Raw genomic sequence first — 288,358 nt, 5'->3', positions numbered from 1 at the left:
TGCAATATAGTTAATTCTAGAGCTATTCATGGTGGCTTAAAGGACATTTATTATATCAGTACTTTTATCATATATCTCAGTACTTCAGAGTCTTGGCTTTCGAATGAGCCTATATTCAATACACAAAGAATAATAGAACTATGAAAAACATGGTGTTAAAAATATGTCCTGCAATAAAAAAACACTTGGTTGTGGTTCCCACAATGTGATGTCATAATTATCATTTAGCCATCGTCGATCCCTTTCGCTGCCATTGAGGCTACGCTTTTCTGTGACAATCGGTGCGCTTAAACCCAAAGAGCGCTAATAATAAACTAGGATTCTAGATAATCAACAATGTCCGGGGATCGTGCTAACGCCCGACCAATACAAACACATATTCTGGGTGATTGTAGAAGTAGTTGCTGTTGTAGTAGTATTATTATCTGAAGAATTCGTATCGCTTTCCATGTTGCTTTCTAAATATGATTATGCTTCAATAAATATACTGTAGTTGATAAAGGTAATGAAACCACATCGATTAAGTTGTGACCTGCTGTGGCACGGCCCTAGGACTATATGTAAATTGCACTCTCGTGAGATCACGCAATGCTTCTAATTGATTAGCCTCAGTCATGCTCCTCAACATCGCAATAAAAAGAGAGGGCAAGTGCATAATATCATTGGGAAAACATAGTATGGTGCTTGGAATTTGAGCTATTTATCGTAGAAATAATCTGTACATGGAGAGCTAATGATACGGATTCCTTTGTCATCTTCATCGGTTCTTTGGAGTTGTCCTACCTTCGCCTGCCATTAGCGTCATTATTATAGTTAATAAATAAGCGGTAAGAGCACACAACACCGAATATGAAAATTGTGATGTCATAATTTGCGAGTCAATACCATTGAACATTTCTGTGGTAGAGCTCTGAGTAAATTCTATAAACACCAACCAATGTCGGTCTCACCATGTCAAACAATGGCTCGTTGAAAGCCAAGATATTGAAGAACCTGAATGAGCTAAAACAGTACTGATATAATTGATGTTCTTTAAAATCATGACAACAATCGCTACATGTATTTATAAACTGACTAGTGACTAGATGAATGCCCGGCGTTGCACAGGTAATAAAAAAGGTTTATACTCAAAAAATCAACATTTATTTACCATCTAACTTTTAAATGAAGGGGCTTGTTTATTTTTGTGTGTACTCCAAGTTTAACTAAGTTTATGCTAGATATACATATATTTATAGCATTTTGAGGAAGTCTGGGCACGTTATTTGCTTCTAGTAAAATTGCCCTTTCAATAAACTAGTTAAAGCATGAAGTTTAGGTATTTTAACCAATCAGCATTAAAGATTGGTAAGCGCATAACAAAGCGTACAATTATTCACCAGCAATGCTAGTTGACCGTAGTCTAATGGATAGCATGCCTGTCTGTAAAATTGGAGGTCTAGAGTTGGAATCCAATGTAAATCAAAGTTTTTGTTTTTAAAACTTTAATCGCCTTAACAACGATAAACATATATGATTATCTTTTGATTGAATACAATTACAGGATACGATTTTGATCCGTTCCAAGGTTGGCATCTTATGGTGGAAAAATCGTATCCTATCGTATCGGAAAATCATATGTAGGGGTATAGAAACCATAGTAATTATATAATGCAAACATCCCTTGGTAAAAAATGTCAAAATTTTATATAAGCGCTAAACATATTAAAAATTAGTAATAAAATAGTATGGTAACATTAGTAACTATAGTTACCCTCAGTAACTTTATTGTATTTAGTGGTTTGATCTGTGATAAAATGTAACATTATAATGTGCTATGCGCAGTACGTACCTAGGAAGTTCTTACCTTCAAGACAGACGTATGTATCACATCAACTTTGAATTCACCTAAAATAAGTTTAGCTTACTAAACGCACACACTTGAAGCTAAATTTCAGTATGTATTTTTAACTATTTTACTGAATTTACACTTTCTATCATTAGTATTTTATTACTTATTAGTTTCTATTTTCGCTTTTACTATAACTTTTAACGGACCTGTTAAAAACCTTAAATTTAAATTGACAAGAAAGCTCAAACGATGCTGTTTTCGTAATGAAGTGGAATTTTGTGAGCAGATTAAGGGAAATTGTCTGACCGTTTGAAGAGATCTTCCGTGAGAAAAAATCTTCTGTTTGAAGAGATTGCAACTACAATTTTACTGCTAGTTTTAAAGAGAAAATATTACTGTTTCACACAAGAAAATCGCTGAACTGAGAGACATAGGTCATGTCTCTTTCAGACGTTGTGAAAATATTTTTGGTGAACAGCATTTCGGCGTCTTTGTTATTTTGACGTACGTAATAAGCACACCGACTGCCAAATTTGAACTCGGCCAAAAATTTTGTTGAATGCCTATGGTGAAATAAGTTTCGTATAGTGAGGTAAAAATCATCATGTTCCACTTCGTGATTCGAAAAAACCGTATATAGGAGTAATCTTATCTTGAGGGGGCACTGTATAACTCAAATGACAAATATTCGTGTCTATGTATACATCAAGGCTTGTAATTTTCGTCTTGAAAAAAGTACAGTACAGTGCTACAACCCAATATTATTTCAAGGTCAAGCAGAGGCTGACTATAATTTTAAGGTCAAACAAAGACTGAAATGGAAAGCTTAATATTATTAAGATTATCTGCTTAATATGGTGTCAGACAACTCTAAAGTAATATCGTCTCAAGGTTTGTAGCTGTCGCAATTAACGTGTCAACAGAAATTATCCGTCTGCATTAACAATTTTAAAGAACACAGTATATACGATCAATCATCCTACTTTAAGCCTGTATTATATTTTAATAAATATAGAGGTTGTAAGACTAGCAATTATAAATTTGGACATTCATATTGGTTCAGACACACAAGTTCTTGTGTACATTCTAGCTCTAGTGTAGAAAGTGACCTTGTTACTACTCTCCGTTGAAAAGCTTACCAGTTCCGAATCAGACTTTCCTATTATTAACAAAAGGCACGCAGGAGCTCATGTGAGGCTGCAAACCATTGCAATTTCATTTACTTCTATTTCAATACTCTTATGTCCACATGAGCTGAAGATTTGTGAAGATTCATTTACCCTGCTGCAAGATCGCCTCGTACCAATGCCCATATTACTTTATCTGGACTGCTGCTCAGCCTTCGTTGTGGACACTGACAATAGTGCTTTCGGACTGAGACCAGTTTTATTACAACAAAAAACAAGCAAATCATGAAGAAGGGATTCGAAATCACTAATCGACAACTGCTACTACCAAAGAGCGCAATGATGGTGCTATTTGCTATCATCCATGTCTTGGTGCATTTTAAGCATCAACTGTATAGACAACTATTCCCTGTAAGAAATATTTAAGCTTTCTATGAACACTAGCAAAGAATAATTGACATTGTCTGGCGGTACTTTCTTTAGTCAACATTCAAGTGAAACACAACAGTTTTAAGTGGGCTCGGTTGCAAAGAACGTAAGGAAACCTGGTAGTGTAAATGTTTTAAAAGCAAAATGGGACGGTGGTAGAAGAACCAATGGACATATTGAACAGCAGTCTCAATGCGGACATAATGTTCCAACATGCGCATCCTAAGCAATCTAGCTTACAAAACAACTGTAATGAGTGAAGACATGAGCAAGTTCTGAACCAATACCCGTATCTCCACAAAGTCAAAGCAACCCCTGGAGTATGGCAGCATATCTTAGCGAAAAAGTGAGTGATACCACAGATGTTGAGGCTAAATTTGAGTATGGTGAAAGAAAGCCATAGCTCCATCAGGATGTCAGGACCATATACATGTAGGTATATTATATCAAGTGGTTGGTACAAGTGTTATACAAACCTCAATCTGATAATGGGGAATGTTTGTGGACCAGCAAGGGAGCAGGTCACAAATCTATGAAAAGGTATGTAGATGGCACAGCTTGGTCAGAGGAGAATGGCATTGGATACTCAGCCAAAAGTTCCCCTGGATGTCAACAAGCTCACTAGAATACCAAGAATGTGTTGCTGGCCAGAGATGACCAGTCAGATTAGGTGATTAAATTCAAAAAGGTAGGGCTTGTCAACCAATCAAAGGAATATAACCTGAAGGCAGTAACAAACATTCATCTGTGCGCTAAGTGGTATTAAAAGATGATTACTATTGACCTGTGTGCCCAGCTATTTTTGACTGAGCAGGAAATCAGCATCATTTTGGTCTTTACAGATCGCTTCATGAGATAGAGTAAACCAAGTACACTTTCTGGCTACATATCAGCAGCAACCTTCACCAATACATTGAAAGACTGAATATTTGTCTACTTTAGAATTCTTGATGTCATACGATTGAGCTAGGAAGCTTAGCTTTAATCAGAGCTTCGTATGACCTGCAGTGGACTTGGATATGTGCCGAAACCCAAACATCTCGACACTAACGTTGAAAGAATTCAATAGTGATTTGCCTGAATATAGCAGTAGATAACTTCTTGTGAAATCCCCTAGTGAGACAAGAATTCTAAAAGTAAGACTGTTTCATGCTACACATGCTGTGAACTATCTGAGACACATCACACTACAGAAGAGACAGTTGGCTATCTGATGTGTTAAATGGCATCCTCCATCAAGTGGAACAGTCAGATTGAACTATTTGACCTCAGTATACATATGTGATTATGTTGCTGGAAGCATTACAGAAGGTTGAAGAGCTACTGCAGCAGCCAAAGAAAGTGCAGCTTAAAGCTGCAATTGGTGTGGAGCCACTATCTAAGTTAGTAGATTACCCGTGGCTTATATCTTTAAAAAAAGAAGAGGCAGGACACTAAAGCTCAAATACATAGCCTGTAAAGCCGGTTTTACCCTACTAGATATACGAAGTGACATAGAATGACCAGAAATTGATATGGGACAAATAATTGGTAAAGTTGATAGTGGAAGAAAAGAAGATAGCCCTTACCAAAGATCGAATCAGTCGTGTTTTACATCAGGCAACTCGCTTGACAAATAAAAGGAACAAGAAGTCGAGATTTTTGAGGTTCTAAAGAAAAGTAAAAACCTGCCAATCGGGTTCAAACTCGTTCTTACACAAGTAACTGAGGCAGTAGATCTACAAGCTGCTGAGGAGCCCATCCTGTTGCCATTGGGTAGACTCTGGCAGCCATCGGGACATATTAGACTCAATGTTGCACATTCTATGTCATACCACAAACAGCTCAAAAGAAGAAGATAGAATTTGTTAGGGGATGGTGGAGTGGACTAGAACACAATTGCTGAAGGGGTTCAAATTGGCCATTGCCTAATCATCATTAATTACTGTAATAATCCAAGTATATTGCTTCCTTTCTTGTACCAAATTTTAACATCAAATTGGGGAAACATTATACTTGAGCATGTGAAAAATTCTGGTTTGTAAATTTGGCTTGCCTGCGAGAGGAAATCAAATTACATCATGAATTTTATTAGCATGTTTGTGGTATTTTATCAATCAGTATAATACAGGGAGTAAAGTTGCAAGAGCCAAAAAGTCTGCTTACACACTGTATTTTCTGGGCTTTAAGATGTGTCTGATTATAAGGCACAGTATCAATGTGCATTAATACGCCATTTTCTGTCATTGATTGACAGAAATGGATTGACAATAACTCTCAATCATGTACACTTGTAGGCTAACAAAAGAATACAAAACTGTTGTTTAGTAGGAACACTAAAATACGACATAGTGTAGGCTGCATTCACTTTTTCAGCAATGTGCCCATATCCTTTTTTTACACGAAAATACAAAACTGTGGTGCAGTTGTAACACAGACAACCTAAAAAAACCGTGAAGTCATTTTTATTATAGTGAATTCTTCATCCACATATCCTTCAAACTTCATCTTTAGTGTCGCTCTTGTCATTATCAGAGTCAGTCTCGCCGCTATGATCGGGGTGTTTAGTATAAAAGCGTGAATGACACTATAGATACTGATACCTTAGCCCAGGCATCCATGATCCATTGGCAGATAGCAGCATAACTTACTCAGCGTACCACATAAAGTCTAAAAATTTATGGGAGTGTTATACTTGGGTTTGTCAACAAGACTAATTTTTTGATTTGAAAAAGAGAATATGAACACTATTATGCTTGAGTACTGATTATATATATGTATATATATATATATATATATATATATATATATATATATATATATATATATATGCTTGATTATACTGTAGGTCAATTGAGCTGTCTTTGCCTTAGTGTATCAGCCAAAAGATTGTGGCAGCAAGTGGGTCAGAGCAACGCAAAACTCAGATTTATCTGATCATGAATTTGTGATTTTACTCTATATTTGCTGTAATTTTTCATTCATATGGTTTATTACATATACCGTAGCTGCTATTAAATAATATGCTACAAATCTGCGTAGTCATGTTATACAATAATAATCTATCAAATGATACACATATATATGCATGAACAAATGACATAATCGAATCATACTTATATTACATGCAGTAACAAAAATTAACGTTTCTAAGGCAAAAATATTTCCATCAGTTGCTCGAATAACTGTGTTCTGATTGTTGCTTTCGATGGAACGAACATCTTCTGGTTGTCCAATACCTTCCACAATGTCTTCTGGCCTCAACTCTTCTGCTGCACTGCTGAACTAGTTGATATTAGCGTCCAAACAATTTTTTGGCAGAGCAAAACTTTCATGCACTGCATTTAGCACTAATGCAACGCATAAAAATATGCTTGGTAAACGTAACCTTTGGTCCAAAACTTGTGAACCGGTTTTTATATGCATGTCCTTCGAAGTATTACGACCATGTTAAACAAGGAACTATACTATTAGCCTGAGACAGTTAATAGTTGTTTCTATGGCGTTGCTTTCAAAGTTCATCTACCATCGTAAATTAAAACCATTTTTTATATATGTACATGTACTTCGAAGTATCAGGATCGCATTAAGTGAGGAACCACTATTAGCCTGAGACAGTAATTATTTCTACATCATTGTTTTGAAAGTTTATCCACCATCATAAATTTAAGCCTTTTTTATTTTATTTATGTTGGATACTTAGAAGTAGAAAAACAGCGTCAAACAGAGAACTACTACCTGCCTGAGACTGGTATTGCTTTTTGCTATGGTGTCGCTTTCCAAGTTTTATCTTAAAATGTAAAGTTTTGGAATTGGACAACGAGAAAATTAATTGTTATTGATATAAACGATTCATTAATAATACGATTTTGTGGACATTTTTTTCCTGATCAGTTGATATTATGAGCTCGTAAAGATCAAATGATGTCAAAGTGGCGGTCAAATGGAGGTGGCATTCAATTAGAGGTTTTACGGCAGCTCTCTATGTTATTCTTTGTTGTGATAAATATGTTTATTAACCAATACAGTCATACTTCGACTTACGAGCTTAATGCGTTCCGAGACTGAGCTCGTATGTTAATTTGCTCGCATGTTGGTGCAATTTATTTATATATAGAACAATTAAATATATATTGATTGGTTTCCATACTCTAAAAAATGCAAATAAAACACTCAAAACAAAATATTGTAACAGAAAGAACAGTTGGTTATTGTCCTAACTTACCACATGCTTTCAAAAAGCAACAAATAAAAAATCATGCAAGGAAATGTGATTAATTAAAATGTAAAATTAAATACATACAATAGCAGCTAACGCTAGCATTTGCCAGGGAGAGAGATATACATGTAAGTTATCCTTCATTACGACAGTTGACTTTGATAAATCTGGATTTTATCAATGTCTTAAAAGACAAACTTGGAAGCAAACCTAAAAGCAAACTTTCATTTTCGACTTAATGTAATTAAAATTTCTTCGGCGTTCATAGTTTGAAGTTTCTCGCTGGTTAGCTAATTTTTTCTTTGTTTCGCTTTCACGACCAGCCGGCCGTTTTTAGATAAACCTATCTAAGGACGTTTGCCTTTGTCACCCTTTCAACATGCTGCAATTAGGACGAACACAGGTGTCGTCACCAAGGGTTAATGCACGACCACTAGCCAACTTGTCCGAATGTCTATTTTTATAGTTTTGATGGATAGCACCGCGGCCTTTTCACATAGCATCGTTGCAGTACGCTGTCACCGGCCAATTGTTTATCTTTTATCCAATGCCTGAGCAGTCTCTCCATCAGCGATCGTGAAGATCGCTATGCCGTTTATAAACTATGGTTAGTCCTTTTGCGAACTAAATGCCCTGAATATAATCCTTCTGTTTGATAATTATGGATGTATTTTTGTCAAATTGCTGAGCTAGCTCAATCACGCATACACATTCGCATATTTTTCAATAATTTTTCATTTAATATCAACTGCTATCCTTCGCTTTTTCTTTGCATTATCTTTCATTTTACTGGCAAACTTTCGGTCAACGCACAGTACTTTTAATTCACATAATTCTGCACTGAAAATCGCGTACGAAAGTACAGTACACAGTATTTTTGTACCGTACAAAAACACGGTACAAAAGTATAACCTGAGCAGTTGAAAAATACAGAGTGATGCTGTTCTCATAAAACACCTCCGGCATACTTGGCAACTGACTCACTTTCTCGTATCTCAAACATGGCTCGTATGTTAGTGCTAACACTTGCTTAAAAGCTGGCTCGTATCTCAAGTTTCTCGTACGTTGGAGCACTCGTAAGTTGAAGTACTACTGTACTACTTTCTGTGTTAGTCTCAATTGCTGCATAAATCATACAAGTCAGTAAATTGCAAGTAAAAAAGATGTGACAGCCTATCTCATCAGTGTTACAAACCAATTATATCAGAGTTGTGTCTTATAACTATAATGAAAGGATTATTTTAGCCTCTCTAATCTTTATTTTATAACATATTTTTTTACTGCCTCAACTCTAAATGGTTTTACTAGTCGTGTCAGATCTACAAATACTTCGGTTTATTGTCGCTGTTTGCAACATAAATATTTTGGAGTCTAAAATAATCAGTTTTTGGTGAAAAGTGGCTTTCTGAAGTGAACACTGAAATGTTCATTTAACCTAACTAAAAATATATATGCAAGGAATGTATGTTCATAATTCTAGAGCTATTCATGGTAGCTTCAAATCATGGCAACAATTGCTATTTATAACCTGATACAAACAAACAAAAACGCAATTGAAAATGAGATGCTAAACTCAAAGGTTTTTGAAAAATAAAAAATTAAAGTGGAAAATTAAATTTAATTAGATGTATTTATATGCAGGTGACAAGCTGAAGGAGATTACTAATGATGAGCTGCCAAAACTTCCTGGACAAATGAGTATCAGAGGTAGAGAAGAACTGGTAGTTCCGACAGTGAATGAGAAATCAGCTATTGTATTCAAGATTGATCACTGATTACCAGCTAACTATATTTGTTGATGACATGTTGGAGTTATACCGGGGAGACAAGTGTTTCGGTTATAAACATGCATTTACCAACCTATTCTTATGATATCTCTACTCTTGTCATTCTAGTTGTTGTTAGATGGCTGCTTTGTAATAAAGTCGCATTAAATCTTTTGGAAGATTCTGTGAAAAGCCACCTCATATTGCGCTTAGCGCAATATGAGATGGCTTTTCGCAAGAAAAGACTCTTAGTGCAAGCATAGACCTATTAACTATACTTAATATAGTTAATAGGTCTATGGCGCAACGTGACCAATCAGTATCATTTAATATGATTCTGTTCAATTGTAAGCTTGTACGACTTGCATACGCATTTGTGTGAAATTAATTTACATGCATTTATTAATTACAATTTTAGATGGTAGTCAACTCGAGTGTGCTGCTTTAATAAGCTATTTTGTTGCTGCGAAATTCCCTTATTCCCTTTATGCATACCACTGTGTGTGGTGGTGTGTGTGGTTGGTTTTTGGCGTGTTCATGAATGACATTTTTGTGTGCATAATATAAATAATAAGCATATTTAGTGCACACTGTTTGATGTGCATGTAAACATGTTGTGCCAGACACCGTTTTAGGTAGCATTTACACATACTGATGTTACATGACATATATTTTTCAACTTTCAGGTAGTGTTATATTAATTTCATTAACAATTTCTACCAATGCTGCCCTCATTTTTGTCTATTACTAGCTGGATGCCTGTGTTGCACAGGTAATAAAAAAAGCTTTTGAACAGAAAATTTCCTTTTAATCAACATAAACAATTTCCATTCTACTTTTAAATAAAGGTGTTTGTTAATTTTTGTGTGCTGTGTCATTTATGTTTACTGTGTTTACTTCTGTGTAATTCATATCGTACCGGCTGCAGTGCATACTACAGATCTATACTGATTGCAATAGTCTTGTTGGCTATATGAGTTTAAGCATTTTCTTCACTTCTAAGCATGCAGTTTTCTTCGGATAAGATTTCACAGATTTTTCTTTTGGTATGACTTTTCACATAAAGCTAACTGTAGTGTTTAACATGAAGCCATGAAAGATTGGCATGTATTCCAAATATGTGCCAAATTTATTCCATGGTATAGCAAGTTGGACATTGTAGTGTATTGGATAAATAGATGTCCGCAGAACTAAAAGTTGTGAGTTCAACTATAAATTACAAGTTTCAAAATATAGCTGAATGGACGGATGGACAAACATTGAGATTTATATATATTGACTAGCGGAATGCCCGGCGTTGCATAAGTATTAAAAATCAGCTTACAAGCAATGAGAAGTAATTTAGTTGCTTGCCATTAGCTTGGCACATTGCCAATGGCTGATTTGAGTAAGCTTACTAGTAAGAGATAACTACTCGCTCTCACTGTTGAGCTCGCACAAAATTATGCTACCGCTCTCCGTGATGTTGCGCCGTTATAGAGAGTGGTGAAGAGAGTGGCAGAAGAGATAGTCCGAGATCTACTCTTCTACAGTACGGATTCTTCATTCCAATGTTATAATAGCTATAGCCGAACATACAAAAAGACAGACAAACTTTGAGATTTATATACATAGACCATACATGTATATGTCAGAGTGGTGCAAAACCTTGTTTAAACTGAACACAGAAAATGTTTGAAAAAGCAATAATTTTTTTAGGGAATGTTTTGTAAAACTAAACCTTGAGGCTCGCAAGTCTCGCAAATACTTCGACAATGATGCGCATGTACCATGTATAAAAACCAAAATTTTTCATATAATCAAGGAAAGCTCATAAAGCAATGTTCAGTTTTTGACAGAATATAGATTTGCTATTATTCTTGCATAATACAGTGGACCCCCGCCATACGGCATTAATTCATTTTGATATTGGAATCGTAAGGCCAAAATGCCATATGGAGGGGCATAAGAACCTATAGTAATTATATAATGTAAATCCTCCCCCGACAAAAACATCGAAATTTTATATACACACTTTACATATTAAAAACTGGTAACAAAATATTGCCGTAACCTATAGTAACTTTAGTAATTATAGTTACCTACATGTATTTAGTTGTTATGATCTGCAATAAAATACAACACTACTATGTGCAGTACCACATGGAGTTATTACCGTTGAGACAAATGTAGCTGCTAATGATTGCGTTAGAGAGACTTGCACGGCAACATGTTCGGAGCACTAAACTCTTGTGACGCTACGTAACATAACATTAACTTTGAACTTACCTCTTTCTGTTTTTTTATCGTTAAAACTTTAAAAGCAACACCATAGAAATAGTCAATAACGGTCTGAGGCTGATAATCGTTTCTTCTGTGTGTGTGTGTGTGTGTGTGTGTGTGTGTGTGCGTGTGTGTGTGTGCATGCATGCGCATGTGACTGTACATACATATAAAATAGTCAACAATAAAGAAATAAAGCATCTACAAGTCTATGAATTTGACTGTCAGCTAACAATATTTACTGAGTTTACTTCAACAATCAGAATCATTACGCCATGAACGCTGATTCAAATAATTTGTTCTACCTTAATGTGTCAGCTGCATTTCCTTTATTCTCTGTACAACTAATTCCACTAGGAACTACACCTGGATGTTATGCTCACTATTGCTGTCTTTCACATCTGTATGATAGGCAAGGGTGACCGTGAGTGGGTGGAAGAAGCTACCCAATGCTACTCTATGGTAAGTAGAATGTTACGTATCTCATTAAGTCAATGATATCTAGTGAATGCAGAGTTTACCCTTGAAAGCATTTCAAGTACCTGGTCTTATGTGAGGATGTTTGAGGTGCATATCTTATGGGAGAACAGAGTTTTGACTATTTTAACACTTTAAAGCCTGGGTCTGAAATAATTCAAGGAAATGTTTTGGCACCTGATCCTACACCTGAATTTTCTGTTCTTCCAGTTTATGTAGGATTACAAGGTTTTCATCGCTTTGTCGGGTATATGTTTTCGGTACAATTCAGAAGTTGCGAGGTGATTGAACTATCATTTCTAATAGTGAGACTGGTAGTGAGACTGACAGTGAGACTGGTAGCAAGACTGATAACGAAACTGACAGCGAGACTAATAGCGAGACTGTCATCAAGGCTGCCAGCGAGACTGATAGCGAGACTGACACCGAAACTGATAGCGAGACTGACAGTAAGACTAATAGCGAGACTAATAGTGACACTGACAGTGAAACTGACAGCGAAACTAATAGCGAGACTGATAGCAAGACTGACAGTAAGACTAATAGCAATACTAATAGCGAGACTGAAAGAGAGACTAATAGCGGGGCTGACAGCAAGACTAATAGTGAGACTGACAGCGAGACTGATAGCGAGACTGATAGCAAGACTGACAATAAGACTAATAGCAATACTAATAGCGAGACTGAAAGCGAGACTATTAGCGAGGCTGACAGCAAGACTGACAGCGAAACAGACAGCGAAACTAACAGTGAGACTGATAGCAAGAATTACAATGAGACTGACAGGGAGACTGTAATTGTCGCTGTTCTTATGTTAAATTTTGACAAGCTGGGCACAATTATACATGTAGGAGCTGGGCTCACTGTTCAGTCTTGAAATATACAGCAAAAGTTACAGAGCTCTTTTTTATCAAATTCACTATTGAGAGAGCAAGCAGTATGTATATAGGACCACATTGCCAATGGGCTGGTAGAATTCTTTGCGAAAACAACTTTGGTAGATTAGATAGTTTGGCCTTAGTGGTCAAGCAATCCTGAAGCAGGTAGTTTGGTCATAACATCTATAGCTACTTGCCCTAAAAAAAGGCCAAATAGGCTCCTGACAATCTAGCAATCATGAGGTGAATAGTCCGGCCATAGTATTTGGTTGCTATCTAGTTAGTAATTTAAAAAACCCAGATTCTCACTCTCTCACTTTCTGTCTATTTCTCTCACTCTTTCTCACTTTCACTCACTTTTACTCACTTTCACTCACTTTCACTCACTTTTACTCACTTTTACTGACTTTTGCTCACTTTTACTCACTTTTACTGTTACTCACTTTTACTCATTTTTACTCACTTTTACTCACTTTTACTCACTTTTACTCACTTTACTCACTTTAGTCACTTTACTCACTTTTACTCACTTTACTCACTTTAGTCACTTTCACTCACTTTCACTCACTTTTACTCATTTTCACTTTCACTCTCACTTACTCACTCTTTTGCTCTTTCTCTCACTCTCTTTCTCTCTCTCTTTCTTGCTCTCTCACTCTCTTTCTCTCTCGCTCTCTCTCTTTTGCTCTCTCGCTCTTTCTCTCTTTTGCTCTCTCGCTCTCTTTCTCGCGCTCTCTCGCGCTGTCGCTCTCTCGCGCTGTTGCTCTATCGCCCTGTCGCTCTATTGCCCTGTCGCTCTATTGCCCTGTCACTCTCCTACTCTTTCTCTCGCTCTCTCTCGCTCTTTCTTTCTCGCTCTCTCTCGCTCTTTTTCTTGCTCTCTCTTTCTCGCGCTCTTTCTCTCTCGCTCTCCCTCTCTCTCTCTCCCTCTCTTTCTTGCTCTCTCTCTCTCTCGCTCTCTTTTTCTCTCTTTCTTTCTCTCGCTCTCTTTCTCTCTCGCTCTCTTTCTCTCTCACTCTTGCTCTCTCTCTCGCTCTCTTTCTCTCTCTCTTTTTCTCTCTCTTTCTCTCTCTCGCATGAGTTACAAAGATGATCACAACTTTTAGTTTGTATTGCTAATGTACAAACTTGCACTGGTTGTAGCATAGTTCCTCCTACATTTTAGTACTTGCGTTATGTATCTCATTGTCATGATAGTAATACTTGGTTGACAGCTATGTTGTTATCATTATCTGACAGTCAATGCTTTGTCAGAGAATAGAAACTAAAGCATGTTGAGAAAGTGATAGTTTGCCTATAGCTGTCATTCCCTGCATCTCTATGTTTCGAATGGGTTCGAAGTTGCTTCCACTCTGAATCATAGAAACAGTAAAATCCAAATGCATTTGAAACCATTTCACTTAATTAAATTTGAGAGCCTATGTTAACAAGTTTTGTTTTGAGAGATAAGTTACGGATTTTGGAAAGATTTAAGCACAGTGCAACTCTGGATCATTGAAACGGTAGGGTGTGAATTCGCCGATAGCAGGCAACTCCAAAGTCATTCGAAGCATGAAACACAATGTTTAATAACTTTGGCGAATAACAAGGAACAGGACCTTAACTTAAGTATTGAATTTCCATATTGATTTTTGAGTAACTCAGCAACAAGCACTTTTATGTATGCTCAACAAGCTGCACCTTTGTTAGGTTGGAATAACAGGGAATTTCCCTTCACAAAAGACCCAACTTTTCAACTGCTGGGCGAGTCGCTTGCAGCCATTGACATAAGACGTGTCGATGCCAGCTGATCACCTCTCTTATTCTACTTAATATCAGTGGTAAAGTATAGGAACAGTCAATATAGCCTGTGATCACAAGATGTTTGCTGACGTAGATGGATATGTGGGTCCAGACAGACCTGTGGTAAGTTCTCTCCTTCTCTCATTCAGTTTAGTTTGCTTCTGAATGTAGATCATGTATCAAATTTAGACTACTGCAAAACTAGAAATGTGTTGCAGCTATAAAACTTTAAGGACTCAATAAAACAGAAGATAGCATAAAAACTCACAATTAATTTATCCATATATATATAGTCTCAGTGTTTGTCTGTCTGTCATTCGTTTGTTCGGTTATGGCGATAAATGTCACCTTTTTGGATTTGAACTCATGACAATCAAATCACAAGTCTATTAACAAGCACGTGTAACCACAAGGCTAAGCGGTTCTTATCACACCAGTCACTCTTACCTTATACTGTATAACCTTTTTGAGATTGCACAAGCTAAATTATCAATTAATACTGTACGCCCTCAGGTTACGAATCCCTGCCATACAATTTTTTGCCTTATGATGTAGAACACAATGTTTTTCAACTTTTGTTCACTATATGATATCAACAAAGATTTATCTTGAAATTAAAGTTTAGCAGTCGATGTGCTGATTATTTCAGATTAATGTCGGATTAACAAAGATACCAAATGCTATATGCCGAAATCCCTCACACAATGCTTAAAAGAATGAATGAATGAACAATGAAACCGAAAACAGTGATAAAGTGTTAGTCTATGACGAAGCTGAAATTTAGTGTAGTAAGACACAACTAAAACTTAGCTTCAAGTATGTGTCTAGTAAACTAAATTCATTTAAGATAAATTCAATGTTTATGTTATATGTCTGTCTCGAAGATAAGAATTCTCTACGGTATGTACTGCACATAGTAAATTGTAATGTTATATTTTATTGCAGATTATAACCACTCAATACACTAAAGTTACTGTATAGCAACTTTTTAATACACACACATACTTCTATGCACTAATTGTTAATACTAATACAACAAAATCATAATTTTTATTTTGTTTTTTTAGTTTGTACTAACTTTATCATTACCAAATCATTTTTATTGTAAACGTAGCAAAACCGACTTTATTTAGCTATTACTGGCTAATTATTTCCCATTTACACTTAAACACCTTTACAGTTGTTTTATTTTTTCCCTTAATTTATTCAACCTGCACAAAACACTTTTCTCATGATATGAAGCTTAATTTGTTTGAACTGCACAAAACACTTTTTCCATGATATGAAGTTCGAAAGTTGGAACGGTAACTGTTGTCATATGTTAAATAAACATAAATTTTTTGTCCAAAGACTTTATTATTACTCAGCAAAGGCAGGCATTCATCTAGTATAAATATATAAATTAATTGTTAATTCTAATAAAGCAATAAAATGTTGCGAACAACCATATGCAGATAGAGTACCGCATTTACGTCAGTTCAACTAAATGTAAATATTCTGCATATTTTTTAACGTAAATTTTTGCTAACCATTTGTAAACTTGTTTAACAATTGCTAACAAATACATTTTTAGAATGCTGATTTATATAATGAATAGTCTCTATAAAGCTAAACAAAAGACAATCAACCCTCCTTTGTTCGGCAAACACAGACGATGTCCCGGCAATGAAAATTGAGCACAGTAAAGTAATATATACATTATTAAACATCCTGTATTGTCTCAAACACATACTACTAGGCAGCAATATGGTACAACATGCATATACAGTATACAGTAGCATAGGGTACAGCATTATATTAATAGCAGTAGTAATAATCAACGGAAATTACAGTACAACACTCACTCAGGTGCCTGTGTTGCTAGCATTGTCTGTTGAGAGAGCCACCTACCGGTCAAAGTTGTCAGTCTTTGTACAGACGCGGCTGCATCCGATAATCATCTAGACTGCAGATGTTGTCCGTACAGCTGTAAGTTAAGGAAAGTGAGGTTCAAAGAAGCAGTGGTCAACTGTATAGATAGGCCTGTAGTTTAGGTTATTTTAGGACTTCAGTTACCAGTAGTCTGTTAAATAGTTGAGAAGTATGTATTCCCTTATGGAGAGGACCATGTTTGATGTGCAACAAATTTAAGAATTGGACTGCACGAAGCTACCTTAGCAAGGTGCAGAAACTTCTGCAAACTCTTTGAGTGACTTCTGTGTGATATTCAACCAGTTTATTTATTTGAAAAAGAATTCCGTGAAGGCAATAATTTTACCTTTGACCTAAAGTGGTGTTTCTTTGACAGGAGTGTCTCCATCCATCAAACACATATGAGAATGTCCAAACTAATACGGTGGGCAATGTCAGACTTGACAGGTGAGTTGAAGGTGTCATCCGTTGCATTTATCATTAAATCTACCAAATGTTTAGGATGGTGGCTTGAAGTATATAGGACAGGAATCGAAATAACTTATGGAATCAGCTGACAAGAATCAAAAGTGGCTTAAGAAGCAAAAGAGAATAGCATATAGAGCCGCAGTAACATCCATTGCAATGAGCTAATGGCTCACTAGCGATTATTATGAACGATTAAGTTATCTTCAGACTAGCCTGGGCTCTCTTGGAAGACGGGGAGGAGAGATTCATAAATAAGACCGTCACATGATACTCCTTCGGAAATGACGATTGTTATATAGCATATGCAAAAGTCGACTTTTAGAGTTGTCTTCCCCGGGTGTTGCTATGTGTCCCAGGCTCTCTCACTCCCCAACTCCCCTAGAGAGCCATGCCCAGGTTATTTTCAGACAATAAGTCTTTCTAGAATTAACAATACAAATAACGGAGTAGTGACTGAAATATAAGTTTTGTTTTAAAAACAATATGAATGAATGAATGAGATGGCTGCACAGCAATAATAGCTGATACTGGAAATATTTAATCTCCTCTTGCGCTTGTTCCAACTACCTTGATGAATAATAATAGATTTCCTGTAGTCGTTACAGGCTGAGTTGGTGCAAAAACCTCTCTGTGGTACATGAATTTAATTTTAAATTTCAAAACTATACATAAAGTTGCCTTCGGCTAAGTTTATATATTATTAAAAGAATATTGTAGCAGCGCGATAAAAAAGTGGGCAAGTGAAGATAACTTCTTTTTTGTTGCTAACTGATCGTTTAGCTAATTGCTTGAAGTTTATCAAAATATGGTTAAAACTTTTAAATTATCTGCTATATACAATTTTCTTTTCTCAAAGCTTCTAGTAATCAAAATATTGAATCAGCTAGAATTTTTGTTGACTAAATAGGAAAGATTAAGCGATTTTAATGATCAAAGCATTATTAGGGAGAAAATGCAAGTCATCTGGCAATGACAGAATCAGTTGAATTAGTCTGCCAAGAATAAGTAAGTACATGGTTTTTAGTTTGCGCTGCTATTAGCTTGAATAGTGCTGTATGTAACGCAGATGTATGTCAGCAAAGCTCTTAGATGGCGTGGAATAATTGTAACCTTTGGCTTAGTTGAGCGATTGCTACATTATGGGAAGGTTTGTTGCTGCATTCTGAAAGGTTTGGTGTTCTAATATGGGAAGGTTTGGAGGAAATAGTGTTACCCTAGACTTTCAAAGTAGAATACTATAGGCCCAAAAGATGCCGAATGCTTTTTTTAAATGACGACTGTTTGTTTTTATATACACAACTCTTCAAGTCTCTCAATGTCATACATTAGCAAGTTACTCTCATAGCCAGAGTTTCAAGTAATAAACGGGTAAATAACAACTAGCAAAAGAATACTTCGCGGTACATCTATGTTCTTATTTGTTGTCTATAATATAGGTTTGTCAGAAATTTGTTGTCATCTATAATGGAGTGACAATCTTTTGAAAAAGATTGTTTCATTTTGCTTTGAAATGTCATACTGTACTTCAATTATAACTATACATAAAGCTAATTCACTTCATTTTCTCTTTTTTTATATGTCTCTCATATTTCCTTCTTCCCTGTCCCCTTCTCTTAACCATGGGCCTTACTCCACTTTCCACTCATCAACCTCTGTTTCCTTTTCCACTCTTTACATTCTTCATTGCTTTATTCTATTGACTTCTCTCTAAAAAGCTCAAATAAAGCTTGTCACATGCGCACAGACTGAGGACTATTGTGTAGAGGCAAACAAACAATAAAGGAGCTGTGTTCCCTTTTTAAATATAGTCAATTCAAGAGATATTATGAATAGGTTTTGTATTTCGCTAGATCAATTCACACCAAAAAAGCATGACTCATGCTGGTGCACATGCAATAGCAATAGGAGATATATTCAGTTGACAGTGCCTGACAGGTATGAATGTGAGTCATGGTCCAAATAAGGCTAATAGGAAAATTAGAACACGAACTCGACTCAATGTAGCATTTAATACCTGAATTGAGATTAGATCAATCTCTTAGTTTGACTTAAACTTTGTGTCGCATCTTTACAAAGCTATAAAAATTCTGCAGTACCATAAAAGATGGATGATATTTGTTTAAGCATAATTATGCATTTGATGTGTTAAATTAAATGAGAAATACTAATAATAAAATTGATGACCCTGCAAAGATCTGTTAGAGAAATACAGGATAAATTGGAGAGGTTCATCAATGAGATGTTCACTTTTGAGATTGAAGTGATATTGGTCAAGTTTCCTGAGCACCGATAAAATTAATTTTGGTCAGGAATATGTATAAGAATGGGCTTTTGTAGGTTCAAATGTTTCAAGTCACATTTCAGACTATAGCAAAATTTTTCAAAACATTGCCTTTATTTTTCCAAAACATTTCATAACCTTAGTTATCGCCTCTATGCAAACCCATAGAGGCAATAACTTTGAGCACAAAAAGGTGGCATCTGCATGTTGGCTTTATGGTGTTTTGTATATGTAATATATAGATAGCCAGGTTAGTTTTAGTTGTTGACATATATATATATCAACAAATAAAATAACATGGTTTACTACATAATTATATAAGATATCATAAAGCCAACATGCAGTTTTAGAAAGCCTTTTTAAAACTATACCCTAATGAGAGTAGACCAATGTCTGCTCTAAACAGATCTGTCGAGATTAACCAACAGCTAAGTACTCTCCATATTATACATTATACTACAATTCACTCTGCACATCCTGTATTGAGTGCTTTTTCTTTATTATTTTTTATGAAACTAGCATTTCTAGCAACAATAAATATAAAATAGAAATATTATAATAAATAAATATAAATATATAAATATATATATATTATATATTTATAAATATATAAATATTTATATATTTATAATATATATTATATATATAATATATATTATATATGTAATATACATATTATATATATATAATATATTGTGTGCGTGTGTGTATGTGTGCATGTGTATGTGCGTGTGTTTGTGCGTGCGTGTGTGGGTGCGTGCGTGTGTACTAACGAGTAAAAAATAATTTTCTTCTATCCGATTAACCCAAGTAGGTGGTAGTGTCTACTCAAGTTTTGGTCTCCTACCTTAGACCTGGGAGGCTGAGCATTATTCTCAAGATTTTAACATTTCTGTGGCAGGCTTTTCTGCAACTCACTTGTGTGGATTGTTGCCAAATTTTGGGCAACAATGTACCCAATGCACCCAATGTTCAATGGCTATCAGAATATATGTTGTTCTTATATTTATAGACCAATGCTTTTCAATCTCCTCTCCTGGTGGAATATATTTCTCCACTTTTTCCTTCTCTTTTCTGGCTATATTGTAATCTGTAGGTACTTCTATTTTTATTACTGTAGCCCTGATGTTCTCCTTGTCCACCACTGCTATATCCGGCTGGCTTGCTAAGACATCATTGCCAGTCAAGATATAGAAGTTCCAGAGGAGCTTAGCACTGTCTTTTCATTGACTTTCTCTGGAGCTTTCAACCAGTGTTGCACTTTTTTGAGGCCATACTCATTGCAGAGACTTCTGTCCACACACCTGCGACATGATTATGCCACTCATGTATTTCTTGCTAGTTGCTAGCATACACTGATGATGAGTTGGATGGTCTCTGGGGTACCCTTGCAAAGTTTGCATCTAGGATCATTTCTAGTGTGATAGATCTTTGTTTGGAGTTCTCTTGTTGAAAGCAATTGCTCCTGCGCTAGGTAAGGTCACCTTTGTTGAGTCACATATATGTCTAGTGGAGGTTACCAACTTCAGATACCGGTGGTAGGCACCATGGAGAGGTTTGGTGTGCCAGTCAGGCTTCTCATCATCATCATTTAGGAAAGCTAATGAGGAGCGCTTAATACCAAATATGGAGCTAAATCTGTGATTGCTTTGAGGAATAATGGGTACTTACTAAGTACCCAGGACCCAAGTAACCTACTACTTAGGTCTCAGCTGCTGTCAGTTTTGAGTATGCAGCCTTTCTTCTCATCAAGCTGGACCCTAAAAAAATACGGCCAGATACCAACGCAATTGTAGACCCAATTGTTTTACGAGTACAGACGCAATTGTATACTTAATTGTTATAATAGTACAAAGTTAATTGTATACTCAACTGTTATACTAGCACAGACACAATTGTATACTCAATTGTTATACTAGTACAGACTCAATTGTTATACTAGTACAGACTTAATTGTAGGTTGCAGCAAAATCAAGCTATAGATGTAGAAGCATTACCAGAGTGCACTGAAACAGAAGTCCATCAGCAGGTGCAGACAAAACTGTATTATTTACCTATTTGTATTCCTTTAAAAGCTTAAATTTTGAAGTTATCATTGCAGATAATGAAGCTTAAAACACCATGATTCACTCATAGTCCAATTAACTTGCTCTTGACCCAATTAACTTACCATGACTTAATTTACACGGTGAGTTGTCTGTAAGATTGTTTCCTGTTGACATATTTTATCTGCTGGTACTTATTAGAGAACACAAAAGAACTAAAATAGATTTTTTATTAAATAGTGAAACTAACTCATACACTTTAGTGTCAGATCACATACGGAGCATGAATTTAATAGCAGGAAGTCATTCTTCCTCTCCAATTGAGCACATTCAGCAAAGGGAAAGTAACATAAAAACATGGTGATTCCACAGTGGTGATCCCACAGTGGTGATTCCGCAGTGGTGATCCCACAGTGGTTCTTCCACGGTGGTGATTGTTTTTGTAAGACCAACTAGTAACTTTTTGTACTTAGTAGTTTATATAGCATAAAACTCACCTTCTTTATTATATCAGACTTTGCATACTATTCATATTTGAGAAATTTGTTTTGTTGACAATCCGTCCGCCACATAAAGTATTCTAGAGAAATATTTAATAGGTACTTATTTTATCCTATACTGTGATTGACAATAACAGCTGGCCAAATACATATTAGTACCCTACTAACACTCCAAAGGCCATCAATGTACTTTTATATAGTTACATGTAGTTACATTTTTATGTAGTGTATATGTACAGTATATGTATATGTACAGTATATGTATATGTACAGTATATGTACAGTATATGTATATGTACAGTATATGTATATGTACAGTATATGTACAGTATATGTATATGTACAGTATATGTATATGTACAATATATGTATATGTACAGTATATGTATATGTACAGTATATGTATATGTAAAGTATATGTATATGTACAGTATATGTATGTGTACATTACATGTATATGTACAGTATATGTATATGTACAGTATATGTATGTGTACAGTATATGTATATGTACAGTATATGTATGTGTACAGTATATGTATGTGTACAGTATATGTATGTGTATATGTACATGTACATTTTATGTATATGTACATTACATGTATATGTATGCCAAAAAGTCATGCTTAACTTTGGCAATTTTGTCAATGAAGATAAACATAATTTTAATTGGATTTTAGTGTGCAGATACTGCAGTGCTACACTAAAAACAGGCTAAAAGACAAATTCCAGATAAGCCTAATGATGTTCATAGATAGAAAATTGTGAGCTTTTCTTTTATATAAATACTTAACAAACTATTAATTAATAATAAGTAACATGTTTATTTTAAGTGGTCTCATTACTGCATTCACCACATTCATGTACTATGCCTGCTGTAGTCATAATAATTATACTACAACAGTATATTCTAATGTATTAACGTATTATCTGTTATTCTATTGTACTTACGTATATAAATATACAATTACCAATTGGTATAAAAATGTTACGAGAGGTAAAAGCTAAATCTGATTGACACAGTCATAGATAGAACAAAGCATGTTTGTAATTGTTTACGTTATAAAATTCTCTAATGATGTAATGATGTAATAATTCTAGCAACACTTGCCAGAACAGAACGGCGTAATGTGCAGGAGCAACGATGGATATGAAAGAGCTGGCAGACCAAAAAGCACGCATTCTTATGAGGTTATATTTGATGTGAGGCATATCTGGAACACCCAAAGCAGGAGCAACACATATGAAGATGTGGTGATACCTCAATGGTTTCGACATCGTAAGTCTTACTATCAGCATTGCAATTGGAGGGCAAAGATATTTGTTAGCATTACCAGTGGTGGCAGTAAAATAAATTTTATTAGATGTTTACCTGCAGGGTGTTGATTTCCTTTTTAGATTGCAGCTCAATTAAATTCATTTGATTTAGTTTCACAATTTAAATTTTGTAATATTCACCTGCTTATATATATACATGTAGCGTATCTTACGGAAGGTATTAACTATATACAGATTACTGAAGGTAATAGCTATATACAGGTTACTGAAGGTATTAGCTATATACAGATTACTGAAGGTATTAGCTAGATACATATTACTGAAGCTATTAGCTATATACAAATTACTGAAGGTATTAGCTATATACAGATTACTAAAAATATTAGCTATATACAGCTTACTGAAGGTATTAGCTATATGCATATTACTGAAGATATTAGCTATATACAGCTTACTGAATGTGTTAGCTATAATTATACAGATTACTGAAGGTGTTAGCTATAATATATACATATTACTGAAGGTATTAGCTATATACATATTACTGAAGCTATTAGCTATATACAGATTACTGAAGGTATTAGCTATATACAGATTACTGAAGGTATTAGCTATATATACAGACTAATGAAGGCATTATTAGATGCACACATATTACTAAAGGCACCTCTCTGAAAGCATTGCACATTGGAATCTACTACCCTAGCAATTTACTGTTGCCGTAAAACCTCTATTTGAATGCCACCTCTATTTGAATGCCACCTCCGATAGGCCACCACCCTGCGAAAAGGGCTGAAACCGCTTCAATTAGAGTGCCACTCTCTAATTGAACGCCACCTTCATTTGACCGCCACTTTGATTTGGCCTTTAAAATGTTCATAATATCAATTGATCAGTAGAAAAGTGTCCACAAAACCATATTAATGAACCGTTTATATCAATAACAATTAATTCTCTTGTTGTCCAATTCTAAAGCTTTTAGTTTTTTTTTATTAAAACTTTGAAAGCAACACCATAGAAATAGTTAATAACTGCCTAAATGTAATAGTATTTCCTTATTTAACGCTGTCTTGATACTCTGATGTACATGTACGTGTATAATTATAAAAGATGGTTTACATTTAGGGTGGTAAACGAACGACTAGTTTTGGGCCAAAGGTTACATTTAGAGAGCAAAACTTTTACGCGTTGCATTTGTGCCAAATGTCACCCGTAAAAGTGTTGCTCTGTTAAAAAATTGTTTGGATGCTAATATCGACTACCCTAGGACACTTATATTTCGCTAGTATTTAGTTTCGTGAGTAGCACACAGAGTAAAATTTCGCTGCAACTTAATTTCGCGGATCTGATGACTGCGAAAATATAGTGATGTGAAAATAAATGCAATAGAAAAACATAATTGGATTTCTCAGGTCCAGTTCACTAGTAAAAGTTTTTTTCAATTTTGGACTAGTTTGTATTTGTGAACCGTGAGTAGAAATGTGTGGGCGAGCTCGACAATGCAACTTGATCGCTTGCTGCTATTTGTTTTTTGGACTATCAATGACGTCTATGCTCTTGCCCTTGCCACCGTGACTGATGTGGCATCAATATTATATCTCAAGTATTTATAGCATGCGGTGGCCATGGCTCAAGGTTGTTATTGTTTTTGGTTGGTAATAAAATTCATTGCTACAATAATTATTATTCAATTTTATGACTTTCCCTACCAGATATTCATCCTCATCAGTTACAAATTCAGTGACTAAACTAATATCATCATCTTCCTCGTTTGTCTTGGCTTTTCCACAGGCCAGTATTCCCTGGGGCGGCTGGCCGGCTGAGCCGCCCCAATTTTTTTAAGGGACTTTTGGCGGCTAAATACCTATAGTCAAACTCAGAGAACTCGCCCTCGGATTAAATGTAAAATTTTATCACGAACACTTGGTTAACTTGAACGGATTTGTTTGGTCCGTTCCCACGTAATGATAAACTGCTTTAGATAACTCGACTTCAACATCACTAACTCGAACAGTTATTTGCCCAACGGCTACGGGAACAATTTTTATCGCTGTAGAATATCACTTTATTCCAAGCCATAGAGATAAACGTTAACTTTTAATAGTTCTTGGGCATCATTATTATCATGATTGGCAAAATATTGTTGTTAATGATTTTTATAAAGGTTTGCAAAAGGTCAAGTTTTACCAAACATCCATTTGCCAATAGCCCAACGAAAGCGTAAAATCCTTCAGATGAACTAAAAATAAAATCGGCAAAATTGATCTTTGTTGAAACGCTCGAAAGAAAAAGCATGTCTTTTTTTCCGAGCGTTTCAACTGCGATCAAGTTTAGCCTATTTTAATCTGAAAATGTCCTAGCAGTCACATCACCTAAAACAAACAAATATCAAATAATAGAAAAAATGTTTATACTTTTCAATAAAATCTTTTAAAACTTTACGTGAGATGCTCGGTTGAGGCCCTACATAAAAGAAACCTGTTGAGGTGGCTGATACCGCCCCTCCAAACTCCTAGATGCTCATAACTAGTCGCCTAACATTAGCTGCCCCAATTTGCAACCAGGGAATACAGGCCTGCTTTTCCAAAAGAACTTGTTATCTCAGTTTGCTTTGTCACGTTGCTCAGTCGGCATATTAGCTATAATGAGTTTAGCAGAAATTGCCCAATGAGCCCAACCACACACAAAGGTTACCTGCATTTCTAATATGACGGTTTTATTGTGGATATAATTGAACAAAGCTATTTAAGTTCGCGTTTTCGCTCGTTCGTTATGATAGTTTAGTTGCGCTCATGAAATTTTCGCGAGATGAATGACTCCGCGAAAATGCGAAAGTTAGATGACGCGAATACATAAGTGTCCTAGGGTAGTTTAGCAGTGCAAAAGAAGAGTTGGGGTCAGAAGAAATTGTGGAAGGTATTTGACAACCAGAAGAAGTTTGTTCCATCGAAAGCAACAATCAGAATGCAGCTATCCGGGCAAACGATGCAAATAATTTTGTTTTAAAAATGTTAATTTTTGTTTCTGCATGTATTATAAGTATGATTCGTTTATGTCACTTGTTCATGAATATATATTTGTATCATTTGATAGATTATCATTTTATAACTTATAAATTTGCAGATTTATAGCATATTATATCATAACATTATTTTGGCTATCTTAACACTGCTTACAATGCTTACACTCTTCTTCTATTGCTCATAAAAAGCTAGTTTTGGCTGCAAACTGTAGCAAACATATCATGAGTGCAAGGAGCTTTTATTTAACGCTGTTAAATATCAATATAAAATAGAAATATGCTTTCAGATTTTGAATGAATTAAAAAAATTGAAAGCTCTAACAAATTGCAAAACAAGGCACAGGCTATAATATCATTGCAGATTAATTGCAAGCAATAAATAACAGCTGGTCGAGATATTTTTCGGCTCCCCAATGCATATTTTACTTCGATATCTTTGACAAGTTAGAGATAAGCTAGCAGATTTATTGCATCCAAAAGGTTTAATATTGTCCACCAGAAAGTGAGGGCAAAATATAGGCGACATTCGCTTCGCCAAAGTTCTGACGAGTCACTTTAAAAATACAACGCCATGCAGCCTCTATTTGAATGCCACCTCCAGTTGACTGCCACTACAGAAAAAGGGTTGAAAAATAGAGCGCTACGGCGTTCAATTAGAGGTTTTACAGTAATTTGTGTGTGTTTTTAATTCATCTAAAGCATTCACAAAAATATAATTTTACATCGCTGTTGTTTGATCTATTACTTGATGTAATTTTACAAACAATAGTAGATATATCTCATACATTACACACACGAAAGGGCTGAAAATGAACAATTATTAAAAAATTCACTTTACCGCAATAAGTGACATGTTGTTGTTACTTCAGACAATTTTTGCTGAATGATTGAATAAAAACATCCGACATACATTTTGTGGAGTCGTTGTCTTATCGAATATTTCTCTAACCTCTGAGCTACTTTTTTGCTCTAAAACATTTCCAAAAAGTATGCTATGAATCCGTTTTCTAAAACCAAACTAATTGCATTGACTGGCCTCCAAATAGCAATTTTAATAGTAACTTTCCACTTAGGAGTACATTGCTACCAATATTCGAATTCTTCATTATTTTACTGTAATGAAGACAGAGGGTGAGCAATTGCTCTAAGAGATATGATGTAATGCTTAGCTTACTACGAGCAGAGGTCGTGTAACCTTTTTAAAACATTATTCACAAACAATGTCTATGTGATCTTGGCTGGACATGTCTGAGTCCAGTGGCATAGGAACCACGACGACTGGAGACATGCCCAATTGCTAACAGCAAATTAATGTTGGATGTTACTCCTGTCACCAACAGTGGCCACTGCCTGCTCTGAAGAGCAGCTCCTAGTGAATGAGGAGTCGATAAGATATACGGCCAAGCTGCAGTACTGCCTCGCTATCAGTATTACTAGACAGATAATCTATCATATCTCATTCCTGTCTATGTTGCTAACTTCTTTGCAGATGGCGCGAGTCACAGAGGAAGGAAATATATTCTTGGAGTGACTGTGTTTAGCCTCCTCTTGGTGACTGCACTTTCTATCAGCTACCTGATGGGAATCAGATGTGAGTGACAGAAATCATGGACAAAGTTTCATGTTCTCTGAACAATGAGAGATTGTTGATGCTTTAGGAGCCGTTTAGTTGAGAGTTATTTAGTTTTAGGTTTTAAATTAAATTTAATGTTTGCTCCATTAATTACAAAAATTTTTAAAATGCAAGTAGTCCTGTTGTTGATCAACTAAAATGAACATGAAGTGACTCATTGCTTAGACAGTTCATAGCCTTGGCAAACTTAGGTGTGGAAATGCAAGACCTGTTTTTTAACCTTGTTTGGTATCAATATCATATCCAGAAAGAAAAGCTTCTCGAATAACTGTGCTCTTAAAAACAATTTAAAGAAAAGAAATGTGGCAAATGTGTCCAAATGTGTTTAAAGAAATGTGTCCCTTTAGAAAATGGATTTTCTGAATGACTCTGATGTATTTTAGCGGAGAGTTTAATATAGTGGTAATGGTATTACCAAGTCTGTCAGTAGTGGGAGAAAGTAAGTAGTTGTCTCTCCTTGGACAATGATGTTGGTTTAACAAACAGAGCATACTTGTGTAAATACACTAGAGAATAGACGTATAGAGGATGGCATGAGTAGTACATGTTAGGTATGAGGGCATAATGAGCGACAACTCTCAAATCATATGTTTGACTTGAAAGGTGTTCAAGGTAACAGAAAGCTTTAAGCTTTTAAAATGCCTAACCAAGTTGCACCTGCTTGAGGCCTTCTGCATGTGTACGGGTATCTCATGTCACACCATAATTGCTATAATTAGTTTCTCTTATGCATCCAGATGGCAGAAGTGAAGACACTCAACTCTCACTCAGTGGTACCACAGGATACAGACTGATAAACAGCTCTAAAGAAGCCAGTGCGTTGCCGAATGTGACTGGCTTCACCACATCAACAAGTATGTAGATATATTTACACTTTTACTGCCTTTTTGCAGAATTTCTGTCCGCTTTTAAATAAAAAATATGGTTCCTTTATGAATAAGCAATCGACTTTAGATTATTACCAATATTTAGCACAAAAAAAACAACCGATGCTGAGATTTATTGAAACTCGAACCCGAGTAGTAGAGATAGTTGGTGTGCTAAACCACAGGGAACAACTATATTCAAAATAATTCTCAAACAGTGAAGGCGAATGGCTAGCCTGGTAGTTATTGTCTCATTCTAACAAGCGGATGGTTGCTGGTTCGAATCCCTTATCATGTGATCCTTTTTCAACATCCAACCATGTCTTCAGATATGAATGATTCTTACTATAGTAGAGATTTAACTCCGACGAAGTTACATTTTCCTTTAGACTTTTAGTGTAAATAAAAGGTCATTCACCATAATTGCTGTCACACCAGTGAGGCTTTAAGCAGTCCCGATACTAGCATTTTAAGCTTTCTACTTTGAGCTTAAGAATTTTACATTTCCTTGCTTAACCCTACCTGTAGTATCTATATCTCTCTAAGAAGTTACTTGGGAATCACTAGTCTTATAGAAAAGTTATCTAATTGCTAGTCTTTGTGAACAGATCTCAACAGGTAAGCTAGAGACAATAATATGTTAGTGTTGACCTTTGACTCAGCCACACCAACTGTTGCAACACTCAGAATAATAACAAGCAGTCGTCATCATATCGATCTAATTATAATCAGTAGCACATGTGTTTACAATGAATACATGCAATCTTGAATTCTTTTTGTCTTGACCCTTTCCCCTGAGCAACAGAACAGCAAATCTTATATAAGAGGCATAGGTAGGTAAGCGATAAGTTCATCTATTATATCAGGTCATAAGGTTGGAAGGTTATAGTCCTGCTCGGCCAACTAGGCTATGACTGGCTCCTGGTCCAGTTTCCTTCTGTTACAGTATTGTTTATCAGTAAAGACATATATTTTTTACTTTAAGAAGAAGGCAGTTTACTGATGAATCAACTCAACTCAACAGAATCATCTCTAATCTCAACAACTGCATCTTTACAAACATCTCCAAATCTCTCGCCAATACACAATTGCTTCATTGCCAGAAACCTGACAGAACTGTGGCGAACTGATCATAATGGAAGTGATTTGAGACCTGGTGAATACCGTTCTACTTACAGAGGATACGCTTGTGACCTCCATGAAGAATTCAGCTGGTTTCGGATTCACAGGTTTAGCAGGTAGTATGTCACATGATGTGTTCCTCTAGTTTATTTAAGCAATAATTATTATCAAAAAATATAGAAAAATAAATATCGATTAGCTGTTTAATATTATCTATTTAACTATTGAATATTATTTTATTGGCAATTATTTCATTTCAAACTGAAATGTTTTTCAAATTATTCCATAAAACAATCATAAAATAAAAACAAAAATAAAGGAAAAAAGGGTGACAGTTAGTCAATAAATCAAATAAATGGTTTTATTTATAGTGTTTAAAAGACCTTTCTCTGTTAAGAGAACGGATATTAGGTAGAAGGCTGTTAAAGCAGCTAGCAATGTTGTTTTTTAAATATTTTGAAAGAATGAACTTTTGATTTTTACCACTTCAACATCGCAAAGACTTACATGTTTATATGTTAATTTATGTTGACCAAAAGTTTTACAGGTGTACTTTTCTCAAAGGAATTGAAGTTTAGTTTTATGAAATCAATATTCTATTTTCATCAAAAAAAGTTTAATTCTGATGCGCCATATTTTGTGCATCTCAATAGATTATTGAGTGAAACTAGTTTCAATGGAAAAATTAATGAACTATCTAAAATAAATTTGGCTACACTGTAGTAATAACAGAAATAACACAGTAATATAATAACTGGTACCATTAAGAATAACTTGCACAACCGAGTAAGCTTGTCATTGCCTCAAAACCTCCAAGTTATTGCTAATTAATTGATTGTAAATTACAGGTAAAAAAATGCTCAACTTTTGTCCAAAATTTAAAAGCTGTGGAGGACGGTATCCATACTGAACAGATGCTGATATACCAAGCGTAGTAGGCCTTGTGACAACTGGCAACGCTTATGCTGTTTTAAATGACAACTGCAAGCAGGTTATCAGACCTATCTTGATTGAGAGATGCAGCATGGACGACGAGTCAGATATTATTTATAAGTACATTGGGAAAACATATGACCAGTGTCTCTCCACTTTCTGTGGAATGCACTAGATGTAAGGTTTATACATCAGTACCCTCATCAATCTGATAAAATATATTTTTTGAAGCCTTTTACTTTTTGCAATGCAAATATAGAGAAGTATGTTAGTACTCATTTTTCTATATACTATACTATATTTTATATTTTATATATTCTATTTATATTCATTCTATTAATCGATTTATACTCTATTAGACATAAAACATTCTATTTTATAAGATTATGTTTATTTTTATAACAGTTTTTTTATAACACTTTTCAATTTAAATTAATGACTCAATAATGTGAAGACTAAGATGAGATGGGAAAATGCTTTTTGAATGGTACATATGATGAGTCTCACATATACAGCAGACATTTTTAACAAACTTTTATCAGTAATAAACTCTGGTGAAGACTCTCCTACTTCAATACATACAGAATACACATTCATACTTGTTATGTTCATAAAATGATAACTCTATTGTGGCAGCACGTATTTCGCTTCATGTTGTTCTTTACATTCATTCTTATATTAGCAATGAATATTTTTAATTATCCTTACAAATACAAAATATTATAATAAATTAGTTAGGGTTCCAGAAGTTTTAGTGAGGGTCCCAGTAGTCAGAGTGAGGGTTCCAAGAGTCTCAGTAAGAGTCCCAGGAGTTCCCAAAAATGCCCCAAAGCAAAGGTCTCTAGTATTTACAATAATATGCTTATTTGTTTTCGACACCAAGAAAATAACTTCAGCTATTAATCAGGCTTGTTCTGACTGTTAGGAATGGCAGATAGATATTAAGAGAAATGAGGTAGGATTTTTTAAGATGTCAGGTTATTAGACAATTTGAAAAAGAAATACCTGTGTATGATATGATACCTTGGATATGGCCACACTAATCAGTACAACCACAAATAATGTGACAGATGACCAGCAAACAGACAGCAGCATGATTTGTATAATTAGGCCTCTACTCCCGGACAAGGTCATCGAACAACTACACATGTACTACTTCTTCCTCTTTTTATCTCCCTTTCTCTCTCCTCTTACAACCAGTGGATATGACTGAGACTACCTTGGTTTTGGTTATATGCCGGACCTCCATCATATTGTTAGCTGTTGACTGCTATTAACTGAAATAGATGTTCCTTCATTTCATGTTCCATTTAGCTACTTTTATGAATCTCAGTCTATAGTCAATTCTTGGTCATGTTTTCCATCATGGTGATTTGGGCATAGCGACTGTCTGAGAAGTCCTTGTTCCATCTTGTTCTATTAGATTATCAAAAGATCCACTTTTGTCTATTATATTAGGAAATGATCCATCCTGTCCTATTGCATCAACAAAAGGTTAATCTTGTTCTATTGCATCAACAAAAGGTCCATCTTGTTCTATTGCATCAACAAAAGGTCCACCTTGTTGCATCAACAGAAGGTCCACCTTGTCTTATGACGCTAGTAATTTTGTTATACTTGTTGGGAGAATTTAATTTGCTGACCAACAAAATTAACCTTAGCATCGAATGAAACGTAAATAATCAAGGATATGGTAATCAAAGTAGTCATTCATCGTACCAGAGAGCTGGCTGATTGGAAGAGAAGCACTTCTTTTTATCCCTGCGAGAGGCCTTTCATTTGCAATTAGCATTTCAAGGTTCAAAAAATTAATCAAACATGCTTTTGACACCAGCAAGTATCATGATTACAAATGAATAGAGTTTTATATATTATTATCATGGAAAGATTCATCAAGGTTAATTTTCATGTTTGTAAAGTCAATGAACTCAAGTCTATCATTATGAGCAATATTGTATTGCTAATAATGATAATGCATTAGCAATATTGTATTGCTAATAATGATAATGCATTAGCAATATTGTATTGCTAATGCATTGATTTAAGTTGAGCACATTTATCACTAGATTTTGGTTACAATTTCATCAAACTTGTTGAAATATTTTATAAACAGTACATGCAGGAGATTTTGTACTGTATATATATATGTCAGATATTTATGGTAGTAAAAAGGCAGAGTCAGCAGCATGTAGAAGCGTGTAGTGTGAACTGCAACATCAGAATGTGGGAGACAAATCCAGTATTTGTATTGCACTTTGCTTAAATACAAACGAAAAATATTATCACTGTGTGAAGTTTCAAAATTTTCCTTTACATTTACACCTCATTTAAAGCGGATAGTAAATTACTATAAATATGTTTGCACCTAAAATGAAGCCTCTTTAGCCAGTTTGATAAATGTCGTTTTCAATGCAGAGGGACTTGTGGTGGAGAAAGCCAACTTTCACACATTGCGGTAAAAACAATGAAGCCATTGGCATATTATTTATCTAAAATACTATGAAAGAAGGCTTTTTAGCTAAACTAATAAATACAGTTATTGTTTATAGCCGCCTGCTATTTTTTTATTATAAAACCCACAAAGGAGAGATTCGAAGGAGGGACTTTCACACGTGACAATGACGGTCACTAGTACACAAAGTCTGGGATTCAAGGCTGCCTTTCATCAAGCGGTATTTTGTGTAGTAGTCACCTCAAGGAATCATCTAAGCCTGTTCTCCTCTTTTCACGCCTTCAATTCCTAGCGAAATGCCTGTACATAACCTTAATATCCTTAATATCTATGCTCGAGGGAGCAAACCTACAAACTCGCTCTAATTCTATTGTTAATAGACTGTTTGAAAGCATACAATTGAAAGTATACAAAACAGAGAGCACATTTCTATGGTAGTATCAGCTAGTTTTAGTGGTCAATCAATTTGCGGGCCGATTGCTAGTTACTCACACTTGTCAGAGTATCCAGCAGAAGTTTTCATTGAACTCTATGGCACGTTCTCAGCAATCTTCACGCCTCTTCTGATGCTTTCATGTAAGTTCACCAACTGCAGCTCTAAGGATGTTACCAAGTATTCATTATCATTGCTTTAGTAGGGCTGATATTATATATGCCCTTTAGTAGGGTTGGTATTATTTATGCCTGTTTCTCTCATTATTCTAGTTTTGCTAAAATTGTAACCTTGAATATGAATAACATAAAACATTTGGTTTTGAGTTCCTGTAAACAGCTGAACAAACAAGTTGCTAAGACGTTCAAGTGTGATTTCTTACATGAATACCCTAAAGGCGCTTGTATGGAGGCACTGGTTGTAGGAATGTGACATACATTGGCATGCTATCACACTATACGTAGACTGAGGCTGAATGGCTCCGTTCACATGCTACTAACATCTGTACTATGACTCATAACTGTACTGTTACTAACAGTTGTAACTAATAACTGTACTGGAACTAAAAGCTGTAACTAATAATTGTACTGCTACTAACAGCAGTAACTAATAACAGTACTGTTACTAACAGCTGTAACTAATAACTGTACGGTAACTAACAGCTGTAACTAATAACTGTACTGTAACTAACAGCTGTAACTAATAATTGTACGGTAACTAACAGCTGTAACTAATAACTGTACTGTAACTAACAGCTGTAACTAATAACTGTACAGGAACTAACAGCTGTAACTAATAATTGTACTGTAACTAACAGCTGCAACTAATAACTGTACTGTAACTAACAGCTGTAACTAATAACTGTACTGCAACTAACAACTGTAACTAATAACTGTACTGTTACTAACAGCTGTAACTAACAGTTATATAAAACAATCAGCTGTGTTCTAGTTGAAGTATATAAGTCTAGATTGAGCAGTTATGAACTTACGCAATGGAACCAAATACTGGTTCAACATTATAATATAACGGAGGTTCATCCTTGTGTTGAAAGTATAATTTTTTTTAATAAAATGAGTTGAATGAGTTGAATGAGTTGATTTGATGCACTTGTAGTTGATTTTACTACTAATACTTACTACAATATATCTCTAGCCAAGTGGAATGATCCTTATGAAAACAGCATCACTTCTGTTCACCATCCTCCCTTTTTTATTCTTATTGCATATTTGAGTTTTTGAAAGCGTTTTATTATACCTAGGAAATGTTCTGATGAGTCTGTGTATGATGTCAGACTGTTTTCATACCTCAAGTCAAAAAAAAATTTCTCATAACATAAATAATAAATTATATTGCCATGAGTTGGTACAAGTTTAGCAAAAAATCTAAGCTGAACTATTTGAATTTGTATAAAGGGGAGTTGTCTTATCAGCTATTGTGACAAAATTTGTAAAAGATTAAGTTTTGATGTACATTTACAGACATAAGTTTGCTTGGCATCAACAAAATAACAACTATAAATTACATAATTAATGATACTTTAAACTAAGGAACTTTTTGGCTCTCCAAGACCAGATGTTACTATCCTAACTTGGTTTCATAACTCAAGAGAGCTCTAGTGACGCTGACGATTTTGTTTTTGAAACGTATTTATATATAACAAAAAAAGCCACAGCTGTCTTAAATCTGTCTTCTGATAATAGAAACTGTATACAGTGTGTACACACTGTATATATTAATATATACAGTGTGTACACACTGTATATATTAATATATACAGTGTGTACACACTGTATATATTAATATATACAGTGTGTACACACTGTATATATTAACCACTATCTTTACTAAAATATGAGCCATGTCCGTCTGTCCGTTTGTCTGTCCGAAGCAACAGTTGGGTACAACGATTTTGGCTTGGCAGCCGGCACTCTTAACCTCCGGTTAACTGTCAACCTTCTAGCATACAAGAATAGTCGCACCATGGTAGCTCCACGTGACATCCGAAACAGCCAGATTACTAGTCTATATATATATGCATACTTAAATGGTCTCCTTATCTAAGTTCTGATTTTGTACCAGAAACCTGAGAGTTTGAGCCCTCACCTTAAGATCTTAACCTTTCCCAATAACACGATTTCTTAAACATACCTATGTTGACTGTTGTTGGTATTCAGGCAAGCCACATTTGATATGTATGTAAGTGTTATTACACCCAATGCTCCAATGACTACTGAAATTACTGTTGCTCTTACATGCCAGTACTTTTCAATCTCCTCTCCGAGTAGAAGATATTTCTCCACTGTCTCCTTCTCTTTACTGGCTATGTTATAGTCAGTGTGTATTGGGTGCAGCTAATTCTATTATAGTAGCCCTCTCGCTCTCTTTGTCCACCACTATAATATCTGGCTGGTTTGCCAAGATGTGCTCCCAGGGCTGATACTCCCCCCTAAAAGACCCATTAGGTTCGACCCAAAATCACGTTTTAGGTTTTTTTTTCAAACCATGGGGCACTGTCAGTGAATTTGCTACTTTGGGGGGGGGGGGGGGGGTTTCCACAGCCAAGCCAGTAAAAGGGCCCATGCTCATTAAGGTTTTATTCAGCCAAAGTAATACCAAGAAATTGCACCGAAATTCCAGTCTTCATTTTAATGCAGATTGCATTAAAATCTGCATGCTTGCTGACGTGAAAGGAAGGGAAAAGAGACAGTCGACAGTGCATCATCTCAGCAACCCTTTAGCAATATACTCAGAACAAATGATATGATATTTCTTTCATTGATATTCATTATGTTTTCCTTTGTAAATGAAAATAATGATTTGATGGTTGATGTCTGGAATCAGTTTTATTAACCCTTTTGCAGGCATAGCGACATTTTGTCGTTTTGCGATACTGACACTAGTGGGCAGAGCGACTATTCTGTCACCACACGAACCGTTTTTATAAATTGATTTATGGTATGCTAATTGCCATTTTTTGTTTAATTTTTTTTTACGAATAGTAAACTACAATATATTGATCTCTGTTACCAACAAAAAATAAGCCACTTGCAAAAGAAAAAAACGATCATTTTTGCAATACTAAACAAACGAAAAATCCGAAATAAAAACGTATTTAAATACAATTGGGAATTTTGTTTGTAGGTCTTTTCTGCTTTATTAATGCATGAATCATATTGGATGTTTAGCAGGGCTTAGAACCTGGGCCCCCCCCTCTAGAGAACTCCCAGTGTTTAGGGGTGTATTTCAAATTGACCAACCAGGTGATGGGGGTACAATCAGACCTGCCAACCCAAGAGTGGGGCAATGCGTGAGATTTGGTTTTGGGGCAGTTGATGTATCGATGATAGTATATATAAAGTTGTGAAAATTGGGGCAAAAATCTCATGCATTTCTCACGCATTTTCATTTTTTCTTTGGGGTGATTGCGTGAGTCTCACGCCCAATGCGTGAGAGTTGGCAGGTATGGGTACAATATCCAAATTCAAATAGACCAAACAGGTGTATAGGGGTACAATATCCAAGTCTGGGCCTATCTAGGTGGGTGTCTCTTTCAGAGTATCAGCCCTGGGAATGTGCTTGTCTGTCCAGATGTAGACATCCTAAAGCACATAAATTACATAATTTTTTATTGTATATTTCAATACATCAGAGTCTTGGCTTTCGAATGAGCTATTGTTTGCCATGGTGAGACAGACATTGGTTGGTGTTTATAGGAATTCCCCAGAGCTCTACCGCGAAAAAGTTTACGGGCATAGTCTCGAAAATTGCGACGTCACAATTCTCATATTCGGTGTTGTGTGCTCTTACCGCATATTTATCAACTACGATAATGACGCTAGTGGCAGGGGAAGGTAGGACAACTCCAGAGAACAAATAAAGATGACAAAGGAATCAGTGTCATTAGTTCTCCATGTACATATTATTTCTGTGATAAGTACCTCAGACTCCAAGAACCATACTATATTTTTCCGATGATACTATGCACTAGCTCTTTATTTTTATTGTGATGTTGAGGAGCACGACTGAGGTTAATTAATTTCAAGTATTGCGGGATCTCTCGGGAGTGCAATTGACATACAGTCCTAGGGCCACACAACTGCAGGTCACAATTTAATCGATGTGATTTCATAACCTTTGTCAACGACAGTATATTTATTCAAGCATAATCATATTTATATGAAGGTTCTGGTATAATAGTAATATTTTTGTTTTGTTTAACAAAATATAACGTAAGCATCTTTTTCAGGCAAATCTTTAATTACAAAGATGAGATCATTTATCCAAATAACATAACGTATTTACATAGCTGTTTATTGTTTTTTTTCGTGTCAAGAATAAATGGTAACATGCTCACGAAACGGAAAATTTTTCTCCAAAATGCATCATTAATTATTCCGTATTCGTTTATATTTGCAAAAATGGTTTTTATTTGTTGTAATATGTATACACTTTTGTAAAGCAGCATTACATGAAATATTGAATAGTTACGATTATGTTCAGAACAAATAAAATGCACATTAAAACGGTTGTCCACTTTATTACCATCTGAGAGCTTAAAAAGATTCTATTTCATTTCACTGTAAATATTTATGTTAGCGTCTCGTTAGGCATTGATTGTAAAAATGAAGGCAACAGAAGACATGAGTCTCTTATCTTTACTGTATTTACAGGCATTATATACTTGACCTTTATAAATCAACATGGAAATCAATACGCATTCTTCAGATAATAATGCTACTAAAGCAGCAAATACTTCCACAACTTATGGTTCTAAAGGCAGCAGGCGGAGGCAGCCGTGCTGTGCTGCAAATTGTGAAGCTTCAGATCATCTGTTTTCATTTCCTACAGACACGGTGAAATGTAAATGGGTTACCTTTGTAACGGATCGAGTAAGTGCATGTACTACAAATTCAAGCGATTACGTGACGTCACAGGCTTCATATATTTATATAATAGTATGTACTGTAAAACATGTCATACTCCGTATGTATGGATATGTGTTTATGATAACATGTATTATGGTTATATGGTATATGTATTTATATTTGGTATGTACTGTTGTAGGTATCTAACTTCGTTCTTGAAAAGAACTCTGTGTTATGTTATCGACATTTCAAACCAGAGGCTTTCTCAAACTACATTAAATATAAGAATGGATTTTCTTCAAGGTATTAAAAGCAGAAAGTACAATCAATTCTTAAAGACAACTCAAATGGAAATTGTAAACAAACACATCTCACACTTGTTTTGGTTCCAAAGCTCATTGCATTCATCGTATTGTAACAAATTTGCAAGTTGTGAGTAGTTAGATTGCCATAAAAGCAACCACCAGTGATTTAGGTGTGTTTTTGATCAGAGCCTGTATATTTTTACAGGTTAGTTCTTAAAAAGGGTGCTATACCATCAGTGCAGATAGATGCTGAAATGAAACAGCCCACTCCGAAGAAAATGAAAGCAGATCCTCCCTTATCTGAGCGTGAAAGACGTGGTGTAGTCAGGTCTCTTTTGGCTCCGAGGTAATACTCTAGATGTGTTAATTAGGAAACATTCACTACTGAAACATCTGCTCTCATGAAAATGAAACGATGATCCTCAGACTGTCAATGGGGTGGGGTTGATGAAAGTATTTGCTTTCATTTAAAGTAAAGTAAGAGTAAAGTAAAGATTTTGTCGATAATATAATTCCAGCATGTAAGAAACATAGTTGCCTCCCCTCTTTTGTAAAGCAGGGATCACTTTTCCTTGTCATTCTCCATATCTCAAGTCAATCATATTTACAAATCATTTTGTAGCATTTCAGCTGTAGAAGAGACTATATACTTGCCCCCTAAGCCAAGAGAGGATAGAATGCCAAGTAAGAGTGTCATGGTCAACTGTGGACCCAGTGTAGGTTTACAAACAGGAAACCTAATATGGAAGCCACGTCGCAGAAGTAAAGCTATCCAGTGCGAGCTACTGTGAGTTTTCATTTTATTTTGGAGCTCATTCCTTCATTGACTTCAAACAATGCTACATTTGTATAACACTGTCCGATCAGATGCCATTGTCATTATGGTAGACTCAAGATTTACATATTGGTGATATTATTATGTGTTGTGCAGCATCCCTTTCCGTCTTGTATAGATAGCATGTTTTTATATTGTCAAGTGTTGTTATTTAACCATATCAATTCTTTGATAATTAGCAATGCTTCACCTCTGAGCCATGAGTGGTTAACAACCAGGTATGTTGTTGGTAGCCATTTCTGTTTTTGTTTCATTTTGTTGTAGAAGTCAATTGAATTAAATCAATCGCTGGGGTTGACTCACTGCACTCCGAGATTGTTTAAAATGGAGAAGCCAACTGTAAATAACTTAATCTGCCTATAAGCTAGTATCATACACAAAGTGATTAGTTTAACTGTCCAATACACCTGTTTTCTATTTATCATGTAATTTATTGGAATACATAATAATACAAGTATTTTAATTGTTGTATTTTTGATATTTAATTACTAATTAGTTATTAATCAAGTTCACTTACTCTTTGTCTCTCTTCAGCCTCCTCTGGCATCGCAAGCAGCTCGAGGTCGATTTCCTCTGCATTTCTGTATGGGACAAACAATGCCATCATATAAAACGATGTGGTAATAATTACTATAAATGTTTAAAACGAACGAAAGGATGAAAAAACCACTAACAATCACCCGAAATCTATTAGCCCAGAACATGCGTTTGCATTGGTCGAGCATTATCACGATCCCCGTGCATTGTTGATTATCTAAAATGCTAGTTTATTATTAGCGCTCTCTGGGTTTAAAAGCACCGATTGTCACAGAAAAACGCAGCCTCAATGGCAGCGAAAGGGATCGACGACCTAAGGCTAAATGAGAATTATGACGTCGCATTTTGAGTACCTGAACCGAGTGTTTTTTTGCAGGACGTACTGTTGACACCCCGTTTTTCATAGTTCTATTATTCTTTGTGTATTGAATCTAGGCTCATTCGAAAGCCAAGACTCTGATGTATTGAAATATATAATAAAAAAATTATGTAATTTATGTGCTTTAAGGAGAATAGCGTGGTTGTTCTCATTGATCATCTCTGGGGTTTCCCTTCAGAGTTGCAGTTTATTGAGGTCAAACTCTTCCCATAGACTTCTGTACACAACACCTGCAACATAATTATGCTGCTCCGTGTATGCATTTCTAGCTAGCTGCTTGCATCCACTGATGATGTGTTTGATGGTTTCCGGGACACCCTTGCAGTCTACATCTCGAATCATTTTTGGCGTGATAGATCTGTATTTGGAGTTGCATAGCTGGGAGCACTTGCTTCAGCGCTGCCATGATTAACGACTCTGGTTTCGCTGTTAGGTCACTTTCGTTCAGTCACATGTATGTTTGATGGGGTCTCCAACTTCAGATACTCTTCAGTGGTGGGCACCATGGAAAGGTTTGGCGTGCAAATCAGGTTCCATTATTACAACAATTGAGCGAAGTTCAGCTAGCAACTGGTCTATGGTGCTCATGGAGGCTGCATAAGCTTTTATGTTCTGTTGGTATATCTGTTAGCATACAATAAAACAAAGATTAGTTTATGAATTCTTGGCAGCTGTCACTGAGGCAGCTGGTGCTGAGACAGCTGTCACTGAGGCAGCTTTCACTTAGGCAGATGTCACTGAGGTAGCTGTCACTGAGGCAGATGTCACTGAGGTAGCTGTCACTGAGGCAGATGTCACTGAGGTAGCTGTCACTGAGGCAGATGTCACTGAGGCAGCTGTCACTGAGGCAGTTGTCACGGAGTCAGTTGTTACTGAGGCAGCTGTCACTGATTACTTATGAATTCTCTTAGAGCTGACTGTTTTTCACTTGTGATAGGTTTGCTTCTGATGAGAATCAAGATTTAGAGTAACATATTGCGTATTACGCTCTATAAAATCTGTACTCTACATTTTAGCAAAATGGCAGAGGCTTCAATTGAATGTGGCTTCTGTTGCCGTCAGATTATGGACATGGAGAACCCTATTATTTTGCCATGTAGTCATGTGCATTGCATGGACTGTATCAAGAACTTCTATGAAGGCAAAAAGACGATAACATGCCCTGAACAAACTTGTGGGTTAGTTTTTCTAATCAGAACGATTTGCAAAGTTTTATAAGGTAAAGGCTCTTTCAACATCTTTTTGTCTTTATGATGAGCATAGCATCTTCATTCATATTGTTCTTTTTTCTGTTGCGTTTCTGTTGTATTATTATTATCATTAAGGAATTTATTTAAACTCGGATAATATAATAACCATGTCAATACCATGTGTATATTTATAGACAAGCGGTGAAGGAATCCCTCAAAAAGTTGCTGCCATATGCTGAAAGCAGCAAAATTTGTGATATCTGTCAAAAAAAACACAAAATTCGGAAGCTGGCAACGTGCTACTGTGAAAACTGTAGGAACCATTACTGTGAGTCACACAAGCAGGTGAATAGCTCTTTACAAACTTTTAAAGGATACCATGGGTGATATGCTTTCTTTTACATATTTTTAAAAATTTGAGGTTATCCTCCAAGTTAAATCCTACATTTACATATACAGGGGTGTTCAGAAATAATATTTAAATTTTTTGTTTAAAGTAATGTTTGTATAATGTTAATGAGATATGCTATTAAGCATTGCAGTGGATACGCTATTAGGGTATATTAATGCCTTGCGAGTTACAAGTGTTCAATATTAGATGGCACTTCGCTCAAACTACTGACGAGTGTTTCAACAATACACATGCAGGGCCGTATCCTCCTATACTGCGGCTACTGCCATGGCAGTACCACTTTTTGAGGCTCAAAATCCCGGAATTCACGCCATTTTTGCTTGCTTTTAATAAATCTTTCAAAAGCTGAAGAAACACAAAATTTTCACTTATGAGCGCTGCCATATTGAATCAGTATCTGTAGTAACAACACTAAGTCACGAGCTTCACCAGAGGTATACTTGATGTCTAAATTATCCCACTCATCACCATGTGCGTTTTATGCAAATTCAACTGCAACCAAAAGAGATGGTAAGATAATTTTACTTTTTAACGCTACAATATTATTTAATTAAAGTATTTCATAGGAGACTACTCGTCTGTTACACTATTCAGAATTGTACTTGATGATAATTCTATCTCATGCTAGCTGTGGCCAACCCCTGCCGCAGCTTTCATTCACATTATATTTTAATAAGCGTTTTTAGAGACAATCTCAATAAACAGTTATATATTTAGAAAACAGTGGTTTACAATGTCACATTTGCTGTTAGAACATGTGCCCCATCAGGAGCCAAGTGTGCTATATTTGCAACTTTTTGACTAGTTAAACTAAAAAATTCTCCCCCAGACCCGCCTCCCCCCTCACCGAGAGGTGCTCGGCTCCCCTCTCGGACTCTCCCCGCAGTATCATATTCAAACAGGTAGACACAGCCCTGTACACATGTAATTACATTGAACTTAGATTTATATGCCTGTCTCACCTTGCCAATATACAGCGTGACTCAATGTATGCTGTAATCATGATGGGCTTGGTTTCAAATGACCTCGTAACAAAGTTGTGAAGCAGGATTTGTGATGTAACTGATGAACACCAAACTGTTTAAATTGCACTGACAGATTGCAGAGAATTCTGGCCACTTAATTTTATTCAATCATCATATTTTGAATGAAATAACAAATTTGAGAAAATTCCCTTTTTAATTATATAAACGTTGATATAGTTTATAACTGACAAAGGAAAAAAATATTGGTAGTAGCCTGCAAACTTTGGGTGAAAGTCCAGGCGTTTTATTATTTTAGAACATCACTGAATATGCTGTAGTTATCTAAGAATTATATCAGACCATTACATATACCAAAAATATCTGACAGGAGATGTTTACAGCAACCTGTGTTGGTGTGTTACTGATGGACAAAGCTGAAATATAGTCCTAATCAAACATGCTGGCAGATACTGCTGAGAGAGGCACAATCGATAGTCCATGTGTGGTGGAGAAGACATGAAAATCGAGAATAGTTTCATAGCATTATCTAAAAAATTAATTTTGAGATAATGCTATCTGAAAACATTTTTTAAATGCAGCAAATGCCTCGCAATTGTAAAGCATTTATAGGCCAGTAGTTATGATTGCTACGTTTGGCATTCCTCATAGATACCGCCCTAGCAAATTTTTATAATTAAATCAGTTTTGTTTCAACTTTTTAAAAGCCTTGCACTTGACTAGGATTAACTAACAATTTTTGAAACTTTTTTCTGCAAAATATTACATAAAAATAATAACTTATAAGTACACAATAATTTATTTTAATGTATTACTGTAGCTATTAAAATCCCATCTAGTAATCTATTTTATTTTTATGTATCAAAACTCTGTGCCAAGTTTCAAACTAATAAAAAAGTCCATTGTAGCATGATTGAGTTTGTAGTAAGGGTGTGTTTAATATATACTGGTAAATGGGTTTTGTTAAGGAGTGTAACAATAGAGACAGAGCAGAATTAAAGGCCTTCTTTAAAGCAACAATACAACTAATAACTTTATGGTTCACAAAAAGCTGCTTAGAAAACCAAAAGTGTTGAGTTTTTAGCCAATTTTAATAATTTCTCAGTTTCTCAAGTGTGCTACTGGTATGCTCACACCCATCTTATATGAGAGCAAAGCATGAAGTGTTATGGTCAGCAGTTGCAGATGTGAAAGTGTTATTCGCGTAGGTACACGAAGCGGGTACAGTCGATCACAGTGTGCTTCCACTTTGCGAAACTAACACCGAGCCCGTGCAGCAGAGTGAAGATAGATGTAAAAATCACGAAGGACAAATACTTTCTCTCGGCTGTCGGACTTGTCTGGTTCCCTTTTGTGTCAAATGTGTATCATGGCGGTCAACCTGCATACAAGGTTAGAAAGCTGGTTATAATATAACTTTAATATAATAACTGTTATTTATCTAAATACTGTGAGTAGCTGTTTATTGCTCCAAGTATGAACATCAACTAAACTACAAGAAATAAATATATCATAATATATGTTTATATTAACAATAACAACATAATGTAAATGAAAGCAAGAACGAGCACAAAACTACATGTTAAGCTGGCTTGTATTTGTTCGTTTAACGCAAAAAAGTCTGTTTTAGCTAAAATTATTTTCATAGGTTCAATACCAGAGCAACATAATTGTCTATGATAGTTGTTTTTTGTTTTTACTAGCAAATTAGTTTTTGTAGGTGACCCCCACCAGCTCATGTCCCTAGAGGAGTTGGTGAGTGAGCTGGTCAACGAAGAAATTCCAAAAAGCACTGCAGAAATAGAGAAACGACTTGAATTATTATTTAAAAAGACATCAAAGACTGTGGCTCTGCATGATAAGGAGACAGAAGAAGGGTTGGAAAGATTAGAGAAAGCAAGAGTTGAACACGTATGGTATACTGTGAGGATGTTTATTAGCTTTTAGCTTGTAGCATTAAGTTACCTTTAAAAAGTTAGCAGAAATTTGATTCTAAAATATATAGTAATTAAATTAACATAGAATATTTTTATAGCTGAAAGTGGTGAAGGAACAGTTTGATCAACTTGAAGATAAATGGGTAGAAAGGAGGAGAACACAAAAGAATGAGCTGACAATCTTCTTAGACAATGAAGTTGTCATGAAATGGAATCAACTGAGAGACCAAAGCCATCAGATAAAATCTAAAATAAAACAACCCCAACAAGTCAGTATACTATGTATATGTATGTATAAATATAATACGATATGTATGTATGTATGTATGTATAAATCTTTATTGGCATTGGTAGTCATCAACAAAATGATGTTATGTGTTACATACCAAAACAAAAATGACAATACAGAAATCAGGAATTATTGAGTAAGTTGAACAAAAGTGTTTTAAAAGTTGGTAATCTAGTAGTATTGTAATAGGCGCAACAAATAAACCAACACACCACAAGCCTGCTCCAGGAATGTTTTTCCCTGAGGTCACACTTAGAACTGAGTCCAAAGGATCTCGGCCAATGCATAGTGCGAAGCCTGCCTTGAAAACGGCAAAGCTGACTTGCCTTACTCTCCTTCCTCTTCTTTTGGACTCAACAGGCACTTCAGAGGGCTGCCCCAGCAGATTCAAGAGTGTCCGGCCCCAAAAACTTTGCCTTACAAGGCAGATCCTGTCAACACGAATTGATCAGAGCACATCCAGTTCTTGATCGAAACCGGGTGTACCACAAAACTTTTGAGCAAGCAAGTGCTCGACAAACTCCCTCAAAGCGTGAGGACTTGCTCGAGAAGAGGACAGTCATGGTTTCATGGCCGATGGGATCTGACTGTCATTCTACAGAAAGTCATTCTCCCATACAACTCCGCAGCGTAAAAATGGCGGTCAGCTGTGGTGACCGACATCAGCAAGGACGCCATCCTAAGGATGCCTTTCTTGGTGAAACAGCAGTGTGCTATGGAGTTTCAGCAGCCCGTGGTTTCTATTGACAGTCGGCCTCAGACTTTTATTATGAATAAACACAGGCAGCTGTTAACTCAGCGAGGTACAGATAGTGAGAGACATGGTGGTGCCGATCAGAATAAAGATGGCCGTTCCATGTCGAGTCAGTACCTGGAACTACTGCTTTTTGAAGTTGATAGAGGGTTGCCCAGGGGTCCTCAGCAGGCTACGAGATTAAACTGGCCTGGGCTAAAAAAATTGTAGTAACATGACACCTGAACCTCACGGACTAACCTCTACGTCTCTGACTTCAACAGTCGACATGTACCTGAGAGTGGAGGACCACCAGGTGAATGACAAACCATCCCTCTCTGGCTCACGTCTCGCATCTCAGAGTGCAAAAACACCAAAGGCAGAGGTGCCAGCCCACTTGCAAAACCTGTTTGGGGCAGCCAGAAAAAACTGAACCAAGCCAAGACAAGCTGAGCAACTAACGAGACCGTTGACACGCTATCAGAGCATGTTTAGCACCGGTGACCGAGATATGGTATAGACTTCTATGGTAAAGCCATCCATTCCGCTGAAGGAAGGGACCCAGTCCACTTGGTCTCCTCTGCATTAGCTCAGACCAGAGAAGAGAGCTAAGGAAAAGTGACAAGTCCAGAACCTCCTTAGCAAAGGACTCATCGAGCCCGCTGGAGGTGCTTGGAGCTTCTCAGTGGTATGGGCCCAAAAGAAGGACAAAAAATGGCGTTTTTGTGTGGATTACCTTTGGCTGCATGCAGGCACCAAGCCAGATGCCTACCCCTTTCCTTGGATTGATGACAGTCTTGACACTTTCTCCAGCAGCAGATTCTTTCGCAAATTGAACCTGGCCAGTGGCTACTGGCTGGTGCCCCTGGACATCGATGCACAAGAGAGTCGTAAAAGTGGAAAGTCTTACTATTTGGGCTCACCTCATAGCTGCCGCCTTCAGGATGCTGATGAATTGGGTACTACACATCTTGCGTTGAAAGACACTGCTGCTCTACTTAAATGACATAATCATTATTGTCCGGACTTTGACACACACCTACCCTGACTGGAAGAAGTGTTCCAACAACTGAAGGAAACCGAACTGAAGTTGAAACCAACCAAGTGTAAGCAACTCTAGTCGAAGGTGCGCTACTCGAGTCATGTGGTTAGTGCTGAAAGGGTGGCTACTGACCTATAGCAAACAAGGGTGGTCTGAAAATAGCGGACTCCTAAGGGGCTCAAGAAAGCTGCAAGGCTTCCTGGGCACAGTAAGATACTACCATCAGTATCTTCTGCGCTGTGCTACCACAGCACTGCCTCTGCACCGGCTGAACAGGAAAGGAGAAAAGTAGATGTGAGGCAACGAGGAGCAGACAGCCTTCAAGGAGTTAAAACAAGCACCTATCCTCAGCACCTGTACTGAGTTTTTCCAATCCGAATCAGCCAAAAATTCTGGACACAGATGCAAGCGACTTTGGAGTGGGTGCTGTGCTATCGCAATTACAAGAAGGAACCGAAAAGGTCATCGCACTTTTTAGTAAAACTCTGGCACCAGTGGAGAGAGATTACTGTTTTATCCGATAGAAGCTATGGACCTGATCAAGGCTGTGAAACACTTCCGACACTATCTCTGCAAATGGCAATTTTTTTTCTACATTGACCAAGCCTCTCTCCAATGACTGTGGAGAAGGAAAGAGCCTTTGAACCTTGAACCAGGTGGCTAAAAATTTTTAGCCGAGTTCCAATTCATCCTGGAGCACTGAGTCAAACTAAGTCACAAGAATGTTGGTGAACTCAGCAGACAGACCTGTAATGACTGCTGGCAGCGCAAGCTCATCAAGCTGAGGAATGATGTAATAACTCGGAAGGAGCTCGTCATGGAAAGCTAGGCCTTGTTGGTTAGACTTAAGGGAAGCCCAACAGCAGTGTCAGGGATTGCCAGAACGGCGCACAAGGCGGTTGGCTGCATGGGTCAGCTTGCTGCCATCACAGCAGCCAAGGGGTTGACCCTGGACTGACCAAGGCCACTCTGAGACTTTGTGACAAGGCTCGGGTAAAAACTCGATGTGACACTGATTAGGAGATGGGCCAGATGCAGGCAACTAACCGGTGACCGGTGGACACGATATACCAAACCATCACTCGAGCAGAAGAATTCACTAAAGATCGGCTATAGCTGAGAGACCAGGAGCTCCAGCAGCTACACAGAATATGGCCATTCCTCAGATTGTGATCGAACGGGGTATAGAAGACTCGGACATTTTTCAACGGCCCACCTCAGTGGCGTGCAGTCTGCCCGCCGGCTATCAGGAAAACAACTGTTTGGCAAACCCATGACGTTGCTCACTCTAGGGTAGAAACGACAATCAGCCGACTCCAACTGACCTAGTGCTGGCCAGGAATAACAGCCATGGTGAGAAGGCTGATCAAAAGCTGCGAGGTTTGCCAGCCAGCAAAGCACGAAAGGATGAAAACGACCAGCTGTAAACAAAGACTGTATGCTGGACGCCCCTGACAGAAGGTGGCTGGGACCTTGGTGAAACTAATGCCTTTGATGCCAAGAGAAAACAAGTGGATCTTGGTGCTGGCCAACCACTTTACCAGATGGCAGGAAGCACTGGCCCTCCCAAAAGCCTTGGCTCCAATAGTGGCTAATGTACTGAATGAGCGGATATTCTGCTATATGGGCCTGCTAGAGCAGATCCACATTAACCAAGTGTCACAGTTCGAGAGTCAAGTAATGACTGAGTCAGTTAGTTAATTGAGCTGTGCTAGTTCTGGCCTGTGAAGAAGACACACACCATTCCCTACTACCCTCAAGCCAACGGTATAATAGAGAATAACAGCCGGGAGCTGAGTGACTCTCTCTGAGCCCTGCTGTTGACCTGAAGCTGAGAAGAGCAGGATATGTTGCTCCCTTAACTGATGAGAGCTTACCGAGGTACACCCCAACGGGAGAGACAGGGCAACCGGGCAACAGGAGAGACAGCCAACCTACTGATGCTTGGCTGAGATTCGCACCTGTCAGACCAGCTAGAGTTTTATTCACCACCCACAGAGGCCCAGTCAGTGCATGAGTATGTGATGGACATGCTCAAGCGGCTTGAGGATGTACACGCACCTTTCCTAAAAGAACAGTTGGTTATCTGGCAAAAAGATAGAAAGTAACTCCAATCTACGCCTCAGGAAACTGAATTTATCTGATAAACAAAAGGAGGAAAAGAGGAGACAATCCTAAGCTTCAGGCAAAGTTTGTGGGACTGTACCAGGTCATAAAAGGTCCAACTGTACTTGCCTATTTGAGCGCCAAGGATGGTCTCCTTTGCAAAATGAGAGCCGGCCCAAACCTTTTCATGCTTACCCAGAGGAGCCAGGGCAAGCCCCCAGCCACTATTAAGCCTCGCAGAAACCTTTAATATAAAAAAGGCCTGGGCCAGAAAAAAAGAAGTCACAGGTGTGCTGGAAGCCGAGCTGAAGTTGGCCAAGCCAAAACTACGAATGACACGGAGTTTAGCAAAAAACTTGAAGCTCAGCTGGAAGAATTCTAGAAGCAGCTAAAGGAGTAACAGGCAGATATTTCAGAGCAACCAGCCAGGCCCCGAAGCCTAGAGCCAATGGCACCAGGTGCTGTTCAGCAAAACTCTCAGCCAGCCCAAATTACTTGGCAGCCGGATCGGTGTGAAGAATGGGCATGGATACGAGCTGTAACAACCAATTCCAAGCAACCCTTGCAAAGGATACAGAGGCTGAGAAAAGATACCAAGCTTGAGAGCTAAGTAGAACAAGGCCATTTGCTCACCACGAAAAGCAAGTACTCTTTTGGAGACATATTGATACTTTCCTACACCACGAAAAGCAAGTACTCTTTTGGAGACATATTGATACTTTCCTACCAAGCACTATTTTACATTCTTAAGAACTTCCTGACATAGCTCAACCAGGTAAAACTGTAAATTCTCTAGCAGATATGTTGAGCCTATTAAGGCTATTCAAGGCAGAAACAGAAGAATGCTTGGAATGCCTCTTAGACTCAGACAAGGAGACCGTGTTCGTGTGTAAGAGCAAGGGCACACCAGACTCGGATGAGGCAGTAGGGCCCTCTTCCATGAAGGAAGAAGAGCTTCCTGCCTCCATGAGCAACTCTATCAAACAGAGGGACTCATGTCGAGTCACACCTGGTTGGTGCTCTGCTTTCAGCCAAACTAGCTCAGATAATCCTTTTAAGAAGATGCTGAGCAACCACACGAGTGAAGAACCTCTCGATATCCACAAAAAATTGATTGGGTGGAGGAGCTCAAACGAGTTGAGTCTGCTAAACTGGCTTTGATCTGGCTTTGCCTCATTGAGGCCAAGCCGACTGCAGAACTGACCATGACTCGGAGTGCTACCGGGCTCCGGCAGCCAAATGTGAAGTTGAAAAAGCTGCCTGCCGAGGGCCAGCCAAGAAGGACGTTATCCAGACGAAGCATTTTTTCAGTGATGCTAGACAAAGGTGACCAAAGCGTTGTAAAACTAACCCGACATTTTCGGACTGTGTGGTGTCCCTACCAGAATCTGGTCAAATAGGCAGCACCTGTTACAGCACTTCGCCATCTACATGTGTCACTCCGGATGACAACACATTTTTCAATGATCAGGTGATGTCACACATCGGGGCACACGGAGGTGGCGAGTGCGGGAGTGTTGTATACCTAGTTGATGAGGCAAAATAGGCTAATTTTCTGCAGAAGACAGAATGGCTTGCCAACGTCCCCATGAAACTGTGCAACCCTACACTGACTGCGGCACTGTAACTCCCCAAGGAACCAAAAGCAAGTCAGTCAGTGTGGACAGGCACGAGCTTAACGGAAGTTGACCCAAGAAACAGATCGAGTTGCCGGAGCTTAAACCTACTCAGTGATCCATGGTCTTTTCTCCACAGCTGAGTCACCCTAGATTGACTGAGCAGCAAGCTGACAGCCCACCTGTCAGAATGAGATGAGTCCAAGAGCCTGCCAGCAGCCCGCCACTCCCGCCCAGGAGACACTTCAAAAAGTTTTCAGCCCGGACTGATTCGCACTCGAGGCAACAAGCTCGTGTTTTGGGAGGCCCCACAGCAGACAAACCCCTCTACTACCGGGCAGAAAAAGAGAGCGCGCCAGTTGTTAGAAGATAATTGCCGCTGGCAGGAGCTAGCTCTTAAAATAGCTAGTTTGATACGAGACAGAAAGCTGACTGGGAAGGACTGCACGTTTGCAGAGACTGAGGTCTGACGCCTGGAGTATGGCGCCTGACAGCAGCAGCTCTGGTTACAAGTGATCTCGCTAGCGGACAGTTCCCAGGGCCTCCACTGGGAGAAGAGTGTGGTGAACGATCGCTGAGGCCAGCGCCAAATACCAGAGAGAAGCCGATCCCGATGCGGTCGATGCCACAACCGGGCTGAGCTCTGGCTCGGCAGACGATATGACCCCCAGTACTACTTTTGGTCGGTTGAAGGTTAGCTGCTGAGTCGACCATGCTACCAAGAGGCGGAGCCAAGCAAGGACAAAATATATAAAAGCAGCCGCAAAAGCGATGAAGATCAGAGCACCTGGAGGTCTCATTCTATGGAGTTGATTGTATGCACGCTTTTGACTATACACATATATATTTGTAAAATATAATTGTATTTATTGCCTTGCACTTGCGTGGTTTGTTTCTTTGTGGAGCAAGTAGAGAAACTCAGTTGGTTCTTTTATATCAAATCAAATACTTTGTTTTTTAATACTCCACTCTGAAACTTGGTGATTGTAGACACTAATGGGAAAAATATATTATGCAGGCATTGGTCAAAATATGTATGGGATTGTCTTTTCTCTAGTTAAGCTATATTGGTTGTTCAATTTACCAAAAAAGTGTGAAAGGGTCATTTTACAAGCTGTTCAGAGTTACCTTCCACATAGTTTTAAGGCATTTTAAGAATTACATGGTAAAACACTGCTTAAGAAAATTTAAGCATGTTATTTGAACATATGCTATCAATTGATAATAAAATGCAATTTTGTAAATAAATTACAGTACATAGAATTACATACATGCCATGGAAAATGCAAACTATGCATGTCTAATATAGAAATAGCTTGATTTATTCAACGCTTTGGGCAGATTTCTCTGAATCTGGAGTGAAAGGAATGCACAGAGCTTCTAAACACATTACAGAGTTTTAACACAATTGAAGTTATAGTTGTATCTCATAGCAACAGTGGTAAAGGAGATTTCAGAAAATAGTCATGTACAAGGCAATTCTGAATCAAACTTGAGTTCATAGGCAAGTTATTTAAAAAAGCACTGGGATTACCAAACTTTAAAGCTTTGTAGTCAATTTGAAATGAATTGAAAAATATCAGAAAAGTTTTTGAGTAACAAATGGTTTTCAGTTTTATAAAAATAGCTGCAAATATAAATGATCGAACATCATAGCGACTGAGTTGCAGTTTTTGCAGAAGTTGATGATAACTTTCATGTTCATCTTCCATAGATAAATGTGCTGAGAAGCTTAAAGGAGTTTGTGACGGCACAGAAAAAGGCTTTTTCTGAAGGCTTCCCTTATCTGGTGGCAAAGGACTCTGTCTGTCTGGTCGCAAAAGGTACTGTACTCAGACAGTTTGGTTCCTGCTTATGATCTAGATGAATGTCAATTAATATGAAGCACATTATAGACAAGAGTAATTGTTGTTAAGTAATATTTACATGTGAATGTTTGTATTGCTGTGTCATATAGACATATATGACTTGAAATAAGTGGACAATATCTACATGTGAATGTCTGTATTGCCGTGTCATATAGACATATATGACTTGAAATAAGCAAATATGTGTATGTGGTGTGATCATATCTGTACTGATTGTTATCTTCAAACATTAAAAAGATGAAATGTTCATAATTTAGCCTCTATAATCATTCAGAAACATAATTTTACAACCATTTGGTTTAAATATTTGGAATTAGGACAAAATGAGGATTCTTTAAATATATAATTTATGATTATTGACTAAATTCACAAAGAGTAATAATTTTGTAAAGGAGAATTTTAGTTTTCTAGCAACGAGGTTCAGTTTGTTTGTCAAACCCCATTATATCCATCGATAGTATCCATGTTTCACAATAGCATTAGAATATAATAAATTTACTTGTCTGAGACTAGATACTGAATTTTACACCTGCTCAGCAATAATAGTTAAAAGCAGAATACTGGCTACTATATTTAATTACAGCTAGTTTTAACCAGTTATTACTGATCATAACCAGTTAGAACCGATCATAACCAGTTAGAACTGGTTATAATTGATGACATGGCGTTGAAATGCTTTAGACAATTCTTAAAAGGAGTAAAAGTGTTTAAATATTTAATGTTTATCACTGCTGCCAACCGCATTAAGCAGGTTTTTATTGCTTTGATAGCTTGAATTCTTGGCACATTCACACCCAAAGCTGCTGCCTAAAGACAAGTCTGACTATTCAGCAAAATACAGTCTAAATTTTTCTGCTTATTTTCGCTGTAGCATCACAATAATTTGAAACCCAATTATCTCAAAAAATATTATAATGCGGTGTCTATGACAATCATCATAAATCTATGGTGTGATATTAAAGAGCCAATACCATAACTGCTCATCTGTACAGATAAAGGGCTAGAGATAGAGCTTGAGATCAAACCTGCGGCTGATGTCATAATCGCTGATGGAGATCTAAAGTCCTTGCCTTCTAAAGAGATGGTTCATCTAGAGACTCTCAAGCTCCCTGCTTGCCCTCTCAGCCTCTATGGCCATGATAGATATTTATTTGTTGGGATGGACAACAATAACATAGCTAGAATAGATAGTTCTTATAATATTAACAAGTCCTTTATTAGCTGTTCGGCGCCAGCAGAGTCTATTATTGTCTATAGGAACCGAGTCTATACTCTCTCGGAGCATGATGAAGACTACGCTATCTCTGTGTTCAATATGCTTGGTGACAGGTTGAACAGGTGGTCAGTCTCAGTTGCTAGTGGCTATTTCTCTGACATACTAGCCATAGTGTCAGATGAGCTGGTAGTAGCTGAACAAGCACACAGGAGGCTCGCTGTATTCTCTCTTTCTGGCCAGCTAGTTAGATATGTTCCATGCAGTGTGCTGGGTAATGGTAGTACATTCATGAGCGCTTTAGACGATAGCTCTGTGCTTATATCCGATGTCAACACCTTTCAAATCTCGAAGTTTAATATCTATACAGGCGCAGTTGAGTGGTCAGAGAATGTAAGTAGGCACTGTGGTATATGCTTCTACAAGTCTAAGTATGTACTTGTAGGTAGGGCTGAGAGTAGACAATTTCAAATTCTAGACCTTTTATCAGGTGAGTTCCTTACAGTTGAAGAACGATCGCACGATTGCTTAAAAAACATTAAAGTAGGCTATTACAAAAGTTTAAATATTTTACAATAAACATCGATTGTTTTTGCTCTCTATTTCTCTCATGCATACAATAATATTGGTGGTACACGTATACTCGTGTATGCCACATAGACACATCAACCTGTATATGCCATATAGACACATAACTGTGCATATTATATATACACACATATGTCTGTACATATTATATATACACATATACCTGCATACACAATCTATACTTGTATATACCATATACATGTATACACATATACCTGCCTATACCATCTATACCTGTATATACCATATATACACATATACCTGCATATACCATCTATACTTGTATATACCATATATACACATATACCTGCATATACTATCGATACTTGTATATACCATATATACACATATACCTGCATATACAATCTATACTTGTATATACCATATATACACATATACCTGCATATACTATCTATACTTGTATATACCATATATACACATATACCTGCATATACCATCTATACCTGTATATACCATATATGCACATATACCGGTACATACTATATGTGTATGTATAGCTGAATATGCAATATATATCTATATATGTATACATTGTACTTGTATATGTGCATATTTCTTTATGGAATGCATTATATGATAAAGAGAATTGCTGTTTTAACTTTTAAATTTACCAAATACAAAAATTGGTCAAAATTAACTGTTTAATTTTGGTTTTGATGTATATTTTTAATAATGCAGTGACTTAAAATGTTACACTTCTTAGTAAACTTTGCCCTGTTACACAAAACTTTAAGCAAATTAAAGCAATTTAAAATTATTTTTATGTCTCTGAATATAATTTACTTTTAAGATATCAACAGATAGTTATAATTTTTTTTGCAGGTAGTTTGGTGTCTGAGTTAACAAGTGATGTGATACCAGGAGACGGTATTTATCGTTTGCAGATGTTTGGCTCTTACCTAGCTGTTGCCAATAGCTGGTATGAAAAGATTAGCTTGTTTGCGATATCCTCCCACTTACCTTAATCAAACACTCTAGAATCTCTAGATAGTTCCTTATTTGTCAGCAATGCTGTACAACCAGTATTCTATTTCCTATTGTTGAATGCCTCAGGAGCTAGTTACTAGTTAACTCCCGATCGCTCAACTATAACATTATGAAAATATAATATTATAATATACAATGTGATAATATAAAAACATATTTTAATTGAAGAGTTGGTCTTGTGAACATCTGAGAAATTTCTTAGCATTGGAAAGAAATTGCCCTGAGATGCAACCTAACAACACCAATTTGAAGCAAGCTCTATGCTGGTGACCCAATCTATGCCAATAATTTTCCACAAAATTTAGCCAAAACCAAACTTTTATTTGAAGTGAAACTAAAGAAGTTAATATCCATAAATGTCTGACAATGTCACCCTAACCTTGACTGATGATACATAAAAAGCTCAAAGAAATCTAAAGGAGTAAGAAATACAGACACACCAGTGTTATGTTCTAAATCCATAATAGGCATATTTTTCTTCTCTGTTAACATTGTTAATATTGTCAACATTGTTAACATGATGAGTTAAAATTTTTAACATTGCTTTAATTAGTAAGATAAATTTCAGCATCATCAATTAAATAGGTGAATTCTTACCAGTTAAATCTCTGACTGGTTGTCTGATGAACTAACTGACCACAGAGCATAAAACTACCAAAATAGCAAATACATGTACTGTACTTTTTCGGACTATAAGCAGCACCCCTATATAAGCCGCATCTGCTTTAATTTCCAAAAAATGATAATAAAACAATACATAAGCCGCACCTTTGTATAGGTCGCAGAACCCAGGACGGTGCTTTTTAAGGCGGCAGCAACTTTCCTGTTTAAAATGAACAGTGCCTAACAGCACTGTTTCGTATTAACCGACGCTTTTCAACCTAGTGTTTAACGGAACAGTACTGTTAGGCATTGTTTTGTTTTTTCTTTCACCGTTAGAGGCACACTTAACCGAAGATTCTGGTTAACGCGCCCTATTGGTGAAAGAAAAAGCCACAGAATAGCCGCACCCTTATATAAGCCGCATGGCTCAAATCATCAATAAAAAGTAGCGGCTATTAGTCCGAAAAGTACGGTACTAATTGAATTGTCTAAAAATCATGCAAACAATTTTATTAGAAAACAACTGAAATTAATGGTCTACTCAAATCACACAATCAGAGCAAAGAAGAGTACACAAATTATATTTTTCAAAAGTTATAACTTAGTGTTAACTTCAACAGAATGATTCGCAATGAAGATGGAAAACATATTGTCTGATTCTACCCTAGTTTACTGTTGGGGTCAGTTTAGACCAAAATCAGATCGAGATGATGCAACTTAAACTGAAAGTTATCTGACTATTTAAAGTATTTCAAAAGGTTTAAAGACAATAAAGATCATCATCTATAAGTTCTTTAGCTTTCATCTGACCAATTTCTTAACAGTAGCAAACTCTAAGCTCGCAGTTACTTGTTCTTTGATCAGACCTGGCAGGGCCTAACAGGTAATATTAATGATGGCAAAGCCTAACAGGTAATATTAGTGATGGCAGAGCCTAACAGGTAATATTAGTGATGGCAGAGCCTAACAGGTAATATTAGTGATGGCGGGGCCTAACAGGTAATATTAGTGTAAAACAATATGAGGCAAACAAGGCGAGTTTTCTCCTGCTAGTCCAGCAGGTTGTATCACAGGAAGCGTTGGGTTACGTGCAGTTTGCTGTCTATAGCAGAGCAGGCAAACTTTATAAAATTACTAAGCTTGAAGTTGCCCCCTCACACATATATACATCTCTTAACTACCATTGGGAGTTAATCTGGTTGCCGTAAAGGACTCAGCCAACTTCCTTTGCGCATATAGCTGGGCGTATTGGTTCACAGCTTTTTTGTTCTGCAGTATTTAAACTGACTATCATAGGCTGACATTGTACTGTCTGCCAAACTTTTTTTCCCACCAATCAATACAAGTTCAATCTCGTTCTTATCAGATTCTTCTGTTTATTTAAATTTATTTCTAGTTTTATGAGGGGTTGTCAGTTCATGTCTTTTGTATTAAAAGCTCATAATATTGAAGGAACTAATATAAGCATGTTGCTACTGTATGTATGGAACTAATATAAGCATGTTGCTACTGTATGTAAGGAACTAATATAAGCATGTTGCTACTGTATGTATGGAACTACTACTGTATGGCTGGTCCAAAAACGACGAAAGATTTCATATGTGATGTAGCCATTCAGTAAATCGTCTGGCTCTAGCGAAATAACTTACACGTGCCCTTAGTAGCAGACGGTGCATAAAATAATTATTATTTACATTTATAGTTATTATTAAATATTTAAAATAATGCCTTAGTGATTGCGCATGCATAGGTGAAAATTAGCATTTTATGTTTATTATGATAAAATAATTTTATTTCTCCTTGAATGTATTACAGAATTTTTTCTGTAATATTAGAAGAGCTCAGCATTCATTTATGTTTGCGATTAGCCAATATATGTTCATATATGTACATATGTATGCATATATTACATTTTCGTATGTATATACATATATGTGTATGTACATAAGTACTTTATGTATGTACATATGTATGCATGTATTTATATATGTACGTATGGATGTGTATAAAGGCTTGTACATATGTACGTATCTATGTACGTTGACATTTATGTATGCTTACATGTATGTACATATGCATGTATTTATGCATGAATGCACATATGCATGTACATATGTATGTATATACACTTGTAAGCATGTTTTTTACACACTTAAGTATGTATGTACATTTGTCTGTGCGTACATAAGTATGTATATACCATATACATACTTACATACGTAACTAGTCATACGCAGGTGCATACATATAAATGTATGTACATACATGTATGTAGGTATATACATCTGTACATATATATATATCTCAAAATTTGTTGTCTGTCATTTGGTCCATTTAGCTATAGCGATTGGTATTTGGCAATGACAAATCTGTATCGCAGAAGATTTGATCTCAGAACTTTCTGCTCGCCAGGCGATAACCTGACTAATGATATGAGTCGTTATCTGGATTAAAATACGCATAGCACTCTGTGTTACACAACGTCACTAAAGCTTGCTCTCACAGCTCTTATTAGTAAGTTTAGCAATATGGATACTATATAATGAATATAGATAAGTGTTAATCTTACGTCACTGATTTTATTTTCATTTTAATTTTTTTGCTTTTTTTCTCCCCGCTTGGATTTTTTTACTTCATGCTTTCTAATTTGCTTTCGCCTTCACTTTTAGTTGACCCTTTTGAAAGGAAACTCATCTAGGGATGTTTGCTTTTGCCTCCCCTTCAAAATGTTATGAAAGCACTGTTATGACCGCATGACATACACGAGTGTCACCACAAAAGGCTAACGCATGACCATTAGCCAACTTGTCCAAGTGCTTCGACGAGAAAAACTGAGCAACGGTGTTCTTGTAAGCAGCCTATTACATACTTGGCTACCTAAAGACCGCATTGGGAACAAGTTCGTACTGCAAGTTTACCTCATATCTCAGGAAAAATATTGCTGGAATATAATTTTCTCATACCTTAAAATTTCTCAGATGTTGGGACACTCGTATGTCGAGGTATGACTGTACTTACAGAAGGCCAATTCGAGCTCCTAAGTACTGTAACTAATCACAATCTATTTCCTGTGTAAAAATCTGTACTACTGTATAAGGGAGGTTCCGCTGACTTTAAGCTGGTGACTTAACAACCTAGTAACACTCTACTTACCATAAAGTAGCATTGGATTACTTTTTTCACCCACTCAAGGTGACTCTTGCCTATCATACTGATACCAAATGCAGCAATAGTAAGTAAAATATCCAAGTGTAGTTATTAGTATAGTTGGTTGTACAGAGAATAGAATCAATGCAGCCAACACTTTAAGGTAGAACAAATTATTTGAATCAGTTTTCATGGCGTAATGATCTTGATTGTTGAAGTAAAGTCAGTGAATATTGTTAGCTGACAGTCAGTTTCATAGACTTTTAGAATATTTTACTGTTCATCTCAATTTAGACAAATCCTCATGGCTTTGGGTATCGTCTAAACCAGCTGTGCCCAACCTATGCTCTGCAGGCCACATCCAGCCCATGAAGCTGCCTCTTGTGGTCCACACTTATACAGTTCATTGGAACGACAAGTTGTAGTTATAATATTAAAATAACTTTTAGAAGCGAGATGAGTTACCGTAATGTCACCACAGAGTCTCTCACTCCTTAATATTTTTTTAGAAGCCAGACACAAATTTTTTAATCCCTTCCTATCTTTCACACTAATGGGACCTTTATGGGCTTACCCGCTGCGCTGTATCTCTGAGGCTTGACAATTATTAGCTGAGAGCTATTTACAGCATACTGTTGCATGCCTAAATTGAAAATACTGAATAACTTTGTTATACGCTCATTACACCTTTACAACTTCATCAAACTTGGAGAAAACGTAAGCAGATAGCGATATATACAAATAGCAGCAATCTTTACTATAATAAGAGCCATTTCCGTCCATCTGTCTAAAACAGCCGTTCAGGGTTGGAAAAAATATCAGATAGCGCTAGATTAAAACTCATGACATTCAGCTTGCTGGACCAACAATTACCTTGAGGGCGGCTAAAGATTTATAGTGCTTTTTACACACATAGTCTACACGCAGTCAATTAAGAAAATAGTAATAATGCTGAAACCTTTGTACACAACACGTAAATAAAAACATTCTTTATCTTCTTTCGGTCCACTCTCTAATACGTTTTACTGACAGAACAAAAGTCTAGTTCATATTGAAGGATGTAAACTTGTCATGTCAAGTGTACATTAGAATGCTCAACCTAGACCATAGATATAATAAAGGGTCTATTATATCTATGGTCTAAAGTCCACATGTGTCAAACTCACGGCCCGCGGGCCAAATCTGGCCCACCTTGTAATCATATCTGGCCCGCAAGATCATTTTACATTATCATTATTCATGGCCCATCGGTATGAAGCATACGGGTTTGGGTTACAGATCCCTTTATAAAACTCTTCAGCTGCCTCGCCATGTACTTTTCTTGTTAATAAAGTCTAGCTGTTAAAAGATATTACAAAGTTAGAAAAGTTGATTCTGAAAACAGAGCTTTTAATAACCAATAGAAAACTAAGTATATGTTTACTGACAATACTATATAATTTTAACAGGAAATATTATTAAGTCAGCTTACAGACAACTATGTGGCTGTCAATAGGTTGCGGGTGACTTAAAGTAATTCAAGATTGCACCAAGCGCAGAGTTACAATTCTAGGCACTGCACAACTCTAAAGAGCCCTTTGCAAATCAGTAAACCAGTAGTTGTTAGAGATCCAGGTAAACGACCCATTGATAGACCAGTAATAGCAATGCATTGGGGTGAAGTGGTGGTGCATGGAGACTCTCAAAGGCTGTTGTGTTGCAACCAATTACATGTTAGAGGGTATCCATTACAAACATTTGAATCCAAGACATCGCACCTCATGGGTCAGCAGCGGGTGTGCTTGCACCAGACTCAAAGAGAGATGGTGTGCTTGCGCCTTCTTCTAAAATGCTGGTGTGCAAAAGCCAGGTGTACCGGCATTTGATGCTGATGAGTCTGCGCAAAATAACTCAGTTGTGCCGATGTTTTCTCTAGATGTTTCGGAGCACACTAGTCTACTTGTAACTGTACCATCAGAGCATGAGTATATGGGTGTGCTTGCACCTGATAATTGATCTTAAGGAGCAACGTCTTCAACCTGGTGTATTTGGTATGCAACAAAAACGATACCACCGAAGTAAGCTTCCTCTTAATTTCTAAGAATGAGGCTAAAAACAAGGTAAAAATTCTTAACTTGTGAAAGGATTCAATTTATAAAACTCTCTTGGATGAAGACATATTTGGCTGAAAACTCGATTGTGTCGGGTGTATAATATCCGTAATGGACAACTATCGTCCAACCGTCATTTGGGTAGGGTGATTGCATGCATTTCATTTTATTTAACACTCACAGATTCAAGGGCACCCTTATTTATGTACCTATTAGACTGGCCTGGTCCACTAGATTCCATAAAACAAACCTAAAAAGAGAGTGTGTGTTGCTAAGTCGTAACATCACAACGTCAAGCGAGATGTTTGTCCATTTTGATGACAAACTTAGCTTGAATGGTATCTCAGTAGTCCTATGCACCATTGATGTAATGGGTTTTAGATACATAGTAAAATCACTTGGCCTTTTTATTTCCACATCACACCATTTTTAAAAGGAGGAGGTGGAGGACTTCGTACTTAATGAGGGATTTTCAACTGATAAATTAAATCTAGAGTATTTGATCGTACAGCAGTGGGCTCGGAAAATTCATCAAGTAAACAGATACAATAAAACCTGGGCTAAATATAACATTCTAAGCAGAAGATAGAGTGTGCTTGCACTCTTAACATATGAACTGTTACTTACTGCTGCCCAAAGTGTGCTGACTCTTACTATAAGCACTGTTCTTTAACGTTAATATTTTCTACATCAATGAAGGAGTGATATTAAGAGTCTATTCTATGTTCTACTAATAAAGACTAACATGAGTTTAAAGCTCAGCTAATGATTTTGGTGTGTGGGCCATGTTACCAGGGTGGACATTGCAATGTGTTAGTGTAATTGCATTTAATGATCAAAATACTATCGATGAGCTTTGGCTCATAGACAGAGGTCTGCTCTGTTTGTTGATGAATTGCAGTGCTGAAGCTTAGAAGAGAGATGTAGGGACTGGCGACAACCAAAAGTAGAGGTCAGGAATGTAAAGGCAAAGACCAGGGCTCTTACACTCTGGTTCTGGTGATAGCTCGATGGGTCTTGACGAAGCCCAAACCTGATCTAATCTATACCTGCTCATCAGGTAACACTGTTATGTGTTCAGGGAGAACCTATATTATGCATAACAAACTTAAATCCACACACAACATCAGTGTTGAAATTGCTTTGCCAACTTATTTTATTCTGAACATGTTTAGTTGTGAACTTTTGCTTATATTGTGTGAACTATTTTGATTATTACTGGTTCAGCCACTAATAAAAGCGTTAAGCTATGGTAAGCGATACTGATATTCACCGTTAAAAAATACTTCTTTGTTATATAAGTCAAACAATTACAATACACAACTAACCAATTCTAAAACAATAATATTAATGACAAAGTGTTAAAACAGCCAATGAATGTTACACATTTACTCGAATGGTCGTCCAATTTCATTTACTCGGCCCCGTATGGCTGTGAGCCTTGACAGTCAAGTGATAGTCATAGCAGTTTTTAGATACAGAAGCTCAACTGATGGTGGAAGCAGAGGCTCTAAAGGCCGTGAAAAGATCCTCAGCCGGCAGATTGGAAGAGAACCCCCACAGGCCCTTTGGAAAGAGACTGAATCATTGGAGCTCTTTTCTATTATACATGTAGATATCTAGCATGTGGGGAAGCAGGCCTGTAAAGAGTAGGTTGAGTGTCAAGGTCAATCAGCTGATTTGTCTCCAGTGTCTCTTTGGTGGTTCTCTGGCAGGGCGATTGCCTCATCTTATGAGATGGATGCCTTTCACTTTGGAGTTTCTAATTTGGCTGTGGTTGCGTTTCTAATTACAAGATATTTTGTTGTTTGTGCATATTGTAAGTATATCTTGTGGTCTGCTTTTACTCCCTGTTTGATTATATCAGCTTGGCTATCTTGTTTTGGAGATATTTCATACAACAACACTTGTTAATACATTAACTAATACGACGCACTTTCCACTTTATGGGATCGCATACGTATCCACATCTCGTCTATATATAATATACTGCACAACTTAGCTTCAGTGAAGTACGATCAATGTACAAGCTCGATATATAGGCAACTAGAAAAAGCCATCAGAAAAGGTTTTGATGGCATTCGCAACAATAAATGTTAATAGATTCGACAATGTTGCTGCGCATGCCAACACATTGGTCGTTTGGGTAATCACACGCCACGCAAAGAACAACTCTGCGTCCTCGGTAGTTCCTTTGCTGAATGCATAGACTGCGTAGCCGATCGCTAGCTGGGGTAGGTGTATACACCGCGCTCTACCACTGACCCAAAAACATTTACTAGCTCGACCTTAACCTAAGATGCCTCCAAATCAACCCATTCAGTTTGTCTCCTCATTTTGAAGGTTGTGTTGATCGGCCAACGTCTTACGTGTTCAGTTAACCATCGATTACATTGTCAATTACTTACACCAATGATATACAGCCCCCCATTGGGGGCTGTATATCATTGCTTACACTAAAATACGTATATCAGCAGTTTGTTATTGCAACTATAAAATGTAGCACGGACTAATGGTGAACTTAGTAGACAATTAACAGCAAAGTTTGGGGCAAGATCCAATTTGCTGAAATTGTTTTGAAACCTTGCTGTGGCTATCCAGAGCGTTGCCCTGCATGAGAATTTTATTTTGACGACATATTAACAGCGTACATTAAAAGAGCAAATTATGAAATGCATAATAAATACTATTAGGCAGACATAGTCCTGAATTGCATGCAAGATGCTCATTCATATTGCCTAAGAAGCCTAACAAATGATCCCTCAAGAACCAAAAAGCATCACACGAAGTAGCTAAGTGCATCTTTCAAATGTTGCCGAATATAATTTATAGATGTTTATATTAGGCAAAGGGCTTCACTCGATCTCTGCATTTGTCTCTGAAACTATTTATATGCAGTGCCACATGAGAACCTAATAGAAAATTTATCAATAATGATACACAGTTTTATTTTCTAAATAATTCTACTTGTTGTCAATTGTACAGTTGTTGATGTCTTCTCACATCACAAAGTTAGGTAATGTCTGTGCACGCAATTTTAGCTTTGGTTTGGCGCCGCACAGATATGTATAGGCATATAGATATATCTATATAAATCTTTAAGTTGGTCATTGTCTATTATCACCTGTTCAGATGTTTGCCTGTCTAGTGATAGCTACGAAAATATTGGAATGAAAAGCTTGCTTCATGATAGATTTGAACTCACAGTGGTTGTAACTGCAAGTTTCAAACCACACATTTAACCACTGAGCCAATCAGTCCTTAGCATTCCATCACTCTTATTATATACTGTATACCGTGTGCACATGCTAAATGTGCACTTTTGATTATTAACTAATATTACCTTTTGCATTCGTTATGTTTTGAAACTGTTTAAAAACTAATTTTTTGCTACTAATAATTATTTTTTAATTTGTAATTTTTAAATGTGCCATTTCAATTTTAAATGTGCCATTACACTTCTAATTTTTGTTTTTCGTAAGGTTCGATTGCTAAATCAGTAAATGCTAATTTTTTTCACGCGGACAATGGTATTATCTCGAGTAGGAATAGCCTGTACATTCTCTCTCTATTTGGTCAGACAAATTACTAAACAGACATTCCGATATGTCATTTTTACATTTGTGCCAGTATCGAGAGGTACCAGTGTCGTCGTATTAAAAGTTTTAGTGGATAGCTTCTGCTGGAACAGTAACCTTTTTTATACACACACACACTTTTATGCACGAGTTGTTACTATTAATCTAACATATTCAGGATTTTTATTTTGTTTTCTCAGTTCGCATTAATTGTATCATTATTAAATCATCTTTTATTGTAATCGTAGCAAAACAGACTTAATTTAGTTAATACTTGCTAATTATTTAACATTTACATCTAAACACTTTTATAGTTGTTCTTGCTCAGCAGTTTTTGCTCGGCAAAAAGTCTATCATGTTGGCGTTATGTTTTATTGTTGTAAGGTGCGAATGCTGTATCTGCCTTGACCATCATACTGTCTGTGCTGTTATACATGTAAATTTTACTGATAATAAATTTTATTAACACAACCACATTATTGCTAAGCTGTTTGTATATACCATGTCTAAACACAGGTTATAGGCGAAGAACTGGTGAGCCATGATTAGTGTTTTAAGTATGTAGAAGTCTCCATTCAATAAATGCTGGCGATAACTCAGCAGTGCAATAGCAAAATATCTCGTTAAAATTTCTTGAAAGATGCAAAATCTTTTGATACTGCCAGTTTGAAGAATTTCAGTTTGTCTTGCAATGTCAATTTGATTATCAGTTCTCTGTACAAAAATAGGACAACTCCAATTTGAGTGGTTTGAGACTGATGCATTGTAGACTAGCTGTAAAACACATTGCAGATTTCCGTTGTTCTCCCCAACATTTTTGACATGTATGACTGCATATGTGCATACATAGTCTGATCAGCGCAACAGTTTCAGTAGACTGCATCTTTGAAGTTGTTTTACAGTATGAAAGACCACTCTCAATAAACCTCTTGCTGTACGTGATACTGTTCCCGTGGACGGGTAATACTGTCAGTTTGAAGAACTTTAGTTTGCCTAGCAATTTCAATTTCATTATCAGTTCTCTGTACAAAATCAGGACAACTCCAATTTGAGTGGTTTGAGACTGATGCATGTAGACTAGCTGTAAAACACATTGCAGATTTCCATAGTTCTTTCCAACATTGTTGACATGTATGACTGTATATGTGTATGCATAGTCTGATCAGCGCAACAATTTCTGTAGACAGCATATTTGGAGTTGTTTGACAGTATGAAAGACAACTCTCAATAAACCTCTTTCTGTATACGAATCTGTTCCCGTGAACGGGTTATGCAGGTAGTGTATATATATTCGCAGACATATGTATTACCTTTTCACGCGGACATTTGTACTTTCTCTGTAGGAAGAGCCTCAACATTCTCTCTCCGTTCGGTCAGATGGAGACAGTACGATATCTCATTTTAGAAACCCATGTATATATACTATCCGAATGCCATATGCCGGGCATATACAACCTGAATACAAACCAAATGCCCGTGCAACATCAGGCATTTGGCTAGTATATATATATATATACTAACCGAATTCCTGACATTGCGGGGGTATCAAAAATAGCTTATAAACAGTGGCAGGTAATGTAGTTGCCATTGGCTAATTTGAGTAAGCTAATATACATATTGCTAAACGTACTAATAAAAGCCATGAGAGCAAGCTGTCGTAACGTTGCCGTTGCGTGTAACCCAGACTCACTATGCGTATTTTAACCCATATAATGATTATCTGCCCAATGAATTCATTGTATCCTGTGTAGCTTAATACGTTAGCTTGTCGCTCTGGGACCGGTAGGTTATGAGATCAAATCCTCTGCAATGCGGATTATTCATTGTTAGATTTTAATTGCTATAACTGAACACAGCGTTTCATTGAAGACAAAAAGTTGAACACTGAAATATACATATACACATGTTCATGTATGATATAGTCATTTGAAAATTACAACAGAATAGAGATGTTTATTTTGTTTTCAGGTGACTTGAAATATAGTTACAAGTTTAAAATAGTCTTAGCCCAAATCATGAATACCATTATTGTAGATACTTTGGACTTGATGTAGATGATGACTCGGCAGATAGTAGCATCTTGAGGATAATGAATGTCATTTCTGGTGAACTTTGTGGTATGAATTAGCAATTCATTTTAGTAAATTGTCATCAGACTTTCCACAGAAAGGTTGGCTGGTTACAACAGTAATCACCCAACCTTTTTACAAAAATTCAGATTTAGGACAAGTTCACGAGCACTGGCCAACAGAAGCATTCTATTTACTACTCTAATTTTTTTACTACTGAACTAAACATAGGGATAACGTCAGTTTTTAGCTTACTGAAAATAGTTTATCAAAAAAAGTAAGAATAGGCTCACATGGTACACGCTTACAATGTCCTGCTCTCATACTTGACAAATAACATAAGGAAAAACGTTGATGTGATTTGTTACATACCCTTTCAAGATCTCCTTCATGTTAGCTTTGGCATTGTTACATTCAACTCTGAGAATGACTGCTGTGAAATTTTTAAGGCACCATAATCAGCCTGCTACTGTAAATTCTCTTAGTGCCATACATTTTTGTTGTTGTGTCAAACAATAGGAAGCAACTTTTTCATTTGGTATTGATCGTCTTTTAATTTTTTTGTCGCATTTGTTCACCATGTCATGCTTTTGTTTCCCAGAAAAAGTGACCATAAAGAAGGAAGTGAACGTTAATGACGATGCTCCTATGAGCACCAACTCTACAAGTAAGCGTTCATACACTTACAAACATTCTTACAAACACTTGCAAACATTCCCACACACATATATATATCATTATATATATTTCTCAAAATATGTCTGTCTGTTATTCCTGCTATAATGCACGCTGATTATTTTACTGATGTAGCCATGCGTTACGATGACCCTGTTAAAAATATTTTTCGTAAGGTTCAATTGCTATATCCGCGGTCAAGGCCAATTCTTTTCACGCGGACAATTGTGTTATCTCCGTAAGAAGAGCCTCGACATTTTCTCACCGTTCGGTCAGACAAATACAGTACGATATCTCATTTTTACATTTGTACTAGTATCGAGAGGTATCACTATCGTCGTATTCAAAGTTTTGATGGATAGCTTCTGCTGGAACAGTAACCTTTTTTATACACACACTTCTATGCAAGAAGTGCTATTATTAATTCAACATATTCAAGATCTTTATTTTGCTTTCTCAGTTCGTATTAATTGTATCATTACCGAATCATCTTTTATTGTAATCGTAGTGAAACAGACTTAATTTAGCTATTACTCGCTAATTATTTCACATTAACATTTAAACTTTTTATAGTTGTTTTACTTTTATTTAATTTCTTTGACTTGCACAAGACATTTTTTCCATGACAGGAAGTTTGAATGTTACAGTTGTTTGACGAAGTTTAAAAACCTTTACAGTTGTTGTTATTTTTTCTCTTAATTTATTTAAACTACACAAAACACTTTTCTCATGATATGAAGTTTGAAAGCTAGAATAGCAAATGTTGGTATATGTTAAATACAATTAAATTTTCTGTCCAACGACTTTTTTATTACCCTGGCAACGTCGGGCATTCAACTAGTATATATAAGTGTATACATATGCAGTATACATATATATACTAGCTGAATGCCCAGCGTTATATATATACATATATATATATGTGCATATATATATACGTATATATATATATATACACACATATATATGTTTGTGTATATATATATGTATATATATACACATATGTGTGTGTGTGTATATATATATATATATGTGTATATATATATGTATATATATATGTATATATATGCATATGTATATATATACATATATATACACATATATATGTGCATATATATATGCATATGTACATATATATATACATATAATAATATATATAATATACACTAAATTAATGCCTGGCGTTGCTTAGGTAATAAAAAGGTCGTAACGCAAAAATTTAATTTTATTTAACAAATAACAGCAGTTACTATTTTAACTTGTAAGCTTCATATCATGAACAAAGTGTTTTGTGTAGTTGAAATGAGTTAACAGAAAAATAAAACAACTGTAAAGGTGTTTAAATATAAAAGTGAAATAATTAGCCAGTAATGGCTAAATAAAGTCTGTTTTGCTATGGTTACAAAAAAAGATTTAGTAATAATTAATACAAACTGAGAAAACAAACATAATACAAATAATGACTTTGTTAAATTAATAATAACAATCAGTGCATAGAAGTGTGTCTATATAAAAAAGGTTACTATGCAGTAACAGTGTATTTAGTGGTTGTGATCTGCAATAAAATGTAACATTACAATGCAGATGTACACTATATGCAGTGCATACCGTGGGGAGTTCTTACCTTCGAGGCAGACGTATAACATAGACTTTGAATTTAACTTAAATGAATTTAGCTTACTAAACACACACTTGAAGCTAAGTTTTAGTCTGTATTTTACTAAACTTCAACTTTGTCATCGGCTAAAATTTCATCAACTATGTTTTTCAATTTCATTTTCACTATAACGAGAATAATGCTGAACTGAGATAAAGAGCGAGCATCATATTTTTTTAGGTATTGTGAGATGGATTTTGGCGAATAGCATATCGGTATATTTGTTATTTCGACGTAATCAGCACACAAACTGCCAAATTTTAATTTCGATGGAATTTTTTGTTGATATCGTATTGCGGAAAAAGTCGAAACAATTTTCGTCTTCGTATGGCGAGGACGAAAAACACCATGTTTACTTTGTAAGGTGGAAAAATCGTTGTACAGTGGCATCGGTACTCCGAGGGCACACTGCATTAATTAATAATAATAAATGCACATTTAGCGTGTGCAATCGCGAAAAGGCTATACAGTATATGGTAAGAGCGATGGGATGGACAAGACCAGCTTAGCCTTGTGATTACATGCGCTTGACAGTAGACTTGCGATTTGAAGGTCACGGGTGCAAATCCAAGATGAAGGTGATTTTTTGTTGCTTATACTTTATCATTTTAACACACAAGCACCGAGATTTATATATATAACTAACATCATTACAGTATTAAAAAATATATATCAACAAAGGGCAGAAATATTAGTTGTAAAGAATTTAGATTTGATAATGCAGAAATAACTTGTGTACTTTTGGCGTGCTTTCTGGTACCTGTTCTATTAGTGGACCTTACAAACGTAGTCCTTGGCAATGAAACATAATATTTTTGCTTGGTTCTGATGGCTGTATTCATTCTGTCATCTTTGCAGTTTTATCTATTTTTAGCAGCAGTAATAACTGAACTAGAGTCTGATGATGTTTCTTTGGATCCTCACCGGAGAGGTTCGCATTCTCCCTCCCTGTCTGATACAAACTATGGAAAGATTTATGGTTACTCAAGGAAGCATGTGCAATATAGTCACTATCTTTTCATCTCATTGTTCGCATTGCAAATAACCCTGATCCATCAGCTGCCTTGACCTGTAGGTTTAGCTAGTGTAGTTGTCTATTTGTAGTTATCTAACGATAGGGGACAGGGTGAGCTAAATGAAGTTTTAAAGTTAATTCAGCAATACAACTATGAGTCTTGATCATTTTTCCTAAAAGTTCATAACTGTTAGAGTTTTACTGGTGACTGTATTGTCATACAGGGGCTCAAACGACAACCACAGCAAGTGCTTCTCATCATGGAAAGACATGCTCTCCTGTAGAGAAGCCATATGAGTGTGAGATATGCAGTCGTCGTTTCTCATACAGCACTTATCTGAGCAAGCATTTGAAAACTCACTCTGGGGAGAAACCATTTAGATGTGAGATATGTACTCAGCGCTTTGCACACAACTTCTCCCTGAACAACCATATGAGAACTCACACCGGAGAGAAACCGTACGAGTGTGAAATATGTAATCGATGTTTTTCTCACAGCTCTTCTTTGAATAAACATTTGAGAACTCATACCGGCGAAAAACCGTTTCGATGTGAAGTATGTGATCTGTGCTTTTCGCAAAACTTTTCGTTGAGCAACCATATGAGAACACATACCGGAGAGAAACCGTATGAGTGTGAGATATGTAACCGTAGCTTTTCACAGAGAACTGCTTTGAACAGTCATTTACGAACTCATACCGGAGACAAACCATATCGTTGTGGGATATGCAACAAAGGTTTTGCTCAAAGTAGTGGATTGAATTATCATTTGAGAACTCACACTGGAAAAAAACCATATCAATGCGAGACATGCAGCCAAAGCTTTTCACAGAGAACTTCTTTGAAAATTCATATAAGAACTCATACCGGGGTGAAGCCATACCAGTGTGAGATGTGTAGTAAATGTTTTGCTCAAAGCAGTGGTTTGAACTACCATTTAAAAACTCATAATAAAAAGCTATGATGAAATTAAAACACTTCAGAGAGGTCATGCTGCCACCAAACCATTACAGCAGTACAAGTTTTACGCAACGACCGACACCAAATAAGTCAGCAGAAGAGATGAAGTGCATGATGGGTAGTTTGAGGTGGTTGATGTCTAACTAGCAGTTAGTATCGTAGTTGTTTACTAAGTTTTACAGCATGACTAAATATTTTCATCTTTGTAAAATATAGAATAGCAGAGACGTTTAATTCTGGTGTTGAATAATAAGTTCATGTTAAGTTTTACTACTGTATTAGTGTCCTCAATTCTTATCTGGCACTTTTGTACCAAATATTTGGATTGTAAAGAATGTTTTGTTTGTGTACATGATATTGCTTACAATTTAAGAAAACAGCTTTTTGTCAATGATAAAATATTTCTTGATAGAACACCAGTAGCCATATAATCACTTACACTTGGTAAGTGCTTTGAACCATGTAGATATTCATTTCAGTAAGTTTCCATGAAGTGTTGATGCATCAAAGATTGGAGATCTGGTTCGCTGGCGTATGGAAATGGGTTTGTTTGTCAGAAAACGATTAATTGATGAACTGAAGGCATTTCAGTGAGGCGTTTAGTGAACTGGGTCCATCAATATATTATTCGTCTGATCAGGAGTACTCGCCTCTTAGTACGACAGCAACATTAATTCTGTTTACTGTGAGTTCTTTGACCATACATTCATCACGATATCTGTATGTGGGGTTTATTGTGTTTATGACTCTCCCATTCGAGTCTTTAATGTATCACCACTCAACAGAAACCAATTGATTATTATTACTCTATTGCATTGTATTGGAGAGGGGTGAGTCTAGTTTTACATGATTATATATTAGTCGTACTTATCAGCACTATATAATAAAATATAGATCTAGCCATCGCATAAAATTATGTCTTATGGTTATCTTTTCATTAAACTGTTGTTTTACCCGAAGCGGTACTGCACGTTTTTATTTAATGGAGTGGCAGTGGGTTACTTCATACGTTTTTACCTATTATTCAGGCTCCACAGGCAGTAGTGGTAGCAACACTAGTAGTAGCAAACCTAGTTGTTAGCAGAATTGGTTTTACAGAGAATAAAATTGATTCAACCAATTTAATTGGTATGAAAATTTGTTTGAATTAGTCTTCACAGTGACCCCATGTTATTCTAGTGAAGAAGATGTGCGTTTGGAAGTGTAGGCACGTTGAGTTGTGCAATAAGAATTTCAATGGAAGTTCGCATGTTGTGTGTTAACAGTCCGGTTTGTTAAAAAGATGGAATTCTACATCGGAAGTCATAGCAGCACTTTTGTCTCGCTTAGCAGCGTGCTTTCGAAATAAGGACGACTGAAGTGTGGAAAATGCTTAAATGGAACAGCTTGCGCGGCATTTTATTGCACATCACAATTGTTGTTTCCATCTTTTGCGATCATGGGATATTCGATAAAACTTTTTATGCTCAATCAAAACTCACTCGAATTGCGGGTTTGAGCCGTTTCTATTTTGCGGGTGGTGCAAACTTGTGGACTAACCGCATTATAAAAACACAGTGATAGGGAGTCAGATTGATCAACTTGTTGACTGGTTAACAGCCATAAATTGTACTGTGAAACAGAAAACTCATCACCATATGGCTTGGCAGTTGCCAACTCCTTCCGTATTCGCATAAAAATAGTCTGCGATGTCATGTTAAAAGCTTCCCATTGTTAACAAACGAATCACAAATGCATGGATTGATTCCTCTGTGGCTAGCTTTAGTTAGAATATAATATGCGAGTGAGCCAGTAATTGTTATATAACCTGTGTATTTCACCACTGGTCTACTTTATAAGTTAACTAGCTGTGCTACGCTAGCTAAAGTTACTGATAAAAGTAGAAGGGTGGGGGTAGCTGTACTACTCTGCGTTGCTCGGGTAATAAAAAAGTCTAGACAGAAAATTGATTTGTATTTAACATATAACAACATTTACCATTTTAACTTTCAAACTACATATCATGAGAGAAGTGTTTTGTGTAGTTGAAATAAATTAAGAGAAAAATGAAAACAACTGTAAAGATTTTAAAACTTTGGCAAACAATTGTAATTTTCAAGCTATTAGCCTGGCACATTGCCAATGGAAAATTACAGTAAGCTGCTAGGCTTCTAAGGACGGTACTCCATGACATTATGTCTGCATTGTTGTCCAGCTGCGTTATTCTAATAATAGCTATAGCCGGTATGCAGACAGACATGACACACGGACATACTTTGAGAAATATATATATAGATGTGCCTTCCATTTTGGAGCCATCACATCATTCGCTGTTATTAAGTTTTTTGGACTCGCTACTTTTGCACATCAATAGTTGAACTTCAATAAATTTTATTGCGGCAGCATTGCCGTTTCCTCTGTAAAAGGTTTTGACCCTAATATTGTGGCATTAACCATCGAGGAGATGTATCACTCCGATTCGGATTGGATATAAAAATGGAAGCTACTAGCATTGCACTAATCAGCAGACCCATACCAATAAATCATTTTATAATGTCTAAACAAAGTCGTTCATTAGTTAAAATACATGTACACATTTGAACTAGAGTTGTCATATCTTGGCCAAATAAGTTTTAGAAAGTGCAGACTATTGCCAAAAATCTTGTTGTTGATACTAGGAAAGATGTCACTAATTTAGAAATAGTTACGATTAGATTGATCTACAAGTTTTTTATACAAACTGGTGCTGAGAGGTCCTACCAAAGATCTTATGCTTACAAAACTTGATACTTCATGTACTCAATACGAAAAACTTTGAAATTTTTCAAATCCTACTTCCGCAATTGAATCAAAATTACATGCTAAAATAAGTTTGGAAGCTTCTGTTTTTACCCAAAATGCTTCTTCTCAATAGCATTTCTTGCTGAAATTTGACGCGCTGAAATAGGCAACTATTATTTTTATAATCACGAGCGTGCATATAGAAATTAGAGCGATAGAGGCAAAACTTGTTGGAGTGGAATAGAGTTATACTTAGTTTAGGAAGGAGGTTAAAAGGAGCAAAAACAGGCCTGCAGGAGCTGCAAGGCCGAGTCACAAAAAGTCGGTATCGTCTAAGTAGTCTAGGTCAAATTGTTCGTCGTATGATTAGAAGTCTGGGCATAGCTAGATGTAGTTTAGTCAGTTTGAGTCGATTCGCTGCAAATATTAAGTTGGTCCTTGTGTTTGTCATTGTCATTAGTCGGTACTTCGGTAAATGCAAAGTAGGTCGAAGTGAGCAATGGTCAAGGTTTGGCTGTACACTGTCAATATTGTACATGTGATATGTTGTTGCATGTACATCTTCAAAGTGAACATGTTCTGCACTATTTTCTGCCTTGAGATATAAGAAATTGCTGCAACTGAACTCCAGTTCAGTCAGCGTATTTAAAGGTTGATTGGCACCAAAATTCACATCACAGTTATTTGGTATTACTCTGCTGTGTTGTAGGTTCAAAATATGTGGAAATGTTTTTTAGGAATGAAATTTTATAACCTTAGCTGGAGGGGGTGCATATTTTTCTCTGATTCACATGAGGAGCCTGTTGGTTTTCTGTGATGGTTGAAAAATTCTGCAGAAATAGTTTGCGCCATTTGGCTGGAAATATGGGTCACATGATTAGATTACGACTAGATGATTAGACCAAGGTGAAACGAAACTGTAAAGTAGCGAGCATCTATATTTGATAAGGGCTTTCTGGTAGAACCCGAAGTGGTTGTCATAAACTAGTGCTACGAGACATTTTATATGGAGCCTATTATTGGCTTTTCATTTCACGTGAGAACATCACTTGTCAAAACAATAACCATGTCAATTTGAGAACGTCCTCAAAATGAAGGGATTCCAACCTACATCGTTTTCGTGATGGCTGCGATAAACTGTTCGTTTTTGAACTTTTAAGAGCTTGTAATCACATTTCCACATATTTTGAACCTACAACACAACAGAGTAAGACATGGTGAGCCTTTTGATACCCAATAACTAAAATATAAATTTTGTTGCAAGTCTACCTTCAAGGCTATTCTGTAGGTCAAGGTCTACAGGGCAACAGCTAAACTTCCTTTAACCAAGTGATACACGGCTACAGTAGCTCATCAGCAAACAAGCATCAGCTATTGTAGCCTTTCTGAATGTCAAGCAGATTGGCAGTTAGTCATGTGTACCTGAGAAGCTCTCAACAGGCAATGAGTAGCATTTGGGAGATGTATTGCTGCCACCCGCTGCGTGTTAATTGTACTGTTACAGAAACTTAGCCTGCTCACATACAACCTTGATTGTCAACTATAACAAAATCTAAACACCGGCTTTATCTGCTTTTATTACGTGATGAGATAAAATATTTACCGTCGGGGCTATGACAAGAAATTGAAATATTTAGACAACATTTCTGCAAGATAATTTTCTGTGTCACGATTTGATACTTTGCTCTGCTATATAGAAACATGTGTCACTGCGTTGGTTGGTCTAGAAGTCGCTGTTTCCTGTATTCCCATATAAAGAGAGCTCCTCCAACATGCACATTGAGAGACCTGATAACACCTTGTTGTGGAATTTCTACACAGACATCCATGAGTTGCATCAGCTCAACTGGAAGGCCTTGTTTCTCATTGCTGAAATTATACACACATAAAAACCTTTTAGACCAGAATCCATGCATAACTGCATGAACAGTGAGAAAAGTAGTGAGAAACAAAACTATTCTAATTTTGAATATTTCTCGTGAGAATATTACACCAACTGCAGTAACATGACCTTGCCTGACAAACTCACTAATATGCTTGTTATAGGATATGGAACATACCCAAGGAGAATAAGTGTTTTAACAGGCATCTTGTAGTCAGTCAAGCAACGACTCTGTGTTGCTTGCTCGACTCCTACTAGAGTGTACCCTTGCTGCTTCATCGTGGTGAGGTATTCAGGGAGACAATGCCGGCCAACCTGTAATGGTCATAAAGCTCGCAGAATATGTTTATGTCAAAATTAATTATAGTTTTTTCTTGATGGATAGATTTTAAAATGCTGCAAACTTGTCATTTTAATCGATGAGTGCGCAGAGCAATTCATTATATATGTGTGTAAGATGGCAAATTGTCAAATCAGGTGTTTTTATATCTGTAATGCTACAAAAATGTGATATTTATTTTTTAATATTCACATGAGTTTTATAAGAACAAAGCAGTAGTTAAGTTTCGAGATATTGCAACAGCGATATATACTGTATGTGTGGTGAGAGAGCAAAACTCTAGACAATTGAGAGATTAGCCTCTGCTAAGCCTCAGCTTAGCTTACTGCAAGCAGAGGGTGGGTACGTGTTTTTTAAAAGCAAAGTCTATGTGCATGTTTTTAAGAGCGTTGTTATACAAACAATGTCTCTGTGATCTTGGCTGGACACGTCTGAGTTAAATGGCAAGAGAACATCAACGACTAGAGACAAGCCCAGTTGCATAGAACAATTTGAGGTTGAAGGTCTTCCTGTCACCATCAGTGGCCTTTTTAGAAGGTTTACTCCAACCTGCTGTCTGCAGGTCAGGCATTCTAAACCACAACTGCTCTCTCCTCTCTTTTTCTCCCTCTCTCTCTTTATGTTTGTCCACATATTTGTTCAGTAACAAATATTAATCTATCTTATTCTTAGTTCTTCATAAACTTCGAATAACAGAAAACAATGTAGTGAATGTGTTGGCCAAAGCATTAAATGTTTTAGTTATTTGAGTAGATAGATGGCTACACAGCTGTAGCAGGACTTTTTCTCATTTGCCATTGTCAGGTTTATAGCTCATATACAACTGTGTAGAAATATTCCAAATTTTTCGATTGGCTACGATTTCTGTGATTTTCCGAACCATTTTTTAAATCATTAACTTTGCCATTGCCACACCTCAAGCAGGTGTTTGTATAGAAACCTTTAGCAAATTTGCTTGCGCTAAGACAATTTTGTGCTACTAGAAAAGTCTCTTTACGTGTATAGTAAAAGGGATTGATAGCATTGACCTTGAGCACGCAACTTTATCAGCGCAAACACAATTGGCGGGTAATATTTGTCATCTTGAATAAAGCGTCGTGATGAGAACACCAGCAAGATTGAGCAGTTCGTGTAGCAATTCTTCTAGACTCTAGAGGCAGCAGCACAATAATAGCACAAATTAAAATAAGTTCTTACCTGCCTCATAGGCAGCCATTGATGAGCTGTCACTGAAGTCGAGAGGAAATCAGGGGCTTCTAGTAGTTTCAAGCTGCTGACTACCATCTCACAGGCTCCAAATATTTCTGCAGTTCGGCATAAACCTGGATAATGGACAGACGCAGGATACTTTTACATATAATTCAGAAATACACCAATACCTATATAAGAAATACACTAGGACCTACCCTACAGGATGAACTTATTCGCAGAGTTATATTTTGCGAAAAATGCCATTTCATGCATATTCGCGGATTAATTTATTCGCGGCTAAAAACTGTCACTCTCTATGAAAAGCTAACTCTATTGCAAGACGCAATAGAGTTAACCCTACGCATGCGCACATTGCGTGTTTCGGTGTGCGCATACACCGAAATTCAGTATACACCACAGCTTGCAACTACGAGTCGATCATGCTAAGATATAAATTTTTTTATTTGTTTTAGTGTGAGAGAGATTTTTCATCATACACGGAGGCACCATGACTACAAGGGTGGTAGATGTCATTCTTAGAAGATCGCCAATCATTCAGGGAGGTCTTGAAATTAGGTAGAAGTGGCTGCAGCTGCTAACGAGAAGAATATATCTGTTTTAAAAAAGGAACAAAAACGCCTTTACGAGCACAAGTTTTTGGCCAACCGGCAGAACTTTGCAATAGTAAGCCACGAGGAGAGTTCTGATGATAACTTCCTTACCAGTCATGCAGTAGCGATAGAATCGCCTTTAACATCTACCCAAGACAGTGACAGCGATATAGAGCTGCTATCACCAAAATAATGAGTCAGAGAGCACCATTACACGCTAGTATTCACTTATCAAGAGTACCAGTTTAATTGTATTGCTAGACAACCACCATAGGACTAAACTGTTTATATTTACTACATTCATCGTTTGTAAAATTTTATTTGTATTTGAAATATTTTATTTGTACACTCAAGTTTGTAATAAATAATAATATATATACACGAAATAAAATATATAATATAATCATGTTTGTTGCAGCGATATCAAGGAGTTGTTGTCGATGAATGGGTCTAGGTTGACTGGTCGCTTCTCTGCCAATATTCTTGCCTTGATGAATATTACTACTTGTCTCTAGTTTTCGTAATCGGAGTAGGCTGTTTCATTCTCAATCTGCAGTAAACACAAAAAAGAAAACATATTAATAAGTGCAAAAATGTGCTGTGGTGCGGAAGTGCAAAAACAATAGCTGAAGTATTTAATGAAAGCGATCAGTTTTTAAACAAAAGAATTAACTAATGCAGTTAATTATGGAAAAACGTATCTGCACTGCAAATCAAATACATTATACATACCATAATGTCCAGATCAGAATCATGATCGTCCTCAACTTCGGTATTAGAGATTGATGGAGTTGATTTCAATGTAAAAAGACTAAGAGAGATTTTTTGCGATAACGAAGCCATGCCGAATAACTTGTGAAAACCTTGAATAATTTTGTAAAGTTTGATGCAATGGCAATAAAACTCGAAGCACCGGCGATGATTTTAAAGAAGTTTTGGAACTCGGCTACGTTTAGTACTTCTGCCTAGCGGCTATTTTTGTGATGACGCCATTCTGCATATCTCGTGACAACCTTGAATAATTTTGTAAAGAAATGTGATGCATTGGTAATGGTATTAGCTCAAAGCCCAGGCAATGATTTTAAAAATGTTTTAGAACTCAACTACGTTTAGTATTTATATTAAAAACTAGCCTAGCAGCTAATTTTTAATTTGATGCAGTAGTTATTCTCCCTTGTGATTAAAAATAGAACTAATTATTCATGGAATTTAATAATTCGCGGAATTGACTGTTCGCGAAATCGCGAATTTTTATAACCAACGAATATTTTCATCCTGTAGGGTATATAATAAATACTCTAATACCTATATAAGAAATACACTAGTACCTATATAAGAAAGCAAGTTTTTTGAGGAAGACCAAGTGCTTTTGAAAATGCTAGGGTGGTAAGCTAAAAGCAAATTATAACAAATATAAAACCGAGATAACAATTGCGAAAGAAAACAAGCCGCCATCTCTAATTCTATGTTACGAACCTTATAATAATGAGATGAGATAAGAGCATCTATGCTAGTTTTAGACACGACCTAAAATGTCCAACTTTTACCATAGTAAGACCCGTATCTGTCTGAAGCCATGGGTGGATGTTGGGAAAAATATTGCATCGTTGCAATATCGTTACATCAGTGTGATATCGTTACATTGGTGCGATATCGTTACATTGGTGCAATATCGTTATATGGGTGCGATATCGTTAAATCGATGTGATATCGTTACATTGGTGCGATGTTGTTACATCGGTGCAATATCGTTACATTGGTGCGATACCGTTACATCGGTGCGATATCGTTACATCGTCGGTGCGATATCGTTACATCGTCGGTGCGATATCGTTACATCGGTGCGATATCCTTACACCGGTGCGATATCGTTACATCGGTGCAGTATCGTTACATCGGTGCGATATCGTTACATCGGTGCGATATCGTTACATCGTCGGTGCAATATCGTTACATCGGTGCGATATCGTTACATCATAGCGACATCGTTACATCGGTGCGATATCGTTACATCGGTGCGATATCGTTACATCGTCGGTGCGATATCGTTACATCGGTGCGATATCGTTACATCATAGCGACATCGTTACATCGGTGCGATATCGTTACATCGGTGCGATATCGTTACATCGGTGCGATATCGTTACATCAGTGCAATATTGTTACATACTCACAACATTGAGCTTGTTAAACCAACACTCTAACACCTGTGCCAATCGACAGCCTTACCTTTGTTCGTAATAATCATGCAAATAGCTATTACACCTGATGATCTCTCCTGGCACACTGGGCTACCAATGACTAGTAATTACAATTAATAAACTTTTTCACATTAATACACAATTATTAATAAGGTAGAAGGGTGAAATGCCAGTAAGAAATGACAAAAATCTGCAGATGGGTTGGAATGACAGAATCGCTCATGACATCCAGTCAGTGATTGCAGTGATTGAATTAACTATCCTTCATAACATATGGCAACATTCTTTATATACACCAGATATATTAGTTGTCTATCAGATGTTGCAATAGATCTCACAGGTATTTGTTTTACTGAAAGCAAATACTATATGGAATTTCTAGTCCGAAGTAGTCAATAACGTGGAAGTTTCTCAACTGAACACCGACTGACCGATGACCTCATGCTTTAGCGCAACGAGTGACATCTAAATAAGCAAAGCTCTATTTCTATTGCAAATGTACCTTCAAAGGTGACACATTTATACATGTACTTACATATTCTATTAAGAAGTACCATAGCCCAACACCAATTGAATAGCAAACCTATGATCATTTCCAAGCAATTTTTTTGAATTAAAGTAAAACTGAATTTCCAAATTGTTGTTCACTGATGAATTGGTGAACTGAAAATGAACTGTGAAGATGAACTCTGAAGATGAACTGTGAAGATGAACTGCGAAGATGAAATGTGAAGATGAACTGGGAAGATGAAATGTGAAGATGACATGTGAAGATGAAATGCGAAGATGAAATGCGAAGATGAAATGCAAAGATGAACTGTGAAGGCAAACTGTGAAGATAAACTGTGAAGATGAAATGCGAAGATGAAATGAGAACATGAACTGGCAAGATGAAATGCGAAGATGAAATGCGAAGATGAAATGTGAAGATGAACTGTGAAGATGAACTGTGAAGATAAACTGTGAAGACAAACTGTGAAGATAAACTGTGAAGATGAAATGCGAAGATGAACTGTGAAGATGAACTGTGAAGATAAACTGTGAAGACAAACTGTGAAGATAAACTGTGAAGATGAAATGCGAAGATGAAATGTGAAGATGAACTGGGAAAATGAAATGTGAAGATGAACTGTGAAGATGAACTGTGAAGATGAAATGTGAAGATGAAATGTGAAGATGAACTGTGAAGATGAACTGTGAAGATGAACCGTATCCATTATTCATTTTTTTATTTGTAACTTTCAACTGTGCCGTTTCAATTTCGAATGTTCCGTTACAGTGCAACTACAAAATTTCAATCTTCAATTTCCGGTTATTGCAAAGGGCAATCGTGAGAAATAGTAAAACTAAAAAGCGTTAACATAGGCATTCTCGAGTAGGAATTACCTCTACATTCTCTCATGCTTCGGGCAGACAAAGTACACTCCAGCGCTTCACTTATGTATTAAATTTTAATATCTAATTTTTACATTTGTGCCAGTTTTAACTATTGAGAGGTACCAATATCGTTGTATTCAAAATTTCGATGGATAGCTTCTGCAGCCACAATAACCTCTTTTATACACACACTTCTATGTACTCCTAATTCTTATTAATTCAACATATTCGTGATTTTTATTTCGTTTTATCAGTTCATTTTTATTTGTACCAGTATCAAATGACTTTTCATTGTAACCACAGTAACAAATCATTCTTTATTTAGCCATTATACTTGCTAATTATTTTACATTTAAACACTTTCACAGTTGCTTTAGTTTTCTCTTAATTTATTTGAACTGCAAAAAGCATTGTTTTTATGATATGAAGTTTAAAGGTTTACGATGGTCAATGTTGTACATATGTTAAATACATTTTCTGTGCAAAGACATTTAGTACCTGGGCAACACCAAGCATTCACCTAGTATATACATATGTATATCCATTATATATATATACTAGCTGTGCTTCCCGGCGTTGCCTGGGTATCAAAAATCAGCTTATAAATACTGAGAAGTAATGAGAGTTGCTTGCGACTTGCTATTAGCCTGGCAGATTGCTAAGGGAAAATTTTAGTAAGCTAACTAATAACAATCACATACTTGCGCAATCACCCTGCTTAGTACGCAAAGCCGTTCGGTATTAGCTCTCATATAACGACTTATATCCCCTAAGTAACAACTTGATCTCTTTGGCCTAATGGGTACGGGGTCGGACTAGTGAACAGTAGGGTCCGATATCAAATTTTCCTCGGTAGGGATTCTTTATTCCAAGATTTTTATAACTATAGCTGGAGGGACACACATACTTTGAGAAAAATAGATATATGCATATCCTACAGGATGAAAATATTCGTTGGTTATAAAAATTCGCGATTTCGCGAACAGTCAATTCCGTGAATTATAAAATTCCGTGAATAATTTGTTTTATTTTTAATCACAAGGGAGAATAACTACTGCATCAAATTAAAAATTAGCTGCTAGGCTAGTTTTTAATATAAATACTAAACGTAGTTGAGTTCTAAAACATTTTTAAAATCATTGCCTGGGCTTTGAGCTAATACCATTACCAATGCATCACATTTCTTTACAAAATTATTCAAGGTTGTCACGAGATATGCAGAATGGCGTCATCACAAAAATAGCCGCTAGGCAGAAGTACTAAACGTAGCTGAGTTCCAAAACTTCTTTAAAATCATCGCCGGTGCTTCGAGTTTTATTGCCATTGCATCAAACTTTACAAAATAATTCAAGGTTTTCACAAGTTATTCGGCATGGCTTCGTTATCGCAAAAAATCTCTCCTAGTCTTTTTACATTGAAATCAACTCCATCAATCTCTAATACCGAAGTTGAGAACGATAATGATTCTGATCTGGACATTATGGTATGTATTTGATTTGCAGTGCAGATACGTTTTTCCATAATTAACTGCATTAGTTAATTCTTTTGTTTAAAAACTGATCGCTTTCATTAAATACTTCAGCTATTGTTTTTGCACTTCCGCACCACAGCACGTTTTTGCACTTATTAATATGCTTTCTTTTTTGTGTTTACTGCAGATTGAGAATGAAACAACCTACTCTGATTACAAAAACTAGAGACAAGTAGTAATATTCATCAAGGCAAGAATATTGGCAGAGAAGCGACCAGTCAACCTAGACCCATTCATCGACAGCAACTCCTTGATATCGCTGCAACAAACATGATTATATTATATATTTTATTTCGTGAATAGATATTTAAATAATTTATTACAAACTTGAGTGTACAAATAAAATATTTCAAATACAAATAAAATTTTACAAACGATGAATGGAGTAAATATAAACAGTTTAGTCCATATGGCGGTTGTCTAGCAATAAAATTAAACTGGTACTCTTGATAAGTGAATACTAGCGTGTAATGGTGCTCTCTGACTCGTTATTTTGGTAATAGCAGCTCTACATCGCTGTCACCGTCTTGGGTAGATATTAAAGGCGATTCTATCGCTACTGCATGACTGGTAAGGAAGTTATCATCAGAACTCTCCTCGTGGCTTACTATTGCAAAGTTCTGCCGGTTGGCCAAAAACTTGTGCTCGTAAAGGCGTTTTTGTTCCTTTTTTAAACAGATATATTCTTCTCGTTAGCAGCTGCAGTCACTTCTACCTAATTTCAAGACCTCCCTAAATGATTGGTGATCTTCTAAGAATGACATCTACCACCCTTGTAGTCATGGTGCCTCCATGTATGATGAAAAATCTCTCTCACACTAAAACAATAACGAAGCGGTAAGGATGGAAAAAATAAATATTGCGTTTTACCTAAGAACCAAAGTAAAATTCAACTTAATTTAGTAAATAGTTTTGAAAAACTCATTACTTACCACAAATCGTTGGTTCATCAAAGGCCTCCAAATCGATGAATATTCGTGAAAACCTTTAAGCGCAGCAAAAAATTTATAGCTTAGCATGATCGACTCGTAGTTGCAAGCTGTGGTGTATACCGCGTTTCGGTGTATGCGCACACCGAAACACGCAATGTGCGCATGTGTAGGGTTAACTCTATTGCAAGACGCAATAGAGTTAGCTCTTCATAGAGAGTGACAGTTTTTAGCCGCGAATAAATTAATCCGCGAATATGCATGAAATGGCAATTTTCGCGAAATGTAACTCCGCGAATAAAATCATCCTGTAGGGTATATAATGGATATATATAATATTAATACAACATATATATAATGGATATATACATAATATTATTGAAACATATAAATAATGTTGTGTTTATATACACAATGTGTTTATACGTACGCAATGTGTTTATGTATATATATACACAATATATATACATACATTGTATATATATTGATCATAGCTATATATATATATACAATATCGTAGCCGAACGTAGCCGAGTTCCAAAACTTCTTTAAAATCATCGCCGGTGCTTCGAGTTTTATTTTGATTTGAGAATTAAAATTTCGCAGTCTGTTTGATTTCAACTCATGGAGATTGCAACCACAAGTTTAAAATCCACACGCTCTACCACTGAGCTATACAAGGTGTATTGATCATGAACATCATCATATACCATATAGCATATGGACATGCTAAATGACGTATTACTTGACACTCGAGGAATTCTATTAACTCTATGAAATACAATGCTTTTTCATGGTTTCTTGAACTTCTATTTTCGGTTTGTCGTAAGGTTCAATTGCTAAAAATCGGGGTCAATGCCAATTCTTTTCGCGTGGATAATTGTATTATCTCAGTAGGAAGAGCCTCGACATTCTCGCTTAGTTTGGTCAGACAAAGACAGTACGATATCTCATTTTTACATTTGTACCAGTATCGAAAGGTACAAGTATAATTTGTCGTATTCAAAGTTTTGATTGTTAGCTTCTGGTGAAACAGTAACCTTTTTTATACACAAACACGCACGCACGCACGCACACACACACACTTCTATGCAGGAATTGTTATTATTAATTCAAAATATTCTGGATTTTTATTTTGTTTTCTCAGTTCGTATTAATTGTATCATTACCTAATCATCTTTTATCATAACCGTAGCAAAACTGACTTAATTTAGCTATTTCTTGCTGATTATTTCACATTTAAACCCTTTTTGTTTTTAATTTGACCTGCACAAAACATTTTTCTCATGATATGAATTTAAAAGCTACAGTTGTTTGACAAAGTTTGAAAATCTTTACAGCTGTTTTTATTTTCTCTCTTAATTAATTTCAACTAAACAGAACACTTTTCTCCTGATATGTAGTTTGAAAGTTAAAATGGCAAATGTTGTTATATGTTAAATACAAATAAATTTTCTGTCCGAAGACTTTTTATTACCCGGGCAACGCCAGGTATTACAGCTAGTATATATAACATAAAATCTCTAATTGAACGTCATGGCGCTCTATTTTTCAACCCTCCTTTATAGTAGTGGCTAATTGGAGGTGGCATTCAATTAGAGGCTGGTGGTGTATTTCCAAATGGATCGTCAGAATTTTAGGAAGATAAATTTAGCCCTTTTACAGGCGAAGAGAATGTCACCTATATGCTCCCCTCTTTTTCTGGTGGAGCGATATTAAATATTTTTGATGCAATAAATCTGCTAATTCACCTCTAACTTGTCAAAGATCACCTAATAAATATGCATTGAAAAACCGAAAAATATCTTTACCAGCTGATATATATTGCTTGTAATTTACCTGTGATGATATTATATAGCCTGTGCCCTGCTTTGCAATTTGTTGGAGCTTTCAATTTTCATTTCATTCTAAATTTGAAGACATATTTTCATTTTATATCTACATTTAACAATGTTGCATAAAAACTCATTGCACTCTTGATATGTTTGCTACGTTTGCAGCCAAAATTAGCTTTTTATGTGCAATAAAAGAGGAGTTACGAGCATCCATTCATTGTAAGATCAGATTACCGCGATGATGCTATCAAATAATATGCTATAAATCTGCAAATTTATAAATTATATAATGATAATCTATTAAATGCTACAAATATATATTCATGATCAAGTAGTATAAACGAACCATAGTTATATAACATGAAGAAGCAAAAATTAACATTTTCAAAACAAAAATATTTGCATCGTTTGCTCGGATAGCTAGGTTCTGATTGTTGCTTTCGATGGAATGAACATCTACTGGTTGTCCAATACCTTCCACAATGTCTTCTGACCTCAACTCTTCTTCTGCCTGGCTGAACTAGTCGATATTAGCGTCCAAACAACTTTTTGGCAGAGCAAAACTTTTACGCATTGCATTTAGCACAAATGCGCCGGGTAAAAGTGTTGCTCGCTAAACGTAACCTTTGGCTTAAAACTAGTTGTTCATCTACCATCGTAAATGTAAACTGTTTTTAATTGCATGTATTTCAAAGTATCAATACCGCATTAAACAAGGAACTACTATTAGCCTGAGACAATTATTAATTATTTTTATGGTGCTGCTTTCAAAGTTTTAACGAAAAAAGCGAAAAGCTTTGGAGTTGGACAACAAAAGAATTGGTTGTTATTGATGTAAACGATTCATTATTAATACGATTTTGTGGACACTTTCCTACTGATCACTTGATATTATGGGTTCATAAAGATCAAAGATTGTCAAAGTGGCGGTCAAATGGAGGTGGAATTCATATGGTGGGTGATGCTCTATTTTTCAACCCTTCTCTCATAGTGGCGGTCAGATACAGGCGGCGCTCAAATAGAGGCTGTATTCAAATAGAGGTGGCGTTCAAATAGAGGTGGCGGTCAAATAGAGGTGGAAGTCAATTAGAGGTTAAACTGTAATTCTAGTTTGGTTTCTATTTTCAGTTTTCTACATTTATTTTTTCTGACTTGGTTCTTCTTACGTCACTTTTCCACTCCGCTTTCAGTTTTAATTTTAGCCGGTCTTAAAAGTGACATGTTTATATTTGACCTTATTATAAAAATATCTGCAAGTAATCTGCTTTCCACCAGTTCTAAACCAACACTGATTGCTAACAACACACATTGACTGGTAGAAGGTTTTCACTAAAACAGTCTGATAGTGATGAATACCTCCGAGGTTTGGAAGTTTATCGATCAGGGATGTGACAACAATCAGGCCATCCTCTTTTTGTCTGAATGAACCTTCAGGTGGGCTAAGAGATCTCCATGTTGTGATCTTTCTTTGAAGGTTAGAGCAAACCATCTCCGTCTCATTGTCTACAACAAGGCATCACAGGCACTCAAAGAGTTTAAGCCGACATAAAAAGGATTTCTACAATGCTCAATTTACATCCTTTTCACACTAACAAGTTATACATTAAAATCCACTATGTAAAATAATAAAAAAACTCATTCCAGTAAATAAAATGTCACAAAAACAAAAACTTATTAATTTCTGCTGATCGGTTGTTAAGTTTATTGATTATTTAAAAGAGCAAAATGTGTTTTTCTCTATGCACGGTGTTCATGTAAATGTCATTAATTCAGATCAGTTAAACATCAATATATCAATATCCAGTTTACAGTACATGTATGTATGTCCTGCTCTAGCCATGTAGAAAACATACAAACTAGTCAAGTGTCTCATAAATTACAGTAGATTGTACAACTAGTCATCATTTCTAACCTCCTTCCTTGACCTTAATATGCCATGTTCCAGGCTTACACGACCTCAGACTATCATTCTGACATGAGTCCCCAATAAGCTCTCTTGTAAGTTCATCAAACACAGAGCAGGGAATACTTTCTTCTTCTGCCATTGTCAGCAAGCGGGGCCAAAGAGAAAATATCATCTGCGCTTCAAAAAATCAGTGAAATCTGTCATAGTACATGTACTAACACAAGATCTGATTAAACTATTGTAGATATGTTAACTCGTGTTATCAGCAAATTACTGTAGACATATTAGTTCAAGTTATCAGTAAATTACTGTAGACATATTAACTGAAGTTATCAGTAAATTACTGTAGACATATTAACTCATGTTATCAGTAAATTACTGTATATATATATTAATTCAAGTTATCAGTAAATTACTGTAGATATGTTAACTCAAGTTATCAGTAGATTAATCTAGTGTTATTGTAGCATTACTCACCTCTAGACTATAATCTTGGACAGGATCAAACTTGAAGTAAAAAAAGTTTTCAAGCAACTTTCTGGAATTCTTCTCTGTTGCAGTTCTATATAAGAATACAAGATTAAAGAGTTCTTATAGAACTTAACATTACCTTTATGACAGAATAAGGAACAAACAGGCAAAACATATTTCTCATATCTAGAAACATCTTTTGTAAGTCAAAGCAAAATTTTCACCAAAAGACATTTCGTTACCTGAAATTTTTCTATGTAGAAGTTCCACTGTAATGAAATTAATTTTAATCCGCTCAAGTTAAAATAAGCTTTTCAAGCATTTCTAATTATATTTCACCGTAGACTGTATAAGAATTGATCAGGTAATGTATAAAGGACACCGAACTTCTCCCATCAAATACTCCATAAATACATGGAAATGTGGCTGAAGAATATATGGTCATGTCTGTGTCAGTTTGCACTCTAGCCTCAATTTCTCAGATTTTATGTTAAATATGGTGAAAAAAAGCCTAAGTGTTTCATGCTATAGGAATAATACAAGACACTAAACAAAACATAGCCAGTATTTTGGCTCAGCTAAGAGTGTTTGTTTTTTAAATATTTTTACGGCCTGAGAAACAAGAAGTCTCATGTTACTCCTTAAATGGCTGGTTGTTTGAGATCTGAAGCCTTCAAATTCAAGATTGCACTGTATCTACACTGCACTGTATCTACACATTTCTAATGAGTTGTTGCAAGTTGAACTGCAGTTAAAACTATAAAGATTTGTTCTGCAGTCCTATGATATGGCAAAACTTAACACTATTTAGCATTTGCAATATCAGGGTGAAATAATTTCCACTTTTGAATTTCCGGCATTGTAGAAGTCCTGGCTTTGAGCTTTGCTATGGATGATGATTTTGTATTTCTAGCAAACATTGAAGACACACAGACATACACTCAGTAATGATCAGAAAAATGTACTAAATAGAACAATATTGCCAGTTTATTTGACATGCTAAGTTTTTACAAGGAAAACAAGGACAATTTCTAGAAGGTAATAAAAATAGATTGAAACAGATAGCGTTATAGAAACCTACCCGCTCTGCAAGGCGAAGTCCATATTGGCTTTAAGGAGAGGAAAGCAAGCGGATATGTCTTCCTTTAACCCTGCATCATGAGCGTGTTGCCAGATCTTGAGGAGAGCTGCTTGGGCATGAATTCTCATGTGGAACTTGCTAGACATGCCCCAAGGAGTGATGAGTGGCACGAGTGTCTTCATTGTCTCCAACTACCACATAGAAGAGAATGTACAAAGTTGAACAATGCTCGACATAATGAATAAGGTGTAGCGGTATATAGCCTGTAAAACAACCTGTGTGGGTAAAGTTGAGGATGTCTGTGAGTGTCCACAGGTGTGCGCCGCTATGCAGAACATTGAACAGACATAAGATGACTTCTCCGTTACCATCTACAAAACAGACATACGTCCATACCTTTCCTTCTACTAGTAAATACAGCAAGATTCAAACAAAGAAAGATCAAAAAAACAAAAAGACTGAAGCCATTGCTAAGATCCCAAAATTTATAAAGAAACCTTCAACGACAAACATGCAAAGCAGGGCACAAAACGTAAATATACCATTTTTACACATTAATAGCAGCAGCATCTAGCCGCATGCCTTCTAGTTCAACCATTGGCATCATCTGAGTTATACTTCAGCAACAGGAACATTCAGCGCTTATAACAACTAATGTACAAAGAGTAACTCCACTCCGCTGTTACCTGCCATTCTACTCTGCTGTTACTTGCTATTCTACAAATGATCTCGGCATATGTTAGCAAGCGGATCTATCTTAAATAAATCTTCTCAAAACATTGTAGATCCTCAGCTCCAAAAAAGAGGACATCCAACCCAGAGGCCTTGTACACTCTATGATAGGTGTATGTTTTATCAAACTCATTTCTGAGTCTTCCAAAAGATGAGGAGGCTAACCTGACATGAGTATTCAGGTCTGAGGATTTTAATCTTCTAACGTACTCAATTTTAAATTAGCCATTCTTTGATTAGTGAGAGATACTAAAGACTTTCTTACCATCAATTGCTGAATCTAAAGCCTTTGGAAGCTGGTAAGTGGCCAAAAAGATTTTGGAGGTCTTGTTTGGATGATGCACTGTCAGTGTAAAGAAATTCTCAAACAACTTAGTTGCTGAATTTTTGATTTTGCTTTCTACCTTTATACAGTAACACAATTTCCATAAAGAATAAAAATATCCGTATGCAATAACGCTTGTCTAAAAGTGGAGGAAAACTCCACACCAAATAGGGTTGGTGCAAGATCATAGCCTTGCGCGGCTCCACTTTTGAGTAGACAGCTATCAGAGAAGTCATTTTCATATTCTCATGGAAAGAACCCCGTAGTACCCAATGGGGTACAATGGAATTAATGGGTGATAGCGGATAAGACGGAAAGCTATGAATAGGACTTCTCTATTAATAATGTCCAAAGCTTTGGTCAGATCAACAAAAGCCATAAATGTGAAGACTCAAAATTCTCTCTAGCAATGCGAACCAACAATAGTTCCTGGATTTGTCTGACGCAAACTATCATATTAGTGATGAAACGACCAGGTCTGAAATTATATTATGATTCAGGAGGAAAGGTTGGAGACGTGAGAGACATGACTGAGCCACCATTATACCAGTTACTCTGAGTGGTGAGATGACTATAATTATTAAAGCCTCTCTAACTACGCCTGTTTTTAACAGTATTGTAATTTCGGAATTTCTGAAGTCTCGGGTTACAGGTTTTTGTGTGCAGTAGTCCAACAACAGTTGGTAGATATGCTTGCTACATTCATGAAAACATGCTTTTAAAAGTTCTCCAGAAAAATCCATTTTCACCTGCAGCTTTGTCATTACGAAGAGCAAACATTACTTTCAACCTCCTTTTAAGATGGTTCATCATCAAACGGGCTAAAAGTTGCACAAAGGACACATTGCTGTCCTTATTACACAAGTTAGTATAGTATTCGATCCATCAGTCTAATATATCAGCTTTGCCAGAGATGCTTGCACTATTCTTTCTTTTGAGAATGTCAATCGGTTGGCTAGACGGTACAAGAGCCATCCTTATACCGTGTGATACCTTATTCTTATGTGGGATGCATGTCATGTGACACAAGACATGTGAAACAAAAACATTTTACACACAAAATTTCAAACACAACATGTCATGTGATACAAGACATATGTCAGAGTGGGAGCTGTAATTTGTAAACAAGCTAAGGTAAAGGCAAATTTGTAACGGTAAAGAATATAAGCCACCATAACATGGCATCTGTGTTAACTATTATAATAAGTGAACACTGGAGCGAAAAGGGTAAAAAAAGGATCAAATTATACAACTTACCTCTTCAGGCTGCATGCATTGCAAGAGTTGAGAATACATAGACTCTGGGTCTGCTCTTAGAAGATAGATAAAAATCCATTCGAGCTGATGTCTGCAGGATGGCTGCAACTCATTTTTCAAAGCAAACATGAGAAACTTTTGCAGGTGCTTGCACAGTTGCGTGTTCTACAATCAAAGAGCCAATTGAGATCAGCAGAGTGATCTGTCATATCTGCCAAACTCTAGCAGGGGCTTGCACAGTTGCCTGTTCTACAATCAAAGAACCAATTGAGATGAGCAGAGAGGTCTGTCAAATCTGCCAAACTCTAGCAGGTGCTTGCACAATTCGCTGTTCTACAACCAAAGAGCTAATTGCTAGAGCTATGGTTCAGCAGAAGGATTTATCATATTGCAGCTCATTACTTAGTTGACTAGATGAAAGGCAACATCAAATTCCACCAGAAGCAATCTTTTAAATTGTTTTTGTTCTGCCGAGCAGTTATCAGCAAACAGTCTTCTGACAGTAACAATCTAAACGCAGTCCCATATACGGAGCACATGGCAAACCATAATATACCCACAACTTGTCTTATGACTTCCAGTAATAAGAAAGATTAAATGCCAGCCAGATATTTAATACTAACACGAAGGTCAGAATCTCCTCTTTTCAATGAGCTAACCTAGTTATATTCGAGCAAAATATGCTTCAAGTTATTTACAACATTGTAAACCTGACTTAGTTGACAACTCGCTTTCAATAATTATTGAGATGGCATATTTTACTAACATTTTGTACCAACAAAAATTAGACAACTATATGTCTAAATAATATATATAATGATATATATATATTATTGATATAATATATATATATCATACTATGTCATATCATATGTCAACTATATGATAAATTCAAACTTTACTTTTCAGTTTACAGTCATACCTTGACATACGAGTGTCCCAACATACGAAAAACTTAAAAGGAAAATTGAGAGGAATTTTTTGCTTTGAAATATGAGACAAATTTGAGATACAAGCCAGTTCCTGATGCAGCTGCTAGGTGGCCGAGTATGTGAGAGGCCGCTTGTGAGAACAGCAGTGCTCAGTCTTTCTTATCGATTAGTTTGAGAAAGTTTTAAAAACACCGGCTAAAAATGAAAGTGGAAACCAGTGAAAAACTGAGGCAAAAGAGAGCCAAGTTGGAAAAAGAAGGTAAAAATATGAAAATTAAAACAAAATTAGAATTAAGTTTAGTGTAACTTAAGATTAAAAGATCAACGCTAGCAGTACCTGCAATACTGGCAGTACTAGCAGTACCAGCAGTACTAGCAGTACCAGCAGTACTAGCAGTACTAGCAGTACCAGCAGTACTAGCAGTACCAGCAGTACTAGCAGTACCAGAAGTACCGGCAGTCCGACTGCAACAGGAACTTCTGTCATTCTACTTCTTTGATTAAACTAGTATCTTGGTAGTCTGGAGCGCTGTGAGAGATTATCAGGTGTAATAACTAACTGCATAATTACGGTTTTCCAAGATGTGGTAAGGCTGTCAATTGAGCAGGTGATAGAGCATTGGTCTACAAGCTAAAGGTCGGGGAGTTCAAATCCTGTTAAAAGCAATCTTTTTCCTAACCTCTAAGCATGGCTTCACACAGACGGATGGGCAGACACTGGTCTTATTATAGTAAAGATTTCACCCTGGTGCCCACAGTTAAAGGTTGACTTGCAACAAAATTCACATTACAGCTATTTGATATGAAAAGATTCACCATGTCTTACTCTGTTGTGTTGTAGGTGACCAATATGTGGAAAGGTGATTACAAGCTCTTAAAAGCTAAAAAACGAACAGAAAATCGCAGCCACACAAGACCACCGTAGTTTGGATTCTCTTTCCAAAATGGCTCAAATGTGACGTAAATGTGTTAGATGGTTTCTGTTTACACTCTCATGCAACCTTATTCGTGGAAATATTTTCACAAATATACTTCACGCATTCAATAAAACCATGTCTATTGTTCTTACGCGTCTATTTTATCGTCACCGTAATGCTATCACTTTCAGCACGGATATCCTATAACTCACCGTAAAAATTCGTTTAATTTTTTAACCTTAGCTTGAAGGAGTACATATCATTGTCTGATAATCATGACGAGCCTGTTGGTCACCTGTGATAATCAAAAAATGCTGCAGAAATTATTTGCGAAGTGTTGGGTCACATGATCAGATTACGTACGACTTGACAATTAGATCAAGTCGAAACAAAGCTGTAAAGTAGCGAGCATCTATATTTGATACGGGGTCTTCGGTAAAAACCGGAGTGTTTGTCATAAACTAGTGCTACGATAAGTTTTATATTGAGCTTGTTATTGGCCTTTCAATTCATGTGAGAACATCACGTGACAAGACAATAACCAAATTTCATGGCTACGTCATCGAAATAAAGAGATTCCAATCTTCGGCGGCTTTCGTTTTTGAGCTTTTAAGAGCTTGTAATCACATTTCCACATATTTGGCACCTACAACACAACAGAGTAAAACATGGTGAATCTTTTGGTACCAAATAACTGTAATGTGAATTTTATTGCAAGTCAACCTTTAAGTATAGCACCCAAAATTTATAGGAAAATTTTATTTGAAATAGTTTTAGAAAGGCAATTCCCAGGCTTTAGTAATTAATACCACATGCAAAATATCAAAGTGCAACATCAAACACTGTTGTAGTACCTTGCTAACCTTAGCTTTACAATTTCCTAACCTGGTTGTTAAAGTAAAAATAAATGAGCAGTTACAATAATCTTTACTAGTAATAATAAGAGCCATGTTTCACCCGTTTGTCCGAAACCACAGTTGGATGTGAGCAACTAACATTGCGCCATACAGTATTAAAACTTGAACATTCAGTTTAGCAGCCACGCACGCTACCATCCGAGCCACTAGACCACCTTGTTGCATTGTGGAATAATTGTGCACATAGTTATTATGCCTGATGATCTCTCATGGCTCACCGGACTGTCAGAGTACTAGTGGTAATAATATAAGTAATAATATAAATAATAATATAAAAGTTATGAAATTCGGTTGTCAGAGAATTTAGTGTCTAATTTCACTCACAGTTGGAGCGCCTACTGAAAACAGTTCAGCTGTCATCTACATACAAAGTCTGTAGCAGTTTTAGTGGATTTATAATTGACTTTAGAGAATGAAAGTTTCGTTAAAGCGAGTAGTAAAATTTCATTAGCAACTTATTGTGGAAGTTATTTAGTTTTTCAATTTTCTTCTTAACCAATATAATTATTTTAAGATATAACTCACACAAGTTTAATTGTATTTATAGATGTCACGGTGTGTCATCAATATCAATGTTCTTTGCAGAGAAAAAGTCATGTGCAACATACCCAGTTATGGCCTTAACAATCTAGTATTCTACTGAATATTACATGTAAACCTTGTAAACCTGAATGTAGTATACCTTGCTACAGAAAGGCATCAATGTAAGTAAAAGGCACAATAGACGATGTCGCTGACGATGAGACAGGGCATTCGGAAAATTGCTGTAACACTTGACAGCGAGGAGCTCTTTGTATAGTTTGCTGATTGCTGATATTGTAGAGCGACAGCAGGTGGTGTCTGCGTCATTCTCATATATGAGAAGGATGAGTGTATCTATGGCCAGCACCCTCACTTCTATTGCTGATATACCATAGCCAACCCTGTCATAGACAAAAATTGTTGACAATAATTCATTGCAAAACTACCAGGGTTGTTGTTTTAGATCAACAGATATTTGACGAACTTTGTACCCAAAGACTTGATAGGCATTGCATGGCCAAGCAAGAAATATATCACTAGCAATTATATATTACAAACAAAACTTACCAATAGTTTGTTGTTTATTCCGCAGTTACCGTAAAACTTCTATTTGAATGCCATGGCGCTTTATTTTTAGAGGTTGCATTAGAGGTGACATTCAAGAAAATGGTGGTGCTTCATTTTTCGACTAGCTTGTCAGAATTTTGGGAAGATTAATTTAATGCTTTTATGAACAAAGCGATGCTAATGTCGCCTGTATTATGCACTCTCCTTCAGCCTCAGCGTTTATACCACACGGTTTTTCATATACGTTGAAGTATGAGACCAAGTCAAGCCAAGGAACTACTTTGATTTGAGTAAACCATTAGACGGATACAGTTATTACATATTGCAATGGTGACGCTTTCAACGTTTTAAAAAGAAAAGCGTTAAACTTTAGAATAAGAAAACAGACTTTGATATACGCCAATCTAGCAATGGCTGCTATTATTCTCCTGAAGGGGTGTTTAATACGCCACAACAGAAGAAGGGTTGAAATGAAGGAGGCATTCAAATGAAGATGGGGTTCAAATAAGGGCTTTACGGTAAGTTTGATGAAGAGAAAACAACTCTTTACATAAAAAATTATTTTTTCATTGCTGGCAAAGTGCTTGCCTATAATACTAAAACCCTAAAAATGATTTGGTTAAAACGTTAGACAAACCGGTCAAAAAATATTCCATTTCAAGGAAGTTAGGCATAGTAATGCACAATACAGAGTAAATCTTGACAGCAATGCGAACATTCGTGTGCTCGATATACATGCAATCTACAGCGTTAGTACGACATGTAAAGCTTCCCTACTTAATCTTCAAGCTTTACTGTAAGCTTTGGCTGCGTCTATCAGAGCAATGTGAAAAAAATTTTGACATCGAATCCAGCTACAACTGATATATCATTCAATGCAATGAAACAATTCTCGTCCAACATCATGAGAGAGAATACAACTCCAATGGTATCACTGAACACATATGATGCTACAGACCAGTTGGAAAGAAAAACTTCAGTGTAATTTATCATATAAGCATCCGGGCCATGTTGGCATGAAACACTTCCCTGCGCAGCTAGGCATCAGAATATTTTATTTCGTTATCACCTGCTCACCGATGTCTTTACTGTATCTAGTGAGGAGGTATACTCACCTTTTCTCTTCACCAAGTAGTCCAGCATCTCTAAGGGTGTTATATTCTTCAAGGAAAGAGAAAGCATCTTCAACCACCCTACAACATAGTGTGCTAATCAAAAACATGCAAGCATCTGTTGGCACCAGTCAATGTAACTCTACAAAACTGATGCTATAATTTCATATCTGTGTGCTGCTATACACAATAGTGAACTGATTATTCTTAAGCCTGGTTCCCATATACGTCGCAATGCACCGGCGACAGCACGCAGGCTATTAGCGATGAAATGGGAGCGTATGCGCCGGGTACCACCGAGGACCGCCGGTAGTTGCCAGCGGCATCGCAATAGTTTAACGCTGTTCAAATTTCGCAAACGGCCGCAGGCAAAACCTTCCCGAAATGCACTGTACGGGTAAAGGTCACCATTATAGAAACAGCATGGCGAGTGAACATTTTATTTGATTACGCAATTATGTTTACGATATTATTAACGATGTGGCTTTTATGTGAACAGATGCCGCTGAGCCTAGCGTCACAGTGCATGTTACTGCCGGAGTCTCGCAATTGATATGGGAACCAGGCTTTACTCATCTGTATTTAACTGCTAAAAGTCTAAATGCATTGAAATGCATGGAATTCTGGGAAGAAATAATAATTTCATATCACTGAATTTAATATCCCTGAAAGGGAGATTGGCCATATCACAACTGTATATAATGTTACACGGCAGTTTGATTTGCTATTAGCGGAATGCTTGGCGTTGCACGGGTATTAACAATGGCCTATAAACAGTGGCAAATAATGTAGTTGCTTTCCACTTGCCAACTCCAAAAATGACATATAGACTTGAGCATATATATATATTTACCTATGAGCTTTATTGTGAATTGGACCGAAGATAGCCAGTAAGACGAGAGGTTCGTGAATGGCTGGGTATTTTACAGCAGAGGATGAAGAATGATGCGTTAATACAAACAGTTGACGTGAGATGATATTAGCCACGCCAGGTCTCTCCTCAGCTAGCGCATACACTTGATCAAAAGCCTACAAATGAGACCGTTGGTTTAAGGGAAGCGTAACGAAATGCAACGAGCAGCGGGTGTCATTGCAATGAACTCTGAAAGCATAGTAACTGTATGTACAGGTAGATGAAGAATAAATAAAAGAACCAATGAGGAACCAGATAAGGTAGCAACAACCAGAGGATGCTACAGTAAGACAATAGCAAAAGGAAATGAAAACAAAACTGAGCAGATAATTGTATACGAAACATGAAAAAGTGGCAATGAGAGAGGCGCTGGCCTTGCGAGATATAGCATGTAAAATAGAATATAACAGAGTATAACACAGAATATAACATAGAATACAACATAGAATATAACAGAGAGTATAACATAGAGTATAACATATAATATAACATAGAATATAACACAGAATATAACATAGGATATAACATAGTGTGTAACATAGACTATAACATAGAAATGCAATTATAGCAAAGAACAATTTATATGTAAATAGAAGCATAGATAGGTTGGTCATATGCTCGGTGAATACTGGGTACAGGAATGGACTCACTCAGCAGGAAGGAGTGAACTACACAAACCTTTGCAAGAACCTCACAGTGATCTGAACTGGCAAGCAGGCTCTCTGAAAAGACAGCCTTGACCAAACTAGACATCAAGGGAATGTAGTGTGAGTTCTTACTCTCCTCCTCAACCTTTAATAGCATTTGGGCTATGACTAAATCAGCCAAACCAGCGGATACCTGCAAGGGTCACATTAAGGCTGATCAGACAATATCTCATAGAGCTTTAATCTACAGAACAAAAGAGAAACCAGCAGTTGTATGACTCAAACAGAACAGAGCTGAGCAAGGACTATGGTAACCTTGGTAGAATTAATTGAAAATGAGACCAAGAGTAAATGAGACGATGACCTGGTGATACCATATACAGAATGCCTTGCAAGGACTATATAGCAGATACAAGGTTCTAAAAACAAACACTTTTTACAGCAGTTCAGAAAGAAAGTGAACAACTTTGAAAATATTTCTTAACATTGATAAATAAAAATTAATTTTTCATGAAATTATCTTTTATTCAACATAAATATAAGCAAGATAAAAAAACAAGTTTAACACTGAGGTTGTGCATTACATGACGAGAGCCAATCAAACAAGAGTATTGGGTGTAAATGTAAAAAGGTAGACAAGGCTGTGTTCTCTAATTTATAAGTTAGTTTGGAGCTCAGCCTATAATATATTTGTTGAATAGATTCTATAATGTAATATTCAACTGTGGTTAATTTGTGTTTGAGGTAGGATTTTTATTGATCAATTCATCACATATCCATATACAATTTAAATAAATATATATATCTAATTATATATATATATTTATTATTTATCACAATTCTAGATTTCGAATCAGATGGTAACCAATACATGAACATACAGCTTTAGCCTATGGTCCATTGTTTGATGCCAACAGTCTTGCATCAAGAATAGCAGCTAGATATCTGGTGATATTTACAAATAGAAATTTCTATCATATTTTAAGCACACAACTTTCCTTTGTAAGAGTAAATCACTTGATCTGAGCATTTTAACCGCGATCAAGTGTTATCAATGTTAATCTTAAAACATCCTGGCAGGCAGATCACCTAAAACAGCATATATGAATAGCAAGTGATAAAAATACCAATAATTTCTGAGCAAACCTACTAAAATTCTGTGCAAGTTCCTCTCTAAGCTTACACAAAGACATGTTCACACTGATAATTTATAAGTCTTCAGTTCTGGGCTAAAATACAAAATTATCATCTCATTGACACACCTCTACCTTTGAACAGACTTGTTGGGCATTTTGGAAAATCCAGAATTTATATATTTTCGGTAAATGAAATGCACCCACTTAGTGCTATGGGCGGATATAGCTGCAACTCTTGGGAAAGAAGTGTAAACATAAATAATCTTTTTGCATGTTTATAAAAGTGTATAAACATGCAAAATATGTTTCGATATTATATGAGCTGTGCACCGATTGGCTGTTGAGTCAGAGCACCATTCTTGCCAATTCTGAATGGTGGTGGTTTACTTATTTATAAAACTTAAACGAGATGACAATTTCAGTGGTTTGCGGGTGAGCGTTTTTTTAAAAAACCATTAAAAGTGTAACCATTAGTATGTGAGCAGTATTTTGAGCAATCCCAGTTGATGCTTGCATAGTGGAACCTCTACTTGCAATAATAATTCTTTGCGGAAGCAGAAAATTTCTTAAGTAGAAACCGATTTTACCATATAAATGCCCTAATCTGTTTCAAGCCTCCACAAAACTCAGATATAACACTTGTATAAATTATACATACATGCAACAGTTAAAACCTGTAGCAAACATGTGTTAGAATTATATTATGACATAACAAATATAAACAGTACACAGCAAATGAAAAAAAACAATAAAATAATGATTAAAACCTATAAATGGTACATGTATGCGCGTTGGCCGTCTAGACAAGAATAACAAAAGACCATAAAAAGTTGGAGGATGGAGATCAGAAAAGATGGATGTTGTAATGTTGTCTTGGTTTTGCTCAAAAAATGCCTTTAAAAATTTAAGTCGAAAGATTTATTTACATCGGCAATAACTGAAAAACTGTATGTCATACAGAAAACACAGAACTGAAAGTGCCAAAAACGAAAGTCGTTCTAACAAGCTACTATGTATGCGATGTTGACTCCAAATTATACAACGAGCACAAACAAAATACATCATTTACTGACTTTCTCCAAAAAAGAAGTTGAGTGAGACGCGTTTCAACTCAGACCTAAGAGAAGCAAACAAGCCAAGGCATGGAACTAACTCCAAAGTACGAATGGCCTTTCAGTTTTTGGTAACGACAAATACCTTTTAAAAGTCGAAGCAAAATTTCTACCACAAGACATTTTTATAACTAGAAAATTTCAGATGTAGTTTTAGTTTTTTAGTTTTTTATAGTATTCGTAAGTCGGGTTCCAATGTAGATGGAAACCCATACGCACACAGTAACAAACAATTGAGGGCACAAATGAGATGTCATACGTGGGGTAGAATGAGTTCCAGACAATTGAACACAATGCAGCTATCTTCTCTGTAAAACAAAGAGATGCCTTCTTGGGCTTCCTCACACCAGTGCTGCCAATCCACGTCAGCAGGAGCAGTTCGCTGTAGGTACTTGCAGCGAGCGAGCCACCTCGTATGAGCTTCTGCCAGACCATGATACCTGCAACAAGGATGGCTGAGTAAATGAATGGAAAAAGCTACTCTGTAAGGATTGCTTACCATGTTCTTCTGCTAGAAGACCACCCCCTAAGCTGACACTTAAATGTCACCATGTCATCAATGATGCAATTTGTAGGCTATACCTGGAACTCTTAGCGTTAAAAACTGCAGCCAAGAGGTCATCTAAGGAACGCTCACTCCAGTTGATGTCCTTCATGGAGAGGATTATGTTGAGCAGCTTCCATTCCAGGGTGGTCTAAAGATACAACTTCTGATATAGTCTGAGATACAACTACTGATATAGTCTGAGATACAACTACTGATATAGTCGAAGATACAACTACTAATATAGTCTAAGATACAATTACTATACAACTAAGATACAACTACTGATATAGCCACGTGCTAACATCTAGTTTCTGTTACCTCAACAGTGACGTGCTCAGTAAACCTCCTAGATAACTTGAGGATTAACTTGTCACATCTCAAATGATTTGAAACTCTCAAGTACGTCTCCAGAACATTCAATTCATCAGCGTGTAGATCAGTATTCTGAAAGTGAAAAAAAGGGTAGGTAGCGTTAATAAACAATACGCTAAATCTAAAGATACTACATAAGCAGAATAATGTATACACTAGAAATTCCATTGTCATACAGCCCACGACCAAAGTGATATTGGAAAAAAAGAAAGGGTACTGATGGTTGAGAAATGCAATATTAGCAGTCAAATGGCACTGCAGCGCAACAGGATAACTGCAATGGTAGCTGTAATGTACTGGGTGTGGGTGCTATTATATACAACAAACAGCAATAATGAAAGGAAAAGATGTTTATATGTTCCTCCTGCAATAGGAGAAATGCAATATTGGCCAATATTAGAAGTAAAATGCACTGATATTATTAGAATAAACAATATTATTAATATAGTAATAATAGAAAACCAATGCACAATTTTGTTTACATTTCAAAATGTCATAGCTAACAATATCGAGAAGTTGTGGTATTTATATAGTTTTTAGAAAATTTATTTAAAAAGTGTTTGGTCATGACAAACAGCAATAATGAAGGGAAAATATTATATGTTTATATCTCTCCCCTGCAATAGGAGAAATGCAATATTGGCCAATATTAGAAGTAAAATGCACTGATATTATTAGAATAACCAATATTGTTAATATAGTAATACAGCAATAATAGAAAACCTATGAGCGTTCCCGCGTCTGGAAGATTTCTGCAAACTGCAGCAAAATAAAAGCTGTTATAAAAGTGTTATAAAGCTGTAGACCTAATGTACTGTAATGTATGTAATTCAACAACAATAAAGAAATATGTTTATTATAACTCTGAAATGCAAAATTAGAAGTAAAATGGCAAGCTACTGTGTACTATACACAGTTTGAAAGTTGGTTGCGTTGAATGTAGAATGGTTTTGATAAGCGATCTTTAACAGAAAGCGAGTATGAGCGTTCACGCGTCTGAAAGTTTCATGCAAACTGCAGCAAAATAAAAAATGTTCTCGTCATAAAGGGGCGTTGTAGTTCGGCCCTAGCTTGTACATAAGTTGTAAAGAATTTCAGCTAACGTTTTAAATACTGAAACCTTCGGTGATTGGACAAAAAAACACAGGCTGATAAACTGTGTACCACAATTTCGTACCTATAATTCGATCTACGCTTCAAACGGTCTACGTTTATTACAGAAACTTTCGAATAAATTCGATCACAAGTAAAAAATGCCATAGACTGATAAAATGAGCACGGTTTTCTCGTGAAATGCGCACTGCTAAATAGTTCTACTATCTGTCGCACAGCTTTATTGGCATATCGTAGGCCGGTCTTAACTTTTATTAAACCAAGCTTTTCAAGCGTTTTGTGGCGATTTTCGTTCAAAATAATCTGTCTATTTGTGTATAATCTGATCAGATGGGTAAGTTTTAAGATAATGCTGACGGTATACAAAGACTTGGTAACATATTTAAATAGGCTTAAATGTGTTTTGTATCGTTATTATACTTTAACGACTCTACAAAACGATGGTTAAATTTGTTGATGAGATTTCAAAACAAGGGTTCGTCTCATTGTTGATGATTAATTTTCGTAAGTTGTGTGCACATGCATTTATCATAAAAACTCTCAAACTTCGCATCCGCTCGTTTGGTCGTGGGAAAAGTTATCTAAGATTCTGATGCATACGAAAAAGCATTAACCAAATCAAATAAAAAAGCTAGCATCATTTCTGTTCCTCATGATTTTGAATACAAGACATTAGGAGACATAATTAGTTACAATTTGTAATTGATAAGATCGATTATGGAGACTCATCTAATAGAGTCATATGACTGTAGTACAAACTCATCTGATAGAGTCATATGACTGTAGTATAAACTCATCTAATAGAGTCATATGACTGTAGTATAAACTCATCTAATAGAGTCATGTGACTGTAGTACAGACTCATCTAATAGAGTCATATGACTGTAGTATAGAGTCATCTAATAGAGTCATATGACTGTAGTATAGACTCATTTAATATAGTCATGTGACTGTAGTATAGAGTCATATGACTAGTATTAATTCATCTAATCATGATGTTGTACCTGAGCAATCAATTGTAAGATATAATCCGAGATGCTCTCCCCGTACTTCTTCACCATCTCTCCAACACAGCCTTTCGCCTTCTCTTCGATTAGCAATTCAAAGACTGATAAAAGACTACGAAGAGCTCCGAATACTCTCTCCCTGTTGACATATGGTCTCATATGACAGCTATTGAGTTTATCATCAGAAACCTCTGCCAGCCACTGATGTAGCTCTCCCAAGTCTTCACCAAAAGCTGTCAGGAACATGACAGCAAGCTCCTCTTTGCAACCTGACAAAATAATTACCACTTTTCAAAACCGATAAATATCAAAATATTTAAGTCACGAAGATAGATGGAACAACATAGAGAGCAAACAGATAATTAAAATACCTGATTTTAGGGCAAAACTCCTGTCAACGTGTCCAGCATCAATCGCAGCGCAAAGCACTGAATGCAATGCAGTCCAAAGTTTGCTTCCTGGCACTAGAACTCTGTCATTCCTTAGTAATCGAACCATTGAATAAAGAGATGGTGCAGCCGTATCGGTCATCTAGAAAATTACTTGCATGGCATTACGGTCACCTAACGCTCACCACAAAGAAAAGACTATGGGAGCAAGCAATACCTCAGTGAGATGGATGACTGCGGTGAGCAGGTAGCAGCAGGTAGCTTGGCGAAGTCTTTTGTCACCAAGTATAAAACCCTCACTCATGATCTTTAGCACATGTTTGAGAGATCGCTCAGTCCAGCAGCCCTTGAGGCTCGAGTGGTTTAAAGATGCCAAGGCAGCAGTCCAATACATGCATGAAACAGGACACCAAGGTGCAAGTGTCAATGTCTCTAAAACTCCATGCAAAAAAGTACCTGTAAACCAACGCCAAGGCATATATGCAATTTAATGAATGAATTACATTTTTTGTCATCATGGATAATGGAACAAGAGAATTAGGTTTCTAGCAAGGCAATAGTAAGATGAGGACATAATGCCATACCATGTCACACAATTTGCCCTCTAAACTCAACATTCCTTGTCAAGACAAACTACTGTATGATAACCTCTGAGATGCTGCTCCTTTGTGGCATCAGTAACATTGTGTAGATAATTTTGCATCGCTCTGAACACTGCTAGCCAGTCCTCGTCTTCAGAGCTCTTCATGAAGAAAGAACTTTGGTTAGATAGGAGGATGAACTCTTTCGAAAGCACCTGTTACACATGCAGAGAAGCTCCATCAAATACCTAGACAATCTCTATGTAGGTAACCCACAACAGATCTGAAGGTTAAACATGCTTTATAGCACAATTGTTTGTTCTAACAGGCATTTAATTTATTAGAAAGACTATAACAGATGAGAAGAGCAAATAAAATCTGAACTCAAAACTTTACCGCCATCCGCCTCAAAAGGCTGTTTGAGGAATGAACCATTTGACTTTCGAAACAATTATTTCCATTACAAATTATGTAAACGATGCTAAAAAGCAAGAAAACAACTGTTTCAAGCATTTCTTGTTGTTTTACACAATGAAATGTATATTAACTCTTCCGCTATCGTAAGCCAATATATCGGCTATCGCGGTAATATAAGTACAGACCGTAAGCCAATGAATCAACTAATCAATAGGGTGTCACTTTTCTTTTTATTACGAAGTCTACGCATTGGCTAGACTAAGCAAATTTCGTCTCCAGAGAAATGACCTTGATGCCAATCACGTGCAACCAATCGAAAGTCTTTTTGCTAAACAATTCCATTTTTATTATTTTTTAAAACAGGAAACTCAGATTGCTATCAGCCTGACCAAAAAATTCACTCGCAAAAATTCAATTTTGCGACAGTGGGAGTTACCAAATAATTTTGTACTTATCTTGTAGAGAATTTTGTTCTGAATAAGATTCATTTTACAGTAATACAATATCTGCATTGATTCTCGAGATATTGCATAAATACTAGCAGTATATTGAATTTTCAAAAATCTGTTCGAATTAATTTGGTCACAATAGCGAATTTAGGTCAGTAGGGAAAGAATTAAGAGAGCAGGTAATATATAAAATGCACTGAATTGTTTATGACTACTCGACTAATAGGGTATGCTAGGCTGGTTAGTGTGTTGTTGCTGTATCCGCAGCAACTCATATCCCAACATTGTTTTCTCAGATTTTTGTGCCAAGTTCGAAATTACATCTTTGCATTGCTATATTATTATTGTATTATTATCTCTGTTCAAAATTATAAAAAAATAAGATAATATATAATATGCTACTCGAAGCAAAAAATAAAGTGATTTATTTTGAAAATGACAGCATACCCACCTGCGTACAATAGAGGGAGAGAGAGGGAATGAGAAAGATGGGAGAAAGGGATGGGGGAGAGAGGGAAGGGGGAGAGAGGGTGAAATTAGAAAAATTGGGAAAGAGAGATGGGGAAAATGAGGAAGATAGAGAGGGAAGAGGAGAGAGTAAGGGGGGAGGGAAGAAGAGAGAAAGAGAGAGGGAAAGAGAGAGGGAACGAGGGAGGGAACGAGGGAGGGAACGAGGGAGGGAAAGAGGGAGGGAACAAGGGAGGGAAAGAGGGAGGGGAAGGAAGGTGGGCTGAAGAGGGAGGGGAGAGAGAGTGGGAGATAGAGCGAGTGAGTTTGTTCTGATCAGGTATTAATTTATAAGGACTACTATGACAATAATGTAACTGTGAACTTCAGGTTCCCTTTATGGGTAATTTTAGCAGAAGATGGATGCAGTGCCTACATTGGCAATGCAGGGTCTGGTCATATCTCCTATACAAACAAACACGCTACTTAGGAGTTAAGAAAAAAGTGAGTACTGCTTACCGACAGGGAGCTACTGCTGGTCAACTCTGGGTAGAGCTTATAGTCAAGTCTAAATATGAACAGCAGTCCAAATCGTTTCACTTGCATACTGTCATGGTTGAGAGTCCTTATCAGCATGGCCAATACCCAATCTATGCCAATGATTCCTGAAATACAAAACATGTCATGTCAAATGGCAATATGCATGTATAATGGATAATGCGCATGAAAGAATGCGCTGAAAAAACTGTAAAGCTGTCTTATATTCCATTTGCTACAATCAGTAACATAAAAGCATGTCGAAAAAATTATGCTGCTCAGGACAAGTTAATAAGTCAAGAGAGTAGAGGGTACAAACTAACTTGAGATCAATGCGAATGTGCCCATAATTAGCATATTTAATAGCATCTGGTTGGTTGAAAGTGTGGTGTTGCCCATAACGTGTCACCTGATTGGTTAAACGAGACTTACAGGTTTGTTAAAAAAATGTGGTTGTGTCAAAAATGTCGATTTAATGAAATTAAGACCAATAAAAGGCTAAAACATCGGCTACAATTTGATCTCATTTTTGTCTTTGTAGACCAATCCTGTCCAGAGAGATATGCGTTTGAATGAGGCCATCTTTTAAAAAGCTCACATTCCAGCAGGTGCTTCATTCGTGACGTAACTAGTGACACATCTAAAAAGAGTCCACGAACGATAAATACAAGGTCACTTCATTAGCCAATCATTAGCACAAAATTTTTATATAGGTCGTAATGTTATAACTCGTAAACTGTATAACTTTTGTCTGTGATCACAAATTTAGGGATTTTACTCTATTATTAAATCGCATGGATATCGAGATTTACTAAATTAATTAACATCATTACTTTAATAAATTACTCGATTGACACATTTTATTGACGAACAACAAAATTGTAAAAATTACTGTAAAGTTACTGCGACGGTGATTCCGAGTTTTCTGGGCATCAGGTGGCTAAAGTGCTACAGAGGAAGATAGGAGAATGGAGGTAAATTTATCTTTTACTTTGAGTCTCCTATAGTTATACTGTTGAGTTTACATTCAGATTATATTCTCTGTTTGAGGTTATAATGTAATTTCCTGCGCGTGCAAGATACGTATGTACAGTGAGTTCTTGACGGCTTCTTTTTAATCCATAGCATCTAGCAACACTAAGGCTTAGATTGATGAATATACTAAAGGTAATAATTTTATTACTCAATAATACATGTGCTAATCAATAAAACTATAACTTTTTGCTATCACCAATCATCGTTTTATAATTTTTTATCGTTTCACCTAGCTATATTTGCTTCAAATTTTCTTTGGCAGTTTTATCTAGTAAATTAGATTTATGATTTGACTTTAGATGTTCACTTCTCACCTGTAGAAAGTCAAGAAAATCGATTGATCGATGCACATATTTAACTTCTAGAACCAAAGCTTCAAATCGTTGGCTTGGCGTACTTATGCTTTTGTTAAACATTTATTCATTTTTAAAATTACACGCGCAATCTATCTAACTCCCGATTTGAAAGCTTTCAGTACATACGCGTTAGAATGACATATCTATGAATGACATACATTTATTGCATTTGTTTTATTGATTACAGGATGTTTATGTGGTTTTACCAGCCGAAGCAGCTTTGGCCGTGTGGAAACTGCCATAAATGGGAAAGAGAGACTTGTATGTGTGCTGCATAAACCATGATGTTTTGTTTGAGTTTGTTGCAGTAGATGAATTTGTCTTATTGTATTAGCTGAAACTATGTGAGTGGCCACGACTTGATGGATATTTTTAATAACAGCTTTATGCCAAGATGAAAATTTTTTGCTTGTAAAAATTATATAATAAAATAATATTGTTGAAGATAATGCAAAATCTGATTTGCAGAACATTGAATATATCATAGCCCTATGACACCTGTGCTGAAATCTTTTCTGATAGATGGATTTATGAAGTGCAATCAGAGCTGCATGGACAGGCACTTTTGCATAGCTCGACCCTTTCTTTAGCACTTGAATCAACTAATCAAATGAGACCAGTGAATTTTTTTCTACAAATTGATACCAATAATGACTCGATAACGTTGACAGTCGACTATACAATGTACATGACTTTTAGGGATGTAGTTGGTTTCACCACATATTCTTTTCAAAGACGCAGCTTACTTACTTTACTTACGGTAGTAAGAAATTAGTTCTCGGTGTGGGCAATGATATACAGCCCCACCCCCCAGGATAGGGGACGGGCATAATGTGGGCGGGGCTTTTGGGAGGCTGTATATCATTAGTGTGGGTAGCAACGGAACTGTGCCAATACAAAGGCCTTAATCTACATAGTTTGCTTGACAGAATTACCGTAGACCGGTAGATTTGGTAGTCGGTACTAAGATGTTTACACAGCATTCAGAAGGAGCTAATATGACAAGTTTTTAATTTTCCTTGTTTGAGGCGTTTGAGAATTTGGTAATAATGTATCTGTAGCTGGATTTAAAATTTTATTCTAGCCAACGCGAGCAAAAACAAGATAAAATATATGCCAATACAGCCGCGTAGGACTACACTTTTATCGCAATAGCTGATGTGAATACGAGAGATAGAGACAGGTTGTATCACGCGTTAGATCATTTTGGGCAAATCTGGGCATGTTTTTTGGCCTGAGCATTTCTACCGCAATCGAATTTTTTCGATTTTAACCTTCAAATATCTTGACAATGAGATCGCCTAGCACAACAAACAACATATCAACTGATATACAAAGAAAAATACAGTCAAACATGGATAACTCGCCCACGGATAGCTCGAACACATGGTTAACTCAAACGGTTTCTTTGGTCCGTTCCCACGTAATGATAAATTGATTTAGATAACTCGACCTCAACTCTGTTAACTCGAACAGTTTTTTGCCCAACGGCTACCGAGACGGTTGTTATCGCTTTAGAAAATCACTTTATTCCAAGTCATAGAGGTAAACCTCAACTTTTCGTAAATCATAGGCGTCGTTATTACCACCGTCGGCAAAATATTTTTGTTAACGACTTTTCTAAAGGTTTGGCGACTTTTGATTTTTACCAAACATCTGCTTAGCAATCGCCTTTCGGAAGCATGGAAAAGTGAGGTGACCTTCGCATAAACTTCAAGAAAAATCGGCAAAATTGATCTCGGTTAAAACGCTCAAAAGAAAAAGATGTCTTTTCTTCTAAGCATTTCAACAACGACCAAGTTTTGCCAATTTTAATCTAAAAAACGTTCTGGCAATAGCATCACCTCAAACAGCAAAACAATCTCAAGTGATAGAAAAATCTCCTATACTTTTTGATAAAAAAGTTTTCAACTTTACATTAGAAGCATTTAATTTGAAACAAGCCAATTATGCTTTGATTTCTATTATAGTTTGTATATGTGCATGTATCTACTAATAAATAAATAAATACATGGACTTGTGACAGTGCTCTGATAACTTGAACGCTCTGATAACTCGAACACTTTCGCTCGGTCCCGTGAAGTTCGAGTTATCCATGTTTGACTGTACTTTCTATTAAAATCAACTCAAATTTGACGCAACCACATCTGGTGCAATGAATTTCTTACAACAAAAAGTAGTAGATCAGATTCAACTAACTTTGATGATAGATGAAAACCTTCTAGTGCAATTCCTAGAGTAAAACGTGTATTAAAACGTGTAAAATCTGTATAAATATCACAACTTCTTGATATTGTTAGCTATGACGTTTTGAAATGTAAACAAAATTGTGCATTGGTTTTATATTATTACTATATTAATAATATTGGTTATTCTAATATCAGTGCATTTTACTTCTAATATTGGCCAATATTGCCTTTCTCATATTGCATGGGGAGAGATATAAACATATAATCTTTTCCTTTCATTATTGCTGCTTATTGTATATAATAACACCCACACCCAGTACATTACAGCTACCATTGCAGTTATCCTATTGCACTGCAGTGCCATTTGACTGCTAATATTGCATTTCTCAGCCATCAGTACCCTTTCTTTTTTCCAATATCACTTTGGTCGTGGGCTGTATGACAGTGGAATTTCTAGTTATTATACTGTTGTTTTAATCGTTATGCTATCACTTATCGTTGTTGTCTTATTTTCTGTATGTGTTGTCCGTTTATTATATCGTTGTTTCACTCGTTATGCTATTGTTATATCTGATATACCGTCATAACACTATCACTTATCGTCACTTATATTGTTGTCATACCAACGCGCTAGCAGTCGTATTTATTCACCTTGTTAGCCGGTGTTCTTACCATTTGCCGTTAGCCGGAACGGTTGATATTATTGTATATAAAGGAGTGCGTTCATTTAGTTGAGCAGAGCAGATAGCCGTACGCTCCTCGGCTAGTGAAATTTCCTTCGCTAATTAAAAGCTGAATGAAACTACACGCACTCTCTTCTCTTTATTTATTAGTCTAGATCATGCCAAGTAAAGGCCGGCAAATCCCTTTACAATACGTACAGTAAAAATAAAAGTTCTTTGCGCACTGGAGATACGTTCACGCACCTATGCACTGCAACGAACTGGGCAGAGAAAGGTGGATGCTGGGTGGTGCTTCTGAGTAGTGCCTACGCGCAGACCTGTTCGTATGTACCGTTGTTCGTAACTCGAATGTTCGTAAGTAGGGAACCGTTTGCACAGGTAATAATACCACATTGTCAGTACAGTTAGTAATACCGCATTAGGAGTACAGGTAGTAATACCACATACATTATCAGTACAGGTAGTAATAACATATTATCAGTAAAGGTATTAATACTACATTATCAGTACAGGTAGTAATACCACATTATCAGTACAGGTAGTAATACCAGATTATCAGTACAGGTAGTAATACCAAATTATCAGTACAGGTAGTAATACCATATTATCAGTACAGGTAGTAATACCATATTATCAATACAGGTAGTAATACCAGATTATCAGTACAGGTAGTAATACCACATTATCAGTACAGGTAGTAATACCATATTATCAGTACAGGTAGTAATACCATATTATCAATACAGGTAGTAATACCAGATTATCAGTACAGGTAGTAATACCAGATTATCAGTACAGGTAGTAATACCACATTATCATTAGATGTCATAATACAGCAGAGTCGGTACAAAACGAAGATAAAATGAGACACAACCTTGCTGATGAGAGTTGAATATGTCTTCTATCTTTGCAAGGTTCGGCTGCACGATGTGAAACTGAAAGCAATCATAGAGCATTAAAAAAGACCATGTGACTTATTTTAGGAAAGTAGATTGTAGAAAAATTAAGGCACTTGTAAATGGGGAAAAAGCTGGCCAAGAAGCGTGGCCACAGCCTCCAATATGGATGTGACTGCAGCAACTCTAACTACATGAGACGATACTGCGAGAAGAACTAAGATGGTAGTCACCTGCTTCTCGTTGAGGCTCTCGAGCAGAAGAATGTAGTTTGTCCATGACGCAATGCTCATGTCCTTTTTCGTGGGATCTAGTCGCAAACCACATAGGTCTGATCCAAAATCGAGTCTTGTTTCAGCGGTCCTCAACAGAGTCTTTATTACGTAAATACTCTGCTTTCGCACCAAAGGCTCTATGGATTTAACACCCTGGACACAAGATAATTTGATAAACGTACCCATTGTCTTGAAAGTCATAACGATATTTGACATACTAACAACAATAATATAATCAGCCCCGAAAAATTGCTAAGAGAGTAAAAGATACACAGAATGAATGGAACTATACAAAACAACAGAAAGGCATGGAGACAAATAAATCTGGCATGAAAATGTCCAAGAGAGACAATCACCATAAAACAGTAGCAATAGCATTAACAACACATAAAGATTCTGAGTAGATAAAAAAGACACAGGACTGCAACTACATACACCTGGAGTAAAATATGAAGGACAATTCAGAGTCTAGGAGAAGTTACAATCTTTAAAAAGGAGCCCGAACTGACTAGGTGAGACACTGCACAGCTTTACACTATAGATTTGTAATCCAAATGTTATGAAGAATGGGTTATGGTACACCTCCACAGTTATTGTATATGACAACAGACAAAACGGTGTCCATATTAAAGACCTCATGGAAAAACAACAACATATCATAAAATTATGATGTCCTTATAGCATGCTTCCTGATTCATGAATGAAAAAAGTATTGGAGGACCTCAGCAAGCAAATTTGAATGTGTATATATATAAACCAATATCATGACACTATGGGATCAGGAGAGAAGAATTAGAGCAGAAGAACAAAAGACCAACTTACATAAATCAGGCGCATAATGGGAGAGCAAGTCTCACTTACCGCTAGAAGTAGACCTGAACAGTCATGGAGGTTAGCAGAATCAAGCAATTGATGAATTATAGCACAAAATATGGTGAATGATGATGGAAGAGATTGGGGGTCCATAGTGAGTATTTCCTTCATGTCATGTAAATGGCGCCTATCTAAAAATTGCACTACCTGCCCTAACAGGACGCCAGCTTTCCTTGCTAAGTCTATATTGTTGCTGGCAATGATTCCCTTCACTAAATGAGATAAACTCTGCCAGACATAATCTGAATGCTCATCATCCACTGTTATGTTTCTGTGAGGCGTAGTTACAGCAATTAATAGCTCAAGTCGTAGTGAAAGTTGAACATCAGATCTCAAGGTAAGGTCTATAACAGACCAGACAGTTTTGGTCGAGTAGAGTTGCACACATGCAATCATTCCCATAAAACTGGGTGATTCTGATAATCTTGCAAATGATGCCAGCTGTGACAGACTGGTGTTTGAGTCAAATTGGCCATCTCCCATGTCATCTGAGTATAAACACTTCTTAGCATGCGACAAGAGAAGCGTTTGCAACATTTCTTGGAACTCTTCATCAACATGGTCAAGATCTTGAATAAGTTTAATAGTTGCAGACAACACATTCAGATCGAAGTGTTTGCTCGTCATCTGCAGTTGATGCTCTAGTATGTGAATGAGAGACGTGCACAGCTCCATTATAACCAGTAGGCCTAACAACTCTGTGAAAGTACTCTTTACTTTCAATACCTACCAATATAAAACGACAAATTATTATCCCAAAATGATTGCCATAGATAACTAGTTTATTTTTACTATGTCACAATTAATACATGTGCCAGGTACGCCGCTAATGACAGTGATGCTAATATCGTTATGACTTGGCTATGACAACTTTGTTACATTCATTCTTATAATACAAGCTCCAGCTGAATATTTACTAATTCATTCTAAGAGTAATTCCTTTCACCCTAAGTAAAAGTTTGATAGCTAAAATTCTTAAGTAGCAATCGCATCTTTTTAAATCGCACAAATTTAACTCAAATAGTGTTCATTAAAATAGCAATGACTTTTGTACATTGATCTGAACCAAATTCAGCTCAGTTTAAAATTTTCTGCAAAAGACTTTCCATGGGGTAAAAATTACAGCGTAACTTATTTTATTCTAAATATTTACCAGATCTCGGTACAGAGTCCTTGTCCAGAACGAGGCCAGAAAGAGTATTGAAGCTGGTCAGTTCTAGTAAAAGGTAGGTAGTAGTGACTAAATAAAAGGTAGGTAATAGTAGCCGAAATGAGTGAAGAGTGAAGCAGGCTTAGCCTCTTTTAGCAAGCTACCATCTCTAACCCTGACTCCTACAGCTACTGTATGTCAATATCACCGTATATCCCCGCGTATAAGCCAATTCTAGAATGCAAAAAACTTTACCAAACTAAGTTCAGCTTATAAGCGCGTAACTCTGATTGAAAGCAAGCTCTGATTGATCGAAATGGCAACTTAATGCTAACTTAATTTCAACAACTACAGCTCAAATCTTTATTAACTCAAATTTATTAATAAGAGTGAACGTTAAAGATAATGATTACCACTACCATTAACTCTTCAACAAAATGAATTTTTCTACAAAAATAATTAAATATTCAGTACACCAAATATTTGAAATTGGTGCATATATGTTGTCATAACATTGACATACACATTGTCATACATTGTCATATACATTGTCATAGCTGTAATACGTCTGATCATCGCAAAAAAGAAATAGTTATAATAATGTGTTTTTACAAAGCGAAATTCAAGGTTAGTGTGAGATGCAAACATGTTTTCCATTGGTTCAACGCAAACATGATTGTGTGCAAACAAAACTATTCACCAGTCAGAAACATTTTGTAATAGCCTGCAAAAACTCCTCCATTTCCACAACCTTTTTCTTTAATAGGTACGTACAGGGTGTTACAATTTATGGGGTCGGCTTATATGCGAATTCCTATAAATTCCTTGCTTTCAGTGCTGTTTTTCTCGAGTCAGCTTAAATGCCTGATAGGCTTATATGCAGGGACATCGGTACCACCCAAAATTTCATTAAAAACATTATGACAACGTTTAACTCATTTCTCTTCCAAGCACTCAGAAGAATTAATTTTTTTCAGCTCAGTAAAACTAATTCTGCCTTTTTGCCCATATATATACTGTAAATCTCAGTGCAACGTTTTGAGTTCACTCTAGTAAAACAATACCCTTTTAGGTAAGGGTCTCAAACCATGCAGCTAAACTCAATACCATGTCAAACCAGTAAAGTATAAGCAAAATTTCTTGTTTTCTGATCTGCATCTCTATAAACCCTCCTTTCCGTTACATTCAATTTTAATGTTTATTAAATTTCAGATAATTCTGCAAGTCTACCCCAAGATAAAGATTGGAAATCACACTTTGAAGACGTTGACCAGATAACTTGAAAAAATTACTTGTATCAGTCAAGAGAGATGACTTACCAACAGAGAGATGGTAATACTTTTGTGGAGTAAACTTCATCTGCCAAAGCTTGGCCTATGATTCAAAAGAGTAAAAATCTCATTGCAGCATGGTGGTTTTATCTTGTGCAGCATAGACCAATGGTTCCAACCTTTCTCTAACTGCAACTTGGTCAATGTTTGACCATTTTACTGCGAACTGGGGGGTTGAATTATTCATAAAAAATATTATTTATCATTATTAAAATGATTAATTTTGGTAATAATAAAAAATAATACACCTGTTTCTTACTCATTTTGCTAGAAGCATTAAATTTTGAGGTGCAAGTGAGAATAGGTCATTTCAAAATAAAAGAGCGCTCGAATTAGACTGGGACTATAATAGAGGGGGACTAACTACTCTATCTACAGTTGGTAGGAGAAAAACTATAAAGTATAAATGCAAATAACAAAAGAGCATGAAGACCATGTAGCAGGCATTGTAGCTTGTTGCCCATAAAATCCAAAGAGTCAATTAAGAATTATCTACTCAAAAATAATTAATAATTACCCTGCACGATTATCTTTTGTAATTTGCATTCATACTTAATATTTTCTTGTCCTATAGTCCGTAGATGAAGTAGCAAGTCCCCCTTTCTTATCATCGAAGACTTAGATAATAAATAAAACAAAAATAATTAAATAATTCTTGTACTTGAACCGTACTTGAACTTGGAATTCTTGGACCGATACTGGTCTGTGGCCCAGGGGTTGGGACCTCTGCACTAGAGCATCATCAAATGTCTACACTGAGAATTAATGATATTTGGTAAGTCATTAATAAAAAGTAAAAACAACAGATCAAGTTACCAAGAACAGTGCCCTGCAGAACTCTAGAAGTGGCCGACCCAGCTTCTGAAAGCGCGCTTCCAATTTCAACTACTTGTGTTCTATCAGCCATAAAATATATTATTCAATATATTATTTCTTGTTGTATACCTTAATTTTTATTTGTATAAATCATTTTCGATCGTCCACACAATCAAAGGCCTTTGAAAAGTCTAATTCACAATACAATCCACACATCTATTGTGCAGATGAGCTGTATCTCACAAGATCTTCTAGCACAAAAACTATGTTGAACATTCATAGGTATGGTAGCTATCAAGATGCGTGCATATGTGACATCTTACTTACTCTGACATCTTACAACAAACGCTAGTCAAGAAAACAGGTCTATAGCTAACTGGATTATTCTTAGATCCATTTTATATCTTGGTACAACCTTAGCATGTTTCCATACCAATGGGAGTTTTACAGTTTTGATGAAACATTGAAAAATATCTGTTCCTAGTTGAGCAAGGCGTGGAAAAATCTTGATAGTAACCCCATTAATGTTGTTAGGACCTCCAGCCTTACCAATTTTTTGCATTTCAAAAGTTTCTGTACTCAATTTTCTGTAATTTCTATAGAGCTGGTGTCTGAAAATTGTGGTATTGCTATTTCAGGCAGAGAGCCACCTGTATCTATGGTACAAACAGATAAAAATGATCCATTTTGTTTTAATTTTGTTTCAGCTGGAACAGTTTTCTCGTAAGTTTGGCAATGGCATAACCAACTTGTGTCAAAAACTATTGAACTTTTATTGTTCTTAAAATTTTCTTATACTGCTTTTGGAGCTCATTTCATTGATAGGTGTTTCCAGATCAGTCTGTTTTAGTTAAACATATATGTTGCACTGATTTTTCACCAATTTTTGGTCCGTCTATCCCTCGAGGCTGGTGATAAGGCCTGACTTGTCATCAGCATGAATGGATAGGCAGATACTATAGTATCAGATTTTGCATGGTCAGCGTGTTTGTACACGTCTATGGTTTTTAATTTCATTGTAGCCTTATCTACACATAGGTCTGTCTCTATACCTATGATGGAGTGAACACCTAGGCTTAACTGTGGTTTATGAATATAGATGGAATTTATTAGTAAGTATCATGTCAATAATACTTACAAATGTTAAATAATGATTAAAAACAATTGTAAGTACCACCTTACAACATATAGAAAGAATCAATAACTGGTGTGGCCTGGTGTGAAGTTTCTTAACACACTACACTGATCACAGAAGAGCCATGCCCTCAGTGACTACAACAGAATAAACAGCGAAAATGGAAATGAACGTTCAAAGGTCACGGCCTTTTTCAATCCACTACGTATTATGTTCATGGCGTCGGGCTAGTTAGGAGACCACAATAAAATATTTGGTGAATACCAAACAGTAGTAACAAAGTATTTTAGGTTATAGCGTTGGTTCTTTCTCTAGTTGCGTATCTGCCAAATGTTGTGTGTTATTTACCTATTAACAGTTATTCATGAAATGGCAGCAGACTGAATTATAGCGACTCAAACAAATATATGCTTAAATAGGGTACATCCGTCGCTTCTTCGCCTTGCCTAGCGTTCTCTGTCTACATAGTTTATCCAAACTTTGTTGTGCGTATTAGTTCTTTGGTTTTTCAAGAAAGAAACTTGTTATCTGAAGTTTTTATTTGTGAAATATTTTCAAACAGTTACTCACGACTTGCTGTTTGTGATTTTCTGTTTGTTGCAACTTTGTCTTGGATCGAATGTATTTTTGTTGCGTTATATCCACCCGTGTTTAAAATTGAAGTTGGCTTTACCAGGAATTTTTATTTCAATTTGTTGAATTTGTATTACATTTGGGTTATATTTGATGGCAAATGTCGTTTTTTACTTTCATTATAACAAACAAAAATGCTATAACTATAATTGTGCGCTGTTTCAGATGACTAGTTATCTAGGCTGTGATACCTGTCTGAGTTTTTTCATCATGAAGTTTTTTCTGTATCACAAGTTTGTTACGAATTTTTAAATTTTACATTTTCAGTATGCCATAAAAATATATATACGTATGTGGGGTTATTTCACACAACTAAAACAGCTTTAAAATTGAAGTCAAGAGTTCCCTAAATGCTATATGCGTGATACATTTATTTTACTAATAGTTTGACACATTAAACACTATAAAGTGCATATGAGATACTATAATCTTGATTATGTTTAAAAAGTGTACAAACTAACATTAATTATTGCTTCGTCTGTTCAAATGAGCTCTAAAGATTTTCAGAGTTGTTGTCTGAGTCGGAACCAATTAGGCTGTTACTACTAAAATGTTGAATTGACCTTTTTAGCAAGGCTACCTGTGACAGACGAATTGAACAAACAATCATCCTAGAAGGTTGAAAGTAATTTTAGCAGCCTACCCTCTAACCATATCTGTAGGTTTTAGTGATGGTTTCAAACATCTTAAAAGTAGAAGCCTCTGTTATATTGATTCCTAAATTCCTAAAATTGTTTATTGTTGGTAATATAAAACAAATTCCTCTCTGCAACATCTTTTATAGTTAATACTCGAGACATAATCGGGATATGTATTTGTTGTGCCTGCACCATTATTTGGAGGTTCAATCAGATTGAGTAGGTTATTAAATACTGATATAATTAGTATTCCATAGGATAAAAATAGTATTTTTATTTGTTGTTAATACTGTGAAAGCACCTACAGCATTAGCTATTTGAGAACTGGTAATTTATTTATAAAATCACCCTTGTAGTATTTTAATTGTACACTCAACAAAAAATATTGTTTTTGCTCAGTATTGTTGTTCAGATAAGGAAATACAATGACTGCATGAGCCATTTTATGAACCTCCTCACGTTTTTTAATAAATCCACAAAAGTTGTGTAAGGGCAGTGATAAGCGGAACTAGATAACTATGTCAAGAGCATGGATACAGTTGAGCCTCAACTTGTGATCAATCACCTTTACACACAAATCTTATGATGCAAACATTCGAATTCATATCCAAAGCAATGTCTATCATGCAATGTCTGAAATTTTTTGAAACATGGTTTTGAAAATCTGTACATTCATGTATGTATGTCATCTCCTTCACATAGTCAAGTTCTGCAGTTTTCAAATAATGCTAAACATTGTTTTATAAAATTTAAGTTTTATAAACATAAAAACTACAAAAGGAATGTATAAATACATTCCTTTTGTAGTTTTTAAATTTTTGATCCTAGGACGTCTATCATAAGATGTAGTAGTGCTGAAAAAAATAGGGAATAACAGTCAAACCAAAAGCTAAAAAGGTCTGAAACCAATGAAAGTGGAGAGGCTGGGGGAGATAGTTCAAAGTAAAAATGTTACAACTTAAATTTTAATCAAAAGATATAAATAATTAATGATTTGGTCTCTCTCACCACCTCTATATATGTAGCATCTTTATTTCATAATCTCGAGTCTACAACTCTGTTCACCTTTTTGTGGCATGAAGGCAACATGATCATAAACATTTTTATTGAATATTACTTTTGTTCCTTCTGTTTGTTACATAATTTTTTTTTTGTAATTAGCTTTTACAGTGTTTTATATTTTTTTGATTGTTCTAAATGTTCCAAACATTTTTATATGAGTATTCGCTCTAACACGTGACAAGCCTAACATAAAATCCCTAAATAGCATAACATTCTACATCATAACAAGGTTGTGCTAATACAGCTCTGTAGGATATCCAAGTTAAAGGATATTATAAAATAACATTCTACAAATACAATAGCTGGCTTGACTATTAGTAATGATGGTTTAGTTCTTTTCTGGGCTCTTTAGATTCCTTTCTTTTTATGCATAATAAAGCTGTGTTTGCTAGGAACCATAAATTTAACACATAACATGCAACAGCTTTATAAGTAGAAGCTCATCTGGTGACAGGAGTTGTTTTGAAAACAATTTGGTGATAGGTCTACATCAACTCTTTGTCAGACATTTTTTTTTACTTTACTTTTTGTTTACTGAAATCACGCCAAATCAACGAACCATTGCTAGTGGTTAGGCTTTTGAACTAGACTCTCATTAGAATTTTGGGTAATTTAAACTTCTGCAGTATTGAGAAGCCACACGAAAGGACTGAAAAATAATGACGTTCTAAACTGCGAGACAAAAACAGCTGAAGATCCATATAATTCTATTATAATTGCTTAGATCTTATGTCTTTAATGCTAAATGTCTGTTGGAATTCTTTATTTGCTCAAATAAAAAGTGCCTTCTAAAGAGATTGCTTTTAAGATTGGCTACAGTTTTGGACAACTGCTCAAATTTGCAATAAAGAATCCCTGGATAGTGGATGCATACAGGCTTTGTTATTTTGTCCTATGCTTACACCACATAGGCAGGAGGGAATGCAATGTATAGTAATGACTAAGAAATGCATGAAAAGTAGTTCCAGACACACTTTTTGGTTACATCTGTCTTCTCTGGTTAATTTCTCCAATACAAGATTTAGATTTTGTTGCGGTCTCAACATGAACTCAATGGCAATTGGTCAATTTGTTCTAGTTGCGATGCAATATTCCTGTAAGTTTTCATGTCATAGTCAAATAATAACTGAGTGAGCTTTTGATCTTTTGCTGGCCATTTCTCTAGCACTATATACGAATGACTGCAGCTAGAAGAGGTTGTGAAATTTTCAGTTCCATGCTATCAGATTTTATTCATACCAGGTCATACATCTGTCAGAATAAGAATGGGTGAGAGATACAACATTCACAGTCAACTAGAGCATCTCCAGTCTAAGTACATTGGAACAGGACACGCAGACACAACGAAATGGGAATGGGTGACCAATCAACATCGTGATAGCTTCTCATTGTTTGTGGTAACTATCCTATCCTGGTTCACACTATAGCACCGTATGTCAGCATTAATCACGCAAGACTTTGGTGATCGTCTTTAATAAAAATATTCACACTATCACAAAACCATCCGGGTTTGTGATAAGGTGAATAGTGAAATCTTTACAGTGAAACATACTGTTGGGTGGTTTTGGAAAACGAATGCCTTGTCAAAGTCGATGACTGTTTGAGACGAATAGGTTCATATGGAGTTTTCACATTACATCGCCGTATGTCGGAGTTAATCACGCAATACTTCGATGATCGTCTATGATAACAATATTCACACTATCACAAACTCATCTGTGAATAGTCTGCGACATAGCATTCTCATTATACAATGCTGTTGCGGAAACGGTAAAGTACTAGTCCTGCAAGAACTGTCATAAAATGGGGATCGAGCAATCGATGGCGGTCAATCACCATCGCAGAAGTGGTACACATTGCACAGGCAGTCGTGGATGCTCAGCGATGGCGAACTATTGAGAAAGTTTGGCAGCTACAATCTTTTCCGGCGTCTTCGTGTTGCCGATGAATAGTCGATGAATACAACAACACCGACTTGCGGCGATTTAGTGTCAATCAGACTTTATTAATGGTAGCAATACTAGAATAATGACATCATAAGTACATTGCTTGCTCATATCCAAGTATAACAGCAAAAGGTTAACTTTCCTAGCTGGAATTGCTTTGATCATGTTAAAATTCTGTATTTGTACTTTTACCATAAGTAGCAGCAGGTTACCTAGTAGCAGCAGGTTACCTAGTAGCAAGAGGTTACCTAGTAGCAGGAGGTTACCTAGTAGCAGGAGGTTTTTACCATAAGTAAAAACCTCCTACTACTGTCCAATGTTACACGTTTACATCGAGTATAAAATTTGACTGGTTTTGAACCTTATAATATTTACATACATATTTTAGCCAATACTATTGATATTGATTTCATTTTATATCGCAATATTCCTATAGTAAGTCACGGAAAACACTACTTTTTTAGTGTTCAGTGGGTCAAATATCATCGCTTGTCTGTAATCACTTTGATGCACCCATTTAATTTTTACTGAACTCCACTTCATAGACATATATGCAGTATGATATAGATAGTATGCACTATCATTTGGAGTTCTCTAAAACAGAATTAATGTGCTGGGCTATAGTTACTAAAATACGGCCTGTTGTTTATTGAAAACTATTCACTGCAAGCGTGTTAATCAGTTTATTGGCTTAATGATTTTCATTTCAACATACTGGTTGATCCTCTTTACGGTCCAAACCCGCTACCAGTAAAGGTGCAATTACACCAGGAAAATTTATTGGAGTTGCTTCCACATCACCAAAGTCTGGTGTAAAACGAAAAATGGTTGTAAAAATGGCTTTGTTCCAGTGAATGGCACAAGATCAGTGATGTCATACAATGTTTTTCTGTTGTTGGCGACCATCACTGATGGCGTCCATTATTGTTTTAACCAATCATAGCATGCAATAGCATCAGAAATACAATAGCGATATACTATTCTCTCAAAAAGATCAGTTGTTAATAGCATTAGGTGTGTTTACACCAGGAGGATTTGAAGTCAGTACTACATAGTATTTATTGACTTTAACTCGTCATAAAAGCATGCTAATTACTATAATTATTATGCACATGTGTTACATACAGTACATGGCACTTTGCAGCGGAGTGACTCTTTTTTGTAATTTTGCTGCTAAGCAGTCAAAATGGAATAGATATTGACAGTATATTTTGTTGACTAAAAAATTTGAAGCATAGATATATATTTTGGAGTTTGAGTTTGTTCGCAGTAAAGTCTTTGCAGAAACCTATTTCCAATCGTAACCAGGTTAGAGCCATTTCAACTTCAACTATCTCAGCGGAAGCACAACTCCGACAACTCGTCTTGGTGTAAACTCACCTCAAGTAACGCGATTGAGTTGTAGCTGCAATTTTTGATAGTTTTACTACAGTTAACTACAGGGTACAGGAGAACAAGATTGATGATAGATAATGGAGTGGAATCGTAGCAATGCCTTGTTACGGGAAGGGGTGGTTTGAGTAGCATCCCATTGCTCAGCTTCAGATGAACATTAAGGCTATTTGAACTACATTGCAGGCACAGCATGACATGCTCAGTTACTTTGCACTGGCTGAGAATGAGAGCCGGGCCAGGGTCAAGTTTAACTTTATGGAGAGGATGATTCAACCTTGTGGGCCGCCACCTGAGAGGATGGACTTAGATGACTGACCTTTGTCTATACTCTGTGTTTTCTGCACCATTGCTCTATCTTGTATCTCAGCAAATTCATAGTTTTATTGTAAATATAACTGACATTCTCATGCATTAGATATGTACATGTATTTATAATTATATGTATGTTTCAATTGCTGGTATCATTAGCCGCTACTTGACAGATTTAACTGCTGTCGCGGCTGCCTGAGAGATTATTGCCCGTGACATCTGTTTTTCAAAGGCATCGAGATCATCTAACACTTCGTCTGCAGCAAATAAACATGATGCTATGTAGATTATCAAGAGAAGTTGTGAACGCTTAGTTAGTCAATATAGTGGGTTAGTTATATAGTGGGGTTAGTTATATAGTGGGGTTAGTTATAGGCCTATAGTGGGAATCAGAATTAATGAGACCAGCTCATATTTGCTCGTAGCAATAATTTACTGCCTTAAGTTTGCTAGAAACCATCACAATTCAGGTACCATTAGATTAATGATTGACACGCAGTGATTTTCCAATAAAAAGCAATTGGCAACTATTTTGTTTTGATGAAAATTCGTGTGACCTTGGGAAAAATAAAAAATAGCCTAGTTATTTGTTCATTGTATTGCCAACTAATTAATTTGGTGATATTATCACACCGTAATTTGAGCCCCTTGTAATAATCGATGGCTGTGAAAGCAACACGGGCTTATCACTTCTGCTATACAATGACTAAAATGCTTTTGCTATATTTTGCTAGAATAAGGATAAATTTCAGCATCTAATGATGTGCAATAATGTGATTGTAATTAAATCGATTCACATGGTGTCAAGATTAACAAACTGAGAATTATTGGGTAGTCTCATATTTTCCGACATCACTGTATATTAGGGTGACCTTTGAACACTTTTTTGTCATACACAAGGTCTAGTCTATAAACTCATAATAAGCATTCACTTCATTTGAGCTCTCTATAGCCATTCTGCTGTCAGTAGACAGGAGTGCCAAGTTAAAAGTGTTGGTGCAGTTAGTGTCAACCTGTTCAGCATGCCGTTTGAACTATCTGTATGGATAGTTCAAACACCATACGTTGAAAATTTTGTTTCACATGTACACTTCAACATGTACACTTCACATGTATACTTCAACATAATGGCATAATGATATCAGTACATTATGTGTAGAGCAAGGCTGATATAAATGCAAAATATTGTAATTGTTTTATTCTGATGGAAGATCTGTGGCGGGTTGAGCCAATAGCACATGTGTCAACCAGTATTCACTACTATTTCATTTGGTGTTTTCAACAAAGGCCGTAGATGCAGATTATTTTGATATAAAGCTGTACACCATCACAGTCCTCCAACTTGGAACCTTAACAATATTTTCATCTAACATTTTAAAGATTTTGCCTTGCACTATTGGTAATCTCGAAGTTGCCTTGTATTTCTGCCATTTTCAATCAGATAGCCTGCTGGTGTCTGTTCAAGAAGCTGATTATCAAAAACCAGACAAAGTTTTAAAACCAACTTTTAAAATTGGCAACCTGGCAGAAGACACGCGCAGATGCGTTTGAAGTTTGAATGAAAAAGGATTGACTATGTGTGAAGCAGGCAGTCCATTAACTGTTTGATAAAAAGACAGTAAGGTTACCTTATAAGAACATGCGTGAGATATGACTCGACTAATGAGCCTTCACCAGGGAGGGACAAATCCAAATGGATTGAGAGTCAAGTAAATAATTAAGCTACAAGCCGAGTTCTGGACTGAAAGAATGTTCATGAAAAAGTGTAAAATAACAGCATATATCCAAGCAAACTAAATTGAACCTAACAAATATATTCCAATATGATCAGATAAATAAAGCAATATTTTGTAGTAAACCTCGCGAGCCTTGACTTGGACATAAATTATGCGAGCTAGATTTAACTCCAAAGGGCTAAATTGGCAACACTGATTGCTCTAACATTCTAGCAAGCATTGTGAGATTGGCAGCACAGTTCCAAGTGCGGGGGGGGGGGGAGATTTGCAGCACAGTACAAGTGAGCTCTAATGCACGGTGACCCTAATGCACACTCGCTAGGACTCTGCTCAGACGCATACTCTGCTCAAATGATGTTAGTCCATTCCATACCGATCTCCTTTCGATGCTCCGTCCCGTCACTATCCTCTTCCGGGATCTCTTCTTTTGTTCTTGTGGCCTACCGAGTCGGCTCACTAGCGGCCGAGTCTCCCTACCGTGATAGGGATGCTCAGCTATGCTGGTGCTCATAGGATCGTCCTCGCCTGCCCCGATTACGGTGCTCTGCCACAATACCCTAACCTAATGTTTGCAGGCCAGGCATTCTAGACCACTAGACGACCCTAGAACCGTAGGAAAAGCCAAATAGGCCGAATTTTATTTTGCTAGTTAAATTTTGAAAGAGCCAGAAGAAGATTCATCACTCTAAAGAATGTGAGTTTTAGTATCTTGGCCTTGACCTTTAGTACCGGTACCTAAACCTGACCTTATAACAAGACTTGCCCAACTTGGGCCAAAGCTGTCAGCAGGCATTAAGAATGATGTGGAGCAACAAACACTCTTGAAAGTGGTGTGGTGACCTAAATCAAAGCGACTAACATCCCTCTTTGCTGGTGGGTTTAACAACAAATAAGCCAAGAGAGCAAAGAGTGCATGGCTAACTCCTGAAACCTTGAAGAACTCAGGCAGTGAGAAACGAGGCTCAGTCACAGCAGTAGGAGAAGCTGACTGCGCAAGAGCAATACCAGATTACAAAGCCTCTAGTTGCAGGTCTCCTCAGAACTCACGTCTCCTGAAGACAGACAGAGTTCTCAATACCTTTTACTATCAGTAGAGCAGTGCTTGTTATTCAGCTTCATTTGAACAATATTTTGATTATATATGCAGGAAAAGGGCCAGATAAGGCAAAAATCAATCAGGCCCACACACCGTGAATTAACTGAGGCACCTAGAGTAATTACCCCAAACTGAATCCTGCTGCTGGACTAGCTGGCAAAGCCAAGAAGCCAGAGCTTCCAACCAGCTGCTTCTAGACATGTTACGCTATTCTCAGCAGTATAAACTAAGAAAGACCAGAACTTGTATACATCGGAAGAAATGCTAACCAGATTGCCAAGGTTTTGTCGGATAAGCTTCCAATTTTCATAAAAATCCAGGATTGTGCACTCTATGTCTCATGGCTCCAATTATTTGGAGACTGTCCGATTGCTGTTTTCAAGATGGTCGCTGTTAGCCTAGCCTAGCGTCCTGCTTCAACACCTCAGTAATTATCGGGCATCGCTGAGTGCGCCCGAACTGTTCCCCGATAGTTACTGAGGTGTTGAAGCAGGACGTTAGACTAGGCTAGCAGTGACCATTTCGAAAACAGCAATCAGACAGTCTCAAATTAATAGGGACTTAGGGACAAGTTTTGAGAAACCATATAGTGAGTTGTACAAGACATGACTTGAAACTTGGAATATTTTGCCATGATGGGTGTTCCTATCGATTGGTTTAGTTTTTGTGTGTGCTGCTCATCGGATTGTTGAGATATTTGGAAGTAAACTTTTTTTTGCTCATAACTACGTTGACCTTTGTTGTTTTTGTGTTTTGGTTGTTTTTATGTGTGTGTAGCCAACGGCTCGGCTTTGCCTCACCTCTGCCTCGCCTTCAGCAATATCCCACTAAAGGACACCTGTGACCTCAAACATCAAAAACAATCGCAAGTGATAGAAAAATAATGAAAATAATACTAATAATATATATAATAATGCAATGATTATAATATAATACTAATAATACTTTCTGAAAAAAATGTACTAAAATTTTTGTGTATCTTAAACCTCAAACAGCGTGAATGAAATACCTCTTTTTATATAAAAGCTAGGAAGAGCGTCTGTCAAAAACTATTCTAGCCCAAAGAGCAAATCGCCAGCTAAAGCATCCTTCGTTTGGTGAAGCCCTTTTGTACCCTAAAAGTTTTAAATAAAAATGGCAGTGTGAAGAAAAGATAAAAAACACGAATATGTGCCAAAAAGTGGAGTCTTTTGTCATGAGATCCGGTATGGCAGATATCAGGTAACATCTTTAAAAGACCAGGTTTTCTGAACTTGAAGCACTCAAGCCACAAATGCCCTTTTTCTACATGGACAAGCATGATAAAGAGACGTAGAGCATTTGAGCACAAATAAGTTCTTGCTAGTCTAACAAGCTATTCAAACACTTGGGATACCTCTGTAAAGAAATGATCCCAGAAACATCATCACGAGTTATAGAGCCTCAAAGAAGAAAAGCGGTTTGCACTTTTGCCTAGTTCGACAAGGAACTCCTTAGATAGAAAGCTAGGCTACTACATAGAAAGGAGTATAAACTAGAGACTCCAGTTTGCAGCTTACGCGAAGCTTATGCTTCACCGGTGTTTGTGAACTTCCACTCTGCGAACAAAAACTTGAAGCTGGACCTAAGCAAGAAGCTTGGCAAGAGTAGAAAACAGAGTAGAAACTGTACTCTGCTTCTACTCTTAGAGACCTGTCAGAGAAAGATGCCTAACTGTTTCTCCTAATAGCGACCCTGATTGTTGAGGATCGACTTCGAGAAGGAAGGTATCATACCTCAAATGAAAAGCTTGTCACTGTAATGACAGACAGTATCACTTGGATAATAGGATACAATAGGATCAAGGAAGCTGCCAAAAAGAATGATAAGGTTTAATACTACAAGATTGCACCAGAATGGCTGAAGCCAGAATCAAAGAGCTAGATGCGAGATGTTATAATTTACAAAGTTAGTTCGGTTGTCGGCTGGAGCAGTTCCGAGAGTCTGGGAGTGGCGTTTGCAGATGAGATGAAAATGACAATTGAAAATAAAAGACCTGTCGATTAATGGGAGGAGATCATTTGATAGTCTCTATTCCAATGTCAATGATGATTTGATTTGTTTCTCTTGTTCATATATGTTATTTACTATATTTAGTTACATATGGTTTATTCAGCCTTGTTATTTACTATAAACTGGTGGTACGAGATTGTGCAAGACTCCTAGCAAAGTAAATTAGATATATAAATACATTTTAATGTATAATTGTTTTTGTTAAGTGATGCTACCCTAGGACACCTATGTATATGTGTTATCTAACTTTCGCGTTTTCGCTGAGTCATCTTCTCACGAAAACTTCATGAGCGAAACTAAACTATCATAACGAACGAGCGAAAACGCGAAATTAAATAGTTTTGTTCATTGATATCCACAATAAAATCGTCATATAGAGGGACCTAGACGTCATTGTTAGTTCAAGAAACAAATGGCAGCAAGCGATCAAATTGAATTATCGATCTCGCCCACACATTTCTACCTGCGGTTTACAAATACAAACTAGTCCCAAATTGAAAAATTTTTCACACTAGCAAACTGAACCTGAGGAATCTAATCTGTTTGTTCCACTGCATTTATTTTCACATCACTATATTTTCGCACTTATCAGAGCCACGATATTAAGTTGCAGCGAAATTTTACTCTGTGTGCTACTCACGAAACTAAATACTTGCGAAATAAAAGTGTCCTAGGGTATATTAAGATATGCTATGGTTTTATATTATTACAGCGTGAAGCGATAAATTGCTAACGGAGAAAGTGCATAACTTCTGCTCAGCCTAAGATCACTAAATAGTCTAGCTGTAGTAATTGCTGGCAGCCTAGCCTTCACTGAACTAGTACATATAGTACTAGCCAGATACTATGGCCAGGCTGGTGTAGTCTGGCCATAGTATCTGGTAGTCCTATGCTTTGCCTGCAGTCACTATTTTGGGCTAACTGGATGTTTAAGAGGTAAGAGTGCCAAATAAATAGGCAATGTTGGCAATCAGCTCTGCGAGGTATCGTAAAAATAGTGCCCCGCTGAGAAGGAAGTTGTCTTTTCGGTGTGGAGTGCAAACACCACACGTCTATCGTTGGAATTTCACACAGATACATCTTTAGTTCTGAAGGATATCACATACTTGCTGGCCAATAAAAAACAAGAAGGTTATCAATTGTATGAAATGCATTGAATATATCTACATACAGTTATCCGACATTTAAAAGAACCGATTTCTGTTGTTTGCTTAACATTGCCAGCAACTTGTGATGAATACTCATTTTAATTGCTGGTAATATTAATTTAAGAATTCATAAGTTCATAACCTAATATAAACTGAGTCAGAGATGTACTTCCAGTCAGTTATTCAACAGCAAAAAAATCTGTCAAGGTCTTTTGAACACGAATCAGAAGAAGGAGCAACTTACCCTCAATTTTGTTTTCTTTAACTTTTTCTAGCTCTATTGCCATGTTGGCCATGCACATTGACCTTCTCTTTTGAGAATGTGCATGAGATTTCCAAGCACCTGACAAATAAGGTCTTATTAAGAGTAAAACTTTTACATTTCTTGAAGAAACTTGTGTTGCCACTTTTTAGATCATTGGCTGCGTCTAAAATGAACTCTCTCATTCAATTTTATTATAGTTAGTTAGAGCTAGTTAATTAAATTAGACATAAAACTCCGAGCTGCAGTGAACCTGTGTGCTGTATGAAAACTACCAGTTTATGGTATTTATCAATATCAACTAACTCTCACTATCAACAACAAACTCATCTACTATGTAAGTATCTGTACGCTGTAAGTGTCTACTGTACGCTGAATTTCTTGGTAAATCTGTCAAAGGTGCAATGAAAAATGATAATGGGAATGTAGACGGAAATGTCAAACTAGGCTGACAAGTGAGATTGAATTACGTTGATGAGTATGTCAAAGGTGGAATTACAAATGAAGTCTGGTTACATAGATGAACATGTCAAAGATGGGATGACAAGCGAGAATGGATGATGTAGATGAACATGGCAAAGGTGGAATCACTAGTTAGAATTGATGATGTACATGTTAAGTTTTACTGACCAGATAGATAGAGCTGAAGTAAGTAGTTGGGGCACAGCATGACAAGGGAACAAACTGAAGCTTCAAAATAGGTAGATAAAGTCTGCATTATATAAGCATATGGCAGCAACCTCACATCTAGCAATGAACAGTTTACCCTTCCCATTTTCCACTTGTCCCATAGAAGTGCATAAAAGCGTTTTAGTATTTCTGGCTTTCGCCAGACCCCATTAACTCTTTCAACGGAAAAAGAAAGAGTTAATGCGTGTTCTTGTTTAGCAAACAAGAACACGCAAAAACATGCTAGTATTTCCATTTTGTTGCATCAGTTGGCTGATAGACAGGTTTGTTCATCCTCACTCACTAGATGTTCCCATGGTGATTTTTTCACTCCAAAGGTGTTCTTTTTGGTTCTGTAAGACAGTCCCATTCACCCTTCCCATTTTTGGGAATGTTGACAGTTTAGTCGCCATCGGCCTGACCCATATACAGCTAATACCAGATTACATGTATTACTGGCAGCGGGTTCACATAGTTGAACCTCGATGTTCAAATTTAACTAATTTTGACATTTGCTTTCTGTGTCTAAAATTTTGTATGTTTGTGCAAATATTGATATATATATAACTATATATAATATAAATATATATATCTATATTTAAATATAGATATATATAAATATATATAATATAACTATGTATATACATGTATCTATATTTAAATATATATATATATATATATATATATATATATATATGTCAATGCTTGTTTGTTGGTTGTTTGTTGGTCTGTTGCCCGTATGTCCAGTTTTAGCACTTAGAATAAGCTAACGAAAAAACTGTTTCGCACTGGAATTGAACTCAGAAACAATGTTCCTGCAGACATGCGTGTTATCCACTATGCCTCATGGCCTACTTGTGACGCTATCATGATTGAAAATCATGATTGCGTGAGAGATCATGGCACAACAATTTTCTACATAACGGTTTTTGTACGCATAACACATACTATTATTCCAAGGTGTAGCTTCACATCCATGCATCCACCAAATATACAGGTTCAGTTCCTGTGAAGGGCTGTCTTTTTCTTAATGATGGCTTCAGATGGACGAACACGGCTCTTATTATAGTAAAGAATTAGACTACCTCACTTTAGTTACTCAAATTCATTGGGTAATAAACTTCGCCAAAAACAACTTACATTACCTGCCACTAATAACTTTTTTATTACCTGTGCAATCACTGAGTATTATTATACGAATACCCTGTAGGTTATTTAAAAATTTAAAAACTCACAATAACAATAAAAAAAATAATTACACATAATATTAAAACAGATACTGTCTGTAAAACTGTGTTCAAAATAAACACTAAGTAGAATTTAAATTAATAAGGTAATAATTAACGCAAAACTTTTTATTGCTGGTTTGCTTTAAAAACACGTGAGCTTCAGAGTAGATTCATCAATGCATAATTTCACTGTTCAATCTATATATATATATTTCTCAAAGTTGATCGTGTGTGTATTTGCTGCAGTTCTCTGTGTCCAGCTATACATTGTCCAGCTGTAGCTATTAAAATCTTGGAATAAAGAATCCGTATCGCAAAAGATTTGATCTCAGACCCTCCAATTAATCAGGCCAATGCCTTACCAATTCAACCACACCAGCTTGCTAAATTCATTAGGCGATATATGTTGATATATATAGAAGCAAATATGCTACTGCTTTGCATCCGTTTGCAATGTTATGCTTTGCAACGTTATGGCGTTACGCCATGAGAAGCGGTAGCTCTTATTAGTAAGCTTACTCAAATTATCCGTTGGCAATATGCTAGGCTAATAGCAAGTGGCAGACAACTCTCATTACCTCTCATGGTTTACAAGCAGATTTTGTATACCCGGGCAATGCCGGGTAGCACAGCTGGTAGAGTAATAAAAACAAATGATGTCACTTACTCTAACTTAGTTTGGGTAAATTATGAAATAAATCAGCTTCTGTAAAGCTATAATTTTTTTTAATTTTTGTTTTGATGTTTTAGTTTCAATTTTTATGAGCTACCTTACTTTTACTTTTGATATTACAATATTGCAAAAAACATTGGAAACTTTTATGCTGAAAATAACATTGAGCTTAAAATCTAATATTTTCTCAAATTTTAAAATGTTCATTGTAAAATATGTATGTTAGAATGATTGGAAGTCAAAGTTTTACTGTAGGCTAGGCATGTTCGTTATGCTTATCAGCAATTCGCCAATTGGAGTGATTGGTTGCAAAAAGTTGTAAAAACTTCTTGTTATACCGGATTCCTTGTAAAGCGTCTATTCCACCGTTACTATAATCTTTACTACAATAAGAGCTGTGTCCATTAAAAAAAGAAAGATGTTAGAAAAAGGATGATTTTAACAAGGTTTGAACTTACAGCTTTAAGCTTCATAGACTGCACCAATTAACTGCCTCACTGAATGTCAGAATAATAGTATAATTAATGATTTGCTATGCTTTATCGGCACACCTGATGATCTCTATCGGCACTTGAGACTACCAGGCTATTAGTGCATACATAACTATATAGGTGTGAAATTGTAACCAACTTTATCAATAGAACTTCCAAAATACTAACGTTTGTGAAAGTTTTGACACCAAGCGATTAGAAAATAGCGAATTTCTATATGACATGGTGGGTAGAATAATACTATCAAGCACTGCAGCCAGAGAAGCGCAAAAAGGTCCAACCATTTCTCCTACTCAGACATTGTTTTTTACATTTGCTCACCTTTGGGATGATCGTGTCCTCCTATGTCAAAACTATTCCTTACAAATTGATCATGCTCCGTGAGCACACTGAGACTCGTCTCAATGTGAGGGCTTAGCTCCTTCTTGTGTAACGTTCCTGAAAAAAGATAAACATACGGGTGGTATTAGCAGCCTTCATCTTGTGAAAAAAAGAGCGATTGCAAGCATACTCCATATGGCATTATTGTCACTGTAAGAATGAACTTGTACAGAACTTTCAGTAAATTTCAACAGAAACTGTCGATATTTTTCTATCATTTGCGATTGATTGCTTTTGATATTCGAGGTGATATGATCGTCAGGATATTTCAAGATTAAAATCGACAAAGCTTGATCACGGTTAAAACGCTCAGATCAAGGGAATGTACGATTTTGACGTCTATAATTGCAAAAAACAAACGGAATAGAGAGGCTTAGTGTTGCAACTTGAACGCAATAGCTGATATCAACTATCACAACGATAACAACTAGTGACGGTATTTCCTGCACTTTTTTTTCTGAGTGTTTTTGACCACGATCAAGTATGTCGATTTTAATCTTGAAACATCCTGGTCATAGGGTTGAGCACCACCTACTGGCAGCAGTGACATCTCTATAATTGTCATTTTGTGCTTAGAGCCTGCCGCACACAGGTTTGAGCACCAACTACTGGCAGCAGTGACATCTCTATAATTGTCATTTTGTGCTCAGAGCCTGCCGCTCATAGGGTTGAGCACCACCTACTGGCAGCAGTGACATCTCTATAATTGTCATTTTGTGCTCAGAGCTTGCCGCTCACAGGTTTGAGCACCAACTACTGGCAGAAGTAACATCTCTATAATTGTCATTTTGTGTGCAGAGCTTGCCGCTCATAGGGTTGAGTACCAACTACTGGCAGCAGCGACATCTCTATAATTGTCATTTTGTGCTTAGAGCCTGCTGCACACAGGTTTGAGCACCAACTACTGGCAGCAGTGATATCTCTATAATTGTCACTTTGGTGTTAGCGGTCTTCTTTACAATTATAAGAGCTGTGTTCATCTGTTTGTTTGTTCGAAGCACTATTAAAGGTTTTAAAAAAATGCCTCCTACATGATTCGAACTTACGACTTTCTCTTTGTTAGTCTGGCACTCTATCACCTGAGCCGACCAATCACTTATGACTGTGGAATAATTGTCCAGTTAGTTATTACACCTGACGATTTTTCATAGCACACCAAACTGCTAGCGTACTGGTCCTTACTAAAGAGACGTGTCTGTCTGTCTGTCTGTCTGAAGCCATGGCTAGAGATTGTTAAAAAGACTTCACTGTGTAGGATTTGAACTCCGACAACTGGGCTAATCAACCAAGTTGCTGAACACTTGTGCGAACAGTTATTACACCCGATGATCTCTCGCGGCACACAAGACTACCAGGGTACAATATTAATAATAACAACCATCTTGTTACATTGTGGAATAATTGTGTACATAGTTATTACACATGATGATCTCTCAGAGTACACTAGACTACCAGGATACTAGTATTAATAATAACAACCATCTTGTTACATTGTGGAATAATTGTGAACATAGTTATTACCCCTTATGATCTCTCCCAGTACACTAGACCACCAGGCTCTAAGTGGTGAGAACAAAACAAGTATCTATGAGGAATTTACTCATGTGTGAAAAAATTAGCTTAAATTGTAATGCATAGATACAAAGCCATAATAAAAATTCATGATTTAAATTAGATAAATGTTCTCAGTAATGCAAGGAAATTGTTTGCTTTCATATATTGTGAACAGAACATTCTAAAAGGTTAATAATTAACATATTCGTTATTACACACTATACAGGACTATAAGTTAGTAAGGTCACAGATAATCCTTACGTATGTTTATCTTCTCTGAACCAGAGACAGTTGGTCTGGTAGCAAGAACACTAAACTTATTTACAGTGTGAGCAACTTGTCGAGTCTTTGGTTCCTTTTTTCTCCAAGTCCTGCCGGTTACCCGTATACAGAGCAGTGCGGCTCCAGCTATTACAGCGAATAGGTTGACAACGCAGATGACTACTATTGTAACGATGGATAGAAACTGGATGTTGAGTCGGGACTCACCTGAATAAGTTGAACATAAATGTCTTAGTGAATGGAAACTTGTTATGGTGACACTCGCTACAGATGAGCTACACTTATCACACCCGTGTTTACATTGATGTCAGCTTATTACCTTTGTATATATTACATAAATACATGTACTTGTGAATGTATATTTGTATACATATATATTTGTATATATTATAAGCCAACCACCCATGTATATATCACTCTAAGCTCATCACCCTTGTATATATTTCTATAAGCTCATCACTGTATATCACAATGCTCATCACAATGTATATATTACGTATATATTTTTCTCAAAGTTTGTCGTAGTTGTATATGTCCAGCCATTGAACTCAAAACCTCTGGAATGGCCAAGGTCATTCGCAAGTACGGAAATCTGCTGGCGCCATGTTGAGTTAATATTTTGGTTAATTTCACTGTGCTCAATCTGTGAAAAGAAATCTAGTTTCTCATTTCACAGCTATGGAAGATCACGAATACACCGCTAAGTCGAAGAGACAGACTACTGAGACTACTAGTAACAATTTATGCAAGAGACAGAAGGATTTAGGTGCACAGTGCTATTCCATCAACTGCAAAAACCGCAGGAATGCACTTTCAAAGTAGAAGGGCATAACATTTCACAAGTAAGTCACTTCCACTACTAGTTCTATTACTTTTGCTACTGCTAAAGTCTACTATTACTACTACTACTAGTAGCAGTAGTACTACTAGTTAGTACTACCACTAGTTAGTTCTATTACACTCGTCAGTTAGTGAATGAGAGTCGAACAGTGTCACTATTGTGTGTGCGAGTGTGACTGTATGTTGTCAGTGGTTAGATGAATTTATAAGCTAGTGAGTGAACTTTTTCTTCTTTCTAGAGCGAAGGCTTTTTATTATTTAAATTTGAAATTTTTATGATAATATTTAGGCACTACAAACTTAATGCTATTTCTTAACTAAATGTTTGAAAAAAATGTTTGTAGTGCGTATAATAATATTATGTATTGCTGTACCTGGATATAGCTGACAGTAAGAAGTTAAGAGTAATAATACTATTGCTACTACTAGTGTTCCTAACCAACTACTACAGTTTCATTTTAATTTTTAGATGTCCATGCAAAGTAACTGAGAACTCTCGTTATTTACAATGGTATCGCCACTGCAGATGAGTGATTAAGCCTGGTCCTTAGGCACTTATCTGCAAAGAACACTTCAATGATCCATGTTTTGACAGAACAGGCCAAAATGATTGACTGAAACCAGATGCTGTGCCCACACTGTATACACTGCCCAATCATTTAAAGGTTGGTTTTTTTCAATGTTGAGACTTTCAGTGAAAATTGCCACGTTGTCATTTGATATAGCGATATTGTAGCATTTTCACCTATTTTATTTTCAGGATCATGATCATAGCTGTATTGTTGTATTTTAAGTGTACTATGTACACTAAGTGTACTATGTGAATAAGACATTCATGTTTACTGATTTTATGTAATTGTTATAATTGATATTTTTGTTTAGGTGGTTGGAATAATAATCCTACTGTTACTCAGTTTAAGGCTACCTGTCACAAACTCATTAGCAGATGTGGTGCAGAATCAGATGCTGGTAAGAAGGATAATGTTACTGCTCAAGACGAGATTCTCATAATACCGGCTACTCCAGAAGTTCATCAGTTTGTGGAGCTCACAATGATTTCAGACGTCAAAACTTCTGTTATATGTAACAGTATAGCCTATATAGCTGGCTACATTGTGCAAAAGCTAACTAAAGTGCTGTCACGTGACATTGACCATCAGTCTCTGGTTACCACTAAGTCAAGTATCCAGTACCGACATCTCTATACTCAACTCGAGCTACAAAACAATGGAGAATTGGTGCATCCATCAGAAGGTGTCATCAGGATCCGGCTAGTTGTAGATTGATAATTTCGTATTAATGCAAAGCCAGATCCACTTCATTGTGTATGTTATTAGTAGTGTAGGATCTAGTGATGTGCTATGCCTTGGGAAACACCTTGACAGCAAATGACATATCTAACCACTGTGCTTCATTGATGAGAAACCTCATTCAGTCATTTTATGATCTCCGACGGCATCATTATGCTAAAAATCGAACATTCAAACTGCAATGTGCATCTTTGCGGCATAAGAATACTAAAGCAGTACCTTTTAAAGGCCAGTAACAATATAATCACTGTAATATTCATCTGTAGCTGTTGTTGTACTGCTATTTCTAATCTGATTTAGTTCTAAGAAACTCTGATGCACCTTGGCTCTACATTCAGTGGTATACAAATCTCCTTTTACACAGTTTCTGTAACGTGTATGTATAAGTTTAATCATCTGATTACAGTACTTCCTGTATTTACTTATTTGCATTATTTTTATTATCACCTATTACAACTGTCTTTAATTTCTGTTTAGTCGTTGCAGTAGTTTGTTCCGTCTTTTACAGATACTGTATCATACATACCATACATTCATGAGCCATTATCACTTAAATCTTGAAAAAAGTTTCTGTTTTCGCAGCTTGTATTATTTTTATCGAAATACTTCATGAGTTAAGTTTCTCCTTTATGGTTTATGCATCTATAATATGATCTGTAATATAAAGGAACAGTTGTTATTTGCCTGAATACATCATTTGCTGGGTTTATGCATCTGTAATACAGTAGTTTGTATGAATAATATGGTCCACAAAAACCTAATTTACATCCATTTATCATTTATTATATCCTAATCCGTATGTTATAAATAGGTTTCTTCTATCAGGACTCTAAACGTTGTGTAGGAGGAGTTTTCATTAACAAACAAGTGGAAAATAACCATTCAACATTTAAGTTTCAGTCCTTTTTTGCTGTTTGTTTACATACGTAACTAGTACACAATTAGCTCTCCAATATGGCACATGCATTACATATCACTATCAGTGTCAAAGTCACCTGATTTCCATTACAGGGGTTTTAAATTAACTGTGTCCAGCATAGCTATTAAAATCTTGGAATAATGAATTTGTATTGCAAAAGATTTGATTTCAGACTCTCTCACTCATCAGTCCAACACCTTACTAACTAAGCCACAGAGCTTCATAGGTTGGCGAGGTGATATATGTCGGTATACGGAAACAAATACTCTACGCTTTCAGTGACGGTAGCTCTTATGAGAAAGTTTACTCAAATTATCCATTGGCAAGATAGTAGCAAGTGACAGGCAACTCTCCTTGTTTTTAAGCTGGTTTTTAATACCAGGGCAACGGCGGGCAGCACAGCTAATATTATGTATATATTTGTGTACGTATACTTGTATACATATATACAGTGAAACTCTGATAACTCAAACTTCACGGGACTGAGCAAAAGTGTTCGAGTTATTAGAGCGTTCAAGTTACCAGAGCACGGTCATAAGTGCATGTATTTATCAGTAGATATGTGTACAAATGCAAACTATATATAAATCACAAGCATAGATTGCTTTTTGCAAGTTAAAAGGTCTCTCATGGAAAGTTTTTAAACTTTTTATCAGAAAGTATAAATATTTTTCCATTATTTGAGATTTTTCTGTTGTTTCTGGTGATGTCACGGCCAAAAAATTTTCAGATTAAAATAGACAAAACTTGATCGCAGTTACAACGCTAAAAAAATACATCTTTTTTGTTTGAGCGTTTTAACAAAGTTCAATTTTGGCGACTTTGTTTTAAGTTCACCCGAAAGTTTCTACGATTTCTTTTGCTTTCAATGGGCCATTGCCAAGCGGATGTTTGGTAAAACTTGACCTTTTGCAAACCTTTTGAAAACTCGCTAACAAAAATATTTTGTTGATTATAATAAGGACGCCTAAGAACTACTAAAAGTTGATGTTTATCTCTATGGCTTGGAATAAAGTGATATTCTACAGCGATAAAGACCATCTCCGTAGCCGTTGGGCAAAAAACTGTTCGAGTTAATGATGTTGAGGTCAATTTATCTAAAGCAATTTGTCGTTGCGTGAGAACTGACCAAACAAATCCGTTCGAGTTAACCGTGTGTTCGAGCTATCCGAGTTTCACTGTATTCGTATATAATAATTATTATTATAAGCCAATCACCCTTGTATATATTCATATAAGTTCATCACCCTTGTATATATTGCTATCAGCTCATCACCCTTGTATATATTAATATTAGTTCATCACCCTTGTATGTATTAATATCAGTTCATCACCCTTGTATGTATTAATATCAGTTCATCACCCTTGTATGTATTAATATCAGTTCATCACCCTTGCACATACTAATATCAGCTCATCACCCTTATATTTATTTATATAAATTCATCACCCTTGTATATATTACTATCAGCTCATACTCCTTGTATATATTAATATTAGCTCATCACCCTTGTATGTATAACCACCACTTCACCACCACTATACAGATCACCATCATTTACTCACTTGTTGCAGATGTCATTATTGACAAGCTTGCAAACCATCTACGAGAGAAAACTGCTTGATGATGAATGCCAATCTCACCAGTCACCCTGGTCTGCAGCTGGTAGTCAAATTTGACTTCCTTTGTTGAACATTTTGCTACTGTCAGTTTGAGAGAAAGGAGAGCACTCATATGTACTTCTATAAAGTTGAAGGCGACAGAAATGGTAAATAAGTGAGTCGTGTGCGACAATACTGAAACTGTAACGTCTGTTTAAAATAATAGGCTTGTCCTCTACTAGTTGGTATCTTAGTCATACTTTTGTGGAATATAAACTTGTTGGAACTATAGAAGACATGGTGCTAGAAGAACCCAAAAATCTACCATTGAACATTCAAACTAGAAATATAGCCATAAAGGCTTCAATTATAAAAGTAGTTTTTAGATGCTAAAGGTTCTGGTTAACAGTTTGTTACTAGGATATAAGAGTTGAAAGGGTTCATAGAATGAAATTGTAAAAAGCTTTCAGGAGAGGGTGTACTAAGTGTGATCCAATGCTCAGTTAGCAAAAATACAATAGTTTTTGTGGTGACATCCTAAGTTACTTATTAGTCGATTCTTTTTGCTGACAACCTGACATCTAAAGTTATTTATTAGTCAATCCTTATTACTGACAATCTGACACCTAAAGTTATTTATTAGTCAATCCTCATTACTGACAATCTTACATCTAAAGTTACTTATGAGTCAATTCTCATTACTGACAACCTGACATCTAAAGTTTCTCACTAGTCAACTGCTTGTTCTATGCATACTTACAACCGGTAGAGCCTCCAAATCCTTCGCTAGTCTGCGAGCCACTACTTTTCTATGCCATCACAAACGCTATCAACTTTTTAGCCGCCGTGCGCAACAATGGTTTCAAGGTCCTGACTTTGCATGTCTAACCAGTAACTTACACAGCCCGACTAGCAACCTGGCAATATTCTTGGCTTAGATTGATCATGTTGACATCTCTCGCCACAAAGTCAATATGGTTGCACCATTACTATTAAAAGTAGATTAACCAAGTTCAGAACTAAAAGGTATAAGATGTTAACAGTCTTGTAAAGAATTATATTTGAAAAAGAGCGTACAGTCCAAGTCATGCTGCGTGTCATCCACAATGCCTAGCAGGTTGTGACAAGTGGTTGCTTCATATTCTCATCTCAAAGCTAAGTTTATTAGATGGAGTATGAGGAGTTGACTTGAGGCCTTTAGCATCTGACACTCGACTGCAGGATCTTTCCAGACCATTCATAGATGCTGGTCGGCTATATAAGATATTCAAAATGGACATTAACTCAAAACTTCTTCTGGTATCCGCTTTGCATTTATAGAGACCAGAAGCTAACAGTTTTATACAAGAATACCTGCCTCCCTCTGCAACTTGAGGCTAATGTGGCTAATCAAGCACTTATTCTTTAAACTAATCCCTACTCCTAGTAGCAACAGCAAAGGTTTTGGTTCTGTAATCACTATAAGCCAGGCAGTTAATCTGGTCGTGCTTTCTGCTGCCAAGTACCAAAATTCTTTATGACTTTACAAAGTAACATATTCTGCTATGTAAAATGTTCCATTTCTTATCCTAACAGTAGCACTGGAGAATCCTTAATAAGTTAAGCTGACATTTCTACACATGCCATCTGCATTTGAAAGCCTCGATTCAAATGAACTCAGGAAAAATCAAAGAAAGTTTGCTGAAATATCATTTTTTCAATCTACTACAAGTGGAATTTGAGCCTATCAGACTTAAATCAAGAATACTTGAATTAAAGAGGCTTAAACCAAGATGCTTGAGCCGAGGAGACTTGAACTAAAGAGACTTAAAGTAAGGAGATTTGAATCAAAAGGTTTAAACCATAGAAACTTGAACGAAAGAAAATTGAACCAAGAAGGATTTAACCAAGGAGACTTGAACCATGGCGACATAACCTATGAAGATTTCAACCAAAGAGAACTGAACCATAGATATATGAATCACGGAGATTTAAACAGAGGAGATTTAAACCAAAGAGAATTGAGACGATTAGCTCTGAAAAGAAGCCTCCCAAAAAGCCATGCACTCTACCAACTGAATGATAAGTAAACATTGCATACCTCTTGTTACCGTCTGCAGCCTTATGCACTCTTGGTGTAGTCTGTGAAAATGAAGGTGTAGGATAGCTCGTTGCCTGTGATCTCGGAGCATAAGATGTCCCAAAGGGAGCTTGCCTCACCCATGTACGTATGTCCTTTGCATGTTTCTCAACAGCTTGCTTCAATTCAGTTTTGTCCATCTTACAGGGATTTACAGCTAAACCTGTAATTTAGTGACATCAATACACACGAGCAAAGATAGTTGACCCACTTCTTTGCTCAGTTTTAAATCGGTTCTTTGCTAAAAAGAATGCAACTTAAACTTGACTTTGAAGTCAGAGTGTGTAATGGTGGTGCGCAATAGCATGGCCACGGCTTTAGTGTTCAAACTTTCCAAGCTAACTTCTAATGTTACCAACTCGTTTAACCAATATGCACCGGGTTAGAGAGATCTGCCGTGAACAGCTAACCAAGTGCAGATAATAACTTCTTTTGAGCAATAACACCTATATCATCTATTCAGGTTATCATAAAAAAAGTTCATTTCCATCTATTTTGGCAAGTAATTGACTTTTAAAAGCAATCGACTACAAGAAGTATTTTTGGGTACCATCGCTAGGTGCGACATATAGAAGTATATTATTCAACGCAATGAGTCACATATTACAAATAATTTTTTTAGTGGTTTCTCAAAATTTTTGACTTCAACAACTCATCTCAAACCTACCTAGTTAAAACGAATTTTTAACCAAAGGCTTTCCTACGATGTGCAGCTGTTATCAAAAAACGAAGTGATGGCGAAAGGTAGAAAACTCACCTTTCCAATGGATGGGCTCATGGCTGTGAGGATCATGGGACACTGGGAACCCTATCTTGAGTTTATTAACCTTATGGTGGTACTGGTTATAAGACTCGATGTAGTCAATAACAAGGTCGGAGAGAGAGGTGAAGTGTAGTGGTTTGTGCATGAGATCTTCTCGTCTGCTCATTCCAAGCGCTCCATAAAGTCCATTCCAACAAACAACAAGAACAACGTGCCTGTGTATTTTGCTACCAAAAACTGAACGAAAGCTGAGTGGATATCTCTCCAAACCAGAAATTCCATTAGTCAAATAAATACCGAGAATGACTGCTTCAAGACATTTTATTGGTAGAGATTCCTTGATCATTTCCTTGGCAGACTCACTCTGACTGCAAGCAAACATTCAAATTGAGTAGGTAACCCAAGAAATCGTTGCACTCAATACCATCTTAAAATAAAAGGGATTTCCAGAGACATACTTTGTTATTGCATTATTGACTAATGAATGCCCGGAGTTGCACAGGTTATAAGAAAACAGCTTATAAACAGCGGCAAGTAATGTAGTTGCCATTGGCTATGTTTCTTATCCAATGAATTTGAGTAACTTCATCTAGTAACTCTTGCTAGTTTACTATGATTTACTATAATAAAAGCCGGGCTTATAATTGTGCTCATAATCGCTTTGTTATGCTTTACGATCTCTCATGCAATCATGATTTTTAAGCATGTTAGTAGTAACCAATAGCATTTTCAAAGCCTTTTAAACATGCTTATTTCAACCAATGTAACAAGTGTGTCTACAACTATTCTATAGTAAGACAAGCAGGCTATGTGGTGTAGTAGATAGTCCACCAGTCTGCAGTAACAGGGTTTGCGAGTTCAATTCTAGCAAAAGGTGTTTTTTGTCCCTAAAGCTTTATCAGTATAACTGGGCATACAAACGACAGACACTTGCATCTCCTATCTATATTTCTCAAAGTTTGTCTGTGTATCTGTGTATTTGTCATTGTGTTTGTCCAGCTATAGCTATTAACATCTTGGAATAAAAAATATGTGTTGCAGAAAATTTGATCTAAAATCATCCCGTTCACCAGTCCAATGCTCTACCAATTTATAGATTCAGTGATATATCTTGCTATATGGGAGCAAATGCTTTACTGCTCGCCGTTATGATCCAATGTGAGGATGCAACATGATGGGGAGCGGTAGCGTAATTTTATACGCGCTCAATCGTGAGAGCAAGTAGTTAGCTCTTATTAATAAGCTTAGTCAAATTATCCATTGGCAATATGCAGGCTAATAGCAAGTATCAGACAACTTCATTACCTCTCATTGTTTATAAGGTGATTTTTAATACCTGGGCAACACCAAGCATCCAGCTAGCTTATATATATAGACTAGCTGACTACCTGGCATTGAGCAGGTAATAAAAATGTTTTTTGCATAGAAAATATACTTTTATCAAAATGCAACATTCACTATTCTACCTTTTAAATGAAGATTTTTGTTTATTTCTGTGTGCTATAAGTTTAATTAAGTTTATGCTTTATCTACATATATTTATAGCATTTTGAGAACATCTGGGCACATATTTTTTTATAAATTTTTTTAAAAATAAATTAGTTTAGACGTGCTAGATGAAGTGTAGGTATGTTAACCAATCACCATTAAAAATAGGCAGATGTAATAAGGATGTGCACCACTGTTTCATAGTATGGCAAGTAGGCTGCCTGGCATAGTGGATAGCACGCTGGTCTGCAGAACTGGGGATTCCGAGTTCAGTTTCAATACAAAACAGTTTTTATTCTTAAAACTTTATCGCTATAACTGGACATACGACAGACAGACAGACACTCATATTTATATCTATCCCAGCCAAATGCCCAGCATTGCACGGGTAATAAAATACTTCCCCACTGAATTTGAGTAGCTTACCTCATAAGCTAGTTAGTAATCTCTATTAAAACAATTGCTCTGTTTGCAGATGGCTTAATAATCGTTCCATTACATGTAATGATCAGCAGTGCTAGTAGATAACACCAAGTGCTTTAAGCTTGAATATTTTAATCGATGTAATAAATATCTTAAATATTATTAATTGCTATGCTCAGTTGGACATGTAGCCTAATAGTTAAGCTAGTAGCCTTTAGTTCTGAAGCTTACGAGATCGAATCCAGTGTTATATGGATTTTTCATTGCTTGATTTTAATCGCTATACATGGACACAGGGATAAAACATAAATACCTACAAAAAGACAAACAAACACTGAGATTTATATATAGACTAAAATTATAATAGTTGGTGTTAGATAGGATGTTCTGGCAATTATGTTTATATAAGATAATTTGAGATTGTAAATGCTATTATAGCAAATTTAAAGAGTAATATTGTAAACAAGTAGCGAATGTTTCACAAAAAATTGTCATTTCAAGCTGAAAAACAAAAAAATTATAAACTTTTTCAGTTTACATTCTAGCTAAGAAAGCAAGATGAAAGCCTTTGAATCTGAAAAGTGATTTGTTTAATGTTTGTTGAGTTTGTTTTAACTCGCTGCACTAGAACTCATCTGACTTGAGTGTGCAGTAAAGTTGTTTGCTATAAGTGTTCAAGAATACCTGTTGAGAGGTCGGTACTTTTTGATGTCAAAAAACTGTGTGCCAGTGTGATTGTACTGAAGTTCACACATATACTGCTGCACAACCTGTACTCTCCTTTCAGCATCACTGCTACTGCCACCAATTGGTGCTTTAGGGATCGACACCTGCAATAAGGACACAGTTTACGAAGTACATACCTACTCATTTAGCGCTTTTGATCCTCAAATAATCCTTTACCAGTTCAACAACCATTTAGAGTCAGAGAGATGTGTAGGAATCAGGCAGAGTGTAAAAAAGAAAGCCAACTTACTGCAGCAGAAGTCTTTGATGTTCGTATCCTGTTGATGTATGATTCACCACCAGGGTGTAACTTAGATGCATGATCAAACATTCTGTCCCAGACAGACTCACTTATTGGGAATCCTGACTTGTTTATCCAAAAAAGAACTTCGTCTGTACCATCTTGAGAATCCGTGTCTGATGGAGGTCTCTTTACAGCTCCCCGGGTTTTGTTCATGACTACCAAAAAACGAGGAGAGTTGGTTTTCACAAAGTTAATTTTATAAGCTTCATAATTGTTTATTTTACATCAATTATAGGTTTCAAGGTCTTACGTGGTTTGTCTCCTCAATTTTTACATGTGAGTTACAGATTTTCTAACATATTTGATAAATATATGAAAAAATTGCATACAACATCTAGTAATTATTTTTAAAAAGTCATGGTTAGGCACTTTAACAATTTTCTACCTACATGTAATACTTGTTTAAGCAGAAAAAAGTACTTTTTTGTGCTATATGACAAACCATTCACTTAATTTTATCGGTTAACAGTTGCCATTTTTTATGATTCATGTATGGCATAGTTTGAAAAACATTTATATTTGAAATGAAATTGTTGCCAATAAAGCTATAAATAGCTGTATCTTTATTGATATCTATGTATATATGTGTATTATATATATGCATATGTATATATAATATATAAATACATATATTTGACATAAATATTATGTATATATTACATATTATATATATATTATTTATATTACATATATACAGTATAAGTAACGATTTATTCTCCTTAACTATTACTATAACCATTGAAAGTGTCACATGTAACAAGTTATTCAGTCTGTAAGCTAAAGTTGTAGATATGTAAAAGAACATCAGCATTCAACTAAAACAAACACTCTGCACAATATTTTTCAACTATCTCACTGACATACGTTGGTTTTCAGAAACAAAAATAAAAAATCAATGATCAATCGACAAGCCATGAAACAGTTGAAGGAAATCTGAGAAGGATGCGAGGTAATAAGTACCCTTTTAATATACTGCCTTAAATTGATAGAATCTAAAACAATAAAACTAGGATTATGAAGTAGACAATGTTTATATACAAAAAGTCGTAATGATATTTGAGTTTTCACATGCTTAATATATAATCAAATTGATGAAATGAATATAAGTTGGGATGTACGTAGAGTTTGTAATAGTGCACCCCTCAATGTTGTACAGTAGAGTCTGTAATAGGTAGTACACCCCTCAATGTTGTGCAGTAGAGTTTGTAATAGTACACCCCTCAATGTTGTGCAGTAGAGTTTGTAATAGGTAGTACACCCCCTCAATGTTGTACAGTAGTCTGTAATAGTACTACAGTACTTCCCTCAATGTTGTGCAGTAGAGTTTGTAATAGTACACCCCTCAATGTTGTGCAGTAGAGTTTGTAATAGTACACCCCTCAATGTTGTGCAGTAGAGTTTGTAATAGTACACTCCTCAATGTTGTGCAGTAGAGTCTGTAATAGGTAGTACACCCCTCAATGTTGTACAGTAGTCTGTAATAGTACTACAGTACTTTCCTCAATGTTTTGCAGTAGAGTTTGTAATAGTACTTCCCTCAATGTTGTGCAGTAGAGTCTGTAATAGTACTTCCTACAATGTTGTGCAGTAAAGTCCACAATAGTACTTCCCTCAATGTTGTGCAAAGGAATTCAATTTTTGAGATTTTATCAACTCAGTACTGGTTCAACTAGTTAGACTCAAGTATAGTTGACAGTTGTCTGTCTCAAGACATAGAAATCCGGAAGAGCTCATATTGCCATTTATTTAGCTTTTACTTTGCCTAATGAACCATCTATATAATTCAAATGTGGTATTTCTCAGTATGCTGCATTATCTCATGGCTGTAATTAAATGAGACTCAAATTTATTCTAATCTAATTCTTCACACAAACTAAAAATTATAGAAAGACAAAGAGTAGCTATTACTACTTGTATATCCTTTATCAACTACAGTAGCAAGGTCAGTGGCTACTGTACTGGATCAACTACATTAAGTAGCTTCTATGAGCATTTAGTTAATTTTGCTAAATTTGATTTTGCTAAATTCAATTTAGCAATTTTAAATTCTCTTTACACTTGGGTTATCAAAAATTGGATCTTCTACATTGTACGTGAGTTGTCTCCTTTTGCGCTGTTAAACGATACCACTGATGATGATGTATATGCTGGAACATTCCATATTTTATGTGTAAAAGTATTTGTTGAAGTATTTTTTAAGAGTGACATTGTCATTTTACAATGGTGAAGTCTGCACTTGCTAATATATCCCTATAAATGACTGGTTGCCTTCCCCGTCAGTCCATCTCAGGATCCAAGGGGCACAGAGAGCAGTTAAAGAGGCATATAATATTGCCTTGACATAATCAAACCACAAAACATTTTCTGGTGATTCTGGCAAAAAGGTTCGTTTGAAATAAGTCAGAAAAGCTCTGTCTAAAGCTCTTTGCTTTCCTTTTTACAATTTGGTAAAGGGCTAGATCCTTTACTCCTCTACTCCTCCACGTGGAATCACACCACTCTGAGTATATAAGACAATATGTTTTTGCAAATGTATATAAATATGTACAGTGTAATGCCCAATAGACAATTGCTTGAAATAACACTTTCATGTGCTCTGGCAACCTCTGCTCAATGGGCTCTTTTTATATCGTAGCGTTAATAGGTTTTGCTCCTTTGCCAGGAAGGCTGACTCAGCGTCAGGTCGGTCCTTTCAGGAGCCGGCTTGCTAGTAGGTCGATCTTCATCTCTGCCAACTTGGTGGTCAGCCAGGTTGTTTTTAACAGCCAATGGTTGACCGGCCATACTTCCGGTCGGGATGAGGACTGGCTCAGTCTCTCCTTGCCTTGGTCCGGGATGACCTATCCAAGTCTCTAGCAGCTCAGAGAGGTTGAGCTGTCCTCTTGGCCTTGATACTGCTGACTGGTCATGATTGTTCTCCTTGGCCCTATGTTCGCCTATCGTCTACAGCACTATTATATTTTTTATAAGGGGGACAACTCCATGTGTATAGATATTGCAGAACCAGATGCACGCCTATTGCATAACCCATATTATAACAGACATTTTTTGACAGTTGATCTTTCATACCCTTTTATATATGCATCGGAAGTCCAAAAACACCTTCAAATAAGTTGTTCTATTGTTATTCTACTCATTTTTCCTTCTTATTTAATTTCATTTTTTATTTACATACCATCATATGATACATACTAAGCTTGCATACTAGAGTTATGTGCTTCAGAACATGAAACAATTTGTAAAAAGATGCCTCTAGAGACATAATTAGCCGAATCAGAATTAAACAAGCATAAATGATTTTTGTATGTAATTCTAGAAACACTTGTGTGTCCATAGTGTTTTACTATTTTACCAAAAATCTACAAGAAACTGTAGTGATTGACAGTTTAGTGTCATAACATTATTTGATTTAACTTCGGTACACTTTCAAAAGCGATAACTCTGTTTTTTTTTCTTATAGAGGAATAGTCAGCAGATAAAACTTTTAAACCTGATAAGAAAAAACAAAAGAAAACCTTGCAGTTCACTACTTAAAGCAACCTCAAGATTTGTGTTGCTCTTTTTAAAGAATTGTGCCATTGGCAGCACAAGAATTGAATGGTTATAATTGAACGATAAATTAACGATGCACAGACTGAAAATGATAATAGGTTTGCCAGGTAATACATTTAGCAAAACTGCTACTTCTACCGTAGCTTAGTACAAAAGTAACATCAAGGTTTTCTATTTGTTGTAAAATCATAACGCTAACAGTTTTATGTGCTTTAAAGCCATAATATTTCATTGTACGGAAATATTAACAAACACAGATGCCAGCAGGATACAATGCCAAAGCAGATATACACAATATTACAAGAATGCACCTGGTACATCAAAGGGTCATTAGAAAAAACAGTCAGTATATACCTATCCACAAGCAAATTATAAACTACTTGTAATCTATGAGAAAAAAACTGGCCTGGCAATTGGCTTGCCTGAAAATCACCAAAAAAAGGTAGACTTCTACTAGACACGACCAAAATAGCTGGACTTGGTCGTCTCAGCCTGTGAAGCTTTATTCTCCACCATCAACTGAGCCTTTTCCTCTTTACTATCTCTACTGCTATGCTTCTCTATTTATAGACTGTCGTGGCTGTCCTTTGACTGTCGAGCCTTACAGCCATATGAGACTGAGCGTAGAACACGGACGACCATTCGTGCAAGAGTGCAATTATTATTCTTAGCAGTGTATTTTAATAGTTGGACTTGAAGAATAAAGATGTATCTTTTCCTTGGTGAATGCCAGTATTGCTTAGAATACCTTAACATCTTCACTAGTGCGCGAAACAGTAATAATCAAATTAGTTTACACAAGCTAAGCAAAAGTGCACAAACTAAACATAGTAAAAATAAGATAAATAATAAAGCACATTCAACACTGATGTATGTGTGGATTCGAATTAATTGTGTATAACATAATTCCTCCCCGATCTAACGTGACAATCTTTCCAATTATTCCTTTTTTAAAGTCAACAGTGCATATCAATTTAGATCTGTATAAAATTTAAAAAAGCTAAATGTAGTTAGTTTTGGCTTATGACAATGGCAAAACGTAAGCTGCTTGACAAGTACGAAATTGTTGGACTGAAATAAGCCATGGAAACAGATAAATATAGGAAGTTTAGCCTTACTAAACAAAACGTGAAATTGTAGAGGCAAAATTAACAAATTTTAAATCGTTTTACATTAATGTGGCACATTGTCACTTCATAGACATAAAACTACAACAGGAAAGTCGATAACGATTTTTTGTCGGATGTCAGTTGAAAGTAGCGCATATGATTGGTTAGAGAACAGGGCGCCATAAATGATTTTAAGAGCTCTCCGTTTTGTTCCTTCACAACGCAAGAGATGATTAAGTTAACTTAATTTTGGAAGCGATGAGTAGATCACAGTAAGATTAACTATTTGCTCTAGAAATTAAAGTATTTATGGTGGCATTCTCTGTGGGCGGGAGCAGCGTCGACCAGAGTGACTATCAATAACTAGTAGTGCGAGATTGAAGCGTGGGTGCCCTTCGATACAATTGAAGCATTCATTTAGATAACTTGTTTCCTGTAAGATTGTTTAGCGTTTTAAGAATGTTACAGCAAACAGGTAAATAAACTTGCGGTGAGAAACGTTTTCTAATAGTTTATATTATATACCATATGAAACTTGTTATTTGGCTAAATCCTTTGAGACTCAATGACAAGATAACTACTGTATCTGTCTGGTCAGTGATCTGATAAATTTGACCATTTTGTAACTCCTTGTTTGTAAAGGGAAATGTATCTGGTGTGTACGATATATATTAGGCCTGCTAGTCTTTTTTAAAGTTGAAACGAATTTTGATTCAAATGGTAGTAGGCTTACGCTTAAGAATATTTTTGAAAGCTTATGATAAGTAGTCGAACAAACCACCAAGAGGTGGCTGAGCATTTGTCGCAATGAAGATAACTTTGTATTAAATCCATCCGATCTCTAATCATATAAGCGATATTACCAAATTTGAATGTAAGCAGACTTTTCGTTGCATGAAAAATCTAATGCTTTAATTTTTTTCAAACAAAAAAACTTTCATATATGCGATTTATATATTCAATTTTGATACTCAGAAAATGACATTACACTCTTGTGAACACAGCTTGGCTTTTTCGCTTAGGTACCCTGTCTGCTTGCAGTAATTGAGTGCTTCAATGCAAATTAACTAATTCATCACGACTACAAGTGATGTTTGTACTCTGTGCATCAGAGGAAGAACTTGGCAATGTCCCTAATATGTTCAAGTTACAATCGGAATCTTTTGCAAGTTTTTAAAAAAGTGAGTACTTCAACACTAATATGATAGCTGCAAACGAAAAGTGGGTGACATCATAATAAAAACATAAGGAGTTGTGAGTGCAAACTACAGCAATTCAATATAGAAAGGTCTGAGGGTGTTACATGTTAGAGTGTTACAAGAACGAGAAAAGGATATGATATGACCATGCGTGCTTTATATTATTACCTATCTGACACTGATATATTTCCTCCATGCTTTCTATATTGAATTGTTGTCTCGTAGGCACTACAAGTAATGATTGGCTTCTCATAAACACGTGAATCTTTAGGATACAGTCTTCTGTGCTGGGAGCTACTCTGTTTCTGGTTTCTATGTGCCATTCATATTGGTTGTATTTTCCATTCAACTTTGGTACTGCAATTGGTTTATTGGTCAGGCTTGTTTTATGAGTGTGTTGACAATGCAGCTTAGGCTAATTTTGTTATCTAAAGCTTACTTAAGCTATCTGTAAACCTGCCTTTAATAGAGCTGTAAAAAGTAGAATAGTTAAATAACAACATTTGATAAGTTGTTTGATACGTTAGTGTAAGCTGTTCACACCTATCATGAAGCACTTGGCTGAATTAGCTTGGCCAATGTCATTGTATCATAGATTAACAAGAAAAACAGTGAAACAATATCGCAAACATGTCACATTTTTTGTAAAGTTGGAGATATTCTTGCAAAGGCTGGAACATTAGCTAACATTAAAATGTTTAGTGAACCGCATTAACTTTTTTAACTCAAGTCTTTTGGTTGTCGATAGATAGCGAACAATAGACTTACACTAATCTTCATAGGTTTAGAGGATTTTATCCCTAGTTCTAAGCTAGCATAAGGCAAAAGTTCAGCGCAAATTCAGACAAAACGGCTGGGAGATATGCCAGCTTGGTAAATATGCCAGTTTGGTAAAATTGCCAAGGAGTTTAATACTTGTTGTTAGTTAAGCTGAATTGGCTCCAAAATGCTTAACTACATTGTTTAAAGTAATTCAGTAAGCTAACTAATATTTTTCATCTTTTGGCAATTTTTTTTTTCTCATCAGTACAGGTATGTTTTGCGCTGATCAAGTGACTAATTGTGAACCATACACGGCCAACAATAAAAGATATTTGAGATTAGTGAGGTATGAATTTGCTTTTTTAATCTAAATTAATCTAGAATTCCTCTAGTTGTTGAGAATATCGAAACAGTTATAGTAACTAGTCTGTAGTGTTGGTTAGTTAGAGAGGTTGAAATAGACTTTGTATCTTATATAGATTCTTATTCATACTTATATGACTTCAAGCTCTAAATAGTGTGCACCTTCAGGATACGATTAATCTGGTATACAATTTTTTTCACCTCATGAAGTGGAGCATTATGATTTTTTCACCTCGCCATACGAATCTTATTTCACCGTGCGAATTCAACAAAATTTTCGTCGGTGTTCAAATTTGCAGTCCTTTGTTTATTACATATGTCAAAAACAAAGACACCACAATTCTGTTTGACAAAAATATTTTCACAACGCCTGAAAGAGACACGATGACCGATTTTTTTCACAGCTCAACTATTCACTGGTGTAAAACAAATATTTTCTCTTCAAATTCCGGTAGCAGTATTGCGGGAGTTGCGATCCCTTAACAAATCTCTTCATTGGTCAGACAACTTCTCTTAACCTGCTGACAAAAGTTCACTTTATTACGAAAATAGCATCATTCGAGCTTTATTGCCGAATTAGGTTGAAAAAGGTTTAAATGGGACCGGCTAAAATTATATTTAAAATGAAGTTGGAAGTTATTAGGTGATAAAATCTTAGTGATAAAAAATTATTGAAATTCAGTAAAATAGATGAAAAAAAACATATGACATCTTGGCTTTAAGTTTGTGTTTAGTAAGCTAAACTTATTTAAAGTGAGTTCGAAGTTTATGTTAAACGTATCTGTGTCTCATAGGTAAGAACTCTCTTTGGTACGCACTACACAGCACATTGCAACGTTACATTTTAATTCAAATCATAACCAATAAATACAGTAAATACAATATATAGTTACTGTAAGTAGCTATAGTTACTAAGGTTAGCATACTATTTTGTCACTAATTTTTAATATGTACAGCACTTGTATAAGATTTTGACGAGTTTTACCAGGGGATGTTTTCATTATATAATTACTATGGATTTTATGGCCCTACATACAATTTTTCATCATACAATGCCAACCCTGGAATGGATCAAATTCGTATCCTGAGGGTGCACTGTAGTCTCAAATAATGCTATCTGAGTATTTATAGTGAAACATTAGTACAGCAGATCGATTTTATCTCTGTGTGTAAGCACTGTTACCGAGAAATTTCCTAAAGCGATGCTGCTTGATGTGCTTAAAGCACATAAATTACATAATTTTTGTATTATATAGTTCAATACATCAGAGTCTTGGCTTTCGAATGAGCCTATATTCAATACACAAAAAATAATAGAACTATGAAAAACAGGGTGTCAAAAGTATGTCCTGCAATAAAAAAAAACACTTGGTTGCGGTTCCAACAATGTGATGTCATAATTATTATTTGGCCCTAGTTAGTCGATCCCTTTCGCTGCCATTGAGGCTGCGCATTTCTGTGACAATTGGTGCTGTTAAACTCAGAGAACGCTAATAATAAACTAGGATTCTTGATAATCAACAATGCCCGGGGGATCGTGCTAACGCCTGACCAATACAAACACATGTTTTGGTTTAATTAATTATGCTTCAATAAATATACTGCCTTTGATAAAGGTAATAAAATCACATCGATTAAATTGTGACCTGCAGTTGCGTGGCCCTAGGACTATGTCAATCTCACTTTCCCGAGATCACGCAATGCTTGAAATTAATTAGTCTCAGTCGTGCCCCTCAACATCACAATAAAAAGAGAGGGCTAGTGCATAATATCATCGGGAAAACATAGTATGGTGCTTATAATCTGAGTCATTTATCATAGAAATTATCTGTACACGAAGAGCTAATGACACTGATTCTTTTGTCATTTTCATTGGTTCTCTGGAGGTGTCCTACCTTCGTCTGCCACTAGCGTCATTATCGTAGTTGATAAATATAAGCGGTAAGCAATAAAATAAGCGGTAAGAGAACTCAACACCGAATATGAAAGTTGTGACGTCACAATTTTTGAGCCTATACCATTGAAAATTTCTGCGGTAGAGCTCTGGGCAAATCCTATAAACACCAACCAATGTCTGTCTCACCATGTCAAACAATGGCTCATTCGAAAGCCAAGACTTTGATGTATTGAAATATATGATAAAAAATTATGTAATTTATGTGCTTTAACAAGTGGTCCACGACTTATGTAAACAAATGGTCCACGACTTATGTAAACAAATGGTCCAACAACTTATGTAACCCCATTGAAGGTCTTGTTGGGTCATTTTTAGGTGAAATGATCTGTTATCATCATGTTATTAAGTGGAGTCCTTTATGCTAAGTGCAATCTGAAATTATGAGGCCACCTCACAGTTAAAGAGACATCTGCTGGTAGCGATGATTTACTGCCTTAATTTTGATAGAAGCCACCACAAGCCATATATGCAAGAAGATGCAGAATTTTCTAATGGTTAAGGAGAATATGCTAGAGAGAATAGATATGGACTTTCCAATAAGCAGCTTAATTAACACGGCTGCAGCAAAGGTGCCAAAATTAACAAGTGTCTTAAATTATTTGGTGGTTTCATAATTTCTGACAGTTCTGTAGAAGCACCAAATTTCTAGTTATTTGAAGCAGCAGTTTTTTGTAACTGGCTAAAATAGTCATGCATAATAGGTGCCTGCTCGAAAAATATGGTTTAAACCAGTTACCGTAAAACCTCTCATTGAACGCCACCTCTATTTGAACGCCACCTCCAATTGACCGTTGCTATAAAAAGAAAGTTGAAAAATAGAGTGCCATGGCGTTCAATTAGAGGCTTATGCTAATGTATAAAATGATTTGCTTGTTATTGTTAGCAAAACGCTAGTCTGAATTCCTAAATGCTTCCAACCATCCACCATCTATTTTAGAGTAAAAATATCTTACTAGCATATGTGTGAAGCATTTCAGTGGTAACTTGCTATAACATAGATAGCTTTTAGTGACATTAGTGCTAGATTCGACCTTGAACATTCAACTCTGCCCACATATCGCTTGAATAATTACTCTTTGATAGTCTATAAGCTCGTTAAAAGATTGATATTAAAAATAATCACAGGAGATGCTAGCGAAGGTGATCCTTTATCTGCCTTGACAATGATTTAGCTTTATTCAACAAGGTAACTGAAAACTTTTACCTGTTTTTACATGATCATCCTATATCTACGATTCGAGCACTGGTAATTCATTGATCAGGTGCCATAAACAATGTGTAATTATTTTGCACATCCAATGACCAGTTGAAACCATAATTGTTTTTTGAGCTGTGACCAGATAATTATGCATGTGCATTTTTGTCAGTTACGAGAAAACTTGTTTTTAAAATGAAGTTGGTGACTCTACATTAAATACTCAGCTTAGCAGCATGATGTTAACTCATTGTTTCTTCTAATCACTGCGGAACAAGACCTAGCAACAGTGAAAGTGTCGAAAAATCTAATGCAACTGCATTCATGGTTTGCTGTAGTTTCTAATGTACCTGTAGAAAGCGAAGTGGCAAGACTCCTGGCCGGACACCATCTCGCAATGGAGCATTGCAGAGATCTGACAGCTCAACAAGCAGCGGTGAGCTGGATCCGGTTGAGGTAATTGATTCTCATCTAACCTTGGCTTTAGTCTCACTAGACCTTTATATCACAGTGCTCTCTATGACACTTTTGGATAGGGAGTAGATGATTGTGTAGTATGCGCGCTAAAGACCTCGTGGCTCGTGTGGAACACAGATAGTCAAACCTCGACTTACACGACCTCTACCTTACAAATTTTTTGAAATTGAGCAAATGTTTGTCTCGCAGTGCAAGTAATTTTCAACATACAATGTCGAAAATTTCTTGAAACGGTTAAAAAGCTGTTGAAAACTAAAAGTAGGAATAGTAAAATATACATAAATGAAGTTATTGTACACTCTGTCTACTCCATGTTAGTGCAAGCTGAGTATTTCTATTAATCGTTCATTATTATGAACCTGTGTATTGCTGAGTCCACGCATTAAGCTGCATGTCTTCAAGGTCCAATAATAATAAAAACCATTTTCCTATTTATTACTTTATCGATTCTATTTTTAAATATAATTTGAGATATTACCTTTAGATTTTTACATAGTTTTTGCGATGTATTTGTTTTAATGCTACAGTATTTGTAGAATTTTTTGCAATATAATAAAATTGATGATTTTTGAGTTCAGTTATCTTAAAGCGATTAGAATTCTTAAAAGTGGTTAAATTCTTCTCCGCACAAGCAGAGAAGATGTATGGTATGTATGTTTTAATCAATGACTTTCGAGAATAGCTAGGTTTTTTCAAGTTTCCGTTTGTTTGATGGCAAGGCTTGTGCTGACTCAATTAGCTGCATGTTTTAATAATTGTTTGTAAATAATCTATTAACCATAGAAGATGATCACGCACAGCAAGCGCACAATGGCAATTTCCTGTAAACAAGCTATGTTCGTGCTTCTATAACAGAGCTATAAAATTATGACTTGCACTGTTTAGTCTGGCCCGACTTGTCATAAGCCATCGCATCACTGTAACTGGTCAGTTCTAAGTTCCTTCCGATTCTTAGCGGTCTCTGTATTTTTTTAATGTTTTTTCATTCACGCTACAGTATTTCTAGTTACTTTGAGTAGACATTCTTTAAACACAAACAACAACAATTACTCGATTATAAATAAGTCTCTAAGTCTCATTATCTTTTTTTCAGGTCTACTGTCGCATTCGCCCGTATGACGCTGGTGAGAAATGTGTGCAAATGATAGATGATACCACAGTTGAGGTGGCTTCCTCAGATGTAAGTCTGGCGTTCTGAACTGTGTTTAATAAATGACTTGAAATTGGATAGATTCTCGCTGTTGGTTTCTTTGCCCACTTCTAGGCTCAGCTAGAGTTATAGAGTTATCCTTCCACTCCATACCTCTCTCGCATTTCCCATTGTTTCGATTGATACATGTATGTTTAATGTCTTGTTTTTCTATGTTGTAGGCGAAAGTGCTGGGTGTGGTGAGTACCTGGTACAAGTCATTTTAGCTTGTTATTATAAACAGTTTCATGTGTTTATATCGTGCCTCATAAGAACTGAGGGGATGTATTTGTGTTAGGGCTCATTTCAATACAGCATTTCATATGTTCACATCAGATTCATAGTTTTTGCTACTTCCCGAATGTTATAACTTGTTTGCTAACAGATGCAATACAAGTTTACCAAAGTGTTTGGGGAGACAACCTCTCAGAAACATCTCTTTGATTGTGTGGGCGCTCCGTTGATCGACGATTTGATCAGGGCGAAGAATGGTAAGTGGAAACGGAATCTAGTAAGACACTAACAACTTGCTTGGCATGACTACGTCAAAGAGTATGTTAATTAGGATACATTTTTTATTACATCTCTTGTCTGGTCGTAGCTGTGCACATCAGGAATTTCTATTTATTTTACTTTCTCATGCTATATACATGTATGTGCAACCTTCCTTTAGGCTAGCTCATACGCTTTGTTCCATGCTTTTAAGGACATGGGTCATGAGCAATAGTAATAACTTGCTAAATTAATGTCAAAGCTAAATAATAAGTTTGCCCCATTCCGCCTTTGTGCAAACAGATGTCAAAACGCAACACAACTTTCTTTATTATATGCAGGGCTGGCAAAAATATCGATATTTTTAAAAATATCATATCGCTGATATATATCATGATATTTATGATATTTTTAAACAAATGAATATTTTGAAAAAAATTTGAAGGTAGGTTGAACTTGTGTGGTGTTTACGTTGTGATTGATGTATTTTATAGGTTCGATTAAGTTGTATGGGGCCAGTCAGCAATGTTTAATACCAAACACTTGATTTATTGTAGGCCTAGTATAATAATAATATTTGTAAATATAAAAATATTCGTCAAGCATTGGATTGGAAATCATGACAAGAATGCAATGTGCAAACAAAATAGTGCAAATAGTAAATACACAATATGATAGTCCAAGCATGTTCTAATGTCCTACTCTTGTCTAGTTTAGGTATTATTTTGCAAACAAACACCAGCTTGCCAGCTTTCACCACACCGATTTCTCAACTTGCTGTGAACCAGTCCACATGGTGAAAACACACACTCAACACTAGCAGTCAGAGTTATATCATCATATTTATAGATTTTATACTGGGCCAGAATTCTTGAAGCTATTCATTGAAAGATTTTTACAGCAAATGATGAGATGAGTTACTCTGTCATCTCAGTGAGTCAGTGTAATGTGCTTACAATTCTGTTTCTTGATGTCAGATTGTTCGACACAAAATCATGGATTATGAAGTTCAAAGGGTTTTCAGCAGGCTGGTCTTCCAATAAGGCAATAAAATATAGCATTGCAGCATGAGATGAGATCATTAGATTAGTGAGATAGTATAGGGGTGAAGGAATACAATTTAGATCTGAAAAACTTTTCTCAACTCAAACACTAATTAATTGGTCTAGCCAATGTCACCTCCTTAGTCTGGCTGTCTTTGTTTGTCTGTGTTGGGTAAGCCTAATAGGCCCCTATGGAAGTATTTGATGATTTTAGGTGTTAGCATTTTTAGACTGTTAGCAATAGTTGAGGTGAAAACGGAATGATAAAATGGAAATATTTTCAAAAATATCGATTATTTTGACCCAAAAATATCATATCTATTGGCGATATATATCAATGATATATATCAAGCGATATATATCAAACCAACCCTGATTATATGCACAGATAGTGAAATATTGCAAAATTGGACTGTTGCTGAATGGCAGTGTTGTGAATTATACAAACTTTTTCACTGTCACACCTTCAAAAATTGATTTAGATCAATGTGTATCAGCTGATGGTTCATAGGTGAAATGTCGTCAGCTGACCACACTCGCTAATCGGAGTCGCGCCTCACTTTTGCTTATTTTGTAGGGTTACTTTTTACTTATGGTATCACCTCGTCTGGTAAAACTTATACCATGACAGGTGATGGTCAAGACCCAGGAATTTTGCCCCGTTGTTTGGACATGGTTTTCAACAGCATCAAGGGAGTGCAGGCTACAAAATATGTGAGTCTCTCTAAAGCGTGGCATCTATGTAGATCTTGTCAAACGTCATTTTGCAGGGGTGTTGGCGATAAGAGATGCAAGCTCTGAGATATTCCCATCTTTAAGCTGTCTGGTAGTGTAGGACAATGTAGGTGTTAGTAGCGAATGCATTTGAGATGATATGTCATCACTTACATTCACCTTTTCTTAAATCTGTTACTCTCATATGTTTTTATTGTACAGGTTTTTATGCCAGACAGACAAAATGGGTTTAACGTTCAGTCAGAGGCTGATGCCATGTATGAGCGGCAGCAGAGGGAAGTTCTGCCGGGCAAAGGAAAGCAAAGGTAAGTTCTGCCATATTTTCTGCGGAGTAGCTATGGACAACTGGTACTAGCGCTACAGTGTTTGTTGTATGTTATAGAGAGAAAATGACAGACTTCAGCGACAGACAAAAGGACCCGTCCATAGTCCTAGATATTGACAAGGATGGCAACTACGCTGTTTTTGTTTCCTTCGTAGAAATATACAATAATCACATCTTTGACCTGCTCGAAGACCTTCCTTATGATCCTATCACGGGCACAAAGGCTCCTCAGGGCAAGACTCTCAGGTGGTCCTATCTCCTTGATTTCTTCGCATCTATTTTACAGTCATTACTATTTTACCATCTTTTTTACTCGCTGTATTTGTATCTGTTACTTTACAATGGTTAACTTACTGTATGGAAACCTTTCAATTGTCACAGGGAGGATTCTTCAAGGGTGATGTTCGTATACAATGTGACTGAAACGGAAGTTAAATCTACAGAAGAAGCATTTGATGTGCTTGCTAAGGGTGAGTGTACATAGTCTCTCTGTGCCCTTTTGAGACACACGTTGATGCAGTCGCTAATGGTAAATTAACTTTAACGTGACCGTTCTGACCAGGCTAGGTTAGTCTAGAGCATAGAGTTATCTCCCCCTAGAGTGATAACTACACGAGCGTTTCCGGTGCCAACAAGGAGCGTTTAGGCCACGCCCCTTTTTTGTGCTAGTCAGTCGTAGTGATTGACTAGATCAATAACATCAGCCATGAGAAGGGTTAAACAAGGATCATGAATTTCCAGTTAAGATAGTAAATAATGCTCATATTAAAGAAATGATGATTACCCTAGGACACTTATGCATTCGCGGCATCTAACTTCCGCATTTTCGCGGCAACATCCTCTTGCGAAAATTTCATGAGCGAAACAAAACAATCATAACGAACGAGCGAAAACGCGAAATTAAATGGCTTTGTTCATTGATATTCACATTAAAATTGTCATATTAGAAATGCAGGCAAGTTTCGTGTGTGGTTGGCTCATTGGGCAGTTTTTGCTAAACTCATTATAGCTAATACACCGACTTAGCAGCATGGTAAAACAAATTAAGGTAATAAGTTTTTTTGGAAAAGCCTAGACAAATTAGGAAGATGATGATATTAGTTTAGTCATTGAATTTGTAACTGATGAGGATGACAGTCTGGTAGGGAAAGTCATAAAATTGAATAATAATTATTGTGGTGATGAATTTTATTACCAACCAAAAGCAATAACACCCGGAGCCATGGCCATGGCCACCGCGTGCTATAAATACTTGAATTCTAATATTGGTACCACATAGGTCACTGTGGCAGGGACCTTGACGTCATTGATAGTCCAGGAAACAAATGGCAGCAAGCGATCAAATTGCATTATTGATCTCGCCTACACATTTCTACCTGCGGTTTACAAATAAAAACTACCGTACTTTTCCGACTATTAGCCGCTACTTTTTTCTGATGATTTGAGCCATGCGGCTTATATAAGAGTGCGGCTAATCTGTGGCTTTTTCTTTCACCGCTAGGGCGCACTAATGGGAATCTCATGGGGATCTCATCTCACTAATGGGAATACGAAACAACGCCTCACGGTACTGTCCCGTTAGGCACTAAGTTAAAAAGCGTCGGATAATACGAAACTGCCGTTCTGCACTGTTCCGTTTTAAACGGCAAAGTTGCTGCAATGTTAAAAAGCACAGTCCTAGTTCTGCGGCCTATACAAAGGTGCGGTTTATGTATTGTTTTATTATCGTTTATTGGAAAATAAAGCAGATGCAGCTTATATAGTGGTGCGTTTTATAGTCCGAAAAGTACGGTAGTCCCAAATTGAAAAATATTTCGTACCAGTGAACTGGACCTGAGGAATCTAATGATGTTTATTCCACTGCATTTATTTTCACATCACTATATTTTCGCACTCATCAGAGCTGCGAAATTAAGTTGCAGCGAAATTTTACTCTGTATGCTACTCACGAAACTAAATACTAGCGAAATATAAGTGTCTTAGGGTATAGTTTATTACTCTAATATGTGCTTATTATTTAAAGCAATTCAACACCTACCAGGGATCGCTAAACATATTATGGAAATGTTTACTTTTCCATATCCATAAACATAAATATTTCCATAATTTTGGGGAAATGGATATGGAAATTTTATTTTAGAAATATGGAAATGGTATGGAAATGAAAATAATATGGAAATGAATTATGGAAATGGAAATTATATGGAAATGAAGTAGGGAAATGTTATGGAAATGAAAATAATATGGAAATGAATTATGGAAATACTATGGAAATGAAGTAGGGAAATGTTATGGAAATGGAAATAATATGGAAATGAATTAAGGAAATGTTATGGAAATAATATGGAAATGATTTATGGAAATGGAAATGAAGTAGGGAAATATTATGGAAATGGAAATGAAGTAGGGAAATGTTATGGAAATAGAAATAATATGGAAATGAATTAAGGAAATGTTATGGAAATAATATGGAAATGAATTATGGAAATGGAAATTGTGACATACACATAATCCCTGATACCTACATGGCTTGCAAAGGCACTGAATAGATAGTGTTAAGTAAGTGAGTTAATGCAATCAGTTACTCATAGATAAAATAGATAGTCATACTGGGGTGGTATTACATTAGTGTGATGGGAAGCTAATCGACTGCCATCAACTATGAGCTGTACTACCCGAGTTGCTTGAGTAATAAAAAAGTCTTTGGACAGTAAATTTATTTTTATATAACATTTACCATTCTAACTTTTAAACTTCATATCATGAGAAAATATTTTTAAGTAGTTCAAATGAATTAAGAAGAAAAAGAAAACAACTGTAAAGGTTTTCAAGCTGTTTCAAACAACTACAACCTTTAAATTTCATATCATGAAAGAAGTGTTTTGTTGAAATAAATTAGGAAAAAAAATAAAACTGTAAATGTGTTTAAATGTAAAATAATTAGCAAGTAATGGCTAAATATAATCTGTTTAGCTATGATTACAATGACAAATTATTTAATAAATAAGGTAATAAAAAAGTTTATTTTATTTTTATAAAATAATTTAGTATAATTAAGTATAATTTATTTCTATTTAACATATAACAACATTTGCCACTTAAACTTTCAAACTACATATCATGAGAAGTGTTTTGTATAATTGAAATAAATGAAGAGAAGAGAGAAAATAAAAACAACTGTAAATGTTTTCACGCTTTTTCAAACAACTACAACTTTTAAATTTCATATCATGAAAGAGGTTTTTTGTTGAAATAAATTAAGAAGAAAAATAAAACTGCAAATGTGTTTAAAATGCAAATGTGAAACAATTAGCAAATAATGGCTAAATATAATCTGTTTAGCTATGATTACAATAAAAAATTGTTTAATAAATAATGTAATAAAAAGTCTATTTTATTTTTTAAATAATTATAATTTAGTATAGTTAAGTATAATTTATTTTTATTTAACATATAAAAACATTTGCCACTCTAACTTTGAAACTTTTTGCTTGCTTACATCAAGCAAAGATGTCCACTAACTAGTGGACATCTTTGCTTCAAGCTAGTCTATGTATTTGATTGATATGTATTGAAATCTAATATTACATGCAAGGGCTGTTTGTTGACTGTGGTGTCAATGAATCACTCTATCACCATACAATGTCAATACTTTCAGTTGATGGCAGTCGATTAGCTTCCCGTCACACCAATGTAATACAACCCCAGTATGACTATCTATCTTATCTATGAGTAACTAATTATATTAACTCACTTACTTAACACTATCTATTCAGTGCCTTTGCAATGCATGCAGATATTGAATTGCTTTAAATAATAAGCATATATTAGAGTAATAAACTATAATCATCATTTCTTTAATATGAGCAATAATTACTATCTTAACTGTGGAAATTCATGATCATTCTCATGGCTGTTATTGTTCCGTCAATCACTACGAGTGACTAGCACAAAAAAGGGGCGTGGCCTAAGCGCTCCTTGTTGGCACCGAAAACGCTCGTGTTGTTGACTGCACAGTTATCACTCTAGAGGGGAGATAACTCTATGGTCTAGAGTATAGGCATATGTCTTCCCATTGACAGGTCAAAAGAGGAGAAAGGTTGCGCATACTGCCCTGAATGCTGAGTCAAGCAGAAGCCACAGCGTGTTTACCATACGGTTGGTGCAAGCTCCCCTCGACACGGACCTTAAAGAAGTGCTCTTGGTGTGTCATCTCTCTCTATTAATTTGTTGTTGCTATCATTGGATATGAGCGGCCATATTGTTCCCTTATACTCGACTGATTTTGTTCTTATGCGCTTTTATTTAAATCATTACCTGTAGAGGTATCTTGAACGAACAACGTATGTGTTCGTAATGTGCAGAATTACCTAAGAATGTTTGAAGTGTGATCAACTCTGTACACATCATTTGCTTGAACCATTAAAAAATGAAATGTTCAGAATTTGCCTACATGATCATTCAAAAAGGTAGTTTTACAGCCGCTTGGCTTACACATTAAAAATCAGGACAAAACAAGGATTAATTTAATACATAATTTATGGCTATTGACTAAATTCACAATTGTAACAATGTTGCACATGAGAATTTTAATAAAATGGAAAAATGCTGCATTTTATTTTTATAAAATTTATTCTATAAAACTATCAGTTTGTTTTGCATACCGCTGTATAGATTATGAAATATTTTAAGATATTTATGAATAGCGAGGAAACCTGATTTACTGTCACTGAGCGCAAGCGGTGTGATTCCTGGACGATTGACCTATTTGTCCATCGAAAGAATTTTTAAAAACAGTATCACAACACAAGAGAGCTTCTTACCGATTGCAGCAACGATAATGTCTGTTAAAGATGTATTTTCAATTTTATAGGAGTGGTTTAAACTCAGTCGCATTGTTAATCAACTGGTATAGCAAAGGCTGGTATAGCCAAGGCTGTTAAGAAATTGAGATGTCAGATTAAACATTGAGGGCACCATATTTACAGAATAAATGGCTATTGTTCAGGAAACTAGCGCATAAGCCCAATGCAGGGGGGGTTACTGAGATCAACTGTTATAAAATTACATTATAATCTTTCAGCTGTTGCTCTCAGCCTTGAATGTGATTAAATCGTAAACTAAAGAGATGACCTTTGCTAATTTGTTTAAACTTATACGCATTTAAAAAGGTGGTCATTTTGTTAATTAAAGAATGGAATGACCTAGAATACATGTTACGGCATAATAAACTTACCTTAAAGACTTTAGGAGTTAACCTTGCATTATTAGCTCTGGTCACTTATTAATGTAACAAATATTTTGTAATGCAAAAGTGCTTGTCAATTTGTATACAGTGTACCCTCGAGATACGATTACCCTGATATACGACTTTTTCACCTTACGAAGTCAAACATTGTGATATCTTCACCTCGCTATACGAATTTTATTTCAGCATACGATTTTGAGAAAAGTTTTGCCCGAGTTAAAATTTGGCGGTCGGTGTGCTCATAACGCACGTCGAAACAAAAAAGACACCGAAATATAGTTTGCCGAAAACATTTTCAGAACGTTTAGAAGAAACACGATGATCGACTTCTCTCATGTCAGCATTCCGTGTGGAAAATTTCGTGTAAAATACACAAGCGAGAGCAAATATTCATCTGTAGCATTATTATATATTTTACTATAAACTTAAGTCAGCGTACGTATATAACTACAAGTATATACATTTAATTCGTTAGCTATGGAATCTGAGCCCGATACAAACGTTACAAAACGAAGGAAAAATGATTTCTATGTCAACAAAGTTGGATGTCGTAAATAAGAAGGCACCCGTATTATTAACATTGTCAAGGAATATGATCGCAACCAATCAGCATTTGCAATTATTATTAAAACAAGAACTCCATTGAAGCAAGCACAAGAAAGAGTTTCCGATTGAAGATTTGAAGGAGCTAGGTCATGCACGCGATCAGCATTCAAAAAGGAGCAACCATTTAGTAAAGGCGAGGAAATAGAAGATACAGAAAACCCCACATGGGCAGAAATATTTCAAGTGTTTAATTTACTGATGTGGACTGGTACATTAAAACAATGCATGTATAATATATATCATTTATCTCTTGTGTGGCATGTTTTTCATATTTTATTCATTTTGTTTCTTTTTGGTTTTATGTTTTATTTTCTTGTTTAACCATGTCTTGGCAGGTGGGCTTGTTATCCCCTACGTCAGGGGTGTCAAACTCATTTTCACCGAGGGCCACATCAGCGTAATGGCTGTCCTCAAAGGGCCAGATGTAACTTATAATTGTAATGAAATGTAATCGAATAATATAAAATAACTTAAACTAGTCTTTGATATTAAATAACTCTGACTTTATTACTTAAAGTTGCAAACAGAACAGTTGCACAGCAAAACATGCAGAACACTTGTTTTTGAAAAAAAATCAGAAAAGTTACACAATACCAATCAACATGGGCATACTTTCAGTAAAATCAAAAATTGTGAGCTGCTAAGAACATGAATTTGTTGGCATACACACATTAAATCTGCAAACACTAAATAATTGCAACAGCAGCAACACAAAATCAATATGTAAGCAGCAAAAAATCAAAAAATTTGCTATTTGCTGAAACAAAGTTAGACTTGCACCTAAGAAATTACAAAATATACAGTGTTTGACTAAAATTAGTAATTTATTACATACGATACAAAGTTATGAATATTATTTATACATGTACAGTTAGTCATAAACATGAAAATCACGAAACTATAATTTCGAATTTTTCCTTGCAAGTATTATCTTCATAACATAGCAAACCTACATCCCAATATAACTCAAATAAACTGTCATAAACATGTTTCAAACAATAACATTATGTTCAGTAACTCTGTTCTTAACTTTTCAGACTTCAGGGGCCGCTCTAAGAATGAATATGATCCTATCGAGATTGAATGATAACTTTTGTCTGACTACGGTTGACAGCCTAAAAAGTGCATTTTTATTCGAGTGTAACGATGCAAATTGACAAAATTAAAAGTTAGTAAAACTTTGAAACATTAAAAATAATGTTTCAATTTGATTTATGCAGTCTTTCACTGTCTTACCCCTTCTGAATCTGCATATTTACTTCTGGAGTTGAAAAAAATTGATCGCGAACGATAAATTTTAAAGTGACGGCGATGTTTTTCGGTTCAGTAGATGTCGAAATGGGCGTAGTAATTTAGTTATAACTTTTGCCAGAGAGATCATTGAGGTATTAATGTACGTTTGTTTGATTGGCCAAAAAATTTTTTTCTGACTAATCAAAATTATTCTTATGTAATGTAAAAATAACAACACAAGGAATAGACAAATTTCAGAGGCAAGATAACTCGCGTTGGTGTGCCTAGCAACGTTATAAATACGGGAGAATGAGTCTCGGGCGAATGAGTAATTAAGCCCTCGCGGGCCACATAAAATGAGGTGGCGGGCCACATGTGGCCCGCGGCCATGTGTTTGACACCTGTGCCCTACGTGAATACAATTCATCGTATGTATGTAACTCTTATAACTAGCTACTCAAGATAGTTGACGCATTTACATTACTTTCTGAAACTTGTTAAAGCCCTTTCCTCTAGGGTATAAATACGTACCAACTTTGTACGTATGGTTACATTGATTCTTGTGCACATTTCATACAAGAAAAACTACTGTAGCACCTTCTCTGGATCCTTCTACAAGCTCTAGCTAGCTAGCAGTTTTCTGCATTGCACCAGCATTTTTTTCTTTTGAACCAGAAGAAAAATTGGGCAGGACTAGACAACCTTCTTTAGCCTGCTAAAAATTCCATTTTATTACGTATTAAATTAATCTTCAAGTGTACAGCAACATAATTAACATTGATACGTTTTTGCCTCTTCCCCGCTTTATTCGCTACAATATACCAGCTAAAGTCACGTTACTCCAAAGGTATGTACGTCCTGTATAGTAAATAAAATTTCTTTTTTTTTTCGGTAGCTATTAAATGGTCAGGTGTGTGAGAGGCCGCTTTCGATAACTGCATCGCTCTGCCTTTCTTATTGAATTCTGGTTAAAAGAGGTTTCAACCAGACACGCTAAATTTTATAATGAAAGTGAAGACAGAAACTTATGAAGGATAAAATTTCGCGATAACAGTTGAAATTTATTAAGATAGTTCAAAATACATATTAAAACTTGGTTTAAAGGGTGAGTTTGGCAAGCTAAACTTATTTGAAGTGAATTCAACGTTTATGTTATGCGTACCTTTCGAAGGTAAGAACTTGTTACCGTACGATCTGCATTTGGTACACAGATTACAATTTTACAGTATTGCAGATTATAATCACTATGTGCACTTAATACAATGCAGCTACTGTAGGTAACTATAGTTACTAAAGATAACATACTATTTTGTAACTAATTTTCAATATGTACAGCATTTTTATAAAATTTTGGACGATTTTTACCTTCTCTTTTTCATTGTATAATTACAATGGTTTCTATACCCCGACATACGATTTTTTCGCTATACGATGCAAGCCTTGGAACAGATTAACATCGTATCTCGAGGGTGCACTGTATCTCAAAATGTATGAGTTTGTCAACACAAAATGTAAGCTACACTGCTTTTAAAACAAGTTGGATGCTGCGTTTTGCAGAGGCAAACATTTTTTTTGCTGTTGTTTTTCGTACAATGTTGTCTTTGGTTAATGCATCGCGAGTGACTAACATTTACCAGGAAATGAATTGCAAATAGGTTAACAACTTTTTAACTTAACATTATTAAGCTTACATGGGCAGTGACTAAATCATCACACAGCAAATAGGGTTTGTGCTGGTTACCATACTCATCCGATAAACCAATTCAAGTAGTTTTCAACTGTACGACCCTAACGCTAAGGACATTAGAGTATGATTTACTAATTTTTAATGGCTGGTTTAACATTTCAATTATTGTTTCTTTGTCACACAGTTTTTAACAAATCGTTGTCGTTTCCATAGGACAAGTCTAGAGTCGTCGTAAGTCAGCTTTCCCTCGTTGATCTGGCTGGCAGCGAAAGAACGAATAGAACAAAGAGCTCGGGAGAACGATTGAAAGAGGCGGGGCAGATAAACCAGAGTCTGATGGCTCTGCGCCAGTGTATAGATGTCCTTAGGGAAAACCAGCGTACAAGTGGTAACAAGGTAAATCCTATTGTTTCACCTCCAGAATTCTGCTGTGGTTCTTATCACTGTAGGCTTGGTTGCTTATTTGATGTATTGGATTTTGGTGGGAGAATGAAGGAAATGTTGAAACACGAGGCATAACTGTCTCCTCGATCAGTGAAATAGCTAGCTGTCTTGAGGTGATTAAATCTTGTGAGAGGCCTGTCGTGGAATGAAACTAGCTACTTGACACTTGGGCTTGACTTGTTTAACACTAAACATGCTCATGTAGGCATAAGTTCATCAAAGGGATCACCCCTATTTACGTATCTTACAGCTATTTTGATCTTATCATAGCGTGTTGACGAATGGTATATACTTGGATTTACCAAAATTCATAATTTTGCTCAAATTCATAATTTTGGCCTGTCAAACACTTTTCTTTGAAGGCTATAAAGTATACAGGTTTACAACCTGGTCTGAAGACAAACCTTTAGGTGTTTTAGAATGATTAGAGTGCTCTTCAAGAGCAGCGTACTACTTGATAGCATCAAGAGCTACCATTGTTACTGCGTATCGATGTCTGTTTCCAACTTCAATGCTAATGGTTATTTGTAAGCGTTAAATGTAATACGATTGCAATAAGTAATAATTCTATCAGTATAACATGTTTTACTTGTAGTAGTCTCTTGTTTAACTCGGTCTGATACTTTGGCGTGCATTAGTGCTGTGCAATATGACACCACATGCCAAAATGATATATTGGCTCTGTGAGCTATCTATAACATTCAGTATCGAAACTTTGGAGTTATGCTCTCTCGATATAGTTTATTGTGACGTTTCACCAAAAAACAAAAATACAAAAAAAATAACTGTGTCTAAATACAAAAAAATAGGAGTTGTCTTCTCTCTCTCTAACTTTATTTAAGAAACTTTTTTCTACCTTGCTGGTTCGTTTCTAGAGGATTCTCAAAGATAAAGGAAATCCGCGGGCTCGCAAATAAGTTTTAGGAACTAGTGCTGTGTCGATATTGAGTCACGCTTGAGTCACTGATGTTGGTTCTGCCAATTAAACACAGATATTTATCGTCTTGACATGATATTGAAAACGTTGATACACCCGATTACAGAATAGACCTATAAAACGTCCCAAAATGATATCGTCCCACACAAAATTGACACATATCTTAACATCGTGCAGCACTAGCGTGCATGAAAAAACCTTGGATGCTGGCGACATTAACGTCGCTATGCCGACGGTTGAAAGCAAAATATAGGTGATATAGATGCTATGTACGTCAAATGCTTAATAAAGAATCATAAAACTGAATAGGGAAATCCATTGTTACGTGCCTTTTATTATTTCTGGTGGCCATTCATAGTGGAATTCAAGCCATGATTAACTTGTTATAGATATTATAGAGCTATTATACATACATGTAGGCCTACTTACTTAAAGATGAACTTACATTGAATTTCTGTAGATTTTATCAGAAAGTATTGGAATTGTTTTACCATTTGCGATTGTTTTTTATGTTTGAGGTGATCTGATCGCCAGGATGTTTCAAGATTAAAATCGATAACACTTGATCGCGATTAAAACGATTTTCGATACTTTCTAATAAAATCTACTAAAAATTTGAGGACGTTCATCTTTAAGATTGTGTGTGGTGGCTACTATGTTCAAAGAGGGAGGGAAAGGCTGCAGGAGGATGTTCAGGAGCCATAAAAGTATATATTATTACTTCAAGTGGCTCGTTATTCATCCATTGATAGCTTTTGATTTCTGTCATCAGATGATGTCAATGGTGTGAATCGCTCTGTAATGGACAAACAGGTAGTCAAATCGATAATTAACACCTTCAGCAATGCACAGCCAGCCATCAGATGTTAAATTACTTATCGGTAATACTAGTATACATATATCTCATAATTTTCTTTTGCACGTCTTTTACTTCTAGATCGTGCCATACAGAGACTCGAAGGTGACTCACCTTTTTAAAAATTTCTTTGATGGTGAGGGAAAAGTAAGAATGGTGGTTTGTGTGAATCCAAAGGCAGTCGAGTATGATGAAACACTTGTAAGTCAAAATACATGTTACCCTTGTTCGCTATTTCTCGTTATTTTCATTTTCGTATCATTGCTCTGCACCGCTTTGTTCTCCTGGATCTTTTTCTTTTCATTTCTTACAATTATCATCTAATTCGCTTCTCCATCTTTATGACTAATATTCTCTGTTAGTTTTTCTTAGCTTTACATAACACTTCTTTTTGTTCCTCGCTTTTTTCCATTTTTTGTCTCCATTTTCTGTTCAATCGTCTTCATTATGCTCTATTTCTTCTCCCCTTCCATTAATAACTCTTCTCCATATTTTCTCTCCACTATTATGTTCCCTCACCTTCTCCATTCCTTTCTCACTCACTCTTTTCCCTCCTCCCTCACCCACTCTCTTCCTTTCTCCCTCGCCCACTCTCTTCCTTCCTCCCTTGACCACTCTCTTCCTTCCTCCCTTGCCCACTCTCTTCCCTCCTCTCTCGCCCACTCTCTTCCTTTCTCCCACGCCCACTCTCTTCCTTCCTCCCTCGTCCACTCTCTTCCTTCCTCCCTCGTCCACTCTCTTCCCTCGCCCACTCTCTTCCTTGCTCCCTCGCCCACTCTCTTCCTTCCTCCCTCGCCCACTCTCTTCCCTCCTCCTTCGCCCACTCTCTCCCTTCCGCCTTCACTCTCTCCCTTCCATCTTCACTCTCTCCCTTCCATCTTCACTCTCTCCCTTCCATCTTCACTTTCTCCCTTCCATCTTCACGCTTTCCCTTCCATCTTCACGCTTTCCCTTCCATCTTCACGCTTTCTCTTCCAATCTTCACTCTCTCCCTTCCACCTCCAATCCCTTGTGTCATCTCCCTCTTCCTACTTGTCATCACTCTCTCCCATAATACTACGCATTCATTTCTTCTTGCACTGTTTTAGGTTTTTTCTTATTTTAAACCCAAAAAGTATTAAATAGCTTTGTTAATTACTGTAAGGACAGATAAGTGCCACACATCTGTTTGGTTTTCTGTGTATTAATTTTAATTTGGCTGTTGTATTGTTCATGCTCTGAAGTTACTCTGGTTTCACATCTTGCAGCATGTGATGAGATTTTCGGAGGCTACTCAGGAGGTGCAAGTCCACCGAGCCCAGGAAAAGCCCAAGTTTTCTGATGAACAGTATCATACACGGGCTCGCAGAAGACTCGCCCCTCACAGCTCAGCAGAACAACTAGCTCCTGCTGCCAAAAAACCCAGTTTGGAGAGTCTGCCACATGCTCCGGTGCCTTTGACGGACATATACACTCTTCCAGTCTTTCCCAGTCTAACGGTAAATGCTAAACCATCAGTTTACAACAGCCTTCTTTACTTGCCTGTTAAATCTTGTATGAGCAATTTGTTATCAGTATGGTAGCTGATTATGATCTAAAACAGCCTCAACTATTAGCTCAACTATTAGCTTCAGAAATTAAACCCTGAAAGAGCTCAGTTGAGCATATTGGGGAAACTGCGAGTTTTTAAAAATGAAAGACTCGACATACGAAATTGTCAAGTGACGAAATGCTTTTTGGCAGAAATTTTGCTTCGACTTTTGAAAAATCTTTCTAGATAACAAAGTCCTTTTGTATGTTGGGCCATTGGTTTGTTCCGTATATTGGGCTATTGGATTGTTTCGTATGTTGGGCCATTGGTTCGTTTCTTATTTTTATACTGGTTTATTAGACTAGGTTTTATTAGATTGGTTTTTTGGATTTTATTTTTGGTACGACATACAACGCATCTCATTCAGTTTCATTTGCTAACGGAAGTCAGTAAATAACAAGTGTTTTGTTTTTGTTCGCTGTTTAATTTGGAGTTATCATCTATCACAGACAGATTGGGACAACTTTGTTTCTAGCAATTGGAGTTTTTTTTCTGTATTACAGTTTTTGTATTCATGCGTAAATCAATCTTCCAACTTACATTCTTAAAAATATTTATTTTGAATGAAACACAACTGCGACAATAATAATACCAATCTCTTATGACCGCTGTTTATGCCACTCACCGTGGTCTCCCCTTAGCCTCGTCTAGATGATCAACACCAAGAGTAAGCAAACAAACATACCTTTTTAGTTAGCTATTTTAGTTTGTATTCATTATTTATCTGTTCTTTGCTCTTTCCATGTGTACTTTTTCTATTTATTATGTAATCATATCCTTCTAACATGTATTCTTTACAGGCGTGTTACATGTTATATTTGCGTTTTGTCATTTCTTGTAACGATTTAATGCGTTTTTTGTAAAACCTTAATTCGAACGCCAACTCCATTCGACCGCTACTTTGACACTCTTTGATCCTATGATGACATCTTTACGAATCCAAAATATCAAGTAATCAGTAAAACAGTGTCCACAAAATCGTAGTAATAACGACTCAGTTACATCAATAACAATTAATTCTTTCATTGTTAAACCCTAAGGCTTTTCGTTTTTTCCATTAAAACTTTGAAAGCAGCACCATAAAAATAATTAATAACCAAATCAGGTTAATAGTAGTTCCTTTTTTAATGCAGTCTTGATACTTGGAGGTATGGGAAAAACAGTTTACACCTACAATGATATATGAGCGACTAGTTTAAGGCTAACAGTTGTGCTTAACGTGCTGCTAAAAGTTTATTATTATTTGTGCAAAATGGAATGTGTAAAAGTTTTGTTCTGTTGAAAAAATTGTTTGATCACTAATATCGACTAGTTCAGCAGTGTAGAGGAAAAGTTAAGGTCAGAAGACATTGTGGAAGGTACTGAACAACCAGAAGATGTTTGTTCTATCGAAAGCAACAATCAGAATGCAGCTGGCCGAGCGAATGATGCTAATGTTTTTTGTTTCGAATATGTTAATTTTTGTTTCTGCGTGTATTATAAGTATAGTTCATTTATGTCACTTGTTCATGAATATAGATTTATAGCATTTGATAGCTCATCATTATATAACTTATAAATTTGCAGATTTATAAGATATTATTTGATATCATCATTGTAATAATCTGATCTGACAATTTATCGGTTCTCGTAACTCGTTCTATTGCACATAAAAAGCTAGTTTTGGCTGCAAACTGTAGCTAACATATTCATGAGTTCAATTAGCTTTTATGCAACATTGTTAAATATAGATATAAAATAAAAATGTGTCTTCAAATTTAGAATGAAATATAAAAATTGAAAGCTCCAACAAATTGCGAAGCAGGCTATAATATCATCGCAGGTTAATTGCAAGCAATAGATATCAATTGGTAGAGATATTTCTCGGCTTCCCAATGCATATTTATTTAGAGATCTTTGACAAGTTGGAGGTAAGTTAGCAGCTTTATTGCATCCAAAAGGATTAATGTCACTCCACCGGAAGGATAGGGCAGAATATAGGTGACATTCCCTTTGCCAATAAAAGGCTAAATTTATCTTCCCAAAATACTGACGAGTCATTTGAAAATACAACGCCTGCCTCTATTTGAACACCACCTTTACTTGACCGCCACTATCGAAAAAGGGTTGGAAAAAAGACTGCCATAGCGCTTAAAAAGAGATTTTACATTACATGTATATGGTGAAATGGGTTTCTATTGAAGAAGTTTTCTGCTTACACAATGGCTTTTCGGAACTATTCAAGTGATTAATTGTCTTTTTTCATGCTTGAAAGTTTCCAAAGGTAACTCAAACTAGTAGAGTGAAATGAGTTGGAGGTATTTTATCTGAAATTATTATTGGCAGTAGTAGCTAATTTCGGTTGACCACTGGTATAGGGGAGATGATTGCTTACTAACCTGCCTCAGTAATATATTCCCACGACCAAACACGAGCGAAGCGAGTGTTTGGGAGCTTTATGATAAAAGCATATGTGCACACAACTTCCGAAGAGTATCCACCGACAGCCAAACCCTTGTACCGAAATCCCATCAAACAATTTAACCATTTTTCTGTGGAGTCGTTTGAGTATAATAATGATACAAAACACATATAAACCTATTTAAATATTTTACCAAGTCTTTGAAAAGTGTTGACAATATCCTAAAACTTACCCATCTGATCGGATTATACATAACTAGAAAGATTAATTTGGCTTGAAATTGCCATTAAAACCTGACAAGCCTTTTTAATCAAAATTAAGACCGGCCAACAAAACGCCCATAAAAACCGTGCGACAGATAGTAGAACTATGAAGCCGTGCGCATTTCACAAGGAAAACGTGCACATTTCACCAGTCTCTGGCATTGTCTAATTGCCGAAGGTTTCGGTAATAAAGGTAGACCATTTGAGGCGTAGACCGATTTACAGGTACAAAAATGGGGTACACAGTTTATCAGCCTGTTTTTTTGTCCAATTACCGAAGGTTTCATTAAATTATCTAGAACATTAGCCAAATTTTTTTACATCTTACAACTTATGTACAAGCTAGGGCCGAACTACAATGCCCCTTTATGACAAAAACACTTCTTTATTTTGCTCCAGTTTGCAGAAAACTTCCAGACGCGTGAATGCCAATGCTTGCTTTCTGTTACAGATCGCTGTCAAAACCACTCTACATTAAACACAACCAACTTTCAAACTGTATATTACACAGCAGCTTGTCATTTTACTTCTAATATTGCATTTCAGAGATATAATAAACATATTTCATTATTGCTGTTGTTCGTTAAATTACATACAGTACAGTAGGTTAAGCCTACAGCTTTAATTTATTTTATTGTGTTAAAACATAGGTTTGAGATAGTAGTAGATTAGGTCTGATTTTTATACAACCTTTTGTTTTGCATAATTGACCTTTTGAATTTCATTTCAAAACAACCTGACAACTACCATGGCAAACAAACAAACAGTTTTCAAAACAAACAAATTTCAAAATTCTTTGTTTCAGTTCCCAAATCAGGGGTACCGCTCAATACTGGTATAGCCGACGCAGTGAACTCATGGCAATGAACAAACAACTCAGAAATGCTACTGCTTTCTTCACATTTTCAGTTGCTGACATGCAGTCGCCCGATCTTGCATGTTTCCTTGACACTGACAATAAAACCATTGCTCAAGCAATTGCGCACTCACCTCTTACTGTTGACTCATACCTAGGTGTTAAATTTGACACGTTCTTCAAACATTTCCTTACACCTCACTTTCTAATTGGTGACTACTGGTACAGATTTGAATGGCAACATCGAGGCAGCTTGCATGTACATGGCCTAGCTTGGTTACAAAATGCCCCAAACACACAAACTCGACCAAACTTGAGTTAAACACCCAAACCCAAATTAACTGCGCGACCTCTAAATGAACACTGCACTTGTCTATATTCGTTGAAATTGTTAGTTGCACCTTTTTGGAGTCGTGCTCCCTCAAATTTATTTTATATCATCTCGAACAACTCTCATTTACACTATACTCTGTCAATTCCTGCTGACAACTGCTTTTTCAACAACCAGCACTACCCTTTCTTTTTTCCATTATCTCTTTGGTCATGGGCTGTATGACAGGGGAATTTCTAGTTTACAGTTGTTCTCATAACACTCATACATTTAATTATATACGAGGGGTGATCATAAAGTTCCCGGAATCGTTTTCCTAGTCAAATATAAGACCATGTGCAGTTGTTTTGATTGTTCCATGTTGCTAAGCAGCACGGGATTTCCCCATAGCCAAAGTTTTACGCTTGTCAGAGCACCCGCAATGAAGTTATAGTAGGTAATGTCAAGGTCATTTTTTATCGTTTGTCGGATTTTTCGAAAATGAATGAAGTAGAAGAGCAACGCGTTTGTGTAAAATTTTGTGTAAAACTTGGAAAGTCCGGTGCTGAGACGCTCCAAATGTTACGGACAGCTTATGGAGACTCTGCCCTTAAGAAAACAGCCTGTTATGAATGGCACAAAAGATTTAGAGAGGGAAGAACAAGTACTAAAGATGATGACCGCATGGGCAGACCGGCAACTTCAAGGACCACAACTGCCACAGACCTTGTGAGGCAACAGGTGATGGGAGATAGGCGATTGACTATACGGGAAATATCAGCAGAAAGTGGGCTTTCTTATGGTACATGTCATCTTATTCTCACTGAAGATTTAGGCATGAGAAGGATCTCTGCAAAGATGGTACCCAAACTGCTCACTGACGACCAAAAAGAAAAAAGAGTTAGCTGTTGTATCGAACTAAAAGATGCTTTAACACAAGATCCTGACTTTATTTCAAAAGTTGTGACTGGGGATGAAAGTTGGGTCTATGGTTATGACCCAGAGACCAAATCACAAAGTTCTCAATGGAAATCCCCTGGCTCTCCTAGGCCTAAAAAAGCTAGAATGTCTCGCTCAAATGTAAAAACGCTGCTGATAACATTTTTCGACATTAGAGGTGTGGTACACTCTGAATTTCTGCCAAATGGTCAAACTGTGAATCAGCATGTGTACAAAGACATTCTGATAAGACTTAGAGACAGTATCAGAAGGAAACGTCGAGATTTGTGGCTCTCAGGTGACTGGTACCTACACCATGACAATGCTCCGGCTCACACCTCATTGATGGTACGTCAGTATTTGGCAAAAAATAAGGTGACTGTGCTTAACCATCCCCCCTTATTCACCTGATTTAGCACCATGTGACTTCTACCTATTCCCCAAAGTCAAATTGACAATGAAAGGTGAAAGATTTGACGACATACCAACTATTCAAGAAAATGTGACGAGACAACTCCGAAGCCTTACGGAAAGTGATTTCCAGCATTGCATGGATCAGTGGAAACACAGATGGGACAAGTGCATAGCAAGCTCAGGCGATTACTTTGAAGGGGACAGTTTAAATTAAGTGATTACGATTAACGGTTTTTGTGTACTGAGACAATTCCTGGAACTTTACGATCGCCCCTCGTATATATATACTAATGCTATCAAAGTTTCTGGTGGTCATTTTTCAGTAATCTCTAAAAATCATTTTTATTTATAGCAAAATCTCAACACAAGTCTTGATTTTTAGGTTTCAGCATGAATATAAAATTCGTTGTTTTGGTGCTATAATGTTCATTTGTACAACAAACTCAAGCTTTATCAGACGTCATTTACAGAAGATCGCAAAGGCCTCTAGCCCAAAACAGTCATGCACCAGATCTCTATAAAAAAAAATTCTGTTTGGTATTGTTATACTTTGAATTTTAGCGTTAAGTTCGTGTATTGGAATTGCCATATCGCTGCTGTCGATATGTAGCAAATTCCAGGCTGTATAATTTAAGGCTATTAGTCAAACTAGGATAAGTGTGGCTTCGTGCGTATTAGTAATACATCTGTGGATACACCGTAGGTAGAGCCAAGAGATGAGTCGAACGCAGACCTCCAGGTAATGGACGACTACCTTCAGAACCTCATGAGGGTCAAACAGAAACACCTCGACTCTGTCATGCGGAAACGTAAGTCAATCTACGCCTACAAAGGGTGCTTTTTGGTGCTGTTGCGGTTTTTGTTTGTGATGTCATTAGCATTCTGACATTCTCGTATTTTAGCAGTGCTCGCGTCCCATTGCTGAATTTCTTAGAGTGATAAGCAAGAGCATGGCCATGATATCATTATTTTTCATGTGACTGAAAATTACTTGTGAAAATTTCCAATTTTAAACATTTTAAAAGGAAGTATTAACCGATTGAATACTAGTGAACCCTCTTGCTGTCAGTTGGTCGTTCGTGTCTTTTTCTCCACTTCCACTAGAATTCTAATGATGCAATGTTTTGTCAAGTTGAATAACTAGCCTTATTGCTTGGACCAACTTGAAAGTTATGTTCCATTTGACATACATAAATTCTAGAAGTCTAATTTGTCTTTGTGGGAGGTATATAGTTTGCCAGCCATCTGATTATAAAACCGTATCTTACCATTGCATTTAATTTATAGAAACTATATAATTATACTGATTATAAAACTGTATCTTACCATAGCATTTAATTTATAGAAACTATATAATTATACTGATTATAAAACTGTATCTTACCATTGCATTTAATTTATAGAAACTATATAATTATACTGATTATAAAACTGTATCTTACCATAGCATTTAATTTATAGAAACTATATAATTATACTGATTATAAAACTGTATCTTACCATTGCATTTAATTTATATAAACTATATAATTATACTGATTATAAAACTGTATCTTACCATTGTATTTAATTTATAGAAACTATATAATTATACTGATTATAAAACTGTATCTTACCATTGCATTTAATTTATAGAAACTATATAATTATACTGATTATAAAACTGTATCTTACCATTGCATTTAATTTATAGAAACTATATAATTATACTGATTATAAAACTGTATCTTACCATAGCATTTAATTTATAGAAACTATATAATTATACTGATTATAAAACCGTATCTTACCATTGCATTTAATTTATAGAAACTATATAATTATACTGATTATAAAACTGTATCTTACCATTGCATTTAATTTATAGAAACTATATAATTATACTGATTATAAAACCGTATCTTACCATTGCATTTAATTTATAGAAACTATATAATTATACTGATTATAAAACCATATCTTACCATTGCATTTAACCTATATAAACTATATAATTATATAACACATGTGTGTCATGCCTGTAGTAACACTTCCAGTTTAAATTGTTTGTCTGTGAAAATAATTTTAGTAGAAAACCAATGACTGACATTGGAGTCAAAGATTCAATTTCCTATTTATTGAAGACTGGTCAAATTATGATCTCAACTGAAAAGCCAATTTCAAGTTGAACGAAATATAAATCTCACTCTGTTGAACGCATTTTATTAGGTTTTGAATTGTCCCAAGAAGACTGCTAGCTTCTTACAAGTTATTTGGTTATTTTGCTTAGAATTACATGTCTAAACAATATTTGTTCTATTTCTGTTATAACCGATAGCAGCTTACATGGGTTTGGAAGTAGACTTTTAAGCTGTGTGTCAACCCCATGTTTAAAATCAAACATTGGAAAGTTGATTTGGTTTCCTTTTGCTCACCGGCGGTGCCTTGAGCCAGTGGCAGAACTAGTCCTGAGGCTTCTTCCTACCATGCTTCATTAAGAAAACTTGTGATGGGCCTGTTTAGTCCTAAAACCATGGGCACAGTGCCCCTTTTGCTGAACATCCGTGCCAATGTAGTCATGGTTTAACATAAATGGATGCATTCGGCGTGTTGTCTCTACTGTTTGACTCAGTGTAAAAATAGTAAGTACATTGATCTTGAATACTTTACAATGAGACCTTCTTCAACTCCCCCTCCAAAGTATTAGTTACATCTATGGAAACTGCTGTAATCTTTCGTTCTTGGTATCACAAGACATTCTAGTTAGAACGTGCAATTGCTGTTCATATGTTCTATCACTTGTTTATATCTATGATAGAGGACTCTTTTCGACAATATCTGGTTGAGATGGATAAGGAGATGGTAAGGCTGCGCACACAAGCCGGCCAGCTACTTCACGATGTTCAAGAAAGGGATGCCCTTATTATTGACCAAAATCAAGAAGCAGAGAGAATTGGCAGCCGTCTCCAAGTGGCTGAGAAAGAAAATTGCATGCTTAGACAGAAGATGACCTTGTACCAACACGAGAAGCAGCAACTGGCCAATGAGGTCTTATTCATTACCTAGTATTATTCTATTACTCATTGTCAATGAAGTCTCCTTTATATAGCGTATTACTTTGCATAGCATGACCAATTTCGGTAGTCCGGTGTATATCGTAGCGCAGAATTCAGATGCACATGCCACTTCACATTCCTCTACATATATTTTCTATCGTTACGTCGTAGATGTTAGTTTTCAGGTTCTTCAACGCAAATAGAGCTCTGTGTTCCTCTAAATATTTCTTAGACTTGCCTCAGACCACTGACTTGTGCCCTCTGCTCACATTCACTCTTCCACTATTCATAGTGGAGTCATTCCCTTGGTACGCTCTTTCAGGAATAGCTTATTCTGTACCTTATAATATACTGACAAGTCTCATGCGTTCCTATTATTCATGAGAAGTACAGTAATGGCTACAAATCTGAAGTATTTATAAGTCCTAATGACATAGACTTCTGTAATGCCTTTGGCTTTGTCTTTTCCTTTTATATAGACTAATAGCCAAATATGAGTTTGATGCTTCTAAGGTAACATTTACTCTTTAAAAAAATTTGATAATTTAAAAAAGGGGAAAGGAAATTTGGCAATATTAACAATGAGCTTGACTGAAGCCTCATTGAATCTTATTTCTAATAATAATAATGTCGTAACCCTTGGTGATAGCGATAGCCGGAGTATGCTGTAAGTTATTACTCATGGCGGCAGGAGGGGAGACTAAAAAAAGTCCGGTCTCACTCTGCAGCACATTTGTAGACTTTATGGCATCAGCTGATGTATACTTTTATTGTGATTAGTTTACTATCAGTCTCTTAAATATACCTTGTTTAGAAGTTTTGATAATTTATATGCACCATTGTCAAATATTAAATTTTTCCCTAGGAGTAATTGATCATTTTCAGGAAAAAATTTAATTGGTGTAGCGAAGAAGTTAATCCAACCTATTAAGCCTAATTCTCACACTCTTGTCTCAAGATAGTATACTCTCTCATCTCTTGTCTTACACTCTCTTGTCTCAAGGTAGTATACTCTCTCATCTCATGTCTTACACTCTCCTTTCTCAAGGTAGTATACTCTCTCATCTCATGTCTTACACTCTCTTGTCTCAAGGTAGTATACTCTCTCATCTCATGTCTTACACTCTCTTGTCTCAAGGTAGTATACTCTCTCATCTCATGTCTCACACACTCTTGTCTCAAGGTAGTATACTCTCTCATTTTGTGTCTCACACTCTCTTGTCTCAAGGTAGTATACTCTCTCATCTCATGTCTTACACTCTCTTGTCTCAAGGTAGTATACTCTCTCATCTCATGTCTTACACTCTTTTGTCTCAAGGTAGTATACTCTCTCATCTCATGTCTCACACTCTCTTGTCTCAAGGTAGTATACTCTCTCATCTCATGTCTTACACTCTCTTGTCTCAAGGTGGTATACTCTCTCATCTCATGTTTCACACTCTCTTGTCTCAAGGTAGTATACTCTCTCATCTCATGTCTTACACTGTATCGCCATATGTAAAGATTGTCCTCTCGATAGTTATTCACAGATCATGCGCACCCTAGTTCAATGGCATCACCGAGGCAACGCAGATGTGTCGGGAAACATTGCAGCTGTCAAATGTTTCAGATATTTTGCCGTGCATCCACGACATACAATGTGAGCCACTTCGGCAATGGTGATTGGATGTTGCAGATCTTGATCTATATTTCCCTTCAGGATAGCTACTGCGGTACTAGTATTTTATAGTTTCAGCGATTGCATCGTGTACGGAGAACACTACGTTGCCGACCATTCTCCGATGTAAACGTAGAAGGGTTTGTGATAGTGTGAACATTGTTATCACAATCACCCATGTGTTGTGGTATTACTGCCGATATACTGCAATAGAGTGTGTACCAGTATTCACATAGCATTTCTGCTGATACTGATTGTAGCTACAAGATAAGGACTGGAAATTGCACAAAACTGATTATGAAAAAGAAAAGCTCCGATCTGAGTATGAACAACAGGTAAGTTCTTGTATCTCTTCATCATTCCAAAATGTTGCTGAATGTCATTTCTCACCATATATTCATTACTAGCCAAATGCCCAGGAAATAAAAAAGTATTTGTACGGAAACTTTATTTGTATTTAACATTACCATAGTCGCCATTCCAACTTTCAAACTTCATATGAGAAAGTGTTTTGTGCAGTGCAAATAAATTAAGAAAAAAATAAAACAACTGTAAAGGTGTTTAAATGTGAAACAATTAGCAAGTAGTGGTTACATAAAGTCTGCTCTGCTATTATTACAATGAAAAATGATTTGATATTGATACAATTAATACGAACTAAGAAAAAAAATTATAAATATAGTGAATTAATAATAGCAATGACTACATAGAAGTGTGCATAAAAAAGTTACTGTTGCAGCAGAAGAAGCTCAATGTATTCAAATTTTTGATCTACGATACTGGTGCCTCTTGATACTGGTACAAACATAAAAATGATATATCGGACTGTCTTTGTCTCACCAAACAGAGAGAGAATATGGAGGCAGTTCCTGCTTGAGATAATACAATCGTCCTCGTGAAAAGGATTTAGTCTTTACAGATTTAGCAATCGATCCTGTGGAAAAAACGGAAATAGGAATAAAATGGCACATTTGAAAATTACAAATTAAAAAAAGCAGGTAATGGCCAAAAATAAGCTTTGAAAAAATTTAAAAACAAAGCTAACGCAAAAGGTAATATTAATAATAAAAAGTGCAGATTTAGCATGTGCAATCATGAAAAGGATAATACAGTATATGGTAAGAGTGATGGGAATGATAAGAACTGCTTAGCCTTGTGGTTACTAGTGCGTGTTAGAAGACTAGCGATTTAATTTTCGCGAGTTCAAAGGCACAAAGGTTATTTTTAATTGCTATAACTTCATCGCTCTAATTGGACAGACGAATGACGAACAGACAGACCACAGACAGACACACAGACCAACACTGAGACTTATATATGTAGATTCAAAGTTTAAAGTTATGACAGTCATGAATACATTCTTATTCCTGTTCATATTGTAAATGTGTTTTGCTTATTTATCTTAATCATGGGCTTGTGGACAAACACCTTCAAATGCCTGTAGGGTACACTTACCCTTTTCTTTGACACTTGTAACATAAGTTTGTATACACAAATCATTTTGATGAAAATCTGCTTATGCTGTCACCAACTTTAAGAGCTGTATCAGCCAAACAACCAGTTCATTTTGATGTTTACGATTTAGTGAACTACATTTACTTGCATCTAGTGTAAATAATGATGCGTGATTGCAAATTATAATATGAAGAAGTCAATTACACCGCATCTGCTGATCGGCAACGGTAATGCAAATTGTTACGATTTACAATCATGTTTTAACCTGACATTTGATCAGAAACTAAGTGTAAGTGTTGTTGTTGTAACTCCCAGCATGTGAATGACGATGTGTTACATTTGGCTGTAGGTGGCTCAGGCAGAGCAAGAGTATGAGGCACAGTTAGCCAAGGAGAAACACAAAATACACCAACAGGCTCAGGAGAACCTAACTGTAAAGGAGCGCAAGCTCCAGCTTCTCAAAAGCATTATGAATCAGAGTGATGTCGAGTCACTCGGGGGCGATGTGGCAAAGTCGACTACATCCTCTCAGGTACAGTTTCTTTTTTCCCTTATCTGCTATTTTTTACCTTTCTGTTTATGTCAGTTTCTCAGCTATTATGGAAATCAGCTGTTAAAGGATGTTGATATATGGCATTACATTAATACCTTTAGATATGAACTTAATGCATTCCTGGAACAAGCTTATATGTGAATTTTCTCATATCTTAAATAAACTTTTCCTATATAGAATAATTAAATACAAATCAATCCATTCCCATCCTCAAAAAAAAACAGCTAAACAAAATATAACAATGTCAAAATACTTTTTTAGTTGTTCCAATTCACCACCCATGCTCACAAAGTAACAAATACCTATTGAGTGGTTATGGTCTGCAATAAAATGCGACGTTATTATGTACAATAGTGTATAGTGTTCTTACCTTTGAGACAGATGGTAGCGGCTAATGGCGTTGTGAGAGAAACTTGCTGGCAACACGTTTGGTACGCTTCACTTTTATGACACTGCATGACGTAACAACCTTTAAACTTGAATGAGTTTAGCTTACTATGCGCACGCTTGAATTGCGAATTGATCTTACACTAAACTTACTGATATTTCTAATTTTGTTTTAATTTTTAGTTAGCTTCTTTTTTTGCCTTCCTTTTGCCGACCTTTTTAAATCCTTTTTTGAAAGAAAAAGGATTTGAAAAGGAAAATCCTTTTCTATCAAATTCTCAAATTTCTCGTGTGTCGACACACCTATATTTCCAGGTATTACTGTACTTGTATTTGACATCAGAGACATTAAAGTTAACAAGCTTCTTTTGAAATTGTAGCCTTGTAGAGGCTCTACGGAAGGTAGAGTTCAAGTTTGAGATAAATTGATAGTTAACCTTGTGATTTTGCATACATAAATGTACATGTATGTCTTTTATGGCAGTTTCCTATCTTCTGGCTCATATTTTTCTTGGCTAAAAGTATGATTTTAATTATTTGCTGTAATAGTTACAGTTTATGCTGATTATCATGGTTGCAGACGTTATAAAGAAAAAACAAGAAGGCATGAATGAGCCCCGCGTTTCTCATGTTTCTTTGAAAACATATGTGAGGTGTTCTTATGACAGTTCTCGTTGTAGAGGGTTCTAACCTAGCTACTTACTCAAATTGTATTTTATTCTCTTTGACTGTTAAACTCTCTAATGTTCCTGTACCGCTGAACTTCCACATATGATATGATCACCTCCACGTAGGAATCTTTGACATGCTAGGTAAAATTGAGCAAATGTTTGGCTTGGTATGCAAAGAAGTTATGTGAGAGTGAGATGGCTGGTGGAAATTATAAATAAACTGTATGTAAACTGTGTTGGTTTAAACTGTATTCAGTTCAAATTAGATTAAATTAACTCGCTAAATGGTTCTGAACTGTATACTTAGGTAATCGCTGCAGCCCATGCATGGAATGAACTTTTTAAAGACGTCACGCTAAAGATAATGCATTTAGCTACACTGCAACATCTTCCATTTTAATTACTATCAACTTAATCCAACTGGCGATAAACTTGTTAATATTATTTTATATTATATTTATATAGTATATTTATCTATTCTACTTAATAAGTATGCGCATACCTGAGAAAACTCGCAGTGTACTGCATTTTGCACACCTATATATTCCATTCAGCTATTTTATAAAGGTTATTGTAAGTTTAGAAATAACTCCAGTTATTCTCTGCTCAGCTTTTATTGGTGCGACCAAAAGGACATGCTTTCATTTTCACTATTGCAGAGAGGAGCCCGCACGCGCCCAGCTGTCCCTTACATTCCCAACTACGCAACTCCGACAACTTCAAGCAAAGGAAGAAAACTGCCGGGGTCTGCGATCAAGACTACTGCAAGAGCAACGGGGAGGCCAGCTACAAGACAAAGGGCAAGGTCTCCTCCTCCTACCTCGCTCAAGCCGGTGCGTGTTTTGTCTTTCCTCTCTCTGTTTGCTCATTTCTTGTGGTTGAAAGGCCTTAGTTTGTTGTAAGCAAGATGTTTGAACTAGTGCGCGGTGTGAGCTCCTGTATTACCAATCAGAGGGTTTACCTGGTATTTGCAGAATCCAGTACGAAACCATCGGAGATCCAAATCTGCTGGAGATCGTTGGCTTGAACACAAACCAGAACCTCTCCTACCTCTCGACACTGTTCTCCAGCCAAAAATGAAGAAAAAGAAGTCTGTAGGAAGACTGGAGGTGAAGGACACAAACAAGGCGAGCCGATACATTCTGACAACCCAGGATGCTGATAATAAAGGCAATGTGGAGACAAAACTTGTCAAGGTAGAGCAAAGATTAATAAAATAGCACGACTATTGATTGACACCATCTCATATTCTTTCTTCCTCAGTATATCCTGACTCACAACATCTCTCTTTGCTTATGCAATTATGTGACCTTGGACCATATCGTGCTCAACTAAGCCGAATTTAAGAATGAATAACCTGAATCCCATTGCTGATACTGCTTTTCACAAATATACATTCTTAACTGTTCTTAACATTCTTAATTTTTCGAAATATTGCACTAAAGGAGAACTATTTTTGTGTTGTTCACATATTTTTTGATGTTTCAAATAAGATTTAAAAGATTCATTTTTACATTGGTCTGTTTATCAGTTGTGTATGCAGTGCATTTATGCTACGAGTGCGCTACTCACACAGGGAGACGTGAAGGTTAGTGCTGGTGGTGGTTCATCGGTTGTCTTTACTGAAGTTGAGACACTGAAACAGACTTCACCAGGAGACAGGTGGGTGCTCAAGGCTGTGTTGCGTTATAGTATTATACTCTTATTTCTCATACCGTTGTATGAATTAATCCTTGCTTTTTCACTAATTCACGTTCTAATGCAGGAGCTTTCTTGCGAGAAAACATGAGCTAAGTATGAGCTGGCTTGTTCTGTTGTTGCATAGTTTATTTGTTATTCACTATATTTACCCGTGCTTCTCTTCCTCCCTATACAATACAGCATTATGTCATACAGTATAATTTATAGTAGCAAAGGCATCAACATAAACGGCACCTTCTTTTATTTGAAGGAAAAGGCAGTATCTACCAGAGGGAAGATCAGATTACGAGGGTGAATGGACGGACACCGAGGAGAGGTGTAACACTGCCATTGAGGGCCACGGCGTCTACAGGCGCATTCGACAATTCGATAAAAATGCCGGAGCTCTCGTATAGACAGGAGAAGAGTGGGCACTCACCTGGTTCTTTTTTGAGGTTTGTGTTGACTTGCATTCAGTGTTTATCTCGCTAATGTTTTACAGCTTCTGTCTAAATGGAATGTATCTTGTTTTGTTATCTCATTGCAGGCTACTCATTCACAAGTATGACAGTCAAGGGCAGAAGTCGTAGCTCGCCACTCTTCATTTTATAAAATAAATAAGCTTTAGTCACTAGTTCATAGATAGATATGCTCAGCGTTGCATTAATATCTCTCATTCACAGTTCTTTTTCCTCACCCAACATTGCCAGCTTTTATCGCAATTACCGTTTCTTTTAAACAATCACAATGAACTTTTTCATTATAAATTATTACATACTATAATATTTTTATACTATTTTTGTTCCCTTTAATAAATATATGTTTGTCGGTGCATTTGGTGTTTTGCCCTTCACCGATAGTTGTTAGGTTTAGAAACCATCGATGTGTCACACAAAACTCTCCATTGCCATCTTACAATGACTAGCTACAGCGTTCGATTGCTCATCTGCAATATACATCATAAAACAAATCATTGCAAATGTTATAAAGTTGTATACTGTTGGTTTTAAAGTTGAAATAATGATGAAAGATCATTACTTGTACGTACAGCCTAACACCTCATTCTTCTCCCTCATGAAAATTGTTACCCTAGTTTCTGTCATCCTGCTCTCCTTTCCATATCCAAGGATTTTTGTCAAGCCTTCGAAAGTGTGTATACACATGTATGCATATTTCTCCAGTAGAATTAAGAAACTATTTTATCTAAATAGTAAATTTTTTCAGAGCAAGTATAACATTTTTTAATACATAATTTTTCCGTTGTGTGTAACATGAATGAGAATGGGTGCTACAGCTTTGTTCATTAGAGTACATTATGGTAAGGTGGGATACTTTCAAGTACTTCTAAAATGTTAGTCTATCTTGTTTTAATGATAGTATATGTCAAAGTTCTAAAATAGAACCACCTGTGCTAATAAACTGGTGTTCACCAAGCAGAAACCAACGCCTTAAGATAATACTAGTATTTAAATAGTTAATGTGGATTGCTGCAATCTGCCTGTATAACAATACCATCAATGTAGAGCAATAGCCATGAATTGACTAGGAGTTGCTCTTATTTGCTGGTATTCCTATTTCTAAAGTGTACCTAGTAACTATACTTCATGCACACCCAGAAGTCCCGGCATACTGCGTGTAAGTAGTGATTGTTCTTGAGAAGAATTGTTAAAGCAGCCGACTGGATTGCTGCTAATCTGTCACACTACAAAGGAGTTGATGCTCGTCAACAGCAGAGACATGAACATTTAAAAATACATTTCAGCATCACTGTATTGCCAAAGTTATCATTGATTTTTTAAAGCAACACAGCCAAACTAGTACTAAAGGCCAGGGCTTGAAAATACAGGAATAATAATGCAATGATTGATATAAATAGCTTGCGCTCTAAATGCGACTAATAGAAAGGGGTAGCTGGCTATACAGAAAGTGAATATAATAATAAGCCTAATATTAATGATGTAAGATAAAAATCATCATCTCCGAGGTAATTGCATAAAAATCCTTTTTTAATATTTCGTGTAGCAAAATCTAGTGCAGTTCTACCTCCATGTTTAGGATGTATACCATCACTCATAGGAAAGTTGATGACATGGCAGCAGGTAATCTGAAGGCACAGAACTGTGTCACTAGTAGCTGCCGATGACCTCTCCCATTCCCTGGATTCGCAGGCAACATTCATATCACACCGTTCCATTCTAAAAAGCCTCACAAGTTGAGGGAGAAACGCTCAACAAAAATCTTTCCACTACACAGGTGTACATCTGCCTGACAGCGCGGATATTGAGTCGCCTACAAGTCAGAAAGATTCAAAATATGGCTCTAATACAAAGCAGTGGTATTCGAGTTGACTCAAATTGCTATATCTACTTCGGTTGTACTTCTGTATACCAAATTCAAATACCAGGTGAATTGAAGTTAAACAAGTCGACAGGTTGCATTAAAATGAGTTGACCATGAGCGGAGTTGAGATTAAATCTAAAAACTTCCTGAAATATTTGTAAAGAAATTTGATACCTAATTTTTAACAGAATCATAAAAATTGATTCCCTACAAACAATCTATTGATTACCTAGTAATTCGAGTGGTTTTAGACAATGTATGCTTGTATTGACAAGCGAAGTAATCATAAAATAAAAATGATCCATAGATATATCAACTCGAAATGACATAATACAACATATACCGGTGTGCTTTTTTATTCTCATCTTATAAAAAAGAATGTGATGATGAACAAATATTCATATGTAGTTAGAATAATGCCATTATATGACGTTAAGTAATTATATAGATGTTGAACTAAAATTATATTTACTAGAAATTCCACTGTCATACAGCCCACGACCAAAGTGATATTGGAAAAAAAGAAAGGGTACTGATGGTTGAGAAATGCAATATTAGCAGTCAAATGGCACTGCAGTGCAATAGGATAACTGCAATGGTAGCTGTAATGTACTGGGTGTGGGTGTTATTATATACAACAAATAGTAATAATGAAAGGAAAAGATCATATGTTTATATCTCTCCCCCTGCAATAGGAGAAATGCAATATTGGCCAATATTAGAAGTAAAATGCACTGATATTATTAGAATAACCAATATTATTAATATAGTAATAATATAAAACCAATGCACAATTTTGTTTACATTTCAAAACGTCATAGCTAACAATATCACAAAGTTGTGATATTTATATAGATTTTTAGAAAATCTGTACAACGTAGTCATTGTTCTGTAGTCATCCAAACTTATGATTAATTATTGTAATAACCTCATAAGAACCGTTAGAAAAAATATCATTGTCATTTCCTTTACTTACACTGCGTTAGACATCAGTTAGAATACCAAAGTACTCGGCTACTTTGAAATCGCCAAAAATGACACGATTTCAGTACTCCTACATTAGTTACAGAAACCTTCGGCAATTCGACAATGCTATAGACTGGTGAAATGTGCACATTATTTTTTTCGTGAATTGCGCACGACTTAATCATTCTATTCTTTGTCGCTCGGCGTTTTAATTTCCGGTCTTAACTTTAATAAAAGTGAGGCTTAGCAAGTTTTAATAACGATTTTCGGCCAAATAAATCTGTCTATTTATGTATAATCCGATCAGATGGGTTAGTTTTAGGAATTTGCGGTAACCTTTCAAAGGCTTGGTAACATATTTAAATAGGTTTTTATGCGTTTTGTATCATTATTATACTTGAACAACTTTACAGAAAAATAGTTAAATTTGTTGATAAGATTTCGTTACAAGGGTTTGGTGACGGCCGTTAACGGATAATTTTTCGGGAGTTGTGTGCACATGTGCATTTATCATAAATCTCCCAAACCAATCGCTTCGCTCGTGTTTGGTCGTGGGATTATATATTACTGATACTAAATATACATATGCATTTTTCCTACAAAATTAAATACAGAACAACTGAACAGAAAAGAACTGAGCATTTTCTTCTATAAATATGTTTTGCAGTTGGACAGACAAAGGAGATGCTGGTGAGTTTTGCGTGATACTGTATTTTAGCCTAAACGAGTGAAAACTTCTACAATGCCACAATTTCAATAAGAATAGACCTGGGATACTAGTAATTAACTTGGTTCAACTCTAGCCTGAAAATGGTAGATGTCTGAAGCAATGGGATAGAATCGGTATCAAAGATGAGCTAGACTGCAGTTAATAATGACCAAGCAAATCATTAGATCAACTTTACCGAGTTGACTATACATATGTCAAATCATCATTGACAAATTAGCAATAAATATTTTACTTGATAAATGACAATCTACTGTTTGGAGAGATGCAATACTTACTGTTGGTAGCACAAGGGACACACACTGGGATAACAAACTGCAGACAGTTAAATTCAACTTCAGGACTTTTTGAAAACAAATGAATCAGTCCTTAAAAGAACATTAAACATAAAAAGTATCTCAAATGCAAAAGAAAAAAATGAGCGGACAACTACAACAATAGCAAAAAATAGTGAAATCAAGATCCGCCTGAGTATAGCAGTTTGATTGTGAATACACAAAAAGTCCACCAATTGATCTGGTGCTTTCATGGTCTTCCTCTGAGTACAGATTGTTGTCGTACATTAAATTACTGCAACAGCCAATTATTTTTATAATAGAAATCTGTACCCACAAACAGATTAGAGTTACAACCCTTAGTGGCCTGTTCCTTGATGATCTATCACCACAAATGTCAAATATCATTATGCGAATGACATTAGCTAAATTTGCCGCTTGCATTGTGAATTAAGAAGCGGAAAGTTTGACTGAAATAAGTTTGCAGTTATTTGACTAGCGCGCCTTGGAGATAACTTCCTACCTGATAGAAGTCTCGAGGTAGAAACGTTGTGACTAGTTGAAAGAGGGCTTGTCGCGGGTCCCCATATTCTAACTGTTCCATCATCAGAAACACTGGCTATCATCGATGGATTTGCAGGATTCCAGTGGACACAGTTGACTGTCTGGGTGTGCCCTTCTAGCTGGCATATGGGCTTTTCTCCTCTAATGTGCCACACATATATAATGTTATCTGTCAAACAGAAGCATGAGATTAAGCCTAAGGAGCGTAGTACAGCATGCCGAGTTACTCATCAAAAATTTGTAGTCCAAGATATGAATGATCTATAAATAGAGAAGTCTGAAACACAGACTACCTATGCATGGTGTTTCCTTTATTTGCCTTTCAGTTGTAGTAACTCACAACCAATAAAATTATTGCTTTAACAATGATGATATCCAAAACACAATATGATGCCTTATTATCTGACATAGCCACTGATTTGGATATAATAAACATTGAGTACAGAAAGTTGCGTAGTGTTTTTCTACTGCAACAGTATGATCTAGGAGTCTTTTCAGCAGAATAATATTTTTGCGTAATTTAGACCAAATACCAAATTTTATCAATAAACAAAGCCATGAGAATGGACAGAAAAATTCATGATCTTTACAAAATATCAACCAGAGACAGCGGCGATGCTATACCATTATATTAAAATCACTCATTTCTGGAACTAAATTATCTAAAAATTGCCCATTCAAAATCCTTATTCAATGAAAGCAAAGCAGGCGTTAATCGATTTTAAACGTATGACTTCCAAGAATAGCTCATTTTTATGGACAATTTTTTGATTTTTCAATTTACGTGAATAAAGAATTTCTTGCTAGCAAACTCCACAAGATATATGCACAGGCCGGTTGGAGTTATTCTATAACGTTATTCTTATAAGGTTATGAAACATGTAAATACGGCGCAGACTTTTCTGGAACTTGAAGAATTTGTTTCGATCTCGCATTATGCATTCGATCTAGCAAAACGACTAGATACAGTAAATGTATTAGAATGGTGGCCAGCAGAAAAGCTTTTGACTCACGTTCACACATTGGCCAATCGTTGACATCATATATCATTCGTCTGTTTTGCCGAAAAATGACCTTTTTACGTCACCGCTTTGACTTTGCATTGTGAGTGTTTGTTTCAAAAACTGCTTTTTAGTTCTTCTAACATCAAAATCATTGCTGAAAAATGAAATATAGTGATGATATTGGTATGAATAGATGCAGATTTAGGATACTGTACTTTAAAGTATGCTCCACACCGGTAGCTGTAAACAACAGGAAAATGGCGAAACACGTATGTGATCATTGGCATAGAAAACAAAATGCAAAAAGAAATGTTCTGACTGGTCAAACCTTTTTACTAAACTATACCAATGAGAGATATGATGGCATCAGACAGCATATCTGTCAACGGGGTTATGTTGTTTTACTACATAAAAACAACTGCTAAAATTTTCAAACAGTTTTGAATCTGTTAGCAGTAAGCCCAACATTGCTTGAAATTTTGATTATTTCAACACAAATTACTACACGGCTTTCACAATAATAATCCGTGAACACATCCATTGAGGGCAATATAGAAACGAAAGTTCTATGATTGCCAGTGGAACATCTACAGCAGCAGATATTGCTGCAGCGCATAGTAAACTTATGTACAGTGCCGCCCTCAAGTTACGATGTCTCCGTTATACAATTTTTTCGCCTTGTGAACTACAACACAATGATTTTTCTTTGTTTCCATGTGAATCCAATTTCACCATACAAATTTAACAAAAAATCTTGCTCGAAATTTTAATTTGGCAGTCGGTATGCTTATTACGTCAGAATAGCAAAGATGTCGTTATGGTGTCCGCCGAAAACCTTCTCACAATGCCTGAAAAAGACACGATGACTGATTATCTTTATTTAGCATTCCTAGTGTGAAAGACGGTATGTTTTTTTCTCTAAAACCAATAACCAAGTTGGAGTTGCCGATACCTTCAAAGAGAGGGTCACAGATCAAACAACTTCCTTTAACCGGCTAACAAAAATCCACTTCATGAAACAACATTTTCAACAACATCAGCATCATTCGGGCTTTTTTGTCAAATTAGGTTGAACAGAGTTTTAACGAGGTCGGCTAAAAGTTATAGTGAAAATGAAGCCAGAAACCCCTAGATGATAAAATTTTAGTGATGAAAAAGGTCAAGTTCAGAAAAATAGTTAAAAACGCATACTAAAACTTAGCTTTAAGTATGTGTTTAGTAAGCTAAATTCATTTAAGTTAAATTCAAAGTTTATGTTATACGTCTGCCTCGAAGGTATGAACTCCTTACAGTACATACTGCATATAGTGTACATCTGCATTGTAATATTACACTTTATCGCAGATCATAACCACTAAATACACTAGAATTACTGTAGGTAACTATAGCTACTAAGGTTGTACAGCACTTATATAACATTTTGATGATGTTTAACAAGAAAACACGCAAACAAATAATGCAAACATGAAATGTTTGCATTATATAATTACTATGGGTTTCAATACCCTTCGATATAACATTTTCGCTATATCACGCCAGCCCTGGAGCTGATCTAAATCGTATGGCGAGGGCGCACTGTAATAGATTTAGTCAAATGAAATGACAGAAAACTGAGAACATAACTACAAACCATAAGAAATATAATAATCTATGGACAGTAGCTGAGAAAAACTTTAGCAAAGTAGTGGGGGTAAAGTTAGAGTCTGATGCTGCTTCCACGAACTGTTTTGAACCATGAATTGAGAATCTGCAGATCACAAGAACTATATATGGAAACTAACAGTGAAATCCAAGAAACAATACTGAGGACTACACAGAGCAGAAGGTTGGAGTCTCCACCCCCCTACTAGTACCCTACAGGATGAATTTATTCGCCGAGTTTATTTCGCGAAAATTGTCTTTTCATGCATATTCGCGGATGAATTTATTCGCGGCTGAAAACTGCCACTCTCTAGGAAAAGTTAATTCTATTACGTCTAGTAATTGAGTTAACTTTACGCATGCGCGGCTGCGCGCATTGCGCGTTTTGTTTTCTATTTAGCTTACAACTACGGGTGGATCGTGCTAAGCTATAAATTCTTTGCTGCATTCAGAGGTTTTCACGAATATTCATAGAGTTGGAGGCCTTTGATGAACCAACAATTTGTGGTAAGTATGAGTTTTTCACATTTACTAAATGAATTGAATTTTACTTTGGTTCTTCAGTAAAACACAATATTTATTTTTTCCATCCCTACCGCTTCATTATTTGTTTTAGTGTGAGAGAGCGATTTTTCATCATACACGGAAGAACAATGATTGCAAGGGTGGTAGATGTCATTCTTAGAAGATCACCAATCATTCAGGGAGGTCTTGAAATTGAGATAGAAGTGGCCGCAGCTGCTAACGAGGAGAATATCTAATATATGTTTTAAAAAGGGAACAAAAACGCCTTTCGAGCACAAATCTTTGGCCAACCGGCAGAACTTTACAATAGTAAGCCACGAGGAGAGTTCTGATGATAACTTCTTTACCAGCCATGTAGTAGCAAGAGAATCGCCTTTAACATCTACCCAAGACAGTGACAGAGCTGCTATTACCAAAATAACTAGTCAGAGAGCACCATTACACGCTAGTATTCACTTATCAAGAGTACCAGTTTGATTTTATTGCTAGATAACCGCCATAATGACTAAACTGTTTCTATTTACTCCATTCATCGTTTGTAAAGTTTTATTTGTATTTGAAATATTTTATTTGTACCCTCAAGTTTGTAATAAATTATAATATATCTATACATGAAATGAAATATATAATTTAATCATGTTTGCTGCAGCGATATCAAGGAGTTGTTGTCGATGAAGGGGTCTAAGTTGACTGGTTGCTTCCCTGCCAATATTTCTGCCTTAATGAATATTACTACTTGTCTCTAGTTTTCGTAATCGGAGTAGGTTGTTTCATTCTCAATCTGCAGTAAACACAGAAAAGAAAAAATATTAACAAGTGTCCAGGAAGTACAAAAACAATAGCTGAAGTATTTAATGAAAGCGATCAGTTTTTAAACAAAAGAATTAACTAATGCAGTTAATTATGGAAAAACGTATCTGCACTGCAAATCAAATACATACCATAATGTCCAGATCAGAATCATGATCGTCCTCAACTTCGGTATTAGAGATTGATAGAGTTGATTTCAATGTAAAATGACTAGGAGAGCTTTTTGCGATGATGAAGCCATGCCGAACAACTTGTAAAAACCTTGAATAATTTTGTAGTTTGCTGCAATAACAATAAAACTTGAAGCCCGGCGACGACTTTAAAGAAGTTTTGGAACTCGGCTACGTTTGGTACTTCTGCCTAGCGGCTATTTTCGCTATGACGCCGTTCTGCATATCTTGCGACAACCTTGAATAATTTTGTAAATAAATGTGATGCATTGGCAATGGTGTTAGCTCAAAGCCCAGGCAATGATTTTAAAAATGTTTTGGAACTCAACTACTTTTAGTATTTATATTAAAAATTAGCCTAGCGACTAGTTTTCAATTTGATGCAGTAGTTATTCTCCCTTGTGATTAAAAATAGAACTATTCACGGAATTTAATAATTCGCGGAATTGACTGTTCGCGAAATTGAACGAACCAACGAATATTTTCATCCTGTAGGGTAACTTAAAAGAGTAGATTAGCTCAGACTATACTAACAGCATTATTACTTGAGTTCTATAAACTAAAAGAACTTTTTCTAACTGCAGGTTACAAAAGTAATCAATGATTATTATGTTAATAGATATGCAACTGAGCCGTTAGAAACAAACAAAAAACCAATACAATGATACATAATGATATCCATCCGCACAAGATCAAGGAGTGAAATAACAAAACTAGATAAAGGAGACAGAGCCAGTGAAGAATCAGTAGAAAACAAAGATTTTCGAAACAAAAGGAAGAACGTAAATGCAAATACAAAGAGCCCAGTGCTAAATGACGACCAGATAAGCCAACTCTTGTTAGCTAATGACACAACACATTGGTGATGAGGCTACAGGAGCAATAAGACGCCTTCTTTTAGTACTAGCAATACCATTACATATTACAGTCAAACCTCTACATACAAAGTATAGGTTTGACTGTATGTATAGTAGACGGATAGAGCCAGACAGTCCTGACAACCACTCGGTGCGACCGTTGTGAACTATTACCATTCCAGCAGCCATTCACAAGGCTTCAGACAACATGAGCTGTTTGAGAACGATAAACATACCTCTCGGCACCAAAACATGTAAACTTGGCTACAAATAAGCTTGAACAACTTTCCACTCTGAAGACTGACCTCCAACACCTTTCCAACCCATACATAGTTTTTGTTTTGTTACGACATTATGAGATAAGACCTATGTTTTATTATCCCTCATACTTTTTGCTTCATTGCTATGAACGGCTATGAATGGTTGTAAATGGCTGTGAATGAGCATAACTAAAGCAATAATTTTAAAGCAATTCCAAGTTAGGACATCAGGATTTATTTGTATGTCATTACAATAGAGCATAGAATTGGTTCAAACCAATTTGAATATCCTTCGTAATGATAGTAGTTGCTACGAACTAGCAAGTAGCAAGGAAGGCCTTTGGAAACTCTTTGTTTCAAGTTTTCAGGTTTAGATAGTTAAAAGTAATTGATGAAGTTTTTCATGTCAACTAGTTTTGTTGACAGAAATTTTATCACACGACCAAACAAGAGTGAAACGATTGATTGGGAGAATTATGATAAATGCACATGTGCACACAACTCACGAAAAATTATCCGTTAACGGCCGTCACCAAACCCTTGCAACGAAATCCTATCAACAAATTTAACTATTTTTCAGTAAAGTCGTTTAAGTATAATAATGATACAAAACGCATATAAACCTATTTAAATATGTTACCAAGCCTTTGAAAGGTTACCGCAAATTCCTAAAACTAACCCATCTGATCGGATTATATATAAATAGACAGATTTATTAGGACGAAAATCGTCACAAAACGCTTGAAAAGCTTCGTTTAATAAAAGTTAAGACCGGAAATTGAAACGCCGAGCGACAGAGAATAAAACCAAAAAATCTTGCCACAAATCGCCACAAAACGCTTGAACAGCTTTGTTTATTAATAGTTTCGACCGACCTACGAAACGCCAATAAAGCCGTGCGACAGATAGTAGAACTGTTTACTGTGTACTGTTTGAGGCGTAGACCGATTTACAGGTACGAAAATGTGGTACACAGTTTATCAGCCTACGTTTTTGTCCAATTACCAAAGGTTTTTCAAATTATCTAGAACATCAGCCAGATTTCTTTACATCTTATCTACAAGGTAGAGCGTTACTACAACGCCCTTTTATGACAAGAATATTTCTTTATTTCACTCCAGTTTGCATAAAACTTCCAGACGCGTAAATGCCAATGCTTGCTCTCTGTTACATATCGCTGTCAAAACCATTCTACATTCATCACAACACAACCAACCTTCAAACTGTATATTACACATCAGTTTGCCGTTTAACTTTTAATATTGCATTTCAGAGATATAATAAACATATTTCTTTATTGTTGGCATTGTTGTTGTTAGTTAAATTACGTACAGTAGGTTAGGTCTACAGCTTGAATTAATATTTATTTTATTATTGTAAAACATAAGTTTGAGATAGTTAAATATTTATTTTATTAATATTTATTTCTGTTACATATCGTTGTCAAAACTGTTCTGCATTCAACACAACCAACTTTCAAACTGTATATTACAATATATTTTACTTGTAATATTGCATTTCAGAGCTATAATAAACATATTTCATTATTGCTGTTGTTAGTTAAATTACGTACAGTAGTTTAGGTCTTCAGCTTGAATTAGTATTTATTTTAACCAACAACCAACTTTCAAATTGTATATTACACGGCAGCTTGCCATTTTACTTTTAATATTGCATTTCAATATAATAAGAGATTTAATAAACATATTTCATTATTGCTGTTGTTAGTTAAATTACATACAGTAGTTTAGGTCTACAGCTTGAATTAATATTTATTTTATTATTGTAAAACATAAGTTTGAAATAGTTAAATATTTATTTTATTAATATTTATTTCTGTTACATATCGCTGTCAAAACCATTCTACATTCAACACAACCAACTTTCAAACTGTATATTACAACATATTTTACTTTTAATATTGCATTTCAGAGATATAATAAACATATTTCATTATTGCTGTTGTTAGTTTAATTACTTACAGTAGTTTAGGTCTACAGCTTGAATTAATATTTATTTTAACCAACAACCAACTTTCAAATTGTATATTACACGGCAGCTTGCCATTTACTTTTAATATTGCATTTCAATATAATAAGAGATATAATAAACATATTTCATTATTGCTGTTGTTATTTAAATTACGTACAGTAGTTTAGGTCTACAGCTTGAATTAATATTTATTTTATTATTGTAAAACATAAGTTTGAGATAGTTAATTATTTATTTTATTAATATTTATTTCTGTTCCATTTCTGTTGCGCCTTTTTAGAGTAGTGCTCCCTCAACTTTATTTTATATCATCTCAAAGTCTCAAGTCTCATTTACATTATACTCTGTCAATTCCTGCTGAGAACTACTTTTCCAACAACCAACAGTACCCTTTCTTTTTTCCATTATTACTTTGGTCGTGGGCTGTATGACAGTGGAATTTCTAGTGTTAATAATATTCTAAAAATTATTTTGATATAGCAAGTCTGCCTAAACAAAGGGCTGCCTACTAATAACTTCATTAAAGAGCATTGGCAATATGTACTTGTAATTACCTTATTAGCTAACGAAACATCAGTGAAATTGAAGCAACTTTGGGAGCGGTTAGTATATAGACAGCACTCAGCATTGGATATAATCTTATCTAATTCAGGATTACTCTCAGCTACAGTATTTATTGGTGTTCAATAATGTGGCCTTGTAGTAATTATTTACAATAAATAGCAGTATCTATTTAGATATTGGTTGGTATATATTGAAAATAGATTATAGATTGGTATAATAGATATATAGCGAACTTTTTGGGACTTGGCAAACAAGTTTAAATGATAAACGATACCATGACAGTAGATGGGTTAAATGGAACTACTCGCTGCACGAGATTAAATGAATCCAAACTTGGTGAGTGTTAGGGTCTTTTCTGATCCACCATCTTAAATGAATAACTTTTTCTACAACTGACATAAAAATTTGATTTCTACCAAATATTCAGCGAATTTCTGATGGTCATTTATAAAACATAGCTGTATATGATTGGTCATTAATAAAACATACCTGTATATGATTGGCCTTTAATAAAACATAACTGTATATGATTGGTCATTAATAAAACAGCTGTGTATGATTGGTCAATAATAAAACAAAGCAGTGTATGATAGGTCGATAATAAAACAGTGTTGTGTATCATTGGCCGACCAAATTTTTTGGGAAAATCTCACAAAACATCGACTAATGCATACCAAACGTTAAAGAAGCTACGATCAGCGCCGGGTACATCACAACCTCTGCAAACTTGCAAACTCACCTTCGCTGCCACTAGCAACGAAATCTTGATTCAATCCACCAAAACAAGAGTGTATTGTAAAAAATCCCTGCTTCACTCCATGGAGCTTCCTGACAAGACATTTGTCCTTGAGGTCCCAGACATGGATTCCCTGTAAAAACATTCAGTGATTGCGTTGCCAAAAAACATGCTGAACAACAACTTAAAGAACTTGGCACAAATCTGCTGACTTGTAAGAGGCTTTTATGCTGAGCACATTGTATACAAGTAATGCAGTAACAAAACCTAATTCTTATAAACTCTCTCTTACAGAGTATTGCATTGCTATTGAATGAGTAAGTTGAGATATTAAAAAAGCTGAAGATTTAAGAAAAATTGTTTTTATCAGCAATAGTTATATAGTAATACAATCTAGTTGATAGAATATAAGAGAAGACCTCATTCACATTACCTAACTCAAACATATTTACTCTAAGTTTAGAGGTTCAAAGATTCTAGTGCTTCTTTATTAAAAACTATTTTAATTAATGTTAAATTTAGCTGGATTAAATCACAATAGAGTTATCACTTAAAAACAGTTGTCAGAACCCATTCTAGTAGTCTAAAATCCTTTAATAAATTACATAAGTGCATACTTAAAATAAAACCAATTTTAAAAGAAGCAGGCAGCTATATTAAAAAAATAAATGTTTAGTGAAAACCGTTAAAATAAAGTCAAAGGTTGATTTGCAACAAAATTCACATTACAGTTATTTGATATGAAAAGATTCGCCATGTCTTACTCTGTTGTGTTGTAAGTGCAAAATATGTGGGAATGTAATTACAAGCTCTTAAAAGCCCAAAAACGAACAATTAATCGCAGCCACACAAAACCGCCGTAGTTTGGATTCTCTTTCCAAAACGGCTCAAATGTGACGTAGCTGTGTTAAATGGTTTCTGTTTAAACTTTCATGCAACCTTATTCGTCAAAATATTTCACAAATATACTTCATGCATTCAATAAAACCATGTCCATTGATCTTACGCGTCTGTTTTATCGTCATTATTAATGCTGTCACTTTTAGCAGTGATATCTTATAACTTACTGTAAAAATTTTCGTTTAATTTTTAGCCTTAGCTTGAAGTAGTACATATCATTGTCTGACAATCATGACGAGCCTGTTGGTCATTTGTGATAATCGAAAAGTGCTGCAGAAATTATTTGCGAAGTATTGGGTCCCATGATCAGATTACGGCTTGCCAATTAGACCAAACCGAAACAAAACTGTAGAGTAGCAAGCATCTATATTTGATACGGGGTCTTCGGTAAAACCCGAAGTGTTTGTCATAAACTAGTGCTACGATAAGTTTTATATTGAGCTTTTTATTGTCCTTTCAATTTACGGGAGAACATCACGTGACAAGACGATAACCAAATTTCATGACTACGTCAGAGAAATAAAGAGATTCCAATCTACGGCGGCTTTTCGTTTTTGAGCTTTTAAGAGCTTGTAATCACATTTCCACATATGCGGCGCCTACAACACAACAGAGTAAGACATGGTGAATCTTTTGATACCAAATAACTGTAATGTGAATTTTGTTGCAAGTCAACCTTTAATAATATGAAAAAAATCTCAACTCAGACAACATAATTGAACCAGTTAATATCAACAACTTCTTTCCGGTACAGAGTTTACATATGATTCAGTGTGGTTAGAGACACACAGGAAGAACCATAAATCCAGAGTATGCATATGACTCAGTGTGGTTAGAGAAACTCAGGAGGAACTATAAATTTAGAGTATACATATGATTCAGTGTGGTTGGAGACATGCAGGAGGAACTATAAATCCAGAGTATACGAGGGGCGATCGTAAAGTTCCAGGAATTGTCTCAGTACACAAAAACCGTTAATCGTAATCACTTAATTTAAACTGTCCCCTTTAAAGTAATCGCCTGAGCTTGCTATGCACTTGTCCCATCTGTGTTTCCACTGATCCATGCAATGCTGGAAATCACTTTCCGTAAGGCTTCGGAGTTGTCTCGTCACATTTTCTTGAATAGTTGGTATGTCGTCAAATCTTTCACCTTTCATTGTCAATTTGACTTTGGGGAATAGGTAGAAGTCACATGGTACTAAATCAGGTGAATAAGGGGGATGGTTAAGCACAGTCACCTTATTTTTTGCCAAATACTGACGTACCATCAATGAGGTGTGAGCCGGAGCATTGTCATGGTGTAGGTACCAGTCACCTGAGAGCCACAAATCTCGACGTTTCCTTCTGATACTGTCTCTAAGTCTTATCAGAATGTCTTTGTACACAAGCTGATTCACAGTTTGACCATGTGGCAGAAATTCAGAGTGTACCACACCTCTAATGTCGAAAAATGTTATCAGCAGCGTTTTTACATTTGAGCGAGACATTCTAGCTTTTTTAGGCCTAGGAGAGCCAGGGGATTTCCATTGAGAACTTTGTGATTTGGTCTCTGGGTCATAACCATAGACCCAACTTTCATCCCCAGTCACAACTTTTGAAATAAAGTCAGGATCTTGTGTTAAAGCATCTTTTAGTTCGATACAACAGCTAACTCTTTTTTCTTTTTGGTCGTCAGTGAGCAGTTTGGGTACCATCTTTGCAGAGATCCTTCTCATGCCTAAATCTTCAGTGAGAATAAGATGACATGTACCATAAGAAAGCCCACTTTCTGCTGATATTTCCCGTATAGTCAATCGCCTATCTCCCATCACCTGCTGCCTCACAAGGTCTGTGGCAGTTGTGGTCCTTGAAGTTGCCGGTCTGCCCATGCGGTCATCATCTTTAGTACTTGTTCTTCCCTCCCTAAATCTTTTGTGCCATTCATAACAGGCTGTTTTCTTAAGGGCAGAGTCTCCATAAGCTGTCCGTAACATTTGGAGCGTCTCAGCACCGGACTTTCCAAGTTTTACACAAAATTTTACACAAACGCGTTGCTCTTCTACTTCATTCATTTTCGAAAAATCCGACGAACGATAAAAAATGACCTTGACATTACCTACTATAACTTCATTGCGGGTGCTCTGACAAGCGTAAAACTTTGGCTATGGGGAAATCCCGTGCTGCTTAGCAACATGGAACAATCAAAACAACTGCACATGGTCTTATATTTGACTAGGAAAACGATTCCGGGAACTTTATGATCACCCCTCGTATATATGATTCAGTGTGGTTAGAGACACACAGGAGGAACTATAAATCCAGAGTATACATATGATTCAGAGTGGTTAGAGACATGCAGGAGGAACTATAAATCCAGAGTATACATATGATTCAGTGTGGTTAGAGACATGCAGAAGGAACTATAAATCCAGAGTATACATATGATTCAGTGTGGTTAGAGACATGCAGGAGGAACTATAAATCCAGAGTATATATATGATTCAGTGTGGTTAGAGATATGCAGAAGGAACTATAAATCCAGAGTATATATATGATTCAGTGTGGTTAGAGACACACAGGAGGAACTATAAATCCAGAGTATACATATGATTCAGTGTGGTTAGAGACATGCAGGAGGAACTATAAATCCAGAGTATACATCTGATTCAGTGTGGTTAGAGACACACAGAAAGAACCATAAATCCAGAGTATGCATATGACTCAGTGTGGTTAGAGACACTCAGGAGGAACTATAAATCCAGAGTATACATATGATTCAGTGTGGTTAGAGACATGCAGAAGGAACTATAAATCCAGAGTATACATATGATTCAGTGTGGTTAGAGACATGCAGGAGGAACTATAAATCCAGAGTATACATATGATTCAGTGTGGTTAGAGACACTCAGGAGGAACTATAAATCCAGAGTATATATATGATTCAGTGTGGTTAGAGACACGCAGGAGAAACCATAAATCCAGAGTATACATATGATTCAGTGTGGTTAGAGACATGCAGGAGGAACTATAAATCCAGAGTATACATATGATTCAGTGTGGTTAGAGAGATGCAGGAGGAACTATAAATCTAGAGTATACATATGATTCAGTGTGGTTAGAGACATGCAGGAGGAACTATAAATCCAGAGTATACATATGATTCAGTGTGGTTAGAGACACTCAGGAGGAACTATAAATCCAGAGTATACATATGATTCAGTGTGGTTAGAGACACTCAGGAGGAACTATAAATCCAGTTCCTAGTAGTAAGAGGAGAATTTCAAGAATATTAGATGAGTGATGATCCCATTTAATGGTGATGGTCAAACTTTAGACAAATTTTATTTCCTTCAAAATGCAATTATCGAAAAGATAGACGGACTGCTAATGTTCTTTTGTGGTTTTACTTCTACGCAAACGAAAAACAGTTCAAACATTATGTATGTGCAAAGATTGTTGTCGAGTCCATTCACTCAGTTGCTTAACAATCATTTTTGCCATTATAGACCGCAGAAATGTTGTTGTGGATTATTGTTAAAATCTGTATTGACTTTGTTTCTAAGTCCTGGAATGTTGTGAAAACATGTGCAATAGCAGCAATCCAGCTACTTGTACAGTTTACAAATTGCACTAACAAGAGTTGCTACAACTACTACCACAATTGTAAACTCCATCTCATTATAGGTTTCGACGATCAAAAGCAGTTTCTCTATTCAATATTTATTTTGCCATTTACCTTTCATAGAAATAAGTTAGGTTTATATGCTTTTGATTAATATTTGATAATACTACCACATGAGTTGAAGCTGTTACCGGTGATATAACCATTGATAATTCAATGTAATAAAACTTTCCCAAATTATAGTTATTCAGTGTGTTTGTTAGTGCATCCGGAGCAGCAAGTCAAATTATAGTTATCCAATGTGTTTGTTAGTGCATCCAGAGCAGCGAGTCAAATTATAGTTATTCAGTGTGGTTGTTAATGCATCCGGAGCAGCAAGTCAAATTATAGTTATTCGGTGTGTTTGTTAGGGCATCCGGAGCTGCAAGTCAAATTATAGTTATTCAGTCTGTTTGTTAGTGCACCCAAAGCGGCAAGTCAAATTATAGTTATCCAATGTGTTTGTTAGTGCATCCGGAGCAGCAAGTCAAATTATAGTTATTCAATGGGTCTGTTAGTGCATCCGGAGCAGCAAGTCAAATTATAATTATTCAGTGTGAAGTGTGTTTGTTAGTGCATCCGGAGCAGCAAGTCAAATTATAGTTATTCAGTGTGTTTGTTAGTGCATCCGGAGCAGCAAGTCAAAGTTATTCAGTGTGTTTGTTAGTGCATCCGGAGCAGCAAGTCAAAGTTATTCAGTGTGTTTGTTAGTGCATCCGGAGCAGCAAGTCAAAGTTATTCAGTGTGTTTGTTAGTGCATCTGGAGCAGCAAGTCAAAGTTATTCAGTGTGTTTGTTAGCGCATCTGGAGCAGCAAGTCAAAGTTATTCAGTGTGTTTGTTAGTGCACCCGGAGCAGCAAGTCAAATGAAATTGAGTTTAGAAATGAAGCACCTTTTACTTACCTCAGATTCGACATTGATGAGTGCGAGGCGACCATCATCGCTGACTGTGAAGGACATGATCGCATGATTTTCTTGAAGTCTAAATAAACACACACAAGCCCGATGTTAGTATTCGAGCTCATACAAGTGCATACGGGTAAGTATATGATACAGGTATATGATACAGGTATATGTGTGTAAGTAGATGGGAAAGTACAAGTACATACACATAAGTATATGACACAGTACAAATACCTCCATGTCAGTATATAAGATAGTACATTTGCATACATATAAGTATATTAAATCATGCCAGTACATACACGCAAGTATATGAGATGGTACAAGTACATGCATGTAAATATATATTAGTTTTGGTGAAAGTACATGTACATACGTGTAAGTATATCAGATGATACAAGTACATACACTTAGAAAGTACACATGCATTTGGAAAAGTACAGAGAACATGAGAGTTGTCTTCTCTACAGATAGCACATTAACAGTTGTCCTCTCTGCATAGAATATCAAAGTTAAGCTTTTCACATTGAGCATAAACAAACGGGTGATAAAACTGCTATCTTTACGTCCTACCACAAAAACCTTCAGATTGATTTTACCTCAATCTTCTTTTAATCCATAAATTAGAATTCAACTAAAACTGAACCTAATAAGTCTATTTATATCAGCTTATCATGCTATGCACATTCCGTACAATTTATGGTATTATTGCTTTCCTTTTAATGCCTTTATAAATGCCACTATACTGATCATTATAAGCAAAGCAATAAGTGAAGACATCAAAGCGAGCAAAAGGAAATAACGCAAATAATCAATAAATTATCGGATCAATTTGCTCTATTACTTAGCTGAAGATGTTAGAGGCTACCAGCGAGTGACTTAAACTTACATATGTTGATCAGTGAGATCCTCAAAGTTATAGGACCTGAGGCGAAAGTGCGAGTCGGAGGCGAGGACAGTCTTGCCATCATTGAGGCACGAGATACAATAGACCCTCACACCTTCCCATGAGTCTATCACACTTCCATCCAAATCCTAATAGACATCAAAGAGATACAGACAAATAGGTATGAGGTGATGGTGACACAAGAATTTAATTATCAATATGACACAGTACATAGCTGTCAATATGATACAGTACATAGACACATAGCTGTCAACGTGATACAGTACATAGCTGTCAATATGACACAGTACATAGACATATAGCTGTCAATATGATATAGTACATAGACACATAGCTGTCAATACGATACAGTACATAAACACATACAGTACATAGACACATCACTGTCAATATGATACAGTACATAGACACATACAGTACATAGACACATCACTGTCAATATGATACAGTACATAGACACATACAGTACATAGACACATCACTGTCAATATTATACAGTACATAGACACATACAGTACATTGACACATCACTGTCAATATTATACAGTACATAGACACATAGCTGTCAACATGATACAGTACATAGCTGTCAATATGATACAGTTCATAGACACAGCTGTCAATATGACACAGTACATAGACATATAGCTGTCAATATGATATAGTACATAGACACATCACTGTCAATATGATACAGTACATAGACACATACAGTACATAGAGACATCACTGTCAATATGATACAGTACATAGACACATACAGTACATAGACACATCACTGTCAATATGATACAGTACATAGACACATACAGTACATAGACACATCACTGTCAATATTATACAGTACATAGACACATACAGTACATAGACACATCACTGTCAATATTATACAGTACATAGACACATACAGTACATAGACACATACAGTACATAGAGACATCACTGCCAATATGATACAGTACATAGACACATACAGTGCATAGACACATACAGTGCATAGACACATCACTGTCAATATGATACAGTACATAGAGACCATATAAAATCAGCTTGTGCACAGCAAAGGCAGCATTAACTTTCAAAGGCCAGATATGAAGATAAGTAATATAATTGGTTTGCAGGTGTGTGCAGGTGACAGATATAAAGATAGATAGCGTATCATATAAATATAAAGGTACTCACGCATTGGTAAAACTGTCCGCGTGTGCCTCCTGTAACAAATCTCTTGGAGTCGTGGTGGAAGGCAGCGCTTGTGAGGCTGTCATCATTTGAATGGGTCATGCGTACCCTCAGCTCTCCCGTCTGAAGTCACAAGAACACACTAAGCATTGTTAACTATGACATGGTACCAGCCAATCAGAGAGAGTTAAATTCAAGACCGCTGCCAATATATTTCTCAACACAAAGCTACAAACTCAGATGAAAGCGTCAAACCTAATGATAATTCATTCATCCTTCTTTCTGCTCGGAATCAATATTTAGAAAAAATAACATTGATCTGTATATATAAATCTCAGAGTTTGTTTGTCTGTCATTTGTCTGTCCGGTTATAGCCATGAAGTTCTAGGAATGAAAAATCTGCTTAGCAGAAAATTGGAACTCAGAACATCCAGGTCTACTGACAGGCAAATCAACCCATTAGACAACGTGTCAAACTGGCCTTAGCGATTAATAACAGTGCACATAATCGTTACATCGGTTAAAATAGGCACGCTTTTAGCGCTTGGGAAAATACTATTGGTTATTAACTAGCACGCTTCATCATTACGCGTAATGTTTATTAAGCTGGCTTCTGACACGGCTCTTACTATAGTAAAGATTTTACTAGCTTAAGTTGCTAGCTTACCAGGTAAGTTACTCAAATTCATTGGGTAAGTATTTTATTACCCGTGCAATGGTGGGCATTCAGCTAGTCTAGGAATAAATTCATGTTGACTGAAATATACATTATCTGCTTCTACAACTCTGACAGGTGGTCAGTAATCACCAACTTGTTCAGCTGCAAGTAGAACAATTCACTTTTAGTATGAACTGATAAAGTTCTCATTTTGGGTTTGGGGACACCTTTAACGATTCAAAAAACATATTCCAATTTGACTTTATTCCAACTAATACTGCACGTAAGAGTTTTGAGACACGACCTGAATCTAATTAGATTATAACTATCAGTAACAGCTACGGGAGATGGAGTGATGTCACAGACTAAGCAAGTCAGAGAAGAGACCAAAAGGGAGATAGAAGACACACTGTCCCTAAAGGCAGGTTAGCACTATACCGCTGTATGTTAGTGTTGTCCTTTTGGCATATTCATCGAATATGTACACCGTAAACCTATGGCATCGAGGTAACCCAGATACGTTGTCGGAAATATTGCAGCTGTCAAACCTTCCCAATAGTATTTCATCGTTTCCACAATCACATTATATAATGAAAACGCAATGTTGTGTAAACACTGATGGGTTTGTGATAGTGTGAACAATGTTATCACAGACGATCACCAAAGTACTGTGTGATTAACACTGATATACCGTGATATAGTGTGCACCAACCTGTAGACGAGGTTAAGAGATAACGAATGCTCTATTACAAGCAAAACTAATTTTAAGTAAATTACATTCAATCCTAGAACTAAGGCTATTCTTGGCAAATTAAAAATCCACAGAACTAAAAGTGAGCACGAAAAGTATCATTTCATTGGCTAAGCTTAAACACCAAGAGAAGAGTTAACTATGGCCATCTCTATTGAGAGCGCTCTCATCATACCTACAAGGTAACCAGAAAAATTTCTCACCTCACAGTTCCAAACCCACACATCTGCGCAATCCTCTGGGCCACAGGCCACCAGAACCTTGCTGTCAGGAGACCAGGCTAGGTGGGCAACACCATAGTCATGGCCCTTGAGTTGGTATTTGACGTTAAACTCATTGGTGGTTTGTTTAATCTCCCAGACAATAATAGACCCGTCTTTGCACCCTACACATAATAAGTTGACACTTTTCACATGAATATGATGGCAACAGCTCCTGCGTTTAAAGCTTTGTGACTGGCACACCGCGATCAAGTGAGTTGCCCTCAAGTCAGGTGAGAGGCCAGCACTTACCTGTCGCAAGCATGCTACCATCTGGAGAAAACCTGCAGAACCAGACCTGATCATCATGGTGATTGAGTATGTGGGTGGTTATAGATGGAAAACTCTCCCTACGAAATGTGAAGCATTGAATGATACGAGCTAATCATGATAGCAAAAGATTGTGAGGGCTGAAGTGAGCAAAGCTGAGTGATGTAGCCTTTACATTGTGAGAGCAACTAAATGATCACAATATCAGTAAAACGCAGCTCAAGTGGCAGCAGACATCCGTTCCACAGCTGGCAGCTAAAAACTCATTCTAACAAACTGTCCCCAATTATCAGTCTAGCAGGTATTTGGACTCGATCTAACAGGTACTTTGACAGTCTAACAGGTACTTTGACAGTCTAATAGATCCTTAGACAGTAGGTACTTTGGCAGTCTAACAGGTGCTTTGACTTGTTCTAACAGGTGCTTTGACTTGTTCTAACAGGTACTCTGTCAGTCTAACAGGTACTCTGTCAGTCTAACAGGTACTCTGTCAGTCTAACAGGTACTCTGTCAGTCTAACAGGTACTCTGTCAGTCTAACAGGTACTCTGTCAGTCTAACAGGGACATCCACCCTAATTGCAACAGGTACTCTGTTCCTCACTCGAACAGTCGCTCCTCCTCTTACCACAACAAACATTCTTACATTAAAATACTAAAAAAGAACCAAAGACTGGCATACTTGGAACAGGAGTGGTCGAGGAGAAGAGATACATTGTCAGGGCTGCTATTCAGTGCCCGGTTGTGGTATTTGCATAGTTGCACCTGGTGTGCCACTGCTTGCTCTAGAAGCATCTCCATACGCCTGGGGGGCAACATCACTTGAACAGGAAGAAAACCTGTAACATACATATAAGCTTGTAATCTATGTCTTACGAAGCCGTCATCTATTTGAGGAATCCTCGAGGTAGAAGTAAAATTTAAGCTGATCAAATTAAGAAAAGTGAATAAATAAAAAATGAATGGAGATATACTGAGAACAAGGAGACTAAGGACTGCATTCATTACTTCTTCATGTAAGTATGTTTTCTCAACTTATGGTCATATCTCGGCTACATACACTTATACTAAGGATGTGACAAGAAGCCTTAACAAACAACAATGAGCTAAAAGTTACTTTGAGTGTAGCTCAACTAGTGGGATGTTTGAAAGGTTGAGGTTACATATTAAAAGGGGTTATACATTTATATATTGGCTAAAACTGAGGAATCCTACATTCATGTTTGCATATTAATTGAACGAATTCCTTTAAACAAAACTTGGAAATCTAGTTAACTTGAAACTTCTCTGGCTATCAAGATGTTTTGGTTTTGGTTAGCAACCTCAAAGGCATGTATAACGGACATGAGGTCTTCAACTATACGAACCAGAATAAAAGCAGCTCAGTATCCGCTCAGAATGATCAGTAATGAAAGCCAACTTCCTAGCTAATATTTGGCGATCATAGATACGTTGTAAGCGTCTATGATGACATTGACATACAAGGAAGTAGTTGAACTGGTGGTTCATGCAGCGACTAGTTAAATTATGGAATAAACAAATTACTCTGCTCGCAGCTATTACTAATCCGCTTTTGTCCTACAATATTAAATGTTTATAATGTGTACAATTACGTTGCTCGCTAATGAGAAGGCTGAACTCTGCATCAGACTCCAGATTAAACTAATGACCGGAGATTTAATTAAGTAATCAAATATATGACAACAAAAATCAACAACTGAAGCATATTCTATGAAAACCGATTAAAAACCAGCGCTATTCCAACAATGCAATTCATTGGTAAATTGATAAAATTTAGCAAAACAATGCGTAGACACACATAGTTGAACAGACTTCAGCTGGAGTATTCCATCTACAAAAACATTACAGCGCAAACACCTGAAAAACACATTCAGAGTTCCACATAATGCAATATTCTATGAGTTGCATAGTATCCGTGACTTCATACTGCTAACTGATAGATAGTCAACTGATTGGTAGAGGCCAATTGACAGTGGTGAACTGGTAGAGGTCAAATGACAGTGATCAACTGGTAGAGGTCAACTGACAGTGGTCAACTGGTAGAGGTCAACTGACAGTGGTGAACTTGTAGAGGTCAACTGAAAGTGATCAACTGGTAGAGGTCAACTGACAGTAATCAACTGGTAGAGGTCAACTGACAGCGGTCAACTGGTAGAGGTCAACTGACAGTGGTCAACTGGTAGAGGTCAACTGACAGTGGTCAACTGGTAGAGGTCAACTGACAGCGATTATCTGATATTGTCGACCGGCAGTGGTTAACTTACCCCCAACTGTCGCTCAACTAAAACAGTCTACTAACATCAGTAAAATTGCAGCAGTAACTTGCAGTGTCTAATCACAGCATCAAGTCACAGTGGTCAAGTCACAGCATCAAGTCAAGACGATCGAGCCACAAAAGTCAACTTAACGCATCAAGTCACAGCGTCATATCGTGACAATGGTGAAGTTAAAACAGTCTAGTTAAAACTATTCAGCCAAAACGGTTAAGTAAAAATGGTCAAGTCACACTGGTCAAGCCACAATGGTCAAACCATAACATTCAAGTTACAATGGTCAAGCCACACTGGTCAAATCACACTGGTCAGGCCACAATGGTCAACCCATAAAAGGAAAGCCATAACAGTCAAGCTACAACAGTCTAGTCAGAGTTGTCAACTCACATCAGTCATGTCAGAGTGGTCAAGCCACAACAGTTAAGTAACAGCGTCAAGTCAGAGCAGTCAATCAAAACTTGAGTGAGCAGATAAGAAGAGTTGATGAACAGCAGCAATGTATGTAGAGCAGTACCTTGGAGTCTGTCCAGGAGTTCTTTGCGAGAGTTGGAGCCTTTACCTTTCCACTGAGCTGCATCCCTCAATTCTTCACCAGACTCGCACATCATCAGGCTAAGTAAACAGCAGCACGCAGATATTTATGCGAAGGTTTAAGACAAGGGAGACAACTTAAGTATGCTATCAAGCTGCTGGCATGTTTATAACTAGCACATATTAGACAGAGAACACAGTAATGTGGAATAATTCAGGTTTATTAGTGTTCGCTGGGTCCGCCTAAGGATGCGGTTTGAAGGAAATGGAAACACTCGTCTTCTAAGATCACAACTTCTGTGGCTGATATCTTGAATGTATTAAAAAATGGCGAATCGATATTTCTATTGTGCCCAGAATGTCAGTTGGTATCACGAAAATAATCAGCAATATTTAATTTAATACGAAACTTAAAATCTTATTACTATGACACTGGTGATAATAAATAGGCTGAGTAGAGAGTGATTGAGACTGCAGGTAAGCAGTAATAAACAACAAGAACAGGTCAAGACGCGTGTCAAATATCCTCGATAGTCTGTTCATGAAACTAAATTGGTCTCAGCATGACAATAAAATAAAATGAAGGAATTGTTGCAACATAGAATTCAACAACTGTGTTGAAACCAGGGTTGCAGGGATTCTCCCAAGGCGGTGAATACCACTGGGAAAAATACGTTTTTTACTGTCGGCCCTAAATAGTGCAGGATAAATGAGGAAAAATATCAACAGTTAAAATTAAAATTATTATGCGTCTTGCTGTCTCTCTCTGGTCTAACTAAACTATATCCACTGAAACTAAAAGCACTGAAAGCATTTTAGCAAGCTATTAGATGGGCATCGACAGTTCTACTAGCCATAGTCAAAGAATATTCAAGTCGAGTTAAGCCTCAATATATAACACCCAAACATGACTGGGATGCAAGATGCTACTCCAAGCAAATGATGATACGGACTTTGTCATCTTTCCACAACTTTTATAGCCAAGTTGTATATGTTGGTAGCTACATAATGAAATAACTGTAAATTCCAGCGTATAAGTTTGACACTAAATTTCAAGCTTGAAAATCCATCCTCAACTTATATGGCGGTCACATTTTTCATGGCACGAATTCTGGTAAAATTCAACTTCAAAAAACCATCGCAAATCAAAATTACATATGACATGTAGGAATTTATTTATAAAATATTAAAATACTGGTCATCCTACTCAACATGCGATGGGTCAAAAACAAAGTCCATTCTTGACCATTCAAATTATCATCACCAGGATCTCTTCTGGAATAATGTGTTTTTCTCAAATTTAACACTTTTTTCGTAGTATCTGCCTACTAGCAAACACATTGGTAATTCAATTCCACTATCGTCCATCCATCATTTTTTGTGCATGAATCACGATTCTACTGACAGAAATGTCCTGCGGCAGTTTTTCTTTTAAAAATGGATGTATTATCAGAGGTGGCAGTTTCGTTCTATTGGCGAGTCGGCCCAATAAGATTGGGAAGTTTTGTTTTTCGTGCTTTGCGGTCTCCACTAGAACTTTCGTCTTTCATTCTATTGTTAATTGTTGTACATATTGCCGACGGCACAAAAAACAGGCATTTTGCTGTTGACGGTTATTAATGCCATTTTCTCTGCTACACATCGCCTGCCTCTGATGCCAACTGAACTATTCGGATCAACCGATTTGAACCAAAGAAGAGGTCGACTTATACTGGCACATGTCAAAACCAGGATTTTAAAACTAAACTTTAGACTTCAGCTTACATGTACATTATATGCCGGCGTGACTTATATGCCGGCGTGACTTATACGCCGCAACTCACTGTCATTGCATTATATTTTGAAGTTATCATCTATCGTTAGCAAACAGTACCATTAAAGGATTTTCATTCTATTACAAATTATGGCTAGAGATCCTGCGAGCATTAAATTGTAGGAGCGTGTAAAACTCTTTTCAACCAATACAGTAATACTTCAACTTACGAGTGCTCCAACGTATGAGAAACTTGAGATACGAGCCAGCTTCCAAGCAAGTTTTAGCACTAACATACGAGCCATGTTTGAGATACGAGCACTTGAGTCAGTTGCCAAGTACCCCGGAGGTGTTTTATGAGAACAGCATCACTCTGTATTTATTAACTGCTCAGGTTATACTGTTGTACCGTGTTTTTTTTTGTGCACGATTTTCTGTGCAGAATTATGTGAATTAAACGTACTGTGCGTAGACCGAAAGTTTGCCAGAAAAATGAAAGATAATACAGAGAAAAAGCAAATGATAACAATTGATATTAAACAGAAAAATATGTGAAATGTGTATGCGTAATTGAGCTAGCTCGGCAATATGACGGAAATACATTCATAATTATCAAACAGATGGATTATATTCAGGGCATTTAGTTCGCAAAAGGTCTAACCACAGTTTCTAAACGGTGCAGCGATCTTCACGACCGCTGATGGCATTGGACAAACAATTGGCTGGTGACAGCGTAACTGAACCGATGCTATGTAAAAAGGCCAGCGCTATCTATCCAAACTGTTTAATAGACATTCGGACAAGTTGGCTAGTGGTCGTGCATCAACCATTTGTGACGACACTTGTGTTCGTCCTAATCGCAACATGTTGCAAGGGCGACAAAGGCAAACGTCCTTGGATAGGTTTATTTTAAAACGGCCGGCTAGTCGTGAAAGCGAAAAAAGGAAAACTTTCTCGCTAACCAGCGAGAAACTTCAAACTATGAACGCCGAAGAAATTTTAATTACGTTTAGTTGAAAATGAAAGTTTGTTTTTAGGTTTGCTTCTAAGTTTGTCTTTTAACACTTTGATAAAATCCAAATTTATCAAAGTCAACTGTTGTAACGAAGGATAACTTGTATCTCCCTCCCTGGCAAATGCAAGTGTTAACTGCTATTGTATGTATTTAATTTTACATTTTAATTAATCACATTTCCTTGCATTATTTTTTATTTGTTGCTTTTTGAAAGCATGTAATACGTAAAGACAATAACCAACATGTTCTTTTTGTTACAATATCTTGTTTTGAGTGTTTTATTTGCTTTTTTAGAGTATGGAAACCAATAAATATATATTTAATTGTTCTATATATAAATAAAATGCACCAACATGCGAGTAAATTGACATACGAGCTCAGTCTCGGAACGCATTAAGCTCGTAAGTTGAAGTATGACTGTACTGGAATTGGGTGAAATATTTTAGCAAAATACAGGCTGATTGTAACAATAACTCCAATCCTCGTTATTTAGGTTGATGGGATGAGCTGTACCTCCAAGCATAGTATGACTGTAGGTCTTTTGGCTTTTCTAGGTTGTGAAACCTTTGTTAAAAACCAACTGGTTCACTGACAGTGGTTAACTTACAGATGTCACTCAAATAAAACAGGTTAACTGTTTACAGTTTAATTTCCTGATATTTTGATAAGCAGCACAAACCCACATCTTTCCTGTTAAACTTGGAAATTTGTCAATGCTTTTATGAAAAGACAATTTACCACTTTTTCCCATTTTTCCCACAGTATGTACCAGTAAATACCAATTTTTCCAATCTTCCGGGATAAATTGGATAATTCCTGGAAAAAACCCAACCCTGGTTGACACATGCATGCAATTACTTCTAACACAAGTTAATGTAAAAGCATGTGCAACCCTATTTGGAACAATTATAAAACCGGCCCCTGAAGCAGTCTATTAGATATCATGAGTCATAGAGTGAGATCAAAGACTATTAGTTATCATGAGTCATAGAGTGAGATCAAAAGTCTATTAGTTATTATCAGTCATAGAGTCAGATCAAAGTCTATTAGTTATCATGAAACAGAGTGAGATCAAATTCTATTAGTTATCATGAGTCAGAGAGTAAGATCAAAGTCTATTAGTTATCATGAGTCATTGAGTGAGATCAAAGTCTATTAGTTATCATGAGTCATAGAGTGAGATCAAAGTCTATTAGTTATTATGTGTCATAGAGTGAGATCAAAGTCTATTAGTTATCATGAGTCATAGAGTGAGATCAAGTCTATTAGTTATCATAAGTCATAGAGTGAGATCAAAGTCTATTAGTTATCATGAGCCATAGAGTGAGATCAAACTCTATTAGTTATCATGAGTCATAGAGTGAGATCAAAGTCCATTAGTTATCATGAGTCATAGAGTGAGATAAAAAAGGAAGCTGTAAATGAGAGGAAGGGAAGAGTCTGGCAGCAATACTTGAACAAAAATTTATATCTCAAATAAACATGCAAAACTATGTGTAAGTTTTATTAATTCCTAAATTCACTTAGTCTGAGTTAGATGAACTTTATATCTTTGTCATCACTTCTACCTGCGCACCATCCATCTCTTTCGTCGCTGAGGTTACATTTCAGTTTGAAATTTATAGTAACTACGCTTTTAACCTGTTGTTATGCGCTGAGTATAGATTAGAAGTCAAGCAGGTATGAGTAACCCTTGATGTACTGCTGTATACTGTATAGGCGTATGTGAACGTAACATGCGAGTGTCGTATTTAATAACACAATTTGATCGTCATTTTTTTTGCTTTAGGCTTTAAAAATGTGTTGAGACTTAGTCGAACTGCTGAGCCTACGATATAACAGTTTGACCGGTCCCAATTACTAAAGCATCATCTTGTAAAACTCACACTACCCCTACATTCTAGTGACAACTAGTAACCTGATTGGAGACCTGAAACTCGTAAATGACCTCACCTGCTCAGCTGATGCACACGGTGCCTGTTATAGCTAAGCGGTGTGATCTCATGTCGCAAGCACTGCACAGCTTCAAGTACCTTACCGTCCTCAAGCAGTTCAAGGTATTTCTGCTGCAGGATAAGAAACTTCATTTCCTGCAAAAGGCATCAAACAACATTTATCAGTTTATGGATTGACTTCAGCCACCTGTGACACCAGTCTCGCAACTGTTTACAAATGATTACAATCCGCTAATGGTTTGAACAATCTTGCTCATCAGCCAGCCGTTCTTACGAGTTTCCTCTGCAGAATATCAGTGTTGGACAAGGTGATGGCGAATTCGAAGCTGCTCACTCTTTTGCTATTCAAAATCAACAATATAATCTAGTATGCTATCATAAACATTGTGATTACTGAATGAAGTAAAACTGGTCAGAGAGAAATGACAACTTCCAGTTCTGCATACAAATATGTGGTGTGTACATTTTAGCATCTGAAATCTAAAAAAAGTCTTGTATGACCTGAACACTATTACTCCTCTCATACCACCTCGCCTGTCTCTTATCGTTAAATATACTAGTACGCTGGCAGTCCCATGCGACGTGAGAGATCGTCATGTGTAATAACTATGTGCACAATTATTCCACAATGTAACAAGTTGGTTGTTATTATTCATACTAGTACCCTGGTAGTCTTGTGTTGTGAGAAATTGTCATGTGTAATAACTATGTTCACAATTATTCTACTATGTAACAATATGGTTGTTATTATTAATACTAGTACCCAGGTAGTCTAGTGTACTGTGAGAGATCAGGTGTAATAACTATGTGCACAATTATTACACAATGTAACAAGATGGTTGTTATTATTAATACTAGTACCCTGGTAGTCTAGTGTGCTGTGAAAGATGATGTGTAATAACTATGTACACAATTATTACACAATGTAACAAGATGGTTGTTATTATTAATACTAGTACCCTGGTAGTCTAGTGTGCTGTGAAAGATGATGTGTAATAACTATGTACACAACTATTCTTTCATGTCAAAAGGTGGTCGAGTGGTGCAGTGGCAGTGTGCATGGCTTTGAATCTGAATATTCAAATACAGTTCCTGTGTGAGGTACTTTTCCTAGCGCTTAGCATGACTTTGGAAGGTCTACGAACACTCATATTATTATAGTAAGGATTCAGAACAAGGAGCCACTGGCTTATACAGCTAGCAAATTTGAAATGCAAATTTACCCTAAAATGAACTATAAATTTGAATGTTTTACTCTGGGAAGCATGAGTAAGTCCTTGATATTGGTAACCTTGTGAACAAATGAAGCGAATAATAGGTAATGACTTTCAAGATCAAGTTAAGCATACTGTAGAAGAGAACAGCAAAAATGAAAATCACCATTTATGCTACGCCACTTTCGAAATACCTACAATTTGAAGCCCTAACATTGACAGCATGTTATTCAAATAGAATAGAAAATGTAGTATTTTAAGAAATGTGGAAAACTGATTATATTATTGTGACATCTAAGTTATGATAGCTATTATATTCAAAGTACAGTGGAGCATCTACTTAGAAAATTAATTTGTTGCAGAAGCCAGTGGAAAATTTTGTAAGAAAAAAGCGATTTTTTCATATAAATGCCCTAATCCATTGCAAGCCTCAACAAATCTCAGATATAACATTTGTATAAATAATAAACATATGTAATTGGTAAAATCTGTAACAATTAGATGTTAGAATTCCATCACTACATACTAAATAAAAAAACACGACTACGAACAGCATGTTTCTTTAACTACTTTTGGTGTTGGCTGTCTAGATGAGGCTAAGCAAAAACCCCGGGAAGTGGGCGGACATCGGGCAGAAAAGGTTAGTGTTGTATTGTTGGCACGGTTTTGCAGAGCTCAGAATTTTTTTAGGAGCGTAAGGAGAGACATATATTTATGTCAACACAAAACGAAAAACTATGTTAACATACAAAAAACACTTAACCTGAATTGTTAGAAATGAAAGTTGTCCTACCCTGTATGTGATATTTAGTGAATCCAAATTATACAATGACCGACAACAAAAAGTTGTTGTTGACTGACTTCCTTAAGCCAGTGAAACTGAGTGAGATGCATTGTAGGTCGTACACATGAGAAGCAAACGGGCCAAAACAGGCGTACGAAAGGCGTTCGGCCTTTCGTACCGAAAAGTATCTTTCGCAAGTCGAAGCAACATTAGTAATGACTAGTAAATTAGCAAAAGTAATGGTTCCACTGTTGTTCAGATTTTGAAACACATGTTGCATTATTACTTTGAATTCATTTGCAAAAAATGTTAAAACACTAGTTATTGTTTAAGAATATTTGTTCAGTTCCTGATTTTTTCTCTATGCTCTAAATTGCTACCACACTGCTGGCATCCACAAATAGTGATGGTCAAGCTAAATTATTTTAAAATATGACTTTAAAACAGAGAATCTATGATAACAACAAATTCATTCCTGTTTGAAATTGTCTCTTTTTCTAATTTTATACTTGTCGAACACAAAAGGGCCATTCAATAGATAAGGTGAATTTATTTATAAAGTGTTATCATTAGTAGAGGCCTACTTTTTTCCAAAAGTTTATATAATCTCTACTGATGACTCACACCATTTTTTGAAGTATGTAGTCAAGTCATTCTTTTAAAGTTGTACCAAATGGCTGACTAAACTGCATGCTCCAGAATTGAGCAGATGAGTTATCAAATTTTTGGTACATGAAGGGTGTAAAACCAGTGAGGTTTACATGAGAATGGCGAATGATAACACAGAAAACAGATTTGGTCAGAATTAATATCTACAAATGGGCAAACCTTTTGAGAGAAAGCATTACAAGTATTGATGATGAAGAAAGGTCAGGTAGACCTGTTGATGTGAGAACCTCTAATATGCACGATTCTGTGGCTGCCAATCATTCGGACCAGGGCCGAACTAGAGAAAAGAAAGCCGACGCGATCGATGCCACGACCAGACCGAGTCCCGACTCAATAGACAGCACAGCCCTTGGTAACACTGGTCGACCAAGGGTCAGCTACCGAGTAGACCTTACCACTAAGGGGCAGAGCTAAGCAACTCGCAGGAGCTATAAAAAATGCAGCAGAAGTGACCAAGAGCAGAGCACATAGAAGTCTCTCATTGTGCAGTTTACTGTACGTTCATTGCATTTTGAACTGTACTCTTATACGTGTATATACCTATATTTACTGCAAAATATACATTCATTTCCTTGCACTCAAGTGGTTTGGTTCTTCTGGAGCAGGAGAGGAACTTGGTCTGTTCCTTGACAATTCAAGCAGTTAAGCAATTTGTTCAGTCAGAGAGAAGGGTAACAGTGGAAGATGTTGCCATAACATAGGGTGTTAGTACAGTCCAAAAATTAATCATGAAGACCTGGCTTAATCAAAAGTCAGCTGACACTAGGTTCTCAAACATCTGACTTCAGAGCACAGACAGTAGAGGGTTGAGTTTGGTCAAGAGAACCTTTTTCAATATGAGAGAGAATGCGATGAGTTCTTTGGAAGGATTTTCATTTGTGATGAGACCTGTATTTGACACTATGAACCGAAATCTAAAGGTCAGTAAATGTAATAGAAATAGCGAATCTCCTGTCATGAAAAAGTTACATTTACAATGGACCACCCATAAAGTCATGCTTACTGTTTTTTAAGCCTATAGCTATTTCCTGTCATTAAAAGGCAACACTGTCAATGGTATCACCTAAAGCAAAATGAACACCAAATATGAGTTACAACACATTATACATTTACATTCTGGAACCTGCAAAAAGAAACAGTTGAAAAATTTTAGCTGTAGCAAACTCATAAGTCTAAGCAACTTGGTTTTTGATCCAATATTTTGCATGTCTCATTGTAAAAATTGAGGCCCAAATTGAAACCAAATTTGAATGCTGATACTAGTTTGAACAAATTTCAAAGTAAACTGAGAAAGTCATGTTGACAAGATTCCCATATGCTTCTATGGGAAGTTTATTGGAGACTCAGTGATAATCGGTGGAGAATTTCATTTTCCTTCTCACTGATATTCATTCCTGCCTACTAAAATTCACCTAGTAAAACTTGGTTGTACTTCTTGAGTAAATTAAAAAAAGGGTAACTTAATCAGGTTATCTGTGCCGACAAAACGGTACTTAACTGCTTACAGTAATTGTGTGCTCTTCATTCGCAAATAGTTTCCGAAGATCGTTCAGATCATCATCCACCTGTGAATCAAATGCAGTTGGTAATGAGTAGTCATAAATCAGAAACACTGGTTTTAGGCAAAATTTACGCTAGCAAACATTCAAACAAATACCACAAATTAGACTTTCAACTTAATAAAAATGACCCAATAAACGCCATCAAAAGTTCTTCAAGGTAGATTCTTATGGTTTGCAGTAAGATTTTCTATTCCTTGATTAGCTGAACATGCTAAATTTATTTTAGCAAGAATCACTCTTCTGTAGTAATCTATGTACTTTGTTATGAGCTCAACTCACCTTCCGCCATCGACCGGCCAAAACATGAATCCTGAATCGAGCAGCAACTGGATGTTCCAAAGGCAACCCCGACTCCTCAATCAAAATCTTTGCTGTTTGCCTAGGTTGCGCAAGAGGCAAAAATTATAAACCTCATCAACTAGGGGAAGGTGGAGCAAATTGCAACAAAAAATGCATTTTCAGCTATCAAGTTTCACTAAAATATTAGAATATAATTTAAATAATCACATAGGATGCAGAAATGTGTTTTAAATATGTAGGCTATGCCAAATGCCAGTCCTGCTGGTTGTGTACTTTAGAAAATATCACAAAAGTATTAATTGCATAATTGGTGTGTCAACATGCCCCGGTAGGAAGTACATTGAAACATACTATGGGGCATGTTGAAACGTCCTTGACTTTTACAGTAAATTTTAGTTTTAGAACTGTGTTTTTTTTTAATTTATTTTCCGCCAAACAATTCAAATTTCCACTAATGATCCGAGCAAAAAAAACTTGAAAAAGGTTGGCTATGAACTTTAAAACACTGTGTACAACAATCACAACAAACGAACTTCCACAGTACAACGAGACATATGTACATGTGGATCTAAAGATACAAATTTTCTTTCTATATGTTTGCATTTGCAGTCTTGATATCAATATTATCCATAAATTTAGATGTTCAAAGCTTCAACGCTACTCGAGCTGTTCCACCAACCCTCATAAGAATAGAGGGACAAGTTTGAGACATGTTGCAACTTGTCCCTCTATTTTTATCATTAAAGCACATTGCAACTTGCCCCATACCCTTTGTGTTTCACTGTGCCCCAAATGACTCTGAGCAACCAAAATTTTCGGGATGATGTAACATCATGAAATTGGTGTGTGTGCATTGTGAAGAGAACATGTCTATAGCTGCCTCCAATAACTTTTGTCAATATGGGATGATATACGGAGAAAATATGCAATTCTCTAAACTTGGATATAAAAATAAGAGCAAAAAATTACCAATACATTTTACAAAATTATGGCTCACTTAAATTGCTGTTCTTTTTATTTCATGAATGCAATCAAGATATATCATAAGATGACCTAGAATGCTCCTTAGTTAGTGAGGTAAGAATTCAAAATGATGTAAACAAGCAAGAAATTTGAGGTGGGCTTCAACGTGCCTGCGTTGCAGCGTGCCCCATTCTCCCCATAATGACAGTCAGAAAATAATTGAAGCACAAAATAACAAACAGATGAATATCTTTAAACGACTTACTCAAGACCAATGCTTCTGAGGTATTGTCCAACCAACCTCACAATATCTTGATCTTTACGTGAAAATTGAAGATTACTTTTTTTTGCAGAAATAACTTTGGACGCTGTACAATCGCCATTAAAATGGCTACTAGATTCGCCACCATTTTTATGCACCGAAACGGATCCATTGGCTTGGTGCATTTCTTCTTTACGTAGCAGGTTGTTTTCCGAAAATAACAGGTTGCTATGGCTGTTATCTAACGTACTGGCAGAAACTCGTCTTGCTCTTTTCCGCGGTGGCGGGGTATGTCCACCTGGTTCAGACTCTGAACTAGATGCCAGAGTTGCTTTTGGATAGTTGGTTTATTTCTACTGGACTAGAACACCCTCAAAAATATAACTAAAAACATAAAAGCAGGACGACTTTAGTACGACACAGAATGTGCCATCAACATTACATCTAGTGCGATTAATAAATATTAGTTGAAGTATGACTAGATGGACACACTGTAAATACTACGTAAAGTCACAAACAGTCAGCTGAGATGCAGTGGATGCTTTATTATGATGCATGACGTCATAAAATGTAACCAGCATTTTATTTTTAAAAGGTTTAAATAATTTATTTAATATTTTATTAATACTTTTTCATAAAAGAATTTTTTTAAATAAAAATTTAAACCGTTTTTAAGCACATTGTTATGTATAGCTCACCGTGACCTTTTTGCCAAAGCTGAGTAGATTAGTCAAGTTTGTTATTAAGACGGGTAATGCGTGAAAAATCCAAACTTTCTGATGAACACTCTGAAAACGAGATAGAAAAAAAGAGAGGCGACCAAGCAAACCTGGGTAGCTAAAACCATTTTTTGGTTTTTAAGCTAACACTTATAATCATTGTTGCAAACATGAGTTGTATATCAAATTTGCTATTGAAAATTTTTTTGAATTTTAGGTAATTATTAATTTAAATAATTTTTCAACTACTGTACATATTTACAAAGTTTCCGCTCAGCTTTTCTATTAGGTCATTGTCGTCACTTTTAATTATTCACCTAGTAAGTTGGGAAATTGTCGACTAATACGCAATGCAATAAAAGAGACTGTTAGATAACTAAAGACGGGCTTAACAAAACCGCTCAAAAACCATGGCAACATTTTTAAGTATTCCTGATGAATTAAAACTGAAAGTCTTTTTCTACATTTCTTATAATGAAATCGCCAAGCTTCGTACGGTGAGTGATCAGCTCTAAGAACTGTAGCGATTCTTTGGATACAGAACACGGACAGTTTCGTTTAATGCCATTACGTAAGATTTGTTCAACTGGGGCAGAATATTTTTTATTTCTAGAATGTTGTAATTATCACATAGGCTGTTGTAGTGAACTTTACATATGCATATATTTGGTGTTCATCGCATATCAGATGAGTATTGGATATTGTTCGATGACCTATAAAAATGTGTTGATTCTCTCAACGATTTCTTCAGTAGTTAATATTAGGCTGTCCCTTTGGTTATTGAGTAATTTGAGTTTCAAGGTATTTTAACAATACTCACAAGGGCCTCGGTATTTTAGCAAAGGTAGTAGCTATACTCGCCCTAGACCTGCCTGGTAGACATTTCCCTAGCCTGACAGAATCAGAAATTCTGATATGCTTGTCGGCTCACATACTGCTGCTGTATGTCTTTCATTCTTCTTTAAAGCTTCCTCTAGTTTTGAGTCAATATACTTTGCATGTTTTCTATGTGAACCCATGGAATGCGTTGATCTGCACTACTTTACTGAAACCATGGACAAACTTCTCCATCATAGACTAGGTGGTTTCAAGAGTAGCTTTTCTTGTCAAACTCGAGTTTATGCTATTCACAATGACCTAGTTAAATCTGGTAATGGCGGCAAACCAAATTCCATAGTCATGGGCTTCAAAAACTGCTCTACAAAATGTCATACCTACTTCTGCTGCAAAAGCTACAGAGTTTTCTTGGTATTGATGGTACATTCTAAAAGGAATGTCCTACTTTCTTTCAGGCAGGCAATCGATAGTAGCACTAAACGGAGCAAGTTCTCCAAACTGCAATGTTTTTTTAGGGTTGTCACAAAGCTTTTTATTAAGACCTACCCTTTATCTCCGCTACATTGATGATGTTTCAAATGACCGCAGTGTTAATCACTTTCATGCAGTGTTAATTCATGATAATAGTTCATTAGTCTTTACCAAAAGTTCTACAATCTGGAGGATGCCAAAATATTTCAGCATAACATTAACGCTGTATACAACTAGTCTAAAGCATGGAAGCTGCCACTGAAGAGAAAGAAGTTCTAGGCACTATCCTTTTAACACAAGTTTGCAAAAGCACACTACGCTCTTCGAGACTCAACCTTTGCCTGTACTAAATGCGGAAAATATATAGGTATGATACAATCAGTTTTAAAAAATTGTTGGCGAGAAGTGAGCCAAGACAACTAGAATACTTTAAAGAATAGAACACTTATTATATGAAGATGTTAGTAATCTAAGCTGCTGCATGTAGGCTACTAGCTTCTGCAGATGTATTCATAGAATATGCTCATGTTATTTGATATCTTCATTCTAGCAAACTCACCACATATAAAATAATGCACTTCATCAGTAATCTAAAAGGATGTGAAGTGAAGGCAGTCAAAGTTCGAGGTTCCAAAACAAAATCTGTCGGAAAGTGTGAGGTTATCATGCAAGGCCAGTGTTTCAAGCTCAAGGTGGAAAAATCATTCAATATGAGTTTACTATTGTTGGGTGCATTCCTAGGCTGAATGGCAATTAACGGACAAACTGTGGTTGAACTTCATCCACCATGATGATTACACATTGAGAAATAGCAAGATGCCTTCTTGCACAATAGCGCATCAAAGTTCATACCAATATAAACCCATTCATTGTCAAAAGATGAAAAAAGCATTTTCTATAACAATAATAATGACTCAAAAACAGCAGTCATTGTTAAAGTAGATTATCCCTTTCAGGGGCCAGTAATGCTCTTGCAAGAACTAAGTAAACTAGTAAACTCAAACTCTACATAGATCATACAAGTCTAAATTAGGCTATAAAGATACCCAGAGCTAGTCTTCTAGTGCAATGTAAAAGGTAGATTACTGCAAGCTAAAGGTAAGCAAAAATTAAAGTGACATGACAATCTTTAACTGCAAATATTTGGAATCTAAAAGTTGCTTTGAGTCCTACATGAACAGCTACAGCCACTTTTTGAGTGAGAAGGTTTTTCTGTTCTGCAGCAATAAATTTTTTTTTATGGTGAGACTGAAATTTGCTTTTTCCTAGATTGAAGCTCTTAAAGTTGCTTGATGATGATTTCTTTAATTGTTAAAATCTAATGGTAAATCATGAATCATCGAAATACTGCCTGTCAAAGATTTGCAAATATTAATTTGGTTGAGGTATTATTGGTATCAGGGCGTCAGGGAGGCCTAGTGGTAGCGCCTTTGACTTTCAACCATGAGGTTGGTGGTTCAAGTCCTGCTTAATGCCGACCTGACAAAAACCTCTCAGCAAGATTTTAACCCTAAATCTTTCGGATCTAGACCATAACTTGGAGAGCTCGTGTACTACACTGACAATGTGGGCACGTTAAGGGTTCACCTCTGTCCTTCACACATTGGGCAACTGAAATGGCTACCTGGCTCTGTCAGATTGGACGTGTTGCACTGGCATCCCTTCGGGTTAATCTGACAGTTCCGGAAGTTGGAGATACTAAGAATTGGGTCATTTCTTCTCTACCATACCGCTTGACCCAAGCATGCATCGTTAAGATGCAAGTCATTGTCGAAAGTGACAGACAGAAAGCCATTATTGGACAAATTTTAAGCAAATGGTTGCCATTTTAGGCAAGGCTGTCGTAGGCAGGATTCTAATATCTAGCCTTAACAAAGTAACAATCGGAAAACTTTTTTGAAACTCATTTTATTTTAGTAGGGCATTTAAAAACTGGTACAACATAGACCAAGTATAAGAACTATGAAAATAATACTCTAGCACTTTATTTACCTATGTGTCTAGGATTTGTACCTTTGCATTTGGGTTACTGTCAGAAGATTATTGTTTCCTCTCCATTCATGCAATGACAATTGAACTTGGATGAACACCAATGGCAGTGTCATGGAATACATAGTAGCAACACAAGCTATTTGCATAAAAATCTCATCAGTGCAGTTTGGTTTGCACTTGTTGAGTGATATGAAAGCAAAAGTGAATTTTTACTTATTATTTATTTAACCTAGTGATTTTCTAATAAGATTGAAGAAGCTTTTGCTTTCAAGTTTTAATACACAGCACCAAGAAGGCATGTGACAGCACTATAAAAATATACCCTCTTAGCCTAAAAGGTTTTTCCACCCAGTCTTCTAACTCATCATTTTTTGTCGCCTTTGTTGCAGCATCATTGATAACTATTGATCTGAAATAGATTCTAGACAGACCAAGTGATGCGTAAACTCTCTACTTTTATGCGATGATTGCTTTATTTTATACTTTTTTATCAATTGATTTTGCAAAAGTAATCCAAGATTTAATTCTCTCACCATTCTACCTTCTGTGTAGGTTGTTTTGGCTTTATGATAAAGATGTACACTTTAAAAGCACCCGCAAGTGCATAGAACGCAATTTAAAAATGTCTCTTTTACCAAATGCTAGTTCATGAAACTACAGAAAAAAATGATATGATGACTGGATCTGGTCAATGTCTTATGGTGCCAAGAAATAAACAGATCATCACTCAATTCTTAAGATTACATGGAAGAAAAAAAGTATTTCTTAATGTTCTAGTAATACCGCAAGACAAAGTTGAGGACTGTGTATAAAGGATGAAAGTTGATATAACTTATATTGCTTTGAACATTTTCATAACCAACTCAGCATTGTTGTAATACTCTATTTGATTTCATTTAAATTCCAAGGTCAGTATGAAGAAGCTAAAAACCACCCAAAGTCGTCGCTACCAAAATTTCTTAGGTTATATAAAATGATTTTTAGCAGCTGTTAACCCAAAGGAAGTACCCATATTCCCTGCTTGAGATGATTGTAAAAAATAAATTGCTTTCTCTATAGATCTTTTTTCTAATACCAAGTGTGCTTCAACAGTGACAAGTGTGCTTCAACAGTAGCAAGCGTGCATCAACAGTGACAAGTGTGCATCAACAGTAGCAAGCGTGCATCAATAGTAGCAAGTGCGCATCAATGGTAGTAAGTGCGCATCAACAGTAGCGAGTGCGCATCAACAGTAGCGAGTGTGCTTCAACAGTAGCAAGTGCGCATCAACAGTAGCAAGTTCGCATCAACAGTAGCAAATGCGCATCAACAGTAGCAAATGCGCATCAACGGTAGCGAGTGTGCATCAACAGTAGCAAGTGTGCATCAACAGTAGCGAGTGCGCATCAACAGTAGCGAGTGTGCATCAACAGTAGCGAGTGTGCATCAACAGTAGCGAGTGTGCATCAACAGTAGCGAACGTGCATCAACAGTAGTGAGTGTGCATCAACAGTTGCTTTTTGCAGTAATCTGTCCAATAAGTATTTATTAAGTACTGGTGTGTGTCAAGAGTTCGATCTTCCGTATACCAAAGATTCAGTTGTTGGTGATACGTTAACAAGCGCTGCAAATTTTCATATTGTACTGGCGGTTCACACTGTTAAAGCACAACCAATGATATATGGCCTAACACACAACCAATGACAGATGGCTTAACAGTTGTAGTGTAAAAAAACTGATATCCAAGTTATAAATAGCTTTAATATGTCTCATTTAATATCATTGTTTCTATCTGATCAGTGAATGACATGATTCTTTATTTGGGGATAATACATTGGTTAACTTATCTCCGTGGTGCACCTGAGTTTACAACACACTAACTCAGCCCCATACATGAACAAACGATATCTGCACTTTGTGAATGCTCTGTGAACTGCTATTAGCAACTGCATTCTTAGTAGAACTTTTGTGTAGAATCATAGATGTAACATATCACTAACAGATTGATACTTCAGATATTATATTGGCATCTGAGCATTCTATTAAAAATTCGCAGATAAGTAACTACCATTTACTTAAAGGTATGCAGGGATTTCAATAGGATCGGAATAGACTCGCTGAACCAAGGGTTCACCCTAGTTCAAAAGTATCACAGTGATATTCAGAGAGAGGTTAAAAACAAGCTACCACGCAGAGAGTCGGAGAGACGAGACCATAAATACAATCGACATGCTGAGATTCTGTCAGCAATTGAAACTCGTGTATCTCTTCTGCAGATCACCTATGCCAAGTATATAGAAGCAGGCTACAGCTGTTTTATTCCCGGCAAGGTATTTTCTCTTTGTAATTCGTTGGAGTAAGCTTTATGCTAAATGTCTAATACATCTGATGATTATATGGTGGTGTGAATTACACCGGTAAATAATGTATAGTTTTCAAGAGATTTTAAAAGGCCTAAAAAGGCAGTTGAAGTAACTGATGTGTGAAAGCTTGCAAATAAACACCTTCAGTTATGTTCAATTTGGTTTTACTGGTCGTAGCCGAAGCTCGCGTCTAATAAAACAACATATTATTAACGAACATAATAACCACTTTATTTCCTCATCTTCATAATAAGTATATCGTCATCCGTTATCTGCCAGGCTTATAAATGCGGCAAAAGTCAAATGAAGCGAGTGGAATTGCACGACCATAGAACAAGCAGTAGCTGGAACTGTGTTAATTTTTTGGAGTTTGGTTTGGACTAGTGGGGCAGATTGTTACAAACTTGGGTTTTTTGACCAAGTTTTGCGCACTTCAGGGACTTCATTTTCTGTTCCCATGTGACCACAACTTTAATATTTCCAGTTTAAATTTTGTGCGGAGAGTTTTTTTTTAACACATCATACTTGGTTCCGTAAGAATTATAAACTTGGATAACCAGTACAAACTAATGTTAGCTTAGAAGTCATTTATTGCAATATTTTGCTCAATTGCATTAAGTCGATCTTCTCTCTTTCACATACATGAATTGGTATTTGAGCTAGTATGCTGACAAGTCACTCCTCAAGGTTGATCGTAATCGCTGCAGGTGCTGGATGAAATATTCCGGGTGTTGCGGTATGTGCAGGTGGCTGCCGATCCACCGCGGTCACATGAAGTGTTGATGGAGCTCCGCGATATTTCATCAATGGCCATGGAACATTTTGAGGATAAAATCCTGCCTTCCCTCAAAAAGGTCAGACCCAGCAGAATTTAAAATTGTGTTTATGTCATCCAGTTATTACAATTCGGAAATCTAAATAAATATCAATTTATTTTGATACATTACAATTTATTCGGTCGAACTTAACCACAGTCTAATTTTTCCAATTCACGCATTTAAATACCCTGTTAGGTCATGGTTAAGTAAAACAATCTGTTAACACCATGTTGTTAAACAATATGTTAACACCATGTTGTTAAACAATATTTTATCATCATGTTGTTAAACAATACATTATCACCATGCTGTTAAACAATATTTTATCACCATGTTGTTAAACAATATGTTATCACCATGCTGTTAAACAATATGTTATCACCATGCTGTTAAACAGAGTATTTTATGTAGAATCACCAAATTTCCGGTGATTCCAAGCATCAGTTCTCTTGTAGCTGCCTAAAGTTTACATGGTCCTTGGCTTTGATACAAATAATAACTACAGTTTAGACCAGTCACATGACGACATGTACAAAAAATGAGCATCATTGTTCAGGGTAGCTGACAAATGAATTAGCACCATTCAAACCTCACATAGACCAATCATGCAAAAACTAATTGCAGAATTTCTCAGTTACCTTACTAAATAAAGCTAAACCATTATCGACAACTACCTCTCCTTTCAATCATTTTTAGTAATATCACTTTTAATGAGTTCGTAGACTTATAAAGGGTAACATATTCTATCTAGGTGTCGGTAAAGCTTGTAGTTCAAGGTCAATTCTAGCGCTAGTTCTGCTAAAGATTATCAATGTCTGCTCAGATGCATCGCTGAAATGGTCCGCTACCTAAAGATATTTACTCAGGAGGAAGACCGTGATTGGTTAAGTATTTAGACATTTGAACGAGCATTTTGTAAGTCATAATACATTATCAAATGATTGGTTTAAACTGCAGGTATTATTTGTGCCAAGTGTGCATGTACACTTTAGTCAGCTACAAGATAACTGATGCTTGAAATCACCTGAAATCTGGTGATTTTACATAAAATACTCTGTTTAACAACATGGTGATAAAATATTGTTTAACAGCATGGTGATAACATATTGTTTAACAACATGGTGATAACATATTGTTCAACAACATGGTGATAAAATATTGTTTAACAGCATGGTAATAAAATATTGTTTAACAACATGGTGTTAACAGATTGTTTAACAACATGGTAATAATATTGTTTAACAACATGGTGATAAAATATTGTTTAACAACATGGTGATAACATATTGTCTAACAACATGGTGATAATATTGTTTAACAACATGGTGATAAAATATTGTTTAACAACATGGTGATAACATATTGTTTAACAACATGGTGATAACATATTTTTAACGACATGGTGATAACATATTGTTTAACAATATGGTGATAACATATTGTTGAACAACATGGTGATAACATATTGTTTAACAACATGGTGATAACATATTGTTGAACAACATGGTGATAACATATTGTTTAACAACATGGTGATAACATATTGTTTAACAACATGGTGTTAATAGATTATTTCATATGTACACGTCCTAGCAGGATCTTTGAGATTTATATGTTGGTCCGTCTAGCCTATCGGGGATGAAAAAGATTATACATATACGAAGTTTCAACTAAGTCCTTTAGCCGTCATACGGAAGCAACTGGTTACCATCTAGTGTTGCCATCTCGTCGTGTCTGCCACGGAAGGATCGTTTTGGAGGATTACTGTCAATTCACAGATATCTAGTCCATTATATAGTTTCGGCTTTAAGATATATTTATCTACACACTCTAGTTTCTTGCACCTATGGACCTATAGGCAATTTTACCCATAAATGTGTTTGACACGTATGAAAAGTTGCAAGTGAGAGTTGTCTTCTCTAAGTTGTAACGCATAGACAACTAATAGTTGTAGTTTCAATGTTATATATTACAGATAAGGTAAGTAACATTATTATTATTCATCGACCTAAGTATCATTGCTAGGTTATAAGTACTTACATAAGTAAGTAATTATAAGTATAACTTATAAGTAATTATTTTTACTAGTACCCTGGTAGTCTAGTGTGTTGGTAGGCGGATGTGCCAATAAAGGACATGGACAAATATCTGTACAATTAGTCTGAAGTAATGTAAGGTGTGCAATTAGCTCAGGTGGTAGAGTGCTGGAACGCAAACTTGAGTGTTACATGTTCCAATCCTGCTTGATGCAACCTGTTTTCCGACGTCCAACCGTGGCTTCAGACGTATTATTCCGATAAAGATTATACTGATGAAAATACGTTATTATTACTCAGTCTCCCTTTCCCTAAGCTCATTGAATATAGTGATATTCTAAAAATAAGCAAGTTTACAACAGGTAATTTGATCTGGCATATTTGTAACTTGTAAAGATCATCCAAGGAGCTCGGGTAATTGTTTAGTTTGTTTACACAAGTTATTAGTTACATGTTCCTACAGCCAATCTGTCAGTTGAAATACCAAATGGTGTTAATGATGGTGCAATACTAAAATTTCATTCGCTTTATACGTACCTTCCCTATTAACTTTTTTATATAAAAGCCAATTTCCGATTTTTCAAATTGCATTCAAATGCTGCTAACCACACATTTTAGCAATGTCTATGCAATCCTTTATATAAGCAGATCTAGCAATAGAATTTACAACTTATAAAATTACAAGTTGACTGTTTTTATGTTTCTAAAATGTCCAGCTTAAATATGAGAATTTTCATTTGTTGTTTTTGTAATCTTAAAGTAGGCCAAAAACAAAACAAGAATTGAAGCAACATTTAAATTTGCTGACTTTCGTGCTGTTGGCGTGATGATATGATATCGCTTGTATCGATAGACAACGACAATTCCTTGAACATGATATCGTTTGTATCGATAGACAATGACACCTCCTTGAATATGATATCGCTTGTATCGATAGACAACGACAACTCTTTGGATATGATATCGCTTGTATCGATAGACAACGACAATTCCTTGAATATGATATCGTCTGTATCGATAGACAACGACACCTCCTTGAATATGATATCGCTTGTATCGATAGACAACGACAACTCTTTGGATATGATATCGCTTGTATCGATAGACAACGACACCTCCTTGAATATGATATCGCTTGTATCGATAGACAACGACACCTCCTTGAACATGATATCGCTTGTATCGATAGACAACGACACCTCCTTGAATATGATATCGCTTGTATCGATAGACAACGACACCTCCTTGAATATGATATCGCTTGTATCGATAGACAACGACAACTCTTTGGACATGATATCGCTTGTATCGATAGACAATGGCAACTTCTTGAATGTGATATCGCTTGTATCGATAGACAACGACACCTCCTTGAATATGATATCGCTTGTATCGATAGACAACGACAAATCTTTGGATATGATATCGCTTGTATCGATAGACAACGACACCTCCTTGAATATGATATCGCTTGTATCGATAGACAACGACACCTCCTTGAATATGATATCGCTTGTATCGATAGACAACGACAACTCTTTGGACATGATATCGCTTGTATCGATAGACAATGGCAACTTCTTGAATGTGATATCGCTTGTATCGATAGACAACGACACCTCCTTGAATATGATATCGCTTGTATCGATAGACAACGACACCTCCTTGAATATGATATCGCTTGTATCGATAGACAACGAGATCTCCTTGAATATGATATCGCTTGTATCGATAGACGACGGCAACTCCTTGAATATGATATCGCTTGTATCAATAGACACCGGCAACTCCTTGGATATGATATCGCTTGTATCGATAGACGACGGCAACTCCTTGAATATGATATCGCTTGTATCGATAGACAACGAGATCTCCTTGAATATGATATCGCTTGTATCGATAGACAACGACAACTCCGTAGATATGATAACGCTTGTATCGATAGACACCAGCAACTCCTTGGCAATGCACGCTCGAAAAATTAGATCCGATATCAGTGCACCAATAATTAATTTCATACTCAATATGAATATTAGGCTGCTTTAAACAGAAAGTACGTATGTAGAAGTCGTTGCTCGTAAATATTAACTCGACTGTATCAGTTAATACTAAATTTTATACAATTGTAAGTATTTACAGGTTTATTAATCATTGCTTCCATCAAATATGACTCATGCAGGCTGTGATATTGTCATACCCTAGGACACTTATATTTCGCTAGTATTTAGTTTTGTGAGTGGCATACAGAGTAAAATTTCGCTGCAACTTAATTTCGCAGCTCTGATGAGTGCGAAAATATAGTAATGTGAAATTAAATGCAGTGGAACAAACATAATTAGATTCATCAGGTCCAGTTCACTGTTACAAAATTGTTTTCAATTTGCGACTAGTTTGTATTTGTAAACCACAGGTAGAAATGTGTTGACGAGATCGATAATGCAATTCGATCGCTTGCTGCCATTTTTTTCTTGGACTATCAATGACGTCAAGGTCCCTTCCGCCGTGACTGATGCGGTACCAATATGAGATCTCAAGTATTTATAGCACGCAGTGGCCATGGCTCCGGGTTGTTATTGTTTTTGGTTGGTAATAAAACTCATCACTACAATAATTATTATTAAATTTTATGACTTTCCCTACCAGACTTTCATCCTCATCAGTTACAAATTCAGTGACTAAACTAATATCATCATTTTCCTCATTTGTCTTGGCTTTTCCAAAAAAACCTGTAATCATAATTTGCTTTGCCATGCTGCTCAATCGGTGTATTAGCTATAATAAGTTTAGCAGAAATTGCCCAATGAGCCAACCACACACGAAAAATGCCTGTATTTCTAATACGTATGACGATTTTATTGTGAATATTAATGACCAAAGCTATTTAATTTCGCGTTTTCGCTCGTTCGTTATGATAGTTTAGTTTCGCTCATGAAATTTTCGCGAAAGGATGACTCCGCGAAAACGTGAAAGTTAGATGAGGCGAATACATAAGTGTTCTAGGGTAATACGGTGAGCGATTGCCTCACACTTCATATCCGCACTGCCACTTATTGCATTGCAGATGTTAGATGAAGAGGGTGTGACGATCCTTCCAGGTGGTCTAATAGTTGGTCTTGAGCGCACTGAGTCCTCGTCCCATTCACCCAGATCTGCGAGTGAGTATAGGTTCTATCCCAAGTCACAGTTTCTCACTTTTTCTGTTTATATGTCTGCTCTACAAAGTCAACTGCTTAAAGATGTCTTCTCTGAAACATCATTTGCAAACGTCTGTGTAATTCACATATTTGGTATCTCCTTACTTATGCGAATAAAAAATCATGTTTTATTTGGATATACACATTGAAAATGTGGACTTCAACATTTAGTTTGTGTGAGCTTAAGCTTTGTCAAGGTTGAAGAGGCCATCTAAGAAATTTATTGTAAAGAATTATATATTTATATATATTTTAAATTTTTTAATCATATTTACTCATTCGTATAGAGTACACACATTGATGCATTAAATAACTACTCATAGGTAATGGGAGCAAACAACTCCAGCTATGAGAGTATCAAAGTAATAAAACTCCTATAAACCCGTTATTGAATGTAAAAAAGATTACGCGCTGTTCAGATAATGAAATCAGCTAATGCTGGCTAGTGCAGATGTAGTATACGCACTCGTGGTTATTTCAGCTGATAACACAAACAATATGTCTTACACATTATTTTGCTATTATTCTGATTGGTGGGAAGGTGGCACATGTAGGAAGCAATCATTTTTGTGCAATTCAGAGGTTGAAGCTGAACAGCTTTTTTCAATGTTGTCCTGCAATAGAATGTTGATCACTGACTCAGTTTTTAAATGCGGGGAGTAAATACGACTTCACCAAGTCGTAACCGTTTGCCAAATATATTCGCTGTAATTTCTAAGCTTTGCTTGTTTTGAGCTATTTATGGACATTTGAGGTTGTCCATGTGAAAGTCTGGAAAAACTGGGTACTTCTAGTTGCAACCATTATTCATTTGTAAAGTTTCTAGGATATTCTAGTGAATCAAAATAAAAATGAAACTTTTCATATATTCATTGTGTGTACGTAGAGACAAAAGACGAATAACAACACGTTAACAAGAACTAGCAATAGTTACTTTTACTAACTTATTAACCGCAAGCATTTGAGCGATTTCCTGTCTGTAACATTAGGTGTATTTATATACCTGTCCTCTCGGTAACATATTTTTGTCAATGATTGCCTGGAAGCGTTTACCAGCATCAATTGCAGCTGTTTTTTTATCATAGCCTTTTTAACTTCAGCGATCAAAAATACTACAGCTGAAGAACAGATTGTAAAGATATCATGTTTCCAAGCGTAAATGGAACCACACGCTTTGGGTGTTGAAGCCCATTATTTGGCAAGTTTCTCCTTGCTCAATAATAAAAAGTACTATAAAAGATTGACTGATTCGGTTGCGAGCAAAATCGGCCTGATTATTGGCTAATGCAGACACATTCTTGGCCTCTCAAGTTTTATTCCATGTTTACACACCTGGGTCAGGGTGAGTCCCTAATAGCGTATTCCTAGCTGAGCCACTATTTAATAAGTCTTACGAGTTTTGGGAAAAATTTATTTTGAGTGTAAATGTTAGGCATTTTAGATCAATGAACCCCTTACCTTGTTTTTTTTGTGTCATAAAATACGGTCGATGTTTCTATGGTTTAGCTCAATTATCGGTAATGCTGTCCGTTGATAGTAGCTATGAACAATAGAGGTGTCCAATTATCGACAAAGTCACTCTATAAATGTAGAAACTCACTACTTCACCTTTAGTGTGTAGCATTAGTTTGTTACTGATCCAGATGGAGGCTGGGACAGAAAAAGCTTGCAAATTTCTCAAAACACGAAAAGACCAATCCTAAACACTTTCAATGATTTGGAAAGTTAACGAGAATGTTGCGATATGCCCCGCTCAGTTTTTAAGGGCTGTTGAGAATCTGCCCTGTCATATTTTACAGCATGTGAGGGCAGAGTTTTTTAATAATCATAAACCCCACATTTCAGTGTACAGGACTACTCTCATGGTAGTAGAGAGAACCAATAGAATTTCGGTGTACAGGACTACTCTCATGCTGGTAGTAGAGAGAACCAATAGAATTTTGGTGTACAGGACTACTCTCATGGTAGTAGAGAGAACAAATAGAATTTTGGTGTACAGGACTACTCTCATGGTAGTAGAGAGAACCAATAGAATTTCGGTGTACAGGACTACTCTCATGGTAGTAGAGAGAACCAATAGAATTTCGGTGTACAGGACTACTCTCATGCTGGTAGTAGAGAGAACCAATAGAATTTCGGTGTACAGGACTACTCTCATGCTGGTAGTAGAGAGAACCAATAGAATTTCGGTGTACAGGATTACTCTCATGCTGGTAGTAGAGAGAACCAATAGAATTAATTTCATACAGTCATTATATACAGTTATCATTCTGCAAATGCAATCAAGCCAATTTACAAGTTTTTCACAAACGTACATTTTTGGCAAATTTCTGTCGTGATGATTCCTATCATCTGATATTCAAATTTTCTCCAAGATTACAGTCTTGTGAGTAAAAGTTCCAAAGCTAATAAAAATTAAAAACAAACTGTGAAGACAATAAAAAGTATATCAATGTGAAATAAGGTAATTTAAACTATGCTTTCTACAAGTAAGAGTAAAGCACTCCCCTACTCGACCTGCACATTACCTACCCTTCCACTGGTGTTTCTCTGAGGGAGAGTGACAATAAAATTCTCTTTTCACTGATTATTACTTTATTAATTTAGTTTCTTTCTATAATTTGGGTTTTTACGTGTAGTTTTGTTATATACAAGATACAACATTCTATAAAGTTATATATAGCTTTATAGAATGCTGTATCTTTCAATGCTGTCTGCGATTATGTATCTCTCATTTTTAGACCTGATTACGAGTTATACAAAACATGTATTCATTATTCATTATAAAAATATTTTCTTCGACTGTACAGTTTTGGGATAAAAGCAAATACCGGAATGGATTACTTTTGTACGTCGAGATTTGACGTTACAAACTTTGAAAGCTGTTAGATACACGCTCTTACACGCTACATGCTTATAGCTACACGTTATCATGTTAGCTACACACTCTTACACGCTACATGCTTATAGCTACACGTTATCATGTTAGCTACACACTCTTACACGCTACATGCTTATAGCTACACGTTATCATGTTAGCTACATGCTCAGCGACTTGTAGAGGAGTCTTAGTAATGTTTGCTTTATGCTTACCGTTGGAGATCAAAAGTTGAGTTTCTTGAAGCAGCAGTTGTATATAAGTTTCAAAATGATGTCTATGTAATGTCATATGATAACTTAAAGTGTTTATTTGGTGTACTTTTATGTCTGCCTGTTACTGCAAGTTCGGTTCATCTAATCTGTTGTCCATCCCATCATACTAATGGCCTTTTTAATAACAGCCAAAACAGCCATTTGTCCAAAACTCCTACCGAGGAAGATCAACTTTCACTCTTAGATTCTCCATTACCGTACAGCCTGGGCAAGGGAGTGTTTTAATAATTATACAACAAGAAAGTGACAAAACTCAACAGAAGAGACTTGTTAGGCATGTCTCAATGTATTTGTGATTGTCTGCTCAATTATTCTGTTTGCCTCCAAATATTTAAGGCATGGTTACGGCTCGATTTGGTTGTACTCAATTTTGTAAGCTAAACTGTCACACCATGGAGACAACCTCATCAGCTATTGTCTCTGTTTAGCATTATAAGGGAGACGATGCGCTAATTAGGTTCTGTTCACCCAGGTGTCAAGGCCATATAAAGTCAATGATTATATTTGAAAAGAAGGATTCTGTTGCAAACTGTGATTTTTGAATTAAAGTTAGTTCTTAAACATGCCTAATAGGTATGACGTCTGTTATTCTTGACAGTGGCCTGTTAACACTTGTTCATTTGTTACGACTTGTCACCTTGGCAGTAAAAAGAAGAGCTTCGGGAGCGACACCTGGATTCAGTCCACTGGCTAAAAGAAGCCGGTTAGCACAACCAGACTTGGAAAGGACACCAACTGGACGTCTAAACTCATCAGAGCGTATTTGTAGGGGCACTCTCGCTTATCGGATGACTGCGTGTGAGCGAATCATAGAGCAGCAGGTTGGTGTAAAGTTTAATACCTTTCTCCTCTCAAATCCATAAACTTATCATCTTTTCACTCTCAAATCCCTAGAGTTAACTCCTCTATTACACCTACAGAGTTATTACCTCTCTACTCCCAAATCTATAGAGTGGATTCTTTCGCTTCGAAACATTTTTGCTCTGTGTACCGGAATTAATGCACGCCAAAAGTTTTTGGCTGACGTGCACTCAGTATTTTGCTGTAAAAGCCAGAGTTTCTATAATAGAACTTTAATGGAAAGTTTTTTTTAATCGGCGGAATATTCTGCACAAAAATTAATGCCGTTGACAAACAAAGCAATGTTTAATATTTTTTTTAGTTTTGTGAATCTGGCTGCCAAAAAACCCATAATCATTTTGGCAGTTCGATATATAATCTCTAATTTACCCCAATCTCTAATATAAAGTACTAGGTGAATGCCCGGCATTGCATGGGTAATAAAAAAGGTTTTTGCACAGAAAATTGATCTTTAATCAACATATACAACGTTTACCATTCTAATTTTAAATGAAGGTGTATGTTTATCTCTGTGTATATTATAAGTTTAATTAAATTTATGCTATTCAGTGGGCTCTCGTCATATGATATTAATTTATTCCAGTATTGCCATCATAAGGCGAAAATGTCGTATAAAGTGGTATAGAAACCCATAGTAATTATTTTATGCAAACAACCCCTAGTATAAAACATCAAAATTCTGTATACATACCATACACATTAAAAATTGTTAATAAAATAGTATGTTAACCTTAGTAACTATAGTTACTTACAGTAACTTTAGTGTATTTAGTGGTTATGATCTGCAATAAAACGTAACATTACAATGTACACTACTTGCAGTACCTACTGTAGGGAGTACTTACCTTCAAGACAGATGTATAACATAAACGTAGAATTTAATTTAAATGAATTTAGCTTACTATGCACAGACTTGAAGCTAAGTTTCAGTATGTATTTTACTAAACATAACTTCAACTTTGTCATCTACAGTTTTATTACATATCTGTTTCCAGTTTCGTTTTCACGATAAACGATATAACTTAAAGGTTGACTTGCAATAAAATTCACATTACAGTTATTTGGTATCAAAAGATTCGCCATGTCTTACTTTGTTGTGTGGTAAGTGCCAAATATGTGGGAATGTGATTAAAAGCTCTTAAAAGCTCAAAAACGAACAGAAAATCGCAGCGACACGAGACCGCCCTAGTTTGGATTCGTTTTCTAAAACGGCTAAAATGTGACGTATGTGTGCCAGATGGTTTATGTTTACACTTTCATGCATCATTATTCGTCGAACTATTTTCACAAATATACTTCGCGCTCGCGATAAAAACCATGTCTATTGTTCTTACGCGTCCATTTTATCGGCATCGTAATGCTGCAACTTTGAGCACTGATATCTCAAGACATAGCATAAAAATATGTTTAATTTTTTAAACTTAGCTTGAACGATTGCATATCATCCTCTGATAAAAATGATGAGCCTTTTGGTCCGCTATGATGGTCGAAAAATGCTGTAGAAGTTGTTCGCGCCATATGGCGGGAATTGTAAGTCACATGATCAGATAACGTTAGTTTCAGTTCAAGTTTGATCTATCGCAAATAACAGATACGCTTTCTCGTATTAAACTTGTTAATTTCAATTCGTCATAATCTCTAACGCCCCACATCGTGTTTGTGTAGACGGCAAGCTGAGAAGCACCTTTTTTCATAGCCAAGAGCAGAGAAAAGACCAGACCTTCACCGGGCGTGGAGCAACTGGGTGAGGCTGGATGTGACAAACTTTATTTATTCGCCTGCTTACTCTTACCTTTGTTTTCGCCATTTCAAAGACGACATGTTTTCTAACCTGTTTGCATACTCCACATACCACCAAAGCACGTGAGTAATTTATTTTATGAACCACTTGTATTAGTAGTAGTAACTCGGGTTATTTTCTAGTATTATTCTAATACTACTGTATTAATCTATATTTAATATTACAATATTAATGTCATTTAATTGTAATATGATATTATTAGTATTTTATCTTTTTAATTACGTGTATTATTCTTATTATAATAACAAAGCTAATTCATACTGCATATCTATCTGTAAAACGTAATATATTAATCTATATTTGATAAAATAGTGTTATCAGTTTCACGATTAATTTCGCCAAATTTCTTAACCCCACTCACTTATAGATATGTTATATAAAATAGTTATTGTCATTTTTTGGCATCATCGTTAATAGCATATTAGTATTATTAGATGATTATTATTAGTATTAGATGATGGAAAGTTTGTGCCAACCACTGAAGACTAGGAAGAGTTTGAGCGCTATGTTGGCCAGCGTCAAACGCTCTCCAATTACATGTAAGATAGAGCTGAACTTAACCAAACTTGACAAAATATAAAGAATATCCAGAGTTATTACTCACATTTTTATGTTTACAATATCATGGATTCTGATAAGGTTTTGTAAAATCTGTGTCATGATTGCATGGCTGTAAATTTATTCTTTTCTTGATCAAGCAAATATGATATAATAACAGGAAATGATGTTGTACAAATCTTATTGCAAGTCAACTATTGTGTTGTGATTTCAGACCCGAATTCTCCTTCAAAGAGGAGAAAATAATAGTAAGTGTGACAGCACTCCAGCGACTATTTCACTGTCACGCCTGCGCCCTCCCCTGCTCATTCACGATGGTGCGAGAAGGTGGAAGGGTAGAGTTCAAGGTTACATGTGCCTCCTGTCACCAATCGTACACTTGGGAAACAACTGCCAGGGTGAACAGAGCTCACGTCATCAACCTCCTGCTGGCAGCTGCATCACTCTTTTCTGGCGGATGCCTTACGCAGAACCTCCGTTTCCTGTAGCTCCTGAACATCGCGATACCAAGCCACAGCGTTTGCCTCTACCAACAAAAAGAATACTTACATGGTGTGAGTGTTAATAATTACCCATAAACTTGGAAAATGTGAGTAAAAGCTAGGCACACTAATTGAATAACGACATTTAGAAACAATTTTTTTCTTGAAATGAAAATATGTCATCCTTCAAGCGAAATATATTATAATTTGAAATTCTGATTCTTCATCATAATATAACACAAAAAGGGGGAAGAGGATTCCACATTCTTAGACTAATGATAATGATACAAATTAATCTTGTATAATGAAGTTTTACAATATTTTACAGTGTATTGCTGAGCAGTACACCCTGCATAACGAGGGACTGATGGCAGCAATCGATTGGGAGCTTGATTTGGCAGGTGACAGTAGATGTGATAGTCCGGGGCATTGCACACTATACGGGCCTACACTATGATGGATCAGAGCTGCGGTTTAATAGTTAGCAGCCATCTTGTCAAGGTAAAACTTTGACAGTTTTTACTTCACAGCCTGACAAAAACCGAAATTTTTTAGTTGTTATTAATACATAAACACGAAGTTGCTGATCTAGCTAAATAATGTGAAAGTGATTGTTGGTCGTAACTTTTTTACTTTGCAGTCAACGGAGACCACCAGCTCTAACGCCATGGAGCTGGAAGGCTTCAAGCGATGCCAGTCCGATCTAATTTCCCACGGCCTGAGAGTGAGGTCCATTACAACGGATGTTGTTACAAAGGTTGTGTGCATACCGCAAGCTTGTGTTTTGGCTTATGCCGCAAATTCGTCGCGGTGAGCGACGGCCTCTACCTGCCTGCTTGGTGTCTAAGATTCAGGCTCTTTTCCCACCAACGGATGATGAAGAAGAGTTTGCAGACTTGCAAACAAGATTTGCGGCATAAACCAAAACACAAGATTGCGGTATGCACACAACCTTTTCCGAGCATTTGGCGATGGCTCTCCAAATGGGAATAGATTATCTACCAAAACAATTATTGAAAAACAATAATTGCTGATCATCAAAATAATCTCGATCTTTATATAATAAAATCATAATACTAATACACTCTCTACTGTAGTAAGTGTACAAGCCAAATATAACAATTCTCCTTGTGTTCCACGAGTTCAGAATATGTGTGTTCAACCAATGCATTAAATGTGTAACACAAGAATTGTAGATAATGCATGACACATTAGCATAGCTTTGGTGTTATTGGCATTAAATGAAAATCCAACTCACTATGATATCGCAGGTAATTATTCCACCCCAACTCAAGGGGTGCAGGCGCCACAAGTTCGTCCACACCAGGATGCATACACAGGCATTCATGCTCCCCGCGGTCATGGAGACGATGTGCAAACTCAGCATCATGGCAGCACAAACATTCAGAAAGAGATGGCATGTCTTGACAGCGCTTGCAGACACACCACTCTGTAGCCGGTGTTATTAGCTCCTAAAGAAATGAACAGCTATGTCTATGCAACCATAGCTACCATACCATAATACATCAGGTCGATGTTATCCAACAGTATATCGGTGCAGCACTAGATTTAAATATTAAAATTGTTAATGTTGTCATTCGAAAAAAATCTGTAATTATTTTTTCGCAATATGAAGCGATAATTATCATCATTAAAATCATATGCATGTATATAATAATAATATTTGTTCTATCACTCTCAAGCTAAAACTATTACTACTAGCTAGCTTGGCACATAAGAGCTGGCTAGTGGCGGTGCTTACTTGCTGGGAGGTTTGATTCTGTTGAGGATCTTCTTCAGATAGAGCGTCAGACTCGAAACGCCAGGGTCTTAACTCTTCAGAATTTGACATTTTTTATGATCGCAACTCAGACATGAATTGTCGAACGGAATGGCCAAGCTGAAACTGTAAAGTAGCGAGCATCTATATTTGATACGGGGTCTTAGGTAAAACCCAAAGTGTTTGTCATAAAATATTGCTACGATAAGTTTGATATTGAGCTTTTTATTGGCCTTTCAATTCACGCGAGAACATCACGTGACAAGACAAAAACCAAACGGCGCGGATACGTCATCGAAATAAAGATATTCCAATCTTCGGCGGCTTTTTGTTTTTGAGCTTTTAAGAGCTGTTAATCACATTTCCACATATTTGGCACCTACCACACAACAGAGTAAGACATGGCGAATCTTTTGATACCAAATAACTGTAATGTGAATTTTGTTGCAAGTCAACCTTTAAACGGATAACACTGAACTAAGAGAGACTGAGCATCGTATTCCTTTCAAGCGTTGTGAGAGGGATTTTGGCGAATAGCATATCGGCATCTTCATTATTTCGACTTAATCATTACACCGACTGCCAAATTTAATTTTAATTTCGAAATAAATTTGGTTGATATCAAATGGCGAAAAAAATTTTATATTGCAGGAACGAAAAAACATTGTGTTCCCCATTGTAAGGTGAAGAAACCATATAACAGGGTAATCGTAAGTCCGAGGTTGCTCTGTGTATACATATATTCATAGCATTTTGGGGAAGTCTGGGTGCCTGTTTTCCTCCTAGTAGTTCAAGCGTGCTAGATGAATCATGAAGCATGTATATATTTTAACCAGTTGTCATAATAGAATAACAGGTGTAATAAGTATGGACACAATTATCTCATAGTCTGACAAGCAAGCCATGTGGCACAGTGGATAGTATGCTTGTCTGCATAACCGGGATTTTTACGTTCAATTCTAATGCGAAGGATTGTTTCGTTTCTAAAACTTGTCACTATGGCTGTTGACCGGACATATAGATGACAGACAAACAAACACTTAAATTTATATATATATACGCATATATACTTTGTTTCATATATGTACACTAAGAGCGCTCAATATAAAATAGAGCTAAAATACAGAAAAGTATTTGGGTAAAGTTTATTCAATTTATTACTACAACCATTGGTTTCATACAGCCAGCGAGCTAGATGCAATCGTCAGGCAGTGTGAATGAGTACAGAGCAGTTGTTTTCTTCACTAAATGTTAGGAGGATTAAAAGGATTAAAAAGCTAAAAGCTTAAAACTCAAAGTTGGAATTGCTCTCCATAGAGGTATAATTGGCCATTATGTGTTTTCAAGTAAATATTTGTTTCTGTGTCTACATGATGACATGAGTTCTGATCGTTTATTCAAAGTTGCCTGCTCGGGTCTAAATATATATTTAGATATTCGGGTATAAATCGAATCGAGTATAAATAGATCGGGTATAAATATTTGGTTTTTGCGTGTATGAAGGATGACTTGTGGTCACCACAAGTCATCCTTCACGCACGTAAAAAGCCAAAACGCTACTGAGCTGAGCAAACACATATGGCACCTAAAGAGCAACAATATATAAGATATACAACATCATGGAACATTATCACCAAAGCGCAGTCGTACTCCAACGTAACCAAGACTTGTAACTTATGCTAGACAGAGAAACTGTACATTATATTTAGACCCGAGCAGGCAACTTTAAATAAACGATCAGAACTCATGTCATCATGTAGAGACAGAAACAAATATTTACTTGAGAACACATAATGGCCAATTATACCTCTATGGAGAGCAATTCCAACTTTGAGTTTCAAGCTTTTAGCTTTTTAATCCTTTTAATCCTCCTAACATTTAGTGAAGAAAACAACTGCTCTGTACACATTCACACTGTCTGACGATTGCAGCTAGCTCGCTGGCTGTATGAAACCAATGGTTGTAGTAATAAATTGAATAAACTTTACCCAAATACTTTTATATATATAGTTATCAGGAATATCTGAGGCCCAGCATTAAAAATTTCACTAGTAGAAATGCATTTAGGTTGCCATTTAAAATTTTTCTTTTCATCTCTCTTAAACAGGAAATATAATTAAAAACTGTGATATCATGCAGGGAATTCTGAGTAAAAAAACTACCTGGTTCATTTCTTGTGGCAAAATGGTAATTCAATATCCTAAACTCATTGTGCTTGTGGGTTTATTGTTATCTCTGTGATTCGTGATAAATTTTTTTGCATAGGTACTAAGGCGTGCCGTTATAAAGGAATTAGTATCTCTCTTCTCTCAGTAGAATAAAAATTGATGGAATATTCCTTTGCTTTCAAATCCATAGAGTTAGTGCTTCTCTATTCTCAGGTGTATTAAGTAAGCGCATCTCTACTCCCAGACCTAGAGAGTTGCTATCTTTCAACTCTCAGGCCCGTCTGGCATGGCCACATTTAGCAAAGCCAAAGAATTCAAGAAACATACTGTTCAAGCTTGACTCACAAGATTAACATCGCTCTGGCTATTTTTTGTCTTGTCATCATCTGATTCCTTTCGATGCATTCCGACTAAAATATTTGTGAAGAGAAAATGTAAATGTTCGGTTAACTAATAACATGTTGTCCAATCAAATGTAAGCTTAGATTAACTAATAATATGTTGTCCAATCAAATGTAAGCTTAGATTAACTAATAATATGTTGTTCAATCAAATGTAAGCTTAGATTAAAACTAGCCACATAAATCTGTTTGTGTTTGTGCTTTACTTCGGCTGATTCTTCCCACCAAAGTTTCCGGCGTCAAGGGATTTGGTTTAGTTGCTCTATGGCCAGCCATAGAGAGATTGTCTGTCGATGTGTAACATTGTGGTTCCATAATGTCAAAAGCTTGGTCAACCATGATTCCTTTTATTGTTATGTAGGAATTGCAGATCGAAGAACAGGCTGGAATGTTATCAGAACTCAACAGGAAGTTGGCAGACTACAACCATAGGTTCAACGACCTCGCTGATCTTCTCAGTAACCATTATGAGTCAGCTAGACTCCAAGATAAAATCGCAGCCTTAATTCAGCCTGTGCGAGGTGAGAGTAATGACAGCGCGTCTAACACTCCTCTAGCCGGCTGTGCAAGTTTTACATCTGTTCGAGAAAGGTCTCACCGACTCGGTGATACATCTGTATCCAGTCCTATTTCTCTCACTCCTACTAGTCTCACATCTCTCTCATCAGACCGGGACAGTCGTCGCTACAGCAGCATCAAGGCTAAGTCCCTCGAGAAAAGGGTCAAACTGTTGAATGATGACATGGATGTCATGAGGGATCAGTTGAAGCTCTAGTGCTTCTGATGTCAGCAATCGTGGCCCCTCTCTTTCCCCTCTCTCTAGTATATATATATAATACATTAAAGATCAGTAGAGACAGTGCTAGTTGGGTAGGAGTGTTGTTCAGTTGCTAATTATCTTTATTCCTAAAAATGTCACCATTTGCTTTTCTGTTTCTAGTAGATGCAAAAGGGATTTCGATGTCAACAAAGTTACATGTATTCACTAGCCTAGCTTCATATTTATTTTTGTCAATTTGTATATTTATTATTTTTATTGTATTAGCCTACCTCGAGAGATTTGAAGGCTTATTTTTAGGTGCAAGCGCAATCTCTAGAAGTTATTATAGAGTTACACATAAAGTTTTGTCACGCTCATATCAATAGATCATTTGCTAGATAATCTATGGAGAGGCTCACTCAAGATTGTCTGTACAAGCAGTTAAGATGGTTAAGAGGTTAAGTTAAGATGGTTAAGAGGTTAAGTTAAGAGGAAACCAAATATTGTTGGCTTTGTTTTTGGCTCAAGTGTGAAGTGCTCAAGCAGTGTCAGCGTGCATTTGTGGTTGGTGTAGAGCTGTGCGTATGGAACCTCGCATCAAATTCTGTTTACTTCAATTGCATTACAGGTTTTAGCAGACCAGAATTGTTGTATTGATGAAGTTTGCAATAAATATATAAACAGTTTGGTGTGACAAAGCTTAGAAATTCTAATTTATCTATTAACCTCGGATGTTAAGTCGCTTGGAGAGTTTCCGAGTTCCTACCCGTACGGTAGTAGTGAAATATCGAACAAGTATTTATCATAAAATATATATCATAAAATATCTGTCATAGAATATCTATCATAGAATATCTGTCATAGAATATCTATCATAGGATTCCTGTCATAAAATTTCTGTCATAAAATATCTATCATAGGTTATATATCATAGAGTATCTGGCATAATATCTGTCATAAAATATCCATCATAGAATATCTAACACAGAATAGGTGTCAGAGTACCTGTCATAGCAAATTTAACATGTAGAATATCTGTCATAGAATAGCTGTCATAGAATAGCTGTCATAGAATATCTGTCATAGAGTATCTGTCATAGAATGAATGTCATAGAATATCTATCATAAAATATCTATCATAGAATATCTATGATAGAATATCTGTCGTAGAATATCTATCTTAGAATGTCTGTCATAGAATATCTGTCATAGAATATCTGTCGTAGAATATCTATCTTAGAATGTCTGTCAAAGAATATCTGTCATAGAATATCTACCATAGAATATCTGCCATAGAATATCTGTCATAGAATATCTGTCATAAAATATCTGTCATAAAACATCTGTCATAGAACACCTATCATAGAGGGAATGGGGTACGTGATGAACCTTCAAAGCCTGTCCATAATTTTGAAATTGTGTTCTGCATGATGATTTCAGGAATATTTGATTGACTCGATGATGGCTATACTGAGGACAAGTGACCAAGTATAATATAACATTTTTAGCATAGACTGAGAACGTTTGTCATTATACAAGTGTTTGGCTGTAGTAGCCCACAAACATAAAATTTTAAAGAGGGAGTTATTTGAACCATGATTCACCTAAGTGCACCTCACTAACAGTTTTCTGAAATGGTAACTAAAACTTATTTTTGTGTTTCTCGATCGTATCGTTGTAAATATACCCAAGCAACTATATTTTAGCGGTTAAAAATAATGATAATAAATTGTTAGTAAGAAGAATTCTAATATTTTTTAAACTTTAAAAACACACTGGTTCTCTTGCAATTATAATCATTAGAGTTGTTGGTTAAAGTTAGGTGAAGAAAATACTAATATAGTGCAAACATTGCTTATGGAGATGCTATCTGCAGCTTTGTCCTACACATGTGATGGCAGTAATAGTCTGAAAAATGGTGATAAAATTTTACGTCACAATTTTAATTGTGCATTTTAGCAATTTTAATTGTGCATTCTAATTGTGCAAGCTGCCACTCATAGCTGTCCTAGCTGCCACTGGATTTAAGATACCCATAAACAACATTACATCTCATAATCAGGACCTATCATAATCTTGATAAAATTCTTTGTTGTATGATAAGCAGTGCATGCTGGTTCTATATCTCGGAATATGACTTCTCATGCTCTCATCTGTTGTCCACTATTTCATCTAGACTGCAGGTTCATACAGCTTTACATTTGACCTTTTAACATTCAAACAATGTGGCATAAGATTATTCTAACAATCTGCAATCCTAAATAAGCAGTTCTTGAAAATAAAAATAATTTATCATTTGCTTTATAGTGAGGCTAATTGCCATGGCAGGATGTATTACCAATATTCTGATATTTTCTAAAAATAAATATTTGCAGACTGACTCCCTTCCTACTAGAAGGGTACAAATGTACCGCTAAATGTTTTTTAGTAAAAGTAAATTGTCTTTTGGAAACTTTTTTCTGTATTTTAAGCAATGTTATTAATATGGCTGCAGGTTTACAGCCACGTACATCTCTTAAATGAACTGGTATTTTAATTGGTTACCAGCGGAATTTCGACATGTTAGTATGTCTCCCTTCATGTCCTCCATAATGTCTGTTAACAGAAAGTTTATGAACTTGGAGACATACGGACATACATGTAGGTGGGGCTGTAATCATGTAGATAGAATTCTTGCTTCTTTCTCTGGTCCTTTCAGCTGTCCTAGCTACCACTCATAGCTGTCTTAGCTGCCACTCATAGCTGTCCTAGCAGCCACTGAGTTTAAGATACGCATAAACGACAATTGAACAGAATAAACACGTCAAAGGTCAAGAGTGTTAATGTTAGACTCATCCTGTTATGGCTTTATCGGTGAGCTTAAATAAACATGTCAGCCCTTGCAGATATGTGACCTTGCTGTTAAAGCTGTCCCTGCACACTGTACATAGACAAAGATGCAGAGCAGAATATTGCAAAGAAAGAAAAAATATTATTTGAGGAACTTGATAAAAATACTGCTGTTCATATTTAGCTGTACTCTCATAGGCCTGTAGAATATGGTAATAGAATTATTAGTAAGTTGTGTGTTTCTACAGATGCTCAATCTTATGCTACAGTTTTTTTCTGATTGCCTGGATAAACGGCACTTTCCCAGAGACACAACTCTGATCTTTATTATTCCACTGTAAGGTACGGTGTGCCTTGTCTTGAGACCGGAGTTGTCTGCTTATGTAGTTAGTATTATCCATGACTATATTAGAGAGCTCACCCTCTGCTAGAGTCGCAGCAATTGCTATAGTATAGGTAAGTGTAAATAGAGGTATATGTATAAGCTCTTGTAAGAGCGGATAAGCCAAGAGGTATGTATGTTTGTATAATTTTTATTAACATTATGAATCTTCAACTAAATTATATTTTTTATATCACGCTAAAAAAGGAGAAGATAGAAATCGTGAATTATCGAATCAGATGTGTTTTAAAAAATTGTAATTCAGTAGTGGGACGGCTATAATGCAAAAGACAGGTTTAATTGCTGTGTTTTGGCAGATGCTGCTAACACGCTTCATTCAACTCTAGCTGTTAAGCCCTTATTTGGACCAAACAAAATATATTTTAATTAGAGCCCAAACAATGACATGGCAGCTAGCTGTTGTTGAAAACTTAATACATTATATATGTTAGTTTTGTTTGAGAAAATGCTTTCCGTGTAGATAAAAAAACTATTGTGGTGATAATACATAGAATTGAGGTGGGAAAAAAATTTATATGCTTCTTTTCTTTGCACGATTTATTCCAATTTTTTACAAAATTGCTGCAACAAAGCAAAGATGCTTATTGAGAAAGTATCAGCTAGCAAGCGTAGTTAAAAAAGAGCCAGACAGTAGGCATACTTGTTGAAGAAAAGAAAAGTTTAGCCTTTAAGATTATAACCAGTCTACTTCCTTAAAACACTGAGTTACATACTGAGAAATTCAAGTTTAATTTGCTTTTTAGAGTTGAGTCATCAAGCTCAGACTTTGTGACACAAATAATAAGCACGTCACAAGCTAATGTTTGTACAACTGTTGATTTGAGTTTAGCCATTGCATATAGGATTTTCTGAAAAATCCCCGTTCTTTCTGGGATGTTGCCCATCTTGTGTTTTCTTTTTAAACAATACTGCTTTCACCCAGGAGATACAAATAATGTCTAAAGTTTACACAGCAGCTGTTTGGACTGGTTGTCTTATCAGTACTCCTTGAGATTAGCTTAGACTGGAAGTTCAGAGCTAAAGAGTGAATTGTGCAGTACAGTTGCATCTCTTAGCAGCTGAGGTCGCAGTCTCAGACGGAAAACATTTTTACACACTGACGATATGGTAAGCTTTATCAAAGTTCTGATATTCTTTGACATTTACATATATATTTGTACATGTACATATACATTTGCATATAAAACACGGTATATAGGGACTAAAATTTAATTTTGCTACAACATTGTTTCGTATGGTTTACAATAAAAATTAAAAGAACAACTTTAAAATCTGAGCAAACCAGACTCATCAGGTGCTAAAACTATATTAATTTTACTCAGTTGTATGGATAAGCTGATATCTACTATAAAAGCTTAATATTTAAATGCAATATTTTTTGTTACGCAGTAAATGTTTTCTTTTGTGTCTAAAAAAACTAATTAGTTCATTTCTGGTGTTGAGGGCTGCAAGGTAATTATTGTAAAATATGAGTTGCTTTTCAACCATACCAAGGTTGCATTTCTTACTAGTTGTGCAGTATGGTCTCGCCATTGCTTACTAGTTGTGCTGTAAGGTCTCGCCATTGCTTACTAGTTGTGCAGGATGGTCTTGCCATTTTAATTAGTTTTCAGGTTACATTGTTTTTCTCTTCTGCATTTTTCAGGCTCTATATGAATCCTCTTAGTGATATAATAGTACATTTATTTTTATTGCTAAGAGCTCATATGGTTGTTGTACCTATTTTTTAATGTTCCTGATGTTAAGATTATACTTATACATTTTTTATGTGTTATGCTCTCCGTTTCTACGGTGGCCAGGTGTATGACTGATTCTACAAGACATTCTCCTTTGAGGGGCACTGCATTACACCTACTCTACAGTTGCATCTTCTTGCACCTTTATCCTCATTTGAAGTAGTCTGTTGTACTAGTAATTTGTTGTGTGTGGATATCTGCTGTTAAATGTTTTGCATAAAGGTTTAATTTAGCTTTATAGTTTTTCTGCCGAACAGCTTTTATATAAAAGATTTATATCTATATATATAGTCAAACATGGATAACTTGTCCACGGATAGCTTGAACACATGGTTAATTCGAACATTTCCTTTGGTCCGTTCCCACGTAATGATAAATTGCTATAGATAACTTGAACTCAACACTGTTAATTCGAACTGTTTTTTTGCCCAACGATACCGAAACGGTTGTTATCGCTTTAGAAAATCACTTTATTCAAAGCCATAGAGGTAAACTTCATCTTTTCGTAATTCATAAGCGTCGTTATTACCACCATCGGCAAAATATTTTTGTCAACGACTTTTCTAAAAGTTTGGTGAAATTTGATTTATACTGTGATACGATGAATAGCACGGGCTAGCCGGGTCACGCGCGCAAGGATTTTCGCCACGCACATACAAAACAAAAATCGCATGTTGTTTTTGTTTTGTATGTGCGTGGCGAAAATCCTTGAGTGTGTGACCCGGCTAGCCCGTGATGAATAGTTTTCCGACGTTGATTCCGTGTTGAATCAACGTCGGAATGTTGAATGTTTAAAACGTCTTAAAAATTGTTGTAATTAAACGTATACGTTGTCTGAGCTACAAAAAACTATTCATCGTTTGACCTAAACACAGAATACGTGTGTACATTCAATAAGTATCTATTAAAAAAGCGTGAGTGATATAGAATGTACCGTAAAACCTCGTAAAACTTCTAATTGAACTGCCTCGGAGTGTTGCTCTTAACGAATCCCAGGTAAAGTAAGGTAATCTGCATAAACTTAAAGAAAAAACGGCAAAATTGATCGTAGGTAAAACCCCAAAAGAAAAAAATGTCTTTTCTTTTGAGCATTTCAACAACGATCAAGTTTTGCCAATGTCAATCTGAAAAACGTCCTGGCAATAACATCACCTCAAACAACAAACCAATCTCAAGTGATAGAAAAATCTCTATACTTTTTCATGAAAACGTTTTAAACTTTACATTAGAAGCATTTAATTTGAAACAAGCCATTTGTGCTTTTGATTTATATTATAGTTTGTATATGTACATGTATCTACTAATAAATAAGTAAATATATGGACTTGTGACAGTGCTCTGATAACTTGAACGCTCTGATAATTCGAACACTTTTGCTCGGTTCCTTGAAGTTCGAGTTATCCATGTTTGACTGTATATATAAATCTAAAATAAATATATACATAGATATATATATATATTTATTCTATATATAATATATATATATACATGTCGCAACCAACATCAGCAAACAATTCCTAAGAATCGTCAGAAAAGAATTTCCTGAGAATAACCCACTGCACACCATATTCAACAAGAACACTTTAAAAATCAGCTACAGCTGATTGTAATAAATGTGATATCAGCCATTTACAGCTTGAGTATCATGGTGTAGTGGATTACATTGCTGTTCCGCCTACCGGAAGGCTCCAAGAAGAAATATTCTGCGATGGGAATTTTTATAGGTTTTAATTGCAATAGCTGCACAGAGGCGCAACAGACTTTGAGATTTATAGATATAGATATTTATATATAAAAATATATATGTATTATATATTATGTATTATATATGCGTAATAGGTGCATGCGCTACACTGCACGGGTAATAAAATACAGCTTATAAACATTACATTACCTACATCACCTTATCTACTACATTACTTACTACTTTTCCTTTGCACTACAATACCTGCAACTGTTTATAAGCTGTTTTTTTACCTATGCAGGGTCGGGCATTCATCTAGCGAGGCCGCAAGCCGTGAGGTCAATTGGTAATCGCTCATATGAGGCAATGACGTCATGCATATTTTAACCGACGTAATGAGTCTTTTCACTATTATTAATTGCTAAGCTCAATTGGACACCTAGTCTAATGGGTAAGCTCATTGCCGCCAGAGCTGGAGATAATGAATTCAAATCCAGCACGAAGCATATTTTCCATTCCTAAAATTTTATTGCTATAACTGGACAGGGATCACTATCACTGAGATTTATATACATAAATATAATATATAAATGTATTTATATATATACATGTGTGTTGATCGATCATTGCGGCTAGGGCCGAGAGCAAGAGGAAAGAAGAAGGCAATGGCCCTGGCTCGAGCCCTGGCTCAGCCGATATACCGAGGCGAGACTGCCTCCTGATCATGGAGAGCCTAAGCTGCCCTAAGGGCAGCCCGCCTCCGAGGATCTGAGAGATAGCCTCATAAGGGTTGGCACCGGATGACCACTAGATTCGCCCGGAGCATAGATAGAGGTACTGATCATCAGGCCGAGATACTGGAGAGGATGAGGCTCACCAGCTCAAGTCACTTCAGTGCTCCAGCTTGGGAGATGTGGAATACTTTATTAGTTATTTTCAGGGAGTAGTCGAGGCAAATGACAGTGAGTGAGCCTCCAGCTGTGGTCTTCTAAAACTAATATGAGGCTTTAGGGAAGATAGAGTCTGACTATCTGGAAACCAGCCTGGTCGAGGAATCCCTACTCGGGCTTGAGCAAGTCACCAGGCAGCGCTGTCAGGAGTGCACTCGGAAGCGAGTCTGGAGGACCACAGCCTGTGGATAGTTGGAAGCCTGCTTTGAAGTGACAGGACCAGTCTCTACAGTGCCCCCTTTTGGGGCCGAGCTGGTGCCCCACGAGCCTACACCAAAAGTGTTTTCCCCCTAAACATACTTGGAACAAAGTTCGAAGGACGTTAGCCGGTGCATAGTCAAAAGCCTGCCTTGAAAGCGACAAGGTCTGCTTGCCTTATGCCTGCCCTTTTGGGTTCAACAGACACACCAGATGTCTGCCTCAGCAAATTCAGGAGTGTTTGGTCTCAGGAACCTTGCCTCTCGAGGCAAGGGTGGTTCTAAACTGATCATGGCACAGACTCTGGATGAACCCCACTCCACAAGCTACTTCCGAACTACTTCGAAAGCTAGAGGAGTGATCCATCCAGTTCCTGATCGATACTGGATGCACCAAAAACTCGGTGCAGGTATTAGACAAGCTTCCTTAAAGCACTAAGAACTTTCTCGAGGAGAGTGACAGTCACAGTCTCATAGGTGATGGGATCCAAATGCCATTCGACGAAATCGTATGCCTACTCATATGACTTTGGGATGTAACTGATTGGTGTATGACCGAGGAGGTCTTTGAGGTGAGCCACATCAGTAAAGATGCCGTCTTGGGGATGCCCTTCTTGGTGGCTCACCAGTGTGCTATAGAGTCCAAACTAGCTTCGATAGTGTGTGGTCTGCCTGCTGGCCATTAGAGAGATTACCATGTGACAAACACACTCTCTTGCCTACTCTGAGGTAGGAAGAACAACAAGACAACTCTGCTTGACCTAGTACTGGCCAGAGATGACAGCGACAGTAAGGAGGCTGGTCAAGAACTGTGAAATGTGGCAAGTAGCCAAACACAGAGGAACAAAGGCAACCAGTAGTAAGCAGAGGTTGTACGCTAGATGCTCTTGACAAAAGGTAGTCGTGTACCTGATGGAACCACTGCCAACAACGCCAACAAGATAACAAATGGATACTAGTGCTGACCAACCACTTTTCGTGATGGCATGACGCTTTGGCATTCGTGGAAGCCACGGCATCTGTGGTGGCTAGCGCCTTAGACAAGAGAGTCTTCCGTTACATAGGCCTGCCGAAACAGGTCTACACAGACCAAGGGGCACAGTTCGAGAGTTAGATAATGACCGTACTGTGCCAAATATGAGTATATACTATATACATATACGTATATATATAGTGGATATATATAGATATATATATATCTATATGTAGGAACTAAAAGCAGGTGAAAAAGCATATAAACAGAGAACTCTACCCTGAAAATCCAAAAGATAATTAGTGGATTATGAAATATTTGAAAAAAATTATTTCTTTTCTAGAAGAAATTACTTTCTTCTTAATATTTTTTGTCAAATATATCTATATGTATATAGATATATATACATACATATATATATATATATATATATATATATATATATATATATATATATATATATACTAGCCTAATGCCCGGTATTGTACGGGTATTAAAAAACAACTTATAAACAGTGGCAGGTAATGTAGTTGCCTGCCACTTGCCATTAGCCTGGCACAATGCCAATGGCTAATTTGAGTAAGCAAGTATTTGTATTGCTAAACTTACTAATAAGAGCTGTGAGAACAAGTTTTAGTGACGTTCCGCATAGCGGAGAGTCGCTATGCATATTTTAACCCAGATTACGACTCATATCACTCAATGAGTTCATTGTATCTCGCGTAATTTAAGGGGTTAGCTTATCGCCTGTTGAATGGAAGGTTTCGAGATCAAATCTTCTGCGATACAGATTTTTTATTGCTAATTACTAACCGCTATAGCTGGACAGACCAGACGACAGAAAAAAACTTGGAGATTTATGCATACGTGTATAATAATTATATAAATCTCAAAGTTTATATATATAATAATATAATTTATGCAGTATATTTATATATTATATTATAGTTATATAATAAATTTATATTATTATATTATATTTATATAATATATTTATATTATTACATTGTATTTATATAATATAATAGTATATTAAAAATTCCCCTGTCATACAGCTCACGACCAAAGTGATTGGAAAAAAGAAAGAGTACTGATGGTTGAGAAATGCAATGTTAGCAGTCAAATGGCACTGCAGTGCAATAGGATAACTGCAATGGTAGCTGTAATGTACTGGGTGTGGGTGTTATTATATACAACAAACAGCAATAATCAAAGGAAAAGATTATATGTTTATATCTCTCCCCCTGCAATAGGAGAAATGCAATATTAGAAGTAAAATGCACTGATATTATTAGAATAACCAATACTAATAATATAGTAATACAGTAATAATAGAAAACCAATGCACAATTTTGTTTACATTTCAAATTGTCATAGCTAACAATATCAAGAAGTTGTGATATTTATATAGATTTTTAGAAAATCTATTTAACAAAACTATTTAGAAAAAATAATAACAGTAACATATTGCCCATCATCGATGTTGTTAGTGTGACTATAAGACTTCAATAGTCATCCAAACTTATAATTAAATGCTGTAATAATCTCATAAGAATCGTAAGAAAAAAATATCATCGTCATTTCCTTTACTTTCACTGCTTTGGACATCAGTTAGAATATCAAAGTGTCCAAAATGTCCGTTACTTTGAAATCGGCAAAAAAACGATTATATTTCAGTACTTCTACGTTAATTACAGAAACATTCGGCAATTCGACAATGCTATAGACTGGTAAAATGTGCACGTTATTTTTTCGTGAAATGCGCAAGACTTAAGCATTCTATTCTCTGTCACTCGGCGCTTCGTTTGCTGGTCTTAATTTTGATAGAAAATAAGGCTTGGCAAGTTTTAATAACGATTTTTGGCCAAAATAATCTGTCTATTTGTGTATAATCCTATCAGATGGGTAAGTTTTAAGATATTGTCAACAATTTAAAAAGACTTGGTAACATATTTAAATAGGTTTTTATGTGTTTTGTATCGTTATTATGCTTAAATGACTCCATTGAAAAATGGTTAAATTTGTTGATGAGATTTCGGTACAAGGGTTGCGACGTTGTTCATGAATAATTTTCATCAGTTGTGTGCACATGCATTTATCATAAAACTCTCAAACATTCGCTTCGCTCATGTTTGGTCGTGGGATTAATATTACTATTATATTTATATATATTTATTTATATTTCTATATACAGTCAAACATGGATAACTCGAACTTCACGGGACCGAGCAAAAGTGTTCAAATTATCAGAGCGTTCAAGTTATCAGAGCACTGTCACAAGTCCATGTATTTACTTATTTATTAGTAGATACATGTACATATACAAACTATAATATAAATCAAAAGCACAAATGGTTTGTTTCAAATTAAATGCTTCTATTGTAAAGTTTAAAACGTTTTTATCAAAAAGTATAGAGATTTTTCTATTACTTGAGATTGGTTTGTTGTTTGAGGTGATGTCATTGCCAGGACGGTTTTTAGATTGACATTGGCAAAACTTGATCGTTGTTGAAATGCTCAAAAGAAAAGACATTTTTTTCTTTTGAGCGTTTTACCCACGATCAAGTTTGCCGAATTTTCTTGAAGTTTATGCAAAGATTACCTTACTTTACCTGGGATCTGTTAAGAGCAACACCCCGAGGCAGTTCAATTAGAAGTTTTACGAGGTTTTACGGTACATTGTATATCACTCACGCTTTTTGAATGGATACTTAATGAATGTACACACATATTCTGTGTTTAGGTCAAACGATGAATAGTTTTTGTAGCTAAGACAACGTATACGTTTAATTACAACAATTTTTAAGACGTTTTAAACATTCAACATTCCGACGTTGATTCAACACGGAATCAACGTCGGAAAACTATTCATCACGGGCTAGCCGGGTCACGCACTCAAGGATTTTCGCCACGCACATACAAAAACAAAAACAACATGCTGTTTTTGTTTTGTATGTGCGTGGTGAAAACCCTTGCACGTGACCCGGCTAGCCCGTGCTACTCATCGTATAGCAGTATAAATCAAATTTCACCAAACCTTTAGAAAAGCCGTTGACAAAAATATTTTGCCGATGGTGGTAATAACGACGCTTATGAATTACGAAAAAATGAGGTTTACCTCTATGGCTTTGAATAAAGTGATTTTCTAAAGCGATAACAACCGTTTCGGTAGCCGTTGGGCAAAAAAACAGTTCGAGTTAACAGTGTGGAGTGCGAGTTATCTATAGCAATTTATCATTACGTGGGAACGGACCAAAGAAACGGTTCGAATTAACCATGTGTTCGAGCTATCCGTGGGCGAGTTATCCATGTTTCACTGTATATATAAATACTATAGATAGAGCTGGTATTGTTACATGTGACACAATGTCGTTATGCATATTTTAACCGATGTAATGTGTATATTCACTATTATTGATTTTTATGCTCAATACAAGGCTTTGTCTAATGGGTAAACTCAATGCCTCCAGAACTTGAGGTGTGAAGATCGAATCCGCCATGATGTGGATTTTTTGTGAGTAAAACTTCATTGCTATAACGGGATAGATAGACACACACACTTATATACACTATATACTATATGAATGCCCGTTGTTGCCCGGCTAATAAAAAAGTCTTTGCACAGATAAAGGTGATAGTTTAATACAGGTGAAAGAGATAATTTATTTTTATTTTATATATAACGATAGTTACCATTTTAACTTTCAAACTTCATATTATGTAAAAAAAGTTGTGGGCAGTTCAAATAAGTTAAGAGAGAAAAATAAAACAACTGTAAAGGTTTTTAAACATTTTCAAACAACTGTAACTTTTCAATTTCATATATCATTAAAAGAGTGTTTTCCTGACACAAATTAAGAGAAAGAATAAAACAACTGTAAACGCGTGTAAGTGTGAATATGAAACACTTAGCGAGAAATGATTAAATAAAGTCTGTTTTTCTGCTTACTAAACACATAGGCCCACTCAAAGCAAAGTTTTAGTATGTATTTTACTAAACTAAACTTCAACTTTGTAATCGGTTAAACTTTTACCGCTTATCGGTTTTCAGATTTGCTTTTACTATAACTTCTAACGAATAACACTGAACTGAGATAGCGATATCGTATATCCCTTTTAGGCATTGTGGAAGGCGTTTTGGCGAATAGCATATCGGCATTTTCATTGTAATCAGTACACCGACTGCCAAATTTTAATTTCAAGAGACATTTTTGTTGCTATTGTATGGCGAGACAAATTCACTTTAACATGGAGACGATGAAAAACATTGTGTTCCATAGAGAGAGGCAAAAAAACTCTTATAGCAGGGGCATCATAACTTGTGGGCGCACTGTATTAATTAATCATTTAGCATGTACAGTCGCACAAATGATATACAGTATATGGAAAAAGCCCGGGTGTTATAAGGACGGCTTAGTCTTGTGGTTACGCGCGCTCGTTAGCAGGCTTTCAATCTCCATGTTGCGACTACCAATCCAGTACGAGGGTGATTTTTTGTTGCTAATACTTTATCGCTATAACTGGACAGACGAATGACGACAGATGACAAACTTTGACATTTATATATATAAACTAGTCGAATTCCCGGTGTTGCGCGGGTAATAAAACAATCACCCAATGAATTAGAGTAACTTACCCGGTAAGCCTGCAAAGGTAAGCTTACCTTTACTAAAAAACTACCATGCTTGCAACTGGTTATAATTGTTACGGTTACTCGTAACTGCCAACTGTGCTAGTTACTGACCTCCACGAGCTTCAAGTGGGATTATTTTACCGATGTAATGAATGCGCTAATAGCTTGGCTATCGAAGTGTAGTGGATTAGATCGCTGGTATGCCGAGTGGGAGGTTCCGAGATGCAACCATCTGCAGTGGAGATCTTTCATCCCTAGATTTTAATTGCTAGAACTTGACAGATGACAAATTTTGAAAACTATATATATGTGTCGATAGACGAGGAAGATATAGATAAAATAGCTTATTGAAGGAATAAGATCTCCAACGGTAGATTCATAGCTAATAATCAACTAATAATTTATCATTGTTGGTACTATATGTAGAAGCGCTGAAAATAGTTCTAACATAGTTTCTGTAGCTTTACGAGTGGTAGTGGCTTCGCCAAACCTGAAAGCATTGAACCTTCAGATGTGCATCTGTAATACAATCTCCACACTGGCTACTTTTAGCAAAAACCGTGTGCTTGGTTCATATCAGTGTTTTGGCTATTACAACCTTGAGGTGTCTGTACAGCAGACTATCACTACTAACAACTAAGTAGTGACAGACTATTACTACTAACAACTAAGTAGTGACAGACTATTACCACTAAAAACTACATGTAACTAGTGACAGACTATTACTACTAACAACGAAGTAGTGACAGACTATTACTGCTAACAACTAAGTAGTGACAGACTATTACTATTGACAACTAAGTGATTACAGACTATTATTACTAGCAAATATGGCTACTGACAACTAAGCAATTTTGCAATTTTTTAAAGGTTTATATTCAGTGCACCTTTAATGCTTTTGTGCTGACTCTGTATATCTAAAAATTCTTTTAAACAAACCTATATTTTAAATTTTTAACTAGATGCTTAGAAGCTGTGACCTATGGTGTGACCTGTGACCTGTGACCTATGGCCAGTCATGTTAATTCACAGACAATAATGACAAGCATTTTCGAGTGTCTTTATGTTTTTAGGTTCAGGAGAAGAGCAGCGTGAGTCGGTTGAATAGACGATTTGGCAGCTTGCTGATCATCTTGTGCTGCCTCAACCTAGTCCTCTGGTTTGCTCTGCTGGCGGCAGGTGCAATCAAATTTAACAAGCTCCAGCAAGAGACTAAAGTTCTCTCTAGTCGTTGTTCAACAAGGTGCAGTGCAGAGGATGCTCAACCTCAAGCAGTTGTTGACACTGAAGTTATTGATGAAATGATTAGCACGCAAGTGTCAGCCTTTGCAGATAAACTTAGAAATCACGGACAGCAACAGCAGGAGTTTGGAATGTTGGTTGAAGGAAAACTTGCAGCTCTCAAACAAGATGTAGATGAACTCTACAGAATTCACGAAAACTTTGGCCATTTCTGGAATATGATGCTAGACAAGGTACGTCATTTCAGACAAATGCCATTTTAAATACACTTAAAACTTTCAACGACTCGGCTGCCGGAAATCTTCTAATCTGGCTATGTCGTGGCCATGCTCAGAAGCTGTTTGCTTAGAATGGTGTAGTCATTATTTAAAAATGAAAATGGAGACGTTTGTAAAAAAACTGTCCTGCCGACTTTATGCCAACAAACAGGAAATGTGGCAAAAAACCAACAAGTGTCATTTGGCGTAGATATTGGCACTTGTTCAAACACTGTGACACTTTCAAGGGTTCAACAACCTTTCATCGAAAACTAAAAAGTGCATAAGTCTTATCATTATTCCAGCATGACCTTAGAATGACCTTAGATGCCTAATCTGTACTCCATACTCTCATATGGTGCAGAAAAACAGTAGAACTGAGAGCTGAGCAGTTTACTATACAACTCCAAATATTGTTATTATTAATTCAACATATTCAAGATTTTTATTTTTCTTTCTTACTTGTATTAATTGTATCATTGCTGAATCATTTTTTATTGTAATCGAAGCAAAACCGACTTAATTTAGCTATTACTTGCTAATTATTTCACTTTTCCATTTAAACACTTACAGTTTTTTCATTTTTTGTTAATTTTATTTGACCTGAACAAAAAATTTTTCTCATGATATGAAGTTTGAAAGTTACAGTTGCTTGACAAAATTTGAAAGCCTTTACAGTTGTTTGTATTTTCTCTCTTAATTTATTTCAACTACAAAAAACACCTTTCTTATGATATGTAGTTTGAAAGTTAGAATAGCAAATGTTGTTATATGGTGAACACAATTAAACTTTCTGTCTAAAGACTTTTTTATTACCCGGGCAATGTCGGGCATTTAACTAGTATGTATATAAATTTCAAAGTTTGTCTGTATATACTTCGATATGTCCAGCTATAGCTATTAGAATCTAGGAACTAAAAACCCGCACTTTGCAGGACATGAGCTCTCAAAGATTGCAACCACAGGTTTGCAATCCAACTGTTTAATCGCGAGTTTACAAAGGCTCTTGTGATTCACCGCTCTTGCTATATAATGTATACACGTTTTTCTCAATTGCGCACGCTAAATGATGTATTAATTGAATGGTATGAACTCTATTAACTCTATGAAACACGATGCTTTTGCATCCTCGCCGTCCTAGGGCTAGTTTGTTTCCGCAAAACGATATCAACAATAATTGCTCTCGAATTTAAAATTTGGTGATTGTATTTCAGTTCAGCGTCATCCTTATTGGTAAAAACGTGTTTGCAAACAGATAAGTGATAAAATTTTGATTAAAAAGTTACTGAAATGCATACTAAAACTTTCTTCACGTATGTTTTTAGTAAGCTAAATTCAGTTAAGTTAGATTTAGAGTATATGTTACACATCTGTCTTGAAGGTAATAACTCTGCACGTAGTACATTGTAGTGTTACAGCTTCTGGCAGATCATAACCAAAAAATGCACTAAAGTTATTGTAGGTAATTATAGTTACTAAGGTTAACATATTGTTTTGTTACTGCTTTTTGATGATGATGATTTTGATGACTTTCACTAGGCAGTGATTACATTAGATAATTACTATAGGTTTCTATACCACTCTATACGTCTATAGACTCTATACGATATTGTCGTCTTACAATGCCAACACTGTAGCGAACTAAAATCATATAATCGTTTACCAAATAATTTTTGATTGTAATCGTAGCAAAACAGACTATGTTTAGCCATTACTTGTTAATGATTGAACATTTATATTTAAGCACCTTTACAGCTTTATTTTTTCTTTTAATTTGTTTCAACAAAACACTTCTTTCATGATATGAAATTTAAAAGTTGCAGTTGTTTAAAAAAGTTTGAAAACTTTTACAGTTGTTTTCTTTTGTCTCTTAATTCATTGGAACTGCTCAAAAACACTTTTCCCATGATATGAAGTTTAAAAGTTAGAACGGTAAATGTTGTATGTGTTGAATAAAAATAAATTTTCTGTCCAAAGACTTTTTTATTATCCAAGCAATGCCAGGCATTTAGCTAGTATGTAGATGCATGTATATAGAAATATTGACAGGTCGATATATGGATCTGTAGATATATAGATCTGCAGATATGTAGAGGTGCCTATAGATGTATAGACACATAGATGTGTATATGTATAGATGTATAGGTGTATAGATATATAGATACACAGATTAAATCAGATTAATGGGTTTTCTGTTAGGTTGCAGACTGTATGAAATCCTGAAAGTCGCCCTTTTTAACCCTAATCGATAAGTTTTGCCCTTTTGTGTTGACACTTCAGACCCTCTCATGCTCTACAATGCAATATGTTATTAAAAATAGCAAGCATCCGACCACATTCAAAATTATTTGGTTGTATTGTGAATTTATTCCGATGCTGATGCTCTTCGTATGACAGTCTATCATGTAGCTGATAGCTGGTGTTGCTCTTTATTATAAACTAGTATCATATTAGCTTCATGTGTGACTATTTATTGCAGCTCTAGTTATGGTAGTTTACTAGGTGGTAATAGTAACGCAGTAACCCATCTAGGTATGAGTACTTTACTGTTAGCTAATCTATGACTTTTTATCTTGAATAATATTCTTTGGTCATTTTTTTCTAAATTTTAAGTTAAAAAAAACAATCTAACGTTAGAGATACAAAGGACATTTCTAATCTATATTTACACTTTAGTCTATACAATAATAATACAATGGCCGTTCATTTGTCCGTCTGTCCAAAGCCTTGTTCAGAAGTAAAAAGGAAGATTGTTTTAATTGAATATTGAACTTGTGACTTATGTCTTGGTATGCTACATGTAGTTGAGCAGTCTACCCTCTGCACCACTCAGCTGCCTTGATGTGTGGTGAATAATTGTGTAGTAATTTATTATACCTCTTGATTTTTTATAGCATAAAGGACTGCCACAGTACTAGTAGTACATGTAGTAATAATAGTTTATAAAAATGTGCATGTTTTGGACCCAAACATAATGAGACTAGTGATTTATTAATAGCAGCCGAAATTTGAGCTGCTGCGATGGTTGCTTCTAAAGAGATTTGGAGTCGTCTTCCATATTATGCCGTTTTATAATTTACCATGAATCAATTATATGAAATTGTGCAATGCCCTTAATCAATCAAACATGATATCTCCATTTTGTTGCCCAATATATTCTATTGAGTGCATTGTCTCTTTATGGTTTTATGTTATGTTTAAAACTACGGCCGTCTCAAACATACAAGGAATGTTCTAGGTGCCCTTTGTGGTAGTTCCTTTCCCCATATTCCTCCCTTCCTCTGTTTTAACCCCAAATCCCTTACTAGACCTTGTTTTGCCTATCTCCAATTTTTATTTGTCACAATGAAAAAGGGACGTTATAACAATACTGTACTATACCTGTCAGTTATACTGGCTTATCCAATCAGACACTTTGTTAAGCTACTTTTCTCTTTTAAGGAAATCTATAGGTTACTCTTTTGCACATTCCTGTGCATTAACAACTTGTTGGGAGGCGCAAGTAGGGTGGTTGCCGTGATTTGTACATTTCTTACATTGCTCTTCCTTCTGACCTTCCTGTATACTATCACAGATACAATGATGCCATTTCGAAATCAATATATACTTTACTGGCAATAGTTTAATTTCAAATACAAATGCTTTTCAAATTATGATATACAACAATAAAAAAAGTGCCAACATCTAGCCTCTAAAATCAAATAAATGGTTTGACATATCATATTTGAAATAATTTTCAAATTAATTTCCAACAATCATTGAAGAAACTTGGTAGCGCTGCACCACTGACAGTCTGACATGCATTTAAATGCTCTGACAAAGACCTCATCTGTCATGTATTTAAATGCTTTGACAAAGACCACTTCTGGCATGTATTTAAATGCTTTGACAAAGACCTCTTCTGACATGTATTTAAATGTTTTGACAGTGACCTCTTCTGACATGTATTTAGATGCTTTGACAAAGACCTCTTTGGACATGCATTTAAATGCTTTGACAAACACCTCTTCTGGTATGCATTTAAATGCTTTGACAAAGACCTCTTCTGACATGTATTTGAATGTTTTGACAGTGACTTCTTCTGACATGTATTTAAATGCTTTGGCAAAGACCTCTTCTTATATGTATTTAAATGCTTTGACAAAGACCTCTTCTGGCATGCATTTAAATGCTTTGACAAAGACCTCTTCTGACATGTATTTAAAGGATTTGACAGTGACCTCTTCTGACATGTATTTAAATGCTTTGACAGTGACCTCTTCACAACTAGTTTAATGAAATACCAATTTTTCATCCATAGGTTTTAAAGAAGGAGCAGTCAGTGCTCATAGTGAATTCAGAGTTAGAGCTTTCTGAAAAAGAAGAGGAATACGAAGCCATTCACTCTGAAGAGGGTTTGATCCATGACATAAAAAACTCATTGAAGCAATCACTTAGAAAGGAGGAACTTGCTCCAAGGAATTTTGGTTTTCCCCAGACAAAACAGACGGAAGAACCCGAGTTAGGACATATGCTGAAAAACCAAACTTTTGTTGATGGAGAAAACAATGGTACAACTTTTATGTCTTTCATTGAAGCCACAAACCTCACATTTCTAGATATGTCAAATATATCATCACTAGAAAGCGAGTTAAACATTTCTTCTACTGAAAAGATAATTGCTAAAATCGAAGGAGAGGCTTTGTATATGGAACATACGGAAGAAATAAAAGAATTTGGCAAAAAAGAATCGGTTACCATGACAACAGTTGTTGAAAAAGAACCAGTTGCTGAATACGATGAGTATGTGAGCCAGATAGAGAGACAACCTGCAATGCCTTTACAGAGGCTGATAACTCCTGTAAACCAGCAAAACTTGAGTGAAAAAAATGAGAGGTTTTTAGGCAGTGGAGAGTCAGATGAAATGTTTTCACATCATAGTGACTCTGACGAGATGGTCTTAGGCAGCGGTGAATCAGACGAGATCCAGGAAGAGCTTACAATAATTAGCCCTGAACAGCAAAATATGACCAAAAGGACTCTCTATGAGCTGCCATTACCAGAGCAAATCATCAATCTGTTAGGTATGACAGTCACTTTTGTCTCTAAGTGTGGGTGTTTTTGATTTCTCTAATTGTATTAATTGGGGTATGGTATTAGTGATCGTTGGGACTTGATAAATTTTATTAATTTGAAGCTATCCTCTATACGACACTTTATATCGATTAGAGGGCCTACAAGCGAATCCATTAACAACATTTTATTTTTCACATCAAGCGATTGAATATTATAACCTACAAACTATAAATATTGATAAAGATATCTAGCTTTGTTTCCAACATTGCGCAAAAAAGGATTTTTTTTGAAATAAAGCCTCTACTACCAGTTTTTATTGTATCATCGTGTGCCCCAACCTTTGCCCAAAATTTCCATGGTTTTACGATCGTGAGAGGTATGAAGTTGGAGCTCATATACCGCTGTATATGTGTACCTCCCCTTCTGGGGTGCACATATACTATATGGAGAGTCGAAAACTCTACATTAATAGTAAATCCAAAAGTTTCGTGAGTGTAAAAATACTCTTAAAAATTTTCAATTGTGTTGTCTAGGCCAAATTTTAATAGTTTCATAAAAAAAAGTGCAATTTGTGCTGTAGCATGCAGACAAGGCCCTAAAGGTGACCGCGGAGAGCAAGGTATTCATGGTCAGAATGGTCTGAAAGGAAGCAAAGGCTCTTCTGGATTGCAGGGTAAAAAAGGTCCTCCAGGTGTTAAAGGAGAAAATGGTGAACCAGGAATCATTGGCCTCAAAGGTGACTCACTCAATTGATTGGAGAAAATGTGTGTGAACAACCAATCAGAGCTACGAGTGTACTAGAAGGCTTTGCTCAGAGAGCACAGTGTGAATAGTAACTTGCGCTGCTTTTGCAGGGGAGCCAGGTCTGATTGGAGCAAATGGTCCACAAGGAATACAAGGGCCCTCGGGTGAAAAGGGAGAAACCGGTTCTACAGGGCCCAAAGGGGAACAAGGAACTAGAGGCTATACAGGAAATCCAGGACAAGTTGGAGTACCAGGTAAACAAAGGTGACCCTAAAGACATGAGATTTCAAAGCTTCCTTGAAACCAATTAGAGCATTAGAGAAAGTAGTGTAAGAGTCGGGAGGTCATGTGCAAGATGAGTGAGGTCTTTGCAGATAAATTTTGTGTTAAATAAAAAAAAGCGGTGTGAAAACTTTTGTTTAAGTTTTTAGGAGGCACCATTTAGGAGGTTTTACCATCTAGGAGGTTTTACCATTTAGGAAGTTGCACCATTTAGGAGATTGCACCATTTAGGAGATTGCACCATTTAGTAGGTTACACCATTTAGTAGGTTGCACCATTTAGGAGGTTGCACCATTTAGGAAGTTTCATCATTTAGGAGGTTGCACCATTTAGGAGGTTGTACCATTTAGGAGATTGCACCATTTAGAAGGTTGCACCATTTAGAAGGTTGCACCATTTAGTAGATTGCATTATTTAGGAGGTTGCACCATTTAGTAGGTTGCACCATTTAGGAAGTTGAACCATTTAGTAGGTTGCATCATTTAGTAGGCTGCACCATTTAGTAGGTTGCATCATTTAGTAGGTTGCACCATTTAGGAGGTTGCACCATTTAGTGGCAAAGAACCTTTTTAGAGATTCACAGCTTGCTTATAAAGGAACTCAGCAGTAGAAATAAATCACTCATCTTTAGCTGTACAATTTTTCTTCTTAGGTGCACCTGGAACATCTGGACTCAAAGGAGAGCAAGGTTTGCAAGGGCCTCTAGGCCCCCCAGGAAAACCTGGTAAAGATGGTGCAGAGGTCATAATTCCTGACCTTTTTCCGCCAGACATCATCGGTTCGATTCTGAACACCACCTTGATGGCTGTTGAGAGAGGTTGGATGTTTTCCATAAAGTTTATTTTTATGACAAGAGATTATCTATTTTCTCCAACCTAGTCTAGTTTGTCTTGTAAGATAAACGAGTAGACGAGGTAGGAAATTTGTGTGTGTGTGCGTGCGTGCGCGCGTGTGTGTGTGTCAGTAGGGTAGTTGTTTTTTGGCCTCTCATCTACTTGTTCAGCTGGTTTGCTCTCAGCAAGAAACTAACAAATGGTGTCACACATTGTTGATTAATCTATTTCTGGGAAATTTAAAACAGGCGGCTTGAAGGGACCTTCTGGAACAGATGGAATTCCAGGCGTCAATGGCGTTAATGGAATTGATGGGACACCCGGAAGAGATGGCTTACCTGGAACTGATGGTATACCTGGTGTTCCGGGCAAAGATGGACAAGCGGGTAAAGAAAGAGACAGAAAAGACTTTGAAGAGTAGACTTTTGCAAGTTTTTGTTTTTGTATTTTTTGTTTGCAGTGGCCAGAAATTACAAACATGTCACCAGCTGCCACTGAGGATACATGTCACCAGCTGCCACTGGGGATACATGAGCACCACTGCTGTTCAAAGCCAAAAATAGGGAAAAATTCTTGTTACTTTTCAAGATTACCAACTTCACTGATCACCAAACTGAAAGCCAGTTTTTTAAGTTTAGTGGTAATAAACTTGGTCAACCTGTAAATAGAATTGTTACCAATAAAACTGTTCCTGCTCTGGTAGTTCTGAGTTGTTTACCACTAAAACCATTCTCACTCATATTAGCTGTTTACCACCAACCACAATGCTCTTGCTAGAAAACACTTACAATCTGCTGGTGATTAACCATAGCATAAATTTATACTCAGTTTTGGCAAAAAAAACTTCTAAACTTCTCCAGTGTTTTGTCTGTTTGTCTAAACAGGTGCTGATGGAGCTGATGGTACCCCAGGAGTCGATGGCTTGCCTGGCTCAAATGGAATCGATTGTGTTGAAGGTAATAAGTGAATGCAGTGGTATTACATAGGCAGTAAAACGCATTGTTACATCTCTCATTTGTTGCTAACGTAGTAGAACTTTCCATAAAGTTTAATTAAAACGTTATGTAAGCGTGTAAATTAGCAATTGACTTTATATTTTCTAGATGCCAAATCTAGAGCAGCTTTTGATTTCTTGTCTAAAGTCAAGAAATTAGCGGAATTGCGACAAGGTCAGTGTAAACTAAAACGGTTGTTTCCTCAAACTGTATTTATGAAGAACTGCCTGCATTTTGCAGAGCAGGACTGCATGCTGCATAAATGAACATATGTTGCAGATTGACGGTATGCAACAGGCTTTGACTGTATGCTACAGGCTTTGACAATATGCTACAGGCTTTGACTGTATGCTCCTGGTTTTGACTGTTAGCTATACACAATAACTGTAAGCTGCAGACTTTGACTCTATGCTACAGGCTTTGACTGTAAGCTATACATAATAAGTAATAACTGTAAGCTACAGGCTTTGACTGTATGCTACAGGTTTTGACTGTGAGCTACAGTTCATGACTCTTAAACACTTGCTGTTACTGTAAACCAATGACTGTGGCTGCAGGCCACCACTGTAGGCTGCAAAAATGTGTTGATATGCCACAGACTGTGACATTATGTTGCAGATGAACTGTCTGTGTTGACTTTCATCATTGTCAGTCGGTTTCCCAATTATTTATTTAATCATAGTTTTGAAAAGAACCCTAATGAATGGTTGTAGAACCTCATGTTCTGGCTGTAAAACAGAATATCAGTTTGTAAAAGTTGACCTACAAAATTTTTCGTCCATCAAGTAGAAAGGAAAGTTCAGTAAAAAAAAGTAGACTAAAAAACTATGAAATGGATTTGGAAAACTAAAATATTTCCAGTTTGTGTGACAAGTACAAAACACCAATAAAAATGACTTTACAAACCAAGTAAAAGTAATATATCTCACCCATTTTTTTACAAATTAGCACTCACCTTAATGTTACACATCTCCCTCATTTCTTCACAGATTCAACTGCTAGCTTTGAATATGGTGAAAAAGTCTACACTTATCATGACAAAAACAAAATGAACTGGCAGCAAGCTCTGACGTACTGCCAAGAAAAGGATGGTGATTTGTTGGCTCTCCCAGGAGATAATGACCAAGTTCGCAACCAGATTTCTACTAAATGTTTGTATATGTTCAATTACTAACAAGATCATTGACCAACTGATGTTTGTCTGTTATAAGTGTTTGCTTGAGTGTCACTACTGATTGGCCAATGCATATGTAAAAAATGTTATGGCACCACTGGCAGGCTAGCGTAAGGTGACAGGTGTGATCCTTACTATTTTTAACCCCGCAGTACTCAAACAGTAAACATTAAAAAAGTTATTCAATGTTTCACTTCAACTCCCATCAGTTTGTACTAATATTTTTTGTATAAAAACACAAATTGTATATTCATATTATAACACTAGTTTACACTATAGAATTATTACACTAGCTATTGTGTTGTTTTCAGCTTGATAGCTCTGGTGTGCTCAACAAGTTTCTTCAAATTGAGAGGGAACTAAATAGAAATGGCCTCGAGTCATATGACTCATTGTAGCCTAATCAAATTCGGCATCATTTTGTAACTAATAAATGACTTTTTCTGGACTAAGTAAAGGCCGTATACACTATCCCTCAAATTAACGTTTAACTGTGCGATGGACTACAACGATTAACTATTTTTACGTCATCACCGACGATAAGGTGTACACACTATAAGCGATTAGCTGTAGGTGATCGCTAACCAACAACCAATTAGAAATTACAAAATTGCATTGGTGATATCACAGGTCCTTTTGTTATCTTTTAATTATCTGATTATGTAATTGATCACGAGCGCAGTTCTTGCCATGCTTGCGAATATGAATTGACATCAATCTTCACAACTGTTGAGATTGGATCACATGCAGTCATAGATATATAAACCTAGATTGGCCAATAATAGCTATTCCTACCCGTTGCCTTGTCAGACTTAAATAGCGTGACGTAACGTCATTGTATTGTACCTCACGCTTGACTGCACTGCTGGTAACAATGAAGCTTATGAGGAGAATTTGACAAAATTACATTTATTTTCACATAAAAACCTTCCTGGATACATAATCCAGTAAACTAAAGCAATTATGTGATAATATCTGATAACCACCTTAGATTAAAACTATAAAAGCTATGAATTGTTGCACACATTTATTTGCCTTTATTTGGGGGCTTTATTTGCCACCCTCTCCTATTCCTATTCTCTCTTTTTCCCTTCTCACTTCTTCTTTGAAGAAGGGGAAAGGAGAGAAGGGAGAAAGGAAATGGGGGGCAAATAGCTCACCCACTCAAAGAGCCAGACCCTGGCTAGGTAAATAGACTAATACCATGCTGAACTAAACATGACTAAATATGATGAGTATGCAAGTATGTCTTAAGTCAAAAATGAGACAGAATGATTATTTTACAGCTGGCTATGTAGCTGGCTAGGTCAACAAAGCTGAAATGTAGTGATTGTATCACTAGCATCGTAGATGTTACCAACTATGATGTCAACCAAGCAACAAATTCCCTAATCACAGTTAAGAATCGTGGTGGCTTGACTTTGTCTTCGCCTGTGGTGATTGAGGTTTGCAACCACAGTGAGAAAGCGACGAGAGTGTTGCTTAGTAGTGCTGGATTGGTGAAAAACTTTCCCAGGCTAGCACTAAGTGCTGCCATGGAGAAGTTGCAGAGGTTCAACATCATGCTGTTGTTTAAAGGTTGACTTGCAATAAAATTCACATTACAGTTATTTGGTATTAAAAGATTCACCATGTCTTACTCTGTTGTGTTGTAGGTGCCAAATATGTGGAAATGTGATTACAAGCTCTTAAAATTTAAAAAACGAACAGTTAATCGCAACCACACGAGACCGCCGTAGTTTGGATTCGCTTTCTCAAACGGCTCAAATAGGACGTAGTTGTTACAAGATGGTTTCTGTTTACACTTTCATGCAACCTCATTCGTCAAAATATTTTTATAAATATACTTCACGCATTCAATAAAACTATGTCTATTGTTCTTACGCGTCTGTTTTATCGTCATTGTAATGCTGTCACTTTTAGCACTGATATCTTATAACTTACCGTAAAACATCGTTAAACTTTTTAACCTTAGCTCGAAGGAGTACATATCATTGTCTGATAATCATGACGAGCCTTTTGGTCACTTGTGATAATCGAAAAATGCTGCAAAAATTATTTTCGAAATATTGGGTCAAGCGATCAGATGACGACTTGACGATTTAATAATGCCGAAACAAAACTGTAAAGTAGCGAGCGTCTATATTTGATACAGGGTATTCGGTAAAACCCGAAGTGTTTGTCATAAACTAGTGCTACAATAAGTTTTATATTTAGCTTTTTATTGGCTTTTAAATTCACGCGAGAACATCACGTGACAAGACGATAACCAAACTGTAATGTCTACGTCATCGAAATAAAGAGATTCCAATCTACGGCGACTTTTCGTTTTTGAGCTTTTAAATGCTTGTAATCATCTTTCCTTGTATTTGGCACCTACAACACAACAGAGTAAAACATGGTGAATATTTTGATACCAAATAACTGTAATGTGAATTTTGTTGCAAGTCAACCTTTAAGCTACAAAGAACGATCCACCTCAATACTATTGAGGCATTTACAACGAGGGCATCCTGAGGAATTTAAAAGCGCATCTAAGAACCTTCAATCCAGCAAATTTATTTTATTTTTAGTTTTTTTCATTAATACCAGAAGTTTTAGGAAAGTGATGGATTTTTGTTTTCCACTATGCTGGGTTATCTATTTCTATATTTGTAAAGTATTTCTTAACTAATCTCTTGTTGATTATAATTGCAGTTGAAAATAAAATTTGTAATAAAAACACTAGCCAAATCATGCCATTAATCTATCACCCATTGAATAGCATTGATCCACCAATGTCTAGCCATAAATTGTAAATTGCATCTATAAACCAAGCCACAAAATATAATGATTGGTGTGATAAGGGTTTCTTCTATCTCAGTTTATTGACGTAACAACATTAGGCTGTAATAGAACTATCTCTTAACCTTAAATGAATAAAAAATCGTGCTGACCCGGTCCGACCCGATCTTGGCCCTCATTGCTGACTCCGCGTCTGGTCCAACCCTGCATTCCTTGGTCTTGTTCTAGCTCTAGCTAAGAAAGCCGTTGGTCCCATTTCCCTGATCAGATCAAAACTTCACAGGCTCATCATATTTTGTCATGTTTAGTTCAACATGATATTAGTCTATTCACCTAGCCAGGGTCTGGATCTTTGAGTGGGTGGACCCTCTCTTTTCTCCCTTCTCTCTTTTTTCCTTCTCACTTCTTCTTTGGAGAAAGGGAAAAGAGAGAATGGTGGCAAGGAGAGGGTGGCAAATAAAGCCCTGATGGCTCATGACTTGTTCGCAACAATTCATAACTTTTATAGTTTTAATCTAAGGTGGTTATCAGATATTATCACAGAACTGCTTTTGTTTACTGGATTATGTATCCAAGAAGGTTTTTATGTGAAAATAAATGTGATTTTTTCACCTTATCCCCATTAGCTCCGCAGCGCAGTCAAGCATGAGGTACAATACAATGAAGTTACGTCATGCTATTTATGTCTGACAGACTTTTTCCCTATTGGCCAATCTAGGTATATATATATCTATAGATGCAGTCAACAAACAGTCAAGCAAGATGCTAACAGTTGCAATCATCAGTGTCAAAGATCAACATGTTGAAAGTCCATTGCATCGTCGCTAGCTACGATTACGTGTGCTGCTCATCGCAAAATGACGTCATAGCAATCCATCATTGCGGTCAATCGCACCACTAATCGTCGATTTGAGCAATAGTGTGTACGAGCCTTTAAGGTTTTTTACTCATATGCATATTATGATAAGACAACTCTACAAACATGTTACCACATATATGTCACACAGGGTACTGTGAAGTTCATCGGTTAGTGTTAGAATGAGAATTTACCATTCTCTCTACTTTGTGTGAATGTAAAATGCCTTTGCACCGAGGCCTATTTGTTTTGGATTTTTGAAAACAATCTTACCATAGACTGTAATGCTTCTACCAATGATAGCTTTGTATAAATATCAAGTTATGATGCCACAATACAGAAGTGGCACAATAATTCACTTGTAGTGTTGGCTCACTATTGACAGTCTTGATATATCTTTATGGTGCAATATGATCAAAGAGACTATTGTGTTGGAAGCCAGCTGACCCTGCATTCTGGCCAGCTCTCTGAGACGACTCAACTCGTTTTGTCCAGCCCAACTAGGCCAAGCTACAAAGAACAATGGCACTGGCCCAGCGCTTGGTAAAGAAAGGCGGAGCTTACAATGCCAGAGTTACCTATATGAGGAGAGGTCGCATAAGAGATAAGCAGAGCATTTTTGCCCTTCTTCTTGAAGGCCTATATTGATTACATACTTTAAAGCACTCCTGCACCATCTTGAGGAGGTCTGCCAGAGGCTTCTGAGAGCAGGGCTGAAGCTAAAAATGCGAACTGTCTCGCCTAAAGTTTGGTACCTGGACCACATCATCAGCAAAGACAGAGTGTCTACCAACTCGGTGATGGTGGTGAGGGTGTGGCCTGCACCTCGTACAATACAAAACTGCAAAGATTCTTTGCTACGATTGGTTATTAGCATCTTCTACTTAGTTCATTTACTAGTTCACTACTGTAGCCCGGCCATTGCATAAGCTGACGGCCAGGAGAATGCCCTCGAAAGGGTTCAACAAAGAGCTGGCAGCTGTTGAGCACCTCAAAAGCAGCATCATTAGTGTACCTGTTTTGGGATACCCCAATCCAAAAGAGGCAATGCTGCAGGTCACAGTATAGTCCGACTACAGGTTATGGACCTGTGGCGGTCACCACTAACAAAAGTGAGGTGCCTGCAGAACAGCATGAGATGGGAGGCAAAGAGCTTGTGATTCTGCACAAAATGCGAGTTTTTCTCTCACAATCTGGGCAGATGGAGTACTGGAAGCACAGGTGACTCCCTAAAACCACTGGTGGTGATGCTCAGTATCTTTGCCAGCCTTACAAGAGTTTGCTATATAGCAGACACATTCTGACTTACTCTGGTTTTGGAAAGGCAACGAGCTGCCTCCAACTTACATAGTACTTGACTAGCCTGACGGTAACCATTAAAAGGCTAGTCAAGAGCTGTGAGGTGTATCAGGACGCTAAACACGGTGTAACCAAGACGGTTGTTGGAAAGTGCTTCCTACCACTTGAGGAGAAACTGACAGGTTTTGGTGCTCTCAGAACCTTTCACCAGGTGACAGGATGCTCTGGTTTACAAGACGCCATAGCAAAACGGCAAACACATACAATGAAATTGCATTCTGCTACCTGGAGTTGCCAAAACAAATACACACAGACTAGGAAGCTCAGTTCGAGAGTCAGCTAATGGCCAAACTCTGCTAGCTTCAGCAAATTGACAAGACACAAACCACCCCTTAACCCCCAAGCCAAAGGGATGGTGAAAAATAAAAACCTGTGGCTGAGAGAATCACTCAAGGTCCTCTATTAACAAGGGGCCAGGGCAAATGGAACCCATTCCTCCTCTAGCTAATAAGGGTGTACAGAAGCACACCTCTCTCCACAACCAGACGGCAAACGTTCCCATGCTGAGCCATCAGCTAAGGCTGCTAAGGTGTGCACAGACAAGCTCAAAAGGGGATCTGGCAGAAGGACAGAGATAAGCCATTCCTGTACGCTCCCCACTAGCTGGGTATAGCTGCCCAACAAGTGATGGAGAGAAAAAACAACCTGAAACTGTTAGCCAAGTTCATACAGCTGTACCTCCATCTAAAGCGAAAACCAGCTAAAGCTTTTTCACCCATGTCTGGAGAAGTTGCTCAAGACGTCTAGGCCTTGGTTACCTTGAAACCTAGGAGATGGCCTAATAAGATGGGAACTTGACTAGTCTGCCGAAAAAAAAACAGTCAAGAAGCTGGAGATTATCTGGGTAACTCCTAAGTCCCCAGAGTTTCTAGGCTCACCCACACAAAATAAGATAAGAGATGAAAGAGATCGAGGGTCCAAAATTTTTTTTTGGATGTCAGTACCAAAGAGCCGCCAAGAGAAAAATACAACTGACCCATCATGACTCTATCCAAGCTAACCCAAAATCTGGTCCAGCACAGTCCAAGGTCATCAAGGGCCACTGAAAAGCCTGTATCGGTATGAAAATGTGTATGTCAGTCAGTCAAGAGTGAGTGCAAAATTACGGTGGAGTGATACACTGAAGGTTGAAACAAAAAAAAGGTGTGATCAAACTTCCTCTATGGTTTTCACACCACTATTTCACAAAAATTTGCACGCACAAAACCTTATCAAGACTTTACAAAACTTTCAATATTAGTTGGCTAAAGATAACCTGGATACCTTGTTACAGGAGCTGTTGAATCAACTGAATACCTTTACAAATGCCGGAATTACGTTTAACCCTATCAAGCAGGATGGAGAAACCAAAACTAAGAAACGCCAAAAAAGTTGAGGGTGCTATAAAGTGGCAGAAAACTCAATCCAGCCCTGGCCAGCTCAGATCAAGCATATAAAAGACGATTTGGACAAAGTTTTACCAACAAAGCTGACCAGCCAATCAACACTCTTGACATTGTATGACAATTTCGACTGACTAGAGGCGATGCTGGCAGAACCACTTGCCTTGAATGAAAGTGGCAAGCAGATTCTTCCCTAACTACCACTGCACCAGTCGCTGCTATGGCAGAGGCAGGGTGAGTATTTGTAGTGAAAATCAAGCCAGCCGGTAAAAAGCCAGAGCCTCTTTCACCGATCCAGACCTCTCTCAGCCACGACAATGAAGCTGGAGTTGCTTCACTTTACCGGCAAACCAGAGCCTATCAAATCAAACTGTCTGCACCATCTGGCATTATGCCATCTGGCACCGGCTGCAGAAACAATGAATGAAATAGTGGCTGCGCTGAAAGATTGAAAGGATCCGTGCAAAATCTGTCGGTTTACTACCGACAGCCGGTTTAACACCGGCAGCCGATGGAGCAGCAGCTGGTGTTCACTCACCAGCAGAAGCTGGTGCGGTTTGCCACCATCACATGTTGCATCATTATGTGATGCAATATTTTGCCATTTTTGTCTACTCTTGTGCGTGGCAACACATATCCCGGGACCAAGGGCAACAACATCAAAGACACCACAAAACTAAGAATACCGAGCTAGTCGTTTATCTGGTAGACCAGTCGAAGTAGAGTCAATTCTTGGCTGACCAGGGCTGGTGACCAAGGGTACCCTCAACCCTCACTCAAACTACAGGAGACCGGCTCTTGCAGAGCCAGCAAGACAGCAAGACAGCCTCGATAGTGGACAAGCCTTAAGAGAGGCGGCCCTCATCTATGGCATTTCAGCCTGGACCCAGAAACTGTTGAGCGTGTAGAACGCTTGTTGAATTGGTGGGTTGCCAACAGGCCTGCCAGATCATGGGAAAGTGCAATTAAAAAAGAGCCTGGTAGCTTCGCTAAAATGGAGACGCTTAGGTAGATGTGACCTAAACTATGCTAGATATAGCTGCCAATAGCGTTATCAATCCCATTGACTGAGGACTGCAGATGTAAGCAATCAGCCAGTTGAAACAAAAAGGCTGGCAGCGCTGAGCCTAGCTGGCTCTCTCACTTGAGCTCTAATTGGAGAACAGAGTGTGTTGGTGAGAGCCAGCCAGCCTTATCCAGACCAGCGTTCTGGGATGGCTCATCTAGCCTCTGGTTGAATGGGCCAAGCTACAAAAACCAAGGAAGGTAGGAAGGAGAAAAGAAGCAGAACTTACATTGCCAGAGTAAAACTTTGTAATTGTAAAATTTGTATTAACTACCACCTCTAATAGAACGCTACTAAAGGGAATGGCTGAAAAATAAAGCGCTACCCTTAAATTGAATGCCACGTCTATTAGACCGCCACTTTGACATTCATAATGTTTGATCTTTACAAACCCATAATAGGAAGTGATCAGTAAAAAAATGTCCACAAATTGGTGCTAATAATAATTTGGTCACACCAAAAACAACTAAATCTTTTGTTGTTGCTGTAGTGGTTGCCAAGGTTTTAGTGACGGCGTTTAGTCTGAAAAAATAGATTGTCACAATCATCAGAACTACACTCTGATTCAAAGTCACCAAGGCCTAAATCTCATCAATAGTCTTCAGATTTGTCTATAAAGTGGGGTACAGTCTCATCTGAAGACTTTAAAAAATTTTGATGAACGGTGAGAATACACATCAGGATCATCGTACGAGCGCCATAGCAGCTTTTGTTATGGCATATTGAAGTCCATTCTCTAACTTCTTTTCTTTAAACCTTTGAAAGCAACACCATCCAAAAAGTAATAGCTGTAAACTTATAATATGTTTGACTCAAAGTAGTTGGAGGTATACTTCAACATATATAAAAAACTGTTTAGCAAAAATGTTCAAGCCAACGCTATTAATGTTGCTATGCCCAATAGAGAGAGAGCAAATAATAGGCAACATTATCATTGCTTCAGCCCCATTAAAGGGTTAAATGTGTTTTCCTAAAATTCTGATCAGTTACTCAAAAAATAAAGCTCTGCTGGCTACTAAGACATCACCTCTAATAGAACGTCACTATAAGAGAAGAGTGGAAAAATAGAGAAGCAGAGCGCCTTTGCACCACCTCTGTATGTGTGCATCATTGTATATTTTTTTATACAAGTATTGTGTACATACATGTATTGACTACTAGTGTGCAGTTATTCCGAGATTGGTGTGGTGCCATAATGGTGTCTTTCAGGCTTCCTTTACACTACATTGTTCGAGTACACTGATTGTGTTAAACATGACATGATGATAGTAATTGTATCTAGTCAGGAGTTTTTCCTATCTTTGAGGAAATTTGCATTCAAATTGCATAAACGATTGAACAAAATCAACAATGAGACTTCTAAATCTTTTAAAAGAAAGACAACTCTTGCTATATCATTACAAAACACTGCACTCATAGTCCAAACGTTTTACAATGCTTAAATTGCCCATGAAGGATTCTAAGTTCTATAAGTTTGTTTTAAGGACTGTTTTTATTTATCATTTACATGTATATAGTAACATTCTATACAAACTTCCTATGAACATACAGTTCTGCTGAAATATGTTTATAACTTGGTAGTCCAGTTAGGCTTTTCTCCAGAACTTACCATATTTTGTTTACATTTTCCTGTAGTTTCAATAGAGTTATTCATACCAGTATTTAATAAGGTACATGTATATTGACAACCAACTAATTCTATTTCACAAGTCTTTTTATCTTTGTAAAATTGCAGTCGATTTCTTTCACAGTCATTCCGTTCTGTAACTTTAGTTGTTTGTAAAGAAAGTTGTCACCATACAACTTTCGATGTGTATGCAAACAGTTTATGCAGTTGTATAGCTTCACTTCCAGCACTTGCTATTTTAAAGGAGTGAATTGTTTGATCTAGACAGAGTATGTGTCGTATATATAACACAACAGTTTGTAAAATTTTTTATCAAAAGAGATCAGGAGATTTAGATCACAGTGGCTGGCTACTATTAATATTGTACTCACTTTTTCACATCCGTAGTTTTTTGTAACAAGCGAAGTCCTTGTGAATTTCAGTTTTTATTTGAAGCATTGTTCTTCCTTATATACCTTCAATTAGTGTAACTATGTAGCTTATACTTGAGTATAGTTTAAAGCAGTGACACGTTGAATATAAACATAACTTGGAACAATTAAAAGCATCATTAAAATGTTACCGAACATAACAGGATGTTTTATAATGATGCTGGGCAGTCTACAGCTAAAGTCATAACACTCTTGTTGTAAAATTAACACTGTAGGCCCTATAAGTCACCAAATCATTTTTTTACCTGTCATCTTCCCTCGATCACTTGTTTTGCAACCTGTCACTTGTTCCCTATGACTTGTCATTATCTGCATACAAATATCAAAAGAACTGAAAACCTAGACTGTTATGAAAAACCTTTGATCTTCAAATGCAATGCATAATGTTTGGTTGATGAATAACAGCTGCAAACTGTGATGTTAGTTTCAGGATTAAACAAACCATTTTGGGTGGGAGGAAAGAGAAGTTCTAGTGGTGATTTTGAGTGGGCAAGTGGTGACAAAGTTTCACAAGCGCTGTGGGGACCAGGAGAGCCAAACAACTCAGGTAAGCCTGAATCTATAGCTATAGAGTAGCGAGTCTCTGTAGTAGAGAATGGCGATAATGCCCAACAACATAATGCCAGCTCCAAACCTCTCCCGGTAAGTAAAGAGTAAGGAGAACTGAATTGGAGTTTTCAGAATACCTTTATGAACATCGATAGTAAAGACAGTTATTTATAGGGGACTAGCAAACAATTATAGGGAACAAAGGGACATTTATAGGGGACTAAGGAATATTTATGGGGTATGAATCACAAAAAACTATATAGCTATACTTCAATAATCCACAAGAGAAATGACTTAAGAAATTTACTTAATTTGTTTAGATTTTTCAGTAAATGATGCTGATCCCTGACACAACTAGTAGATGATACTGATCACTGAGACAACTAGTAAATGATACTGATCACTGAGACAACTAGTAAATGATAGTGATCACTGTCACAACTAGTAAATAATATTGATCACTGACACAACTAGTTAATGATACTGATCTCTGACACAACAAGTTGATGATACTGATTACTGAGACAACTAGTAAATGATACTGATCACTGACACAACTAGTAAATCATATTGGTCACTGACAGAACTAGTTAATGATACTGATCACTGACACAATTAGTGAATGATACTAATGACTGACACAACTAGTAAATAATACTGATCACTGAGACAACTAGTGAATGATACTAATGACTGACACAACTAGTAAATAATACTGATCCTTGACGCAACTAGTAAATGATAGAGATGTTGCTCTGCTCCTGTTTTATCAATGTGTCTCAATGCAAACAAGTTTGATTATTTTCAGGTGATGTAGAGGACTGTGCGCAGCTAAGGAATGATTTCAAACTTAATGATATTGTATGTACATTACAACTACCTTTTGTATGCATGTGTCTAAATCCTCTTTTTGCTTTTGAGGCCTTATAGTTTGATACTGACACTACCACTTTCATAAGTTCCTATATTTAAGCGCTTTATTGGAATGATTTGCTCTTTTCAGCTCTACTGTTTGCTTTTCTCTGCTAGTATTTTCATATAGAAATAGATAGGTGCTAAATTACAAATAAATGTATTTTGCTAAAATTATTCTTGCACTTAACAATCTACGCAGTCTCACTATATTATGCTCCTGACTTGTATGACTTCATGCAAGTACAATTGTATCCATACACGTGTAATTATACAGCTGACATTAACCTGTCTAAGAATGTTTGGCTGATGTCGAGGAGCTAATACAATTAACCGTTGAAACATTCTTATTGGTCAGAGCGAGATTGTTCACGAGAAGACTAGCAGAAAATGTTTTGGAAAGTCATGGATTTTGAAAGCTTAAGCTCTACTCTGATTGCATTCTTCGGAAAGAGATTTATAAATGATATTATCGATAAATAGATATAAAAATTAATGTCGCTAGTCAATGTCATTTAAAACAAATTAGACCATTTAGAAAGAAAAGTATTTGTTATGTAGGCCACAGCTATTAATTGTGACTATGCAAATGTGACTAGATGTAACTTGAGTGAGTGTATCTACTGTGATCACATAGTCACCATTTTTTCTGTTAGCAAGATTTGTTGACAATTGGTAAATGCTGCAACTGAAATATTTCCATCTTTATTAGTTATTACGGTTACACATGGATTGTTTTAGTTTTTTGCTCCAAGTTTGCAATTTAGTGAGCATCAAGAGAGCTGACCTTCTCTCGTCCTTCTGCTGTATATAGGTAAACAATTAACTGCACAGATGTTACACGATAGCCAGTCACACTACATCTTAAGTACTTGTTAGCCAGAGCTGTAGCTAGTTCTAAGCTGGCGAGGAAAGCTTTGAAACAATAATTGAATGGAATTACAAAATAGCTAAAGAAAGATATATTGCTTTAGCAAAGTGTCAGTGCATGTTGTGAGTGTCAAAAATGTTGCATGTTCCATGACTTCTGCGGATTATATATACATAGTTTTGGGTTTATTCAGTTCTCGAAAGTTGGAGAATACGAGTGATAACGATTTTTCGATTTACGTGTGGATGAAATGCGGCAGAAAACTTACTATTTTTCATGTTCCTTATGCGCAGCATCCAAACAACTATTTCTATTTGATTATTATATCATTCTTTTAAAGTGTCTTAACTATTTGATACAACTTGTGAGCAGAGCTAGGCACACTTGATCCTGCAAACAGATGGGAGGTACATGTATGTTATTCTCAGCATGCTACAAGGGCTGAGGCTCATGCCAATAATTTTATACAAGCATATATTTTGTTACTACAACCTACAATTCTCTATCTCGACTCCTCCGCTATAATACTAGATTGCTAATGCTTAAAACACTGTTGTTCAACTCGCTCAATAATTTATGATTTTCATCTTCTCAATTTTGTTTTAACGTGTATGGAAAAACATTATTTGTTGATGATTTGCAGATGCCAACACAAAGTTATACATACTTGCTTCCTGGCTTGCCGCTAGGGAAGTATAGCATTCTTTAACATCATCGGGTAGAATGCCTTTAACACCATAAGAGTTTTCTGTTTTACTGTTTTCGTTTATGCAACTAGTGGCAATAGCATACATGAAATTTTACAGACCTGCTACATGTAGTTATGCACAAGGATTTGAGCTTGATATGTTTCTCAATGCTTGTGCATTAGTTAAGATAACAAACCAAATAATTTTGTTGTCAAAAGAGATAGGAACACTCTGGGGAATTCTTGCAATATATCTGAGTGGTAAATCACATTTTCACAGTAACCCTAGAGCTGTGCCAGTTGGAATGCTTTCATGAGCCTCAAATCAAAAATTTCTTAGTAGAGCTGGTTAATTGCAACATCAGACCGAGTTTTTTTGTTATGCTTCCGCTATGGCAGGCTGTCAAGTACAGGGCCGTATCCACCTGTTTGAAAATGGTACTGCGGAAGAGTCCGAGAGGGGTGCCGAGCGCCCTCTTGGTGGAGGAGGGGGGGGGGGGGGGGTTCGGGGTTTTCCACCGGGAAATTTTTTACTATAACTTTCCTAGGACACTTTTATTTCGCTAGTATTTAGTTTCGTGAGTAGCACACAGAGTAAAATTTCGCTGCAACTTAATTTCGCAGCTCTGATGATTGCGAAAATATAGTGATGTGAAAATAAATGCAGTGGAACAAACAGATTAGACTCCTCAGGTCCAGTTCGCTAGTAAAAAAATGTTTTTCACTTTGGGACTAGTTTGTATTTGTAAACCGCAGATAGAAATGTGCGGGTGAGATCGAAAATTCAATTTGATCGCTTACTGCCATTTGTTTCTTGAACTATCAATGACGTCTAGGTCCCTCCCGCCGTGACTTTCACATGTCTTTCTTACGCAAATCCCAAGAAGAAGAAAATAGATAACAACCAACTTCACAACCAGAACAGTATAACATGGTTGGACCTGGTGAGGGTTGTTATTGTTTTTGGTTGGTAATAAAATTCATCACTACAATAATTATTATTCAACATTATGACTTCACCCACCAGACTTTCATCCTCATCAGTTACAAATTCGGTGACTAAACTGATATCATCATCTTCTTCATTTGTCTTAGCTTTTCCGAAAAACTTGTTATCTTAATTTGCTTTGCCATGCTGCTCATTTGGTGTATTAGCTATAACGAGTTTATCAGAAATTTCCCAATGATCCAACCACACTCGAAAATTACCTGTATTTCTAATATGACGATTTTATTGTGGATATCAATGAACAAAGCTATTTAATTTCACGTTTTCGCTCGTTCGTTAAGATAGTTTCATTTCGCTCATGAAAGTTTCGCGAGAGGATGACTCCGCGAAAATGCAAAAGTTAGATGACGTGAATACATAAGTGTCCTAGGGTAGTCAAAATGATGCAAATCTAGCACACTTAGCTCCTGATGGGGCACATGTTCTAACAGCAAATGTGACATTATAATCCAGTTTTCTAAATATAAAACTGTTTATTGAGATTGTCTTTAACAACGCTTATTAAAATATAATGTGAATGAAAGCTGCTAAAGGGGTTGGCCACAGCTATTATGGGGTAAAATTATCACCGGGTACAATGCTGAATGGTGTAGGAGACGAGTAGTCTCTTATGAAGTAATTTAATTAAATAATATTGTAGAGTTAAAAAGTAAAATTAATAGAGCACCATGTTAAAAATAAGGCACTTATACTATAATAGTCTATAATACTGAGCAAGTAGTAGATTTAAGTTTGAGCTATGCATGCTACATGCATAGCTGCATGCTAGCTGCATGCATGCATGCATGCATGCTACATGCATAGCTCAAACATAAATTTATTTCTATGAACAAAATCTTTTGTACATAAGCATTCATTTACATATCTACTGCTAGAAAAAACAACCATGTACAATTGTCTATGTATGAAATGCTTGGAAGCATTCCTTTCAGTAGAGTCCAATGCTATAGGGAATCTGTGCAAGCTACCATAGCGATCGTTTTTCTCTGTATATTCCAAGTATAATAAAAATTCAAAAAGTTTACATCACTTCTATCATCTGAATTATTTTTATTCTGACCACACAAAAGTTACCAACCATTGCATGATCAAATTTTTTATTTATTTTACCGTTTTGAAAGTCGAGCCGACGTTGACTGGTTTTTTCAACTTTTATTCTTTTTCGAGGAGGCCCGATTTCTTTAGCTTTTAGCACAAAGCAACGCCTTTCGGATAATCGTTTCACATTGTAATTCATCAACTAATATCTTGTTGATGATATTTAAAACTTGCTAGGATTCATAGCCTTTGTTTAATGTTACTAGACGGCAGCTTTATAAACGCCTACCTAAAGCGACATAAATGTCGTTTCCTCACGCGACCGATAAACAACATTTTGGTCATTTCCCCACCGAAAGGGTTAAAATCAAGCAAAAATGACGTGAATTCCAGAATTTTGAAAAACGGTACTGCCATGGCAGTAGCTGCAGTATAGGAGGATATGGCCCTGGTCAAGCACCTCTTAGAAGTACTTACAAACCTTGTAGCTAAGTTGTACGTGAGTTGTAGGTGAGCTGTAGGTGAGCTGTACCTAAGTTGTAGGTGAGTTGTAGCTAAGTTGTAGGTGAGTTGTCGCTAAGTTGTAGCTAAGTTGTAGGTGAGCTGTAGCTAGGTTGTAGGTGAGTTGTAGCTAGGTTGTAGGTGAGTTGTAGCTAAGTTGTAGGTGAGCTGTAGCTAAGTTGTAGGTGAGCTGTAGCTAAGTTATAGGCGAGTTATTGATGGTACTCTGTCATTGCAATTATATTCTTCAGTTGTTAAGGAATAGTTGAAGGCACTCTTGCTCAAGGGTTGTTGGTAAAACCAAACATTAAATCAAGCCTACTTTGTGTCGAATCACTCCGCACTGTAATTAATAAATAGTGACCAAATAAATCTATAGTTAATAGTAAGTATATTAATAAACGGGAACATAGATAAATGAAGGAGTAAAATCACGAACTTGTTCATTAGTCTTTTTAATTGATTTGAGAGTCAATGAATTGTTAACATGGTTATGCTTTATTGCCATAAATCTTTATTACCCAGTAGTCAACAGAAGTTGATTAAGACCCTCACCTATGTTTTAAGACATTGGTGAGGCTTTTCTGAGTAGTTCATACGATTGTTTTATAGGTTCACATGTCTACTGACTTGATGATCGTAATTGTGGATAAGCCTGACTCACTAACTTCCATGTCTGGGGGCATGAATGTCTATGAATTTCATGTCTATTACTGAGTAATTTAAGAACTGCTGATGACAACTATTACCTCTCTGAAATCATGTAGTTTGATGACATGTTGTTTTATCAAACACTCGTTGTCACCAGAAAATAGATATCTTTTTTTCAAGTACCCATACCTGTTGACACATCTATGCCTCCGTCAACTGCTCATATAACTATAGTTATTGATAATGTTGTGTGCCATTGAGTTGCATGTTTTGTCTAGGCTGCTGGGTACATAAAATTACTGATAACTACAATGTTTCCATGACACGTCTAGTACACGAGTTTCCATCATACGCAAGATCACACTAAACGAGGTGACATGCAACAAACATCCACAAGTGAAGTGAGTTTTGTGACTCGAACATTTTTGCCAAACGTTTCATGCTTGGATGGAAATGGCTCTTGCGAATGTTGTGAAAAAAGGTCGGGCAAACTATTCCACCTTAAACATTTTCCACACTTGAGTTGTTCTCATTTAAATTTCGCAGTTTCGAATGCACTGCTATGACCTCTGTCATAGAAATCCTTAACTTTTGTAACAAATCACCAGCGTTAATCCAGCGTTAATCCAGCGTTGATCCAGCGTTAATCCGAAACATCCAAATGTTCATTGAAACCTCTATCGTTGTAACTCAATGTGTGCACAACTCCAAATTCGAATCATCTGCATCATAAAAATAGTAAAAATATGCAATGACTATGCGAAGCAGCTGTATAATCGTCAATAAAATGTAGATAAAACCCATTTAAATGCATCTAGATGTCTATAAATTGTTGATAAGATTGCGCATTGGGCTGTGGTTTAGATGTCCAGTAGTTATGGTTAATTGAACTGTATGGCCAACACTCGGGCATTAGAAGTTGTTGATCAAGTTGTGTAATGAAGGGGCACACCTATGTGCAAGTTGTCTATGAAATAATCAACAAGCTCAAGATCAATAAGCAAGCAAGATCAATAAGCTGACAAATAATTCGTACCATTTATCTTCGTACCGAAGATAAATGAAATAACTTTCTGGGTCAGCTAATGCCTCAATTTTGATTTTGAACTAGACAGGTGGGCTGAGTTTTGCTCTATTATGCTGTGTAAATAGCTTATTAACCCTTTCGCAAGTATATTAATTAATTAAACCTTTGTGTACAGAGTGAATATATTTGCGAAACGACTAGCAATTTGTACATAGGGA

General features: G+C 36.3%; 11 protein-coding genes across 18 annotated transcripts in view; 8 read left to right on the top strand and 3 right to left on the bottom strand.

Annotated features, from left to right (window-relative positions):
* Positions 1-10,208, top strand: part of LOC137400791 (uncharacterized) — a 12,878-nt gene extending 2,670 nt beyond the window's left edge. Inside the window, exon 5 of the mRNA XM_068087129.1 lies at positions 9,227-10,208. Coding sequence (XP_067943230.1) covers positions 9,227-9,360 — 134 coding nt within the window. The 3' untranslated portion in view covers positions 9,361-10,208. The remainder of the gene's footprint in view (positions 1-9,226) is intronic.
* Positions 10,209-11,988: 1,780 nt separating this feature from the next.
* On the top strand, positions 11,989-12,967 carry LOC137400790 (clumping factor B-like). The gene is made up of 2 exons (XM_068087128.1): positions 11,989-12,041; positions 12,397-12,967. Exons 1-2 carry the CDS (start codon positions 11,989-11,991, stop codon positions 12,965-12,967), a joined length of 624 nt encoding a protein of 207 aa, XP_067943229.1.
* Positions 12,968-37,802: 24,835 nt separating this feature from the next.
* LOC137399558 (uncharacterized) lies at positions 37,803-55,750 on the top strand. Of its 4 annotated transcripts, none has more exons than XM_068085734.1 (13): positions 37,865-37,926; positions 38,368-38,586; positions 38,762-38,865; positions 39,073-39,213; positions 39,490-39,654; positions 41,635-41,796; positions 42,003-42,153; positions 44,412-44,595; positions 44,924-45,114; positions 45,239-45,409; positions 52,641-52,749; positions 54,453-54,497; positions 55,439-55,750. In XM_068085734.1, exons 2-13 carry the CDS (start codon positions 38,398-38,400, stop codon positions 55,579-55,581), a joined length of 1,755 nt encoding a protein of 584 aa, XP_067941835.1. In that variant the 5' UTR covers positions 37,865-37,926; positions 38,368-38,397; the 3' UTR covers positions 55,582-55,750. The 4 variants fall into 4 exon arrangements, with proteins under 4 accessions (XP_067941834.1, XP_067941835.1, XP_067941832.1 ...); XM_068085731.1 differs by having other exon boundaries at positions 53,787-54,497; XM_068085733.1 differs by lacking the exons at positions 38,368-38,586; positions 38,762-38,865 and having other exon boundaries at positions 37,803-37,879; positions 53,787-54,497.
* A 5,743-nt stretch (positions 55,751-61,493) lies between these two features.
* LOC137399298 (zinc finger protein 79-like) lies at positions 61,494-72,544 on the top strand. Of its 3 annotated transcripts, XM_068085347.1 has the most exons (5): positions 61,494-62,503; positions 67,056-67,138; positions 67,692-67,757; positions 70,297-70,353; positions 70,662-72,544. In XM_068085347.1, the coding sequence occupies exons 2-5, from the start codon at positions 67,111-67,113 to the stop codon at positions 71,399-71,401; spliced, it is 891 nt and encodes a 296-aa protein (XP_067941448.1). In that variant the 5' UTR covers positions 61,494-62,503; positions 67,056-67,110; the 3' UTR covers positions 71,402-72,544. The 3 variants fall into 3 exon arrangements, with proteins under 3 accessions (XP_067941448.1, XP_067941449.1, XP_067941447.1); XM_068085348.1 differs by lacking the exon at positions 61,494-62,503 and having other exon boundaries at positions 67,050-67,138; positions 70,300-70,353; XM_068085346.1 differs by lacking the exon at positions 61,494-62,503 and having other exon boundaries at positions 67,050-67,138.
* Positions 72,545-75,716: 3,172 nt separating this feature from the next.
* LOC137400789 (probable methyltransferase TARBP1) lies at positions 75,717-113,442 on the bottom strand. Its single transcript, XM_068087127.1, has 24 exons — positions 112,915-113,442; positions 111,853-112,047; positions 111,598-111,658; positions 106,443-106,588; positions 104,678-104,825; positions 104,247-104,485; positions 104,012-104,171; positions 103,638-103,909; positions 101,467-101,592; positions 101,184-101,296; positions 100,861-101,041; positions 98,385-98,546; positions 97,647-97,822; positions 96,797-96,874; positions 95,275-95,515; positions 91,827-91,991; positions 89,788-89,883; positions 89,513-89,703; positions 88,438-88,522; positions 87,967-88,132; positions 87,411-87,557; positions 77,577-77,701; positions 76,218-76,354; positions 75,717-76,026 (listed from the first exon to the last, which is right to left on the bottom strand). Exons 1-24 carry the CDS (start codon positions 113,440-113,442, stop codon positions 75,864-75,866), a joined length of 4,101 nt encoding a protein of 1,366 aa, XP_067943228.1. The 3' UTR covers positions 75,717-75,863.
* Positions 113,443-117,632: 4,190 nt separating this feature from the next.
* On the top strand, positions 117,633-123,289 carry LOC137400030 (splicing factor 3B subunit 5-like). Of its 2 annotated transcripts, XM_068086334.1 has the most exons (3): positions 117,633-117,684; positions 120,775-120,929; positions 123,057-123,289. In XM_068086334.1, the coding sequence occupies exons 2-3, from the start codon at positions 120,798-120,800 to the stop codon at positions 123,186-123,188; spliced, it is 264 nt and encodes an 87-aa protein (XP_067942435.1). In that variant the 5' UTR covers positions 117,633-117,684; positions 120,775-120,797; the 3' UTR covers positions 123,189-123,289. The 2 variants fall into 2 exon arrangements, with proteins under 2 accessions (XP_067942435.1, XP_067942436.1); XM_068086335.1 differs by lacking the exon at positions 117,633-117,684.
* Positions 123,290-140,156: 16,867 nt separating this feature from the next.
* On the bottom strand, positions 140,157-149,949 carry LOC137399768 (tubulinyl-Tyr carboxypeptidase 2-like). The gene is made up of 6 exons (XM_068085988.1): positions 149,899-149,949; positions 145,175-145,383; positions 144,883-145,028; positions 142,282-142,655; positions 141,486-141,687; positions 140,157-140,659 (listed from the first exon to the last, which is right to left on the bottom strand). Exons 2-6 carry the CDS (start codon positions 145,379-145,381, stop codon positions 140,542-140,544), a joined length of 1,047 nt encoding a protein of 348 aa, XP_067942089.1. The 5' UTR covers positions 145,382-145,383; positions 149,899-149,949; the 3' UTR covers positions 140,157-140,541.
* A 114-nt stretch (positions 149,950-150,063) lies between these two features.
* LOC137399309 (kinesin-like protein KIF23) lies at positions 150,064-187,660 on the top strand. The gene is made up of 22 exons (XM_068085364.1): positions 150,064-150,161; positions 155,722-155,821; positions 156,936-157,022; positions 157,214-157,231; positions 157,417-157,522; positions 159,144-159,280; positions 159,503-159,606; positions 159,684-159,872; positions 160,008-160,096; positions 163,709-163,830; positions 168,614-168,796; positions 170,719-170,838; positions 171,885-172,115; positions 178,094-178,199; positions 180,188-180,417; positions 182,343-182,417; positions 183,887-184,069; positions 185,808-185,981; positions 186,123-186,344; positions 186,725-186,810; positions 187,100-187,283; positions 187,376-187,660. Exons 1-21 carry the CDS (start codon positions 150,148-150,150, stop codon positions 187,242-187,244), a joined length of 2,721 nt encoding a protein of 906 aa, XP_067941465.1. The 5' UTR covers positions 150,064-150,147; the 3' UTR covers positions 187,245-187,283; positions 187,376-187,660.
* Positions 187,661-188,580: 920 nt separating this feature from the next.
* On the bottom strand, positions 188,581-223,549 carry LOC137401208 (WD repeat-containing protein 26-like). The gene is made up of 14 exons (XM_068087607.1): positions 223,033-223,549; positions 221,784-221,883; positions 221,448-221,507; positions 217,274-217,410; positions 212,536-212,633; positions 210,410-210,566; positions 209,712-209,809; positions 209,403-209,584; positions 207,794-207,913; positions 206,594-206,739; positions 205,705-205,783; positions 200,263-200,392; positions 191,660-191,869; positions 188,581-189,117 (listed from the first exon to the last, which is right to left on the bottom strand). The coding sequence occupies exons 1-14, from the start codon at positions 223,212-223,214 to the stop codon at positions 189,074-189,076; spliced, it is 1,743 nt and encodes a 580-aa protein (XP_067943708.1). The 5' UTR covers positions 223,215-223,549; the 3' UTR covers positions 188,581-189,073.
* Positions 223,550-224,113: 564 nt separating this feature from the next.
* LOC137400336 (F-box only protein 28-like) lies at positions 224,114-248,036 on the top strand. Of its 2 annotated transcripts, none has more exons than XM_068086667.1 (7): positions 224,114-224,245; positions 229,109-229,357; positions 230,137-230,244; positions 235,306-235,399; positions 239,237-239,412; positions 247,004-247,851; positions 247,888-248,036. In XM_068086667.1, the coding sequence occupies exons 1-6, from the start codon at positions 224,159-224,161 to the stop codon at positions 247,415-247,417; spliced, it is 1,128 nt and encodes a 375-aa protein (XP_067942768.1). In that variant the 5' UTR covers positions 224,114-224,158; the 3' UTR covers positions 247,418-247,851; positions 247,888-248,036. The 2 variants fall into 2 exon arrangements, with proteins under 2 accessions (XP_067942768.1, XP_067942767.1); XM_068086666.1 differs by having other exon boundaries at positions 230,098-230,244.
* A 7,379-nt stretch (positions 248,037-255,415) lies between these two features.
* On the top strand, positions 255,416-282,493 carry LOC137400788 (uncharacterized). The gene is made up of 13 exons (XM_068087125.1): positions 255,416-255,611; positions 255,931-255,998; positions 261,881-262,282; positions 266,607-267,369; positions 267,942-268,097; positions 268,216-268,359; positions 269,040-269,204; positions 269,469-269,606; positions 270,105-270,176; positions 270,324-270,389; positions 271,205-271,366; positions 281,319-281,441; positions 282,252-282,493. The coding sequence occupies exons 1-13, from the start codon at positions 255,416-255,418 to the stop codon at positions 282,371-282,373; spliced, it is 2,577 nt and encodes an 858-aa protein (XP_067943226.1). The 3' UTR covers positions 282,374-282,493.
* The last annotated feature ends 5,865 nt before the right edge of the window (positions 282,494-288,358 follow it).

The sequence above is a fragment of the Watersipora subatra genome, chromosome 7 (assembly GCF_963576615.1).
Source record: "Watersipora subatra chromosome 7, tzWatSuba1.1, whole genome shotgun sequence".
Lineage (NCBI taxonomy): Eukaryota > Metazoa > Bryozoa > Gymnolaemata > Cheilostomatida > Watersiporidae > Watersipora > Watersipora subatra.
Note: the sequence above shows the minus strand (reverse complement) of the source record. Positions and strands in the feature narration are given on the sequence as shown.

Bases quoted from the DNA above. Each gene is read 5' to 3' on its own strand.
- LOC137400790 (XM_068087128.1), top strand. From the start codon at position 11,989: ATGCTCACTATTGCTGTCTTTCACATCTGTATGATAGGCAAGGGTGAC. The intron at 12,042-12,396 runs GTGGGTGGAAGA...CATTTCTAATAG, and splicing joins ATAGGCAAGGGTGACCGTGA to TGAGACTGGTAGTGAGACTG.
- LOC137399558 (XM_068085731.1), top strand. From the start codon at position 38,398: ATGGAAATCAATACGCATTCTTCAGATAATAATGCTACTAAAGCAGCA. The intron at 39,214-39,489 runs GTAATACTCTAG...ATCATTTTGTAG, and splicing joins AGGTCTCTTTTGGCTCCGAG to CATTTCAGCTGTAGAAGAGA. The intron at 45,115-45,238 runs GTATGGTATACT...ATATTTTTATAG, and splicing joins AGAAAGCAAGAGTTGAACAC to CTGAAAGTGGTGAAGGAACA.
- LOC137399298 (XM_068085347.1), top strand. From the start codon at position 67,111: ATGAATGTCATTTCTGGTGAACTTTGTG. The intron at 67,758-70,296 runs GTAAGCGTTCAT...ATCTATTTTTAG, and splicing joins TATGAGCACCAACTCTACAA to CAGCAGTAATAACTGAACTA. The intron at 70,354-70,661 runs GTTCGCATTCTC...ATTGTCATACAG, and splicing joins TTTGGATCCTCACCGGAGAG to GGGCTCAAACGACAACCACA.
- LOC137400789 (XM_068087127.1), bottom strand. From the start codon at position 113,442: ATGGAGCTGTGCACGTCTCTCATTCACATACTAGAGCATCAACTGCAG. The intron at 97,823-98,384 runs GTTTGTGTAGTT...TCTCATTTGTAG, and splicing joins ACTGTGAGGTTCTTGCAAAG to GCTTTTGATCAAGTGTATGC. The intron at 89,704-89,787 runs GTTGTTTTACAG...TCTATGTGGTAG, and splicing joins CCTCAACTTTACCCACACAG to TTGGAGACAATGAAGACACT.
- LOC137400030 (XM_068086334.1), top strand. From the start codon at position 120,798: ATGGGTGAGAGATACAACATTCACAGTCAACTAGAGCATCTCCAGTCT. The intron at 120,930-123,056 runs GTAACTATCCTA...ACTACATTGCAG, and splicing joins ATAGCTTCTCATTGTTTGTG to GCACAGCATGACATGCTCAG.
- LOC137399768 (XM_068085988.1), bottom strand. From the start codon at position 145,381: ATGAACAAAACCCGGGGAGCTGTAAAGAGACCTCCATCAGACACGGAT. The intron at 141,688-142,281 runs GTGAGTTTTCTA...ACTAAATTACAG, and splicing joins TGAGCCCATCCATTGGAAAG to GTTTAGCTGTAAATCCCTGT. The intron at 140,660-141,485 runs GTATGCAATGTT...TATCTTATATAG, and splicing joins GCTGCAGACGGTAACAAGAG to CCGACCAGCATCTATGAATG.
- LOC137399309 (XM_068085364.1), top strand. The intron at 160,097-163,708 runs GTGAGTGTACAT...TCCCATTGACAG, and splicing joins ATTTGATGTGCTTGCTAAGG to GTCAAAAGAGGAGAAAGGTT. The intron at 170,839-171,884 runs GTAAGTCAAAAT...CACATCTTGCAG, and splicing joins TCGAGTATGATGAAACACTT to CATGTGATGAGATTTTCGGA.
- LOC137401208 (XM_068087607.1), bottom strand. From the start codon at position 223,214: ATGCACCAAGCCAATGGATCCGTTTCGGTGCATAAAAATGGTGGCGAA. The intron at 206,740-207,793 runs GTGAGTACCTTT...GATGTCTATTAG, and splicing joins GCGGACAGTTTTACCAATGC to GATTTGGATGGAAGTGTGAT. The intron at 205,784-206,593 runs GTAAGTTTAAGT...GTGTTTATTTAG, and splicing joins GATCTCACTGATCAACATAT to ACTTCAAGAAAATCATGCGA.
- LOC137400336 (XM_068086666.1), top strand. From the start codon at position 224,159: ATGGCAACATTTTTAAGTATTCCTGATGAATTAAAACTGAAAGTCTTT. The intron at 229,358-230,097 runs GTATTTTCTCTT...TAATCGCTGCAG, and splicing joins GCTGTTTTATTCCCGGCAAG to GTGCTGGATGAAATATTCCG. The intron at 230,245-235,305 runs GTCAGACCCAGC...ATTGCATTGCAG, and splicing joins TCCTGCCTTCCCTCAAAAAG to ATGTTAGATGAAGAGGGTGT.
- LOC137400788 (XM_068087125.1), top strand. From the start codon at position 255,416: ATGTCTGCCTCAGCAAATTCAGGAGTGTTTGGTCTCAGGAACCTTGCC. The intron at 269,205-269,468 runs GTTGGATGTTTT...AATTTAAAACAG, and splicing joins CTTGATGGCTGTTGAGAGAG to GCGGCTTGAAGGGACCTTCT. The intron at 269,607-270,104 runs GTAAAGAAAGAG...TTGTCTAAACAG, and splicing joins GGGCAAAGATGGACAAGCGG to GTGCTGATGGAGCTGATGGT.